Raw genomic sequence first — 288358 nt, forward strand, 5'->3', positions numbered from 1 at the left:
AATTGGCAGGGGATGTGAGCTACAGTGATGGTGTTATGGTTACAGAGGCAGTATGCTTGCTTTTAATACACACATCCAAACCATTGCCCAATTCACAAAAATATGTGTTAATCATCCAAATTCCGTTGACCCAGCCTGAGCTTGCTTTGTAACATCAAGATAAGTGGGCTTCTAGGGAACTCGTCCTTCCTGTCAGGTCACGCTGGTCTTGCAGCCGCTCCACCTCTTTATGGATTAGCCGGAAGGTAGGCAGGCGCAGTCAACCACTGTCATGGTGATGTCATGCGGAACCACCCATTTGTGCTTCATACCTGTTCTTCAGAAAATGTTTGGGTGACATGACAGAGAGTTATTCCAGTATATGTATATACAGTCTATAAAATAAAAGTAATTTTGCTGAATGTGACCCCTTAAACAGGATTGTCCTCAAACATGGATTAAATCCATGAGAAGTTCTGTACTTTCTGATTCTTGATCATTGGAAGCAGACTTTAAAGTCCCCCACCCGCATCAAACAACTTTGTTTTCAGAGCATTTATGTTGATCTCAGATGGAACGCTGGTGCAGTGATTCAGCAAATCTTTCTGGCTCGCTGGCAGGCTCGACTGCAGTGTGCTCGGTCTTTACTGTAAGCTCAGCTTTGTTGGCATTTTTACTGTATAAACATATATATCAATACTGAGTAACACGGCTGATGATGGAGAGGAGAGCTGGTGACGCATGTGTCGTTGCTCTCGCGGTTAGTACCGTGATGGTGCACAGTGATAAATGTGAGAAATGTCTGTGTTTGAGAAGAAAAGAGACTGACAAATGGGGATGTGGCAGTGGGCCATTTATTCTTTCTATCACATTTCATAATCCCAAGAAGTTGGGTTGCGTTGCTGCTAATCCCTGAACAGGTGAGACAAATCTGCTACATTTTTAGATATTTTGTACATAACATGAAATTTGTAGACATCCAAAGTACTCCCTGTTGAAATTGCCTCTTACTCATGACATGAAGTTGAAATCCTCATTAATCGTCTCTGCTTCAGTCATATCCTGTCAGTTCTTGTCACTTTGCGCTCATCTCAAATGTCTCCATGAAGTCGGCACAGTCGCTCACTGTTGTCTTTCAAAGGGTGTTTTCATCTTGTCTCTGTTAATAGCCTGTCTGCTGGTTATGGTGATTAATTGCAAGAGATTAGGCCTGGAGTTTGATTTGGGAAGCTTAAATTATAAAGATGTGATGATGTGATTGTGTGACTGGCTGACAAAAGTGTAGCCCTGTTAGCTGCAGCATTATTATAATTTTCCTTTGACTATTTTTAATAATTGAATGTGCCTTTCTGATTTTTGCCAGCTGTGCATCTTATTGAATTAAATACCATGTTGACAGACAGATGACCGGAAATAGCTTGTTCCAAATTTCACCAGTGGTCATGAACTTTGGATCATAACTGAATAAATCGGACTGTGGATACAAGTAGCAGAACTTATTTTTCTGTCAGGTGGTTGGACTTTCCATGAGGGACCATTCCAGGGGCTCTGACATGCACAAGGAGCAGAGATTGGAACCACTGCTCTCTGCTTTAGGAAGGATCCTGCTCGTCCTTTCATATTATGCTCTAATGTTTATTTTGTCGTGTGCATTTTGTTTTGCAAATTAATAAAATCCCAAAATAGAAAAAAAATTCAGGATATATACCCTCAAAGACTAAGCAGTTGAAAATTTCAACCAAACTCATCTGCCTGACCTCAACCGGTAAACTATTCTGCAGCTTTTAATGGTAGATGGTAGTCTTCATTTAACATTGACCCATTCACCCGCCTACTCACACACGGATGTCACTGTGCTGCCATGCGCATAGCTTATTATCACATGTACAGTGAGGCAAATAAGTGTTTGATCCACTGCCGATAGTGCAAGTTTTCCTGCCTACAAAGAATGGAGAGGTCTGTTATTTTTATTGTAGGTACTCTTCAACTGTGAGAGACAGAATAAAAAAAAAACAAAAAAAAAACAAAAACAGAAAATCACATTGTATGAGTTTTAAATAATTAGTTTGCATTTTTTTTTTTTGCTTGAAATAAGTATTTGATACAATAGAAAAACAGACTTTAATATTTGGTACCGAAAGCTTTATTAGCAATTATAGAGGTCAGACATTTCCTGTAGTTCTTGATCAAGTTTGCACACTGCAGCAGAGATTTTGGTCCACTCATCCATACAGATCTTCTTCAGATCTTTTAGGTTTCGAGTTTCAGCTCCCTCCAAAGATTTTCTATTGAGTTCAGGTCTGGAGACTGGCTAGGTCACTCCAGCACCTTGAAATGCTTCTTACGGAGCCCCTCCTTAGTTTTCATCAAATTTTCACCATACATTGGTGTTAGGCCTTGGAAGATTCCATTAACTTTTGGAGGTGATCTGGATCCAGATTCTGCATTAGGATTTCACTTTGTAGACGTCAAAACTACTTGTGGATACGACATCATGATGTTAAACCAAGATCAGGAAGACACTATTTTGTTTCAGCTTGTGAATTAAATAACAGATTGCAACGGCTTGATCAGTTGGACCATTCTGGATCAGTATACAGTGTTGTGGAATCCGGATCCAGGTAAAGTCTGGATCACGATGTGAATCGCATATCTGTTGTTTTGAGTCCTCATCAACTCTTGATGGATGCCAGAAATCTCAGATTGCTCTTGTTATTTCTGTGATTACTAATTACAAATTCTTTATTAAGCATAGTTTTTGTTTTGTTTTGTTTTTTTCTTTCCTCTCCCTGTCTTCATTGGTGTCCTTGTTATGGATACACACAGCCACAGCGCTCCGATACAAAAATGTTTTATTTAACAAAGGATAAATGTAACATTTCGGGCAACAGCCCTTTGTCAGACGAAACGTTGCCCGAAATGTTACATTTATCCTTTGTTAAATTATTTTTTATTTTTTTATTTTTTTTATTGGAGTGCTGTGGCTGTGCGGATCATTCAGTTTCTCTCTTTGGTATATTTTTTGATCCTGCATGCTTTTTTATGTTTTGCATGTGCGCGTCTTTATTACATCACTTGTTATGGATACAGACACTGTTTTTGTTATTTGTCTCTGTCACGGTTTGTCCAATGTCTCTTCTGTGTGTTACCCCTTTAATGGGTTAAAAAGGGAGAAGGAAGGACAGCAAATCATTGTGGCAATCTTATAATTGTGTATATCCTTACTGGTATGAGTCACAGGTGACTCATATTAGAGTGGTGTGTGTATATATATGTGTGTGTGTGTGTGTGTGTGTGCATATATAATGGAAAATAATAATGTTCTGTTGTGTAACTGAAACAGTGGAATCTGAACTCCTTTGAGCACTGTGTCTCCTTTCCTAAAACCGAACCAGTATGGATAAAACTGCCGAGTTATTATCATTACAACTGTGCCGTTTAAGTGTGCAGGTCGTCGGGTTCCTCTGCTTGTCGTACTGACGACATTCTTGCAGGAATATCAATATTTCATGCTGCGCTTTTTTTTTTTCTTTCATGCCTTTCTTGCCCATTGAAGACCAACGGCGGATAAGAATATCTTGTCAAATGATTCAGCGTGTGATAGAAAGAGAGCAGCAATCAGTCTGTGTGAATGGAGAATCATTTCTCACCTCTCGGGAGCGGAGTCTGTCTTTTCATATGAGCACGGGGCAGTCTGAGTAAATACAGAGCAGATGGTGTGATTATTAAGCAAAACAGACTCGTCTTTGGTGCTTTCTCTGCAGTCAGCGAAAACAAAACTATCTCTGATGTCTGAGTCACTCTTTGATTAGATTCATGTTTCTGCTTTGTTCTAATTCCTGTGTTGTTTTGCTTCTCTTTCCTTCCCCACTTTTTTTCCTCTTCTCTTGTACCCAAAACCTTCTCCCCACCATCACGTCACTTATTATCGCCAGCTTTCCCAAAAATTGTGTCAACATCGGCTAAAGGTACCGTCGAGAGCACAGTGGCTACATCCAAACATTTGTCACTGGATCTCCAAGGCCCTCAGACCCAAGCTAACCTAACCTGGTACATAGGGGGAGCAATCACCATAGCAACAATTACCTGTTTGCATATTAATCAGGTCATGCGGTCAGTTTGGGAAAAATAATATTTTGGCTTGTGGAGATTGCTCTTTTAGCCACTAGTCCACTTGCACATGCTGAACCACTCCAACATCAGACTCATGGTTTGTCTTTGAGTCCATCAGGCGTGACGCTCCGATTTAAGATCTCATCCATACACACTTTTTGATCTCTTATAGCTGTAAACACGATAAAGTAACTACCAATATCATGTATTATCTTTTTTTACTTCAAATAAATTGTGTGTAGTCTATGGAATACTTCGTAAGTCAGTATTGAATACAAAAAATGAATATGATATGATATATATTAGGCATGTGGAGTTTAATCGATACGAATCGGTATCTAGATACAAACATGCGCGAGTGCATAGATTCATTCAGTGTGCATCGATTCAGTTGAGAGTTGAAATCACGATGGACCAGTTGCTGCCTGCTTGCATCGATTTTTTTCCGATGCACATTGAATGCACACAGACGGAAGCCAGAAAGCTCATTTTTACCACAACAAAAAATGATAACATCAATAGCCTTTTGGCTTAACGATTCCCTTATCGGTCCTTCAGTTCGGGACACTGGAGCGGCCATTGTTTTTGAGGGTGTTTATCAGGAAATGATGATTTCTCTACGTTGATTGCAGACTGCAGCGGGTATGCTTGAAGCAACAAAGCACCGCTTCGACCCGCTGTTTGCTGGTTCTGTGCTTCGCTTCCAGCAGCAGGTCCGCGATTTCTTCATTAACTCCTCTCAAAGCCATTTAAAGACGTCGATCATGACTCACGTTTGTGCTGATTAAAGTCACAAACTGGGACTCTTGTCTTGTTGTGGGCAAGAAACGAGAATTATCCTCCGTTCCACACCAAAGTTTTACGTGATGGTTCTCTGGCGTGAGCACCAGCCGGTGTGTAAACTGAAGTTGTCCATCAGATAATGGAAATATAATAATAATAATAATAATCTGCTTTGTGGGACTAAGTGCACAGCTCCAAAGAACCACACAGATTTCAGTCAGAATTAATAACTTCAGAGCAAATCGCAATTTTAAATCAAATGACACCTCTTTCCAAATGTTATAATACAAACAATAAACTACAACCAACCTAAACCATTTTCCCCCCCAAAATGAGACGTCCTCTGTTTCTTATGAATTACATTCATCCTGACGTCCAGTGCAGACGACTTCAAGAACTCAGCTCAGATTCTATGGCGTAAGATTTGTGTCATTAATATCTGAAAGGAAATGCTTGTATTTTTTTTAAGGTTTTGCACAATACGACATGTTGCTGTTATGTTGCCTGAAATACATTCTGGATTTTATTTATTTATTTATGTTAAAGCTTTCTTGTTATCCTGGAACATGTTCCAGTGCTGTCATTTGCCTTCTCCCTGTCTGTCCATCCATCTGTCCAGCCATCTATTGGTCTGTCCACAATGTGTGACAGCAGGAGTCAGACCACATCAGCAATGGTGTCACAGCCTGCTGACATGAGCCCGTCAAACATGGCAGCTCTTGTGCTGCAGTGCCAGTGCTAGATCACTGAGGTTAGGCTATTTCTGGAAGCCTTGCTGCTCCTGTGGGCTCCACAGATGTGTGGCATTTTGTGCGTATGACAGCGGTACTGCTGCTGCACCCTCCTACTTAACCATGACTGTGGAGGGTATCATTTGCCTGAAAACAAAACCACCCTAAAACATAAATAAATTACATGGACAAATACTGTTAATAACTGAACCTGCTAAACCTGCTAAAATTTTTAGACATTTCAAATTAGTTCGACTTATTTTCTTCAAAATTCTAGGCTGCCTACCACTATTGTAGAATAGCTCTGTTATAGCTTTGAAATGCTTTGTTGAAAAAAAAAAGAAGCTGCTCATGCTGTTAATTATCCACAAATAACTTTTGCCAGTTTTTGAGTTACACTGGTGTGACAGATGATATCTGATTTCATAGTTCCTCTTCATAATCTCATACCCTCCACCTATTTTTTTCTAAACTTGCCTTCCTTCCGTTTTTTCCTTTTTTGCTTCTTAGAAGCATAACAGTGCTTCTGTACAGCCTTTTTTTATACCCTCTGCAAACAAATGTTTTGGGGTATATACAGTGCATCCAGAGTGTCGTCACAGTGCTTCACTTTTTCCACATTTTTTTATGTTACAGCCTTATTACAAAATGAATGAAATTAATTTTCTTTCTTCAAAATTCTACACACAATACCCCATAATGACAATGTGAAAAATGTTTGTGAGATTTTTGAAAATTTATTAAAAATTAAAAACAACTAAGAAATTGCATGTGCATAAGTATTCACAGCCTTTGCCATGAAGCTCAAAATTCCACTGATCATCCTTGAGATGTTTCAACAGCTTAATTGGAGTCCACCTGGGGTAAATTCAGTTGATAGGAGATGATTTGGAAAGATGCACACCTGTCTACATATATAAGGTCCCACAGTTGACAGAACATGTCAGAGCACAAACCAATGATGAGGAATTGTCTGTAGACCTCTGAGACAGGATTGTCTCAAGGCACAAATCTGGGGAAGGGTACAGAAACATTTCTGCTGCTGTGAAGGTCCCAATGAGCACAGTGGTCTCCATCATCTGTAAATGGAAGAAGTTTTGATCCATCAGGACTCTTCCTAGATCTGGTCCCCCGTCTAAACTGAGTGATCGGGGAAAAGGGCCTTAGTCAGGGAAGTGACCAATAACCCGATGGTTATTGTCAGAACTCCAGCATTCCTCTCTAGAGAGAGGAGAACCTTCCAGAAGGACAGTCATCTCTGCAGCAATCCACCAATCAGGCCTGTATGGTAGAGTGGCCAGACAGAACTCACTCTTTAGTAAAAGACACATGACAGCCCACCTGGGGTTTGCCTTAAAGGCACCTGACTGAGTCTCTTCACTCAAGGCAATCAAATGGATTAATGGGATTATTAACCATCAGATGACAAATTAAAATCTCTTAAATAATTTTAAAGTCAGTTTTAAGCAGAAACAAGGCCATTTTAAGCAGAAATGCTGCGAAATTCCGTGATGCATTTAAACGTCCGACGCGCAGTGAATGCATCAGCTAGCAGCTCAGTTAGCCGCGGTGCTCTGACCGCTTCTGACACTTTTTACGATGAAATAATGCTGAATTCATGAGGAAATGATTGTTATACAACAGCTTCAGATATCTGTCGCTGAGATAGATGATGACTGGAGTGCAGTTTGAAGTAGAAACGAGGTGTTAATCCGTGAAGCGCGTCATCATGGGGGACTGATTTTTAGGGGGACCGTTCGGTCGGCGACACTGGTCCTACTCTGCGTCACACCTGAGACAGAACAAGGCCGCACAGCTACATTTGATTTGTGCGAGATGAAATGATAAATTTTGACCTGTAATCACACTTTTTTTTTTTCGTGGACATTGAGGAAATGGTCTCATCTAACTGACTGTTGAGACGTATAATGAGTGTGTTGGTGGCAGAAATTTGAGCATTCTCAACATGAGTAAAGAGGCAGAAATAATTGCACAGGTTGGGGGTTTTGTTGCTCTTCTATTTATAAATGTGACTGCTGTGTATAACCTCATGCAAGAGCTTGTCTGCAACTCTAAAATAGCTCCACGTATTGATGCAGAGACAGATGTGCATGCAGAGGAAGAGTATTTGTGAAGTCCTACAATATTAATTAATAAATGTTCCAGGCTGATAAACAACCCAGATTCATTAGCCTTGAGAAAAACTTATTACCCTCAAGCGTGAGCCGAGTGTGCCGTCTTTTTTTTTGTGTTACTTTTAGATTCTGTGAGGTCACTGTGTGAAAGACGTGTGCGTGTGTTTGTAGGCACACAAGGGAAGGTTTTACACTTTCATCTTAGCACGTTTTTCTTTGAGCAGATGTTTGTGTGTAGTCAAGACAGACGATGCAGCTTGAATGAATACCCTCACAAGACAAATGGTGCAGAAATGTGATGGTAGATGTCTTAATTTGGGGGTGTCGTAAATGGGCGGCCCGAGGGCCAGATAAGTCCTGTAAGCTAGTACGTTATGGCCCACAGCATGACTTATCATGTCATCTTAAATGGGACCTGCATGATCATTTTAAGTCTGCATGTGTAACCGGAAAAGGTGTGCACTCGTATACAGGATATTATCACGCAAACCATTTCTTATAACATTATGTGAAAGATCATGTCGGCATTACCTATGTCTGTGGCCAAAGCATAGCGCTAGTTTATGGGTTTGATTTGGGGAAATTGGGGGTTGGAGAGATGTTTCTGTGTAGGCTCTGTTGTCCAGGTGGTTTCCATAGTAGAGAAGCTTGAATCTTCAACTGGACTGGGTTGCTTGACGCGAGGATGTTTCGCTTGAAATTGCAGAAGCTTCCTCAGCTAAAATTCTTGCTCTGGTATTCTGACTTCTGTCTTGACCCTTGTAGAGAAGAACAAACAGAAGCCACAAAAGCTGAAGTTTTAAACCTAACCAGACCCCTCCTACCGAGAGGCAGACTGCTATTGGCAAGTGACTAAACAATTGCTTTAAATAGCACCTATTGTGCTCTTGTTAGCACCCTCCTAATGACAGGGTAGCTGTCCCTCCTAACAATGGGACTGACGCCTCTCCTGATGATGTGAATGACTCATTAACATGAACAAAAGACTGAAATTGCTTTGATCTGAGTACCCCATTGTAAACAGGGGACAAAGTGTGTCTCAGACCCCCTCCCCAGTTAAGGCTGGGTTTCAACTGTTTCACATAGAATAGAGAAGGGTGGGTGAAGGAGGCATTCTATGGCAGTATGTATATATATATATATATGTATATATATATATATATATATATGTATATATGTATGCATATGTGTTTGTATACTCAACAAAAATATAAACGCAACACTTTTGGTTTTGCTCCCATTTTGTATGAGATGAACTCAAAGATCTAAAACTTTTTCCACATACACAATATCACCATTTCCCTCAAATATTGTTCACAAACCAGTCTAAATCTGTGATAGTGAGCACTTCTCCTTTGCTAAGGTAATCCATCCCACCTCACAGGTGTGCCATATCAAGATGCTGATTAGACACCATGATTAGTGCACAGGTGTGCCTTAGACTGTCCACAATAAAAGGCCACTCTGAAAGGTGCAGTTTTGTTTTATTGGGGGGGGGATACCAGTCAGTATCTGGTGTGACCACCATTTGCCTCATGCAGTGCAACACATCTCCTTCGCATAGAGTTGATCAGGTTGTCAATTGTGGCCTGTGGAATGTTGGTCCACTCCTCTTCAATGGCTGTGCGAAGTTGCTGGATATTGGCAGGAACTGGTACACGCTGTTGTATACGCCGGTCCAGAGCATCCCAAACATGCTCAATGGGTGACATGTCCGGTGAGTATGCCGGCCATGCAAGAACTGGGACATTTTCAGCTTCCAAGAATTGTGTACAGATCCTTGCAACATGGGGCCGTGCATTATCCTGCTGCAACATGAGGTGATGTTCTTGGATGTATGGCACAACAATGGGCCTCAGTATCTCGTCACGGTATCTCTGTGCATTGAAAATGCCATCAATAAAATGCACCTGTGTTCTTCGTCCATAACAGACGCCTGCCCATACCATAACCCCACCGCCACCATGGGCCACTCGATCCACAACATTAACATCAGAAAACCGCTCACCCACACGACGCCACACACGCTGTCTGCCATCTGCCCTGAACAGTGTGAACCGGGATTCATCTGTGAAGAGAACACCTCTCCAGCGTGCCAAACGCCAGTGAATGTGAGCATTTGCCCACTCAAGTCGGTTACAACGACGAACTGGAGTCAGGTCGAGACCCCGATGAGGACGACGAGCATGCAGATGAGCTTCCCTGAGACGGTTTATGACAGTTTGTGCAGAAATTCTTTGGTTATGCAAACCGGTTGTTTCAGCAGCTGTCCGAGTGGCTGGTCTCAGACGATCTTGTAGGTGAACATGCTGGATGTGGAGGTCCTGGGCTGGTGTGGTTACACGTGGTCTGCGGTTGTAAGGCTGGTTGGATGTACTGCAAATTCTCTGAAACGCCTTTGGAGACAGCTTATGGTAGAGAAATGAACATTCAATACACGAGCAACAGCTCTGGTTGACATTCCTGCTGTCAGCATGCCAATTGCACGCTCCCTCAAATCTTGCGACATCTGTGGCATTGTGCTGTGTGATAAAACTGCACCTTTCAGAGTTTCTTTTTATTGTGGACAGTCTAAGGCACACCTGTGCACTAATCATGGTGTCTAATCAGCATCTTGATATGGCACACCTGTGAGGTGGGATGGATTATCTCAGCAAAGGAGAAGTGCTCACTATCACAGATTTAGACTGGTTTGTGAACAATATTTGAAGGAAATGGTGATATTGTGTATGTGGAAAAAGTTTTAGATCTTTGAGTTCATCTCATACAAAATGGGAGCAAAACTAAAAGTGTTGTGTTTATATTTTTGTTGAGTGTGTGTGTATATATATATATATATATATATACATACACATATATGCGAGGTCTGTTAGAAAAGTATCCAACCTTTTTATTTTTTTCAAAAACCATATGGATTTGAATCACGTGTGATTGCATCAGCCAAGCTTGAACCTTCGTGCACATGCGTGAGTTTTTTCACGCCTGTTGGTTGCGTCATTCGCCTGTGAGCAGGCTTTGTGTGAGCAGTGGTCCACCCCTCTCGTCGGATTTTTATTGCAAATAAATGTCTGAACGATTTGGAGCTTTGCTGCATCAATCTTTTCCAGAAACTGTGAGAGACCTCCAGGTGGTAACCATTCGTAAAATTCAAATGGCTTTCAGGGACGATTTTATGGGGATTACACAGATTAAGTAGTGCTCCAGCCGGTTTAAAGACTGCCCACAGCTGCTGAGAGATCGCCGTGCTCCGAGCGCCGCTCGACAGGCTCAAATCCCGCTGAAACAACCAGATCATTTCCAACGTGAAGGCTTTGTTGATCCGGGACGTCGTCTGACTTACACAAAAATGGCAGGAGACATGGACATCAGTACTTTTTCGGCACATTCCACTGTTACAGGAGTTTTTTTCATGGAAAGAAAAGCAGACGGATGCACCACAGAGCCGCTCATGGCGCGGCACAAAACCACCTCCGTGTTGGTCTCACAGGACGGCTTTGAGATGGCTTTCAGACGGCTGTCGGTGGGTTTTTTTTTTTCACGCCTGTCGGTTGCATCATTCGCCTGTGAGCAGGCTTTGAGTGAGGAGTGGTCCACCCCTCTTGGCGCATTTTCATTGTCAGGGAAATGGCTGAGAGACTGCCGCTTTGCTTGATCAAATTTTTTTTAGAAACTGTGAGGCACATCCATGTGGACACCATTCGAGAAATTCAGGTGGTTTTTGGTGATAATTTTATGGGCTTCAAAGACATTAAGGGATGTTACTGTCCCTTTAAGGACGGCCCGCAGCAGCTGTGGGGCGTGCCGTGCTCCAGCTGCCATCGACAGGCTGAGCGACCATTTCATTTCTAAAAATAAAATTCACCGTGAGGCTTCATCACGGTGTTGCTGTGCGCCATGCGGCACCGTCGCGACGCGCGAAGCCTCCGCTCCTCTTTTCATGACAAAAACTCCTGTAACAGTGGAATGTGCCGTGCATTTCCAAGCTGGACGCTGTGTTTTATCCGGGACGTCATCTGACTAGCACAGGAATTGTGAAAAGACGTGGACATCAGCACTTTTTCAGCACATTGAGACAGACGTGCGGAGGAATTCCGCGCCTCGCAGCGGTGCCACATGGCACAAAGCAACGCTGTGATGAAGCCTCACGGGACATGTTCTGGCACGTCCAGGCACATCCACAATTTCTCGGATAATCACTCGATGGAAAAACCACCAACAGCTGTCTGAACGCCATCTCAAAGCCGACCTGTGAAACCAAAACGGAGGTGTTCCTTTGTCTCGCTCCATCAGAAAATCGGTCATGACGCGCGAAGCCTCCGCTCGGCTTTCCATGACAAAAAACAAAATCTCTTGTTAAAAGTGAAATCTGCCGGAAAATGGCTGATGTCCAGCTCTTGTGATAACCAGAGAAAGTGCACATGACGGTCTCGGATCCACAAAGCCATCCGTTTAGAAATGATCCGGTGGTTTGTGGCTCTCGATGGCGTTTCTCCAAACCAGGAAGTTTTAAAATTTTGATCCTGATTTTGAGGATTTATAGCCTCAAATATTATTTCTACATCAAGAACATTGTTGATGAATAACAGTTATCAACTTGTGTTAGTAAGATTTCCTTTATTTACTTTATGTCGGACGCTCAGTAATTGCACTCTGTGGTGATTTGTGTATTTTCATGCTTTTACTCTCTTCTCCAAGGTGATGTCACAAGCAGAGGGCCAACAGAAGAGCCTGGTCCAGTCCATTGACTCACTGCCCACTAAAGGCCCGCTCTCCTGCCTGGATCAGGACCTGCTGCTGCTCAAAGCCACGTCAGCCGCAACTCTCAGCTGTCTGGGGGAGTGTCTGAACATCCTCCAACAGACCCAATGCCACAGCCAGACCTCCACCCATTTGCAGACCCCTCACTGCAACCACGGCGCCCACTCCGGTGAGTCTGACATGGACAGTGTTCCAGTTCTGCTCCCGGTGTTCGTGACCGCTCCATCTCCCTCTTCCCCATTGTACTTCCAGTCTCCACAGCCAGAATCCTGCAGTAATGGCTAAAGTCCAGCCAGGGCAGCTGGACCGTAACACTTGTGCCACGCCTTAAGCTGGAATGCTGATGAATGTTGCATTTCATGCATTGCTGTTAAACTATTTTTATTCCATTTGTGCTTTTTCTTATCACAGTTTGTTGTGATTAGTGTTGTTCTGTTATGTCATTGTGGATGCAAGTGTTTAATGTTCATTGTGTTTGCATGACTGTTCAGTGTATGAAAGTATTGTTACGGTCAGTATTGTTAAAAAAAATTTGGTAAAAAAGTCTGGCTTGATGTTTAAATGTGGGACATACTCCCTCATGGTACTTTGATGTACATCTATACCTTCTTCAAGGATAAACCTTTGCCAAAAGACCAAATCCACACTGGTGCCAACAACTGTCAGCCCTCTGCCATGTTTAACCCGTTCTCTGTGACACTATGTTATAGATCCAATAAAGTTGTTTCCATGTGAACCTTTGGCAGCCTGATGATAGTTCTCTGTTTCATGTGCAGCCTCTCCATGATTTAATATTTAACATCAGGTTCAGGAAGGACAGGGATTTGTAATTTATTTGCATTAGAAACTAGTTCTCAAATGCTGAACAGGCATTTGCTTCTTCTACTTCTGTTAACAGATAATCTGAAAACGATCAATACTCTGACTGCAGTCATTGATTTAACACGGGACACTGAGATCTTTCTCCACCTGTGGTGACAGGAAGGTCTTTTGGGTCTGGAATTGGGTGGGTGCTGGATCCCAGCCAATCTGTCACTCCTCACAGTTTGTTGGTCTTCTCTTTGCGCCAACAGTCACCGTACCCTGTACCTGTTCCACAGACAGGGGGTGGTGTGGAGTGGGACCACCAGGCCGCAAGTACAAACCTATTTCCTTCCATTGCCTGACTGATAAATCCTGCAGGGGTCCAGCTGCATCCCGCCTTCGGCATGTACCCACCACACCCCCGTGAGGAGGGTTTTTTTTTTTTTCTTTGCTAGGATGCTTGGTTTTAAAGATTGATGTGGCTCAGCAGCATGGGTAGTATCCAGATTTAATATAGATGATAAGGGCAGTAGCTGGCTGTCTATTTAATTTAATTTAATTTAGTTTTTTACTTGTTGGAAGTGGTTTGCTGCATGGACAAAATGGATCTTTGGTAGTTGGACCCAGCATGATAGCATGAGGTCTTATCAAGATTAGCTGGCATGTTGGGCCCCCTGGGCTCCAAATACTTTAAGCAGGAAGATCAAATCAGTTTATTTATACAGTGCCAACTTATCACTCAAAGTGGTAAGGTATGGGTAAGGTATAAAGATGTTACCTGCCCCATGAGCAAGTATATTAGTGACAGTAGTAAGGAAAAACTCCCTCTGTGGGTTTGTTTAATAGGAAGAAACCTGAAGCAGACTAGACTCATTGGGGTACCATCCGCTATCACCATGCTATCAAGACAAAACAAAAAGTGCAATAACAAGATAGACAAAACAGAAGTGTTGCAGTTAAGAAACATATGTAGACCAGTTGAAAAGACAATGAGGTATAGTTTAGAGTCTCATTGAAATGAACTGTCAGTAAGTCAGAGCTTGTATTGATGCCAGATCAACCAATGAGGCAGGAAGTTTTCCACCCCGAACAAGATGTACCTCCAGTCTATCCCTAAGAGAGATTAGAAGCAGTCATAGTTGCTTCAAAAAAAATGAGATTTTTTTTTTTTCAGGGCGGGGGGCTAAAGAACTTGTAGACTCTGTAAAAACCTGCACTTCACAAATCAGCATCATCTTCTCTGTAAACTCATGATCTTCTTGGATGACCTCACCATCACATTCTTGGACGTTCCTACCATAAAACACCCAAAGACCCATTCTCTTTCTTTCTCACATTTACACATGAAGAATTTTCCACTGAGACAAAATTGAGCGGAAGAATCTTGTGGTTTAAACCACAAGATTTTCTGCTTTTGTTCCATAGCACCTTAATTAATGATCAGACATGACTGGCATGTTGCACTTCAGAGAAAATAAAGAGACTGGGTGGTTTTCTTGTGTAAGTGAGGGACAAATGGGTCACCAAATCTGTATGACAGATGTCACAATGGAATGTCAAACCATTGGAAACATCTTTACTGCATGTTTGTCACTCCACTGTTTGAGCTTTTTAATTCCCCTGCATGCCTCACACCAATGACCCACGCTTAGTGTGGCTCTCAGCTTCTGGTGCTACACTGTGAACAAAGTCTCACCAAAGTCACTGAAGCCTGACAGTCTTAAGTGTTAAGAGTTTGAATTGATTGCTTCCTAACCATGAAAAACCAACATAAAAAACAGCAAACTATTTAAAGCGATACCCTTCCTCAAATTCTGTCCTTCAACAAACTCCACTGGCCTTCGCATCTTTTAAGAATGAGTTTTTCAAAGACTCAAAAAATCCATTTCTCACTGTATGTATCTTTGCCTTCCAGCACAAAACCCCCCTCAGGGTGCGAACAGTGTCACTGACAGTGGTTGGTTATCAATTCTCAGGTTTCTTGTCAGTACAAGTGTCAAAGCGGGAGTATATCCAAGTATTCTGTCGCCCCGACGAGCTTCACCAACATGGTGAATAATGGCAGCGCTGCTTGTTTCTCCCTAACGGATATCAAAGGACAGTGGCCTGCTGATACATTAGACTATTAACCCAATTTCAGTGCTGAGATTGGAGATGAGAAGGGCCTTTGATACCGCTTAATTAGCAGTACTTTAAAGAGTGATTGACTACTGTCATCATGTCCATTAAGAGCTTTTAAATTAAGAAACTTGGAACTTGATCTTTTTCATGAGTGTATTTACACTGCAAAAACTCGACTTTAAAAAACAAGAAAAAAGTTATAATCGAAGCGATATATCTCTTAAGATGAGCAAAATTATCTGTCAACAGAACAAGAAAATATGACTTGTCAAGCTTTTTAAAAACAAGTAAATATATCTAGTTTTAAAAAAAAAAAAAACTTGAATATGTTATAACGTGTGTTTTGACGTAAAACTAGGAGAATATCTAGGAATTACTTTCTCAATATAAGAAAATGTTCTTAAATTCACTATTATATTAGTTCTATCGTCTTTAAATAAGGATATCCATCTATCCATCCATCCTTTCTATACCTGTTACTCCAATTAAGGGTCACAGAGCAGGAGCCTATTAAATAAGGATACATGGTTAGTAATTTATCTTGAATCAATTTTGTTTTCACTCTGAGTTGCCACAGCAGAACTGAGATGGATCTGCATATTGGTTTTGCACAAGTTTTACACCGGATACCATTCCTGATGCAACTCTACATTTCATGCTGAATGTGCAGGAGTGGCCATGAGCCCCGAACCTCCCACAATGGAAACATTAACCATACTACCCGCTTGGCCACCACCCCTATGCTAATTATTATGATTACTGTTACAGGCTAATGAAGTTGTTTTTTGGGGGGTGAGGGTCATGTGTTTTAACAGTGCTATAAATAACTTGGTGTACTGTCTGGTTCTTCTATGTGAACTGAAAACCTCGGGTTACAACACACAAAGGGAGTGTTGTTTCATTCCCTGTGCAAGCCGCCATTATGCCATTAAAGCTTTACATGGAAAATACTTGTTAGCTGCTGTATTTATGTTTAAAATGTAATTTACAGTACCTTAAAATCTTTTGCACAACTTTGCAAACTGAGATTGACAGCTTGAGGTTTGTTTAGCTAAATTCTATTTGTTCATCCATCCACTATGAAATGCATAGAGTAGTGTGGGCCGAGGATAGAAATAACATATTGATCTTTGCTGTGCAACTTGTCGTTTATATAACTTTTTTATGAACAGTCTCTAAAGACGAGGACAATTTTGTCAAATGATCTAAAATTCAAGTTTTTCATAATGACCAATCTCCTGATTTGTGACAGATTCATGGTTGTGTATTACACAGATCACCATCTGTGAGGAGGTGCCATTGGCATTGCCAAACTCTAGCGTAAAATTTGTCATTGTTCGACTGTTCTCAAATCTTGCATGTTGCATATTTTACCTGCCTGTTTTGCAATCACAGGAATCAGTCCAGGTCCTGAAGGCATCCAGTCAAGAAAACTATATTAGCAAATAAGATCAGCCATCTCAGCTCGACCTTCACATGGCTGAAACATAACCACATATTCACCTGACAATGCTGGAAAATGTGATTTTAAGGAGGTCTTTCGTTGGAGTCTCTACAAAAAAACAAATACTAGGAGTTTTATCATCAAAGGGCTTTGTGTCCTCAAGAACTTTGAGGTGATGCCCTGCAGTTGTATCAGCTGACATGGTTGAAGACTCCAATGTGAGACACATTGTTCAGAAATTAGATCTGTTCCTCTGTCAGCTCTGACCTGGCCTTCTCGTTTTTCAGATGGTGTTCCTGTGTGGACTGTACCAAAATCACCTTCTGCAGAACAGTTGAAGAACGGAGGTCTGACTCCTCTACGGTCAGCCAATCCCTCCCCGGCTCACAGGATAAGAAGCCTGTCCTGTGGTGCTGAGGTGAGAAAAACTACTTCCTCGTCTTTATCCCAGTTTAATGGCATTGTGTCTCCCGGATATAGGATTGAACAATTAATGTGGAAGACAGAAATATTTTCTGTTTCTGTGATGACATTGACAGTTTTTGCTTGTTTTCCCCCTCACATTTGTCTGCATTGTGCAGTGAGGAAAGCGTTCAACACTTGTCCAAGTTTCATACCCTGTAAGTGGGTCACAAAGTATAGAGCTGTAACTTGGCTGTTCCCAGGAGAACGATTCACGACGAATTCCTGCACGCTGCCGTCAGACACGATAGAGTAGAGTAGAGCCAGACTACAGTGACGTCAATATGTCTGCCGGACAGAGTGGTGTGCAGAGCAGCTGTTGAGAATTCCTCCTTAAAATGTTGATTATTAACCTGATATTATCCGAGGTAAAATACACGGAAGAAGACCAAATTGTTTTATTTAAATTTAATGTCAAGCACTTTTATGCAGGTGATTTATGCAGGTGATTTCACAGATGATTAGGACTTGAATTTGAGGTTGCAAAGAAAACCTTTTGACCCTTCATGGCACACTGTTGGCCACCCCTGGTCTAGAGGGTAGAGAGCAGTGGCGACTGCTGGTTTGTCAAAGAGGGGAAGCTCATTGTTGGCTTACATCATAAAATTTGTCAATTTATTTATATGTAAATTCAAAAATATGTAAAATGGTCATACCAGTCCCAAGTTGCACAAGCATTTCACAATTTATATCTCTATTACATACAGTATTTTATGATGGCACAACTATCAAGTGGTTAGTGCGCTTGGTATCAGTGTAGAAGGTTCCCGGTTCAAACCCCACCCCTGCCACATTTCTCCATGTAATGTGGAGTTTCATCAGGAAGGGCATCCGGCATAAAACTTGTGCCAAAATCAACATGCAGATCCACCTTGGATCTGCTGTGGTGACCCCGAGTGAAAACAAGGGAGCAGCCGAAGGGACTTACTTTTACAAGAATATTATTAATGTTTTTAAGCAAAAATATCATCAAAAATTTCATGAAGCACATAGAACCTTTATTATTAAACATACATAACAGAGTCTGACTGTTTGATGACATTGTTCCATGCAAATGTTATTTTAAAGATTGGCCAGCAGATGTCGCCGTATGTAATTGTATCAAAGCTTCAAAACACTGAACCAATGCTTCATATTGATTCAGTGTTTCAAAATGCTTCACTTTCTATGTCACTAATTTTCATGACTAAAATACATCAGCAACCGCTAATTATTACCACATATGCCCGGATAGAGTTATAATTATGAATACTTTCAATTTATTTTTTTCAATTTATTTTCATTTATATAGCACCAAATCACAACAGATTTGCCTCAAGGCGCTTCACACAAGTAAGGTCTAACTTACTAACCCCCAGTGCAGCAGTGGTAAGGAAAACTCCCTCTGAGGAAGAAATCTCAAGCAGACCAGACTCAAAGGGGTGACCCTCTGCTTGGGCCAAGCTAAAGACAAAAATTACAGAACAATTCACAAAATGAATATACAGGAAATGCTGTTGGTGCACAGGACAGGAGAGTCTCCAGCACAAATACCACACCCATCTCTGGATGGAGCTGCACCTTAAACAGAGAGAAAAAAACAGAATCAGGCATCAGAAAGACAAGAAATACAGTATAATTTGTCAGCATTAAACAAGAAAAACAGGAAATACTAAGGTGATCACTGGCCACTAGCCCTAAGCTTCACTAAAAGACCAAAAATTTAGGTAAAAATGTAGAATTACGTATACTATGACAGTTTGCTAGCTATACGAAAGGGAAAATAAGTGCGTCTTAAATCTGGACTTGAAAGTCTCCACAGAATCTGACTGTTTTATTGACACAGGGAGATCATTCCACAGAACAGGGGCATAAGAGAAAGCTGTATGACCTGCAGACTTCTTATTCACCCTAGGGACACAAAGTAGTCCAATACCCTGAGAACGCAAAGCCCGGGCCGGTACGTAAGGTTTAATTAGGTCAGCTAGATAGGGAGGTGCCAGTCCATGAACAAATTGTATAGACTAGTAGCAGAACCTTAAAATCGGATCTCACTGGGACAGGAAGCCAGTGAAGAGTTGCCAAAATGGGTGTAATGTGGTTGAACTTTCTGCTTTGTGTCAAAAGTCTGGCTGCAGCATTTTGAACCAATTGGAGAGCCCTAAAGCTGGATTGCGGTAAACCAGAAAATAGAACATTGCAGTAGTCCAGTCTAGAAGAGATAAACACATGGATCAGGGCCTCAGCATCAGGATTAATAGCACTTTGAGCAGATGGAATCAGTTAATCAGTGAAATCACCTGGTGGAATCAGTGGCTGCAAAGAAAACCTGCACCCTCTTGGCCCTTTCTGGAATAAATTGCCCACCCCTGAAGTAGAATATGATGAGCCACGGTATCAAATGCAGCACTGAGATCTAACAGCACAAGAACCATAGTGGTGTCCGAATCCATTGCAAGCAGAAGATTATTCACCACTTTTAGTGAGACTTTGATGTTGTGTTGCGAACCGGGACATTAATTAACGTGCAACAACTTTTAAACACTTACTGAAGAACGAAGCAGAGAGTAACTCACCGAGATCTTCTCACATAACGTCGTCTAATCCAGTGTGCTTCTCTGTGCGCCTTTGAAGCAGACTGTTTTTTAGCACACGCAAAACACTTTGGCATAAATTTAAAAATGCATAAATACGCAAAAAATGTGAAAACTAATTCTCATTCCTATAGCTGTCAATCAAAACGGGATTCAGCCTTTTGACTGATCATCTAATCACTGTGCAGAACTCCAGAGTCCAGGCCCGCCCACAGCTCCATTTACCCCCAGAGACACCCAGTATCTGGGGGCGTCCAGGGGTGGGACAAAATCGTGGCTTTATCCAATGACCGTCGCGTTTCGTGGCAGTGAAAGAAACCTTTCCAGGTAGCTCCACTGAAGTGAACGGACACTTGGCTTCTACAGGAAAATGCATTGACCACAGACCATATGAGAAAAAAGATTTATGCGAGTCAACAAAATAGAGTCAATTGATTTGTGATAAGTAGTTGATTCTGAACGAACTCGTCTTCAAGATGAACGTGTTCTAAGGCATTTGTAGTCAATGAAATGATAACAGACTGTACATATTTGACCATTTAATTTGTTTGACATTTTAGGGGAAACTCAGCTTCTCATGCAGTCTTAGAGAAACCGCCTCTGGTAGAGAGATAGATTTGTCACCAGGGGATACTTGGAAAGTCAGGTGTGTGTGTGTGAATGGATGAAAGTGAGGCATCACTGTAAAGTCCTCTGCGTGTCTGCACTGGATGAAAAACGTGGTATGCAATTCCACTTTGCATTTTAACACAATATGGAAAAATCAATAAATTCCATCATCTTGTATCTCTCCACATTAAAAGGACACATGTAGAAGACAAACTGATTTGATGTTGCTTAACATTCATGTACCAGATCAATACAAACAGCATCTTTTTAAATTATTATTATTATTATGCAATGGATGTATTTGTTTGTCTATATGTGGCCCTGCGACAGACTGGCGTCCTGTCCAGGGTGTGCTCCGCCTCACGCCCTATGACTGCTGGGATAGGCTTTAAGCCCGTGACCCGATCTTGGATAAATGTTTGAAGATGAGTGTGTGTGTATTATGTATTATACCATAGACGTGTCTGCCACCTGCTGGATGGTTGGTGGATGCTGGACTGATGATGGAAATGAGGAGCAGGTGTGGCTGAAGGTCATTGTAGCTTGAAATAAGCTTGTTTGTCAGCTTCTAAAGCTAAAGCTAGGTCTGCTGATACTGCGTTATTGTTAATAATCTAAGTACATTTTTGTAGCCATAGAATCCAATGGACGTTGACCTTGTTTGACCTTTACTTTGGAGACCAAACATTCAGTACAGTCAAAACTATTTAATTTATTAATCCTTTTATTTCAACCAATAGTTTTCATAATTTTTCACCTGAAATTGGAGCAACTTTAACTTTTGACCCCTGTACAAACTGAAACTGACCTTTGTCACCACCTTTTCATGTTTTTACTCCATAACTCCAGAACATTCCATCATAGATAGTCCAAGCTTTACCTTTTTGTAATCGTTATGGTCAGATAAATAATGTAGTGTACTTTTCATCATGATTGAAGCATTTTTACATTTTGACCTCTGTGTAATTCTTCATTGACTCCTAGCTGGCTACAGCTACCACCCTGGGATGGTTATCACACATTTTTGTGTTGGTCATGGTACACTGAAGCTGGATTCTAAGTGTCGTTTCGTCACCTTAAGTGGTAGCGATTAGGGTCAAAATTGACGACTGGCTCTCTTTTCAGATCCATTTTGTTACAATGGATATTATCAGTTATCAAGTTGTTCACCAAGAATATGGCTTTTTACACCCTTCAGATAACCATACACTCTGTATGGTGTATGGTTATCATATACAGTGGTCCCGTTCTAAAAATATCCCGCGATAGGCGAAATCCACGAAGTAGTCAGCGTTATTTTTTACAATTATTATAGATGTTTTAAGGCTGTAAAACCCCTCACTACACACTTTATACACTTTTCTCAAACAGGCATGAACATTTTCTCACTTTTCTCTCCTGTGTAAACGCTCAAAGTTCAAACCTTAGTAGAAAAAAAGAGAATGTTTTCCTATAAATAATTATGATGGCTTTTAGAACTAACGAATTTTAACGATCAACCTACGAGGTTGGACGCGTAAGAAATTATTAATAGTGACTCACCAGTATTTCGCAGTTCCTCTGACCGCTCCTCTTCGTCGTGGCGCCGCTCCGCTGTCCGGATTGGCTGATTACTCGGGTGGTATGAAAAATATTACCCGTCCGCAAAAAGGGTGTATTGCTATTTATTCTTTAGTGTTTTATCCAATTATATTGGCATATCATTTATAGGTATATGATAAAATATGATATTGAGGACTTAATTACTTGAAGCTGGGAATTACTGTTTAGATCATGTTTGCCAGTCATTGAAAATTCAAGGTGGGAGCCATTATAATTGCAGTAAGGTTAGATGTTGGTGTGATGATTAGAATAAGTGGGTTTAGAAGATGGATGGATAGAAGGAAAGATTGATTGATTGGTCTGATATGGATGATCTGAGTGTCAGATCATTTGCTATTTGTTTTCGTATTGATGATAAAGAGCCTTATATTTTTGCAAAAATTTGAATAACAAAGCATGAGTGTTAAAACTTCGATATCGGTATATATTACTATTTTAAATAGCCAAATTGCTAAGGTGAATTCATTTAGAAACTACCTTGATGCCGTACGCGCAGGAAGTTAAATGTTAGCTCACTATGCCAAAGAGAATAGAGTACCAGGAGATGACACACTGATGCATTTTAGATAGTAGCCACTGGCGACACTGTGGAAGTGTTGGCACCATCTTGGACTGCTGATGATAACAGCATTCACAACGGTGTAAGTTAACATACTTTTTTATCTTGATGGATCATTATTGGGGCTTATTTTTGTGGCAAGCACAATACTGAAGACACAATGGATAGACGTGGTGAACGCTGGGACCGTTGTGACTAATAAAATACTTATAGAAAAGACGTTCCGCTCTTAAAATAAATTATTTATTTTCTGTTTGTGGGCGGCTGACAAATGCACCTGGAGCAAACACTGAGGAACTTTTAAAAAAATGCAGCGGTTATTCCCACTCAATTCCATGATAAGGAATTAAAGTACTTCTGGACATCTTATGTGGATATGTATTCATCAAGCTGTGATTTTTAACTTGGAGCGAAACGACAACAGCACAGATTAAAAAAACTTAATTTCCTCTGTGTGCTGCCGACAGCTCAGATAAAAAAACTTCATTTACTCTGTGTGCCGCCGACAGGTGAGATTAAAAACTTAATTTACTCTGTGTGATGCTGACATTTCAGATTAAAAAACTTAATTTCCTCTGTGTGCTGCCGACAGGTCAGATAAAAAAAACTTCATTTACTCTGTGTGCTGCCGACAAGTGAGATTAAAAAACTTCATTTACTCTGTGTGATGCTGACAGGTCAGATTAAAAAAACTTAATTTACTCTGTGTGCTACCGACAGGTCAGATAAAAAAAACTTAATTTACTCTGTGTGCTGCCGACAAGTGAGATTAAAAAACTTAATTTACTCTGTGTGATGCTGACAGGTCAGATTAAAAAAAAAAACTTAATTTACTCTGTGTGCTACCGACAGGTGAGATTAAAAATTTAATTTACTCTGTGTGCTACCGACAAGTGAGATTTAAAAAAAAAAAACTTAATTTACTCTGTGTGCTGCTGACAGGTTAGATTAAAAACTTAATTTACTCTGTGTGCTACCAACAGGTCAGATTAAAAACTTAATTTACTCTGTGTGTTGCTGACAAGTGAGATTAAAAAACTTAATTTACTCTGTGTGCTACCTACAGGTGAGATTAAAAAACTTAATTTACTCTGTGTGATGCTGACAGGTCAGATAAAAAAAAACTTAATTTACTCTGTGTGCTACCGACAGGTGAGATTAAAAACTTAATTTACTCTGTGTGCTACCGACAGGTGAGATTAAAAACTTAATTTACTCTGTGTGCTACCGACAGGTGAGATTAAAAACTTAATTTACTCTGTGTGCTACCGACAGGTGAGATTAAAAACTTAATTTACTCTGTGTGCTACCGACAAGTGAGATTTAAAAAAAAAACTTAATTTACTCTGTGTGCTACCGACAGGTGATATTAAAAATTTAATTTACTCTGTGTGCTACCGACAAGTGAGATTTAAAAAAAAAACTTAATTTACTCTGTGTGCTGCTGACAGGTTAGATTAAAAAACTTAATTTACTCTGTGTGCTACCGACAGGTCAGATTAAAAACTTAATTTACTCTGTGTGTTGCCGACAAGTGAGATTAAAAAACTTAATTTACTCTGTGTGCTACTGACAGGTGAGATTAAAAACTTAATTTACTCTGTGTGATGCTGACAGGTCAAATTACAAAACTTCATTTACCCTGTGTGATGCTGACAAGTGAGATAAAAAAAACTTCATTTACTCTGTGTGCTGCCGACAGGTGAGATTAAAATCTTAATTTACTCTGTGTGCTACCAACAGGTCAGATAAAAAAAACTTCATTTACTCTGTGCTGCCGACAGGTCAGATAAAAAAAAAACTTAATTTACTCTGTGTGCTGCCGACAGGTCAGATAAAAAAAACTTCATTTACTCTGTGTGCTGCCGACAGGTCAGATAAAAAAAACTTCATTTACTCTGTGTGCTGCCGACAGGTCAGATAAAAAAAACTTCATTTACTCTGTGTGCTACCGACAGGTCAGATTAAAAAAACTTAATTTACCGTGTGATGCTGACAAGTGAGATTTAAAAACTTAATTTACTCTGTGTGCTACCGATGAGATTAAAAAACTTAATTTACTCTGTGTGATGCTGACAAGTGAGATAAAAAAAAAACTTAATTTACTCTGTGTGCTACCAACAGGTCAGATTAAAAAAAAAACTTCATTTACTCTGTGTGCTGCCGACAGGTCAGATAAAAAAAAAAACTTAATTTACTCTGTGTGCTGCCGACAGGTCAGATAAAAAAAAACTTAATTTACTCTGTGTGCTACCCACAGATGAGATTAAAAAAACTTCATTTACTCTGTGTGCTACCCACAGATGAGATTAAAAAAAACTTCATTTACTCTGTGTGCTGCCGACAGGTTAGATTAAAAAAATTAATTTACTCTGTGTGCTACCGACAAGTGAGATTACAAAAAAAAAAAAAAACTTTACTCTGTGTGCTGCCGACATGTCAGATTAAAAAAAAAAACTTCATTTACTCTGTGTGCTACTGACAGGTCAGATAAAAAAACTTCATTTACTCTGTGTGCTACTGACAGGTCAGATAAAAAAACTTCATTTACTCTGTGTGATATTAACAGGTCAGATTAAAAAACTTCATTTACTCTGTGTGCTACTGACAGGTCAGATTAAAAATCTTCATTTACTCTGTGTGATGCTGACAGGTCAGATTAAAAAACTTAATTTACTCTGTGTGATGCTGACAGGTGAGATTAAAAATTTAATTTACTCTGTGTGCTACCCACAGGTGAGATTAAAAAAACTTCATTTACTCTGTGTGCTGCCGACAGGTCAGATAAAAAAAAAAACTTCATTTACTCTGTGTGATGCCAACAGGTTAGATTAAAAAACTTAATTTACTCTGTGTGCTGCCGACAAGTGAGATTAAAAAACTTAATTTACTCTGTGTGATGCCGACAGGTCAGATTAAAATCTTAATTTACTCTGTGTGCTACCGACAGGTGATATTAAAAAAACTTAATTTACTCTGTGTGCTACTGACAGGTGAGATAAAAAAAAAACTTCATTTACTCTGTGTGCTACCTACAGGTGAGATTAAAAAACTTCATTTACTCTGTGTTCTGCCGACAGGTCAGATAAAAAAAAACTTTATTTACTCTGTGTGCTACCGACAGGTGAGATTAAAAAACTTAATTTACTCTGTGTGTTGCCGACAGGTCAGATTAAAAAAAATTAATTTACTCTTTGTGCTGTCGACAGGTCAGATAAAAAAAAAAAACAATTCATTTACTCTGTGTGCTGTCGAGAGGTCAGATTAAAAAAAAAAAAAAAACTTCATTTACTCTGTGTGTTACAGACAGGTCAGATTAAAAAACTTAATTTACTCTGTGTGTTGCTGACAGGTCAGATTAAAAAATTTAATTTACTCTTGTGTGCTGTCGACAGGTCAGATTAAAAAAATTTAATTTACTCTTGTGTGCTGTCGACAGGTCAGATAAAAAAAAATTCATTTACTCTGTGTGCTGTGGACAGGTCAGATTAAAAAAATTTTTTTCATTTACTCTGTGTGCTACAGACAGGTCAGATTAAAAAAAAAAACTTAATTTACTCTGTGTGCTACAGACAGGTCAGATTAAAAAAAAAAAACTTCATTTACTCTGTGTGCTACAGACAGGTCAGATTAAAAAAAAAAAAAAACTTCATTTACTTTGTGTGCTACAGACAGGTCAGATTAAAAAAAAAACTTCATTTACTCTGTGTGCTACAGACAGGTCAGATTAAAAAAAAAAACTTAATTTACTCTGTGTGCTACAGACAGGTCAGATTAAAAAAAAACAAAACTTCATTTACTCTGTGTGCTACAGACAGGTCAGATTAAAAAAAAAACTTCATTTACTCTGTGTGCTACAGACAGGTCAGATTAAAAAAAAAAAAACTTCATTTACTCTGTGTGCTACAGACAGGTCAGATTAAAAAAAAAAAACTTCATTTACTCTGTGTGCTACAGACAGGTCAGATTAAAAAAAAAAAACTTCATTTACTCTATGTGCGGCCGACAGGTCAGATAAAAAAAAAAAACTTCATTTACTCTGTGTGCTACAGACAGGTTAGATAAAAAAAAAACTTAATTTACTCTGTGTGCTGCCGACAGGTCAGATAAAAAAAAACTTAATTTACTCTGTGTGCTACCCACAGATGAGATTAAAAAAACTTCATTTACTCTGTGTGCTACCCACAGATGAGATTAAAAAAAACTTCATTTACTCTGTGTGCTGCCGACAGGTTAGATTAAAAAAATTAATTTACTCTGTGTGCTACCGACAAGTGAGATTACAAAAAAAAACAAAACTTTACTCTGTGTGCTGCCGACATGTCAGATTAAAAAAAAAAACTTCATTTACTCTGTGTGCTACTGACAGGTCAGATAAAAAAACTTCATTTACTCTGTGCGCTGTTAACAGGTCAGATAAAAAAACTTCATTTACTCTGTGCGCTGTTAACAGGTCAGATTAAAAAACTTCATTTACTCTGTGTGCTACTGACAGGTCAGATTAAAAATCTTCATTTACTCTGTGTGATGCTGACAGGTCAGATTAAAAAACTTAATTTACTCTGTGTGATGCTGACAGGTGAGATTAAAAATTTAATTTACTCTGTGTGCTACCCACAGGTGAGATTAAAAAAACTTCATTTACTCTGTGTGCTGCCGACAGGTCAGATAAAAAAAAAAACTTCATTTACTCTGTGTGATGCCAACAGGTTAGATTAAAAAACTTAATTTACTCTGTGTGATGCCGACAGGTCAGATTAAAATCTTAATTTACTCTGTGTGCTACCGACAGGTGATATTAAAAAAACTTAATTTACTCTGTGTGCTACTGACAGGTGAGATAAAAAAAAACTTCATTTACTCTGTGTGCTACCTACAGGTGAGATTAAAAAACTTCATTTACTCTGTGTTCTGCCGACAGGTCAGATAAAAAAAAAACTTTATTTACTCTGTGTGCTACCGACAGGTGAGATTAAAAAACTTAATTTACTCTGTGTGTTGCCGACAGGTCAGATTAAAAAAAATTAATTTACTCTTTGTGCTGTCGACAGGTCAGATAAAAAAAAAAAACAATTCATTTACTCTGTGTGCTGTCGAGAGGTCAGATTAAAAAAAAAAAAAACTTCATTTACTCTGTGTGTTACAGACAGGTCAGATTAAAAAACTTAATTTACTCTGTGTGTTGCTGACAGGTCAGATTAAAAAAATTTAATTTACTCTTGTGTGCTGTCGACAGGTCAGATTAAAAAAATTTAATTTACTCTTGTGTGCTGTCGACAGGTCAGATAAAAAAAAATTCATTTACTCTGTGTGCTGTCGACAGGTCAGATTAAAAAAAATTTTTTCATTTACTCTGTGTGCTACAGACAGGTCAGATTAAAAAAAAAAAACTTCATTTACTCTGTGTGCTACAGACAGGTCAGATTAAAAAAAAAAAAAAAAACTTCATTTACTTTGTGTGCTACAGACAGGTCAGATTAAAAAAAAAAACTTCATTTACTCTGTGTGCTACAGACAGGTCAGATTAAAAAAAAAAACTTCATTTACTCTGTGTGCTACAGACAGGTCAGATTAAAAAAAAACAAAACTTAATTTACTCTGTGTGCTACAGACAGGTCAGATTAAAAAAAAAACTTCATTTACTCTGTGTGCTACAGACAGGTCAGATTAAAAAAAAAAAAACTTCATTTACTCTGTGTGCTACAGACAGGTCAGATTAAAAAAAAAAAAACTTCATTTACTCTGTGTGCTACAGACAGGTCAGATAAAAAAAAAACTTCATTTACTCTATGTGCGGCCGACAGGTCAGATAAAAAAAAAAAACTTCATTTACTCTGTGTGCTACAGACAGGTTAGATAAAAAAAAAAACTTCATTTACTCTATGTGCGGCCGACAGGTCAGATTAAAAAAAAAAAACTTCATTTACTCTGTGTGCTACAGACAGGTTAGATAAAAAAAAAAAACTTAATTTACTCTGTGTGCTACAGACAGGTCAGATTAAAAAAAAAACTTAATTTACTCTGTGTGCTACAGACAGGTCAGATTAAAAAAAAAAAAACTTCATTTACTCTGTGTGCTACAGACAGGTCAGATTAAAAAAAAAAAACTTCATTTACTCTGTGTGCTACAGACAGGTCAGATTAAAAAAAAAAAAAACTTCATTTACTCTGTGTGCTACAGACAGGTCAGATAAAAAAAAACTTCATTTACTCTATGTGCGGCCGACAGGTCAGATAAAAAAAAAAAACTTCATTTACTCTGTGTGCTACAGACAGGTTAGATAAAAAAAAAAAACTTCATTTACTCTATGTGCGGCCGACAGGTCAGATTAAAAAAAAAAAACTTCATTTACTCTGTGTGCTACAGACAGGTTAGATAAAAAAAAAACTTCATTTACTCTATGTGCGGCCGACAGGTCAGATAAAAAAAAAAAACTTCATTTACTCTGTGTGCTACAGACAGGTTAGATAAAAAAAAAAACTTCATTTACTCTATGTGCGGCCGACAGGTCAGATTAAAAAAAAAAAAAACTTCATTTACTCTGTGTGCTACAGACAGGTCAGATTAAAAAAAAAAAACTTCATTTACTCTGTGTGCTACAGACAGGTCAGATTAAAAAAAAAAAAAACTTCATTTACTTTGTGTGCTACAGACAGGTCAGATTAAAAAAAAAACTTAATTTACTCTGTGTGCTACAGACAGGTCAGATTAAAAAAAAAACTTCATTTACTCTGTGTGCTACAGACAGGTCAGATTAAAAAAAAAAAAAAACTTCATTTACTCTGTGTGCTACAGACAGGTCAGATTAAAAAAAAAAAAAAACTTCATTTACTCTGTGTGCTACAGACAGGTCAGATTAAAAAAAAAAAAAACTTCATTTACTCTGTGTGCTACAGACAGGTCAGATTAAAAAAAAAAAAACTTCATTTACTCTATGTGCGGCCGACAGGTCAGATTAAAAAAAAAAAAACTTCATTTACTCTGTGTGCTACAGACAGGTTAGATAAAAAAAAAAAACTTCATTTACTCTGTGTGCTACAGACAGGTCAGATTAAAAAAAAAAACTTCATTTACTCTGTGTGCTACAGACAGGTTAGATAAAAAAAAACTTCATTTACTCTATGTGCAGCCGACAGGTCAGATTAAAAAAAAAAAACTTAATTTACTCTGTGTGCTACAGACAGGTCAGATAAAAAAAAAACTTTATTTACTCTGTGTGCTACCGACAGGTCAGATTAAAAAACTTAATTTACTCTGTGTGTTGCCAACAGGTCAGATTAAAAAACTTAATTTACTCTGTGTGTTGCCGACAGGTCAGATTAAAAAAAATTAATTTACTCTTTGTGCTGTCGACAGGTCAGATAAAAAAAAAAATTCATTTACTCTGTGTGCTGTCGAGAGGTCAGATTTAAAAAAAAAAAAAAACTTCATTTACTCTGTGTGTTACAGACAGGTCAGATTAAAAAACTTAATTTACTCTGTGTGTTGCCGACAAGTGAGATTAAAAAACTTAATTTACTCTGTGTGATGCCGACAGGTCAGATTAAAATCTTAATTTACTCTGTGTGCTACCGACAGGTGATATTAAAAAAACTTAATTTACTCTGTGTGCTACTGACAGGTGAGATAAAAAAAAAACTTCATTTACTCTGTGTGCTACCTACAGGTGAGATTAAAAAACTTCATTTACTCTGTGTTCTGCCGACAGGTCAGATAAAAAAAAAACTTTATTTACTCTGTGTGCTACCGACAGGTGAGATTAAAAAACTTAATTTACTCTGTGTGTTGCCGACAGGTCAGATTAAAAAAAATTAATTTACTCTTTGTGCTGTCGACAGGTCAGATAAAAAAAAAAAACAATTCATTTACTCTGTGTGCTGTCGAGAGGTCAGATTAAAAAAAAAAAAAAAACTTCATTTACTCTGTGTGTTACAGACAGGTCAGATTAAAAAACTTAATTTACTCTGTGTGTTGCTGACAGGTCAGATTAAAAAAATTTAATTTACTCTTGTGTGCTGTCGACAGGTCAGATTAAAAAAATTTAATTTACTCTTGTGTGCTGTCGACAGGTCAGATAAAAAAAAAATTCATTTACTCTGTGTGCTGTCGACAGGTCAGATTAAAAAAAAAAATTTTCATTTACTCTGTGTGCTGTCGACAGGTCAGATTAAAAAAAAAATTTTCATTTACTCTGTGTGCTGTCGACAGGTCAGATTAAAAAAAAAAAATTTCATTTACTCTGTGTGCTACAGACAGGTCAGATTAAAAAAAAAAAAACTTCATTTACTCTGTGTGCTACAGACAGGTCAGATTAAAAAAAAAAAACTTCATTTACTCTGTGTGCTACAGACAGGTCAGATTAAAAAAAAAAAAAACTTCATTTACTCTGTGTGCTACAGACAGGTCAGATTAAAAAAAAAAAAAACTTCATTTACTCTGTGTGCTACAGACAGGTCAGATTAAAAAAAAAACTTCATTTACTCTGTGTGCTACAGACAGGTTAGATTAAACAAACTTCATTTACTCTGTGTGCTGCCGACAGGTCAGATTAAAAAACTTCATTTACTCTGTGTGCTGCCGACAGGTCAGATTAAACAAACTTCATTTACTCTGTGTGCTGCCGACAGGTCAGATTAAACAAACTTCATTTACTCTGTGTGCTGCCGACATCTTTGCTTCTCATGATGCAGACCTTGTTTTTGTTAATTTAAAAATTAAAATACAGGTTTTAACAGTTTTCTTCCTGTTCGCTGGCCGTGGATTTGTTAATACTGAAAATACAGACATTAACAGTCTCTGGTTCGGACAGAAATATAAATCACAGTTCAGAAAAGCTGGTGTCTAATGACCAACGTGAAGCAACTCAGATGAAAGTAAAGCGTAAAATTCCAACGTCAGCTTTGACTTCTGAGGAAGAGTCACAGTGCTGTCAATACATCAGGTCATCATTTCATGGATGTGTACAGTTTGTGTGACCAGTTTCGTTTGTCTGTGGCGTTGGGGGCTCATTCCATTTTATGAACGTGTTAAGACTGCTCATGTATTAATGTACTTATTTTACTTATTCAAAGTATGAGGAAAAGACAATAAAATTTAATCTCTACAACAGTTGTGATGATCTTGGCTTCTTTCGTCAACCACACCGTGTGGTCTAGGCTGTGTGGGTCTGACTGGTTTGAAAAGGTCCAATGTGGCGGCGGAAAAACGAAGCCATGGAGGACTCTGTTGCTATGGGTGTTCTATTGAGTTGCTTCTTGGTGCTACATTCTCTTTGACTATGCTACACAACCCGGTTTTATGAAACCTGACACACGCATCATAAAATGTGGCCAGTCATCAAATGTGAGTGGTTAGTACAAATATATTTATATTCCGTCATTTCAAGAGATGATTTATCTGGTTCTCAGTTAAAATAGTTAGCTGTCATTTGTCACCAGTCTGGTATGACAGTAGCAGTTTTTGGTACGGGCGAACCGGGCAACTGCCCTGAGCGGCATTTATGGGGGCACGACACCGTGGGCGTGAGCACTGGGAAAAAAAAATCATTTCCGTAGCAAAGCTGTTTTCTTGTCACTGTGTGTGGAATTGGCAAATTTGCACCCCCTGCGGCTGCAGGCGCCCCTTGCTTGCTCAGATAGGTGGTACACAGAAGTTGTATAAGAAGGGGGGGGGGGGGGGGGGGGGTGTGCAGGGGCAGTTCGCCTCTGCGTTTCTCTAATGGAAGGGACATTGTGGGCTAAAGTCAGTTATACCTCGACTTTCTTCCAAATAACGCACATCTCATTCATAATATTGTAAATACAGGCCTATAATTGCGTGTAGTGAGCGCCTTGTATGGCAGCACCCTGACATCTGGGTGAATCTGTTGATTGTCAGGTGCCAAATAGACAGAGATGGACAGAAAATGGTCAAAGCCACCAGGTGCCCAATTTAGGAAAAAAAGAAGATGACGAGCACAGGATAAAGGTATGCAACGGTGTTCTCTCTGTACGATTACAGTGTCCATGTCAGGAATGAAGGGCTAATGTTAACTGGTGGTGTAACACGTTTGTTAGCCATCTTGCTATGACATTTCCATAAAATTGTACTCAAAATGGTCAGAGAAATTGTCAGGGTTTTCAAAATTATTATTTTACACACTACTAAATGGCATAAACTGGACTGTGTCAGAGGGATGTGCTAATAATAATAATAATAATAATAATAATAATAATTGTAAATTATTTATGAGACATTGTGAGGTATATAGGGTGAAGCTGAGTTCCAGGTAAATAAAATAGTTCTTTAACTAGTGTGAACATAAATTTCTGTTCATCTCAAATGTTGAAGTAGTAATGTGTGTACAATTAACACATTCTTCAACAGAAGAATGACTCATACTTGCAACAGACCTGTTACAAATTCAGTTATTATTTATATCCATCATTTGGTTTAACATTGGGCTCTGTAATTAGCCAATGGAATATCTGTAGGTAGTTTCAAAGATGAAAAATTACCATTTGCTACAACTCTATTTTGTGACAAGGCATAGTCATAACTAAAAATGCACCAAGTATAAAATTCGAGGCAGTGGCCAAGGAGCTGATTGTTACTCACTGAAAGACAGATTAATATAGCATCTAATGACAGACAGTTAGCATGTAAGGGCATTTTTATTAAAATTTGCAATGCATGGATGTTTTGTATAACAGTTATATAGTAGCCTGCAGTTTTGTTTTTTTTTGTCAATTTCAGTTGCAGTTTCGGGGGCACTTCTACAATATTTCTAATAATAATAATAAAATAATAAAAAATGGCTGTTTTTGCAAAGGTCTGTGTTTTGGGGGAGGGGGAGCGCAGAGGAAGGGTCCCTTTATTTAGAGAGTAGCATCAACTGAGAACATGGTGCCATTTTGGGGCCAACTGTGCTGAACTACTGAATGAAACTTTTATGTTTTCAACATTTTTTCTAATCATTTAACCACATACAGCAACACATCCAGGTACAGGTACTATCAAGATAAATATAAAAATAGCTAAGCTATCAAATTTACATAAATTTACAATTTGTGATGGTTTATTTAATTAATTTAAAGCCTGATTTATGCTTCTGCAGCTCTGTAACGCCGTGTCATGCAATGACGTGCGTGACAGTTTTAAAGTTTTCCATCGCTGGATTATGCTTTATTATGGATTAACTTGACCCTCAACAAGCTTTTCTTTCTACAATCATCACCTCCAAATCAAGTTAAGGGGTTCAAAGTTCATCTTTTTACGACGCTGTGCTGTAAATTTGTGGACTTTTCTGCCAAACGTATGTGATCTAGAAATGTAATCAGCGTGCGCACTGCAGAAATGATTAAAATATGATGGGAGACCAAGGAGTGAAAGCAGAAAAGTGTCAAATCACGGCCTTTTGCTGTGTATGATTTAACAGGTGCACGTTAGGCAGCGGGTCCGAGTCTGAGCACAGTGTGGAAAAAAATAAACAGTCACTTTTTTAATCACAGAAATGTCTCTGGTCCCACATGCGAGAGGTTTTTAATGGAAATACATTGCGATCAGATGGGACATTTTTTTCCCCGACTCATCATTTCACTACTTTCTGAATTAAGGGCCTCTACTCGGAGGGGGTCTCACCCAGGTAGTGATTCAGTGTAGAACCACTTCCGTAAATAGGACTTAAAATGTTTTATAAACCAACTAATTGTTGTATTACAACTAAGAAATAACATATTTAAGGAAAATATGTAAAGTTTTGATTTCTCATGTGGTGTTGTTAATGACCTGTACTCTAACTGACCACTAGGGGTCACGCATTTTAACTCCATTTTTTATGGCATTTGGTGACAATGGAAGGCATTGCGGGGACAGCTGGCTATAATGCCGCGTTCACACTGCACGACATGCGACACCACAAATTTGCATCCTTCGCCTGCTGATGGACGCGCCACCATCGCCTGGTGTGTCGCTCTGCTTTCGCTGCAAAAATTTGCCCCAATGCATCATCAAATAGGAGGAGTTTCCATTCTACTCACCTTCAAGTTGACATGCTGGACCTTGATCACACGGAGCAAGTTGCTGTGCTCTATTTGTTGTGGAAAGCTGACAAACGTCGCCAGCGGCGCCGTCCCTGGGTTCACAACATCCTCATGAGACGTTCCCAATTCGAGAAGTTTCATTATTTGCTACAGGACCTGCGTCTGGATGACGGCCACTTTCAGCGGTACTTCCACCCTGCCAGGACCCAGTTTGAGGACCTCTTGTCCCGTTTGCGCGCACACATGTGAACAATAAAAAAAAAAAAAACTGGCTGCTGCTGCTACTGCGGTGCTGCTTCTCGCTCTCCTCTCCAACTCTGTCATAATTGTGTTATAAACCAGTCACCGTTTGTTTTATTATACATCTGTGTAGTTAATAAATAAAATAATCGTCAAAGGACAATTTGTTCGCGCGCACATGAAAAAAAACAAACTGGCTGCCGCTGCTGCTGTGGTGCTTCTGCTCGCTCTCCTCTCCAATTCTGTCATAATTGTGTTATAAACCAGTCACCATTTGTTTTATTATACATCTGTGTAGTTAATAAATAAAATAATCGTCACGGACGATTCTTTGGTGCGCGCACGTGAAAAAAAAAAGAAACTGGCAGCTGCTGCTGCTCACTCTCCCCTCAAACTCTGTCATAGTTGTGAAATAAGGACAAAAGGAACATAAGTCCTGCTCACAGGCTGCCTGCCAGAGACAGGACATGTCCACATCAAGTATAAACTCCAAACATCTCCATGTTACAACATATCCAGTCCCTGATTGATCATTGGGACATGACAAGACAAAAAGTTCTGATTTTTCAACTTGGGGAGGAGGGAGCGATGGACGTGAATGAAGCGACGTGAATAAAGCGATTTTGAGCCTTTTTTGCATTTGTGGCACGATATCGCGTCGCGTTGTGTGGCTTGGACTTTTGTGGTGCCATAACGCGTCCTTCCATAGGGATTACATGGTAACCTGTCGCCGCCATCAGTCGCGTGTCGTCTGGTGTGAACGTGGCATAAGTTTTTTTAAGTGTTTATTCCATATTTAGTTAGTATAATCATCCATCAAACACAATCATTTGCTTCACTGATGGTTTAAAAAAAAATCTAAAAGTTGAATATGACACACAAAATGTCTCATGCACTTCTTGATCTGATAATCAGCTCAGAAGCTCAGCTGTCAGTTCCTGTTCAACATCTTGAGTAATATCTTGTGTACGTGCTCCAGTTAGCAGCTCAATGTTTCAGATCCGACTGAAGATGCACCCTGACGGGAAAACCTGCTGCTTTTTCCACAAACTGGAGGTTTTATGTGTTTTGTAAATTCACGCTTCACATGTTCTAACTGTTCACTGTCATTTGATGAATGTGAGCTGATTGACACATCTGTGCAACAATGTTGTTTGAACAGTTTTTTCTTTTTACTGCATTTAAATTTATATTTTAAAAAAAACATTCATTAGCTAAAAATATCTTCTTCAAGTTCCCCAATGTTGAATGTTGGAGAACAAATGTTGAGCTACATTACTGAATTCCTGTGAGTGTTTTTCCCCCAGCAGAGGGCAGCAGAGTTCTCTCCTTTACTGCCTTAGATTTGAAATAGATTATTATTATTATTGTTGTTGTTGTTGTTATTATTTTGCATTATTGCAAAGGCTGTTACGCCTGTGCATGAGATTGATCACAGTATGATCTAATTCAAGTTTGTATTTTCAGTTTGTGTTCAACCTGCTCTACATGCAAATGAACAATTAACACGGTCTGCTGAGTGTTCATAACCAGAAACATTTCACTAAATCTTCCAAACAGATGTGAGAGTTCTGTCGGTCAGAGTGCCAAAACACCTAATAATGAGCTGTGTGTTCTTCGGTCTGTTCAGTCTGGAAAATATTGACCTATGGGTCACGTTCTGCTCCGTTTGCTGTTTTTTGGCAGACTGAAAATGACACCAATTAGAAAGTCTGCCTCACTGCTTTCTTAGAAGTAATGCAATTAAAAGTCCTGAAGCCCTGTCCATGAAACTTGCTGAAATGAAACTTTATTTAATGATTATGTGCTTGATTACTTAAGTCTGTTGAGCTTATGGTGCTGCAAATCCAGAGTGAGCTGCAAGAAGCTATTTCTATATATATTTTAAATTTGTTTAAAAAAATGTAAGTGTATTTTGTATTTAAGTCTTTGACACTTGATACTTACATCATAGATACTTATTGAATAAACTGATGTATTATATGTATATTTGCATGTACATATTAATGAGGATGAATGCATTATGATAATTTCTATTCAGCATTACAAATTCAAATGTGTTAATTAGAGTGCTGCATTGTGTACATAATATGATGACATACATAGAAAAACTTTCTAATTAAGGTGCTATTTGCAAATGCTACATTGTATTGAAAACTCTGACACGTTAGGCTGCTTTTGTAGCTCTGGTTCCGTTCATCATCAGAAGCTGTGCTGGTGATTATATAAAAATATATATTATATAAAAGTAACGCTCCAGCCACACATGGTCCATGTATGAAGACATGGGCGACATGTTTTTTTTTTGTTTTTTTTTTTTACTGTGTCTGATCCACATTTTCATTCACAATCTTTCCACTGGATCTTCTCTAAAAATTTCAGTGTGAGGTTTTATCTTGTGTACTCGTATAGTAGCGAGAAAACACTTCTGTCAGCTTTCGTGTCACATTATGCAGTTACACCCCCCCACTGAGAGATGTCACCTGTCTGTGCAGGTGCAAAACCCTGCAGTTGTGTGAGAAAACCTGCAACACCTGACTGGGTTTAAAAACACTAGTGTTAATCAATGCCATGTCTATTCTTCAGATTAGCTCAAAGTGATAAATAAATCACAGTATTTGCAGATTTTTTAAAAACTGAAGTCGCTATTCAGTATAAAACTGTTACATTATGATTTAGAAGTAACATTGTCCTTTATTATTTTCTATATTAGCTCCAACAGTGAAGTTGGAAGAGGTTATGCTTTGCCCCGTTTCTGTTTGTGAACAGCCTGGACCCCACAATTTTTCATATATATATCAATGCATAAATTAAGTTTGATCCGCATCTGATCCATATTGCGGATTTGCGGATATTTGATTTTAACATTGAAAAGCCTTTTTGATCTATATTTTGTATTATATTTTTGATAATGAAAAGCCACTTCTAACAGAACTTTGACCTTGAAAATTTTTTACCAAGGTAAAAATTTGTGGAATTGGAAAATAGTGTTGGCGGAGATTTGTGCTCCTGAGCGCGGTGCTCTGGTTATTATTTGTATACAGTGTATAGCACCTATAATACATAAAATGCAGTTCAAAGTGCTTTAAATAAAGTAAAATATGTGGCATAATCAGAGCAATAATTAAAATTAAATTCATTTAAACTGTCGAAAGAAAAAAACTTATTATTAAGATTATCAGCTTATGATTACACAAAATTGCCTTTAAAATGTCTTCTTTATAATTTTTGGGACCCAGATCAAAAGTTATGTAAAGTTTTAACTTGAGAGCTTCTCAATATCTCACCAATGTTCCAAAGCCAAAACACTTTTAAAGTGTTTTGGCTTTGGAAAAACCTAGGCAAGTATTGTGTAAAATGTAGTTAGTCGATAGATGGATTTTTTTCCCCTTCCAGTTTGATATAATAACTCAAAAATATTAATTGCTGTCATCTTATAGCTCACCAAATCAAAAATGCATACAGTAGAATGAGGAAACACCCTTTTACCTCTGCTGAACTTGGTTGCACCAGATCAACTAACTTTGTTTTGCGTATGTAATATCCCATAGATGTGACTGCCACCTGCTGGATAGTTAGTGGATGTTGGGTTGATGATGCATTAGGAGCAGGTGTGGTTGCTCGTGAAAGTCGGTTCTTCTTAGGAGTTGAAAGGATACATGATGTCTTCCAGAGGGTGGGCATTCTCCCTAGCTGCAGGCTAAGGTTGAAGATATGTTGTAGCGGTTCTCCCAGTTCAGTTGCGCAGGTCTTCAGTAGTCGGGACACACCATGTCTGGGCCTGCTGCTTTCCTGTGATGAAGCTTTCTCGGCTGTCCTCTGACCTGGTCCACAGTGATGTACGGAGGAGGTTGTGTTGATGTGGGGGAGGAGGAGGGGGCTGCTGCTGTGATGTCTGGGGGGTGGTGTGCTGAGGGAAAATGGAGAGATGTCTGCAGTTTGGAAGAGGGTGGGGAAGCCTGGACTGGTTGAAGAAGTCATTAAATTCATTCGGCCTCTCCATTGCAACCCCCCCCCCCCCCAATGACTCTGGTCTTTGTGTTATGGCCTGTGATGGTTTCACCTTCCCAGGCCTCCCTCATGTTATTTTGTTTCAGCTTATGCTCCGTCTTTCTCCTGTAGCTATCCTTTGCTTCCCTCGTGCAGAGTTTCACTTCCCACTGTACTGCCTTCATTGCCTCCATGTCTCTGCTTCTGAAGGCGGCCTTTTTCTTGTTGAGGACAGCTTTGACTTCCCGTCTTCCCCATGGTTTGTTATTACGGTAACAGCGGCCTGTCTTGGTTGGGCAGACCACGTCTACGCAGAAGTTAAGATGATCCCTCAGACAGTATGTCAACCCCTGTATGTCCTCACCGTGCTTGTTAATCAGCTCATCCCAGACCGTGGTGGTGCAGCAGTCTCTCAGGGCACTTTCCATTTCAGGGGACCACCTCCTGACAGAGCCAGTGGTTACCAGCTGCCTTTGGACCAGAGGGGTGTACTGTGGCTGTAGGTGGACCAGGTTGTGGTCAGATTTCCCTAGAGGGGGAAGGGATGTGACTCTGTATGCATCCCTCACATTAACATACAGTAAGTCAGTCGTCCTGTTACTTCTTGTTGGACTCTCCACAAGCTGGTGAAAAGCAGCCAAAGTAGAGTCCAAAGTTGCATAGTTAAAATCTCCAGAAATAATCATCAGTGCCTCAAGATGCTGTGTCTGCAGCCTTGCTGTAATGGAGTGAATCATCTCGCATGCAGTCGCTGGTGGTGTAGGTAAATTCATAACAAGAAAATTAGAGTTGATTGGGGCATGTTTAGTTAAGATATAATGTAAATATATACAATAAATTGGGTTTTCAATGTTAAATTTAAATGGCCACAAAATCTGTAATCCAGATGAAATCCGTATCAAACTTTGTCAGTCAGTAAAGGATACGATTCTACATAACGTTACGCTCACAAATATACAAATATGAAAGAAATTTGATCTTTTTTGACACAGTTATGAATTTTAGAAAATTTGTTCAATGTTAAAAGACAGGGATTTTTCCAATATTTTTCCTATGACCTTGTAAATGGAATCAGTTCTTGCCTATCAGGATATGAATCCTCTGTAAAAAATAAATAAATAAATAAATAAAAATTGATAATGATGTGTGAAAATTGTGGGTTCCAGGCTGTTCACAAACAGACAAACAGGCGCGAAAACAGAACCTCCACCCAAGAGGTTCTCACACTTCCTTCCACTGCTGATTAGATGAGGGTTGCACAGAACAGGGGAGAATTTTACATTCAAATTCTAAACAGACCGGCAAAAACATCAACTTGATTGAAATCTGGTTTCATCTGTGTGGAGACAAAATGCTTAATTTACACACAGCTGACATCTTATTCCAGCAGCTGATAAATAATTCAGATAGCCTGGTGACTGACACACACACACACACACACACACACACACACACACACACACACACACACACACACACACACACACACACACACACACACACACACACACACACACACACACACACACACACACACACACAGTGAGATTTCACAGATAAAGGAGTTTCATCTGCCCCCACAGCCTGTAGTTCTCAGACAGAAGCGATGAAGAAGGAGGACAAACCCTCAAAGTTGACTGTGAGCACAAAGAAAATGAGCCTTTGAAGTTGAGTTCCCCCGAGCAGCGCCTCCTGCAGCCTCCTACACGTTCCTCTGATGGATGGAAAGAAAAGAATGGGAGGAGGAAGCCACACAAAGGGATGAGGAGATGATGATGAAACAAAGTAGCAGCTGGTGTGACTGAGGAAAAAGGAGGTGAATGAAAGAAACGATCAGAGGGATGACAGCAGGAGGTGTGGCAGAAGGAAGACACAGTCAGGTTTGAACATGAAAAAGGAGGTGGGGGAGGGAGAGGGGGAGAGGAATGTGAGGAAAGAGGTGTAGAAGGATGGAGAGCAGGGAGTGATGTCATAGATAAGAGGAGGCGTGTGGAGGATGAGGGAAACACTGTATGGGGATGATTAGAGGCTGCAGAGGGAGACATTGACGTCACCGGGACTTTCCCTGAGCCTGGTTTTTCCGAGCGGGTGGAGGGACTCCGCATTCTGTCTCTCGCTCTCTGTGCAAGTCACGCACGGCAGCTCCAACTCGGCCACTCTGCATGTTCTCCTCTGGCCAGGAGCCGCGTCTCATTCAGCAAACTGGCTCAGAGGAGGGAGCAGCGTGCTGGTTTTTCTCTCTCATCTTTGAAGTCTTGAAAGGACTCTGCTTTTGTCAGGTTCTCTGTTGAGAGCTCGCCTCTGTAATTGGATTTTCCACCGAATGAAGCCCCCCTCTTGTTTTTTTGTGGAGGAGGCTCTGAGGAAGAGCGCAGCTCCAACTTCTCTCTCTGTTTTTTTTTATGTTGGATTTTCACCTTGATGCTGTTTACCACCGGCCTCTTTTCCTTTGGCACCTCTGATAGCGTTTTTGGAGATGAGATCGAGTTTTGTACAGGACAAGCCTGTAGCTCCACAGCAGTACAATGTGAGTGGTTATTACATGTGTAGTGCACACGTGCACACCCTTCCTTACTGTGCATGCTTTGTCTTTGCATGTGCTTCAATACCTTTATTTTGGACACTGGATGAAAAATGTTTCCAACAGCCTGAGGATTACCCAGCATGCACCGATTTGAGCTGTAAGCATCAGTGATCTGAAATACTAAGCCTCGTTTTCCTCCCAGATCAATCTTTGTTGTTTGTTGATTTCATGAATAATAGAAGAAACAAGCTTTACTGTAGTCGAGACTTCCTTCCAACATCCATCCGTGTCAAAACTCTGAGGGACCCGGCCCTCCAGGATTTGTTGTTGATGGTGTTAAACACGTGTTAAGACAAACATTTAACAAACAATCTCACACTGTTAAATGCCAAACAAGAGGCACGCTCACTGTGCAAACCTTCACCAAAAACATCACAACATCTCAACCTCTGTCCACACCAGGACCACATTTCTCAGTATTGCATAATTCCTTCAGTTCGTCTCAGAATAATTAAAAAATGTAATAACCACAGTGTAGAATGAAGTATAAATGAAGAGTTCAGATGCAAAATATTTCATTTTATTTGTGGAACTGTGCATTTTCTAATGCGCTGTCTTTAAAATTCCCATCTTAATTTGGATTTTTCTTCATTTAAAAAAAAAAGACTTACAGGGTTTTGCATCTGAACTCTTCTAATTAACTGTTGAATCTGCATCTTGGTCCAAATCGTACATTCTTTCTTTTATAATCACCGGTATTCCCATTTGCGTGCAGTGGAATTCCAACAGAACCCGGTAGTATGAACAATGTAATGCTACTACTACTAGTAGTAGTAATAATAAGTGCTTCTTACAATCAATCAATCCGTGAACAAAAAACGAAATGGGGAATCGTGAAACATTCCACCTGCTGTCGGGAGGGACACATGGTCAAACAGGCGTGCACGATACAGTGGCGATGGTTTCATGCAAATTGTAATATTTAATCCATCTCATCAAGTGGATAATACAAGTCTGATCCTTCTGTTCCTCTGTATATGACTCATGGTCATAGACGTACAGTCATGAAATGACATGAATAAAGCAGTGCGCCCTTATCATTTCCACATCTCCTGGCACCGCGCGAGCGTTCACCGAGCGGCGCGCTGAAGGACAGCGCATCATGTGGACCAGAGCTGATGTGGGTGACATGACATTCAGATCTCCAGCTGAGTGTACACATGATCAGACAGTCCTTTTATCATAGTAAGTAAGTAAGTAAACTTTATTTATATAGCGCTTTTCACAGACAGGGGTCACAAAGTGCTTTACAATGTAAAACAATAAAAATATACAGTAAAAATACACACTCAGTACTAAAAGATTATTGGCCATGAAAAGCCTGTTTAAAAAGTAGAGTCTTTAGTTGCTTTTTGAACATCTCAACAGAGTCCAGGGATCGCAGGGACAGAGGGAGTTCGTTCCAGAGACGAGGCGCTACGGCTTTAAAAGATCGGTCTCCTCGAGTTTTAAAGGAGGTTCGAGGAACCATCAACAGGTTCTGACCTAAAGATCTGAGGCTGCGGGCTGAGGTGTAAGGCTGAATCAAGTCAGCAATGTAATCAGGAGCCTGACCATGTAGTGCTCTGAAAGTCAAAACCAAGATTTTAAAATTAATTCTGGAGGCAACAGGGAGCCAGTGGAGGGATTCCAAGATAGGCGTGATGTGGGCTCTCCTGTTGGTGCGGGTCAGAAGCCTCGCAGCAGAGTTCTGGACATACTGCAACCGATTTATCTCCTTCTTACCCAGGCAAGTGAACAGGCTGTTGCAATAGTCCAACCGCGTGGAGACAAAGGCATGGATGATTTCCTCTAATTCTTTCTGTGGCACCAGTTGTTTAAGTTTGGCGATATTTCGCAGTTGAAAGAAGCAATTCTTCGCAAGCTTGCTTGTGTGCTGAGCAAGAGACATTCCTTCATCAAAAATAACGCCAAGGCTTCTAAGGCTTGTTTTTGCCATTAAGCCCAAGTCACCAAGGAGGCTCCTGATAACAGGAACAGTACTGTCAGGGGCAACAATAAGTGTCTCAGTTTTTTCAGAGTTCAGTTGCAGACGGTTTCCATTAAGCCACTTCTTCACCTGTGACAGGCAGTCAAATAAAGAGTTCAATTTGTGGACTTCTGAAATCTTAAAGGAACAGTACAGTTGTAAGTCGTCCGCAAACAGGTGGTAGGAAATATCCCTGAAGTCCTGAATCAACTGGCCGAGGGGAAGGACATACAACTGAAACAGCAGTGGCCCCAAAACAGAACCTTGCGGGACACCATACTGTAAAGCAGCTGTTTTCAATAGTTTATGGCCAGCCAACACACTAAAGGTCCTCTCCTCCAAGTATGAGGCAAACCACTTCAGCACGGACCCCGACAACCCTACCAGATCGTGCAGCTGGTTGACCATAATGCTGTGGTCGATGGTGTCGAAGGCTGCGGACAGGTCTAGCAGGACTAGGACCGTGCATCTTCCTGCATCAGCGGCCATTATGATATCACTAGACACTCTCAGTAGTGCGGTCTCGGTGGAGTGGTGTTTCCAAAAGCCTGACTGAAAAGTGTCATAGATGTTGTGCATCTCAAGGAAAGACGTTAGTTGTTTTGCGACCACTTTTTCCAGTATTTTTGCTAGAAAGGGGAGCTTCGATATTGGCCGGAAATTCTTAAGCTCAGACTGGTCCAAGTTAGGCTTTTTGAGTCTTGGTTCCACCACAGCATGTTTAAATGAGCTCGGAAAGAGACCAGATGACAGGGACATGTTGAACATTTTCATGACCCATGGCCCGATTGAGTCAAAAGTATCTAAGAAAAGCTTGGAGGGAAGGACATCAAATGGGCATGAGGTCAGGTTCATTTTAGTTGCAACTGCTACAATGTCTTCTAGTGACACTCGGTTGAAAGACGACCAGACCTGTAGTGGCAGTTCAGGCCGGACTGGGCCAGATCACAAGGGGCCAGTAAAGGCATTTTTTATGTGTCTGACCTTATCAACAAAGAACTCCAAGAGGTCAGTGCCATCTGCTTTACAAAACTCAGAGGTTGCAGAGGCAGCATGGGACACGAGAGAGTTAATTGTGTTAAAAAGCACCTTCGGATTTCCCTTATTGGACATTATCAGGCGATGGAAATATTTAGATCTTAATGCATCATTTAACATGGAAATAAGGTCCCTGAGATGTAGCCTATGGACCTCAAGGTGCGTGGATTTTCACAAGCGCTCCGTTTTCCGACACAGTCTTCTTAACTCCAAGATACTGTAATTTATCCATGGACATGACTTCTCACGGACATTATTTGTTTTGAAAGCGGCCACCAAGTCCAATAATGTGGCACAGTGAGAGTTAAAATGATGCATAAGATCACTGACATCCGTACAGTCATTAAAAGCACTGGGATCAAATAAGGCACAAAATCTGTCAGCTGTAGTTTGTGTAATGATCCTCCTTTCTGCCCTTTTAGAGACAGGCCTAGGCTCAGGGAGAACATCAACCTGAAAAAAAATACAGCTGTGGTCACTCAGGTGGATGTCTTCCACATGCATATTTGTGACGTGTAGGCCAAGAGAAAACACCAAGTCCAGAGTATGACCCTTCGAGTGGGTGGGGCCTGATACATGTTATTTAAAATCAAAAGTTTCAATCATATATAAAAGTTCCAGTGCTGGGTTGGACATAGTATCATCAATGTGTAGGTTAAAATCTCCAAGAACTAAAACTCTTTCTAATTTTATAAGAGAAGATAAACTGTTGAACTCATGTAGAAAACCCCCTGCAGGGCCAGGAGGGCGATAGATTAAGATACAGTAAAAAGAGTTTAAAGAGCCATCCTTTATTACTTGTGACTCAAAAGAAGAGAAGTGTTCAGTGTCAATCACTCTGCATGTGTATCTGTCCTGATACACAGCAGCAAGACCTCCACCTCTACGAGAGAGGCGGGGCTTCCCGAGAGCGCAGCAGCCGACAGGGCACAGTTCGTTTAAGTAAAAAAAACTCTCCGTCCGTCTGCCACGTCTCTGTGAGGAACATGAAGTCCAAGCTCTCCCTGGTAAAGAGCTCGTTGAGAGAAAAAGCTTTGTTTGCTATCGAGCGCGCATTCAATAGACCAATCCGACTTGATGATGTCATCCCCTTCGCGTCAGCTGGGCAGAGCGTGATTGGTTGCAGCCAGCTCTCGCGGTCACGTGGTCCCCGGCTGTACCGGCAGATCAGCTGTTTCTCCGTTGTTTTTGTTGTTGGTGGTGGTGGGGCCTGAGGCCAAGATGAAAGCTGGGGAGACATCTGAGAGCACGAATGCCACGGAGCCGTTCCATCTCGTCGCCAGCATCGCAGAGACTCCATACCGGTGTTCTGAGGGAGCGGTGGCTGTGACGCAGCGATTTCATTCGCGTCCCGCTGAAGAGGAACCATTTGCAACCACCGGTAGCCTCGGCCCAAGTGGGAGAAACCGGCTGACCACATGACCCGTTTGATTACGCACTACATGCCGGCCCTGCACCCTCTCCTCCTCCTCAAGTTCTTCCTGGGATTGCCTGGGACTCGTAACAGCAGCAGGTATTCCGGGGAAGTGGGCACGCACACAAACGGTGGGGGGAAAGTTTGTTTGTAGCTGGCTCTGTCATTAAAGCAGCGTTCCATAGACTCTTTGATGTTAAAAAGAGAGCATAGGCACAGTTACTGGATACGAGGACTAATAAAAAGGCATACGATGTAAAAATCAATGCCAAAAACTGACATAAAAGCAGCCGAGCAGTGGCGAGCCCACACACAGGTGCCATCTTAGTAGCTGAGGCTCATGGCACAGCCTGCCGATAATCGTGCTGTGTGGCCGCTCCAGCCCCTTGCTAAGGCGATATATGTTTTTATGTATTTCCATGTGAGGACAGCAGGCACACACACGTGCTTCACAGTGGACACTTGTGAGGTTATATTCTTCAAAACACAGTACGTATTCTCCAGCTGTGACTTGCAGGTCCAGAGATCTCAACAGCAGGGTCTTGCATGGACACGCCCACCTATTTGTTCAGCCCACAGAACAAAGTGTCACCCTCCTTTTCTTTGCTCTGTGATTATTTATTTTAATTATTTGTTATGTAATTGTGTATGTAGTTCTTGTAGTATTTTGGCTCTGTTCTCTGTGTTTTTAATGTAACACGTCGTGTGCACTGAGCCATCATTTCCAGTTGTTAGTGAGTGGCTGGCCGGCGATCTGCTGAGAGGCACCTTGCTGTGCTGTGTGCGCTCGGACTGAGCGTGATTTGGCCAGCCTGCCGAGAGAGGGGTTGAATGGGCACTCGCTGTCTTTCGGCCGCTGATGCGCGTGAATGGTTGTGGCGACAGCTGCACGAGGAGTTTTAAGTGGCTGTGATTTTCCATGAGTTGCATGCAATTCCTCCTTCATGTGCTAGTCGGCCTATCAGTTTCCTACGATTCATGTGTTACCCGTGTTCTTAACAGCTGTGCAAGATGTGAAGATTGTTCTGCTTTGGCAGAGGTACACACTCTCTGAGTGCTTTTCTAGCTTATTTTTAAAACAAACCTGACCTCCACTCCAATGCATCCATGCCACGGTTTTACAGAGATTCTTTGACCTGTAAAGTGTCTTTAATTAGTTAGAACCAGATGTCCCTCAAGCTTTCCATGTTCCTTGTCATTGCTCTTCCTCTCTGCAGAGACCACTGTGAGGAAAAAAAATAAAAATTGCTCCAGGGACTCACATATGTTCTGTTGTGTTGCACACTCATTCCTTTTGTGCACAATGCATATAATTGTGTGTATTGCAAGCAATGTGGGAGTCAGCTGGGACTGCACGTGTTTGCACCTTGTGCACAGCCATATGTGGCTTCTGGCACACATGGAATAAAATATTCATCTGATTCTGCTCCTGCAAAACTCACTGTTTACTTATGCTCAGCTGTTTCAGCTCGTGTGTTTTAACTCTTATTTTCATGTTTTTTTGACACCAGTGGATTAAATACAAATGGGCAAAACTGGAAAAACATCACAAATTAAACAGCAGTTAAAAATAAATAAATAAATAAAAATTAGTCCGTATTATTATGTAAGGGGAGGATAAAGAGCAGTGTGGCGGAGGTGTTGGAACCTACAGGCTTGAGGACACTTTTTGCATTATTCAACAGCATCCTTTAAAAACAAAACAGTACCTCCAGTTTTTGCTGGTGATATCACAGACATGAGCTCGTCTTTACTCTGGGTACATCCATTTCTAGTTGAATGCACAAGCACAATGATGCACAAAACTTGTACGCACTTTGTCCGTTGTTGCCCGAGGTGGTCACTGGTCTCGCCATTTACAAGCAAAGCTGCACAGACTTCAGATGGTTTAATATGAAATGTTTGAAGTGGTAGTACAGGTAGAAACAGCCTTGAATACAGCTCGAGTGGGCTGCAGTGAAAAGTAAATGGGGTCACCACCCTTGATATTTACAGTTGTGCTCATAAGTTTACATACCCTGGCAGAAATTTGGATATTTTGGGCATTTTTTCAGAGAATATGAATGATAACACAAACTTTTTTATTTCTCATGGTTAGTGGTTTGGTTTTATTATTGTCAAACCAACGTGTTTACTCTTTTTAAATCATAATGTCAACAGAAACTACCCAAATGACCCTGATCAAAAGTTTATATACCCTGGTGATTTTGGCCTGATAACATGCACACAAGTTGACACAAACAGGTTTGAATGGCTACAAAAGGTACCCATCCTCACCTGTGATCTGTTTGCTAGTAGTGTGTGTGTGTGTGTGTGTGTGTGTGTGTGTGTGTGTGTGTATATATAAAAGGTCAGTCAGTTTTCTGGGCTCCTGACAGTCCCTTGCATCTTTCATCTAGTGCTGTGTTGACGTTTCTGGTTTCTGAGTCACAGGGAAAGCAAAAGTCAAAGGATCTGTGGGAAAAAGTAATTGAAAACAGGAAAGGGATATAAAAAGATATCCAAGGGACTGAGATGCCAAACCACGGTCGGGTAGACCAACAAAAATTTCAGCAACAGAGATACAGGACTCTCTGGAAAAAAGTGGTGTGGCTCTTTCAAGATGCACAACAAGGAGGCACTTGAAGAAAAATGGGCCGCATGGTTGAGTCGCCAGAAGTAAACCATTACTATGTAAATGCCACAAAGTATCCCACTTACAATATGCAAACAGCACAGAGAACAAAGTCATTTGGAGTGATGAGACCAAAATTAAAGTTTTTGGCCACAGCCATAAACATTACATTTGGAGAGGAGTCAACATGGCCTATGATGAAAGGTACACCCTTCCTACTGTGAAGCATGGCAGTGGATCGCTGATGTTTTGGGGATGTGTGAGCTACTAAGGCACATGAAACTTGGTCACAATTTATGGCAGGATGAATGCAGCATGTTATCAGAAGATACTGGAGGAAAATTTGCACTCATCAGCCTAGAAGCTGCGCATGGGATGTACTTGGACGGTCCAGCATGACAACAATGCAAAACACAAGGCTGAGTTGACGTGTCATTGGCTACAGCAGAATAAAGTGGAAGTTCTGGAGTGGCCATCTGAGTCTCCTAACCTCAATATCATTGAGCCACTCTGGGGAGATGTCAAACATGCAGATCATGTAAGACAGCCCAGGAATTTACAATTGAATTCAATTTCAATTTAATCAGCTTATAAAGCACCAAATCACAACATAAGCTGTCTCAAAGCACCTCACACAATACAGTTCAACATAAAAATTAAAATAAACAAATAAAAAATTCAAGTAAATAATTAAAAACAGAAGTAAAGAATAAACAGATAAAAAAATTAAAATATTCATAAGAAAGAGAATAAAAATAGGTTTTAAGTCTTGACTTGTCCACGGACTCCGACTGCCTTACGGTCACAGGAAGACCGTTCCACTGAGCGGGTGCACGATAAAAAATGGTCTTTGACCCGCTGACTTCTTATTCACCCTGGGAACACAGAGAAGTCCCGCAACCTGTGACCGCAAAGCCCGAGCCAGCACGTAGGTTTCCACCAGATCGGCCAGATAAGACAGTGCCAGTCTATGAACAACCTTATAAGTCAATAATAAAACCTCAAAATCTGCTGAGACTCTGGGAGACAGTGTAAAGACGCCAAAATGGGTGTGATATGTTCAGTGGTGGGCACAGCTAACCAAAACGTTAGCTTTGATAACAGCTAATCAGCTAACTGAAAAGTTATCTTTTATAAAGCTAAATCGACAAACCACCCAAAAATTTATCAGAAGCTACAGCTAACTGATAATTTTAAGTAAACTACTAACAAGCTGATTTTGAGTTTTAACACCACGATCGCTTGTGGTAGCATTAAAGGCGACCATAGACCCAAACAATGAGTCAGGACTTCTGTCTTTGTGCACCCTGCCCACTGCTGGAAGCTCCTGTTTATTACATATTTTGCAGCAGTGAAGCAGTTGAGAGGAGCTAAGTTCAACTCTGTACATACACACACACACACACACACACACACACACACACACACACACACACACACACACACACACACACACACACACACACACACACACACACACACACACACACACACACACACACACACACACACACACACACACACACAAAACAAGCCATTATTCCTTCACAGAATACAGCAGAGGCAGAGGTCTTTGAATATAAAGCAGTTTGACTTATGGTTTTGATTTAAAATAATTAAATTAATCCAGATAGAATAACTCCATTAATGTCAATTCTGTCATTTGTACACAGTTAAAATATAACACATATCTTTTCATTTTAAATAATGCACTAATTCTGAAGTCTTGTAACAAACACAGACAGATGCCAAAGGCAGTATTGGTAAATGCACCTCCACTAACACTGATTATTTGAATCATTCATTCTATGTAAAAACCCCTCCACTAACACTGACTGGTTGACTCATTCATTCTATGTAAAAACCAATACGTTAATGTGATGTGACGTATTGGTATTTACATATAAATGTACTTTTGTAAAATATGCCATTTTATTAATATGTAAAAAAAAAAAAAAGGCCATTTGCAAAAGCCAAAAGTCAAGTTATTAGACAACCGTCTGATATAACTGGGATCAAAATGCATAGAACACTGCCATCTACTGGTGCCCAGATGCTCAGACCCTAACCCATAATCCTTTGCATACCAGTTTTTTTTTTTTTTTTTTTTTGTGTGTGTGTGTGTGTGCCAGAGAGTTGCTGCGGTTTAAACAACAGAATCTGTGACGACAATTGTAAATGAACATTAGGATTATGGGATATCTCAATACTTGGGGCGAATACTGCCATGAACACTACTGGCCATTAGAGACCGTAGAGCAAACAGGAATCGATTGCAGTGATTCCAACTGAAATAATGGAGAACCAACCTGAGCTTCCTCTGGCATTTTTACATAAAACAAACACAATAACAGACTTAACAAAGTTTTTTAACTGTTAAAGCTTTATTTACTTCACCTGCAAAAACTTGTTAGTGATCTAAAAATGATCAGACCAAAATTTATCGGAAGATAATTGGTCCAGTGATGGTTTTCAAAGTTATCTGAAAAGCTAATCCGATAATGAAAACATTATCTTATATAATTAGTGGTTAGCGGATTATTGGAACTTTGCCCACCACTGGACATGTTCAAACCTTCTGCTTCGTGTCAAAAGTCTGACAGCAGCGTTCTGAACCAGCTGAAGACCCCTAATACTGGACTGCGGTAACCCTGAAAATAGGACATAATAATCTAGTGTAGAAGAAACAAAAGCATGAATCAGGGGTCTCAGCATCAGCCATAGACAGGATGGGGCAGATCCTCGCTATATTTCGCAGATGGAAAAAAGCAGTCCTAATAACATCCCTGATGTGGAGGTCAAAGGACAACGTGGGATCAAAAATCACCCCAAGGTTCCTAACTTTGTCCTTATGATGTATGACACACGAACCCAGGCTAACCAGCTGGTCAAATTGATGCAGGTGTCCTGCTGGACCAAGAACCATCATTTCAGTCTTATCAGAGTTTTAAAAGTAGGAAGTTACTAGACATCCAGCTTGTCACTGATAGAAGACAGTCCTCCAGGGATTTTTATGGCAATGAGACTTCCTGCAGTATCGGCATGTACAACTGAGTATCATTAGCATAACAATGAAAGGCAATCCGAAAACGCCGCAGTATACGCCAAAAGGGTGCTACATACAGGGAGAAAAGCAAGGGGCCTAAAACAGATCCCTGTGGAACCCCGAATCTCATGTCACTAAGGTTAGAGGTAGTGTTATTATACAAAACACATTGAGAACGACTGGACAGGTGTGACGTCAACCATGCAAGGGTACTTCCAGTAATCTCAAAAAGATTCTCCAACCTATCGAGCAAAATATGATGATCCACGGTATCAAATGCAGCACTAAGATCTAACGACACCAAAACCGTAGTGGTGTCTGAGTCCATTGCTCGCAGAAGATCATTCACTACTTTAGTGAGCGCTGTCTCTGTGGAATGATATTTCCTAAAAGCAGACTGCAGCGGCTCAAAAAGGTCATTCTCAGTGAGGTGGTCTACGAGCTGGCGTGAAATTTACAGGAAATAATGGCTTTTTGCCAAGAAGAATGGGCAGCTTTACCATTAGAGACAATAAAGAGCCTCATCCACAACTACCACAAAAGACTCCAAGCTGTCATTGATGTTAAAGGGGACAATAGATGGTATTAAGAACTGGGGTATGTAAACGTTTGATCAGGATCATTTGGGTAGTTTCTGTTGTCATTATGATTTATAAAGAGCAAACACAGTTGACTGACAATAAATGGCTTCAACCAACCACTAACCATAAGTGAAAAAAGTTTTTGTGTTATCATTCATATTCTCTGAAAAATGCCCCCCCTCAAAAAAAAAAATTCTATAATAAACCTTTGAGCACAGCTGTGTAGGCTGCTTCTGTGCCGGTGCACACACTGGCCTCCAAATGAGCTGGCCTCCTTATGCCCTTTTCCTGCCTCGCCTGACAGGCGTCACTTTGAGCGCCGCTTTTATTGAGTGTGAGCAAAAATGAAAAGGAAATATCACGAGGTACGGTGCAGAATCAATATCATTATGAAAGTGCATTTTCATTTTACTGTATACTTTATGTGGGCTCATTTTTCACTCTACCTGCAGGTCCTGTACCGCTTTGGAAAGAACAGAATGAGAGCAAGAAATAGGATAACTCAGAAATATCTTTTGTGCAATAAAAGCCAGTTACAATATCATAAACCTTAAAAGAAGGAAAAAGTTAAATATTTTTGATGAATTAGTTTTCAAAAATTGAAAAATGTGGAATTGATATATACATTTCTGAGTACCCATAAATGCCATCAAATTTTTTTTGGGGGGGGGATAAGAACTCCACGTGCTGTACATTTATTATAAATACATTTATTTCAATTTTTTTTTATTATTTTATTTTCAAAACAATTATACAGCACTGTGTAGAAGTTTAGAGATATGAAAAACTGTGAATCCCAAGCTTTCTCTGTGGATTTTGTAATAAATAAATAAATAAAAAGTTGTAATTTTCGCTCCTCTCACATTTTACATGCTGTGGCTCATTTTTCACTCCACCTGCAAGTCCTGCGCCTCTATGGAGGGGAAAAAACACTGTAAGAAGTAGGAAGACCTCAGTCTTTTGTGGGACAGTTTCTTTGATAATTTAGTGACCAAAAATTGAAAAAAGAGAGATGGAATCTATATATACAATAGTGCTCTCTTTCTCTGGACCTTAACGTTTGTTCCTCAGCTGTGTCACAGCAGACCCATTCAAAGCTTCACAGTTGTGCTGAGTAGAGGAGAATATTTAGTTTTTTCAACACAATTAATTGAATTGAGCGTTCTTTTTACTGTTGGCTAATTTATAAAAGAGTACATGTAAAGTAATTTTGATTAAATATAATATTTTAAGCTTAGCTCTGGTTATTTTTTTCCTGACAAGCTTTCTGTGTACAAGATTCATTCAAGGACCAAAAAGAACTGTAATTTTGGTGTTATGTTTAAAATAAAGGGGAAAAAAATGGTGCTTTTTCAAACCTGCCAGATGGTTCATGAACCAACAACTTTTTGGAAATACAAACACACAAACAGAAAAAAAAAAAAAAAAAAAATCTAACACTCTCTCATCATCACTCATCTTCAACCACTTATCCAGGATTGGGTCGCCGGGGGCAACAGCTCCCTCCAGTTTTATCAAAATTCTCAGGCACCTGAAACTTTTGCACAGCGCTGTTTGTTCATATTTCAAAATACCCCAAATGTTCTAATTGTGCTGTTTGTTTCTGATTGAAGCTTTTTATTAAAACTGAAAATGCCACGTTTGTCCACAGCACCACCCCGGGCTAGAGGACATCAGCCCCACTGAAGAGGTAACGGATACCGAGGACAACGAGGAGGACGACCTCGGTGTCCTTGACGACCAGCGCAGTATCATCCTCCACCTGCTGTCTCAGCTCAAACTGGGCATGGACCTCACACGGGTGAGACAGTTACTGTGTCCTGACGACATGCACATACTGTGAAGACCAAACACTGTGTGTGTCATGTCTTTGATGTGTCATTTTTATGTTCCGCTACTATGTGTGTTTGTGTATGAGAGAGAGACATTATGTTGTTAACAATGCTTATATGGACATAATGACTTAATACATAATATGTACTTGATCCTTACACTATGGGTATTCCCTGCAGATTAGATGAACTGATTAGATGTTAGTGTTTTTTTTATTTGTTTGATTATGGTCCATATATTTACGTATTATTGAGGATGAAAATTTGATTTATGTGTAAGATAACTCATTAGCAATACATATAAAAAAAATTACACCAAAGGTATGTCTTTGGGAGTAGAAGACCTTGTTATGTTTTAGGTTTGTTTTTTTTGGTGCGTCTGTATATTATTGACAATACGTTGTAAGTACTTGGTACTTGCACTCTGTGTACCACTCTGAGATGACCATATTTTCTGGACTATATGTTACACCAGATTACTAGTTGCATTTGTCAAAAAAAATGCTACTAAGATGACCAAAAAAAAAAAAAAATATATATATATATATACGAGGTCTATTAGAAAGTATCCGACCTTATTATTTTTTCAAAAACCATATGGATTTGAATCACGTGTGATTACATCAGACATGCTTGAACCCTCGTGGGCATGCGAGAGTTTTTTCACGCCTGTCGGTTACGTCATTCGCCTGTGGGCAGTCTTTGAGTGAGGAGTCGTCCACCCGCTCGTCGATTTTTTTCATTGTTTAGGAATGGCTCAGAGACTGTTGCTTTGTTTGATAAAAATTTTTTCAAAACTGTAAGGCACAACTGAGTGGACACCATTCAATAAATTCAGCTGGTTTTCGGTAAAAATTTTAACGGCTGATGAGAGATTTTGGTCTGGTAGTGTCGCTTTAAGGACGGTCCACGGTGCCTGACGGCGATCTGCGCTTCGAGGCGGCAGCGTCTCGCTGTTTCAAGTTGAAAACTTCCACATTTCAGGCTCTGTTGACGCAGTAAGTCGTCAGAGAACAGAGAACTTTCAGAAGAAGTTGGCATGAGGAGTTTATTCGGACATTCCATTGTTAACGGTCATTTTGTAATGAAAGAACGTGCGGGCAGAGTCGCATGTCGGGCTGGACCCGACCGCGGGGGGTCGCGGCAGGAAAAACACCTCCGTTGGAAATCTTAACGGGCAAGTTGGAACATGCCCAAGCTGTTTAAACAATTTCTCAGTTACTCGTTGAAGCCATTAAAAGCCGCCTGAATTCTACAAATGGTTTCAACACGGAGGTGTTTTTCCTGTCGCGGCGCACACAGATTTGCCGAGTCGTCACGGAAACGACTCGGCGAATTTGCGCGCACGTCTTTCATTAAAAAAAATGTCCTTAAACAGTGGAATGTCCGCATAAAGTCCTCATGCCGGCCTCTTCTGAATCTTCTCTGTTCTCTCACGATGTCCTGGGTGAATTAAGCCTTAAATTAGGATGTTTTCAGCTTGAAACAGGCCGACGACAGCGCCTGGAAGCGCTGCAGGACGTCCCGCTCCATGGGAAGTCCTTACACCGACAGAAACACCCCATAATCTCTCATCAGCCGTTAAACTTTTCACAGAAAACCAGCTTAATTTCTCGAATAGTGTCCACTCGGATATTCCTCACAGGTCCAGAAAAAATTTTGATAAAGCAACGCGCGCCGTCTCGAGCAGCGTGTGAAACAAAGGAATTCAGCCGAGAGGGCGGGACCACATCTCACTCGAGGCCTGCCCACAGGGAAATGACGTCACCGACGCGTGAAAAAACTCACGCATGCGCACGAGGGTTCAAGCATGATTGGTGTAATCGCATGTCATTCAAATCCATATAGTTAAAAAAAAAAATAAAAGGGTCGGTTTATTATCTAAGAGACCTCGTATATATATATATATAATATATATATATATATATATATATATATATATATATATATATATATATGAGGTCTGTGATAAAAGTAACAGACCTTATTATTTTTTTCAAAAACCATATGGATTTGAATCACGTGTGATTACATCAGACATGCTTGAACCCTCGTGGGCATGCAAGAGTTTTTTCACGACTGTCGGTTACGTCATTCGCCTGTGGGCAGTCTTTGGGTGAGGAGTCGCCCACCCTCTCGTCGATTTTTTCATTGTTTATGAATGGCTCAGAGACTGCTGCTTTGTTTGATCAAAATTTTTTCAAAAAGTGTAAGGCACAACTGAGTGGACACCATTCGATAAATTCAGCTGGTTTTCGGTAAAAATTTTAACGTCTGATGAGAGATTTTGGTCTGGTAGTGTCGCCGTAAGGATGGCCCACGGTGCCTGACGGCGATCTGCGCTTCGAAGCGGCAGCGTCTCACCGTTTCAAGTTGAAAACTTCCACATTTCAGGCTCTGTTGACCCAGTAAGTCGTCAGAGAACAGAGAACTTTCAGAAGAAGTCGGCATGAGGAGTTTATTCGGACATTCAATTTTTAACGGACATTTTGTAATGAAAGAAGGTGCGGGCAGAGTCGCATGTCGGGCCGTACCCGACCGCGGGGGGTCGCGACAGGAAAAACACCTCCGTGTTGGAAACCTTAACGGGCAAGTTGGAACATGCCCAAGCTGTTAAACAATTTCTCAGTTACTCACTTGTTGAAAGCCATCAAAAGCCGCCTGAATTTTACAAATGGTTTTCAACATGGAGGTGTTTTTCCTGTCGCGGCGCACACAGATTCGCCGAGTCGTCACGGAAACGACTCGGCGAATTTGCGCGCACGTCTTTCATTACAAAATGTCCTTAAACAGTGGAATGTCCGCATAAAGTCCTCATGCCGGCCTCTTCTGAATCTTCTCTGTTCTCTCACGATGTCCTGGGTGAATTAAGCCTTAAATTAGGATGTCTTCAGGTCGAAACAGGCCGACGACGGCGCCTGGAAGTGCTGCAGGACGTCCTGCTCCGTGGGAAGTCCTTACACCGACAGAAATACCCCATAATCTCTCATCAGCCGTTAAACGTGTCACCGAAAACCAGCTTAATTTGTCGAATAGTGTCCACTCGGATATCCCTCACAGGTCCAGAAAAAATGTTGATAAAGCAACGCATGCCGTCCGCAGCGGCTATTCAAAGAGATTCCGACGGGCAGGGTGGAGCACTCCTCACTCAAGGCCTGCCCACAGGCGAATGACGTCACCGACACGCGTGAAAAAACTCACGCATGCGCACGAGGGTTCAAGCATGTCTGACGTAAAAACATATGAATCAAATCAATTTATTTTTTGAAAAAAATTAAAAGGACCGCTTTTTTCATCACAGACCTCGTGTATGTATGTGTGTGTATATATATATATATATATATATATAAATTAGTCACATCGTTTATAAGTCACATTTATTTTTGAAACGGTGTTACTGCTTCACGCAGCATGTTTACAACATGCAGCACAAAGCAAAGTTAATTTAACTGTGCATTATTTATTTATAATGCAAACACCACATTAGTAAGCAGAAGTGAACAGGCTGATATTACAAGGTACAAAGAACTTGAGCCACTTGCTTCTTGTCATCACTGACAAATATGTCACGACAGAGCTAAATGGGTCTAAATACATCTTTAAAACATTGCAGTTAGCCTTACCTTAACCTAGCCATGCTTTTGGCTGTCCCATAAAGTGCAAACAAGTCAAGATCTGTGGATTATGAAAGTTATCTCCCTTCTTTAATCAAGTGCGCTCTTTCAGTTTGAGACCACGATTTATTAATTATGCTTATTCACTAAAGCCATGAATGTAATCATCTTCTGCTTGTTTTATTGTGGTTGGTATTCAGTTTAATGGTGTTTTACCACCATATTCTGCTCCAAAGTGTGGATGACGGAACGTCTTACAGATCAGCATACAGAAGCCATTTACCACGTGTAGACAGTGCCATCTTATGTTCATATATATTATAATGCAGTGTATTTTTTACATACAAGTCGCTTTGAAATGGATGTCACATTACCGGCCAATCCAGTAACAAAAAAAAGTATGACTTGTAGTCTAGAACATATGGTATATAGACTGATTGCATTTTAGGATTTTTTATGCATATCCTTGGGGATGAAATGATTATTCTTGTGCATGATAGCTTGTTAGCAATATAATGATACTTACGTTATAGGTGGCCACACACATGGTCACACACATTTATAAATATGCTAACTAGGGTGCTAACTGGTTGAACATTAGATGAATTTATTTTTTCCAGGTGGTGCTGCCAACATTCATTTTGGAGAAGCGATCTCTGCTGGAGATGTATGCCAACTTCATGGCCCACCCTGATATGTTCCTGTCGATAACGGCAGGGGCCACGGCTGAGGACCGCATAGTTCGCTTTGTGGAGTACTACCTGACGGCTTTTCATGAAGGCCGTAAAGGCGCTGTGGCGAAGAAGCCGTATAACCCTGTGCTGGGAGAAACGTTCCAATGCTCCTGGGAAGTGCCGCGGAATAAAGTCAAACCGTTGGCTAGACTCAACCCCAGCTCAGCCAGGGAAATGGGACGTGGCCCAAACAACACGCAGCAGGCCAATGACTCATCAGGAGGCTATAGAGTCCGATTTGTAGCTGAGCAGGTTTCCCATCATCCGCCGGTTTCTGCATTTTACTGCGAATGCAGAGAGAGGAGGATGTGCGTCAACGCACATGTGTGGACCAAAAGCAAGTTCATGGGCATGTCAATAGGCGTGACCATGGTTGGAGAAGGTGAGCCCACCCACAGCCACACACTCATTTTTATTGCTTTATTCCGTAATTGTTTATCCGTCATTGTCACTTTGTCATTCAGTGAAAAAGTGAGGAACCTCGGGGTAATTTTTGATCCTACATTGTCCTTTGACCTCCACATTAGTACGTATATTATGAGGACTGCTTTCTTCCACCTGGGAAATGCGAAATATAGCGAAGATTCGTCCCATCCTGTCTATAGCTGATGCTGAGACCCTGCTCCATGTGTTTATCTCTTCTAGATTGGGCTACTGTAATGTTGTATTTTCTGATTTGAAATGCTGCAGGTAGACTTTTGACACGAAGCAGAAAGTTTGACCACATAACACCCATTTTGGCATCTCTTCACTGGGTTCTTGTCCCTGTGAGATAAGATTTTATGGTTCTGCTACTAGTCTAAAATTTTTCACATACTGGCACCTCCCTACCTAACTGACCTAATTAAACCCTACGTACCGGCCCGGGCTTTGCATTCTCAGGGTGCAGGACTACTTTGTGTCCCTAGGGTGAATAAGAAGTCTGCGGGTCACAGAGCTTTCTCTTATGGGCTTTCTCTTATGGTGCCCCTGTTCTTTGGAATGATCTCTCTGCGTCAATAAAACAGTCAGATTCTGTGGAGACTTTCAAGTCCAGACTTAAGACGCACTTATTTTCCCTTTCGTATGGTTAGCATACTGGTATAGTTTTGTTTTACGCTTTTTACTCTTTTAATTCATTTTATTAGTAATTGGAGCGGGCCGCGTCTTCAACTTCACCTAAATTCTGGGTCTTTTAATGAGGTTTAGGGCAACTGGCTGGCCATCACCTTAGTATCCCGTTTTTCTTGTTGTTTAATGCTGGCAATTTATACAGTATTTCCTGTCTTTCTGATGCCTGATTCTGTTTTTCTCTGTTTAAGGTGCAGCTCCATCCAGAGATGGGTGTGGTATTTGTGCTGGAGACCCTCCTGTGGACCAACACCATTTCCTGTATATTCGTTTTGTGAATTGTTCTGTAATTTGTGTCTGTAGCATGGCCCAAGCAGAGGGTCACCCCTTTGAGTCTGGTCTGCTTGAGGTTTCTTCCTCAGAGGGAGTTTTCTTACCACTGTTGCTCTGGGGGTTAGTAAGGTTAGATCTTACTTGTGTGAAACGCCTTTAGGCAACTCTGTTGTGATTTGGTGTTATATAAATGAAAATAAATTGAAAATTGAAACTGAAAAATCATTGTCTTTTACAGGAAGTGGACAAAATATTAGAAACACTGGATGGTCAGACAGACTGAATAATTATTTTCACAATGACAGGTTATTTTGTTAAATATTTAATCCCCTAGATGTATATATTTTAGAAATGACATGCAATGTAATACTCTGTTGTTACAGACCATATGGTAAACTGTGACCGTCTGCCTGGTCTTTCTCTTCTGTTCACATTAAAAGTGCACAGACTTCACATTAAGGCTAAATGTGAACACATTTGCATGGTGTAAAATCGTCCTCAGACGTAAAAACACTGCTGAGCATTATGTTCATGTAACCTTTACATAAAATTGAACGTGCAACTATTTATTTAGTCCCTGTGGTGCATGATGCAAAATGCTGCAAACCAAATAAATCTGAGTCACCTACGGCAAAGATCTGCGCTGTTCAGCACTCAGTTTTTGGTGGTTACCATGGTAGCAGTAATCAATTTCTGACAAAGTCATCAATTACAGCAACAGAAACATATTTCTTGTAGATAATTTGACACTAAAGTTCCAACCGTCTGACCAGCGAGTTCTCAGATCTGACATATTGTGTGGTTTGAATCCGGACACACCCGACTACGGGCTGTGACGCTGCTGTCATGCTCAACCTATGACGCACCGATTGCTGCACATTTTTCCTAAACGCTCATTAATTAGTGGGCTAAATGGCAGCTTGTTTTTCTGCTGGAAGCTGAATGTGCTGCTGTTCCCTGATGTTCACGTGCGCATGGTGTGATGTGCACACTATGGGCTAATTATCACATGATGTAGAATCACTTTCCGGCTGTTGTGCACAGAACAGTGCCATCATTTACTTTCAGTCAGATGCTGCTGTGTATGTGCTTGCTTGTGATTCAGACACAAGACCATATATATATATATATATAAAATACACACACACACACACACACATCAAGTGGTTAACTGATTCACAATGCAATCCCAATTCAACCCCACCTCTGCCGGTTTCTCCATATATCTCCATACCATATGGAGAAACCATTACTGTATGTCTGTAGCATACAAAAAATGGTATGCTACAGTGCCATTTTTCTGCACTGTCCAGATGAGAAGACACACTTTTACACTAAAGGAGGACTTGAGCGATGCAAAGCCTGTTACCATAGTGATACTGTTTTAGTGGGAAAAAAACTATATTCTACTTAATTACAGTGACCTGGAAGTAACCTTAAATATCTTCAAGATCAATATATTGTGTCAGGAAGGAAATCTGGCATAAAACTTGTGCCAATTCAACATGGAGATCCACACCGGATCTGTTGTGGCGAGTGAAAACAAGGGAGCAACCGAAGGGTCTTACTTTTATTCCACACTAACCCTCCCCCTTCCTGTCATTGATTTTCTTTAAAACAAACAAGTGTAAAATTCATGGAATTTCATAAAATCCTAATGGCCCTTTTCAGATATTTTTTTCAGATATTTATTTTGGAGATATGCCTGTCGTAACTATATATATATATATATATATATATATATATATATATATATATATATATATATATATATATATATATATACACTCAACAAAAATATAAATGCAACACTTTTGGTTTTGCTCCCATTTTGTATGAGATGAACTCAAAGATCTAAAACTTTTTCCACATACACAATATCACCATTTCCCTCAAATATTGTTCACAAACCAGTCTAAATCTGTGATAGTGAGCACTTCTCCTTTGCTGAGATAATCCATCCCACCTCACAGGTGTGCCATACCAAGATGCTGATTAGACACCATGATTAGTGCACAGGTGTGCCTTAGACTGCCCACAATAAAAGGCCACTCTGAAAGGTACAGTTTTGTTTTATTGGGGGGATACCAGTCAGTATCTGGTGTGACCACCATTTGCCTCATGCAGTGCAACACATCTCCTTCGCATAGAGTTGATCAGGTTGTCAATTGTGGCCTGTGGAATGTTGCTCCACTCCTCTTCAATGGCTGTGCGAAGTTGCTGGATATTGGCAGGAACTGGTACACGCTGTCGTATACGCCAGTCCAGAGCATCCCAAACATGCTCAATGGGTGACATGTCCGGTGAGTATGCCGGCCATGCAAGAACTGGGACATTTTCAGCTTCCAAGAATTGTGTACAGATCCTTGTAACATGGGGCTGTGCATTATCCTCCTGCAACATGAGGTGATGTTCTTGGATGTATGGCACAACAATGGGCCTCAGGATCTCGTCACGGTATCTCTGTGCATTCAAAATGCCATCAATAAAATGCACCTGTTCTTCGTCCATAACAGACGCCTGCCCATACCATAACCCCACCGCCACCATGGGCCACTCGATCCACAACATTGACATCAGAAAACCGCTCACCCACACGACGCCACACACGCTGTCTGCCATCTGCCCTGAACAGTATGAACCAGGATTCATCCGTGAAGAGAACACCTCTCCAACGTGCCAAACGCCAGCGAATGTGAGCATTTGCCCACTCAAGTCGGTTACGACGACGAACTGGAGTCAGGTCGAGACCCCGATGAGGACGACGAGCATGCAGATGAGCTTCCCTGAGACGATTAAAGACAGTTTGTGCAGAAATTCTTTGGTTATGCAAACCGATTGTTTCAGCAGCTGTCCGAGTGGCAGGTCTCAGACGATCTTGGAGGTGAACATGCTGGATGTGGAGGTCCTGGGCTGGTGTGGTTACACGTGGTCTGCGATTGTGAGGCTGGTTGGATGTACTGCCAAATTCTCTGAAACGCCTTTGGAGACGGCTTATGGTAGAGAAATGAACATTCAATACACGAGCAACAGCTCTGGTTGATTCCTGCTGTCAGCATGCCAATTGCACGCTCCCTCAAATCTTGTGACATCTGTGGCATTGTGCTGTGATAAAACTGCACCTTTCAGAGTGGCCTTTTATTGTGGACAGTCTAAGGCACACCTGTGCACTAATCATGGTGTCTAATCAGCATCTTGATATGGCACACCTGTGAGGTGGGATGGATTATCTCAGCAAAGGAGAAGTGCTCACTATCACAGATTTAGACTGGTTTGTGAACAGTATTTGAGGGAAATGGTGATATTGTGTATGTGGAAAAAGTTTTAGATCTTTGAGTTCATCTCATACAAAATGGGAGCAAAACCAAAAGTGTTGCGTTTATATTTTTGTTGAGTGTGTGTATATATATATATATATATATATATATATATATATATATATATATATATAAAATTTGATTTTAGCATTTTATCCTACAGGTTGCACATCAGAAATTATTCAGCTTTGTCATTGTAACTTACACATATTTTTGTATCTTGCACATATTTTCTGCTGACTAAAGTAAAGTAGCAAACACAAAGCAGTCACATTGTTTGATGTTTCCTAATTTTTCTTACGTGGGACATTTGTAGCTTTATTGATAAATCTTTCTGCTTTAAAAAAAAAAAAAGGCAATATAACATCATTAAAATAATTTAACCGTGTTCATTTGGTGCATTTTTGAGAAGAAAATGGAGAAGGAAAAAAAAAGATTACATTTCTGATTATTGCTCCTCCTTCTGAACGGCTCTTTGGTGCTATTTCACAGTGGATTTCAAAAAGGGTTTATTTGTGGTCTGTGTGTGGCACCAGGTGTTCTGTGTCTGCTGGAGCATGATGAGGAGTATGTGTTCACGCTGCCCTGTGCCTACGCGCGCTCCATCCTCACCGTCCCCTGGGTGGAACTGGGAGGAAAGGTCTCCATCAGCTGTTCGAAGAGCGGCTACTCGGCTGCTGTCACGTTTCACACCAAACCCTTCTACGGCGGGAAGGTGCACCGGTGAGCCAGCCGCCACTCTTCTGAACACATGGCAGTTTGTCGGGTTCTTCTTCCCGACATCCAGCCATTTTTCTTCACTGTCCACACGAGAACACACTTTTACACTAAAGGAGGACTTGAGCAAGTGCAAAGCCTGTTACCATAGCAATACTGTTTTAGTGGAAAAAACTATATTCTGCTTAATTATAGTGACCTGGAAGTGACCTTCAATATATTCAAGGTCAAATTATAAGGTGCATTTTATAAAAGCACATACAGTGAGTTCCTTTTTATGTCTAATAGTAACTTTGGGCCAGTTTATCCACAATAAGCCATCAAGTTTGAATGACCTTGAACATCATATTCAGAGTCACTTGAGCTGAAGTGAGCTGATGTGTTTGGAACGGCCTCATATAACTTCCTGTTCATGTCAAATAACAACTGTGATTCATGAGTTACAAATCTAAGAAGTTTCTCTATCTGTTTGCATTGGGCAAAAAAAAAAAAAAAAGACTTTGCTTTGTGACCTTGACCTTTGACTCCTAAACTTGAAAACTTAATTGGTTCATCCATGGGTGGGACTTAACTAATGTTCAAAGTTCGGTTAAATTTGTTCAGTTAGTTTTTGAGTTATTCTGTTAAAGGGCACACAGATGCATGCTGGGAAAACAATAAGCCGCGTGATATCCATTGGCATACGAAGAGAAAAAAATCCATCCACTGCTCACGAACATGTTTGATGGAATGCCTACAGTCTGCAGGTTTTCATTTCAAATGTGACCTGCTGTGAGTCGCTTATAACAGCTGCAAAAAAAATAGTCTCCAAATCCTGAAGTGCAATTTAGAGCTGAGTTAATTAATTTGATTTTAAATAAGAAAAAATAAAAATCATTAATTAATGTTACCCTGAAGTGATGCTACAAGTTGAGCTTTTTCCCCACACATAATTCCCACTAAAACAAGATTTTCTGGAAACCTAGCAGTGAATTGATTAACCAGTTTCACAGTGGGTGTGGCTTAGAGAGCCACACCTCCTCCATATCTGCGTTCAGACCATAGACTGTATATATATATATATATATATATATATATATATATATATATATATACATACACAGTTGAGACATTGCAAACTACTTTGCAGCATTCCATCACTCTACAACCTGTAGCATTCTGGGAAATTATTTTTCTCGCCTGTGATAGGTTGAGTGGGTTTGACAGAGGCGTCACCTGATCGCCAAGCCCCATTTGATTGGATGAAATAATGTTTTGAACAGGGCACACAAAAGTTTTTCACAAAGATCAAAATGAAAAATGAAGCATGTTTCAATATTTAACATTGCAGTTTTTAATCCAGAAAAAGGTTTTTACACTTTGAGTCAGACTTTGATTTATTAATTTTCTTTTATAGCAGCAAATATCTGATTGGTCAAAATAATTTGAAGATTTATTAAAAAATTCTTGACATTTCAGGAACCTACATCAGATGACTTTTAGTAGAAATATAGTTGTGAAAGCTGGAGTCCAGTTTGATCACGTTAACTGTTATTTGAGGAACAAATCTGACGGAATAATGAGTTTGTCAGGATCTAATAGGTGAAACTGTTTCTCGCGGTTTGTTGACGTCAGAGTGACGGCAGAGGTCAAACACAACCTGACCAACACCATCGTGTGCAAAGCTCAGGGCGAGTGGAACGGAACGCTGGAGTTCACCTACAGCAACGGTGAAACCAAAGTGATCGACACGGCAAAGCTTCCTGTCACCAGGAAGAAGCTCCGGCTCGTGGAGAAACAGGGGAGGATGGAGTCCAGGTGAGAACCGACTTTGTGTCTTTTTCCTCTGTGCACACAAACGGACTAAAGGCGTGGGGTGTGATGGCCATTTTTGTTCATGTGTGCAGGTGGCTGTGGCAGCATGTGACCAAGTCGCTGAAGGAAGGGAACATCGATGAGGCCACAGAGCATAAACACAGGCTGGAGGAGCGCCAGAGAGAGGAGGAGAGGCGGCGAGCAGCAGCTAACACACCGTGGACACCAAAATACTTCACGAAAGAGGTAGAGCGCCACAAGATCCAACAGCGTGACTGTTAGACGAGGACACACACACACACATTTTAAAAAGTAATTTTAAATGACTCAAATCTGATTATTTATATTCTGTCCCAAACACTGACACATGTCAGTTTGCTGCAAATCGTGAATGATCTGCAAACCTTTAACCAGTGAACCATTAATAATTTTCCTGCAAAGTATGAATAAAATATCCCACAAAATGTGAATGCAGGTCTTGTAAAATGTAAGTCACAAAACATGAATATCATTCATATATATTTTCTTTCAGTTTAAGTAGTTTACACGTCAATTACTTCAATACATCTTAGTTGCAAACCCTATCTGTAAAAAAAAAAAAAAAAAAAAAAAAAAGGGGGGGGGGTGGTGTCACTACTAAAAGACCTGTCATTAATTTTCATGAGTTATACTTGCACATTTACAGTTTGGCCTATGTTCTATTAACTGCACATATCACTGATCATTAGCTGTACATTTATATGACCTCTACACTGCTGCTTAGTTATTATTGTATGTATATGTAAACATGATGCCAGCATTTACCCCGAGTTCAATCTTTGTTTCATCAGACCAGAGAATTTTGTTTCTCATGGTCTGAGAGTCCTTCAGGTGCCTTTTGGGAAACTCCAGGCAGGCTTCAATCTGCCTTTTACTAAGGAGTGGCTTCCATCTGGCCGCTCCACCATACAGGCCTGATTGGTGGATTGCTGCAGAGATGGCTGTCCTGGAAGGTTCTCATCTCTCCACAGAGGAATGCTGGAGCTCTAACAGAGCGAGCATCAAGTTCTTGTCACCTCCCTGACTAAGGCCCTTCTCAGTTTAGACAGGCGGCCATCTCTTGGAAGAGTCCTGGTGGATCCAAACTTCTTCCATTTACAGATGATGGAGCCCACTGTGCTCATTGGGACCTTCAATGCAGCAGAAATGTTTCTGTATCCTTCCCCAGATTTGTGCCTCAAGACAATCCTGTCTCAGAGGTTGACTTCATGCTTGGTTTGTGCTCTGACATGTTCTGTCAACTGTGGGACCTTATATATAGACACGTGTGTGTCTTTCCAAATCATGTCTAATCATCTGAATTTACTGCAGGTGGACTCCAATTACGCAGTAGAAACATCTCAAGGATGATCAGTGGAAACAGGATACACCTGAGCTCAACTTTGAGCTTCATTGCGCAAGGCTGTGAACAAGGTTGGGTAGGTTTACTTTGAAAGAATACAGGTGGATTACATGTATGTATGTATGTGCATACATTTGGATTACTTGTAATCTGATTACTTTTGGATTACCTTTCAAAGTAATCCTACCGAACCCTGGCTGTGAATACTTGCGTACATGTGATTACTTAGTTTTTTTTTTTAATAAACTGGCAAAAAAAAAAAAAAAAAAAAAAAAAATCACATTATAGAGTATTGTAAGTGCAATTTTTAGGAAGAAAAAAAGAATTTCATCCATTTTGGAACAAGGCTGTAACATAACAAAATGTAGAAAAATTGAAGTGCTGTGAATACTTTCTGCGTGCACCGTACACATGTATGTTTCTCTCACTCAGGTGTGGCTTTAGCACTGCAGAATAAATAGTAAGATCAACAAAGAAGTGTACGAGTTGTTAATTAGTTGAATATATTTTGGAAAATCTTTTACTCCGTTAATGATCAAAAATTTATTTATAGTGTCACAAAATATCTGTAGTTGAAAAGATAAAGACTTGCTTGGATTTCCTACTGAAACATGGTGGACACCAAAACCCAGAAATTGGCGTAAGCACAAAAATATCCAGATGTATCAGTGTGCGTACGCATTGATTCCAAGCACGTTCCACGATCCAATCAACTTGGAATTGAGCGCACCTGCAGGTGTACCAAACTCCTCCCTGTCCACGCCTCCATCTGAATATGAAATTAATTTAAATAGTTTGGTTGGGTCATGTTGACGGTACCATAAGTGTTTGATGACGTCCACCATTGTCTCTGTGTTGTCCTGTGTAACAATTAAAGCACTCGTTGAGGCAGAATGCAGAAAAGACGAAAGCTGTGGCTCAGTCTTTCTTGTCCCACACAGCTTGAGGTGTTAAAGTTCGGGGTAGAGAGACGCGCGATGGAGTTCATCTCGACTTGTAGTTCATCTCCACGGTACACCGGCAGTCTCCTGAGTGCTTTGGAACGGGGGAGGGACCCAGTTCCAGTGCCACACATAGGCCTGGCATACATACAACATTTTCAAGCGGTTTTACTGAATCTGTGAGAACCGAGATATTTCATTACATTTGAAAATGACTAAAAAGTTTCTATAGGGAAACAGTATCATCTCATGAGATGACATTACATGAAAATAATAAATGAGCCATCATTTTATTGGGGGTTCTACGGCTAATGTAGGGGAAGCTATAGACCCCCCCCCCATCACATATGGTATGTGGTAATTAGAATGTGTTTCATTGTCACCTGTGCAGGGAGACGGTTGGACCTACAAGAACCCACTGTGGAAATCCACCTGACAGCTGAACAAATGGAGCTTTCGCAGACACTTCCAGAGACTCCCCACACAGAGGTCAGAGGTCAGGGCAAAGACCTCCAGATTTTTAATCTCGCAGAGCGACATGATGGAGATGAAAAACGCAGACAAGGTGCCAAAGGGATCTCACTGTTCAAACTGAGGAGGGTTTGGACTAGAAACATTTTTATACCCAGTTAATATTACTATTACAGGTAGACTATTTCTATTTTTCACATAGCCAAGGCCTTTTTTGCACATGCACAGAAATGACACTTGCCACTTTTTTCAAATAAAGCGTATATTAGATTTATTGCTGAGTTCAATCCATTTCATCATCTGATTTCATGTCCAAGACTTTAACAAACGAGATTTAATGAAGCAGGAAAGCTAATTTTACTATGAGAACAAGAAGTCCTGATTGTTTCGTTTGCACTCTGAATGTATCTGCATAAACTGTGCACTACAAAAAATCATGTGTCACATTTTTACTTCTCTGTCGGTAATTCATCGACCAAGTGAAACATCTGCAGAGTATTTTTCATTCTAGTTATTGCTTTTTTCCCCCCTATAAACTGTTTTTACGTGTCCACCAGATGGCGCTCTTGTCATTAGGATTGCACTTTCCACAGTTGACACTTCTTGAATGACCTGTTGCGATGACCATGGATCAGAAACAGAATGGGTGACCAAAAATAAATAAATTAATAAAAATCTCTTCAAACCAACAGTTCATGTACATAATCATACAAGTGCTACAAAGGATTTTAAGTCCTTATGGAAAATACTACAAAGTTTTAAGAACAGTTTTGTCAAGTTTCAGTTTAGACAGTGTTTTTGCAGAACCAACAGTTTGCAGGAAGGTTTGTCCATTATTCCATCCATCCGTCCATTTTCTATACCTGCTTACTCCAGTTGAGGGTCATGGGTCCTATCCCAGCAGTCATGGGGCGTGAGGTGAGGTACACCCTGGACAGGACGTCAGTCTGTCACAGGGCCTATGGTCAATTAAAATTTTTTTTCAATCAACCTAACCTGCATGTTTTTGGATGTGGGAGGAAGCCGGAGCACTCAGAGAACCCCATGCAAACACGGGGAGAACATGCAAACTCCACACAGAAAGGCCCCAGGTGGGAATCGAACCCATGACCTTCTTCCTGTGAGGCAACAGGGCTAACCACTAATCCACCATGCTGCCCGTTAAGAATTCTAATCCAGTTACATTTTTTCCACAAATCTGATTGGTTAATCGTGTGAGATTTCAGGCCATAAAAAGTATTGCATGGACGGTGGCAAAATATTAAAACCATTTCATATTTAATGTGTTACTCCACACCCTGACCGTGCGCGCTGCTATGCAGATGTAAATAATGGCACTGTCAGCTGAGAGCGAGAGAAAGTCGCGTAGCGACGACGGTGAAATGGGTGAATTTAAGCTGCCATAGGAAAGTACTGATGTGGTTTCTGATACAGAATGACTCAATGCAGCTGACGAGATGGAGAACTCTGTGGGTCTGCTCACAGAATTTGCAGTTTAGCATGAAGACGCTGCTGCTGACCACACCCTTTCACGATTCGCCTACTGACTTACAGAAAAATAAACGGTGCAAACAGTGGAATTGGATTAGAATGGGAATAACCCCCTTGTGGCTGATGATTTGTGGATGTTAATGCTGGATTGTGGTTGCAAATAGCCGTTTTACCGACTCCACTAACGCGTGGTCGATAAAACTTTTAAAACTCAATTTGCGACCGTAAATTCTAGCATTAACGTCCGCAAATACAACAGGGTTATTTAATTCAGCCTGACATGTTATTAAATGTCCTGATTTGTCTGCCTTATTTCACTCATCTGTGCAGCTCATGTCATCAAATAGTTACACATAGGTACTGTTTGTTCTAATAAATATGCCATGGCAATCACAGGTTTGTGTTTTTTTCTTTTATTTAGTCTGACCCACAATGATACATAAATAGTGCAGATAATGACTACAACCACCTGACTTTTCAATGAGCACCAAAAGAGAAATACTCCACTTGTGCAGTACTTCCAGTTTGAGAGTATACATGTAAAGGTGTCATACACTTTGTGCTGCAGTACTTCTCTTAGGCATTTATTAGTTTCACTTGACTTGGTCCAGGATCCAGGGAGCACATCAGTCCTCATTTTGAGCCGCTCTTCATCTTGCTTTGCCACGTGTAACTGCAGTTGTGTTCAAAATAATAGCAGTGTGTTTAAAATATGAGTAAAAGTAAGCAAGTACCTTCAGATCCGAGGTGGATCTGCATATCGATTTGGCACAGGTTTTAGCCTGAACGCTCTTACTGACATGGAGAAAGCAGGGGTGGGGTTTGAACTGGGAACCCTCTGCACCGAAACCAAGTGCATTAACCGCTTATCCACCACCCCTGCTTGTGTTTAAAAAGTGAGTAAAGCACAAAATCCTTATAGCTTTTATTTCCATACACACAAATACATTGGGAACACTGCACATCGTATTACAAATCAGAACATCGTCAAACATTACAGAAAGTGAAGAAAGAATTTTAGGCTGTTCAAAACAAAAATATAACAGTCTGCATTTTTCTTTACAAACATTTACCGTATAAACTGAAACATGTTTGAAGATGTCTTTCCTGTGAATCACTGAACTATCGTTTGGTTGTGTAGCCACTGTTTAACTGCTTCACATCCGTGTTGTATGGAGTCGACCAACTTCTGACACTTGAAGTTATTCCAGCCCAGGACAATTGGACAGGATTTCACAACTCCTCTGCATTCTTGGTTTTGCCTCAGAAACAGCATTTTTAAGTAGTTTATTGCATATGGAGAGAATCCGATACCGCGTGATGGACAATCTTAATTTTACATCAATCAACTTTTTTCTTATATAGCGCCAAATCACAACAAACAGTTGCCCCAAGGCGCTCCATATTGTAAGGCAAGGCCATACAATAATTATAAAAAACCCCAACGGTCAAAACGACCCCCTATGAGCAAGCACTTGGCAACAGTGGGAAGGAAAAACTCCCTTTTAACAGGAAGAAACCTCCAGCAGAACCAGGCTCAGGGAGGGGCAGTCTTCTGCTGAGACTGGTTGGGGCTGAGGGAAAAAACCAGGAAAAAGACATGCCGTGAAGGGGGGCAGAGATCGATCACTAATGATTAAATGCAGAGTGATGCATACGGAGCAAAAAGAGAAAGAAACAGTGCATCATGGGAACCCCCCCACAATCTACGTCTAAAGCAGCATAACCAAGGGATGGTCCAGGGTCACCCGATCCAGCCCTAACTATAAGCCTTAGCGAAAAGGAAAGTTTTAAGCCTAATCTTAAAAGTAGAGAGGGTATCTGTCTCCCTGATCTGAATTGGGAGCTGGTTCCACAAGAGAGGAGCCTGAAAGCTGAAGGCTCTGCCTCCCATTCTACTCTTACAAACCCTAGGAACTACAAGTAAGCCCGCAGTCTAAGAGCGAAGCGCTCTAATGGGGTAATATGGTACTACGAGGTCCCTAAGATAAGATGGGACCTGATTATTCAAAACCTTATAAGTAAGAAGAAGAATTTTAAATTCTATTCTAGAATTAACAGGAAGCCAATGAAGAGAGGCCAACACGGGTGAGATATGCTCTCTCCTGCTAGTCCCCGTCAGTACTCTAGCTGCAGCATTCTGAACCAACTGAAGGCTTTTTAGGGAACTTTTAGGACAACCTGATAATAATGAATTACAATAGTCCAGCCTAGAGGAAATAAATGCATGAATTAGTTTTTCAGCATCACTCTGAGACAAAACCTTTCTGATTTTAGAGATATTGCGTAAATGCAAAAAGGCAGTCCTACATATTTGTTTAATATGCGCTTTGAATGACATATCCTGATCAAAAATGACTCCAAGATTTCTCACAGTATTACTAGAGATCAGGGAAATGCCATCCAGAGTAACGATCTGGTTAGACACCATGCTTCTAAGATTTGTGGGGCCAAGTACAATAACTTCAGTTTTATCTGAGTTTAAAAGCAGGAAATTAGAGGTCATCCATGTCTTTATGTCTGTAAGACAATCCTGCAGTTTAGCTAATTGGTGTGTATCCTCTGGCTTCATGGATAGATAAAGCTGGGTATCATCTGCGTAACAATGAAAATTTAAGCAATACCGTCTAATAATACTGCCTAAGGGAAGCATGTATAAAGTGAATAAAATTGGTCCTAGCACAGAACCTTGTGGAACTCCATAATTAACTTTAGTCTGTGAAGAAGATTCCCCATTTACATGAACAAACTGTAATCTATTAGACAAACATGATTCAAACCACCGCAGCGCAGTGCCTTTAATACCTATGACATGCTCTAATCTCTGTAATAAAATTTTATGGTCAACAGTATCAAAAGCAGCACTGAGGTCCAACAGAACAAGCACAGAGATAAGTCCACTGTCCGAAGCCATAAGAAGATCATTTGTAACCTTCACTAATGCTGTTTCTGTACTATGATGAATTCTAAAACCTGACTGAAACTCTTCAAATAGACCATTCCTCTGCAGGTGATCAGTTAGCTGTTTTACAACTACCCTCTCAAGAATCTTTGAGAGAAAAGGAAGGTTGGAAATTGGCCTATAATTAGCTAAGATAGCTGGGTCAAGTGATGGCTTTTTAAGTAATGGTTTAATTACTGCCACCTTAAAGGCCTGTGGTACATAACCAACTAACAAAGATAGATTGATCATATTTAAGATTGAAGCATTAAATAATGGTAGGACTTCCTTGAGCAGCCTGGCAGGAATGGGGTCCAATAAACATGCCGATGGTTTGGACAAAGCAACCAATGAAAATAACTCAGACAGAACAACCGGAGAGAAAGAGTCTAACCAAATACCGGCATCACTGAAAGCAGCCAAAGATAACGATACATCTTTAGGATGGTTATGAGTAATTTTTTCTCTAATAGTCAAAATTTTGTTAGCAAAGAAAGTCATGACGTCATTACTAGTTAAAGTTAATGGAATACTCAGCTCAATAGAGCTCTGACTCTTTGTCAGCTTAGCTACAGTGCTGAAAAGAAACCTGAGGTTATTCTTATTTTCTTCAATTAGTGATGAGTAGAAAGATGTCCTAGCTTTACGGAGGGCTTTTTTATAGAGCAACAAACTCTTTTTCCAGGCTAAGTGAAGATCTTCTAAATTAGTGAGACGCCATTTCCTCTCCAACTTACGGGTTATCTGCTTTAAGCTACGAGTTTGTGAGTTATACCACGGAGTCAGACAGTTCTGATTTAAAGCTCTCTTTTTCAGAGGAGCTACAGCATCCAAAGTTGTCTTCAAAGAGGATGTAAAACTATTGACGAGATACTCTAACTCCCTTACAGAGTTTAGGTAGCTACTCTGCTCTGTGTTGGTATATGACATTAGAGAACATAACGAAGGAATCATATCCTTAAACCTAGTTACAGCGCTTTCTGAAAGACTTCTAGTGTAATGAAACTTATTCCCCACTGCAGGGTAGTCCATCAGGGTAAATGTAAATGTTATTAAAAAATGATCAGACAGAAGGGAGTTTTCAGGGAATACTGTTAAGTCTTCTATTTCCATACCATAAGTCAGAACAAGATCTAAGATATGATTAAAGTGGTGGGTGGACTCATTTACTTTTTGAGCAAAGCCGATAGAGTCTAATAATAGATTAAATGCAGTGTTGAGGCTGTCATTCTCAGCATCTGTGTGGATATTAAAATCGCCCACTATAATTATCTTATCTGAGCTAAGCACTAAGTCAGACAAAAGGTCTGAAAATTCACAGAGAAACTCACAGTAACGACCAGGTGGACGATAGATAATAACAAATAAAACTGGTTTTTGGGACTTCCAATTTGGATGGACAAGACTAAGAGACAAGCTTTCAAATGAACTAAAGCTCTGTCTAGGTTTTTGATTAATTAATAAGCTGGAATGGAAGATTGCTGCTAATCCTCCGCCACGGCCCGTGCTACGAGCATTCTGACAGTTAGTGTGACTCGGGGGTGTTGACTCATTTAAACTAACATATTCATCCTGCTGTAACCAGGTTTCTGTTAGGCAGAATAAATCAATACGTTGATCAATTATTATATCATTTACCAACAGGGACTTAGAAGAGAGAGACCTAATGTTTAATAGACCACATTTAACTGTTTTAGTCTGTGGTGCAATTGAAGGTGCTATATTATTTTTTCTTTTTGAATTTTTATGCTTAAATAGATTTTTGCTGGTTATTGGTGGTGTGGGAGCAGGCACCGTCTCTACGGGGATGGGGCAACGAGGGGATGGCAGGGGGAGAGAAGCTGCAGAGAGGTGTATAAGACCACAGCTCTGCCTCCTGGTCCCAACGCTGGACAGTCACAGTTTGGAGGATCCAAGAAAATTGGCCAGATTTCTAGAAATGAGAGCTGCTCCATCTAAAGTGGGATGGATGCCGTCTCTCCTAACAAGACCAGGTTTTCCCCAGAAGCCCACCTCATTTTTTGGACACCACTCAGACAGCCAGCAATTCAAGGAGAACATGCGGCTAAACATGTCACTCCCGGTCTGATTGGGGAGGGGCCCAGAGAAAACAACAGAGTCCGACATTGTTTTTGCAAAGTTACACACCGATTTAATGTTAATTTTAGTGACCTCCGATTGGCGTAACCGAGTGTCATTACTGCCGACGTGAATTACAATCTTACCAAATTTACGCTTAGCCTTAGCCAGCAATTTCAAATGTCCTTCGATGTCGCCTGCTCTGGCCCCCGGAAGACAATTGACAATGGTTGCTGGTGTCGCTAACTTCACATTTCTCAAAACAGAGTCGCCAATAACCAGAGTTTGATCCTCGGCGAGTGTATCGTCGAGTGGGGAAAAACGGTTAGAGATGTGAACGGGTTGACGGTGTACACGGGGCTTCTGTTTAGGGCTACGCTTCCTCCTCACAGTCACCCAGCCGGCCTGCTTTCCCGACTGCCCGGGATCTGCCAGGGGGGAACTAGCGGCGGCTAAGCTACCTTGGTCCGCACCGACTACAGGGGCCTGGCTAGCTGTAGAATTTTCCACGGTGCGGAGCCGAGTCTCCAATTCGCCCAGCCTGGCCTCCAAAGCTACGAATAAGCTGCACTTATTACAAGTACCGTTACTGCTAAAGGAAGCCGAGGAATAACTAAACATTTCACACCCAGAGCAGAAAAGTGCGGGTGAGACAGGAGAAGCCGCCATGCTAAATCGGCTAAGAGCTAGTAGCTACGCAACCTAGCGGATTCCTAAAAACACACAAAGTGAATAATGTGTAAATAATTTAAAGGTGATTCAGCAGAAGGAGTGCCCCAATCAAGGCACCAAACAGGCCATGAAGCAGCACAGGCAACGCACGACAACAGCGAACGCACGACAACGGTGCTAAAATAAAATAAAAATCAACTAAACACGCTGTGGAGCAGCACAGATAACGCACGACAACAGTGCTAAAAGAGAAAAAAAAAATAAAAAAAATAAAAAAAAATAAAAACGAAAGCGTTAGCAAGCTAGTTAGCTTGCCAACGCTGATGAAAGTTAGCTGATAAAAGTGCTCCGTCGCGATGTTTCGACCGTTAGAGGTCTTCCTTAGGCGTTGGAGCACAGTAAAAAAGTAAAAAAAAAGTAAAAAGGTAAAAAAGTCTTGAAAAAGACTGTTAATTCAAGTCCAAAGCAGCAGGTAGCAGTCTCTGTGTAAATAGTCCCAACAGAGAGCCAAAATTCTGATGCCAACACGTCAGCCTAACAGGACGACTTCAACTGATGATCTGGATTTTATCCAGATCATCCCCTCTAATGGCAACCATTCTTAGATCACCTTGCCCAGCCTGGCACTCACTCCAACATGCCCACAACTGTTCACTCACCTCAACCTTGAAAGCTTGTTGGGTTGTAATGTTTTGGTGATGCAACAGTGTATATTGCTGCCCTTTGTACACCTAGTTCTGCTTGCTTTTTTCCCCCCCCATTTCGTTTTTTCTTTTATTTTCATACTTATATGGAAAAAAACTAACAAAAACAGTTTAAAAAGAAACAGCATTTTTCATGCCACCCCACAAGTCTTTTATTGAATTAAGGTCCCCGTATTGGGCTGACCACTCCATAATGTAAATCTTGTTGATCTGGAACCGAGATGCTGCTCACTTGCCGGTGTGTTTGGGGTCGTTGTCTTGTTGAAACACCCATTTCAAGGATATTTCCTCTTCAGCATGAGGCAACATGATCTCATCAAGTATTTCGATGTATTCAAAATGTGATATTGGTGTATGGTATGTGATAAATAGGTCGACACCACATCATGATGTTTGCTCCACCATGTTTCGCTGTCTTCACAGTGAACTGTGGCTTGAATAGGTTTTCTCTTGGGGGGGGGGGGGGGGGTGTCGGTCACCTGACAAACTGTTTGTAGCCCTTTAGATCAAAAAATATCAATCTTGCTTTTATAAGTCTACAAACTGTTGCTCCAGTTCCCTTTACTCAGTGTCGTTTGGCAAATTATGACCTCTTTCAGCACGTGTCATTTTTTTTTTTTTTTTAAATAGTGCGACCTTGTGGGGGGCTTCTTGCCATAGTTTGGCTTCACATAGGCATGTTCACATACATTACAGTTACAGTAATTTTGGACCTTCTTTGATCACCCTGGAGCTGATCATTGGTAGAGTCTTCGCCATTCTGGCTATATTTCGATCCATTTGAATGGCAGTTTTCTGTTTTCTTCCACGTCTTCCTGGTTTTGGTTGGCATTTTAAAGCATTTGATATCATTTTAGCTCAGCAGTCTCATTTCCTGCATTTCTTTGTGTTTTCCCCACTCCATTCAACTTTTTAATCAATGTACGCTGTACTTTACTCAGATTTTCAGAGAGAAATGAACAACAACCAGCATGTACAAACATTTGATGCCTTTTCCCTTAAATAAGAGCCACCTGTCAGCGTGTAATAAGGTTCACAGAAAGAAAAAGGCAGACACTTTTTTTTTTTTCCTGAACAGCCTAAAATTCCTTTTCCTTCACTATCTGTAAAGTAATAAATCCAATACATTTTTCTTCATGTTTTGATTTGGAATATAATGTGCAGTGTTCCCAATTTATTTGTATGTATGGAAATAAAAGCTATGATAAGGATTCTAACCTTTACTCACTTTTTTAAATAAGCTATTATTTTGAACACAACTGCATTTCAGATGACAAATGTTTATCTTGACCTGATAAAATTGTGCAGGTTAAATTTTAACATTAGGAGGGGGAGGTGATGGTCTAGTGGTTAAGTGTTGGGCTTCAGACCAGAGAATCCTCGGTTCAAAACCCAGCCAGACCGGAAAATCACTGAGGGCCCTTGGACAAGGTCCTTAATTCCCAAGTTGCTCCCGGTGTGTAGTGAGCGCCTTGCATGAAAGCACCCTGACATTGGTGTGTGTCTATGTGAATGTGAGGCATCACTGTAAAGCGCTTTGTGCTTCTGCACCCTGGTTTCATGGTAAGTCGTGATTCAGCAGCATGAAATGTACATTAATCTATTGGTTTATGATACTGTGACGAAAAATGCCTCATTTTCATCATGCAGCACGAATTCATTCTAATACATTCTGTTGGCTGCACGAAATTAAAAGTGAAGTGGGGGGGTGGTGGTGGTTATGCTTAGGGTGGGGGCAGGAGTAGGGATAGGAATAGTGAGTTTAAAAAAAAAACCTGTCACGAAAATTTGACTCATTTCGTCACGGGAGCACGAAAAAAAAAAAAAAAGCCACTCGTTTGATCTGTTCCTAAAGCAGAGTCCAAGGATGCAATGATATGCATCTCAGTGACTACAGCATATTTTAGCTTTGTATGGCTCAATAAAGATATACAGTAGGACTTAAATTTATTTAATTTATATAGCACCAAATCAAAACAAAGCTGCCTCAAGGTGCTTGACAAGTAAGGTCAAACCTTACCAACCCCTACAGCAAGCACACAGGCAACAGTGGTAAGAAAAAACTCCCTCTGATGATATTAAGGAAGAAACCTCAAGCAGACCAGATTCAGAGGTGTGACTGAACATTCTGACCACTACAAAGTTTTACAAAGCTGAAGAAAGAGAAAACAGGAAATCAAAGCAACATCTGCTGCATCAGCTTCAGGCATGGCATCTCTAGGTCAGTCCGTAGATGTCGATCCTGTGCAATGCCCTGTGCACCTCAGACAGAGAGAAAAAGAGCAGAATCTGTCGGCTGGAAAAACCACACCTAAGGTATAATTCATCAGCAGTAAATGGACAGGAAAGCAGAGAAAATACTAAAGTGACTGTCGGCCAATAGCCCTAGCTTTCACTAACAGACCCAGAATTTAAATGAAGTTGAGGCTGAGACCCATTCCGATACTAATAAAATGGACTAACATTGAAAATTTCATGAAGCAAAGCTTCACAAAACCACATCAGCAGACCTGACAGACTCGGGACCAACAAGTCTTGAAACCGCAACTGGATTTCCTGTACTCACTGTTCTTTGCACAGTCTGTTCTCAGCAGCAAATGTCATCATCCAAAAAGTCAATTGCTGCCATCATGTGGTTCACTACGGCTGAAAAACAAGTCTGCAAAGGAAACGTGTTTGCACAGCACCAAATGCTTTAGTTTCATAAAAACCAAACAGCTTGGACAAACTCTCTCATTGCAGTGTATATTTAAAGATGAAGTAACCAAAGAAAAATGTAAACTTTGAAGATGGACAGAAACAAATTCCAGAACACAAAATAATCAGTGACAATGAGCACAGATGGCGCTGAGCTACTCAGAAATGAATCAACTTTGCAGAATCCACTCTGTTTTAAAATGCACACAAAACAAATTTTAACAAGAGGGCAAAAAGAACACACAAAAACCCCCTACAAATCACATTAAGGCTTCCACTGAATGCAAAGGTTTGAACAACATAACACCGTGTGGAAATGGGGACTTGTTTTGATTTACAGTTGTAAAAAAAAAAGAAAAAGAAGCTTCCAACTTTCTCTAAAATGGATTGAGAACAGAAGTCCAGCCGTATGACCCCTGCCAAAAACAAACACCATCAGCAACAAAAACTTCATTCATTTAGTGTTTGAACACATCTGAAAGACCAGTGCACATACAAAAGAGGTCAAAGGAAAAGTGCTGTGTCCCAATTAAACACTACGAGATTAACAGGAAGAATACATGCATATTTTCCGGACTATATGTCGCATTTTACAACATTTTTCACAGTGTTTGCAATAAAAATGTGATTTTCAAAAGGTTTAATTACAGGGCATCTTTATCTCAACTATGATAGTCTGTTTGGTGGTGACAAGAAACAGTTTATTCACAGTTTTATGCCTTGTACAATAATACTAATTAGCTTGTTAGCTTTTTATTGTTAACAGTGTTTGCATTATAAATAAATGCGGCAATTAAATTAATTTTGCTTCTTGCTGCATGAAGTGGTAGCAGTATGTTTAAAAAATAATGCAACTTAGATGCTACACACACCCCCATTCATGTCAAATTTTTGGACAAATGCAACTAATACTCCAGTGCAACTTATAGTCTGGAAATTACGGTATTATTACTGTAATTAGTACTGTAATAGAGCGCACCTGAATATTAGGCGCACCCACCAAAAAACTGTACATAAATAGGCCGCACTTGTCTATAAGCCGCGGGTCTCCATGTTGTAACATGAGATATTTACACAGAAAGATGCTAGACAGATGTTTTTAACTTTTAATTAAATATGTACTGTAAATGCTTCCCCCCCAATTGGGTGTTACATTTAAATACTGATGCGCACATCATCCAGCGCGCGCCCACGGTGTCTTTGCTTCACACAGAGAACTGAGTAATTTTAACTTTTTCTTTTTCTAACTTTCATCACGTGCAGCCAGGATCAGATGGAGTCTGTGGTAAATGAGACGTTAATGAGGCGCTGTGACTTTTTAGACTTGTTACGCCAAGACAGAGAACCGGTTTGGAAGGGTGGGGGGAAGAAGGCTCGGCTGCGCAAACTGAGCTGACTTAGCAACTCTGGTGCAAAGTGCCGGAGAGGGACTTTTCTTCACTAAAACAGATGGTTAAGAACTTATATTTACACTGTGCGTGAATTTACACCACGAGGAGCACAGCTTTCAGGAAATCAATTGACAGCATCAATTGACGTATTTCGACTTATGAAAAAGCCTGTAAAAAAAAATCCATAAACTAGCTGCATCATTGTAAAAGCCGCAGTGTTCAAAGCGTGTGAAAAAAAATAACGGCTTATAGTCCGGAAATTACGGTATATGCTAAATCTTTGTACTTTTAAGATGCTTTGGAGAAGCTTTCCCCCAAAATTTGGGCTAACTGGAGAATGAGTTCACTTTAAATGACCTAGTATATTAAAATGTTAGTGTTCAAGCCTCTGAGCTTTACTTTGATAACAGCTTTGCTTTTGAGAAATCCTTTTGTGAAAAACTGAGGAAGAGAATCAATGAATGAACAGATCAGCTGAAAGGGGAGATGAGAGTAAATGTGCGCTCAGAATCACAATGAAATAAAGACCTACTTTAAAAATTGTGAACAAGTTAACGATAGGTTTCAAGAAATACGGAAACCTCAACGTATAATTTGTCAGCTTTTTCCTTTTTGCTCTGGGTTGCCACAGCAAAGAATAAAGTGATTCATTTCTACTGTTTGTTTGTTTCTGCCAAAAATTAACTTTTATATATGTATAATATGATATAGTCACATAAGAGCGCTCAGAGTTAATTGCTAACAATGCTCCAACATAACTAAGGTCGCACAAAAAGGACAGTGGTTTATCATACTTTTTGGATTATATCTCCTAACTGAGCAATATTAAAGTGCAACAAAGTGAAAAAACATAATTGAGACACGGCACTAAATTAAGTTTGTGTCCTTATGGATGTAACTAATTACAGGCAGATTTAAAGTCTTCACATTTCCTCAGTCAACTGTCACGCACGCTGGACTTTTCCAGACTTTTTTTTAAAATAAATTAGCGCCTCATTGTGGTCAGATAAAGGATGAAGAGCTAAAGAAGCGCTAACAGTAACAAAGTAAGGAGGCAATGATGACCATCAGTGAGGCACTAGGCGCGCTATCTGAAAAAGAGCTCCCTCTGCAGGAAGGGAGGCCTAATTTATCATCACTACTTTTTACACATTTGCTCACTTCCTTCCACCATTAACACCATAGCAGCAAAAAGTACAATCTATGATTTATATATATTTTTTTAAAACGGGATCGCAATCTTTCTTTCAACAAAATCTCAAGGCCCTGTATTTGACAATTATTGCATTCACTGTCCTAGTTGCAGTCATAAAAATTAAATTTAAAAGTCACATCATGAACTAAAAAAGAAAAATTGAATGTCTAAAAAAAAAAAATAGCCACAATAATCCAATATATTATAATCATTTTAAGCTTTTTCTTTACACAACATATTTACACGAGGCCAATTTTCTTTCTAAAGGATTTGTTGTAAATGATGACAGGAAGCTAGGCAGACAAAAAGGTTAATATTACAGATGGGCTGCGCCAAGACGTTCCGCCATTCCGCATACTGTGCTCTGTACACGCATCAGGAACCTCAGCCTTCACTCCCGCGCGTCCTCACTCTCTCCAACGAGTTCACATGTGCCGCAGAGCAAGGTCGGTGGGTCTTTGGTGCAAACGTTCTCAGTCTTTTCCTTCCTGTACCCCCTCCCCGCATATCCTTGGACAGATAAGCCGTTAAGTCACGTACCACATAAATTAGCTGACACTGAACCAAGAAGAGCAGCCCTGTAATTTTCCGCACATTCAAGTAACATGAAAAAAGACTAAAGAGATAAAAAAAAAAACAACAACAACAAAAAAAACAAAACCCAAGATAAAGTTCCCCAGAATTAAAAACAAATCAAAAAAAGAATATCAGTTCTAACCTTCCAGATATGACACTCCAACCTCCCCGCCGCATGGGGGCGCTGTAATGAGAAGCACTTGAGATCAAGAGGCAGATTACCGGCGCCTGTGTTTGTCTTCATTGGTAGTAAGAGATCCCTTTTCCTAGTTGGGTTCATGTTTATTTTTTGTGTAGTTTTTTGCCTTTTCTCAAGATGAGCTTGTTCTTAATGTGTCCTCGCTTCCTCTTGGCAGTCTGCGTAGAGAAGACAACAAAAATATTAGTTTTCATGTTAGAAGTTGTTACCATTTCATTTAGCATTTCTTTAAAATTGTGTTCATTTACACAAACTGAGACCAGAAAACAGACCAGCTCTGACTTCGAGAAAGGAACTTAAATAAATCTAGTTTATTGAAATGTTCCCCATATAAAAAATGTGATATGGAGCAATTACACCTGCTGATGATTAATATAGAAACCCGCTTTAAAGAACAAAAACCTGTTTCACTTTTTAGTCCATGATGCACAAAATTAAAAAAAATATTAAAGTCAGAGCTTTTCAATTACGGAACAAATTTATTTTAGTTCATCTGTAACTAAAATGACAGAGAACCCAAACCAATATGCACCTTTTTGGAGGTGTACTTCTGCTTGGGAACGATGCTGCGCAGTTTGTGGTCAAGCGGTTCTCGGTTTTCCAAGCTCTTGACCTTGTAGATCCGGACCAGCCAGTGTTCGGATGTGAAAGCCTCCTCCAGGTGGTGAAACTTGATGTCCTTGTTGCCGATCTCGGCGTTGCGCGTCCGGTCAAAGCCAGGCGGTGTCCGGAAATCCAGCTGAGAGATTTTTAAAGAGACATAACAGACAGCAGCTTAGACAACGGAACCCGATTAACTATTCACATGAAAATAGGAAGAAAATACACTTTGGTACAAAGCAAGAACCACCTTAAAACACAAATAAAACAAAACAGGGAGAGGGCTTAAAACAGCCTAGCCTAAATTAATATCCTTGCATATAAACTGGACTTTCCCAGAATACACATGGGGTATAAAACATTTCAGCCTACTTGAACCATGGGTATAGTCTGAGCAGAGGGTAAATCTTGGGCTGTTACAGCAGGTCAGGATTTGAACCTGCACCTTGCTGTAGGTTGTGCGCGTCTTAACGGCTTCAGCCACAAGAGTTGTGCGATTTTGATGGACATGTTAGTCATGCTGGTCGGGACCGCACATTAAAACAGGTTCTACTCCGTAAAACACCAACCCGTACACAAAGACACTAAACGCTGCAGCCGGCACGTTTTTTTTTTTTTTTTTTTGCACAGCGGCACCTGTTCGTCCAGTATGAATTTACAGGTTCAACCTGTCCTGCTTATGGCTGCTCTCTCTTCTCAGAACAATCCTTTCCTCGACTGCATTTCCCCCCTCAGATTACACTCCTTTTTCCTGACTTCTTCTAAAGCCACGTCTCCTCTTCTCTTTTCATGAACTTGTCACCTCCCTCCTCACTCTTTCATTTCCTACTACGCCTTGGTTTCTGGATCTCGTCATCTTCAAACACCTCTGACAGTGTCGGCTTCTTGCTCACGGATGTCGGCAGCATAGATCCGCATCTTCACCAAGTCACTGGCCAGGCGGCGTCAAAGCAGGAACACTGTGATCATTCCTTTGCTTCTGTCAATCCTTCATATACCTCCTTTGTCCTTTGTCTCTCTCTACTCTCTTTACCTCAGGAGCTCCACTAGGTGCTTCTTTAAATCCTTTTGTCTCCTTATAGGATGCTGCAGAAGAAGGTTTTGCAGCTTTATTTGTGGCAGCTGCTTGTTATGCTTCTGTAAGATGAGCAAATATAGCAGCGGTGATTTTTCTTTCTTTCTTTAGTGGTGGCAGCTCCTCGTTATCTTCTGATCAAGCCAGAGACCTGAAACTCATTATTTGTACCTACAGAGAAGATCACACCCTAACCAGATTTTATTTCTCGTTAAGTTCAGTTCAGTTCAAGTTTTTCTGTCGCTCTGGGCAGAACCTGCGATGCTAAAAATAATAATAAAAAAAGAAAATGTTTGTGAAACTGTCCCCCCCCCACCTCACCTGCATTTCGCCAAATCGATAGTAGGACATCTTGTACATGAGGCAGTTGAGCAGAGTCGGGGAACCAGCTTTGTCCACCCTGAACTCTCCCTGCGGGGTGAAGTAGTCACTTTCCTGAAGGCAAATATGAAGATAATGAAACAGTTTACAAGAAATGTGACTGAGAACTCGGTACTGAAAATGGTGGTGGTGCAAAAACCCCCCCCCAAAAAAACAATCTTTTAACAGAAGCTCTACAGCAGAAAATCTTTAGCATCCAGAAAACTAAACCGATTCCTCACATTTCATGGTTCTGGACTGGACACACATTCACTGATACCAAATGATTCAGCGAGGCAAAGAATTAAACGGTTTGGTTTTTCATTATTTTACAGAAAACGTCTGCACAAACCAAGGTGCCGCACTCACCCTGATGTCTTTCGGGTGCTCGCCTTCCGCTATTCTCACCATCCAAAGAAACTTGTTGATATCATCTCCGGAGTAGCCAATAACTCCGCCAAAGATAATCAGCACGTAGTCCACATCCAGTGACTTCATGATTTCGTAGGCGGCACTCTCATTTGAGGACATGGCTTTGCCCACCTTGTGGGGGAGGTAAAAGAAAGACGATATCTCTGATCAAGGCTTCCTGTGTGTTACGGTAAATTAATATTTCAGTGCAGAGATACAGACAGAAACGCAGAGGCTCTAATGATGGAACAGGAATCAGCGTGCGTTTGCTGTAATTACACTGTAGAAGATGTGACGTGCAGAAAGTAGACAGATGGAGAGTGAACAAAATGAGACAGCCAGAAGAGATTAAACTAAAAGACAAAGACATCTCTCCATTTGACAGCACAGAGAGAAAAAAAGAAAGAAAAAAATTTGACAGCGCAGCGTGAAGTCAATAAGAAAACTTAAAAGTAATCAAGATTATCCAGCTAGTTGGAAACTGTTTCACACAACATGGCAATAACATGAAAGACTTGGTGCAACAAAGTGGTTTCTAATTGAATAAAGTTCCTCTGAATGTGCACCCGAGAGAACAAGACAACATCAGAGCAAAGACGCAGAAGAAACACAGCAGAAAAAAAGAAGACGAGGCTCACCAGCGCAATGTGACTGTTGTTCCACGTGTTGTTGTCCACCAGTGTGGTCCTGTTAGCCATGCCGGCTATCTGGTAGCCATAGTCCCACCACGACATGACGCGCGCGTGCTCGTCCGTGTTCTGCCTCAGCCAGTAGTAGGCTTCTCTGAAGTCATCCAGGATGTTACGAGTCCTAACGAGGAGACGTGTGACAGGTCACGGTGCTGACACCCATAGTATTATTATTATTATTATTTCAGTTGAGACTGACGCAGACGGGAAACAACGGCTGGAAAAATGGAGCCTCAGATTTTGAACATCCTAAATTTACCTCGAGAAGAAGAAGCAGGTTGAAAGCCAGGCAACCAATGATATTTCAGTGTGGTAATCATATTACATATGCGGAACAGTGTGACTGCAGCCATGCTCCTGTTAGCACAGCTAAACCCTCATCTGCAGCTGCTGTGACATTATTAATATATTTAGACTCTGCTTTCAGTATCTCCTGTCTAATTGTTAAAGAGAATAATTATGTCTGCAAGGGGAAAAAAGGAAAAACTACAGCAAATATTTTATCAGCTCTTCTTTATCTTGTAAAAATGTGAGATCTTTCATCTGACCCAGAAATAAAGAATTAAGCAATCAAACCACAAAAAGTTATTTTTTTAACCCTGCTTCTCATGAAATACACATTTAAATCCATCATGCTGTATTTTGGCGCTTTGGGCATTTGTGCACATGAGGTGCTGAGATCCAGACTTCCTGTAGCCAATGTCCATTAACACAATATAATACAACTCAATGCTAAAATACTCTTGGTCGTATGAGCATGTAATCAATGAAAGAGTGTGTAGAAAGAATGTGACCTTTTGACCCCTTAGAATAGGTCAAGGTTAGCCATCTTTGAACTTGTCCAAGGTCTGTGTTCCAAGAATGGTCCCTGTGAATTTAAAGACTTTGGCAGCAATAGGACTTGAGTTATGTGGTGCACAGATGGACGCAAAGTCTTCGCAATACCCGATGGCCATACTTTGGCCTTGTGTAAAAAACGCATGCAGAGTTCTTACCCGTCGTGGTTGTAGGACGCCAAAACCACGCTGGGGCTGGAGTAGGCGTTGCTGGTCACCCAGGTGCAGTGGACGGCGAACATCATCAGCAGCATCAACATTAGCATGGTGACGATGGACTTGATGTTCGGACCCAAACCCTCCTCTGTCTTCTCCTGCTCTGAAACATGTTTACGCACCTTACCAGCCTGTAGGGGGAGACAAGCAGCCGCGATGATGGACAGCGCAGTTGTGTGGCGATCTGCTCTGCATTATTGAGCGCTATGACTCTTTAATTTTAGTAAATGAGCAAAGCCTCCTCGAGCCAGCGGTGTGACCTAAACTGCTCTCATAAAGACGACAAAAAACCCTGCACAGCGTAGATTATGTGCTAAATTACTGGTGTTCTCACTTCAAAGTGAACTCGAAACAGAATCGACTTCTAAAAACTGCTGTTTGTGCTAAAATCCAACATTTTCTAACTGCAATAAGTGAATGCAGCTAATAAAAAAAGGCCCATCAGTAAAGAAAAGAAGGTTAAAAAAAGGTTGTGTGGGACTGAGGTTTTTACTTTGCTTTTTCTTTTTGTATGAAAATAAAACAAGCAGCATGTATTAAAGCTTTCAATTACATATGAAATGCATCAGTGCATTTTTCCCATTAGTCTGGAGCAGTAACACCACCATATCAGCAGTGTTTCTGCTGACGGAATTATAAAATCACTTTGCTATTCCTGGGATTAAAAAAAAACTATAATTTCATGAGCACTTGTCAGTTTTTACCAAATGTGTTGCACAAGCAGGAAAATCATTTTAGTGACGCCTCTGCAGAATCGATAAATGTGGGCGACATCATTACCATGGAACAGGAATATATGAAGTCAACATCGTGTTTCAACAATAAATGCAGCAGTCGCTGAAAAGCAGGCAACAGCAGTCCCAGCGGAGACGTGAAGATCTGAGTTTGTGCGAGACCATGACCACAGAGATTGACAGGAGCATCCCACACAACATATTCCTGTGCTGTGTATTTATTGTTCGATGTACTTAGATTCTGTGTCGTCATCCCAAATGGTCTCGATTGGGAGAAACGTCAACCAATAAAACGTGACTTATCCCACACTGGTATTTGCCATAAATGTCCCTCACAGACACACCTCCATTCTGCAACATGTCTTCCTAAATATTCGGACACAACAGACTTTTCGATTGTGACCATTAGAGGGTGCAGGGGAAACCGTGTCACAGATGCTGAACAGCAAAAGCGTCAACAAAAGCTGCAAGCAGTCGAGTTCTTTTAGTTTGATGGCGAAGCCTTGCTTTATCGACAACCATGCCATGATCGTGCAACAACTAGGTTGAAAAGATGATGTAGGAGTTCTCAGCCAATCAGTACCCAGTGTTCCAGTTCAGAAAACACCCAAAACCTTTCAGCAGATAAATGTGCTTGTATCTAGACCCTCTTTCTGAGGATGAAGTTAAAAAGAAGGGCTGGATGACTGAACCTAAGTAACCGGTTCTGTGTCTGTTCCGCACTGGACTGGAACTCTCAACCTCAGGCACTGAAGGTGGACAATCCAATAAGGAAGATAAAACCCACTGGGACTAACTAGTTACTCCTTATACAAATCGGACATTCAAGGATCCGCTGGGAATTCAGATGTGTGGAAAAAGTTAGAGAGGAAAAAAAAAAATCCAGACAACTGTGTCAAAATGCTTGAGCCGAATTTGCAAGCTTTGCTTGTCCATCGTGGAATTACAGTAGTCAGGATATTGTGACAACACAACTGAAGATCAACACAGTGTCACATCAGCACCACGGCTGATCAGCATAGTGGAACTGTGTGTCTCCCGACCTTGTCATAGAGATTCCCAGAATTCCTTTTATCATCTTCATCGCTGCTGTCCTCAGCGGGGGGTTTCTCCCTCTTGGTGTCGTCTCCCATGTAGTGCTCAAAGACGCTGGAGAAGGCCACCGCTGACAGCATGCAGACCACCGGAGTCAGCGTCAGCATCAGACGCACCATCACACCGGCAAAATAGACGGCACTGATGGCGTACAGCGCCACTGTAAGGCAGAGGGTGAGAGAGGAAAACAAAGAAGACAAAAAGGTCAGATAGGGAGAAAGAAGGTGAGAATAAATTTCAGGAATGAGAAGGGGGGGGGGTGCACAGGAAGTGAAATTGGATAAAGGAGGAGATGAAGATGCATAGACAGTCTGTTAGCTGACAACCTGAACACTAAATATAAAGAATGCCGACTGCTTTTTGTCCTTGAAATGCATCAACCTGACTCAACAGGTTCCCATGTAATCAATAATAGTAATGGGCTGATTAAGTTGGCGCGAGGAACAGAACGCTCAACGGTTCGCTGTCCTTGATCTCGCTCTCCTCGGTTTCTTGATAACTTTTGATTTGTTTTTGTTGCTTCTTTCAGGCAAATTAGAAAGCAGAGAGTCTAGGGAATGTATCCATTTTAATGCAGACAAGAGTCCTAATCATCACATTATAATCTGCGTTTGTGCTCCCATTCACAAGAGCTGCAAGCTAACAATAGCCAAGTGTTAACACTGCAACAGCAGATAAAGAACGTTAACCAGAACCATTTAATGAAGCATTAGACATGCTGACAAGTCCTGAATCATCAGACAAGGTTCTGAACCTTAACAACAATAACAGTAATTGTAACAATAATGACTGTGGGCTCGTACCAAACACTCGTTCATCATTGATGTTCTTGATGCAGAACCAAAGGCCTGCTGGGAACGTGCAGACCAGGATGTGGAGGTCAAAGAAGAAGGAGACCCACGTTGTCGGCTGGTGCTCCGATACGGACGCGATTATGGGGATGTGGATCTTAGCATAACTGAAGGGAGAGACGTGATTTAAATCAGATTATACAACACATTTGCATTACCTTTATTTCACCCTGTCAATGAAATATCAACCAACAGAAATGTTTTGTTAATTTCTCTTTATTGTACTGATGGTGGATGACTCGATCGCACGTGTACGATTTTAAATATTTCCAGCTGGGCAAAAAAAAAAATGCAGCATAAAGGGGAAAAAAGTGAAACTGCTTCAGTCAGCAGACAGGCGTGAGGACTGACTGAGTTTGCTGAAGTATCAAAGAAGCTGCAGAGCTTCTGGAGCACATCTAATGCCTGGTGCGCTCCAGAGGTAAGACGACTGTTTGATAAAGAGTTTCTGTATTTTCCCACTCGAGGACAGTGCAGAGGGTGATACAGCCGTCTTAAAAAAAACAAAAAAAAACAATACAACAGCAGCAGCAGCACGACAGATAGACTCGACTGAACACGTTCAATCGACAGTGGAGAGTGTGAAGGTCAGCTGAGCTTACCCGGTGTCCCAGAGAGAGTAGAAACGACCGCTCCATGGTGCAATGTATCCTGCAGAAACAACAGTCAATAAGACAATACAACACGTTCTGGGTTCTTTTTATTTTTGGATCAGTATATGGATCTCATTTCAGCTTTGGAATATGAAAGATGGTATGAAAAAGTGCAGTAAGTGCATGGAGTTATTTCATACAAACGCAAAATACAGCTGAGGAAATTAAATCAGCAGACGCACACAAAGGTCATGGTAGTGAACAACTAACCAGGACACACAGTTGTCACTTAATTTTTTTTTCTGCTTGAGGAATTTGATTCTCTTAGTTTCTCTTAATATAAATCAATAACTCAGCGTCCTTCAGTTTGACTTTTCTGTGTGACTTTAAGCTGTATTCTGCTACTTTATCAGTAAGAGAACTGGTACACATTTAATTTATTAGCCTCTTTTTGACACACCTTTCCAGTTTGTGCAGCTTCTGTTGTACGAGCTTTGGAACAGCAGCTATTCCTCTGTTAAGAAAACCCACAGGTGCACAAAATCATTTTGGATGATTGGCTCCATTGGGTCTAATCAAATCCCAGATTTGAAGAACCAAACAAACCTGATGAGTGTGACCAAGATCTGCTGATCCTGCATCAGCAGGCTGGTTGTGGAATGTTTAAGTGATGTATGCAGACTATGCCCCAAGAACTCATAACCAGCACAGCTTCATATGAAACAAAAGAAAAAAAAAACTGAAACAAACAAAACAAAGCAAGGCCCACCAGTGGGGAACATGTCAAAGCTGAAAATATGTTTTATTGACAGTATTAGTTAGTGCAATTGACTTGTTTATAAATGTAACTGAAACCATTTAAGATGCAAATTAGACCACACGGGCATTACGCGCGTGCATACAAATGTCTTATTTTGGGGAAGCTTTGATCTCAAATACATTTCAGGTCTAAAGCATTTCCTGAGGGCAGACACACAAACAAGAAGTACAGCCCCATTTTTAAATCTTGCAATGAGTTTTAACCAATATAGAACTGCAGCACTTTTTTGCTCTTTAAAACATCACATCACAAATTAAAGGTAGCAATGGGTATTATCCTGCTATGACAGCTTGGTTTCACTTTTTTTTTTACACCAGTGGTTTTCAAACTGTGGGGCACCAGAGGTCTTCGGGGGGGGGGGGGGGGGGGGGGGGTGTATTGTGATCCATTTCTTTTCGAGAATCATTAAGAAATGATTCCATCCACTGACAATAGCATTTTTTTGCTTAATGAGTCCCTTATCTTTCCTTCAGAGCGCCGTTGTTGAAATTGCTATTCATTTGTTCTGAGGGGGGGCTCACTCTCCCACACTTTGAAAACCTCTGTTTTAGACCAAACCTCTTACGAGTGTTTATTTTTAATTTGAGCTCAAATGCATAATCACAAGTGTTTGAAATTAGCCAATGTTTGATGTGTAATTTATGGAGTGCCGCTCACCTGTATAACATCACATTCTAAATGAATAAATAAATAAGCTAACTTTGCTCTTGCAAGATGCAACAGACAGTTTTACCATATCCATATTCCAACCAAGTGATCACGTGTGTCATTTTTGATAAAACTACAGAACTTCACTTTTTCACTTTTGTAATGTTACAGGCTTATTCCAAAATGGAGTCAATCTTCTTCCCCTGAAAACTATACTGACCCCATAACGACAACATGAAAAAAAGTTTTGTTGGTTTTTTTTTTTTGCAAATTTATTTAAAAATAAACTAACAAATCACATGTATATATCTATTCACACCCTTTTCTCAATACTTTGTTGATGCCTCTTTGGCAGTTGACTATGATGCCACAAGCTTGGTGCACCTATCTTTGGGCAGTTTTGTTCATTCCTCTTTGCAGCACCTCTCAAGCTCCATCAGTCTGGATGGGGAGCGTCGGTGCACAGCCATTTTCAGATCTCTCCAGAGATGTTCAATCGAATTCAGGTCTGGGCTCTGGCTGGGCCACTCAAGGACATTCACAGAGTTGTCCTGAAGTCACTCCTTTGATATCTTGGCCGTGTGTTTAGGGTCACTGTCCTACTGAAAGATGAACCGTCACCCCAGTCTGAGCTCAAGAGCGCTCTGGAGCAGGCTTTCATCCAGGATGTCTCTGTACATTGCTGCATTCATCTTTCCCTCAATCCTGACTAGTCTCCCAGTTCCTGATGCTGAAAAACATTCCCACAGCATGATGCTGCCACCACCATGCTTCACTGTAGGGATGGTGCCTGGATTCCTCCAACCATGACACCTGATATTCATGCCAAAGAGTTCAATATTTGTCTCATCAGGCCAAAGAAGGTCTGAGAGTCTTTCAGGTGCCTTTTGGGAAACTCCAGGCGGGCTGCCATGTGCCTTTTACTAAGGAGTGGCTTCCGTCTGGCCACTCTACCATACAGGCCTGATTGGTGGATTGCTGCAGAGATGGTTGTCCTTCTGAAAGATTCTCCACTCTCCATAGAGGAATGCTGGAGCTGGATGCTGCTGACAGAGTGACCATAGAGTTCTTGGTCACCTCCCTGACTAAGGCCCTTCTCCCCCGATCACTCAGTTTAGAAGGGTGGTCAGCTCTAGGAAGAGTCCAGGTGGATCCAAACTTCTTCCATTTATGGATCATAAAGCCCACTGTGCTCATTGGGACCTTCAAATCAGCAGAAATGCTTCTGTACCCTTTCCCAGATTTGCGCCTCGAGACAATCCTGTCTTGGAGGCCGACAGACAATTCCTCTGACTTCATGCTTGGTTTGTGCTCTGGCATGCACTGTCGACTGTGGGACGTTATATGTAGACACGTGTGCCTTTCCAAATCAAGTCTAATCAACTGAATTTACCACAGGTGGACTCCAATTAAGCTGTAGAAACAGCTCAAGGATGACCAGTGGAAACTCAATTTTGTGCTTCATGGCAAAGGCTATGAATACTTAGGTACATGTGATTTTTTAGTTTTTTATTTAATAAATGATGAAAATCTAAAAAAGAAAAAAAAACTTTTTTCACGCTGTCATTATGGGGTATTGTGTGTAGAATTTTGAGGGGAAAAATTAATTTCAGCAGTTTTGGAATAAGGCTGTAACAAAAAAAAAAAAAAAAAAAAAAAAAAAAAGTGAAACGTGAAAAAAAATGTGAAACGTGAAAAAAAGTGAAGTGCTTACTTTCCAGAAGCACCGTACATGAGTCCTGCCTTTCATTAACCACCAAAATTGGTCCCTGAGTTTTTGGCGAATCCTGGTGAAAAGAGCCTCCATGATGGACAAAATAAACGTCCAACCAACACACACACACAAAAAAAAAAAGGATTCAAAAAAGCAAAACTGTGATGAAGGAAAAGGAGGCTTCAATAGGCGATTTGACAATGACACAGATTTAACTATCAATACTTGGCTCTGTTTTTGAAGATACCAAAAAAAACACAGTGCTTTTGTGTTTCAGAGATTAAGAGCTGAAATCTGTAACTTTCAAATGGGTGGTGATATATCATGTTGCAGTAGGACACTGAAGTATTTTATTTATTTATTTATTTATTTTTAAAGGAAATGCCGTTTTTTATCCAAAAAACCCTTTGGGAGGAAAATTACGGCCCTTTTTAGGACAGGGGTTAAAGGGGCCAAAACAGACAGTCAAAATGTGGATTTTGACCTTTGAATATCTTTGTGCGCCCTCAGTAAGCCTCACTGATCTTACGGTATATGAATGTATGGATGGAGTTCTCCCATTTAGTGCTATATTTTTCAAGGCTAACTGATGGGGCCACCTATAGGTGGCGCTTCAAGTCACAACTTTTGTCATTTTGTGCCACATTTGGGACCCTCCCAGGGCCTGCGCCCTGAATAAGCCTTGCTCATTTATGTATATTTGGATACACTTCTTTCCAAATTTTCATAAATGGCGGTGGTTTAGTTAGGGCACTTTTGCATAGGTGGCGCTCTTTATGTTAATGCGATATTTGGCTTTTTTCATTTGACCATATCTCGGTGCGCCCCCGATGGATTTCAGTGAAACTTGTTTTATTATGTTCTTCTATATCTCTGCTATTCAGGATGAAGATATCAGGAAAGGATCTTTGGATAAAAAAAAAAAAATTTAAAAAAAAAAGTAATTTTTGTCCGTTTGGACAATATATCTTCCCCTAAAAACAAAACTTCAGTGGCCTACTGAAACATGATATATCACCCCCTTCTATGAACCATTCCACAGTTACAGACTATGGCTCTTAATCAAAGAAAACAGTCTGGCAGAACAAAACAGAGCAGTAACCAGGTAGTTTTAACAATAAAATACAGATCAAAACAATATGTTGGTGTTCTTGTAACACAGGAGATCTGCGTCTGTACGACTGGCCAAACAACTTTAACATTAGCCGTCATCTGTTATGTAGGAGAACAGATTGCTGGTCTGACGAGTCTCAGATTCAGCTCCAATATTCAGAATTTAGCATGAACAACACGGAAACATGGATCCTGCTGCTTTGCATCAACACAAAGCTGCTGATTGTGTAATGTTTGGTAACGATGTGACGCTGTCACGTCAAAACAAACCAAAACCTGTAAAGAATGCTTCCAGCACTGTTTTCAATTAATACCACAAATAATTAAGGCAATTCAAAAGGGGTCCAACCTAAATACTAGCAATGGGTACCTAAGGAAGTGGCCAGTGAGTGTATACGCCCCAAAATGTCACCTAAACGTGAGGGGTACTGGGAGGTTTAGATGGTATGTTAATTGCTACCAGTTTGCTTGTTCGGTACTGTTAGTGAGCATTCTTGTGAATCACTGCGACACGTTCACATTTCCTTAAGACGTAAGAAATCCTGTATGCAGACGCACTGACCTGTGTATGTGAGATAGATCACAGTGAGGAAGACCAGGCCTGCAGCAAGCGACACACCCAGGAAGAAGAGGGTCTGAAATTCCTGCTTGGTTAGCCTGTCCTTCAGGTACTGCAGGAAGGCATAGGCTTGAACAAGTGCAAACACACCTAGGCACAAACACAAACAACAATGAGCAAATTCACAAAGTCAACCCGAGCAGAATGTTTGAAGAGCAGCGATTCACGCCGCCTCCTGCAGGCTACAAAGCAGCTTTACAGGGGAAAAGAAGAGGAGCTGTCAGTTTGGCAGGAATTCTTGACAAAGCGCCTCACTGTGCCTCCTTCGGCTGTTCACTCAGATGCTAAAGACAAATATTGTGGGACAATGCATTTCAACTGCAAGACAGATTTGTGTAAATAACCACACTGTCTTTCTTTTCTCTTCATTATTCATCCATTGGTTTTCCTTTGTTGCACCATGTTCTCAACGACCTCTTCAGTGGATCAATCTGTTGAACTGTGATAAAAAAATAAAAAAAAACTGCACGACTTCCCATCGACTGTCAAACAATACGTCACATTACCCTTCAACTCAAACGGGCTGACAGAAGGCCTCAGTGATTTCCAAGGTTAAGCCCCTGCCTGTCTCCTGGAGAGCCGCCAGCAGCACTAACACACTTGTCACTCTTTGCTGCCCAGATTGTCTGCCTCAGGGGCTTACATCTCTGCACTGCCGTCAAGTCCACAGCTCTAAAAAATTTCTTCCTGTCGCCCATTTTGCTCCCTCAATGCTACTACCAGATGTTCTGAGCTGCTGCTGCCGTGGTGACAGGGAGGAAAACATGCTCGTGCTTTGAAAGAAAACAAAAGAAGAGAGGAGGAGCAGGAGACAAAAAAGGCAAAGATGGTTTTTGGTACCTCATTCCCCAAAGCCCCTTGCGATGCTGTTTGTGCTCCAGATTTTCAAGAAATAAGGTACACTTCGGCGTACGGCAGCTGCGGCGCACAGAGAATTCTCAGAAAGGTGTTCCGGAGCCTCCGAAAGCTGCCAATGAAAGTCCTCTCACAATATGGATGTGAGTGAACGTGAGAATGGCGCACATACATGCGTACCCATCCGTGCTATCAGGCAGCAGATGGGCCCACTCTTGAGAGGCGAAACTGAACAAGCATTAATAAACAACCCACAAGCCAAAGTGAAAAGTATTTCAAGTGCTGAATCCATATGGGTGGCTTATGAAGCGACATGCTAATTTCTGTGTTGACTTCTGAGAAGATGCGTCTCCAGCAGGCAAAACAAGAAAGGCGTCAGACCAGACGGATTCACTTCACGCTGCAGCCAACAGCACAAAAACCAGGGGGCATGCACGGTAAGACAGGATGCTTTTCATCATCAGCATATGGTTATGGAAAGTTATATTATTAATAAATACATAGTTGTTTGCAGCACAGATTTATTCATTTATTTGGTTGTACAGGGGTGGGGGTGGTGGGCATTGGTTAAAACCACTGCTAATGTTCATTAAACTTTTTCCCCCATAAGAGAAAAAGCTACTTTACCCCCGAGTCCCACAACCTCCTAGTGGCTTTGAAAGGCATGTTTTCTATTTAAAAAATAATAATCATTTACCAAAATTTCAGTGTATTACAGCCAGAAACTTGGGAGAAAGAAAGAAAGAATAATCAACTGGTGTCGGGGATCACTGTTATGCTAAATATGAATGACATTGGTCAACCAGTCCTTCAGCTATAACACTAACAAGGGTTGCAATGACAAAACCTTTAATATTTCGCTGTGACACTGAAATTGAACCCAAGGTCACTGTAATCGACTGGTGTCCAGAGATCACCCAAGCACACCCTTATGTGAAATATGAATGAAATTGGCAACTGGTTCTTGGGATATTGCGCTAACAACAGAAAACAGAGGGGATGACAGACGGATGCAGCCCGGTCGCACGTTTTTTTTTTCCCCCGTGCCCCCGTCAAGAAAAGAACCTGTTTTTTTTTATTTTGCTATTCATAATCTTCCCCTTCTCCCAACTCTAACCATAACCATAGCATAAGTGTGCACCCTCCCCAAACATTAACCTTGATGCTCCCAGACCCCCCCTTTCACCCCACATTTTGTGCCACCGTCAAGAAATGAATTCATTCCCCCGTTACAAAAAAAAAACGCCCCATTTTCATACCTCGTCACAAACTCATAGGTTGTACTTTTTGTAACCCAGAACCCAGTCCCATGAACTGCCATGAGACTGGGTTGGATGGACACTTTGATCGCAATATCACCCCCGTATTTCATACTGGAGTGGAGAGGGGGATCCATCCCTGTCCAAACAAACTCTAGCAACTTTCAAGCAGAGCCTGATGCTAGTTCATAGTCTAGGTACAGTAATGCTGAAACGGTGGTGTGTTTAACACTTTTCCAAGCATTGCAGCTATGGCAGCTGAAGAGGACCATGCACAGTGTTCTTGCTGTGAAAATTTGACTGTTTACATACATGTTTAATAGTTCAAAATACTCTCTATGTTACAGTCACTGACTTTAACATGCAACATAGCAGAGAACATCAAAATCACACAAAGGAATCTGTGGAAACTCTGGTCCACAATTACAGTGCTCCAACACTTGCCTCACATTTCAGGATAACAAAGCAAACATTTCAGGTGAAGGATAATCCAGTTCTTACCTCTGAAACAGGTACAATCTATACACAGAAACTAGATTAATCTGAGTATTATTCCTATAAATTACTGGGAATCACTGGTTTTGTGATGCTCTACTGGAATATTTCTAATCACATATTTGGAGTATAAAAGTTCATTAAAGTCTTATTCCACAATGAGAAGCTATACAGTAACAAAAGAAACAGATCAGATTGTGGACCGCTCTTATGAGTGGGTAGGCCCACGTCATTTAAACAGAGCTTACAGTATATTTGTTACATTAATCAAAATGCCAAGGCCTGCACAGCTTCCTAAGAAAAGGACACACACCAGAAGCAATTGCAATTACTAAATGACATTTAGACAGACTTTACTTAGCTACAAATCAATATTGTGGTGCTCAGAAAATTGGAGGTGTTCTGCTATTGATGGAAAATAAACGCAGAAACAATATTATTATTCTTGTGAACTCATTTTGATCTTCGATATTTACACACAACACAATGCCATAGATGTCACAAGTTTCGAGGGTGCGTGCAATGGGCATGACGACTGCAGGAATGTCCACCTGAGCTGTTGACCATGAAGCAAATGTTCATTTCAGTACCAGCAGCCACCTCAAATGGTGTTTGAGAATTTTTCAGTGTTTTTGGTGAGGACTGTGACAGCAGCACCCTGTTTAATTTACCAATACTTGCCATTGGCAATTAAAAGATTTCAACTTTTTCAGCTCCTTACAGCTGCAAGGACAAAGTCAATTTATCCTCAATGATTTGAAAGTGCAATTATTATTAGACTAATTAGCACCGCAAAGTTACCACATCTGCCGCCATCATCTACCGTCTGCTGCTGCAGTTAACAGTAATTCTGCCAAAACAACCAGCAGAAGTGATTTTTTTTGTAATAAAACATGAACACAGCATTAACATCATTCTGCTCATGATTATATACAAGAAAATCTGAACATCTGATAAAATAAAATAAAACAAACATATATGAACAAATATATATGAACAAAGCATTTGTAAAATGCATAAATGCAACATGTTTTGCTTCACATCTGGCTTTTGTAGTCAGACTCTGAATTAAAAACTCGCTTAAATTTGACAGGAACAAACATGCACTCTGATGGCAGAGGCGGCTGGACTTACCGGCAGCGGCCATGTGCTCGCTGGTTCTGATTGGCTGAAAGCCGACGAACGGAATCTGCATTGAAAGAACGAGACCCACAATGTAGAAAGTGCTGTAAGCTGTGAAGAGAAGATGGGATAAAACAGATTAAAAAAAAAAAAAAAAAAACAACAAAACGAATTTTAAAGGTACTGAAAGCCTTATCGTCTGCACCACTTCTTCAGTTTGGTCCTATTGAGGGAGCGACACCTCAACAGAGTTATTTAAACTCTATCGATTGTCTCAGTCGTACCTTAGCAGGAGTAAATACAAAAAGGCTCATCTAATGTCATTTACAGAGAAAATGGGAGCTGGAGAGGAGCGGCGTGGTGGAGAAGCCTGAAGTGCATCTAAGATGCTGAGAATGGTACAACTCCTACCTTTTTAGCTCCGGGGAACCAATTCACAGACGCACTGGCTTAATTAAGATTTCATACTCTTCCTCAAGAGTGTGGCTCGTTTTTTTTTTTTTGAAGTAGCTGTGACTGCCTTCAGCAATCTTTTTACACATCTGCTATTGACTCAACACACAGAGGCATGAATTGTGAAGGAACACAGACTGTGAGACATTGTATAAAACTGATTTTCTTCCCTTTGGTATGGTCCATCCCTTTGGTATGGTGTTTGAGTCTGAAAAGAAGATGTGCGAGATATGGTGGGGAGACGTATGGAATAAATATACAAATGCAGTTCTCCTTGGCTCTCCCTAAGGGTCCCATCACACCTAGCAAGAATAAGCATGAATGAAGCTCAAATCAGGCTAAATGGGAAAAAAAAAAAGCCAAACTTCGAGGCACAGTTGGGAGGGACAGGCATTCGGACAGCCGTGTATGAATGTCGTTGGACTATTTAGAATGTCGGCGGATCCTGCCTCAACTGATTTGTGCACATTCCGTGTGTACGCTTACGAATGCAGTTCAAATGTCGTTGGAAGATCATACAAATACCCAGAATGCTGTCACAATGCAGTAAGAATATGAAGAATGCATTCGAATGTCGTGCGAGTGTGGTCTGATCACCACCCGAAGACTGGGTGGAAGGCAAGCTAGGGGAAGGGCATGGCAGAGCGAGCACTGTGGTCAACTATTTTCTGAAGACCTCTTTTTGCTGGATGTCGAATGATATCCAACCTCTTAACTGTGAACATGTAAACTTCTGACGATCGCATAACTGCTCACGTTCTTTCGGTTAAACCACAACGTGTCAGAGCCGCAACGTGTTCTGTGAAACTGAGATATGTCATACAACAAGCATATCCTCCTCACCGTTGCTATGCCTCTGGTGTTCATAAATAAACAGAATAAACAAACAAAGAAAAATAAGGAGCAGGTAGCAGGTGGCAGCATTTACTGCTAAGTGCTGTGTGGGTGTGCTCCCTCAATGCAGAAATCCGCATCACTGAGGACTAAATGCTTACGGTTGTGAGGGATGAGTACAGGCATGACTGAGTATATGAGCAAGTCTTCAGGATCAAATGCCTGGACAACGATGGAAGGCGAAGTAGAAGTAATAGCCGTTTACCCCTTATATGTGATTTAGAGCATATATTTATTTTAAAATATCAGAGGGTTTGACATAAAAAATATCAATTGAAAATGTGCACAGTCTTCTGAAAATCAAACCACACACATGCACATAAAGACAGAGAAAAAAACAGACAGAAATAAAGACACATATATATAGTGGTGGGCACAGCTAACCAAAAAGTTAGTTAGCTTTGATAACCACTAATCAGCTAACTGAAAAGTTCATTTTTATAAAGCTAAACCGATAAACCACAAAAAAAAAATTTAACGGAAGCTACAGCTAACCTCTAACTTTTAGTATTGTCTCTCTGCTGTAAGGAGTAATTCACATTTGCAGCAATCCACACATGAGGCCGAAGTCCTCAAAAGGAAAGCAGGTCTGACTTGTGGTTTTGATTTACAAACCAAATTAATCCAGATAGTTTAACTACATTAATGTCAAATCTGTCATTTGTACAAAGTGAAAATATAACATATCTTTTAATTTTAAAATAATGCACTCATTCTAAAGTTTTCAACATTAACACACAGAGATGCCAAAAGGCATTATGGGCAATCTGAGCCTCCGCTCATCACTGATTGGATGATTCATTATAGGTAAAAACTAACACAAGTTAATGTAATGTGTGTGTTGGTTTTTACAAATAAATGTGTATTTCTAAAATGTCATTTTTTCATTTGTTAAAAAAAAAGGCATTTGCAAAACTAAAAATTCTGTTTGTTAAATTGTGATTCTGCAACAACCGTGTGATTATAACCAGGCGCCAATCACACTGCCATCCAGTAGATGGCAATGCATGCTTCTCTTTGTTTAATCCTTACATATTTGACTATCTATATGACTCACTTTCTACATGAAAACTTTTTATTTTGTTGTTCAAAAATATTTGTCATTTCACTAAATATTTTTGTTTCAACAAAACTGTTTCTGGCCATTTTATTTATTTAAATTCTGTGCTTAAAACATAGCCGTTTCAATAATTCTGACAAGTACTGTATGGTTTTAGTGTGTCTTACCAATGTAGACTCTCCTGCTGTAGCGCTGCATCAGCAGCAATACAAACACATGCAGTGGAATCAGGTTGATGATAAACACATAACCGCCCCATGCTGACACCTGGAACACACACACACACACACACACACACACACACACACACACACACACACATTATTGAATACATCTTCATTTATGAAAAATTGTTGATTAATTATTGTTGCAACAATAATTATTCATCGTTCTGTGTTTCTGTCGGGACGCAGAACTGTCGATTTATGCAACAAGATGCACAATTTTACAGAACACCAGCTGTGCACGCTGCTATCTGTTAGCTGAGAGCAAGAGAAAGTCGCGTACTGCCGCCGAAATGAGTGAATTGAAGCTACCATATGAATATTGAGTATTGATGTGGATTTTGATACAAAATTACCCTTTTGCATTTGATGGATTTTCACATTTGATGTATTACTCCACACCCTGGCCGCTGTTGGGGTGACGCTCACTCGCGGTAAGCCTCGCCAACCAAATTACCTCCAGAAAAATAAACCGCGCAAATGATGGAATTGGATTCGAATGGGAATAACCCCCTTGTGTCTGACGATTTGCGGACGTTCATCCTGTTATATAGTCGCAAATATCCTTTTTAAAGCTCAATTTGCGACTGTATAACCAGCATAAATGTCTGCAAATCATCAGCCACAACAGGGTTATTCCATAATTGTTAAGCTCAATAGTGACAACACAGGAGTCGTAAGAGATGCAAAGCCATCATGTTATTGAACTTTCAGCCCCGCCACTTCTGCTAATTTATGAAGATAAAATACCTGTAACCAATCAGTGGTGACCTCATTTTACATAAGCTAGACTCTACAGAGTATAGTGCATACAAATCTATTAAATCATACTTTATACTTTCAATGTGAAATGCACAAATAACAGTATTTTAACCGTTTTAGCCTCTTCCATGCACTGCTGTGCTTGATGTAAGGGTTATAGAACCACACCACAAAAACATTACTGGCAGGTTTTTGATTCTCTGTATTTGATGAGAGCAAAGAGGCCAATCTAAAGACAGAATGCTTTAGACAGACCAAAAAAAAAAAAAAAAAAAAAAGCACAAAGAATGCCAGAAAACTGAAGAACAAGTATTCAGAGCTGAGGAGCAAGAAGCAACATAACAAAAGAGAGCCATAAGGTTGTAGAAAATGATGAAGTGTAAATTCTACCTAAAGGGACTGCTTGACAGTAAAATGTTTGATCCTTCATTTATAACACCTCATCAGAACTCTTCACACCTGCAAAATGCAATGAACTGAACTTTCAGCACACTTGTGCCATCACTGCTAAAGCAAGAGCCTCATGTCTAATTGGTAGAAACACATACGCTACATTAAACGAGAGAGTAAAACAGAAACTCCAGAGTACACTGCTGAATGGTTGAGTGCAATTATTTCTCTTTAGCTATTTGCACCTGTTCTCTTGGATGTTGACAACCAATTAGTAGCATGTGAACTGTAACCTGAATCTGTACCAGAGATGACTTCAATTTAAGCCTCATTTTCACTGTTGACACAGAGGAGCTGATTCAGCTGCTCATACTTGTTGGCAAGGCACTAATTGAAAACAAAGCACAGGAAACGGTGACTGATGCTCCAGGTTCCGTGGCTGGGCGTCTGCAATGCCAATCTTTCAGTGTGTAGTGTGTGATGGTGTCAGGATAATGAAGGGCATATAAGAAGTAACATTAAGTGAAAATTAATACATTTTTACAAATATAATCCAGGTTCACAGTAGATTTTGGTCAAAACTACAGGGAAGGCACAAAAACTACATGTGCAGTTTACAAAAAGTACTGTATTGTCCAGACTATACTTTTTTCTTGGAAATACATCCGAGGAAAAAATGGGGTTCTTAAATCCAGTTTCTAGAGTTTTACATTGTCATATGCAGTCATAGTTGGTGCCAAATACTCATGTGCCTCCTAGGATCGAAGAGAGCACCCCCACCCTCCCCCTGCAACTTCTAACTACCTTAAGGTACCTTTACACTTGCATGATTTTGATCCCCGCACTGGTACTCAATCTACTGTGTCAGAGAGTACACTCGTACACTGTGCACGGCTGCGTGCAAGTGCGCAAAGAAAAAAGGTTCAAAATCTCTGACACGCATTACTTTTGTGAACTATACGTGAACATTGCGCAAATCATTCAAAAACACTGTCACTGCGAGTCAATGCGTCAGCGCATCACAGCGCATCTCATCTGAACGATGATATGTTAAATCTATAATAAACAATTTTACAGATACTCATAAGAAGGAATGAAAATGCAACTGGTTTACTAAGCCATTACAATATAAATATTATAAATAATTACCTTTGAGACGATTCCAAATGCGTTCTCCACATCATGAAGTGCACGAGAACAGCTGCAGGTATAGAAAATTCCTCTGATTCCAGAACGATTTGAGATGGTTTCATCAGCCAGGTTCTCAGAGCAAATGATTAACCCGCTACAAAATAACTTTTATATAACACAACATCCAGCAGAGGGTCACACTGGCACAAAAAATTGTGCAGCAGTGCAAGGGTTAAATGCATACAAGTGTCAAGGTGCCTTTACAGTGCTGGATGACAGAGACATGAAACTTAAGCTCATGGTGACAAATGCAAGAGAGTCAACAAATATCTCAAGCAGCCAAAAAATGTGGTGAAGATTAAAAATGCTAGCAGTCAAAAAGGCATCTTTCTGTATACAAAAGAAGATTTGGGGTGGGGGGGAGCATAATATTTAGAAAGACTGCAGATATAGGGCACCACAGTCTTGTTTGAACCCTGCGTGATATCGCGGGGTTTGACCACTTATGTGGACAGCCGGTCCAGTTGTGCAATAAATACACAGCATAACCTTACATGGAAAAATGGTGTAGTTTTGTTTTCACCTGCAATCACCGAAGTAGTCGCGAAAAGTGTTTTTTTTTTTTTTTTTTCAGTTCCCAGCGGAGAAGGGAAGAAGAGGCAAATAGGAGACGTGTCGGTGAGTGTCAGCCTACACAGGTAACCAGAGTAGCTGTGTTCTCTTGCCTGCACAACCACCTCGACATGTCTGTGCTCCAGGTGATACACAAATTGCAACACGTCCACTTTCCCACCGCATCGTCACTTTTCTTCCACACTTTTCTTGTGTAATTTGCCCAAAACCTCACAGAAAATGCAGTGTTTTTCCCCCCAGAAGTAGAGAAATTACATCATGTGTGTCATATTTTACCCCTTTAACGACCCCCCCAAACAAGACTGCGGTTCCCAATTTACTACCAAAACACAATCAAGTGTTGTAAAGCCCACTGAATGTGTGAGTTTTATTTTTTTTTACTGTATGAAAAAAAAATGCAATTTCTTTGTTAATACAGCACAGCAGGACATTTTTTCACATTTCAATCAAAACTAGTAGACTAGCGGTGGTGAAACCTGTGCGAATAATTACTGCAATTTACCCACTAAATGAGTCGTTACAGATTTACTTCTCGATTACTTGGAATAAGAGAATCAATGCAGCACACAATCAATTGGAACAAAAACAGTGGAAAAACGCTGGTTCCATTGGAGGAACATGCAAAGATGAATGCTGGTATAAAACCAGAGCAGTCTGTGTGAGTGCACAACCCATTACAAAATACAGCTCCAACAGTCAACCTTGTAGCTGAGCCACAGGGTAACGGCTGAATGCAGGGATCAGAAACTGTTTGGGGCAATGTCTTTCAGCTGTTATCACAGTCTGCATTTCACACTGAGCTTATCTGATGACCAGAGGTCCACAATGAAGAGGATCGAGAGAACATAACGCAGGCAAGAGAAAGAGAAGAGCTTTGCTTTGTGTGTGCATGTGTGTATGTGTACACAAGCGTTTCCAGTCTTTAAATATGCTCCGGCTGAATGTTTGTTTATGCAACTGCATACTGGCTCATTAATGGGAATTAAGATGATGGATGTCTTAAATACATGATGATGAAGAATTTCAGCAGAAGGCTTTTGACGGCAGGAACTATACTGTACCGTGAAAAGAGGTTTTATTAGTACTCCTTGGGTTGGGAGTGGGGGAATCATCACACTTAAACGCATGTTCACTCAGCTTTCTTACTTTGAAGGAATGATATAACCCAAAAAACTTTTGTTCATTCTGCCTGACTTCAAACAAATTAAATATTTTTGAATTCTTGCATGCGACAGGGAAACCAACCATCACTTGAACGCTGCTTCTGTCACAAACCGTGACAGTGTTTGAAAACAGAGACTGACCTGTACTATGCCGTGTGTCTCTCTCTGTCCCTGTGTGGTGTCGAGTTGTCGTCTCTCTACCAATGATGTGCCAAGCAGTCGAAGTTTTATATTACATGTCTCCAGCGCATCATCGGACTGCCCTGGGAGGACAGAGAGCCACATGTGGAGAGCTTGGCACGTGCCAGCATGACCACCATCAAGGTGTACATTATCACCCAACAACTGAGGTGGCTTGGGCACCTCATTTGAATGCCAGGAAACCGCCTTCCAAAGATGGTGCTGTTTGATGAGTTTAAGCAGGGCCAGCAGCCACATGGAGGGCCAAAACAAAAGCACTATCATGACCACATCAAGAAGGTTTTGCTTGCTTGTGCCATAAACACCAAGCAGTTTGAGAAGCTGGCCTTGGACTGACCAACCTAGGCTAAGACCATCACAGTGGATGTCAAGTATTTTGAGTTGGAAAGGTAGAATTAAAGAGCTGAGGAGGCGGAGATGAACCAAACACCACCCAACAGACCCAGCACTCAGGTCTGCCCTGGATCTGAGGAAGTCGTTGACATCAACGGACCACCACAAACAAAAAGAAAAATGCCCAAAGAAAACAAACATTTATGTACAATGAAATTTACCAACAATCGAATGAAAGAAATGTGACGAGTTGTGTCAAATTTTGATATTCATCCGCTCTGGTAACCATTATCACAAATTTGAATCATTCGTTGTTTTGCTGCAGAGTCACATGCCAGTGTTTTGCACATCATATGTTGTAGATAGCCCCCAACTAACCAAAGCTAACTTTGAAATGTTCAAAAATTTGCCTCACTTGTTGTCATGACAATGCATATTATCCTGTAGTGAGCCCGTAGCTGGCTGTGGCACACACTGCCAGGTTTTGCACTGTAGTGGGCCGAGGTATAACTTGGCAAACCAAGGCTGCTTTCGCAAAGCAGCTCTCATCTGGCCGTGATCGATGTAGGCGCACCACTCTGTATAAGTCGTGAAAACTCGAGCCGTTCGTATTGTCACTCCCAATATCTAAATGTGATGGAATTGCTATAATACACCACAATTTTCAGCAATTATCACAGCCCAGATTAGGTTAGTCTGTGTTTTAGAGGGCATTCTGCCCTCAGAAAAGATAAAGAGCTGATGGAGCTACTAGGATCATCAGTACACTGTATTCTACTTCACTGTAGCTAATCTCGTTCTTCTTTTCTGTACTCAGACATAAACTTGCTATACAACAATCATATTCAAATGAACTCAATAAGAAAACCCTTGCCTGTGTCTTGTTTAAATGCACACTAATGTGATGAAGTGGTGAAATGCAAGAATAAATCGCTCAGTGCACCAGGTGGGGTGCAAGGAAGACAGAGGAGGATTGCTGACGAAGATGTAGAAGTCTGGATTGTAGCTGGCTGCTGGAGAGCTCTTCTGCCAACAGTGGGTGGGCTGCAGATACAGCACAGAGGAACATCACATCACTAAAGAAAGAGAGTGAGGGTTTGAGGGAGAGACGAGGGAAGCACAGAGCCGCAATGTTCACATTGCCCATGACCAGGCCAGAGCTGCAGTAAAAACCATTCCTGCCTGATGGATCTGTGTACGGTTCCCCCCATCCATCTGCTGTGTCCTGCTCATCCCCTTTTTTGCTCTCCGTTCATTTGTTCCTGCTGGTATCACTTCCCTTTTCTCCATTATGGCTTCTGTTGCAGTCATATTTCCATCTCTCTCTCTCTTTAAATTCCCACTGCACGCCTCGGATGCTGTGGCCTTGAGTGATCGATGGAGCTGGATTTCAGTAATCGGTTACGCTGGACATCTGTGTCACTGCTGGCTGCAGAGATTTAGCTTGAAATGAGCAAGAAGCAAGAGATTTTCATAGGTGCTCATGCCATCTCTCACACACACGCAAACAATCTGTTGCTGAAGCAGTGTTCCTGAATCATCTTTTTATCTCATCTCTGTCATCAACCCCCTGATGGGCTGTGGCAGAATTCATAAATAATGCATAACGCACCGGCTACACTTCTCTTTTGCCGTTTCCCATGTTGCACTGTACCTCATGACAATCCCTCCAACAGCAATACCTCAGGAGGTTTGATTACTGGAAACTGCTTCTGAATTAAATGCAATGCACAAGAAAAAAGACAAATTAATAACAACAGCAATCAGAGATTGCAGACCCTAATCTGTGTTGATCAGTTCCCTCCATCTTCAGTCACATGTGTTTGGACAGAAAATTTTTGTAATTTTTTCATCTGTAAATCACCACAATAGGGTTGAAATGAAACAATGATTTGCTTGTTGTGTTGACCTCTGAATTAATTCAAGGGGATTAACAAAAATATCACATTCATCATTTAGGAATTACAAAGTGCCCATAAGTAATTGAAAAATAGTAATATATAGTAAAACTATCTGTAGTAGGCAGTTTTCAAAAACTGAGTGGACCATGTAAGACGGAGACTCGTGAGGGAAGCCACCAAAACACTCATGACACCTCTGACGGAGTTAAGCTTCCATGGCTGTGATGGAGAAACTGTGCATAGTGCATTTTTTGTTGCATCACCAGTCACAAATGTATGGTAGGGTGGAACACAGAATGATTTTCTCACAAAAAACAAATCTAGGCTCGAGTCTCATGTGTCTTCGTGTAAACCCAAGTGCAATTTTTACTTCTTCAGGAAAACCCTTCTCTGAGCCACTCCACCATGAAGCTGTCTTGGTTGTCTTCTTTCACGTTTCAAGAACTGCCTACTCCAGACACATTTGCCATAGAGCACCATACTGTATGTATCTATTCATTACTGATGCAAATTGTTAAAGAATTTCTGTGATGATGTTCAGAATATTTGAAAGCACAATGACAGAGCAATCAGGAGTCAGACCTGTTGATGCAGAGATTTATTTTTAGTTGAAGCAGAACAAATGCATCTAAACAAGTCCTCGATATAGCATGCGTATACCACCAAGAACCTTCCCAGAGACTTCGGCCATAACAAAATAACAATCATAATACAAATATGGCCTTTAGCTAGTCAGGGCCATGACTAGATGTTCAGTAGTAAATTGGAGAAACACAAAGTTTTATATCAACAAAAGACAGGAGGATGACCCTGAGCCCGGCATAGACAAGAGATACAGACAAGAGGAAAACATCAATTTTTCCCCTACACAAATGATGTTCAAGACATATTTTGTGACTTGAAAATGTTTATCGAGAAGTACAAAGACGAAATAACAAAAATTCTGCCACTGCCCAACTAGTTGAGTTAACCGACTGCTCGGATATGTAGGCGTGTTACATTCAGTTCCTTTGGTCATCACTGCTTATGGCAGAGTGGAGCCAGTTTTTCAACACTTTGCAAGACTGCAAACATGCAGCAAAACATGCAAAGTCAATAGAACTAATGTAATATAAAGCAGAAAGACTGTCTTGAGATTTCAAGGTGTTTTCTGCAGCATGGTGTAAAGCTGCCTCCTCATTTACACAGATGAATGGGTTATGCAAAGCTCCATGTGGACTCAAGTCAAACAGGCAGATTATACACTTGGCAGGGCATCCTCGGTGCTTGGCTCCAGGAAGGTCGCCACCCTGCTTGTCCTGGTCAATGCAGCTAGATCTGCAGTAAGCGCTTTCTGCATCAGAAATACTTCAAATCTCCAACATGGGAGCTGTTTCTCAGAACACACTTCAGCATTATTTGAAAAATCCCTGTGTGAGCTCTGGCAGAATGTGAGATTTATCAATATGTTTAATTGAGTAAAAACCCATCATGAAATGAGAAGCAAATGAAGTGTTCTGTTTGGCTTTTTTGCACAGCCACTGTGCACTGACTTTTTTGCCCTGTTTTTCTGAAGTGCTAATGTTCTTTTATGTGTTAGTTGGTGGATAAATGAGAGTGAACAAACAAAGAGACTACAACTGAATCAAAATATATATAATTTTCAGAGCAGTTATGTGAACCAGCAAACAGACTCCTTGTGTGGACTGTTGTGGGATCCGGCATGAAGAGGACAGTTACCGTTTGGCTAAAGAAAGGTTTCTGATAAAATCACTGATTCATTTGTAAAATGCTTAAGAATGGACAATGTCTTTGAGCCAAAGGAGATCTTCAGCAACCTTGTTTGTGCATACTGTAATTAATCAGAATATTTATATCTTGCTGTACTTCACTTTTTAACTACAAGAATTACAGAATACCTCATTTAGGGTTACTGACTTGAAGCTGTACTAATCCCCAGATTCCATAGCATGAACTTAATGAGAGTCCACTGCAGCTTTCCAGTTGCCTTCAAAGTCAGAAGACACAACCAGGAATAACGTCACACCAGAGTTTAATGTGGTCCCGTTTCCACACAACACTGAGTCAGAAAGAAAGGGCCGATACCTCCAAGAAATCCTTTGTTGAGACTGAACTTTCAAAGTGTAGAGAGAGCTACAAAACAAATATGCAGTCCACCAAAGAGACCTCATGGAAGAGGACAGATGGCACAGAAGGTATATCAAGTGTTATAGTTTGACTGCTCTGCTTGCAGCACAGTGTAACCAGTTATTGTTAGCAAAATCTGATAGGTTAGCTAATATTATGGGCATCAGCTGATAAACAACACGTTATGCGATATTTCATTCATAAAAACACCATAGCAACATGTCCATAGACAGCAGTAGGATAGCACTGTGTGCACAACTTATTAAACCGGACACAAGACAGAAGTCTGTCTGTGTGTGTGTGTGTGTGTGGGGTGTTATTAAAAAACAAAAAAAAAACAAAAAAAAAACTATAGTTTGACTTATTGTTGATGCTTGGATCAGCCATCTTGGATTGGGAACTCAGGGTATGTGGTCTTCAAATGAGATGACGAGGTAGTGGTGGTGGGGAGTTCCAATTTAAACTTCTGACATGTGACTGGGGAATTACAATCTTTGTGTGCAATTGGAATGCACCACACGACTTCCCCTGGATGGGACACCAGTCCATCACTGGTTACTTCCTCAGCTGAGACTGGTACCTATTTACAGCTGGGTGGACTGGGACAATACAGACGAAATGTCTTGTCCAAGGACACAATTAGGTAATGTGACCCAAATCTGCATACTGACAGTCCAGCTCCTACAACCCCTGGCAAAAATTATGGAATCACCGGCCTCGGAGGATGTTCATTCAGTTGTTTAATTTTGTAGAAAAAAAGCAGATCACAGGCATGACACAAAACTAAAGTCATTTCAAATGGCAACTTTCTGGCTTTAAGAAACACTATAAGAAATCAGGAAAAAAAAAAAATTGTGGCATTCAGTAACGGTTACTTTTTTAGACCAAGCAGAGGGGAAAAAAATATGTAATCACTCAATTCTGAGGAAAAAATGATGGAATCATGAAAAACAAAAGAACGCTCCAACACATCACTAGTATTTTGTTGCACCACCTCTGGCTTTTATAACAGCTTGCAGTCTCTGAGGCATGGACTTAATGAGTGACAAACAGTACTCTTCATCAATCTGGCTCCAACTTTCTCTGATTGCTGTTGCCAGATCAGCTTTGCAGGTTGGAGCCTTGTCATGGACCATTTTCTTCAACTTCCACCAAAGATTTTCAATTGGATTAAGATCCGGACTATTTGCAGGTCATGACATTGACCCTACGTGTCTTTTTGCAAGGAATGTTTTCACAGTTTTTGCTCTATGGCAAGATGCATTATCATCTTGAAAAATGATTTCATCATCCCCAAACATCCTTTCAATTGATGGGATAAGAAAAGTGTCCAAAATATCAACGTAAACTTGTGCATTTATTGATGATGTAATGACAGCCATCTCCCCAGTGCCTTTACCTGACATGCAGTCCCATATCATCAATGACTGTGGAAATGTACATGTTCTCTTCAGGCAGTCATCTTTATAAATCTCACTGGAACGGCACCAAACAAAAGTTCCAGCATCATCACCTTGCCCAATGCAGATTCGAGATTCATCACTGAATATGACTTTCATCCAGTCATCCACAGTCCACGATTGCTTTTCCTTAGCCCATTGCAACCTTGTTTTTTTCTGTTTAGGTGTTAATGATGGCTTTCGTTTAGCTTTTCTGTATGTAAATCCCATTTCCTTTAGGCGGTTTCTTACAGTTCGGTCACAGACGTTGACTCCAGTTTCCTCCCATTCGTTCCTCATTTGATTTTTGAGACATATTGCTTTAAGTTTTCTGTCTTGACGCTTTGATGTCTTCCTTGGTCTACCAGTATGTTTGCCTTTAACAACCTTCCCATGTTGTATTTGGTCCAGAGTTTAGACACAGCTGACTGTGAACAACCAACATCTTTTGCAACATTGCATGATGATTTACTCTCTTTTAAGAGTTTGATAATCCTCTCCTTTGTTTCAATTGACATCTCTCGTGTTGGAGCCATGATTCATGTCAGTCCACTTGGTGCAACAGCTCTCCAAGGTGTGATCACTCCATTTTAGATGCAGACTAACAAGCAGATCTGATTTGATGCAGGTGTTAGTTTTGGGGATGAAAATTTACAGGGTGATTCCATAATTTATTCCTCAGAACTGAGTGAGTCCATATTTTTTACCTCTACTTGGTCTAAAAAAGTAACTGTTACTGACTGCCACATTTTTTTTCTTGATTTCTTATAGTGTTTCTTAAAGCCAGAAAGTTGCCATTTGAAATGACTTTAGTTTTGTGTCATGTCTGTGATCTGCTTTTTTTCTACAAAATTAAAGAACTGAATGAACATCCTCCGAGGCCGGTGATTCCATAATTTTTGCCAGGGGTTGTATATCTTCTCTGCAACTACAGCTTTGAGTTACCACAAAATAAAATTGTTCTTACTGCATATACTGATTTGTGTTCTTATTCAAACAATTAAGACAATGCTAAAAAAGAATCTCAAAGAAACAACTTAATGAGAAGCAGCAGAATGGGAAATGAATGAAAGCAAAAACTTACCCAGCAATATGCAAGAACGATAAGATATTCATGATTTGCAGTTCTCACTGAGCTCAAGATGTAATGGTGCATGATTAAAATCAAATCTCGCCAATCCAGCCTGTGGTTAAAATGCATCTAATGTGTTTGTGCATGTGTGTGTGTTGGGAGGCACACTTACCATGTAGAAATAACACAGACAACAGCCAATTGTCCAGAATACTGAGCCGGTCTTCACAGATTTCACCTGTGGGAAGAGAAAGAAAACATCTTCAAGACCGAACACTGTGGAAAAAACAACACAATCTGTACATTCTTTAACAAATTCAGAATAATGTAGTAAATACTGGGAAAAAATACATACAAAATTAAACTGCATTTAGTGAGAAGCCTACAGCTAATGATGCCCTTTACCATAATTAAGCTCACTGGAGTACCAGCAACAGGAGGATGTCAAGAGATTTGACCACATTCAAGTTTGCTAGAGAAGGTCAACAGAGGTCACTTAGACTGCTGATTAATCAATGACTCTCTGGTCGCGCCGCACTCAAAACTCAAGCAAAGTAACACACATAGACCTCGCAACCAGCCATTCATCAACCGTGCAATGCACGTCATCAGGTTTACATGGATAGGAATAGCAAAACTCAAAAACAATACATCTCTAAGCAATGTTGTGTAGAAGACAGCTTAAGTAGTTCTGCACTGTGATGGAAGAAGTTAAGAGGCCATTAAATTTGTCATATTGCAGTGCATATTGTTACAGACACTGCCAAAGACAGAACCCCCAAAACAAAAACACTAATGGCTCCATGTTGAGCTTTTCCTCCTCTTATTTACGTGCTGGAGACTACGTACATGCATTTTGACAGGACAGGAAAACAAGAACAATGTTCTGCTGACATCACTCCCACTGAGATTTGCTAAAGTGAGTCGGCAGCATTGTGCTGTCCGTTTACAGATTGTGCAAACAATGTTCAAATGGTGCTCTGCTCCATGTCTTCTCAATGCCCTCCCTGCTGCACAGAAGCCAAACAGGGATACATAGTTCAGCTAATTAAATGCGAACAGAGAGAAGAATCTTTGTTACAATGACATAGGCCTTGTGCACGTGATTAGAACGAGGATAAAAGACGATGTAAATGTGTATATGCATATTGTGTTACGAAGAGCTGTGGTATCGAACAGAGCAGCTCCCCCGTGTGTGAGAGGATTCAATTATAGATTATGGGTGTGCCTGTGTGTGAGAAGGAGTAAACCGAGATTAAGAGAATACAGCTGAATGGGTTATTAGCGGATAAAATGAAGGAGCAGGATAATGAAGATTGGGCCGTGGCTTGTGAGAACGCTTTGCACTTCGTTGGGGTGTTGCGGGGCGTGTAAAGAAACAAGGGAAGGAACAAGAGGAATAGGAGTGGAAGAAAGAATGAGCAATAATGAGGTATGGGATGAACACGAAGAAGAAGCAGAAAGCAGAACAAACCGAGGGAACAACAAAGGCAGAGACAAAAGACAATTAAAGCAGAAGATGGGAAGGAGGGAAGGAAATGCAGAGACAAATGTGGGTAAATGAGATTGATAATGGGAAGCAGTGATGCGTGGCCAGGATGATTGTCTTTCAGGGCCCTTACCAATAGAACGAGGACTTGACTGGCGATAGGTGTGTAAGGGGGAGAAGGCTTTCAATGGCACCACTCTCCTGATGGTACATCACCTTAAGAGGCTGAGATTACTGCCTGAAGGGGCACCTGCCTTGCCAAGTACATAGAATGATAATAGGCCACCTCCCCACTTCCCCCACCATGAACAAAAAGTTCCTCCTGCATCCAAAAGCAGCAGCATAGTCTCAAACACATGATTATGACTTTTTCTGCCTCCATCTTCAAAAGATAAACAGTGAATAAGATTACAGACTACAGGAGGTGAAAGGTGAAAAGCAAAGCAGCTGCAAAATAAATTAATTCCTCTATGATCAAATGTAACAAATGCTTGAGCACTTTGCATGGCCAGCACCCTGACATTGGAGAAGGTGAATGATTTGTATGACTGAAGTTATTTCCCCTAGAATAATATGAACCACTTAGAAATATAAAAGTGAAAGTTAAGTCTTTGATCACTGGTTTAAAAAAAATGGATTTCACAGAAAAAACAATGAGTGGGTATGTCGTGGTGGAGAAGAAAAAATAGATATATAAATAAATAAATCACATGAGCATATTAAAAATATCCACATTGGATCACTTCCATTTCACACATCAGCAACCTCACTGCAACCACCTGTATGGTTGCAAACATCGTATTTGGCCAAAGCAAATTTCAATGTGCATATTTATTGTCAAAATCCCATCAGGGATCACTGGCAAATCTCAGGGTGCATGTGCACACAACGTCTTGAAAGTTTGAGTTTAGACCTCCTCCCTGTGAAACATTTCAAAACAAATACAGACCAGGCCAAATGTGGTCCGCGGCCACAAATTAGGTAGCCCTGATTTCAGGATGTGCACAGTGGCCGATTTAAAAGGCCTCTGTCGGACAAAACCAGGCAAGATGAGATCACACAGGTCATCAGTTTTGTATATTTTATTTAAGTAACACATTGCCTTCAACAGAGCAAATGTCTGGAGTAAAACAGGCTTTTCTGAAGAGTTTTAATGCATCAACTCATCGTGTGAAAGGTAAGAGAACATTTCACAAATAAATAAAAATCTGGAAAAATAACATCTGCAAAAATATATTTGAGGAGGGAAGCGGTGGAGGGTAATTTCTGCATCAACAGGATTAAAAACCTGTCAGATTATGATGTCCGCCACCTTCTATGAAAGCTCTGGACTGGTAACATGAATCGATGGCAGAGTTTTAACAATCTGCTGTTGTCAGCTGACCTCATTTTGTAATTTTATATATATATATATATATATATATATATATATATATATATATATATATATATATATATATATATATAAAAACAGGCTGATTAATGCAGTGTCAAATCAGCAAAAATAAATAAAATAAAATAAATAAATACATAAATAAATAAATAATAATAATACAGTTGCTCCACAGAAAATTATGTGCGAGGGAAAGCCATAATCAAACGGCTGTGTATGCATCGAACCGATTCATATCCAAATTCACTAATGCTGGGCACTGATTAAAATAAATAAATCAGATGCAAAAGTGCTACAGAAATGCATAGTAGAGAAGCCTGAATCTTCGACTGGACTGGGTTGCTTGACGCAAGGACGTTTCGCTTCTAATCGCTTCCTCAGCTAAAATTCTTGCTCTGGTAGCCTGACTTCTGGCTTGACCTCTTGTAGAGTCTTCTCTAGAAGAGTCTTGTACAGTCTTCTCTACAAAAGTCAGACAGAAGTCAGGCTACCAGAGCAAGAATTTTAGCTGAGGAAGCTTCTGCGATTAGAAGCGAAACGTCCTTGCGTCAAGCAACCCAGTCCAGTCGAAGATTCAAGCCTCTCTACTATGGAAACCACCCGGGCAACTGAGAACCTTCACAGAAATACAGAAATGCAGTTAATTTCTCTGTTGGACGAATAACAAACCAAATTAATGTTAAACAGAGATGCTATACATGGACTACTGAAATCACAATTGTAAATATAAAACAGTTCAAGATTTTAAACTGGACTACCACAGTGACAACTGACACGTGCAACTCTACTAACATGTATTCATTAAGTTCAGCACATGCATGCCTATGCAGTAAGTAGAACTGTCTGTGTTTCATGCTGCTGATCCAGTACAGCCAAGGACCGATCAGTTTTTAAGACTTGAACTGTGGCATCTTTCCAACAATGTGGACATTAATCAGGAGGCTACTGCCAATTCAGTGACAGTGAGCAGCACGAAAGTGCTACAATGCTGTCTCTAGGCTCAGGTCAGCCTCATGAATCATCCTACAGACACAAAGAACAAGTGGAGATGAACCTGTGCCAGATTTGACAAATTGACATGAACTGGTTTAGTTAAAGCCTTCACTGGAAATAAATAAATAAATAAAGGTCTCCAGCCTAGTAGCAACAGTGCCAACAAGCTTGTTAGTGTTGTGAGAACCTGCAGGGGAGTATTGTGAGGTGAAATACCTCATGCATCACTACTCCTATCTGAAAAGCCAAGCATCTTTGGGCTTCAACATCTGAGAACTCAATGCCTAGAAGGTAAACTGGTGAGATGCAGAGGTATCTTTGCATTTGTGTGGACAGTAAAGTTTAAATCAGCCTGTATGCTACTTCTTACATAAAACTGAACATTAAATTGAACACTGATGTGTAATGCTGTAGCGGTTCATATAATAGATGGACTCCTGTGGTTCTTTCACTTCCCAGTAGTCTAGGCACTTTGAACAGTAGCACACAGTGATGCTGGCACACTCCAGGCAAAATTTAATTGTAAACTAGATAAAAACAGAGGAGTAAGCACGCTAATGGGGTCCCCTCTCACAGCAAAGTGGCCAGGGTTCTGTCGTAATATGATGCACCTTGCTGGAAATTAAGGTGACCGGTGGACTGCCCAGCACTAACCTGATACAAAATAAGGCAGACAAGAACAAAACATCGACCTCTGTATGACTGAATATAGCACCAAGAGACAATACACAGCTATAAGAGCAAAGATACAGAAGCATTGGGACGGAATAAGGCATGAATGCTTTCCTCAGTGTTTCTCAAAGATTCTGTGTAAATTAAATGATGTGCTCATGATAAGAAATCCTTGATGAGTGGTTTAAAAAAAAAAAACCCTGGATTTTACACACAACCCCCACCCCCAAGCATTTCGAACATTTGCATCACATTGCAACAATAACCTGGATAACTTAATATTTAACTTGATTGTGGGAAAACATTCTTTAATCTATCTATGTTGTAAACCCTTCTGCAAGGCCCTCAACAGTTGAAAACACTTGATGCAAGAATCTATATATTAAAAGCCAAGTGGCTTTGATCACGGAGAAACTGGGAAAAGCTGAACATTTGGTGATTGGTATGTTAATGTATTTGGGTTGTGAAAACTGATACAACAAATATCTTTGGCGAAAGCAGGGAAATTAGATAACAGTCAACAATGGATGTTGATAATTACATTTTGGACTCACACGCCATTCCAGCAGGGGGGCAGTAATGGGTACATGAACATTTCCAAGTTACTGAATATGTCTTGGACTTTATTTACATCAGTTATGAAGAAATACAAACAATATGGCACCCTATAGAAATCTGTGTGGAGTAGACAGTTCTCAAAACTGACTGCCTGTGCAAGAAGGAGAAAGTGAGGAAAGCCACCAAGACACCCACACAACCCAGAAAAAGTTATAGGCTTCTCTGGCTGTGATAGGAGAAATTGTGCATAGTGCATGTCTTGCATTTTGTATCGCCAGTTATACAGCTTCATGATGTGGTATAGAAGAGGATTTTTCTTTCACCAAAACATCTAATCTAGGCTTGCATCTCAGATGTACCTTCTAGCAAATTGCAGCTGAACTTTCAAGTCTTCTTTTTAAGAAAACTGATGTAAATAAAGTTCAAGACATATTCGGTGACTTGGAAATGTTCATGTATCCATCCCCTGACTTGTCTGAAGAAAACTGGCAATAAAACTAATTATTTACAGGTATTATACCAAAGCATTCCTTTACTTATGCGATCCATCATCTTGTCTTTTATATTTTTAATTATTTTATATCAAGTTGTAGAGATTTGCTTTCAGTTTGAGTTTAAGGAAGATAATTTTTGAAATTTTTATTGTTTTTTTTTTTGGTATTTGAAATGACCAACAAATTTAAATTTAAATTATAAAATTCAAAGTATTCCAATGCTTTTGGAGGGCCACTGTAGTTTGGGTCATGGATGAATGCCGCCAAAACATAAAGTTGATAGGACTAAATATTTTTTGGAGAAATTCTGGATACTGTATTAGGTAACAACACTGAACAATAGATATCACCATTAATCAGTCCCTGGTAACCACACAAGCTCTGAACAAAAGAAATATCTCAACCTTGCCAGTTGTAAAACATGACATCACTACGTTTGCAAAATAATAAACACAACTATTCACAAAACTTTCTCATTTAATTTCCCGCACATTCAATTAAAATCATTACAGGAACTTTGCATAATATGTCAGCTACCTATTTTATAAACACTACCCAATCTAGAGCCTGTGGATTACCACAGACATTTTGCCTTCACGTGCACAAAATATATAAAACCTCTTCAAAATATTGATGAAAAATGATGAATAAATAGCTTGTTTGGAGCTTTTTAGTTCTGCTTTCAAAGACCGTGTCACTGAGAATGTTTTGCAGTGTCTTAACCTCCACTGGATCACAGTCTTTCAAGGTTTTATATTTGTGATTTTTCTAAGAATTTTAAAATAGGCTAAAAAATTTACATGCGGACAGACTTTCCACAAAAAAGCAATAAGCACAAAATGTATTAATACAAGAGGGAAATTTCTTTCACTTACAATAGAAGCTGATAGTGAAAAACCACATGGATGTTTTTTGGAGGGTATAAACAGTAATATCTATTATTACATGAATGCTGTGTTTGCATCCATTACTTTTAAAATACACCAAGCTCATACTTTTTGCACCTTTTCTACCCATTAAGCTGTATACATACCCAGAGGTAGTACGTAAACTGCAGTGCGAAGATGGCGATGCCCTCGTTGTCGAAAGAGCCGGCGACGGAGCGTGAGATGTAACCCGGAACAATTGCAATGAAGCAGGCTGCCAGCAGCCTGCGCCCTGGTTCCACAGCTCCCGTGTCAGCAGGAAAGTGGAGATGGCAGTAAGACCACTGAAGACTGGTGCCAGAAAGACGCACACATCTCTAATGTGGACTGTGATGTGGAGCAGGTTGAGCACGTAGTGGATGAGGCCTGCAGTCACCATTAACCCGGGATAAACCTGAGTGATGATAAGGCAGAGGAAGAAAAACACCATGAGAGAGGACCAAAAGAAAAATTCCTTGGGGGAGGGGGGGTGCTTGAATCACATTAGATGTAGATTCCTACAAACAAGTGGCACAGAGGAGCTTGTTATATTTCATGGATATTAATTATCAAAACACCAAATTAAAAATAAATAAATGAAATTCATTACATCCTGACAAATGCATGTGCACTTGCTTCACGCATGAATCCAAGTTCAAAAATCTGCCTTGGACTCTAACCAAGACCTGGGCCTGCCAGGCATGGTGTCCTTCAGTGAAAGTTATTTTGGGATACCACCGACTCAGCTCAAGCCGGAGCCTTAGGACGCAAGACCCCATGGCAGCCCTGTCTGAAACTACACTAGAGAAGATCCAATTAGGCTCCTTTGCAGCATATCAGCTATCTCAAGCAAAACAGGGCTGTGTCTAAAACATGAGTGATGCTCTTGGTGTGTGTACTATAGCCTCAGTTCATACCCTTAGCCTTCTAATAAACTCTGGACTTCCATGTCTCTAATTAGCCCGTGCCTCAGAGACCTAAGCTTCACCAGCCAATATACATTAATGAAAACTAAGTGCGTGTGTGGACTGGGTTCTTCATGTCCTAACCCAGTAGCACCCTGCCATTTACAAAACAATGGTTGAAATTATTGAAATCTTTGGCGAGCACGCCAATTGTTTATATACTAAGAACAACTTTCCCTCAGCCCCAACCAGTCTCAGCAGAAAGACTGCCCCTCCCTGAGCCTGGTTCTGCTGGAGGTTTCTTCCTGTTAAAAGGGAGTTTTTTTCCTTCCCACTGTTGCCAAGTGCTTGCTCATAGGGGGTCGTTTTGACCGTTGGGGTTTTTCATAATTATTGTATGGCCTTGCCTTACAATATGGAGCGCCTTGTGGCAAACTGTTTGTTGTGATCTGGCGCTATATAAGAAAAAAAGTTGAAGTTGAAGTTGAGTTGAACTTTGTATGATAGTTATTTTCTCCTACAAAGTACCACTTTCCCTAAAATTCATTACATACCTGTTTACAAACATTTCCAAAAACTGACGCTGAAATACACTTGAATGACGGTCCTTAACAGCAACAAAGAAGGGATTACTGGCTTGACAGAGCTCTGTCGTTACGGGCTGTCACATTAGAGAAACGCTGCTTGCTTATCTATCACTCAGGAGAAAGAGGAAATGGCAGACGTCCTCTGGGGATAGGACAGCAGTGGGAGTAAAAAAATATTTAAAAAAAAAGAGAAAGAAGGAGAGGGATGGGTAGCTGGACTGGTCAAGGAAGAAAAAACACTCTGCTGTCACATTAACTGATATGTGCTTGTCTATCTTGTGAACGCTGATACCAGTCTGTGGTCAGACCGAAGATGAGAACTGTCACCATCACGTCTGGTTATGAAACAAAAGGAGGGGGTGGAAAAAGGGTAGCAGTGGGAGGACAAAAGGGCAGAGAGGAAAGATAAATGGACTGCATTTATATAGCGTTTTTGTTCCATCTGCATCAGACGCTCAAACCCCTTTAAAATAATGCCTCACATTCACCCCGATGTGAGAGTGCTGCAAACAAGGTACTCACTACACACCGGGAGCAACTACGAGATTAGGGACCTTGCCCAAGGGCCCTTAGTCATTTCCAGGCAGGCTTGGGATTTGAACCGAGGATCCTTTGGTCTCAAGCCCAACGCTTAAACTACTAGACCATCACCTCCCCTAAAGATCAACAAGAAGGTTATAATGTAGAAGCAACAGAAATAGTGTGTTTGTGCTCAGAAGAGTCACATCAGGCCTGGGAACATGTGCTAGTGGTATTTACCACTGTAACTCTGGATGGCAACTACCCAAGCAATCATCTATCCCACCTCCAAAGAGTAGGCATCTGTCCTGTCATAGGCAGGTGATACGTGGGCGTCGCATTGGTCTTGTCCCGTTGCTGAGGTCCTCAACACTAAGGCACCTGACCAAAATGTTACAGCGGAGTTCTCTCAAGATGCAAGTGATACTTCCCAAAGCCTCCCCAAGTATCCAGTTGACTGGCGTATAATCACCCACCCTGTATCCAAGAATCCTCTGAAAAGATGAAGAACCACAGGTACCCTAGCCAGCTGTCTCCTTACCTCACTGGTTAGCATCTAAAGCCTGATTTATGCTACTCTGTCTCCGCAGCTCCATAGCCATGCGGAGCCCTCTACTAAGTTGGCATATGACAAGTTTTACAACATGGAATCGAAAACTACAAAGATGCTTGAATGACCAGAAATTCATGGAGGGAAACTGTACATAATGGTGGTTTGTAGGTCGATGATTGTTTAAAGATGTGGAGGTTATTGAGGGCCAAACTGGTCCAGAAAAAGGAAAAAAAATGACCAGCAGTAGCGGTGATGCAGGTGGAAAGAAAGCTCCTGCCTTCATCTTCACGTCGCGCCCCCTACTATTCCGGTGGTAAATTGTCACAACACCCAATAACACGATGGAGAACTTCGAAAGAGTCACGTCCACTTCCACATGATTGCGTGGCCAGAGTTACAGACTTGCAGAAGCATATAGCAGGCTCACATCTTACAACCATAAAGTAAGAGTAAGCACCAGGACCCATCAGACTTTGATGTTTGCTCTCCTACAAAGGTATCAGCATCACAAAACACCTCTACCCCAGTGATGTCATTTATGTTAGCTACATATATGTTCATTACCTACCTGGAATTTATCCTTCTCCGTCATGTTAGTTATAGGCTAACCTGGCCTACATGTTGCTGCAGCCACAAGCCTCGAGCTCTCTTTTGCCAGGAATATTCCACCATTATATCCTTTCACTAAGGTACTTATATCATGTCTCTATATAAATTTCAACACGCTTTACTTTTTCTGTCCGCCCCCCCCCCCCCCTTAATATTATTATATTTCTGGAAATACTGTAGGAGTGGGGTACAATTAGTTATACCTAACAGCTAACATTAGCTTATCTAGCTGGCTTTAGCACCATTTATCATAGCTTACAAATAATTGGTTCTTTTCTGTTTGATAACCCACATTAATTCATACTTTTGTCCACATTTTTTTATATGTATTTGTTAATTACCGTTATTGTAGGTTTAACTACACTACTATACTTTATACACTAATTACCGTTTTTGTTTATCTTGTTAAGCCCCGTTTACACATAGACGGTAAGAGCTCCCGGAAGCATCCCGGAAGAGTTTTTGGGCCGTCTTAAGGATCAAACGGCGTTGTTAACGCCGGCACTAGGGGGCGTGGCTTAGTTCCGGCTTTACCTGGAATCGGCGAAAAAAATTATTCAACATGTCAAATAATTCCGGGAGCGCTCCCGGAGCATTTGCGTGACGACGGAGACACGCGAACAACAGCGTTTGATACTTTTTAATCGCCGTTTCATCCTGCCCCTTCCTGTAGTGCCGCAGTTTACACCGCCGTAATTGGAGGCCGGTGTTGTATGCCGAATCAACGGCATGTGAAACGGTGATAGAGCCCACATCGGCGTCCTCAAGGGCGTTTTAATCGGTGAGAGAGGCAGACAAAACGGTGGCGCTAGCGGACAGTACGCCGTTCTAAACGCCACCTCCAGGTTATTAACAGCGTTCCAAACAGCCGATAGGCAACGGTCAGTATAAAAACGCTAGCGCGCTGCATGCAGGCCTCTCACTCACGGGCCAAGCTCCAGTTATGCCTCCTAAAAGAAAATTGGCAGCGGGCAAGGACTTACCAAGAGGTCTGGTTCAGAAGCAGAGAGGAGGTGGAGACGGAGCAACACGTTGAGGAGATGGAAAGGAAAGGAGAAGAAAGGCTGAGGATGATCTCCCTCCCCCTGCAGTGACAGAGGCATATTTCCTGCTGCTTCAGCCTATTATACTCTGGGGGCGGTGCCTATATGCAAACGTTCCTGGAGTAACGCAGGATTTGCCTGGATAAAACCAGCGGTACACAGGGCATTATCGGCAGCAGCAGAACATCGCCGTTCTCACGCGCGTCTTAACCTGCGATTGTAAAGGATAGAACTGGGTATTAACCCCGTTGCCTGACGTGTGCCGGATTTGCTACAGCGTCAAAACGGATTTAGCGGCGTTTTATCCGCGTATTTGCGGCTAGTACGGCGGTCAAAACGCCGGTGTGAAAGCAAAGCTCCTTCGTGTTGAAGCCTCACAGGGACATGTTGTGACATGCTCACCTCTTCCACAATTTCTCGGATAGTCACAACTGAAAAGCCACTGAAAGCCGTCTGAATCTTCCGAATGGTGGAAGAGGTGGGCATCATTTTTCGGAGTCCAGCATGTCCTGTGAGACTTCAACGCGGTGGCGCTTTGCTCCGTCAGCAGCTTCATGCCAAAGCCATCGGCATGAATTTCGCTGCAACTCTTTTCATGGCCAAATCTTCTGTCACAGTGGAATATGCCGAAAAAGTGCTGATGTCCACCTCTTCCGCAATTTTCTCGGATAGTCACACGACGGTCCCACATCACCACAGCGTTCACTTTGGAAATGATCTGGTCATTTCAGCGTGTTGATGGCTGACTGGAGTGTGGCTCGCTCTCCACTGTTGTGGCCGTCTTTAAACCGGTTGTACCGCTCCTTAATCTGTGTGATGCCCATAGGATCGTCACCGAAAGCCGTCTGAATCATCCGAATGTTTCCACCTGGCTGTCGCCCAGTTTCTGGCAAAATTTGATGCAGTCGCGCTGCTCCAGTTGTTCCGTCTTTTTCCTTGGAATGAAAAAAATGCCGAGCGCACGACACACACCTCACACAAAGGCTGCTTACCAGGAAATGACGCAATCGACAGGCGTGAAAAATTCACGCATGCGCACGAAGGTTCAAGGTTGGCTCATACAAGCACACGTGATTCAAATCCATCAGGTTTTTGAAAAAAATAAAAAAAATCAGATAGTTTTCTAACAGACCTCGTATGTGTTCTTTTTAAAGATATATAACTATAACATATATAACATATTATAACATAATAATATAACATTAACATATAGCACCTTAGTTCTTAGGTTTCCATTTGATAGCATATGATGCTTTTTATTTTCCTGTAGTATGCTAGCAGAGTTACTTTAGATAGATACCAATACACCATTACATCATAGCTTCTGTTTCTATAATAAAATACCAGATTTATAGCTTAGCCTACTAACTATAATTTAATTTTACTACTAGTCTGCATACTAAATTACCTATACTACAATCTTCTCCTGTATTAATATTTAGGTTTAATACCTACTCTGTATATTATAGTACCATATTTATTGTATATGTTGTTTATTATAATATAATATTTAAATATAGTTATATATATGATGTCTTATTTTTCTTATGTCTTATTATTTATTATTATACATACTTTTTTCTTGAGCCGCTTGGGTGGGTAGGGAGAGTTCCCATGGGATAAAAAAACTTTTCAACCTACCATCCCTGGTTCTCAAGACCAGGCAACCTAAGTGGCTCTACTCTACTCTTTTCTACTCTTGTATTTTACTCTTCCTTTTTAGATATACCTTAGTATACTAGCATAGTTCCACCTTAGAATTGGAATATATAAGATATACCTTACTGAATTTTCATGGCTCCACAACGTCTCCCAGGTGTCTCTTGATCGAAACGTCGAGGCATGGATGGGAATGCAGAGAGACAAGCGATGGCTATACAAATTTGATACTTTCACCATACACGGATACACCTCTGATGGTCAGATCCAGGCAGTCAGTGAAAGCAATGAATCTTATGGTGCATTTACACATAGGAAAGACATGTTACAAATGTCATATTTGCATCATTCTTGGCACATTCCTGACAGTCTTAACGTGACAACGCATCTGAATAGGTTTCTTATTAGTGCGTGTTATTTGTGAATTTCGTGTAGCATGTTTTTGGCTGTCAAAAAAAAAAATCTTCCACGAAGGTCACGCACCACCCTCATTTCACCTCATGTTGTGGAGGTCGCAACTGAGCGTGTTGATCCATCTTGATTAGTGGGTGATCCTTAATAGCGCATGACAGCGTTCTTCTCTGATGTGCACACAATTAAACCCTGCTGCACCACAAAAAGTTTCATTGCTGCAGTATGCTGAAGAAGGACAGTGACGCCAAGTCGGCTTAAAGTCTCATTCCAATACTCCTCAGCGCGCTGCTGGAGGTGTTCCACCTGCTGCATGTGCCTGATGTTTGGGGGAAAACGAGCGAGATGAGAGCCGCGTGAAGCCACACACATCTGGCTCGCTCCATCTCCTCCTCTTCTCTGCGCCACTCCATGGCACAGAGCCCAACTCAGCATGCAGTCACAAAGTTCTTCTGTTGTGGATTTTGAGGAGCAAACTGGAGCGATCTGAATTGCAGTCCTGGCATATATTCGGGGTTTTCAGGCGTTTTCAATATATTCTGAAAAAGTGAGTGAGGTTTTATGAAATGCCGCCATTTACGCAAAGGGAACATTTAGTTAATTTATGACTAAACTGAAGGCAGTCTGGCTCCACATGAGGCGACATAAAAAACAATAACAAAACATTTAGCACACTGTACAGTAAATTCATCTCAACATGAACGATAAGAGATTCAACCCAGTTTCTAAACATTTAATGAAAAAGAAAGTTTACATTATACTTGTCTCACAGCGTTGAAGTAGCTGACAGCAGCTCTCATACACCTTACATATCAGAGTGACTGTATGTAAAATCTAAACTCGTACCGAACCATGACGTCTAACCACAAATATGAACTGAACAGTGACTTCTGTGTACGGAGCCAGACTACCCAGGAGAGTGCAGTACCATAAATTTAAAGATAATCTCTCTTCGTAACTCAGAGAATATAAACCTTAGAAGTTGTAGATCACAGTTCTGGGTGGAAAAAGAGAGATCAACAATTTAGGCAAGTGCCTGAAAATAAAGAGGGACTTGAATTTAATTTACGAGTTCATTTTGCATGTTCTAAAAGCACATGCTTGATTTAGACACAAGCCCTCAAAAATTCATTTTATGATGTCAGAAATGATGTGGGAGTATTTCTAATGCCCTTCTCCCCTGAAGCCCAACTATGTTTAGATTTATTCAGCTCAGTCATGCAAACAAGTGAGATATTGACAACGTGCCCTAAACAGTAAATGAGGCTGGTCTGTTAACAGCCAGTGCTGAGTATTTTGGAGTCCCCTCTGTATTTAAAAATTGCAGCCAAACCTCAGCCTATCATGCAGCAGTTAAAGGCTCGACTTGAACACAGATCTATCACTGAGTCAGCTGGTTGAAAGTCTGCTCTGGCATTTCCTTGCGCATTATTTTGTAAACTTTGCTTGGTTTTGCATGTTCCAGAAGGGGAGGTGATGGTCTAGTGGTTAAAGCGTTGGGCTTCAGACCAGAGGATCCTCAGTTCAAATCCGAGCCTGACTGGAAAATCACTAACGGCCCGTGGGCAAGGTCCTTAATCCCCTAGTTGCTCCCGGGTGTGTAGTGAGTACCTTGCATGGCAGCACCCTCACATTGGGGTGAATGTGAGACCATTATTTGTAAAGCGTTTTGAGCGTCTGATGCAGATGGAAAAGCGCTACATAAATGCATTCCAATTACCATTTATAGAAGAAAGGCTTCAAACTGGGTGGCTAAAACAAAATACTCGCAACAGGTATAGTGTCATTTCGCTTTTGGGCTTTGTGGAAATATTAAAGTTCTTATGAGTCCTCTATGGATGCAAAGGGCAATTACTCAATCCTGGAGTTTAAAGTCCACTCAATCAGTCAATAAAACCCTGGTACACAAAGTCCAGAATAAACATAGATGGCTTCCGCAATTTTGACAAACTTTCTACAAGCTCCGCCTTTAAGTATCCTTTCGGGGCAGCACTATATTGGCTTCAGTTCACAATCCAGATCTCGGCCACGTACCTGAGATGGCAACGCTTGGTGGTTATGCTGGCAAACATTGAAGTGTTTTTTGGAGGAGGAGATGGAGACAGGCAGATGTGTGGCTTCATGCGGCTCTCGTCTCACTCGTTTTCCTAAACATCAGGTGCAGCAGCACACCTGCAGGAGCTCGCTGAGGAGCACTGGAACAAAACTTTTAGCCGACTTGATGTCATTGTCCTTCAGCATACTGCAGCAATGAAACTGAATGTGGTGCAGCAGGGTTCAATTGTGCGCACATCAGAGAAAAACGCGGTCACGCTCTATTAAGGATTACCACTAATCAAGATGGATCAACATGCTCAGTTGCGACCTCCACGACATTAGGCGAAACGAGGTGGTTCATGACATTCGTGGAAGATTTTTTTGACAGCCAAAAACATGCTCCACGAAAATCACGAATATCACACACCAACATGCGCTATTAAGAAACCTATTCAGATGCGTTAAGTCACGTTAAGAATGTCAGGAATGTGCCAAGAATGACGCAAATATGACATTCGTAACGCGTCTTGCCTAGGTGTAAACGCACCATAAGTCCCTTCGGCTGCTCCCTTTTTTGCACTCGGGGTCACCACAGCAGATCCAAGGTGGATCTGCATGTTGATTTGGCACAAGTTTTACACCGGATGCCCTTCCTGACACAACTCCGCCTTGCATGGAGAAATGCGACAGGGGTGGGATTTGAACTGGGAGCCTTATGCAGGGAAACCAAGCGCACTAATCACTTGGCCACCACCCCTGCATTTAATGAGAAAAAATTAGACTTCATATACAAATGCTCAGTGCTGAGAATCCTATGACTTGAGCAACACCCAAGGGGATGCCCACATACGAGGGTAGGCTGAAAAGTTCTAAGGCTCACCAAGAAGGAGAAATGCCATTTCAATAAAACTTGGCATGCATTAAGTTCAACTCTTCTGATGACTAACTGTTATTTTCTTCCAGGTTGTGAGGTAGTTTGTGGTTCATAAGCCAAGTTTGAAAGTTCGTGGTAGAGGGAAACGGCAAAAATGGACAAATCTGGCATCGCGATGTGATTAAGTACCTGCATAAGAAGGGGTTAAAGCCCAAGGACATTCATGCGGATCTGGTTGCTACATTATGGATGAAGCTCCCTCCATATCTACAGTGCAGAAGTGGGCAGCTAATTTTAAGAGGGCCAGAGACAGCCTTGAAGACGACCCAAGGTCTGGGCGGCCTGCAACAGCCACAACCCAGAAAAACATTGACCTTGTTCATGAAATGGTGATGGACGACAAACGAGCGAATGATTAATCAGCTAGAGATGCTGTGGGAATATCCGTGAGAGAATTGAACACATTCTGCATGAAGAACTTGGAATGTCAAAGGTGTCAGCCTCAGTGGGTGCCACGTCTTCTGACGCCTGATCAGAAACACACCAGGCTAGTCATGTCGAAGGCAACTTGGTGCAATTTTGAAGAGGATTCCAGCCAATTACATGGAACTTTTTCTTACCCAGGATGAGTGTTGGGTTCACCACTTTGAACCAGAGACAAAAGAACAATCAATGCAGTGGAAACACCCAAGGTCACCACCTCCAAAGAAGGCCAAGGTCGTTTCGTCTGCAGGGAAGGTCATGGGTTTCAGTTTTCTGGGATGCCAAGGGCATCGTGTTCGTGGACTATCTTGAAAAGGGACAAACATAAATGGACAGTACTATTCTAACCTACTGAGAGACAGTTACACGAGGCTATCAAAAGAACTGACCAGGAAAACTGACGAAAGGGGTGCTGTTCCATCAAGCAAATGCCCCAGCCACAAGTCAATTGTTTAATTAAAGATAAACCAGTAGTTTAATATCTTTTGCCTTGTTTCCACTGTACCAAAAACTAGGGTTTACTGATTATTGGCCAGGCCAATTATCCTGCACGATATTCAGCATTTTTGCGGGTAGCGGATTGCCGATACAGATATGACCGCTTATTTTTGCAGCGATGGGTGTGTAACAACGCACTGGTCGCCAAATTCCGCCTTCAAATGTCAATTTTTTAAAAAGAGATCCCCAGTCAGCAACTTCAACATTCTGTGAGGACAGAATGCTGTGTATGGTAGCTCAGAGAGGAGCTTCAGATCACAGCTGAAAACAGCATCTCTCTCTACCTGAGTGAAAGAAATAAGTCCACCAAAATCCTTCATTAATAATCCACAGCTCCTCATGCACCTGTAGCTGCTGTTACATTTGGAAATTAACAGTTTACTTTATAATTTAAAGGCTTCTTGTTCCAAAAAACTCCATGTTTGCTCCAAGAGGTAAACAGCAAAGACCAGTGTTTCTTTGAAGCTGAGCAAGCAGAGAGGAGAGTGAGTGAGTGAATGAGTGAGTAAGAGAGGAGGCAGAGTTCACTCATTTTCACATGAAAACAAAAGTTAGTAGTGTGCATGGAACTGTTGGGGGAGATGATGGTATAGTGGTTTAAAGAGGCCTTTCACAGTGGCGTATTCGTAGAGCTGCTCATTGCAACGTTGTGTTTCATTTTAATAAGCCCCGAAATACGCGCATACTCAGCCTTTAACAGTGTTCGTTCATACTTGCAGCTGCGTGTGTTCGCGTTTTAATATGTGCACACAGTCGCGTGTGCCATGCCGCACTAGTTTCAGTACTATTTTCTGCCTCTGTGGAAGTGCGCTCTGTTCTCTACTGCATGGTGTGGTGCGGCTCAAAAACAGTCATTTAACATTATTATTAATTTATTTATTTTTGCAGCAAGTGCAAGTTTATTTTAGAGTCACAGCACTTTTCAGCTTTGATCAGGACTGATCGATCAGAGCGTTTGATGAGCGCACCGACATGCGGCGACGTGCGCGTTTATTTTAAAGAGTCACAGCTCTGACTAGACACACAGAGAGAGAGGGAGAGCGTGCGAGAAAGCGGTTTTATTTTAAGGAGACTCAGACTCCTCAAATAAAATCGCTCTCTCTCTCTCTCTGTGATGAATACGCTGTAATGAGCAGCTCTACGAATACGCCACTGTGAAAGCCCCCTAAGGCGTTGGGCTTGAGACCAGAAGATCCTTTGAAGATCCAGCCTGACTGGAAAATCACTAAGGGCCCCTATTGCTCCCGGTGTGTAGTGAGCACCTTGTATGGCAGCACCCTGACATCGGGGTGAATGTGAGGCATTATGTGAGGCATTATTAAAGTGCTTTGAGCGTCTGATGCAGATGGAAAAACACTAAATAAATGCAGTCCATTTACCATTTATACAAATGATCACATGATCATTTGTGTGATCAGCGGACTTCAGCGCTAAACGCTCGTTAAAGCAGCAGAGCAACTTAACGATCAGTCTTTCACACAGCCTCACTTTGTGAAACCAAAAAGTGTGAAAAAGTATGATTCACAACGTTTTCATCCAAGTTTTATCCTTTGAAGAGCAGGTTTGAAAATGAAATCAGTCCAGGTTCAAGACAATCACTGACAATAAGACGATACAAATTGCTTCACATTGGTGTCTTTACAGTAGATTACAAAACATTCCAAATCTTGAAGTACTTAAATTTATTCTGCTCCCTGATGTGTGTGAAGGGTCTATCATATTGAGCCCAATGGCCCCTGACTTCAGGCACTGAGGGGCCATTAGCCTATACCCCTCTTAAAATATGAATCGCTGCTTTCTGGTTTGGAGCAAAGGCCTTCCTACAGCACTACTTGATTTGTTAGACATCACAAGTTCAGCTTGTCAGTGCTGAAGGCTGCTGTTCCACAGACTGGAATAGAAGAAGATAGCAGTGTGCAGATTGGAGCTGTGTAGGCTATATTTAATCATTTGTCCAACTTCATAATAACAAACGAATTATTAACCTCGCTTGCTCCGTCTGTACAGGAAAATATCAGACCAAGGTGTTGACAACCAACAGACTGAGGTTTTGAATCAGACCTCAGTATCTGACCTCAATATCAGACCTCTGTCTTTTCTGCACCGTCAACAACTCTGTCTTATATTTTCCATACATACCGAGCAAGCAAGGTTACACACACACACACACACACACACACACACACACACCACACACACACACACACACACACACACACACACACACACACACACGACCTTCCAGTATCGCCTGAGTATGAAAGCTGGTGACGGTGTTGGGCTCCTAGTCAGACCTGTTCGAGGAACTTACTAACAGATAGCTGGTAAGCTTTCAATTTGTGTTTTTCCAATGCGGTTTACATATTTATGGAGTATGTTCATGTCTGACTTGGGTTTTCTAATTGTACTTTTAGCTTTTGGTTTGTAATGAAGTTTTCAATCTTGACTGTTCAGAGCTGTGTTTTCATCTTGTTGGTCTTCCGTTTGCGGTTATTCCTTCATTTTCTTTGTTCGCTTTTTGTTTTGTTTTATTTCGTGCCGTGAAAATTGTAAACAAAGTCACAAATCTGATATGCAATCCGGACCGAGTGTCATGGCAATGGTCTGATATGGGAAAATATCAGAGTGGAAATCAGCCAAACAGCGCGCGGGTACCGTCGTAGCCATATAACAATGTTATTTATAGCTCCTTCCACTTTTGTGTAAAGGTCATGTTGAAAGATTCTGTGAATTAAACATATACTCAAAACATTTAGAATAAAGTTTGTATTATGAGTGTGTGGCAGCACGGTGGTACAGCGGTTAGCACTGTTCCCTCCAGCAAGGTCTTTCTGTGTGGAGTTTGCATGTTCTCCCCGTGTTTGTGTGGGTTCTCTCTGGGTGCTCTGGCTTCCTCCCATATCTAAAGACATGCCGGTTAGGTCGATTGGAAACTTTAAATTGTCCAGGTCTTCCTTCTAAAAGAGATTCTTATCTCAATGGAACCAACTTGGTAAAACAAAGGATAAATTAAATTTAAAAAAAAAAGACTGTACTAAATGTGACACCTCTGACACTTTTTACTCCAGACAAATATTGGCCTCAAATATCAGTATTGGCCCCAGACCTTGTTAGAATCTGTATCAGTATCAGCCATTAAAAATCCCATATCGGGCGACCTCTACCAAAAATGTGTGGACAAGTACTCAATTGTGACCTCAAAGCCACGTTACGCAGCAACTATGATTTCTATGTATTGTCTACACCATTCCTAGTAAATCTGATGTTTAACAAATCAGTCATAGCCTCCTTTTCAGCTCTGCGGCCTAAGCTGAAAGGCATAAATTATACCTCAAATCTTGCATCACATAACTCCAACTCATTTTCAAAATTGGAACCACCTCCCACTGCAAAGTTGTTGCTCTTGCAAGCGTTAGAATCCACTGGCATAAAACAACTTTATGAGCTTGACATTTAAGCATTCAATTATGCCTTGCTTGTTAAAAAAAAAAAAATGCTGCCTGAAGCTAAATCTGAAGACTACTGCTAAGTAAAAGAATCACCAGCATTTAAAGCCTTAACAGCATCCTTTTGTGTGCAATGAGCATTATTCCCCCAATGTGCAACAGTTAACCATGTGATCAAACTTACTGTGCCACCAACAATCCTGCCCAAGGGGTACCAGGCTCGCTCATCAAACCAGTTGAGAAACTCATAGAAGCCATTTGTGGTAAGATGGTGTGTTGATCTGTAGTTGAACCTGAAGCAAAGAAAAGGGGAAACAAGAGTGCTGGCTAAGTGCAAGGCAAAAAATAACCACACACAAAGCAGGAACATCCATTTCCATTTATAGGCTACATCTTGCCATACATTTATAGATATTGACAGATGAAAACCCACTTAACTTTGGCAAAGAATGGACTATTTTATTTTCAGATATTCTGAAGGTGGACAGAATAGCTAAGCTGCAGAGATTTTGCCGTGCTATAATCGGAAAGAGAAAGACTCCATTCAATGTGCGAGTCTTTGTGCTGATGCCAACATCTCTCAAGTCAGCTCTGGGTAAAAAAAAAAAGGAAGAAAAAAAATCCGAAGACATTTTACAATACTATGACATTTTTCCCAACAAAGCTTTCTTATTCTTCGCATAATTTTTGCCAGCAACAAGTTGCATACTGTGGTGACAGAAACAAATGGGTCTTGTATTAGGAGGAGGTGAGGGAGTTGGGGGGAGGCAGAAAAACAAATGTGATATCACTACAAACAAGCTTTGATTCAAAATGTACTTGTGGCAAGTCAAGCAGGCTGAGAACCAGTCAGCGAGTAAGATGAAGTGATGAAATGTTTGGTATATTTTCCAGTGTCACCTTCTTCACCTGCACAGCTCATTAAATTTGGTTGCTTTATGGCATGTTCAGAGAAAAGCTTACCTCATGTTAAGACTGTTTGTGCATTAAAAAAAAAAAAAGACCTTGTCAAAAAGTAGACCTCTAAAGGATGACTGTGGTTTGGATGACACAAATAAAGAGAGATAACACAGAGGACAGCAAAAAAACAAACAAACAAAACAAACAAAAAAGAAACATATGGGCTGATTGAGGTCTGCTTCTGTCTGACCCAATGACCAGAACCTGATGGGAGCTTCATAGATCCTTCTGTTCATACATCAGCCATTCACCTAAATCCTCTGAGATCCTTCCAAGCCTGTAACATGTGAGATCTATGGGGAACTGTAAAATGGGAGCATGCAAAAGCCCTCTGGGAGCATCCAATGGATGAATGCTGGCGAATATTTCTATTATGACTGAACTGGCTTTTGATCGCTGACACGCCAGCTCTACTCTTCATAATATGGAAGTTGTCCACCAGACTCTATACGAGTATGATTGCTTAGCCGGAGTCTTTTTGTCTTTACATGTGCGACAACTCTGTTGTGCTTTGCTTTATTTATTATTTTGGTGTACGGCCAAAGCAGATGGACACCCCACTGAGTCTGGAGTCTTTGAGGTTTCTTCCTTAATCAAAAAATGCCTGAGGGCCATTTGCGCCAATGTGTTTGCTCAGTGGGTGGGGTAAAGTTAGAAACCTTGGGGTAACGTATGTTGTGATTTGGCATTGTATAAATAAATTGAATTGAACAGCTGAGTGGATAATCAGCTTTTTAACACACCAGAGAGGCAAGCTCATTCATATTTTATCAAGAATAACAATATCAGCCAACCGTCACATGGTCAGGCTCAACATGCTCAAAGTAACCTAATATTCTAATCCAATTACATTTGTTCCGCAAATCTGATTGGTGAAAAGTGAGATTTCAGACCATAAAATATTGAGTAGACGCTTGCAAATATTCAACTGTTTCACATTTGATGTATAACTCCGTGCGCTGACCGCATTGCTGCGCAGGTGTCAATAATGGCGCTCTCAGCTGAGAGCGACAGAAACTAGTGCAGCGACGACGATGCCGAAATGCGTGGATTTAATGGATTTAACTGGATTAATTGCTGGATTTACTGTGGATTTAACTCAATGCAACTGATCAGATGGAGAAATCTGTGGGTCTGCTCACAGAATTTCCAGTTTGGCATGAAAACGCTGTTGCTATGGTAAGCTTTGACGAGCCGACCACACCCTTTCAAAACGATTGTTGACCAAATTACTTACAGAAAAATAAACCGTGCAAACGATGGAATTGGATTACAATGGGAATAAATTGTCTGATGATTTGTGGACGTTCATGCTGGATTATGGTTGCAAATATCCATTTTACCGGTTATTTACTATCGCAAACTCAATTTGCGACCTTAAAATCCAGCATGAACATCCGCAAATCAGACACAACAGAGTTATTCCCTAATTGGGATTTTTTTTTCAAGTTGAAAAGCCATTAAGGTGTACAGCTCTATAAATACTACACAATTCTCCATTCACATTCAGAAATGAGAGACTGTTTTAACCATCATTTAATTCTAAAACAAGCTGCACAGGAACACTTCACATTTTGCCCGAGTATTGTTTCAAAGGGGACAGACTTCAACTGATCAAACTATAACATAGAATGCCAATAATGTATCAGTACACTGTGCAACAACCTGCAACACAACAACGCAGCACTCTACCATGTACGCAGATTTCTATGCATTTTGGCCCTTTCGTCAACATGCAAACTACATTTTAGGTCACAGAAAAATGGCACTTCTGTAAAAACTTCTTCCAAGGTGAAATTTATTAGAAACTCTGTTTCAGTGTTCACATGTAGACAAGGAGTTTTTGTCTTTTTTCCTCCAGCATTCTGATTTCCTAACATAGCTATACATTTAGGGTTATATCAGTAACTGTTGCTTTGGCATGACCTGACTACGGATGGGTATTGATAACATTTTATCGAGACCGTATCGATTCTGCTTATTGATCAGATTCCTTATCGATTCCCTTATCGATACTGCTTGTGAATTTTCTGTGTACTAAAAGTAGGCTTTACAGGTTTTCTATGTCAACAACATTTTACTGAGTCTTAAAATAAATAAATATGAAACTGGTCACTGGATCCTTGATCTCTGAACATAAATAGAAATAAACAAAATCTGTAGTTTTTGTCAAAAGCATTTCCTTTCAGACATTATTGCATGAATGCTTTTCCATACATCTGAGCTGAGCTCTTGCAGCACGCCAGGATGTAATTCATAAAGAATGCAGGACATCTCATTTTGGGAGGAAAAAAAAACATTTTAGTCGATTGTAGTTTATTGTCTGTATTACAGCGTTTGGAAAGATGTGTCATTTTATTTAAAGAGGCGATTCGCTTTGAAGTTAATTCCGCAGCAGAGAGCCGGGCAGCATTTGGAGCTGTGCCAGTGGAACAGAGGATGATTCTCATTTCTTGACTGCAAGAAGTGACTTTAATCCACACAAAAGTGACTCACGGTTGACATATTTAATGGCTTTGAGAGGGGTTAAGAAGCGGACTTGCCGCTTCTGAAGAGTTATTACTATTATTGTTGTTGTTGCTATTATTATTAATATATAAATAAAAATAAATTAAAAAATTAAAAATTTAACACATTTGACTCTTTTACAACAAACACTGAGCCATAATTATTATACAGAAAACAAATGCACACAAACGTGCTGAGATGCAAACAGCTAATGCTAACTTTAACATTGACAACGCCATAGACATGCTAACACGTTAGCGTCAGTCCTGTTTTTAAGTTATAAAACATATCTATCAACTATTTCAAAAGGCCATAACACGTTGGTTTAACATAAAAGGTATATATTACCAGTGATGCCGGTAACGCGTTTACTTAATAACGCGTTACCGGCATCTTACTCTAATCTTACTCTAATCTGACCACTTTTTTTAGTAACGAGTAATCTAATGCGTTAATCTTTCCAAATCAGTAATCAGATTAAAGTTACTTCTCCATGTCACTGTGCGTTACTATTATTTTTCATTGTGGGTCGATAGCAGCATTAAACTTGGTCCATGGGCAGGAGGTCGGGGTTCGACTGAACGTCCCACTTTAAGTGAACTGTGAGCTTTTCGTCCGCGTTTTTTTGGCAGCTGCTCGACTCGTCCTCACCTCTTAAAGCGCCGTGATCAGCATACCTGCACTGAGCTTTACAAAGACATTTTTATACCTTTTTTCCTCCTTTATTTAGAATTCTGAGCTGAGCCGCTCTGTATCATTAAAAACAGCTGATCCTCTGCGACGCGTCAACAACTAACACTATTTTTCCACTCAAATGCACCTAAACTCTCTTTCTGAGGACCACATGATGTGAAAACGCAATAAAACTTTCTTACCTGTAATCTGGTCATGTTTTCTGCATAAATAAATGTAATCAATTCTTTGTGCTCAAACGCCAAAGCAGGGGCGAATCCAGATGGAATGGGGGCGTGGGGAGGGATGTGCCCCCCTCACAACACCCCTAGATTAAAGGTCCAGTTTTGAAGCCGTTTTTTTTTACTACAACTACTAATATTGCTTAAATAATAATAATTTCGACAAGTAAAATGTTTAGAGAGAATTTAAATGTTAGAAAATGTTAGAATTTAATAGTTACATTTATAAAAATGTAGGTTCGAAATTGCAAGTTTTACTGTTACAGTGCTGTCAACAGTTAAATATGAGGTCAAGAAAGAGGTCTTTATTTTACTTTTATAAAACAAGTATTTATTTTCATTGAAGTCAAGAAAGGGTGACTATAAAGTGAATTTTGACAAACAGGTATCATTGTCATGTTGAGGTGGCAGAGGGTTGTTGTCGACAGCTGGGAAAAGTAACTAAAAAAGTAACTAGTAATCTAACTTAGTTACTTTTACAATTGAGTAATCAGTAAAGTAACTAAGTTACTTTTTCAAGGAGTAATCAGTAATTGGATTACCTTTTTCAAAGTAACTGTGGCAACACTGTATATTACTCACTGACATGCTCTTTAGGGTTTTTTAGCAGGGAAAAATTAAGATAAGCAAAATAAAACAAAGAACCAACGAGCCAGCAGATCGAAGCATTGCTTCATGCCTCAAAGCGGAGTCGCACTGCAGAAGCGGTTGATTACAGAAGCGGTCTGCAATCAACGTAGAGAAATGATCAATTTCCCGACAAACACCCTCAAAAATAACAGCCGCTCTGAAGGACCGATAAGGGAATCGTTAAGCAAAAAGACTACTTGATATCGGTGGATCGAATAATTCTTAACAATACCCAAAAAGAAACTGGTTCTCGATACCTAAGCCTAGCCTTGACAGCGTATAATAATATGTTCTGTGTTTTTATGTAGACGAGTGTCTTTTACTTACTTCAGCCCCTTGCATCTAGTTTGCACTAATGTTTTCTGCTCTGTAAAGAGCAACATGTCTGTGGACATGCCCTAAATCCACCCGCGCCACATGTATAGACCCGCAGTCAAGACAGAGCTCATAGTCTTTTCTTCCAAAACCCATCCAGTCCTCCATTCAGTACATAAACTTCTATCTTTGGTCATCTAGACAATATCATTGCTCCTTCTGCAAATCTATATTCTTACATTCCGAGGTCTGTACAGAACTGTAACGTTACCAAATTCAGAGACATGAAGGCAACCAGTTGCGAGAGATCTATCACAGGACAGCAACACCCAATGGGCTGGCCCAGCCTTTTCAGCTTCATTGTTGTAGAGGTTGTCAAAGCAGTGGGGCAGTAAGAAAGCAAATTCAGAGAAAGAAAAAGAAACTTTTTCAAGCTGCCAAGCCATAGCCACAAAACCCATTTTCCAATGATCTCATGGACAGCACAGCTAAGTGCTTTATCCATTGCCCTTGTCACTTTGATGAGACAGATAATGTAGCTCTGCCAGGCACATTAGCAATTTAATGCATGCTGCCAATTTGGTCCCAGGCCACAGAACATGGCTGCAGGTGCTACTGCAGCACTGATGACAACTAACGAGCAAGCTTCAACCTCAGCAGCACGTGTTTTTTTATGCATTAAAAAAAAAAAAAAAAAAAAAAATCAAATGCATGTCCAAGTTCGGAGGCTAGAAAGATGAGAAACGTGGACTATGATATAGCTTCTTTGATAATAACTGAAACTAAAAAATGTAAATTAGGAGTGGTGAATTATGCACTTTTGGATCACATGGACCCCTGCAGGCATCATAATTTATTTTGATCAAGGTCTGTTCCAGTGATTACCAGTTTCCCGCTGAGAGAGGGCCCTCATCATCAGCACGAGTCAGTAGACTCCATTCCTGTTTATGAGCCAGTGATGCCTTATTCTCGACTGTCTACATAATTAGATGTCATCATTGCTTTTCTCCCTACTGGATTCACTATCTGGCTGCACAAGTGTAGCTGCCACCTTGTTTTATGAGCCAGCATCATTCAAACTTGGTGAATAGATAACCTGCAAATGAAAGAATGCATTAATGGACATACCGGGGTGTCTGCCACAGCTATCAAGGACCTTTTAGACCGTGCTCGCAACAACACGTCTGGACGAAAGCAGAAGACGAATGTCAGAAGATCGAGTGACGGACATCACCCTGCTGGGAGGAGCTTTTTTCAGTGACTGTTCAGAGGCTGGGCCGAGCTGTATCCATGGCAGGTATCCGCAAAGTTTTGTATCGTATAGACATTCCGTTCACACAGAACTTGCATTTCGGTGACCAAAATGCTACTTTGGAAAACAGGTCTCAGAGTGGATAAATCTGAAAATGCCAGATTTGTATCTTCATGTGAACAAGCAATATGGATCTTTTATGAAATGTCACAGCCCACCTCTCTAACCTCAGCCACTCATAATGAATGAAATGTTGCTAACAGGGTAATTTTAACAGACATTTGCGTTTTATTTGTCTTAGTGGATCGTGAATGGGATTTATTTTCTTCTCTAGCAGAATGCTGAAGAGATGAAGGATGGTTGTGGTCAACGTTGGGGCCGGTATGACTAATAAAATAACTGCAGGAAAACTTTCAGCTTTTTCTTCTTGTTGGTATGTCAAAGCGCCAGTTTCCTTCAGATCAGGCTGAGAAATGTATCCAGTGCCAAAAAACACAGAGGAACATCTTTAGGAACAAGAAGTTTTTGCCAGGCTGTGGTGATGAATGTGGCTGACAGAACGCAACAGGACGGATTAAAAGACTATATTTACTCTGTGTGCCACGTTGTAAAGTTCTCGCTTCTGATGCTACACTGATTAGCTCTTTATACCAGTTACACGTATGCTCCATGTAGTCTTCTCTGTTTTTTGTTGTTAGATTATTAGAGCACCACATACGGGCCAGAATTTTTTATAATGTTTTCAGGTGGCTTCACTGGATCCATGTGGATGCAGATATTTCTTCAAACACTGCCATGTTTACAGAACACGTTTTGAATATGACAACGGAAAAGACAGTATAGGGAAAGTTACGTTTCTGTGTGGACAAGGCCTAAAATAACGTATTATGCACTGGAATCATGAGAAATTCCTCTAGCCTACCAATGGAAAATGATTTCCATCTGAAGTACACCTTTATTTTTCCCCGCAAAATCTCCATACAGTTAAATGTGCTGCTCAATGAGGCTTTACTTTAAATGAACTCCAAAAACCTTCAGTGGTAAGCTGTACAACTCTATGCATTCATTAACATACGAAATAAAACAACTGCTTTGGAGAGAGTCAAACTTTGGACATGTAAAGAGAGAAAATAAAGACAATGTGAACACAAGTATACACTACCAGTGGCATTTTTACCTAAGACTATACTAGCTTGTGTTTAGTGCAAAAGCTTAACTGCTGCCTATATGCAAGGCTAAATGAAAAATGAAAAGGCACCTTCAGGTAAAGAGACATAATTGCCTTACTATTGATTTGTCGAGGGCTTAAGTATACATCAGTATGCGCTTGTTCTAATTGGGATTATCCATTACACACAAATGCCCATAAACCAGCACCAACAAATTTGCTTGGAGTGAAGAACTGCACAAATAGGTCAGAGTAGAAAAGCAAAGCGATTCAATTCTGAATGAAATCAGGAAAAAAAAAAAAAAAAACTCCATTTAAGTATTTATCAATAATTGAAGAATGTAAGCCCTAAATCACTCAATCAACAGATTAAGGACATGATGGAGAATGTCAGGTTTGGGGAGTACGTCTTTAAGAGATTTTACAAAATGTGGGACCCATTCATAACCCATTTGGCTTTTTCCAAGCATCTTTATCTTAAGATGTGTTAACAGAATCTTTAGAAGAAAAGAAACTTTCTGAAGTGTATAAATAAGAATTTGCCAATTAGCACTACAACTACTGATTGTTTTTCCAATTAATTATTCTACCAATTTTTATTTATTTATTTATTTTTTTACATCTAGTAAATAGGCAACACTACTCTACTGAAACAGATGCATACATTTATTTAAGCTTATAGTCTGACTACACAAAGGAGCTGAAAGCCAGGCCATTTCTAAATTAATTGCACAGCCAAAAGAAATAATATTAAAACTTAAAGAGACCTCGGACCACACCTGTAGCATAATCTACAGTTCCACTGGCCACCCTGTAGTTCAGTATGTTGCAATGCCATACTTATTCAAAATGTCAAACATACTGCAGCTGCCATTTTTTAAACCAACCACAAATTAACGTTAGCCCCATTGAGGCAATGTATCAAGACAGAATTTTAGTAAAATATGAACACTAAGTCAATAAACATCCAAATGGACTAAGAATCATGCTGGACGAGGTATATGAAAAGTTTGTACATTGCTTCATTAATCTTTCTATCATAACCCATAAAAACATTGTGTGTCGGCAAATACGGTCCACTGTTCAGATCTAGAAAAATTGGACTGAAAGTGATTCGACAAGGCACACGTTGGTCTTGATTTTATTACTCAAACTACTTATGATAAATGAAGAACTATTTCAGCTTTAGTGACAATTCTGTCTCTTACTTTCGCAGCATAGGCAAAGGGGGACCATAATGTGCTCAATCTTGTAATGTGCTGGTTATTTGTAAAATACTCTCAAGTGCTTTCAGAGCAATTAGCCAATGAGTTCTTCACTTTTCTGACATCAAATTTATAGGGAGCAGATCTACTGCAATGACAGTCTAATTATCTTTTCACAAATACCCTGACCCTTATTCACACCTGCATAAAAGCGACCTGGTAATACCCATCACAGTGATGAAGAGTTACAATGCCTTGTGGATGTAATAGAACACTCAGTCTGGAATTAGGCTATTTTCTACAGCATGAGGGCAAGATGCCGAACAAGCAATAGGCAGATAAGAGACACTGAATAATACTTTTAGCAGGATCAACAATACATAATGATTCAAGGATGATTTACTCGTGTTATCTCAATCAAAGCACATCTGATGGAGAAATGAGCCACTTTATTAATGTGCCTGACTCTTGAGACAATTAATCAACCATGACAGCCATACATGCCGAATGGGATTGAGAAACCTTAATGCAAATCGCAGTTGTACTATGATCACTAGTTGTTAAATACTGTATGCTTTTGGTTGTACTTAACTTTATGATTTATCCTTGCAGCTAAGCAGAATGAAATTTAACAAATTTCACAAGAATAATATTAACTGCAGGCCAGCTGGGTTAATCTACATTACAATGTAGATTTTTTTCTTCTATAATTATTCATTGCCTATAAGCAAATAGAGAAGAAAGAGAATGGTAAAATATACTGTGAAAATACAAGCTTGTGAGAAGGAGGAAAAACGTAATTAAACATCCCAAAAATAGACTGTAATGACAAAGTGAATGAGCAGAATCTAAGCTATATAACAGACTAGGCCGAGTTTATCAGCACCTGCAATACCATAGGCTGAGGCAAGGAGAATCCATCAATGACAAAACCATTAAACTGTGCTTTCTGAGCTCAATAAGACTATACAGTGGTGGTTATCTGGCATACAATTAACCAGCTGGAGATGGGTTGTATCGATTGGTAATTACAGAAGCAAGATAAGAAATCTGAAGCCAAACAAGCATTGGTTTAATACCAAAGCATTAACCATTTAACGGAAAACATTTTCAGTTCAATGGGTATGTGGGTACAGCAAAATGAAGCAGACTACAATTACAGCAAAACAGCCTAATCATGCAGACAGTGTGCAAATGAACAAACTAATACAAAGATAAAAGTCCCTCTGATATCAACTTGCTAATAAGTACACAGATTAAAATTTGTAACAATGCTTTCCTGTCCAATAAATGGTATAACAGTGACTCAAACTGGACCCACAGCCTTAGCAGAAGTTAATGCTAAATTACCATATGTTCTAGGGTCACTTTGTGGTCAGGATTTTTCTGTGAATATTATTACTAATAATTTAAGTTCAGTGCAACATGCATAGTTTGAGACTCAGATCCACCTATAAAGATTAGATGCCATAGTCTGTGAAAGCAGATGTCCTGGCTTTTTCCTGATGATTTAGGAGTTACTTTAGGAGTGACGGACTTGTTGGTGGCTATAGATGCAGACCAAGTGTTGCCGTTAAAGAATTAAATCTAGTCCTTGACAGAGCTAATCAGATATTTTGATGGCCAAGATCTTACTTATCAGGTCGACTGCACTGTGTACTTTATAACAACACATCTGAACTGTCAGTAATAATGTATGGAGTACCTCGAGGTTGGCAAAAAGCCCCACTTGTGTTGTTAAGCAAATGTTCAGGAAAGGACATTTCTTTAAACACATTTGATCCTAGTACTATGAACCTTCTTATAGTTTGCAATGATACTCTGATAATATAGTGCATGTCTGACTTGCAGAAATGCCATTTATTGGTTTCTATGGTCACTGTTCAAGAATAGACAATTTTGCCTCTCATTAAATGCTCAATGATTATCACCTTCAACTGTAAGATAAAAAATGCTATCAATTAATTAAGAGTTCAAAGTAAACTCATCACATTTTAAAATTACATAGATCTTGTATATCTGAGTTCTCTCCAACATGTCTATAACTGAATGCAGATCTGAAAGAATCAATGAAGGATAAACAAGTAACACATTTTCTAAAATGCCCAACAATGGATGATGAAATGTATAAAGGAGAGAATTCCTGTGTAAAAACTGAAAGAAAGAAAGAAAAAGAAAAAAAACATAAAAAACAATTTCACAACTATCACAACAGCCAACATCCAAAATACAAGCCTACTGGCTGGGAGGGAGAAGAAGAGATTCCGTTAAGTGGTCCATGCCCCAGTATGAAGGACAATGCAACATGATGGATTTGCCTTCTTTAATATAAGAACTTCGCAAACGTAGTGAAAGATTTGTCCTTTGAGTCTATTTAAAAGGTAAGAAGGGCAGCAGGCAGTCACTGAATTTTAAACTGCACTGTGTGAATCAAAGGAAATAGATGAAAGCATTCCATTCCACATTTAGCCACAGATTCCTCTGGGGTACACGCTTTACTTTTAACAAAACCCACTGTTACCATCAACTGGAAAAGACAGGAAAAGCTCTGGGAGAGCAAGCAGGCAGGAGTAAATCCTGGAGATAAGGTGTAATTACTGCCACACAAAAAGCTCTGCTGTCATAACGAGCAGCTAATCAATTAGATATCACAAACAAAAACACAGAGGACAACAGCAGCAATAATTACAGGCCTAAACATCACAGGCTGAAGTCTATTGAAGGCATGCTCAAAAGGCCATCTCTGAAGGCTTCACCGTTTAAAAAAGAACAGCATCCATCCATCCATTTTCTTCCGCTTTATCCGGAGTCGGGTCACGGGGGCAGCAGCTCAAGCAAAGCTGCCCAGACCTCCCGATCCACACACACCTCCCCCAGCTCCTCTGGGGGAACCCCAAGGAGTTCCCAAGCCAGCCGAGAAATGTAGTCCCTCCAGCATGTCCTGGGTCTTCCCCGGGGCTTCCTCCCAATGGGACGTGCCCAGAACACCTCTCCAGCGAGAACACCTCTCCAGCGAGGCGTCCAGGGGGCATCCGGAAAAGATGCCCAAGCCACCTCAACTGACTCCTTTCGACGTGGAGGAGTAGCGGCTCGACTCCGAGCTCCTCATCCTATCTCTAAGGGAGCGCCCAGCCACCCTGCAGAGGAAACTCATCTCGGCCGCTTGTACTCGTGATCTCGTTCTTTCGGTCATGAGCCAAATCTCATGACCATAGGTGAGGATCGGAACGTAGATCGATCAGTAAATCGAGAGCTTTGCCCCCCTACTCAGCTCTCTCTTCACCACGACGGTCTGATACAGCGACCGCATCACTGCAGATGCTGCACCGATTCGTCTATCGATCTCACGCTCCATCCGTCCCTCACTCGTGAACAAGACCCCGAGATACTTAAACTCCTCCACTTGAGGCAAGGACACTCCACCGACCTGAAGAGGGCAAAGCATCTTTTTCCGGTCGAGAACCATGGCCTCGGATTTGGAGGTGCTGATTTTCATCCCAGACGCTTCACACTCGGCTGCAAACCGCCCCAAAAGAACAGCACAGAGATTCATATGGGTTTCCATCCTAATGTAACAAACTACTGATAGTGAAAGAAATTCTACAACATAAGGAATTCAGTAGAACATCATTAAAGCTCGAGATAATATGCTTCTGCTGTTCCTTACACAGTCCTGTACCTGTTAATTCTTCAAAACCAGAGCACGGTGGGCCGGCCCAGCACCCTGGATTTAGTGTTCCTTAAATTTTATAATCACCAATTCTGATTAAAACAGTAGTATATAAATATCTGCAGAAAGCTTACCTTCTTTACAACAAAATCGATCCAAACAATGTGTGTTGACAATGCAATCGTGAAAATTCCAACAAAATGTAATTTTATTGTTGATGAAATACAGTGCTCTCAGTGAATGTTTAACAAAAGAAAAGTTAGTTTTGGCTTCCTCAGGGAAGCCAAAACCAGTATATTCAGTATATCCTCAACCAGTATATTCACTGAGAATTATTACTGTGCAAAATTATTAGGGCTGAAATGATTCCTGAAATAATTTCCGGACTATAAGTCGCACCGGAGTATAAGTCGCACCAGCCACTTTATCCATTATAAAGAAAAATAAACCATAAATAAGTCGCACCGGAGTATAAGTCGCACCAGCCACTTTATCATTATAAAGAAAAATAAACCATAAATAAGTTGCACTGGACTATAAGTCCCATGGACATACAGGTATGTTAACTTAACATGAAAAGTTCAGATGATAATATTGTGACGGCTACCGTTTTCAGATGCATATTTCACCAGTCGTAACTTACAATCTGCAGAGTATGATTTTCTTTTTGGTGACATTTTTTCGGGCCTTCTCCGTTGTCTTGTTATCAGTAACGTTGAAATTTTTATTTTTCTATGGTAGTCAGAAGTCGCAGGAACAGTCACACAAGCCTTGAGTGCCCTCTCGTGAGCTGCATTTTACCTACAGATATGTTTGTATTTTGCGGACCACATTGCGAGCCGAACCATGCAGCACCTACCTGCGCAGCTCATGACCACCCAGCGTTGTCGATCCAGCTCCTTCCAAGTGCAGACGCTAATCCTCCGCCGTCGCTCAGTGCTCCCATGCAGCTCTCAGCGTCAACTCTGCTCACACTGATATCCAAGGGTTGAAGCTGTTTTGTTAGCCGTCCCGGAATAAACACCATGTTCGTCTGCTTCAAACGCTATTCACAATCTTCGACGCCAGCTCCTTGCAAGTGCACACACTAATCCTCCGCCGTCGCTCACCCGGTGCTCCCACGCAGCTCTCAGCGTCAACTTAAACACTCTGCTCACACTGATATCCAAGGGTTGAAACTGTTTTGTTCGCCATGCCGGAATAACAGCAAGCACCGTATTCGTCAGCTTCACACGCTGTGAGTGAGGTGAGGAATACGCGTCCAACGTTCTGTTCTCTGATTGGTTACCGCGACCAGCGTGACTTATAGGACGGCCGCCATACTACAGTGTCCATGATACATTGCATTTCCTTTTCTGGTGGCCATTTTAAAACATAGATCGACTCTGTCACGTAAAATTGTTTTGTTACAGTAAATTAATTGAGATCCTACTGGTATATTTTTCATTTATAAGTCGCACCGGAGTATAGGTCGCACCCCCGGCCAAACATGTAAAAAAAAGTGCGACTTATAGTCCGGAAAATACGGTAATTTGATTACTAAAATGCTTTGACACAAAATTCTCTGCCTCGAGACTGTTTAATTCTCTACTTTGTGTGTGATACATGCACAGAGTGCAGTATGCCAAGCACGGAATGCATAATGGAGACGGACAAAATAACCCACGGAGAAAACATCAGAAACTGTCGAAAGTGTGGGACCATTATCAATTAAACCGAAAGCAAAACACAGTACAATGCTTGTACTGCAAAACGGAATTAGCTTTCCATAACAGCACTTCTTCCATGCTACAGCACCTGAGCTGAAAACATCCACTGTATGCATCAAGCCTGCCAAGTGGACCCAACAGGTAATGTTAATGTCACGTTCACAAAAGTATTTAATTTAGATCAGTGACTGCAAGTGGTATGGGTATCGTTAAGAATCTATAAATTATTCGTTATTCAGTTCATATTGTGCCAGAGCTATATGGTGGTCGGAGATAACTCTGCCAGTTTGCCATGATAAAAACACGTTTGTTTTTGTCTCGCGAACACTCCGCTGAGGAAACAAGATTAGTCCGATGATTTACCCAGACTGACAACAAATGAGGAATGTACCGTATTTTCCGGACTATAAGTCGCACAGGAGTATAAGTCGCACCAGCCACTTTATCCATTATAAAGAAAAATAAACCATAAATAAGTCGCACTGGACTATAAGTCGCATGGACATACAGGTATGTTAACATGAAATGTTATCAGTTAAGTTATCAGTAATGTTGAAATTTTTATTTTTCTATGGTAGTTTTTTTGCCCCCTTGCTCTCGGCCGAGACGGTCGCATTTTTCTCTTCTCCCTCCCTCCTTATCTTTCCTGCTTCTGTGGCGTGTTGTCTGTGAGGCTGCCAGCTTTGCTCTTCTGGAAACAGCAAAAATGGATCTGTTAAAGTGGTCTCTGAACGCAATTGACACTATTTTTTCTACAAGACACTCGGGAACGGAGGACCCGACCTGTCCTGCCGGGACACGTGATGGGTTACGTGATGGACAATTGGAGGAAATGGCAGGTCATGTGCCTTTACACGCTGTCTGTGGAGGACGTCGAAGATGTGTATATATTTGGCATGGTGGTGACCGGGTTCCTGCTGTGTGGAGCGGGCATAGCGCTGGTTTACCGGAAAATTAAGAAAGTGGAAGCAGCAATAATTGGCCCGTCCAGGCTGCCCCACGTGACTGATTCGATTGGAAGGGCAGTGTCAGCTCAGTCGGCGGGTGTTAACCGTGCGTTGGATACCATCTCCAGTAGGATGGCTGCACTGGAAAACCGCACTGATCGTCAGTAATGACCACATCTCCTTTCCTAATTCAGATGTATTGGAAGCCACTCTGTCTCAGACTGTGGAATCTTTCAGGCATCTGCTAATCTGGATTTTCATTCGGCTTCCCAAAACACAGCTGCACTTCAAGGCTGCTGTGATAAAAACCCTCCTGGAGAAGAACAACGCTCATGCCTCACTCCCCTAGTCTTCCCCCGCCCTCGGCTTCTCCAGCTTTGTCGTTGACTGTGGACAGTGAACTGTTCAGGGCTGGGCCCCTCCTCCCTCCAGAATGGACGAGCAAGGCCGTTGATGGCGCCTAAAGGCGGACTCCGGGTGTTCTGTCTGATAACTGGACTCTTACAAATCTCGGTCGTCGTCTCTCGTCCTGTTGTTGTGTGTGATCATTGTTCATTGTGCTGATGGGTTTTTTCCTGCACTGCTGCTGCATGATTCAATGCAGCAGCGATGAAGGTTTATCTTTCCCAAGTTTTAGCTTGTGTGTGCTTTTTATATGTGTTCATGTACTGGGCCAGCTTATGTGTGTGTTATGTGTGTGTCGTCTGTCGTCATGAGGCCGGTCAACATTTGCTCAGCCCTGCTGTTGACCTAAGGCAGGATATACATCTGGAGCTGGTCCCCGGGCGCCTAAAGGCAACTTCTGCTCCTAACTGGCAATTAGGATGGGTTAAATGCAGTAATCACATTTCACTGTATCAGGGAACATGTTCCTTTGTGCATATGACAATAAAATTCTTTTGAATCCTTGAATTTAAGTTGCAGGAACAGTCACACAAGCCTTGAGCGCCCTCTTGTGAGCTGCATTTTACCTACGGATATGTTTGTATTTTGCGGACCACATTGCGAGCGGAAACCATAACCCGCACCATCACTGAACGGTTCTTTTCTAACATATTACCCACTGTGGACCATAGTACACACCAGGTGTCAGCTGCCGATGTTCGTGCAGCACCTACCTGCGCAGCTCATGACCTCCCCGTGGTGTCGACACCAGCTCCTTCCAAGTGCAGACGCTAATCCTCCGCCGTCGCTCACCCAGTGCTCCCACGCAGCTCTCAGAGTCAACTTAAACACTCTGCTCACACTGATATCCAAGGGTTGAAGCTGTTTTGTTAGCCCTCCCGGAATAACAGCAAGCACCGTGTTCGTCTGCTTCACACGCTGTTTCACAATCATTGTCTGGGTGAGGTGAGGAATACGTGTCCAGTGTTCTGTTCTCTGATTGGTTATGGCGACCAGGGTGACCTATAGGGCGGCCGCCATACTACTGTACCCATGATACATTGCATTTCCGTCTCCGGTGGCCATTTTAAAACATAGAGCGACTCTGTCACGTAAAATTGTTTTATTATGGTAAATTAATTGAGAATCTACCGGTATATTTTTCATTTATAAGTCGCTCTGGAGTATAGATCGCACCCCCGGCCAAAACATGTAAAAAAGTGCGACTTATATTCCGAAAAACACGGTAAGTACTTGTGGGTTTTTTTTGAGGCATTCTGTGAATGCAGAAACGCGCTCCCATGATATTAAACAAACACACCCTCGCGCACGCTCCACTGAGGAAACGAGATTAGCTGCCCAATCAGTGGGTCAGAGTCTGATGATTTAGCTAGACTGACAACAAATGAGTAAAGTAAGTACTTTTATGCAATTTTTTGTGTTTTTTGAGGCATTTTGTGAATGCAGAAATGTGCTCTGACCTCACGCTCTTGTGACATAAAACAAACATACCCTCTCTTCTTCTGTGGCGTTCAATGGCACCCGGCATCCTTATCCTTGCTGCATTGCTGCCACCTTCTGCATCACTCAATTACAGCAGCACTAAATCCTCTCAAGTATTTTAAGTATTTAAAAAAAGCCAACACTTCCAGCTGAATTTCTCGAATGGTGTCCACTCGGATGTGCCTCACAGTTTTTGAAAAAATTTTGATCAAACAAAGCGCCAGTCTCTCAGCAACTTCTCAGACAAGGGAATTCCGATGAGGGGCTGGACGACTCCTCCCACAAGGAGTGCTCACAGGCGAATGACGTCACCGACGGGCGTGGAAAAACTCACGCATGCGCACGAGGGTTCAAGCATGTCTGACGTAAAAACATATGAATGAAATCCATATAGTTTTTGAAAAAAATAAAAAGGACCTATACTTTACTGACAGACCTCGTACTTCCAACAGAAACTTCTTTCAGGCCCAATATGGCCACATGTTTTAAGTTTTTTGGTGATCTTTTTTGCCATCTTTAAAATTAAACCAGAATATGCCAGTGTCACTTAAATGGACTCCTTTTCTTTCTTTAAAGAAACAGGTACCACTTAAGTTATGCCACCAAACTCTGCCAATAGAAATGTTTATTTTAAGAGGAGTTGAACTGGTTGTTCATTAAACTGACATCATTTTCTCTGTCAGGTATAACTGTTAAATTAAGCTTAAGTAAATTAATGAAATTAAATTAATTTCTTTATCCAAATACTCGATAAATCGCCAGAAAAATCAATAGAATACTTGATTATGAAAATAATCTATATTTGCAGTCCTAAAATTATGCAACTAAATGGAAAAACTAAACTTTTCCTATCTCACTTGTGTATTTTCATTTATTAGACTAGGAATAACAAATAAATAAAAAAATAACACTTATTTCAAAAATAATCAGTGACAATATAGCAACCCTTCTTTTTAATAACTGCCATGAGCTTTCCATCCATGGAGTCTGTCAATTTCTTGACTTTCAACCTTTAGTGCAGTAGCAACCACAGCCTCTTAAATGGTGTTCAAACAGGTGCATTTTGCCCCTCACAGTAACTCTCACACCCTCTAAAACGGACCCACAAGTCTTCAGTACGGTTCAAATAAGATGAGGAAGGGGGTCAAGCCATTATTTCGTCATACTTTGTGGTCTTTGTTGGCTAGTGAACCCGTGGAGTGCTTGGATGCAAGCAAGTGATGGAGCACTGTTCTGTATTAAAATAAAATAAAATCACACCCTTCTTGAATGACAGACTTTTTCCTGTACCACTGCTTGTAGAAAGCAGGCAGTAAGTTTTAAGTCCATCTTCAACCTGAAATGAATCCAGGTTTGTTTTTTTTTGGGGGGGGGGGGGGGGGGGGGTGTATGCAACCAGGCACACCTCAGTTTTCTTTGTTACGATTCAAGCCAATCATGTATCAGAGATGGCACAGATGTGCAGCAGTGCAGGAAGAAAAATAGGCCCTGAAGCATTTAAATTGAGCTCGTGTTCAGCACCAGTGTGACTGTATTAAAGGACATGTCGCATGCTTTTGCAGGGCTGAGAAATGAAAATTGTGAAATCCGAGGAAATTTGCAGGGGATCGAGCCGGGGTCTAGGGCCTGCAGAGCCCCAGAAACCAAATTAATTTTGTATCCAACATACATTTTCAGCATCTCCTGGAAGAAATAAATAAATCTCAAAGAAGTGCATATTTAAATGATCCCAGACTCAACCTTTTATTTGAACTGTCAATAATAATGTTGAAATAACAGAATATGACATGGAAGTAGGACCTGAAATGATTTTCCTTTGTTAACCAAATTATGCATCAACTCAGAACAACTAAACTACATGAAATTTCATGAAGACCTGAAAAGATGTTAAAGCATTTCAAAAACCACAACTAAAGCTTGTAGATATTTTGAAAAATCAGGGTAAAATATCAATAACACACCGTATAGTAAAAAAGTCACATAATGTGCAAATCCTGTTAATCCACAGTGTCTTTCCCATGAAAAAAGTCTACATTAATAAAAACTCATTTACATTCTTGTGTAAATTCCTGTAAATCCATTCAAAGCCACAATGTCTTTTTTTAAATGAAAGAAAGTCTAGATTAATAAAAAAAAGAGTCACATAATCTTGTCTAAAATCCTGTTTGAACAGCACAAAGATTTATTCTTTAAAAATTCTTACCGTGATTCCTGAGGGCACAGTTCGCTTTTCCCATTTATCTTTCAGGTGTGTTCATGAAGCCAGCGACAATTCCACAGATTCTTGTCCTTATCAAACTTTTTCAAACTGTCTTTCTTGCCACCTTTGCTCTGTCTGATGTCGCTCCGTGACACAGACATGCTGCAAAATTCTTCTTTTAAAACTTGAGAGCTCTAAAATTTTGCAATGTCCATATGGTACGTTTAGCTTAAGCATCTTGCAGGAGCAACACACCATCGCCGCAGCAACCAACAAGTCCTATTTTACGACAACTGTTGCAACAGCTACACTTTGAGTGCCATTTTCCTCCGCGAAGTTCCGCGGAACAGAGGACACTGATTTGTATATATATAGTATCAGTTATATACAACACCTATTGCCGTGGCTGCGTTTCTGACTAATTGCCGCAGGTACAAAAAACCTTCTCACAGCTGCTCCTTTACCGTGACCGCATCAAAATCAACAGTTATCACTTAAAAATGAGTCGTCATAACACAACATCACACTTGTGTAAACTTGGAATTATCTGTGCCTCCATTCTTAACGTTAGCAGCTACATTCCACTGAAGCGCACAGTGGGACGCTCCTAACACCTACGTAAGTCACCTGTCGGAAACACCCGAGTATTCACAAGTAGTTTGTTTTCGGAAGTCTCCGTAGCTGTTTGCTGCAAATGACATACTTTGAAACCGGTCACGGTGCACAAAGTAATCCCGGTGGATCACCGGATGGTCACTAACAGCCTAAATCTAAATTTTTATGATTTCAGTGTGACATGTCCTTTAACCCTTAAATGTTTTCTGGAAGATACAGACATCTGGAAGACTGTGTGGGGGGGGAATTAAGTATCTGCACTTCATACTGTGGGAAAACCTTAAGGGGGATGGGTGAAGTACCAGGTCATGTGACTTCATGCCAGCATTCAAAACTATATTGATATATGTCCATCAAATTCCAAAATGGCAGCCTACGTAGACAAACACAATGGTCATGAGGTAAGTTCTGATTAGGGCTGCAGCTATCGAATATTTTTGGAATCGAATATTCTATCAATTATTTGATCAATTAATCGAGTAATCGGATAAAAAGTACCTTTGTGTTTTTAAACAATATCAGTAGTGGCAGGGCTCTCCCTAAAGCAGTGGCACAATGTTGCTGTGCCATCACACAGATTTTTAAGTTTAGGGTGTTCCCTCTCTATGTTTTGCCGGGTTATTAATTTTTTCATATTAAGAGTTTTAGAGCTTTGCCAAACCATAAGCCCAGGCAGTCTGTGAAATGTTCAGTGTGCATTCTTTTTTCCTTCTTATTGCATATTTCATTTGCACTTTTTATTACTGTAATTTATTCAGTGTTTAGTGTATATTTATACATGCCGTACAGAGTGTAGCGCAAACCAAAGTCAAATTCTTTGTTTTCTGTGGATACTTGGCGAATAACACAGCCTTTGAAAAATGGCTGTGGATTGCAGCGTTTCCACAAAAGCTGCCTGTTGATAAAAACTCTTACCAAATCTGAAATTAAACCTTTTTTTTTTTAATCATTAAACATGACTCATTTAAAGTGTGCGTCCTTTCGCTTCATCTGTGGAGGTGGAGAACGGCCAATGGAGCAAAATGTTTTTTTTTTTAAATATATACACACTGCTTCACTTTAAATGCACAATAAGTCCGTTTTAGACGATCCGCGCAGACCCTCTCTCTCACAAGGCTTTATTTTACTCAGCGTTTGGCTTTGCAAACTTGTAGCATCGCTTGCTACATTGATTAGCGCTATTGTCTTTGTGGAAGCGTTACGACAACACATACAGGCCTGGCATATGTACTACAGCTTTAAACGAAGCCTAGAGACAAAGAATTTGCCTCGAACATTTTTTGTAATCGAATTACTCGAATCGTGTCAGTCCTAGTTCTGATATTTCTCATGTTTATTATATTTTGGTAGGACTTGCTTTACTAAAATATTTGTTCTTTTAGGATGATTTTATGTATTGTTTAAAAATAATGAATTGCATTTACACAGCTTTAATAATCAGGCATTGCATGTCTGCACACTGTCCAGATAGGGGTATAAAATAGGAACACTCACTCTCAGATATACTTGTGTTTTGAGGACTATACTCTACAGACAGTCAATCTGTCAATAATGCCTGGCTTCTCCACTGTCGTGATGGAGCCCCAGTTGGTCAGAAACACCAGTGTCTGAAGGACTTTAGGTTGGATGTTGCCAAAGGTCTCATCTACCCTGAAAAGCAGAAACGGGGATGTCCCTCCAAAGAAAATGAAAATACACCACCAAAAGTGATCACACAGCCAAAAGTCCCCATGCCTGTGGATGATAGGAGATATGACAGGATTGGCCACTTCCCTATTCTGTCAGTGAAAGGTCGATGCGGGATGTGCCAGGATGGACAGTCCTCTATCATGTGTCAGAAGTGCAATGTGAGGTTTTACATTGTCACTGGTCAAAATGCCCGCAACTGTTTCCTCAGCTTCTACTGCCAATAGGATGTTGTTAGTGTAAAAGCTCCGGAGGGAAGATGTTACAGTTAGAACAGGAGTTCTTTAGCTTGTTGTTTATAGACTTGTTTCTGGTGCTCAATACATGTGAATCCGCATCAATTATTCAAGATTTTCCAACTTTTAAAAAAGTTGTGTACAAGATTTGAAAGAGAGTAGCAAATTAATTGTCTGTAATATGTTTTCAAAGTTAAAAATGAAATATTTTAAAAGTTGGAAAATTTTAAATTCATACCCTAAATGGACAATGTATCTCTGGGGATACAGAGTGTAACATTGAAAATAAAAAAACATTTGATAAAAATCATGGAAGTGTGTTATTATAGCCTTGATACATTAGAAAATAGCAATTCATTAATTTTCAAAAAAATGTGCTAACCTGTGTATCACTTAACCACTATGCTCAAGAGTAATAAGACTTACGAGGTCTATTAAAAAAGAAACTGACAGTTTTATTTAAAAAAAAACTATATGGATTTGAATTATGTGTGATTACATCAGCCAAGCTTGAACCCTCGTGCGCATGCGTGAGTTTTTTCACGCCTGTCGGTGATGTCATTCGCCTGTGAGCACGCCTTGTGGAAGGAGTGGTCCAGCCCCCTCGTCGGAATTCCTTTGTCTGAGAAGTTGCTGAGAGACTGGCGCTGTGCTTGATCAAAATTTTTTCAAAAACTGTGAGGCACATCCGAGTGGACACCATTCGAGAAATTCAGCTGGTTTTCGGTGAAAATTTTAACGGCTGATGAGAGATTTTGGATTGTTTCTATCGCTGTAAGGACTTCCCACGGAGCGGGACATCGCATAGCGCTCCGAGGCGACGTCGTCATCCTGTTTCAAGCTGAAAACCTCCTAATTTAAGCCTCTGTTGACCCAGGACATCGTGAGAGAACAGAGAACTTTCAGAAGAGGTCAGAATCAGCAGTTTATCCGGACATTCCACTGTTAAAGGAGATTTTTTTAATGAAAGACGTGCGGACGGATTGGCGCGTCGTCTCGGCGCATCGTCTCGCAGCTGGCGCAGCGCGCCCGCCACAGGAAAAACACCTCCGTGTTGATAACCATTTGTAAAATTCAGACGGCTTTCGGTGGCTTTCAGTTGAGTGAGTATCTGAGAAATTGTTTAACAGCAGGGCATGTTCCAACTTGTCCTTAAGGCTTCCAACGGAGGTGTTTTTCCTGTGGCGGGCGCACTGCGCCGGCTGCGAGCCGACGCGCCAATCCGTCTGCATGTCTTTCATTAAAAAATCTCCTTTAACAGTGGAATGTCCGGATAAATTGCTGATTCCGACCTCTTCTGAAAGTTCTCTGTTCTCTCACGACGTCCTGGGTCAACAGGTTTTCAGCTTGAAACAGGATGACGACGTCGCCTCGGAGCACTGCACGACGTCCCGCTCCCTGAGAAGTCCTTATAGCGATAGAAACAATCCAAAATCTCTCATCAGCCGTTAAATTTTCACTGAAAACCAGCTTAATTTCTCGAATGGTGTCCACTCGGATGTGCCTCAGAGTTTTTGAAAAAATTTTGATCAAGCACAGCGCCAGTCTCTCAGCAACTTCTCAGACAAAGGAATTCCGACGAAGGGGCTAGACCACTCCTTCCACAAGGCGTGCTCACAGGCGAATGACATCACCAACAGGCGTGAAAAAACTCTCGCATGCCCACGAGGGTTCAAGCTTGGCTGATGTAATCACACGTGATTCAAATCCATATGGTTTTTAAAAAAAATAATAAGGTCGGATACTTTTCTCACAGACCTCGTAGTTCCGGGGATGCCATTTAAGTGTAAATTGTTCATAAATATCCATAGGTTATAAAAGGTTAATGAGACGGGACTTTTTTTGCATGTTAATTGAAAGGCCATAAATATTTTGAAGGAACCTACACAAAACATGCACAACATCTTACTGTGAGGCTAAATATCCCTCAGCGGGTGCAAACAGAGCAGTTTCCCACAGTTCTCTACAGCTTTTCTTCATCTAACCATCCACCTGCTACAGGAAAGTAAGGAATTGAGAAAGAATGCAACATGAAGATGGCACAGCAGTTTATAACGATACCATTAGAAGCTAAATAACAGATGATTGCTGTTATTGCTCCACTTCTGAGTTTAAAGGCCTTGCGGTGAGATGTCGAGTCCCTAAAACAAAGTAAAGGAAGCCTCAAAAGCATCCACGCCTCACTGGCTCAATCATCAGTGTAACACACTATCATTTCAGTCGAGGAAACACTTTGTACAAGCTCTCTATCTGAGCTCTGTGATCATTAAGACAGTGTAGCTACATCATAACACGAGTTATTGCTGGCCCGAAGGTGCCATATCTGCATGAATGGGCTTGCCATAGTGGTTCTGAAATCCAGAGGGGTCAGAATTTACTGCCAGGGCTTAGTAATTATACACAGTCTTCTGTACTGCTGTAGTCCCTTCTTCATTAGTTCCCAACACATGGTTGCTTCTGCTGTTCCATATTCTACGGCTGTGAGATAACTGAACGGAATCAAGTGCAGAGCTTCTCTTCTGCTCCCCATCATGCTTTCCCACCTTTTCCCTGCAGTAATGGAAAAGTGACAGTTCATTCTTCCACAGTCAAGCCGTTGAGCAAGAAAAATTCCCCAAACTTAACTTAACTGTGTGTCTCTTTTGGTTGCACATGTTCGCTCAGGGTCACCAAAGCACATCCCATCTGGATCCACACTTACATTCAGCACAGGTTTCACACCAGATGGCCTTACTGACACCACTCTGGATCTACTGGGAGAACGGACATGGGCGAACTTGAACCCACCACCGTCTCGCTGTGAGGCAAGAGTGATCAATTTGGCACTGCAGCGTTAAGCCAGCCCGCTGTGTGCGGAAATATTATGTCCTCACAGGCAATACGGCAGGTCTGCAACTTTACAACACCGGTGAGGGAATTGCATCGCTGCAGGTTGCACGAGCATGCAGTCACAGCATGGTTTCATTTTAATTTGCAGTCTTGTTTGCCATTGTCCAACAGCTCAATGATCAAGGGCGTTTCACAGGTAAACATTTGTGTTGTCTAACAAAATCAGAGAATGTTAGACAAACATTTTCTTCATTTTTATTCACATCTCAGTGACACTACCTGCCAACAAGGTAGCACAGTGAATGCATAAACCACTGCTCTGGTAACAACAGTGTCTGCCTATGAGACAAGGAGAAGAGACCCTCTTTATTAATCATCATCATTTTCCTTAATCCAGCCATTATTGCCTCCTGTGTTTACAAACATAAGGGACCCCTCTTTATGAATATGATCGCCATCATTTACCCTAATCCAGTTGTTACTAGAGATCAGGAGATGCCTGGAAAGGGCTTATTGAAGTCCCGAGGTCACTGGAGAGATGCTTTTGGCTATGCAGATATCTTTGCAGGCAAACAAAGGTCCAAGTCTTTAGGGTCTTGGCACTTCCTGTCTTACCGTATGATTGCAAGACAGACACTAACCAGTGACCGACAGCAACACCTTTGCTGCCAAGTTGCTTCACATGATCACTGGAAACTACTGCCATAATGTCAAACAAGAGGATACTAATACCCCATCACACATATGCTGATTGAGGCCGAATTGCATCAGAATGACACATCCGGCCACAATCGGGAAATATTGAGGTGCTATCTGAAGACCTACAGACAGCAGTCTTTGAGCAGTCTACATATTTCATCCCATTCTCTGGGCTGTCCCGAGTGTGTTGCACATGTTCAAAACACTCTGGGCATCATTGAGATGAACGCACATCTGACGGCGGTCTATGTGCAGTTTTTGTGTCATCTGATCGCAGTCTACATATTCTGACGGCAGGGACTGCGCAAAGGGAGGAAAACAGCACTCCCTCCCACTCCGGTCCCGTGATTGCCATCAACACATTTGGATATTGGGCAGTCTTCAGCGCCTATTATGGCCGTCTGACGGCAGTCTGTGTCATCTATTTATTGTCTACATACGCTTTGGATGCGATTGTGCAGGTGTGGACAAGGCAATCTGGCTGCGTTCTGACACGGCTGACCACGCCTCTTTCCCTCCTGACTGTGTCCAATTATGGCAGTTTTTGCCGTGTCGGCCTAGTTCCTGCACATTCTTGATATGTGTGGCGGGGGCTTTTGGGAGACTCAGATGAGAAGTACCACTTGCACTGTAAGGGAACGTCAATCTCAACTTTTTGGCCATGTGGCGCATTTCTCTATGTGTGATCCAGCACATAGGTGTCTGAGTGTTGAGGACCCCAGTGGATGCCCACGTCCACAAATAGATGGTTATTTTCAAGAGGTGGTGGGTGAACCAGTTGTTTGCCATCTCGGACCCCAAACAAAAAACAACGAAGTGACAATGACCAACATCTCTCAAACAACAAAAAAAGGGAGGAAAAAATTCAACTGCATCTGCTACTTGCAGCAAGTCTTTTTTTTTTTGTCTAAATAGATGGAAGTTAATCCTGAATTGCTTGTTTGATTCATAATCAACTTAACAATCCAACATCTCCAAAAAAAAAAAAAAAAAAAAAAAAAAAAAAAAAAAAAACTTAGTAATGCATGGTTCTCCCCTGAAATCTTGAGTATAGTGGTGCTGCTGGCAACTATCACAACCCACGCACAATGCTTCCACTCAGGGTCCCATCCGACCTTGTGTCCCAAAGTCCTAAAACGAAAATCTTTTAGTACTGTTTCTGGTCCGACTGTGCTGAATTGTTGATTAGTGAAATTAATTTAAAATGTTTGTATTTCATTGACACACTACATGTTACGAATGTGCAATAAACTTATTTGAAAGAAAAAAGAAAAAACAGACAAGAAAAGAAAGACTACTGAAAATACAGGAGATTTCAGACTTTTTTTTTTTTTTTTTTTAAACACATTTCCCCTGCATTATTTTCATTTTGAAAAGTCTGAATTCCCAAGTCACAATATCACCAGGCTGGGGCATTCACTTCAAAGTGTGAAATTCTCACCTTGTCCTTGTGATTCAGATTTTAACACCCCTCTATATTGTCCAATAAAAAAAAAAAAAACAACAGAAAAACAAAAGGTCCAGCTTTCCTCCCCTGAAAAAAATGTAAGCGCTAATGACAAACTCGCAAGGTAAGAAATAACTAAATTTGATTCTGAAACCAATTTACACAGACTAAGAAGTACTTATGTCTTTCTTGCAAGAAGAATGGAAAAACTGCCCCAAAAATGATCCTTTAGAGCTACAAAAAAAAAAAAAAAAAAAAACAGAAACAAGTACAAAAACAAGGACATGTACGTTATTTAACGTCCCATTTAGCAACACAACATCAAAGTATTCATAATTGTAAGTTTATCTGCGCACATGTGGTAATAATTAGTAGTCACTGATGTATTTTACTGCTAATTATCCCTCTCACTCCATGAGTCAGCAGGTGCATTTCTGGGAAATGTCTTACTCTGCATTTATCAGTGTGTGATATACATTTGAGGAAAAGCAGAAACATCCTGATGGCCAACAGATAGGGTGAAATGAATGCTGCTATGGCTGATAACGACGCTTCTGAGCATTCATTCGAAAGTGAAGGTTCAGATTTACAGAGGATGTACAGACAGGAAGCAACACACTTCACCCCAAAACTTATTTTTTTCAGTCTGTTGGATTTTGGATCTTAATGTGCGCTGCCGATGCTGTCTGTCGCAAGACGCTATTTTAGTCCCGCCGTGACTGTGCACACAGAATGTCTCCACAATGCTGTTTTTACAGGCTGCCTGAACATGCAGATGTATTTCTTAAATTGGAAAAAAAAACAAAAAAAAAAACATTTTTTTTCAGGAGATAATGGGCTTTCAATCTAACGTGCCAGAATCCGAGAACTTTTTGTGAGGAGCTCTGCGACACCAGCTGGTGATCACGTGTAATCCATGCATGGGGACTTGTTTGGTGAAGTGAACTTTACATATTTAATCTTGTAAATCATTCTACAAGTGGGTGAATGCCCTGCTCAGTTTATTTCCCTTTTGTATTGTCTTCTCCTCAGTGGAGCTGGTAGGCTTTATTTTTATTTTACTTTCAAAAAGTCTGTCTTGATGTGTACGAGTCTGTTCTGTAATGGAGCAGCAGGCGCCGCACTCGCGTAATGTGCACGCAGACTTCTCTGCTGTTTATCAGGCTGTCTGTTCACACAGATGTATTTCTTAGATTTTTCACCATTATAATCGATGACAACACTTATAAGAATGCACAAAGCTGAGCCTCTGGTAGACAGTTTCTAACAGGCTGTGTTCATGATTAAGTTTTCCCACAGTTGAAAGTGGATGCTGTTTTTGCCATGACTGCATCAAAACAGTTATGACTTAAGGGAGGTGATGGTCTAATGGTTAAGCTTTGGGCTTCAGAGAAGAGGATCCTCAGTTCAAAACACAGCCAGACCGGAAAAATCACTAAGGGCCCTTGGGCAAGGTCCTTAATCCCCAGTTGCTCCTGGTGTGTAGTGAGTGCCTTGCATGGCAGCACCCTGACATCGGTGTGTGAGTGTGTCTGTGTGAATGTAAGACATAATTGTAAATCGCTTTAAGCTTCTGATGCAGATAGAAATGTGCTATATAAATGCAGTCCATTTACCATTTAACGAGTCATCATAACACAACATCACACTTATGTAAACTTTGCAATTAATCTGTGGCTCTGTTCTTAACGTTTGCAGCTACATTCCACTAAAGCGCTTCTTGGGACGTTTTCCTCAAACCTACTCAAACACTGTCGGAAACACTCGGAAATGTTATGATTTCGGTGCGACATGTCCTTTAAAACATAGAAGAATGGAAATAATGCATGCCGCTATGCTGCACCAAAATCTCAAAGAATGAAAGTATGTCTTGGTATCTCAAGAATTTCAATTTCCATTCTGCCATTTTCTTCATAAAAGCCTCCCCTGTTCCCTGTCACAGGGGCTGCAGCATTGCTGTTACCCTCCGAATGTGGTCAATCCTGCAGCAGACCGTGTCAATCGAGTCAGTTGTGCACCTGCTTCGGCCTCCATGACGCTTGGCACCAGCATGGCCCCCCCCACCCCAAAAAGGAGCATCAATTGCAGCACCCCGCACATTGGGATGTTTTCTGGCTGCCCTCCTCAGCTACACAGGCTGTGGTCACCGCCAAAGATATATATAATATATATATATATATATTATATATATATATATCTCTGATCATCAGCCTTCGTGTAACGTTTGCATTTTGTCATAGTTGTGTCATCTGTATGTAAACAGGATAAAATAAAAGCCTGAGTTGTTGATGTCAAATTTCTCCGCAAAAATGGGTTGCACGCGTCAGATTCCCACCAAGTCTCGTGCTAAACATGCGAGATGATGCCACTTCCATACAGCAGCGCTGCGGTGGTAAAATAACCGGCATGGCACCATTATTCCATTGTCTGGGGAGAACGCTGTAATGTCAGTGGGTGTGTATTTGAGCTACAGCGCTGTGAATAGCTTCAACTCGCTAATCTGCCATCTAAAATCTGCCATTTTAAGATGGATAGTCATTTTTCTTCATTGCATTTGCAGAGCAATTGTGTTTGGCAAAACAGATGCATGGACCTCAGACTTTTCTGACAGACTGCAGAAATGAACCTTGCATAGCTAGTCCTCAGTTCTTCGGAGGCCGCATCAACCGTTACAATTCTATTCACTACTCGTGGTAAATTAGACATTTAAGCCAAAAAGCTGCAGTACTTTGCTGATAGGTCAACGCAAGCAACAATTTCACCAATTAAGAGCCATTTAAAATCATTACACAACAGAACAGTAAACAGTTGCAAGCACTACCCATCTAAAAAGTTCAAAACAAGTTAGATCAGAAGGAATTATTTGGTCATTTCTGTTTCAGTTATGAATAATAAAATTAAAACCTAAGAGCGTCATCATACCCCCTACCAGGTCAGGTTTCCATTGTGGAAGCTGAGTTGGGGGTTACAAGTCTGCTTGAGACAACACAAGCAACACTAGCCCAGTGCACAAAAACCAAAGACGCGCTTGTTTGATGTAGAAGCATTTAATGATCCCCTCAATCTAATAAGCAACCATGCCGAATAAAGATATCACCACAGGGAGCTTCCTCACTTTGTAAAACACAGAAAAAGTGGCTCTGTTGTAACAGTGACTGTGCATGCATAATTAAACTGGAGAAAGAGGACAATGACTTATGTAGGGAGCAAAAATCACTGTGGTAATTTCCAACACTAAGAAGACAATGAGTCTTTTGTTATTCTTCCAATTAAATGTCACCTGACACTGTAGGTATACATGCTTTAGCGCATCACTGTCAAGGATAAAGGACTGCTTGTGACTAAAGACCCTTTCACACCGGGCCTGCATACAGTTACATATGCCGCGTATCTAATAACGCAGGAATGTCTGCGTCAGTTGCGCGCGCAGGGGGGGCTTGAGGACGTGAGAGTGCCGAGAAGCTACAGCCAGGCTGTAATAGCAGGTGTATGCTCTGATTTCTCTTCGAGTTTCCTTCCTGTGACTGTAGAGCTGCAGCCGGCGATCGCGTACGCGATCTTTCCGTGAGTGAACAGTGTCCTTCGTGAGGACACTGGATGTGGACTGTCCTCTAAACCTGGCAATCGGTCTGTGAGCAGGATTTTCATGGACGGCGTTGTATACGACGGCCGAGTACAAATACTAATTATACTTTACTAAATTATAAATAACTTTTTTATGATATGAGATAGAAACTTTTGTTTTTTCTGAAAAGTTAACTCTCATAGAAGCTGTGTGATGAGGTGCGCAATGTGAGTGTCCAATCGGAATTGGTTCCCCTCACATGGTTTTCCAATATCCATAGTAGGGCAGAGCAGTCTCACATGGTAGACCAAAGAACCGTTTGTAGAAGAAATGTGTTACTCTTTGGCATGTAAATGCTGTCTGAATAGCCCTCTGGCTGCTGGCTCCATGCGTAAAGCGCAGTGTTTGCGCATATGAATGAAGGGGATCAGCGTAAGAGGGCCTCATACAACTCCACGTGGTCGACCAAAGAGTGTCTCTGAGAGAAAGTGTTCACTACTTGGCCAAGGGAATATTGTTGAATAGGCCTCTCTCGCTCTCACTCGTAAAGTGCTGTTTATTGCATTTGAATGAAAGGAGGGGGGAGGGGGTGGGCCTCAAACTGAAGATAGGTTGTATACAGTGCAGGAACACATTCCAAGAGGGAGTCAAACTCCATGGAAATAAAAGTTAGTGTTGTAAGACTTTGTGTAATAGCAGACAGAAATTACTTTGAGCTGTGGCATAAAGTCAAACAAAACGCATAGACCATTTTGTATATATTGTTCAAAATGTGCTTTGTGTTTATTGTTAGAACTGTGGTCTGAGCAGACCTATAAGAAAAATTATATGGAGCCACAGTATTTAATCAACTTAATCAAAGCATGTGAAATGCTTGCTGGCAATTTTTTTTATTTATTTATTTTCATTTATATAGTGCCAAATCACCAACAGAGTTGCCTCAAAGCGCTTCACACAGGTAAGGTCTAACCCCAACCCCAAAGCAACAGTGGTAAGGAAAAAACTCCCTCTGAGGAAGAAACCTCAGCAGACCAGACTCAAAAGGGGTGACCCCTCTGCTTGGGCCATGCTACAACATAAATTAGCAGAACATTCACAGAACAATTCACGGGCGGAATATACAAGAAATGCTATTGGCGCACAGGACAGGAGGATTGCCAACACGAATACAACTCCATCTCTGGATGGAGCTGCACCTTAAACAGAAAGAAAAAACAGAATCAGGCATCAGAAAGACAAAAAATACTGTAGAATTTGCCAACATTAAACAACAAGAAAACAGAGAAATACTAAGGTGATCGCCGGCCAATCGCCCTAAAACTTCACTAAAAGACCCCAGAATTTAGGTAAAGCTGAGGCGCGGCAAGCTCCAATTACTAATAAATGAATTAAAAGAGTAAAAAAGCGTAAAACAAAACTGTACCAGTATGCTAGCCATATGAAAGGGAAATAAGTGCGTCTTAAGTCTGGACTTGAAAGTCTCCACAGAATCTGACTGTTTTATTGACGCAGGGAGATCATGTCATGGTTATGCTATGAAGATGCAAATGTACACAAGTATGTGTCACTGGCACCAAAAAAAAAAAAAAAAAAATCAAAGTGGTTACTCTGGTTAAGTTATTGATCCATATCTAACTGCTGACTAGGGATGGGTATTGATAAGATTTATCAATATCGATGACATTATCGATTCTGCTTACCGACCAGATTCCTTATCGATTCCCTTATCGATACCTCTTGTGAATGTTGTACTAAAAGTAGGCTTTACAGGGTTTCTATGTATTTCATTGAGTCTTAAAGTAATAAATATGAAACTGGTCACTGTATCCTTGATCTCTGGACATAAATAAAATAATCAAAATGGTGTTTCGCTTTGAAGTTATTAATTCCGACTGGATTCTATAGTTCTAACTTGACTCAGCAGAGAGCCACGCAGCGTTTGGAGCTGTATGAACAGAACGGAGGATGATTCTCATTTCTTTCTCGCAACAAGACAGGAGTCCCAGTTAGTGACTTTAATCAGCACAAAGGTGACTCAGGATTGATATATTCTGGGATGAAAGTGGTGAAAAACAAAAAAAGCTGAAACCCAAAATTACCCAACACCACCCGCACAAAAATGTTTGAATTCTAGAAGCTCTGAAATGCAATCTGGGACTAATCCAGACAATAAACTGCAGTGAGTGCAGCATCCATTTAGTGAGAAAAAACCCAACTTTCCATATTCAAATTCAATCCAGAGGTATTCTGCTCTTACTAGGATGCAGTTTTCTAGCTTGGCAGATATTTCTGGAAGAAATCACTGAAGAAATTAACACACTGAAAATATGGTTTGACTGAAACAAACTGTCATTAAAATTAAATAAAACAGGGATGAAATAGAGGTATAAGAGTCACTAGGTGTTCACAGGAAACATTTATTTCTGTATGTATGTATTTATTTATGTATGTTCATTGTTAGTTGGTGTTTCTATTCAGGTTCTTTTTGTCTCTTTCTCTAAAATTGTATATAATAAGTATATATTGTATATAATACTCATTAGATTATTAATATATAAACAAAAATAAATTTAAAAAATATTACATTTGAAAACAAATGCACCCAATGTGATGACAGCTGCAACTGCTTAATGCTAACTTTTAACATTGAAAATGCCATAGACATGCTAACACGTTAGCATCGCTCCCATTTTAGTTATAAAATACATCTGTCAACTGTTTCAGAAGACCATAACAGGTCGGTTTAACATAAAGAAAGGTAAATAATACTCACAGGTGTATGCTCTTTAGGGTTTTAGAGGGGGAAAATTAAGCGAAAGAAAAGAATAAATGAAGCAATAGATCAAAGCACTGCTTCAATCTGCGAACCACTGCTTCGATTGGTTCAAGGTTCAAAGCAAAGGCGCGCTGCAGAAAAGTTGATTACAGACCCGCTGCAGGGTCTGTAATCAATGTAGAGAAATCATCATTTTGCTGACAAACACCCCCCAAAACAACGGGCACTCTGAAGGACCGATAACAGAATCGTTAAGTAAAAAGCTTATTGATGTCGGTGGATCGAATCATTTCTTAACGATACCTGAAAGGAACCGGTTCTCGATACCCATCCCTACTGCTGACTGGGGTATTTAAATGCCCAAAGTTTCAGACCTGTCAGATGTTTGAATATATATTTATTTCCAGATTGAAAATAAGAAGTACAACCTTTCCAGAGAGGACTGTTTGACTAAAACAATTGTTTTGTAAATGATACAGACTAAGATTAGTGAAATCTACCCATATATACTATCTACTAAAAACAGTTGATGGTAAGTATGTACTCAGAGTATACAACTGCTATTGTGTTTCTGCATTCTCACATAGTGATGGACTATAAGCATTCCGGAGAGGACAGTTTTTGACAGACGGAGAGTTACACCACAATATTAAAGACATGTGAGCGAATTAGGTACAAATCCTTTTATGGCATCACAGATAGTGATGAACTCTTTCAAACAAAAAAATTAGTATTCACACAACACCGATGAGTTGAAATGCACTCTATTTCCGGAGAGGACATTTTTGACAGACAAGACATTTTTATTTTTGAATGCCTGTGTCAGATCATTTCCCCACTGGGCAATGATCTGGGAATTAGACTGTATACCTATTCAATAAATAATAGTTCTGGCAGCCCATCAAAATTAGACATCATGGAAATGACAGAGATATTTTGGTAAAAACTGGTATAATTAGAGTTCTGCTGGCAAACAAATGGGGATATCAAACCAAATGTCTATTGCTGCTGACAGACTAGTTTTATCCATGTATGGCAAACTAAACTTTGTTGGTCATTTCCACCTTGCCATTAAACCAAACTATCTTCAAAATCTACTTATGTACCCTGATTGTAAAACAGCCCAAAACAAACACGAAAAGAATGACAACTGAAAACGTTAGGGGTGTCAAAGTCCATGCTTGTTGTCAAAGTTGAATTAGATTAAAGTTAGATTTTTAGTAGACCTTATTTGGTTCTCATACTCATCTTTGCAAGAGTTTGACAGGCTGTAGTTTTGTAGTGGCATATAGTCTCAAAGCAGCCTGATCAGCTGCAACAGTCATTGACAACAGATTCCTGTAAAGGGATGCCCTGGTCTCTCAAAAAAGTAAATAAGTAAATAAATAAATAAGTAAAACAAGAAAAAACAATTCCAGGGGATGGGCTGAGGTATCCAGACTCAATTCTCCACTGTAAAATCTCGATTGTTGCTCCTAAAGCTTCCTGAGGGGACTGGACTGGACTGACTTCCAAGTGACAGTGATGAAGGAGACAGTAATTAAGGGAATCAGGCCACGCCTCACCATCTGCCTTCATAAACACAGAGAAGAGGACCAATCATTCCACACGGAGAGGGGTAAAAAAAAATATACTGCCCTAATCTAGCTTTGAAAGTTCACCAAAGATAAAAATCAGGCAGCACAAGTGCTCGCAGGCAATGCATCTGTGTGAAACACACAGTGATAGCATCTTAGTCGAAAAAGGGACTCCAGGCAAAAAGAATATATAAAAGGCAACAATGAGCTCAGATGAGAAGTCCACACTCACTCTCCCCACACCCGACAGATTCGGAGCGGTGAATAAGAGCAAAGGCTTCCGTTCTCTCTTGTCTGAGTAGCAAATCTCCAAATCCCAGCCAGAGGGAGAAATAGAGGCAGCACCCAATTACAGGGAGCCTGAGAGATGAGACTGGCGTTCATTCGCAGCCAGATTCAGCTTTTGTCTAGCAGGGCCCATCAAACGGGCCGGTCATCACAGCAAGCGTCATCACGGACATGCCAGATCTGTCAGCAGTGAACGTTGGGAAGGTGTGCGTGCAACTGCATGTGTTAAATGAAGAGAGAAAGAAAGACAGATGACTCTCTCAGCCCCTCTCCTGATTGAATTGCAGCCCAGAAATGCAGGGAAGGGAATTGTCCCTTTGATTTCCTTCTGCAAGTGAATGATGCTTATGCCAATAGCAGACAAATGTCACAAGCTGCAAAGCCAAGCACCCTATAAAAAGATTTGCTTTGTGAGGGCAATGTCTCATTTGAAAAATGACAACACCAGGTGCGTCAGCATTCATATGCTGAAATTGCATGGCGAATAATAAACTGGTGTCAACCTGTTAATTATATCAACTCGATCAACACGCCAGTATGAAACTGATGAAGCCAAACCAAAACCTCTTTCACACATGCACTGCATCCCTAAACTTATGTAGGTATTACGCAGAGGCGCTATGTGCGACAAAACAAGTGTCCAAAACATTAAACCGACTTACAACTACCAAGTACAAATCCTGTGTAAAGTCTGATTCACCCCGTGTGTGAATGGGGACGGTTAGCCTGATGATCTTACAATCAAATTAGAGCACTGCACTCATACAGCGCAAACCTCTGCTAGTTTCCAACTCCACAGAATTTTAAGAGGAAAAAATTTTTACCTTGGAAAATATGAGGAAGACTCGGATGAAATGTGAACACTGATCTCACAGATATCATTCCAATCAGTGAGTGTGCACCTTGTCGTTCTCAGCAGAGTGCTGAAGAGTACACTGAGCTCTGGGAAAACTAACTTTGCCAGACTTTGGCAGAGTGGTATCTATTCTGAAAGTCTTATAGAAATAAAGTTGTCATTATTGTTACCCCTTCACCAGGCAATGCAGCCATCCTCTTTTTTTGTGAAAAGGACAAATGTTAGAAACTCAGGATTGTTTTCTTTTAGTTTTTTCTTTAATTACTTTTTATGACATTGACAAAGGCCACTCGTACCGTTCATATTATAACTCAGTGTATGAGGGGCAATTAAGAAGTTTTGAGCCTGACCCAGAAAAAGAAGGGCGTGGTTCCTCATCTTTTACGAGGTCTGTCCATAAAGTATAGGTCCTTTTTATTTTTTTCAAAAACTATATGGATTTCATTCATATGTTTTTACGTCAGACATGCTTGAACCCTCGTGCGCATGCGTGAGTTTTTCCACGCCTGTCGGGGACGTCATTCGCCTGTGAGCACTCCTTGTGGGAGGAGTCGTCCAGCCCCTTGTCGGAATTCCTTTGTCTGAGAAGTTGCTGAGAGACTGGCGCTTTGTTTGATCAAAATTTTTTCTAAACCTGTGAGACACATCGAAGTGGACATGGTTCGAAAAATTAAGCTGGTTTTCAGTGAAAATTTTAACGGCTGATGAGAGATTTTGAGGTGACACTGTCGCTTTAAGGACTTCCCACAGTGCGAAACGTCGCGCAGCGCTCTCAGGTGGCGTCATCAGCCTGTTTCAAGCTTAAAACCTCCACATTTCAGGCTCTATTGATCCAGGACGTCGTGAGAGAACAGAGAAGTTTCAGAAGAAGTCGGTTTCAGCATTTTATCCGGATATTCCACTGTTAAAGGAGATTTTTTTAATGAAAGACATGCGGACGGGTCCGCGCATCGGCTCGCAGCCGCCGCGACGCTCCGCCACAGGAAAAACACCTCTGTTGGAAGCCTTAAGGACAAGTTGGAACATGTCCAGCTGTTAAACAATTTCTCATATACTCACTCCACTGAAAGCCATCAAAAGCCGCCTGGATTTTACAAATGGTTATCAACACGGAGGTGTTTTTCCTGTGCCGCCGCACCGCGTCGGCTGTGTCCCGACGCGAGGACCCGTCCACACGTCTTTCATTAAAAAAATCTCCTTTAACAGTGGAATATCCGGATAAAATGCTGAAACCGACTTCTTCTGAAACTTCTCTGTTCTCTCACGACGTCCTGGATCAATAGAGCCTGAAATGTGGAGGTTTTAAGCTTGAAACAGGCTGATGACGCCGCCTGAGAGCGCAGCGCGACGTCTCGCACTGTGGGAAGTCCTTAAAGCGACAGTGTCACCTCAAAATCTCTCATCAGCCGTTAAAATTTTCACTGAAAACCAGCTTAATTTTTCGAACCGTGTCCACTTCGATGTGTCTCACAGGTTTAGAAAAAATTTTGATCAAACAAAGCGCCAGTCTCTCAGCAACTTCTCAGACAAAGGAATTCCGACGAGGGGCTGGACGACTCCTCCCACAAGGAGTGCTCACAGGCGAATGACGTCACCGACAGGCGTGGAAAAACTCACGCATGCGCACGAGGGTTCAAGCATGTCTGACGTAAAAACATATGAATGAAATCCATATAGTTTTTGAAAAAAATTAAAAGGACCTATACTTTATGGACAGCCCTCGTACATTCTGAAAAGAATATGTGAAATTATGACTCTTTGGGTGCAATGTTGAGAAATATTGGTTTCTCAGAATGCAAAACATTTCTGGGTCAGGCTCAAAACTTCATAATCATCCCTTGTAATAATTATCTTGTATTTTAAAATGTTATTTATACATTTAACACCTTGTTTCATTGTTCTTTTCTTTTCTTGTCCAGTTGCTCCCACTGGGGATTTTCAAGAATGGAAACACTCATCTCAACTTTACAAACTTTATGGCTGTGGGTGAGTGAGATTAATGGTTTGCATATAGACATTTATATCATTAATCCCCCATGATATTTTAAGTCTATATCTGCTTGATCTCACCCACTACAGCACACCTGCTTACAATGAAATACAGGTTTGTCAGTTTAAACTGTGATCAGAGCTCTAAAGTTAGAACATCATGACAATGGTAGTTTTTGAAGTTCAATATTGGAACATAAAAGGATGAAGCCAGGGGTTATCACAAAATGAGTACTGACTGAATTTAAAACATAAATATAACACAATGCTAAAATGCCCTCAGCAGTATGAGCATAACAATAGGAAACAGAATGTGACCATTTGACCTCTTAAAATAGGTCAAAGTTAGCAATCTTTGAGCTTGTCCAATGTCTGTGTCCCAAGAATGCGCTCTGTGAATTTGAAGACCCTGGGGGTAACAGGAATGGATTTATGCTGTCAGCCGTGTGACCGTAACAACAGGAAACAGAATATGACCATTTGACCTCTTAAAACAATTCAAGCTTAGCCATCTTTGAACTTCTCCAAGGTCTGTTTCCCAAGAATGGTCCCTGTGAATTAGCTGAGCGCAGACGGATGGACAGATGCAAGGCCTTCACAATACCTGATGGCCATATTTTAGCCTAGAATACAAATGAATGAAATCAAATCAACCTAGAATTGGGGGCAAAGGGGTATATGGGAGAATCCAAAGACTAAATCTGATGGTGGGTGCTACTGTAATAAACAATGAATAATTTACAAATACAACAAGATATGAAATTTAAAAGGCAAACTCCACAGTAGAGATAGCCTTTCTGCCTTGATCCTATCACAGTATTTTAATATCAAGTACTGGTATATATATCCATTTCTCAAGTGATGCACAGCTTGATCCGGCCATTAAAACTGATTTCACATGCTCAGAAAATGAAGTCTACATTTCTCTCAAACGCTGGCTCAGTTACTTGATGACCTTGGCATTTTCACACCTAATGGAAATATCTATTGATAGGGTTCCCTCACACAAGAATGGCATATAGACAGATGACAAGCTATCACTGAATTACATACTACTGATGTAGTTTGGAAGCTCATAGTGTAGATTGTCTTATTTCAGAAATAAGTCATCTTCTAACTTTTAGTGCTAAGAACAATAACTTGTCGAAGCTACTTCTCTGTCTGTGATTGACTGTGGTGACATATTGTATATTCATGCAGCCTCCTTCACCTAACCTTGATCTGGTGTACCATGCATTGTTAAGTTACATTACAAAAGCAAAGTCATTTACTCACCACTGCATTTTTTACAATTTGGTGAGTTGGACATCATTGACCACTAGCAGCAACAACACTGCTATAGTTTTACTTACTGAAGCAATACTGGCTAAAACTTCCATCTCATCTTTGTGCACTTTTCTGTGTGGGCTTGGCTAGTTCCCAGCTACATTCCTTTCAGTGTTCTGAGTTTTTACGGATCTTGGAATAAGTGCATTTTCCTACTAGGGTACATCGGCATGGAACAAGTTACAAAAAGTTCTAAAACTAGACATACACGTATCACTCAAGAAATTTAAAGGGATTATGTAGAGCGGTGTGACAGTCTTGTGCTTGTTTTGTCTTGACAAGCAACGTTTGAATTGTTGTTTTATTGTGGAATTTTAACATGCATTTGTTTTTATTATTTTGTTTTAATACGTTGCAAGCGGATGCTACCTTGGCAAGGTGTCCCTTGTTAAAGATACTAATCTCAGTGGGACTTCCAGGTTACATGAAGGTAAAACAATATAAGTATTTGATTATGTAACAGCAATGTGAACAATAAAAATAAGAGCAACCTCCAGAGTAACATTTGAAATGCAAAAAATCTCTCTCCCAGTCAAGTGTGCATGTCCATCCTGTGGTTAAGTATGGACAGATCACAGGAGACGGGGGACAATGGCACTTGGGACTCAGATTAGCATTTGGTAAGAAAAGCTTTTCCTCCCAACTGATGCTACATAATTCAAGGACACATTAAAAGTGAAGACTGACTTGGAGAAAAAAAAAATATTTAGTCATTTCTGCAAATCCTTTTGTGAGAATTAGCAGGACTGGGAAGAGGCATCATAAAAGGCGAAGTGAGTAGGCATAGTTTGTGTCTCTGCAAACTGAAATGCTGCAATGAGACTGCAAGTGAAATGTGAAAACACATTGAAGTCAACTTACATTTTTAAAAGAACCTAACAGCATGAGGCTTCACAGCATAATTTTTAATGTCTTTTTCAGCCAAACTGTAATGTACATGTAAAGGCAGCGTTTCCAATGGGATTATCTCATTGGTCGAGTGGTCAAGCCAACACATTATGAGCAGGAGCTGTGCATATCTCACTTCTAGTACCTGCAACAAAAAATTATTGCATGGATGTTGAGAACTGATTTAGGGTAATTTTGGGGTGCTGAATCCAAATCTGAGCTCAGATTTCCTGTAGCACATCATGTTTTTTTGCAATCTGCATGTTCCGTATTGATGGATTACGCAAAAGTTGCTCATTCACTCACAAGTTTGATGCCACTAATCATGTACAAAACTAAGAAAAAGTTAACTTTCAGTGGTGCCTTACCTGTGATGCACCTTTGACAACAATTCATAGCACTTCACTTTTTTCCACCTTTTGTTATGTTACAGCCTTATTCCAAAATCAAGTAAATTCATTTTTTTCCATTCACAATTCTACTCACAACATCCCATAATGACATGTACATAAGTATTCACAGCCTTTGCTTGATACATTGTTGATGCACCTTTGGCAGCAATTACAGCCTCAAGTCCTCTTGAATATGATGCCACATGCTTGGTGCACCTATCTTTAGGCAGTTTTGTCCATTTCTCTTTGCAGCACGTCTCAAGCTCCATCAGGTTTGATGGGGAGCATCGGTGCACAGCCATTTTCAGATCTCTCCAGAGATGTTCAATCAGATTCAGGTCTGGGCTCTAGCTGGACCACTCAAGGACATTCACAGAGTTGTCCTGAAGCCACTCCTTTGATATGTTGGCTGTGTGCTTAGGGTCACTATCCTGCTGAAAGACGAACTGTCGCCCCAGTCTGAGGTCAAGAGCGCTCTGGAGCAGGTTTTCATCCAGGATGTCTCTGTACATTGCTGAATTCATCTTTTCCTCAATCCTGACTAGCCTCCCAGTTCCTGCCACTGAAAAACATCCCCACAGGATGCTGCTGCCACCACCATGCTTCACTGTAGGGATGGTGCCTGGTTTCCGCCAAACATGATGCCTGGCATTTACCCCAAAGAGTTCAATCTTTGTCTCATCAGACCAGAGAATTTTGTTTCTCATGGTCTGAGAGTCCTTCAGGTGCCTTTTTGCAAATTCCAGGTGGGCTGTCATGTGCCTTTTACTAAGGAGTGACTTCTGTCTGGCCACTCTACCATACAGACCTGATTGGTGGATTGCTGCAAAGATGGTTGTCCTACTGGAAGGTTCTCCTCTCTTCACAAAGGAATGCTGGAGCTTTGACAGAGTGACCACTGGGTTCTTGGTCACCTCCCCGACTAAGGCTCTTCTCCTCAGATTGCTCAGTTTAGACGGGCAGCCAGCTCTAGGAAGAGTCCTGGTGGATCTGAATGTCTTCCATTTATGGATCATGGAGACCACTGTGCTCAGTGGGACCTTCAAAGCAGCAGAAATCTTTCTGAATAAGGCTGCGACACAAAAAAAAAAAAAAAAAGTGTAGCGCTGCAAACACTTTCTGGATGCAGCATATATACATATATACATACACACACACACACATACATACATACATATATACATACATACATACACACACAGACACCTGGACCAATCGAAACACAGTGTGCCAGTAATGCCACGCTGTAAACTACCCTGCTGTCATCCCTCACTCCCACACAGCTGTCAGTGTGCCTGAAAGCAAAATCAATCAATAAATGTATCATTCAAGTCTGAGAGCACATCTCTTCTCCACTCCCTGCTCCTCTTCAGGCTACACAGTCACAGTATTTTGTGCATTTTTACATGGCAATAATCTGTATTCACAAATACTGCAATGTGTTTTTGTGTAAATGAAATTACTGCAGGATATCTGCCTCCACAGAGTCACAATTTCTTGTCATTTATATGCATCGAGCTTGGATAAAGGAGCCAGAAGAAAACAGACACGACTGTCAATGTTTATGATGATAAATGTTTGAAGCAGTCACACTGTAAGCTCCACTGCTGGAGAGCAAGATATTGGTTTGGTCCTAAAGGTTTCATGGGTCAATAGCTGTACCTTGCTTCTATAGGGTAGAGTAGAAATGCATGTTTGCAGCACAACATGCCTCACATCAATGCAACCGTGTAATAATCTAGTGGTGCAAATATAAAAAATAAATAAATAATAGGATAGCAACAGAATGTTCCCAAGATGTTGATTCAGAATAAAAGAATGCAAAACTAATGTGTCCCCAGACAGGAAGGGAAATTTAGGTCAAGAAGGCACCAGAGTGAGAGAAATTATGGATGTGGTGCAACAAATCTGTAGGTGGTCAGATATTTTGCACACCACCAAATCGAGCAAATGCCTCTAAATGACTCTGAGCCCCTAATTAAGAGACAATTGTGTTCCAGTCAGTCTTATAACTCCAGGCAAAAGCTGTATTTTCCTCACAAAGGTTGTTAAAACTACTGCTGAAATCCCAACGTCTTCTTGTTAAAATTTGAAAGGATTGCTTTAAAAGGTGAAAAGGTGTTTATCTAACGGCCTGCTGTGGGTTGCCTGCAGTCAAATCAAATCATGTCATTCTCAGAACGCACTGTACAGTTTTTATTGCAGGTTAGCAGCATGTCAGCAGAGCCCACATCTCCAACCAGAAGAACCTGCTCATAGCGAGATTTGACATGACATTCTGCCTTCTGTCAATACCGGGCAGCAACATGATCCTGGAAGGCAGGTGCTTTAACAAGGCCCTAAAAAGATTTACACTGTATTGGTATCAATACAGTTTGTGTGAGGTCTTGTCTTTAAAACAAATACACAAAATCTAAGTGAGGAGGAAGAAAAACAATTACTATCACTATTGCATTTATATCATAACTTAAATTTTAGTATTATTTAATTTGTATGTTCGCACCGTTACCACATGTCTAGTAAGGGTGTAACAATTAATGGATGTGAATGAAAAATCTATTTTAAAGTAACATTGAGATGCGCACCCTTGACTTGAGCTAAATGGACCATGAACACGTCTCTGGATCGATTTTATTGTCATTAACTGGCTGAACTAATCTAATTTCACTGCTGCTTCTGTCATCAAGCTCGAAAGTTGGAGTAACGCTCTCGTGAAACTGTTTACAGGAACGTTTAACTCTACTAGGAAAAACACAAAATCAACATGCTTGATGGTGGCAGACTGAGTCATGTATAAATGTACACATTTGAACTTTACATTCAGTCCACAACTTAATACCAGTTCAGAATGGAAAAGTTATGTTATGCTATTTGTACTATGGTAACAACAGATGGTTTCTTGCTCTGCATTTCTTTTAGGCAGATCTTTCTGCAAGCGTATGCAGTGCTCCCTGAAGTGGTGAACAAAAGGTGAGCAGATGTGTTGCACATGAAGGTCATCAGTTTTTTTAATGAAATATGTATTTTTAGGTAAGCATAATTTATCATGGAAAGTGAATGTCAACAAACAGAATTGTATCAGACTCCACTGTATCACACCAAATAGCACTGAACTGTTCCATATATATATTTTAAGTTCTTCCTGAATTGTATTGCAGCTCACCAAGGTCACTCCCAGTCTTGCCCAATGCTCCACACCTATGTGCATGTATGGGTTGGCCAGGATTTATTTGGAGTCAGGCACTGCCAAGATGGCGACGTCAGAGACACACACACACACACACACACACACACACACACGAGATTCAAAACCACTCCTCAGAAGACCTATGGGTGATATCATGGCAGGGTTTATCCATTACTGTACATCTGCAGTCTATGGGTACATTGATAGAATATCCAATTACATACAGCTCGGAGGAAGAGAGGAAAAAAAATCTGAGTCTATTCTTCAATCTCATTTTCAATTCAATTTCCTCTTAAATCGCTAAAATTTGTGTCTCAGAAATGAAATCATGAACTGATCATGCTGTTTTCACATACACATTGTTAAGTGCTACTCATACATATAAGCTAAAAGGCCCAATCTAGAATCTTTGTATAGTATTTCAGTAGTGTGACATTTACAATTCACAGACCACTGACTCAACCCAATTATCTTATTACTTTTTGTAATAATTCAGATCCTAAAATAATCAAATATGTAGACCTCAACATTTCCCACAAAATAAAGTTTAAATAAAGTGTAAAATGTTTATAAGTTGCCTTCCCAAACACGTATCTTTGAGTTAAGACTTAGATCTTTCGAATGCTTTGCAAGTCCATGATGCATATCCTTATATTTTTGTAATCGCAAAGCTTTGTGACACCTCTACTCATAATTAACTCAGATATATCTTTCCTGGAATCCTGTATTCATTAAAGTGTTAATAAGCCGTTTTAATTGGTTCTGAGCACAAGCACCAAGTGACTTGTGACCAAGACTAGCCTCGCAGCAAGAGAAGACTTTTGCCTGTTGTCCCAATTTACACTCAATGTTCAATCACCATCACCATGGAGATGACGACATTTCTGTGTCAACACAGAACTCAATTCAGCCCGAGGTACAGCCACAAATATTTGCTGCCGCCTTGCTCTCAGTGTAGTGTACAAGGGCTGGTAACTACTCCATTTGATACGACAGCCTCCTGATTGGTACGTCTTTCTCAGGCACTCACAGACTGACAACCTCTTCCTGCTGTCATTCTGTCCAGCTCGACAGCACACCACTGGGCCATCTGTCATTCCTCACCCTCTGGTCCAAGTCCTCAAGCACCAACTCCTCTCCTGTGTTCTTGCCATTTCTAAAAACCTGTAATAGAGACAACGACCCTGAACAGACCTCATCTGTGTATCAGCTGTTACAGCGACCTGAATCAAAGCTGTGGCCTCTGACAATAGGGATCCATAATGCTGTACCAGGCAAATTTGCCAGTGGTTGTACTGTAACAATAAATTCATCTCTTTTTGTACGCTGATGTGAAACAACACAAAGACAACAGCTGATCAAAAGCCACATCTGCAGCAAGCAGACAAGGCACTGCCAAGGCAGAGAGTGTTCACTGGCAGATAAAGAGTGAGCAATCTGACAGGGTTTTCCCTGACATTACACATGCCACATGGCTCACCAGACCAAACCTGAGGGCTCTAGGCCCTGAAATTTTCAGGGAGTAGGCTACTAGGGCTGAAGCTATCGAATATTTTTGAAATCGAGTAGTCTAGCAATTATTTTATCGATTAATCGAGTAACTGGATAAAAAGTACTTTTGTATTTTTAAACAATATCAGTAGTGGCAGGGCTCTCCCTAAGCAATGGCACAATGTCGCTGTTCCATCATGCAGATTTTTAAGTTTAGGGTGTCCCTCTCTCTTTTTTCCCGGGTAATTATTTATTTTTTCACATTAAGAGTTTTGGAGCTTTGCCAAACCATAAGGCCAGGCGGTCTGTGAAATCCTCAGTCTGCGGACAGGACATTTTTTTTTTTTAATTATTATTGCACATTTCATTTGCACTTTTTATTAGTGTGATTCATTCCGTGTTTAGTGTATATGTATACATGCCGTACAGAGTGCAGCTCAAATCGAAGTCAAATTCCTTGTTTTCTGTGGATACCTGACGAATAACACAGCCTTTGAAAAAACTGCTATGGAGTGCAACGTTTCCACAACAGCTGCACTGATAAATTAACTGTACAGCCTGTTGATAAAAACTCTTAGCAAATCTGAAGAGGCCTTTTTTTTTTTTTTTTGAATAGTTAAACATGATTCATTTAAAGTGCGCATCCTTTCGCTTCATCTGGGGAGGTGGAGAGCAGCAAGTGGAGCAAACCGTGTTGTAAATATATATATATATATATATATATATATATATATATATATATATATATATATATATATATATATATATATATATATATATATATATATATATATATACACACACACACACAAACTTAACTTCTGCAACTAATCCTCATTGACGTAGCTTTCAGGATAAGAGTTTAACCAACTCTAACCTTCAACCTAACCTTGCTACCTGTTCTTTAAAGCTAAGGGTGATTCTGTGGGAATTTAAAAGGAAAGGAGAAACATGAGGCACATGGGCTATTTGCAATGGTAAATGGACTGCATTTATATAGCACTTTTCCATCTGCATCAGACGTTCAAAGCATTTTTATAATAATGCCTCACATTCACCCCGATGTCAGGGTGCTGCCATACAAGGTGCTCACTACACACCGGGAGCAACTAGGAGATTAAGGGCCTTGTCCAAGAGCCCTTAGCAATTTTGCGGTCAGGCTAGGATTTGAACCAAGGATCCTCTGGTCTCAAGCCCAACGCTTAACCACTAGACCAGGGGTGCCCAAGTTCGGTCCTCGAGACCTACCTTTCTGACACCCTTAGTTGTCTCCCTGTTCCAACACACCTGAATCCAATGAAAGATTTGTTAGCAGGCTTTTAATTAGCTTTTCATTGGCTTCAGGTGTGTTGGAGCAGGGAGACAACTAAGAGTGTCAGGATGGTAGATCTCGAAGACCAAACTTGGGCACCCCTGGGTTAGACCATCACCTCCCCTATGTACCTCTCCCAATGTTCAATATTTGCTTTAAGTAGCGGATCAGACTCTGCTGTGGATAGTTCATCTGCTACAGCAGAATTGTGCAAAAACACAACACGCATACATACAGTATATACTTGTACACGTGCTCAAACGTTTATGTACCCTGGCATAATTTAAATTTATATATACACACACACACATATACACACACACACATATACATATATATATATACACACACACACATATACACACACACACATACACACACACACATATACACACACACACATATACATATATATATATACACACACACACATATACACACACACACATATACATATATATATATACACACACACACATATACACACACACACATATACACACACACACATATACACACACACACACACATATACACACACACACATATACACACACACACACACATATATATATATATATATATATATATATATATATATATATATATATATATATATATATATATATATATACACTCAACAAAAATATAAACGCAACACTTTTGGTTTTGCTCCCATTTTGTATGAGATGAACTCAAAGATCTAAAACTTTTTCCACATACACAATATCACCATTTCCCTCAAATATTGTTCACAAACCAGTCTAAATCTGTGATAGTGAGCACTTCTCCTTTGCTGAGATAATCCATCCCACCTCACAGGTGTGCCATATCAAGATGCTGATTAGACACCATGATTAGTGCACAGGTGTGCCTTAGACTGCCCACAATAAAAGGCCACTCTGAAAGGTGCAGTTTTATCACACAGCACAATGCCACAGATGTCGCAAGATTTGAGGGAGCGTGCAATTGGCATGCTGACAGCAGGAATGTCAACCAGAGCTGTTGCTCGTGTATTGAATGTTCATTTCTCTACCATAAGCCGTCTCCAAAGGCGTTTCAGAGAATTTGGCAGTACATCCAACCAGCCTCACAACCGCAGACCACGTGTAACTACACCAGCCCAGGACCTCCACATCCAGCATGTTCACCTCCAAGATCGTCTGAGACCAGCCACTCGGACAGCTGCTGAAACAATCGGTTTGCATAACCAAAGAATTTCTGCACAAACTGTCAGAAACTGTCTCAGGGAAGCTCATCTGCATGCTCGTGTCCTCATCGGGGTCTCGACCTGACTCCAGTTCGTCGTCGTAACCGACTTGAGTGGGCAAATGCTCACATTCGCTGGCGTTTGGCACGTTGGAGAGGTGTTCTCTTCATGGATGAATCCCGGTTCACACTGTTCAGGGCAGATGGCAGACAGCGTGTGTGGCGTCATGTGGGTGAGCGGTTTTCTGATGTCAATGTTGTGGATCGAGTGGCCCATGGTGGTGGTGGGGTTATGGTATGGGCAGGCGTCTTTGTCTTATTTGTCTTGGACTTTACTTATATCAATTACAAAGAAACACAAACAGTATGGCACTCTATAGTAAATGTGCATTCAAGTAAACAGTTCTCAAAAACTGACTGTGCAAGAAGAAGAGTGAGAAAAGCCACCAAGACACCCAGACAACCCAGAAGAAGTTATAGGCTTATGTGGTTGGGGCTTATGTGTGTGTACATGCACAAACAAACTGACAATGCAGTTTTTGGAACAATGAAGCATCTTTGACTCCACAGCGAAAACGTCCCTCATACCAGATGCCTGGGAGACAATTTCTTCGCTCTCTCTCAGCTTCCTAATATGCTGCTGTTGTTCTTCCATGCCTCCTTTCCTCTCATCTCTGTATGCAGGTGTGCTAGCCCACAGAGCTGTTTGCCAACTACTGACAGTAAGAGAGCACAGATTGAGATAAGCACAGAACCCCTCTGTTGCAGTTACCTCTGGTCCACCACAATGTACTGTTGGGTAAAATGCTACCCAAAGGCAATCTAGCACCACTTCAAAGGCAATACGAAGAGGATCAGAATGACAACAACCCTGAGCCAAAAGCACAGCAGTGTAGTGCTTCAATGCTAAAACAATTCTTCACAACACACGCCATCAACTGCAGGAAATCATTGTTTAATACAATGTCCACTGTGTGGTCTTCTTTGACTCAATGGCAGAGCGCAAGCAACTTAGAACTGCACACTGACACCTACTGTCAGGTCAGGGAGCGTGCACTAGTGTCACACATAGCTGCATCCACCACATTATAGAACATTCTTGGGTCCTGGATGACATCCACCCAGGCAGACACTACCCTACTGTACCAGCACCGACTTATGCATCCAGGCGTCATAACCTACTTAGGTTGTGCCTCTCCGTACACTGATGGGCCTGTGACCATCCATGCGTCTGATGTCATCATATTGTCAACACACCACATCACAGTTAGCAGGGTTCTAGGTAGCGCAAACTTGCGTTACGGCCCGTTGTGCTATAATTTTGGACCGTTATGCTTATTTTGGACCGTTCCGATTTTCAATACAGCGTCTGTAATCAACCGTTTCTGCAGCGCGACTCCAGTTTGAAGCGTGAATCGAAGCAATGCTTCAATTCAATGGCTCGTGGCTCTTTGATTTGCTGCTCTTCAGAAGCGGTAAGTCTGCTTCTTAACCCCTCTGAAAGCCATTAAAATATCATGAGTCACTTTTGTGTGGATTAAATTCACTAACTGGGACTCTTGTCTTGCTGCAGTCGAGAAACGAGAATCGTCCTCCGTTCCGTTGTCACGGCTTTAAACGCTGCGCAGCTCTCTGCCGAGAGAGTCCGCTCGGAATTAATAACGTCAAAACGAATCGCTGCTTTAAATAAAATGACACCCCTTACAAACGTTGCAATACAGACAATAAACTACAATCGACTGAAACGTTTTTCCTCTGAAAATAAGACATCCTGCATTCTTTATAAACCTGACCTGTAGCACATCTGCAAGAGCTCAGCTCATATGTATGGAAAGATATTCATGCCAATAATAATGTCTGAAAGGAAATGCTTTTGACAAAAACTAACACATTTTATTTCTGTTTATGTCCAGAGATCAAGGATCCACCATGTAGAGTTTATTATGTCCAGAGTTTAAGGATCCAGTAACCAATTTCATATTTATTTACTTGAAGACTCATTAAAATGTTGTTCAATTTCAATTTAATTAGCTTATAAAGCGCCAAATTACAACAAAAGCCATCTCAAGGTGCCTCACACAGAACAGTTCAACATAAAAAATAAATAAAAATAAAAAAATTCAAATACCTAATTAAAAACAGAAGTAAAAGAATAAAACATAACATAAAAACTACTCATAAGAAAGAGAATAAAAACAGGTTTTAAGTCTTGACTTAAAAATGTCCACGGACTCCGACTGCCTCACTGAGGGCCATGTACTAGCTAACCCAGAATGAGATTGCCCACTCAACAAACTTCCCCAGTCTTCTGGACATGATGAAGGGACTTGGGCTGTCGTACCTGGCTTTTCCCCTTTGGGTACCACTAGAATGGCCAATTTTTAGCTTGAATTTTCAAAAGCTTCCCCCCTTCCACACACCCCCGCCCTCAGTCGCTTCGCTCCCTCGACATTACCACTACGCTAAAATTTTATCCAAGCTAGAACCTTGGTTAGTGTTGTAACTCATTGTGCGCATGCATCAACATTGAGGTCCCTGTACAACACCACCAAGGCAATTTCATGGTTACACTGACGCTCCTTACAATTTCGTTTTTTAATTTCACACCATTGACCCTGTGCACTGAATGCTCAATATCACATTCAGAAATGATAATCCACAGCTCGTAGGGTCACTCCCTGACATATTCTGCTTTGATGTGTTGACATTGGAAGGCCTGGTCTTTTCATTGTGGTAGTCAGAAACTCAACTTATTATGACTTTCTACTCAGTTGTCATAATATTTCTTTTTGTTAAAATACCCACAAATGTTTTTCAAATGTTTTGTGTACAGATATTGTGCTTTTGGCTAATGTTGAAACTGCCTACTGGCCATGTTGTGCATCTGGTATCTCAGGGTTGACTAGGGACGGGTATCGATAAGATTTTAATCAAAATCAGCACCATTATCGATTCGCTTATCGATCCGATTCCTTATCGATTCCTTATGAATTCCTTCTGTGGACTTAAAGTAGGCTTTATAGGTTTTCTATGTCAACAACATTTTACTGAGTCTTAAAGTAAATAAATATGCAATTGTTCACTCGATCCTTGATCTCTAGACATAAATAAAATGTACATGGTGAATCTTTGATCTCTGGACATAAATAGAAATAAACAAAATCTGTGGGTTTTGTCAAAAGCATTTCCTTTCAGATCTTAATGGCATGAAGGTCACTCCATACCTCTGAGCTGAGCTCAGCTGCGTTGCACAACAGGATGTAATTCATGAAGAACGCAAGACGTCTCATTTGGGGAGGAAAAAAAAAAAACGTTTTGGTCGATTGTAGTTTATTGTTTGTTTTTACAATGTTTGGAAAGAGGTGTCATTTGATTTAAAGCGGCGATTCGCTTTGAAGTTTTTAATTCTGACCGAACTCTAACTTGACTTGGCACAGAGCGGCAGAGTGTTTGGAGTTCTGCGAAAGGAATGGAGGATGATTCTCGTTTTTTGCCCACAAGACAGAATCCCAGTGAGTGACTTTAATCCGCACAAAAGTGACTCATGATTGACATCTTTAAATGGCTTTGAGAGGGGTTAAGAAGTGGACTTACCACTTCTGAAAAGCAGCGAAGCAAAGAAACAACGGAGCAGCAGGTCGAAGCACTGCTTCATTGGTTCAAGCTTCAAAGCAGAGCCATTATAGAAGCGGTTGATTACAGACCCGCTGCAGGGTCTGTAATAAATGTAGAGAAATGATCATTTTCCCGACAAACACCCTCAAAAACAACGGCGCTCTGAAGGATCGATAAGGGTTCTTGATACTCATCCCTAGGGTTGACGCATGTCCACAACACGCGATAACACTAACCATGATATTGAATAGTATAGTTACACACACAGTACTGAGCAGAGAAAACTATTGAAGAAATTCTGTAAATCATTTCGATAAATTGACACGTCTGATATGAGCCTCAATACATTTAGGCTGAGTCCAAGTCAATGATCTCAACGGCTAACATTGCACTTTTACTCTGAAGTCCTGGGGATGTATGATCATAAAGTTCTTACTGAATTAGCACGGTTGAAACCTGCACTGGCGGCATGGTATGTTCACCAGCAGCACGCAACGGCACTGCTGTCAAAAGGTGAATTATTTTCAACTTTCATTGCTTGTCACAGGAAAATACAAAATGGATGTTTCATCTTTAAAAAGGAGAAGGGACAGCAGTATGTTTGCCCAGCAGTGCACGATGACACTAAACTGAAAAGTCCGAGAGCCTGGAGGTGTGTGCACTAAGATGTTGACCAACAAAAATTAGAAATGGTGTAAAACTAAGAATAAATATGCATTTTTTTTTGTAGCTTAAAATTGCATTTCGTTATATCAAAAACACAGGGATGTGATTACCGGTAGGCACACAGGTGTTTCGATAATACCGTGAACTGGTATGGACAATAGTGAGTCCAGCACAAACATTAGCTTAGCGGGGAATTTAGTGCAAAAAATCCACTATGGTGATAGTGCAGTTTATTTGCCAGTGAGGGAATTTCAGCAAGTTGAGACTGTGACCTGCTTCCGTAGTCGTGTCCATAAAAATCATAGAGGGATATGCTTTCCAAACTTAATACCCATTACTATATTGGATGATGTTGAAATTGAGGATGGCCCAGTGGTTGTTCCAGCAATAGCAAAGATTTCGTGTCTGCTACCTACAACGTGCGTGGAATGTCTTAAACCTAAACCTACTTCTAGACATCTTATATATGCTACTCTGGAACCACCCATAAACCCAAACAGTTCAACCGTCAACCCCACTGAGGTCCTTAGACTAGGTCTCATTAACATAATATCACTGTCTTCAAAATCATTGTTGATCAATGATCTAATTATTGATCATCAATTAGATATGATTGGGCTATGTGAAACCTGGCTTAAACCTACAGCTGTCCTCCCCTTAAATGAGGCCTACTGACCAGCATATACATTTAGTCACGTCCCTCGTGATGCGAAGCAAGGCGGGGGTGTTGCTCTTATTTATAAATCTAGGTTTAGCTTATTAGCTGTTGGGGGTTACAAATATCACTCGTTTGAGCATCTGATTATCCGCTCTGCTCAGGATATTACACATTGCCAAGGCCCAAAGAATAAAAATCAGTCATATTACTTTGTCACTGTATATAGGCCTCCTGGCCCATATTCTGAATTCTTAGATGAATTTGGTGCGTTCATCTCTAACTTGTCAACTAGTGTAGATAACATTCTGATCATTGGTGACTTTAACATTCATATAAATAAGCCTTCTGATCCCCTCTGCAAATTATTTATGGAAATTGTGGATGCATTAGGATTTTGGCAATGCATTCGGGATTCGACGCACATTAGTGGAAATACCCTGGATCTGGTTCTCGCACGTGGTATTGCTGTCACGAATATTGACATCATGCCTCTTACATCAGTGGTGTCTGACTCACTTATTAAGTTTACAGTTTCGCTGCCGTGTTTAGTGGAGCAACAACCTTATATATCATTACGGCGATGCATCAACTCCTCAACTAAGACTGAACTCGAAGCTAGACTGACTGATGTCTTAGCGTCACATCTGACAAATACCCAGTCAGTAGACAGACTTGTGGATAGTTTAAACTCAGTGCTCAAAACTACACTTGACATGATTGCACCACCTGTGTTAAAACCGCACTCCCCCAAATCACAGTCACCTTGGTTCAATGATTATCTGCGTGACCTCAAGCATAAAGCAAGAGGTCTAGAATGGAAATGGCATCGTTCAAAATTAGAAGTATTTCACCTTGCGTGGCGTGATGCTATCTTAGACTATAAGCATGAATTATTGGCTACAAAGTGGACTTACTACTCTGATTTGATCAACAAAAACAAGCATAACTCAAAGTTCTTGTTCGACATGGTGGCAACACTTTTGCATGGACAACCACCTGTAGTTCGCTCTCCTTTTACAGCACAAGATTTCCTGGATTACTTTGGAAAGAAAATAGAAGACATCAGGTTAAACATATCCCGGCATGCCTTAATCCAGCCACTACACCCTGCTATTGATGTGGATGCCACTACTGAGGTATTACCTAGATTTACAGAATTTGACAGTATCTCACTATGCATGCTGACAAACCTCGTAATGTCAACAAAAAGCACAACCTGTTTATTTGATCCTATACCAACAAAACTGTTAAGGACCTGTGGCCCACTCTTGGGCCGACTGTGCTGGAAATGATTAATCTTTCTTTAACTTCTGGATCTGTTCCTAAATGTTTCAAATCTGCAGTGATTAAACCATTACTTAAGAAACCTAATCTTGACCCTAGTGTATTGACAAACTATCGGCGATATCAAATCTATCATTTTTCTCTAAAATTCTGGAAAAAGTGGTGTCACGGCAGCTCGTAGACTATCTTACTGAGAATAATCTCTGAGCCACTGCAGTCTGCTTTTAGAAAATATCATTCCACAGAGACAGCTCTCACTAAAGTGGTGAATGATCTTCTGCTTACAATGGATTCGGACACCACTACGGTTCTGTTGCTGTTAGATCTCACTGCTGCATTTGATACAGTGGATCATCATATTCTACTTGATAGGCTGGAAAATCACTTTGGGATTATTGGGAGTGCCCTTGCATGGCTGACGTCATACTTGACCAGTCGTTCTCACTGTGTTTTGTACAGTAACACTACCTCTAACCTTAGTGACATGAAATTTGGGGTTCCACAGGGGTCTGTCTTAGGCCCCCTGCTTTTATCCCTTTATACAGCACCCCTTGGGCACATATTGCGGCGTTTTGGGATTACCTTTCACTGCTATGCAGATGATACTCAGTTATACATGCCGATAACTGCTGGTAATCTCGTTCACATAAAATCCCTAGAAGACTGCCTTGCAGCAGTGAGAAGTTGGATGTCTAGAAACTTCCTACTTTTAAACTCTGATAAGACTGAAATGATGGTTCTTGGTCCAGTGAGACATCGGCATCAATTTGACCAGTTAACGCTCAGCCTTGGCTCGTGTGTCATACATCACGCTGACAAAGTGAGGAACCCTGGGGTAATTTTTGATCCTTCATTGTCCTTTGGCCTCCACATTAGAAATATTACTAGGACTGCTTTCTTCCACCTGCAAAATATAGCAAAGATTTGTCCCATCCTGTCTATGGCTGATGCTAAGACCCTGATCCATGCATTTATCTCTTCTAGATTGGACTACTGCAATGTTCAAGTTTCTGGTTTACCGCAGTCTAGCATTAGGGGTCTCCAATTGGTTCAAAATGCTGCAGCCAGACTTTTGACATGAAGCAGAAAGTTCGACCACATTACACCCATTTTAGCATCCCTTCACTGGCTTCCTGTCCCAGTGAGATCAGATTTTAAGGTTCTGCTACTAACCTATAAAATTATTCATGGACTGGCACCTCCCTACCTAGCTGACCTAATTAAACCTTACGCACCGGCCCGGGCTTTACGTTCTCAGGGTGCAGGACTACTTTGTGTTCTTAAGGTGAATAAGAAGTCTGCGGGTCACAGAGCTTTCTCTTATCGCGCCCCTGTTCTGTGGAATGGTCTCCCTGCATCAATAAAACAGTCAGATTCTGTGGAGACTTTCAAGTCCAGACTTAAGATGCACTTATTTTCCCTTTCATATGCCTAGCATACTGGTACAGTTTTGTTTTACGCTTTTTACTCTTTTAATTCATTTATTAGTAATTGGAGCGGGCCGCGGCCTCAACGTTTCCTAAATTCTGGGTCTTTTAGTGAAGTTTAGGGCTAGTGGCCGCGATCACCTTAGTATTTCTGTTTTTCTTGTTGTTTAATGCTGGCAAATTATACAGTATTTTTTTGTCTTTCAGATGCCTGATTCTGTTTTTTCTCCATTTAAGGTGCAGCTCCATCCAGAGATGGGAGTTGTATTCGTGTTGGCGATCCTCCTGTCCTGTGCGCCAATAGCATTTCTTGTATATTTGTCCGTCAATTGTTCTATGAATTGTTCTGTAATTTATGTTTGTAGCATGGCCCAAGCAGAGGGTCACCCCTTTGAGTCTGGTCTGCTTGAGGTTTCTTCCTCAGATTGAGTTTTTCCTTACCACTGTTGCTCTGGGGGTTGGTAAGGTTAGACCTTACCTGTGTGAAGCGCTTTGAGGCAACTCTGTTGTGATTTGGCGCTAAAATGAATTGAAAATTGAAACTGAAAAAACAGATCCGAGGCATCAGATTGAGCCAAATCAATAAACACCTCAGGTGTTTTTACAGCAGTGGACATGCTGCCATGTTGTTGTTGAGAACACAGGTTTTAAACAGACTCTGCAACTAACTGAGCCCCGTTACCAAGCTCCACCTCTATTGCTTAATTAAAAAAATAAATAAATAAATTTAACCTTGTGGTTCTCATTACCACCATACTGAAAATGTACCAACACGTTACGTACCAAACAGCTATTTTTGTGCCCCGTTACACCCCCAGTAGATGCGAATGAAATTAGCCAGACTTTAGGGCTGCAGCTATCGATTATTGTAGTAATCGAGTATTCTATAGATTATTCTGGCGATTAATCGAGTAATCGGATAAAAAGTACTTTTGCGTTTTAAAACATTAACAGTCCAGGGCTCTCCCTAAGTCATGGCACAGTGTCACTGTGTCACCACGGAGACTGTCAAATTTAGTGTATCCCTTTGTGTTTTTCTGGGTAATTTTTTTTTTTTTTTCACATCTTTACAAGTTTTAGATCTTTCCTGGTGTCAGGAGCTCAGTCAAAGTCTTGACATTTTGCTGAAATGGTGATGGGATGTGGCTTTCTGTTTTTTGTTTTCCCCAACTTGTAAAATTTAACAATTTTTATTCATTTATTTATTTATTTATTAAGGTGGTGGACTAGGTCCCCGCATGAATTTCTTTTTAACACTCTCTCTGCGATTCAGCCAATGCATTTCATTTTCTGCTGGAGGTTGAACATGCAGCCTCGCAGTCACTGGTTTATGTATTATTATTATTATTATTTTATTTGAGTTCCCGTGTTTGTGAAGCATTGTGTGTTGCCCCAAAAAAGCGAAAATTAAAAAGCAAAACACTCATTGCAAGTCACACATAAGAAAGTGTGGACTTCTTCCAGAGACTGTGGCCGGGACGGAGCTGTGTGACGGCAGTGCTGAGCTGCTCACACCGGGCAGAGAGAGACAGCAGCCGTCCGCCGCGCGTAGACCGGCCAGCGGACGAAACTGTTTAAAAAAAACAAAACAAAAAAAAACACACTGCTTTGCTTTAAATGCACAGTAAGCTATTTCAGATGATCAGCGTGGCCCATCTTTTTCCTTAAAGGCTTTATTTCACTCTGTTTGTCACATTGGAAAGCTGTAGCTTTTGTGCTAATTTGATTAGCGCTTGCTCTACTTCTTCTTCTGTTTGTTTTTCTGGGGGCATTACAGCGCCACACACAGGCCTGACATATGTACTACAACGTTAAACGAAGCATCGAGACTAAAACAGTTAAATGTGGTCTATTAAACATTAGGTCTCTTTCTTCTAAGTCCCTGTTGGTAAATGATATAATAATTGATCAACGTATTGATTTATTCTGCCTAACAGAAACTTGGTTACAGCAGGATGAATATGTTAGTTTAAATGAGTCAACACCCCCGAGTCACACTAACTGTCAGAATGCTCGTAGCACGGGCCGGGGCGGAGGATTAGCAGCAATCTTCCATTCCAGCTTATTAATTAATCAAAAACCTAGACAGAGCTTTAATTCATTTGAAAGCTTGTCTCTTAGTCTTGTCCATCCAAATTGGAAGTCCCAAAAACCAGTTTTATTTGTTATTATCTATCGTCCACCTGGTCGTTACTGTGAGTTTCTCTGTGAATTTTCAGACCTTTTGTCTGACTTAGTGCTTAGCTCAGATAAGATAATTATAGTGGGCGATTTTAACATCCACACAGATGCTGAGAATGACAGCCTCAACACTGCATTTAATCTATTATTAGACTCTATCGGCTTTGCTCAAAAAGTAAATGAGTCCACCCACCACTTTAATCATATTTTAGATCTTGTTCTGACTTATGGTATGGAAATAGAAGACTTAACAGTATTCCCTGAAAACTCCCTTTTGTCTGATCATTTTTTAATAACATTTACATTTACCCTGATGGACTACCCTGCAGTGGGGAATAAGTTTCATTACACTAGAAGTCTTTCAGAAAGCGCTGTAACTAGGTTTAAGGATATGATTCCTTCTTTATGTTCTCTAATGTCATATACCAACACAGAGCAGAGTAGCTACCTAAACTCTGTAAGGGAGTTAGAGTATCTTGTCAATAGTTTTACATCCTCATTGAAGACAACTTTGGATGCTGTAGCTCCTCTGAAAAAGAGAGCTTTAAATCAGAAGTGTCTGACTCCGTGGTATAACTCACAAACTCGTAGCTTAAAGCAGATAACCCGTAAGTTGGAGAGGAAATGGCGTCTCACTAATTTAGAAGATCTTCACTTAGCCTGGAAAAAGAGTTTGTTGCTCTATAAGAAAGCCCTTCGTGAAGCTAGGACATCTTTCTACTCATCACTAATTGAAGAAAATAAGAACAACCCCAGGTTTCTTTTCAGCACTGTAGCCAGGCTGACAAAGAGTCAGAGCTCCATTGAGCTGAGTATTCCATTAACTTTAACTAGTAATGACTTCATGACTTTCTTTGCTAACAAAATTTTGACTATTAGAGAAAAAATTACTCATAACCATCCCAAAGATGTATCGTTATCTTTGGCTGCTTTCAGTGATGCCGGTATTTGGTTAGACTCTTTCTCTCCGATTGTTCTGTCTGAGTTATTTTCATTAGTTACTTCATCCAAACCATCAACATGCTTATTAGACCCCATTCCTGCCAGGCTGCTCAAGGAAGTCCTACCATTATTTAATGCTTCAATCTTAAATATGATCAATCTATCTTTGTTAGTTGGTTATGTACCACAGGCCTTTAAGGTGGCAGTAATTAAACCATTACTTAAAAAGCCATCACTTGACCCAGCTATCTTAGCTAATTATAGGCCAATCTCCAACCTTCCTTTTCTCTCAAAGATTCTTGAGAGGGTAGTTGTAAAACAGCTAACTGATCACCTGCAGAGGAATGGTCTATTTGAAGAGTTTCAGTCAGGTTTTAGAATTCATCATAGTACAGAAACAGCATTAGTGAAGGTTACAAATGATCTTCTTATGGCTTCGGACAGTGGACTTATCTCTGTGCTTGTTCTGTTGGACCTCAGTGCTGCTTTTGATACTGTTGACCATAAAATTTTATTACAGAGATTAGAGCATGTCATAGGTATTAAAGGCATTGCGCTGCGGTGGTTTGAATCATATTTGTCTAATAGATTACAGTTTGTTCATGTAAATGGGGAATCTTCTTCACAGACTAAAGTTAATTATGGAGTTCCACAAGGTTCTGTGCTAGGACCAATTTTATTCACTTTATACATGCTTCCCTTGGGCAGTATTATTAGACGGTATTGCTTAAATTTTCATTGTTACGCAGATGATACCCAGCTTTATCTATCCATGAAGCCAGAGGATACGCACCAATTAGCTAAACTGCAGGATTGTCTTACAGACATAAAGACATGGATGACCTCTAATTTCCTGCTTTTAAACTCAGATAAAACTGAAGTTATTGTACTTGGCCCCACAAATCTTAGAAGCATGGTGTCTAACCAGATCGTTACTCTGGATGGCATTTCCCTGATCTCTAGTAATACTGTGAGAAATCTTGGAGTTATTTTTGATCAGGATATGTCATTCAAAGTGCATATTAAACAAATATGTAGGACTGCCTTTTTGCATTTACGCAATATCTCTAAAATCAGAAAGGTCTTGTCTCAGAGTGATGCTGAAAAACTAATTCATGCATTTGTTTCCTCTAGGCTGGACTATTGTAATTCATTATTATCAGGTTGTCCTAAAAGTTCCCTAAAAAGCCTTCAGTTGGTTCAGAATGCTGCAGCTAGAGTACTGACGGGGACTAGCAGGAGAGAGCATATCTCACCCGTGTTGGCCTCCCTTCATTGGCTTCCTGTTAATGCTAGAATAGAATTTAAAATTCTTCTTCTTACTTATAAGGTTTTGAATAATCAGGTCCCATCTTATCTTAGGGACCTCATAGTACCATATTACCCCATTAGAGCGCTTCGCTCTCAGACTGCGGGCTTACTTGTAGTTCCTAGGGTTTGTAAGAGTAGAACGGGAGGCAGAGCCTTCAGCTTTCAGGCTCCTCTCCTGTGGAACCAGCTCCCAATTCAGATCAGGGAGACAGATACCCTCTCTACTTTTAAGATTAGGCTTAAAACTTTCCTTTTCGCTAAGGCTTATAGTTAGGGCTGGATCGGGTGACCCTGGACCATCCCTTGGTTATGTTGCTTTAGACGTAGACTGTGTTTCATAATTATTGTATGGCCTTGCCTTGCAATGTGGAGCGCCTTGGGGCAACTGTTTGTTGTGATTTGGCGCTATACAAGAAAAAAGTTGATTGATTGATTGATCGAGGCACAGAATTTGCCTCGAACATTTTTTGTAATCGAATTATTCGAATTACTCGACTAATTGTTTCAGCCCTACCAGACTTCAACACTGATTCTGTATGTGTTGTCTTAAACCGGTACTCCACTTGGGATGAACAAATCTTCAGCTTCATTGCTAATCACTTAAACTTCATTAATCTCTTAAAGCAGTTCCAAAACACGAGCCACATACAAAGTCTGACTTCACAATACGTTCTCCAAATTCTAAAATGAACTCAACTGTGCTTTATCAAAACGTGGAGGTGAGAGACCACTTATGAAGACTGACAGCTGACCAGGCACACAATTGCACTGCTGATTCACCGTGATCAACAGGAGACGGCATTCACACAGGCAGGGGGGGAAAAAAAGAAGCGTTGTCAATTACAGCCTTGCATTTCTTCAGGGGACATGTTGCTTGCTGTGATTTGCCTGCACGGATGGGTTTTGCAGGCTGGGCGGTCATGGAACAACAATCACATCAAAGCGCCCGTGACAACAGAACGAATAGTTTGACAAAAGCAACATCAGCTACGCATTTTCATCCTGCGTAACACACACACACTGATGTGCAAGTGCCTTCCTGCATGAAGAGAATTCAGTGTTTCAAGCAGGATTCGCTGCACATATATCATGTTTATGTGCGAGGAAGCACACAAACATTGCTGTGAATATGCAGCGGAGGCAATTCATCACGCTAACAAATCGGGCTGCCTCTCAGTGCTGTTGTCCTCCATCAAGGCGTCTATGACTCATGCACAGTCTGGGATGCTGACATGCACCTCTTGTTAGGTGACAATTTTGCTACCACTTAAAACTGGAGCTGAAAAAACTAGGGCATCAGGTCCCTGAATGAATCGACTGGCCTCTTTTCAGTTTCATTGTATGTTTCATGATTCACCACTGAGTAATGGCAACCTTTTATGTTCCATCCGGAGTCAAATGTGCAACCTACAAAAATAATGCAAAGCTTCAAAACCAATCAAGTCCACCCTTTGTGATTTAAAGTAACACTGATTGTTAAACCTTTACAGGTACAGTAGTGTTCAGAATAATAGTAGTGCTATGTGACTAAAAAGATTAATCCAGGTTTTGAGTATATTTCTTATTGTTACATGGGAAACAAGGTACCAGTAGATTCAGTAGATTCTCACAAATCCAACACGACCAAGCATTCATGATATGCACACTCTTAAGGCTATGAAATTGGGCTATTAGTAAAAAAAAAGTAGAAAAGGGGGTGTTCACAATAATAGGAGCATCTGCTGTTGATTCTACAAACTCAAAACTATTATGTTCAAACTGCTTTTTTAGCAATCCTGTGAATCACTAAACTAGTATTTAGTTGTATAACCTCAGTTTTTCATGATTTCTTCACATCTGCGAGGCATTAATTTTGTTGGTTTGGAACTAAGATTTTGCTTGTTTACTAATGTGCTTGGGGTCATTGTCTTGTTGAAACACCCATTTCAAGGGCATGTCCTCTTCAGCATAAGGCAACATGACCTCTTCAAGGATTTTGACATATCCAAACTGATCCATGACACCTGGTATGCGATATATAGGCCCAACAGTAGTAGTAGGAGAAACATGCCCATAGCACCACCATGCTTCACTGTCTTCACTGTGAACTGTGGCTTGAATTCAGAGTTTGGGGGTCGTCTCACAAACTGTCTGCGGCCCTTGGACCCAAAAAGAACAATTTTACTCTGATCAGTCCACAAAATATTCCTCCATTTCTCTTTAGGCCAGTTGATGTGTTCTTTGGCAAATTGTAACCGCTTCTGCACGTCTTATTTAACAGAGGGACTTTGTGGCGGATTCTTGCAAATAAATTAGCTTCACACAGGCGTCTTCTAACTGTCACAGCACTTACAGGTAACTCCAGACTGTCTTTGATCATCCTGGAGCTGATCAATGGGTGAGCCTTTGCTATTCTGGTTATTCTTCTATCCAATCAACTTTTTAATCAAACTACGCTGTTCTTCTGAACAATGTCTTGAACGTCCCATTTTCCTCAGGCTTTCAAAGAGAAAAGCATGTTGAACAGGTGCTGGCTTCATCCTTAAATAGGTGACACCTGATTCACACCTGTTTGTTCCACAAAACTGAAGAACTCACTGACTGAATGCCACACTACTATTATTGTGAACACCCCCTTTTCTACTTTTTTTTACTAATAGCCAATTTCATAGCCTTAAGAGTGTGCATATCATGAATGCTTGGTCTTGTTGGATTTGTGAGAATCTACTGGTACCTTGTTTCCCATGTAACAACAAGAAATATACTCAAAACCTGGATTAATCTTTTTAGTCAAATAGCACTACTGAACACTACTGTACAATAACGCGGCTCTGGTAAAACGGGTATTTGCAACCGTAAAATCCAGCATGAACATCTGCAAATCATCAGACACAACAGGGTTATTCCCATTCTATTCCAATTCCATCAACATGGTTTACTTTTCTGAGTAATTCGGTCGCCGATTCGTTGTGAAAGGGTGTGGTCGGCTCGTCAACACTTACCGTAGCAACAGTGTAGCGTCTTCATGCCAAACTGGAAATTCTGTAAGCAGACCCACAGATTTCTCCATCTGATCAGCTGCAATGAGTTAATTTCACGATAAATCAATCCAGTTAAATCCATTAAATCCACGCATTTTGGCATTGTCGTCGCTGCACTAGTTTCTGTTGCTCTCAGCTGATAGCGCCATTATTGACACCTGTGCAGCAATGCGGTCAGGGCACAGTGTTATACATCAAATGTGAAACGGGTGAATATTTTTCCACCATCTATTCGATATTTTATGGTCTGAAATCTCACACGATTAACCAATCAGATTCGCAGAACAAATGTAATTGGATTAGAATTAATATTCTATTAGTCAGTTTGGCTAGGCACTAGGTTCCTGCAGAACAAAAAAGAGCAGATCATCTCCGACACATGCCACCAGTGCCCCGCAACAGGTGTAGGGATGGGTATCGAGAACCGGTTCTTTTCAAGAATCGTTAAGAAATCATTCGATCCACCGACATCAATAGCCTTTTTGCTTAACGATTCCCTTATCGATCCTTCAGAGCAGTGTTTGTTTTTGAGCATGTCTGTCGGGAAAGTAATTTCTCTGAAGTGATTACAGACCCTGCAGCAAGTCTCTAATCAGCTGCTTCTGTAGCACGACTCTGCTTGAACCAATGAAGCAGTGCTCTGACTCAGTGCTTCGCTGGTTCTCTGCTTCGCTGCTTTTCAGAAGCAGCAAGTCTGCTTCTTAAGCCCTCTCAAAGCCATTTAAAGATGTCAATCACGAGTCACTTTTGTGCTGATTAAAGTCACTAACTGGGACTCTTGTCTTCTTGTGGGCAAGAAACGAGAAGCATCCTCCTTCTGTTCACAGAGCACCAAACGCTCCAAGTCAAGTTAGAGTCTGGCCGGAATTAATAACTTCAAAGCGAATAGCCATTTGAAATGAAATAACACCTCTTTCCAAATAGTGTAATACAAACAATGAACTACAATCAACCAAAACGTATTTTCCTCCCAAAATGAGAGATCCTGCATTCTTTATGAATTACATCCTGAAGTGTGGCACAGCCAGCTAAGTTCACCTCAGAATCTATGCATGGAGTTACCTTTGTGCCATTAATGTCTGAAAGGAAATGCTTTTGACAAAAACTACAGATTTTGTTTATTTCTATTTATGTCCAGAGATCAAGGCTTCACCATGTAGAGTTTATTTATGTCAGTTTCATATTTATTTCTTTCAAGGGGGCAATTTAGAACTAGAAATTGGGGGGGACAAAGTGCGAGGCCCACAAGACCGAAGCCCATAGGCCAGGGGTCTGGGGGCCACTTTAGGCACCCAGAAGCCAACGGTTTCTAGATAAGCTCAGATGCATTCTGAGCATCCAGAACAGTAATTTTAATGTTTTGAGAAGACCACTGAAGTGGACACCATTTGACTTATGCAATTTGAAACTGTGGATATAAGTACTTTATTCTGAGAATAGCCAGCACTGATTTTATTAACATCCTGGTGTAAATAAGGTATCACCACATGTGTAGAACTCAAAAGAATGACAGGTTGAGTTTTCATTAAAAAAACAACTGCAATGTGGTAAAATGTATTCATAAATATGAAAGAACAGGCTCTTAATAATTATTAACTATCGCATACTGTATTTTTTTCTCAAGATTTGTTTTTTGCATAAGTTTGAAAAAACAACAGATCATAAGTTTAGGATTTCGCTTGCATAGACTGATTTTGGAGATCAAGCAATAATTGCAGATGGGTTTTCTGAGGTCCCAGATAGCTTTTTTGATTTCCTTTTCTAACTTTCAGAATTTAGTAAATTAGCATATGGTCCACTGATACTTATGTGTAGACACTAGTCCCTAGAGGCAACTATTTCTGGTTTCAAATCTGGGCAAATGCAGTCCCAGAAAATTCAGAACGTGACAAACAAGAAACAGGTGTTGTAAACAAGTCAATGCTGCTAAAAATACAAACTTGCAGAAACAAAGATACTATTCTGAAATGGTTTTACACATAAGACTGACATGGTTTGCACATAAGACTGGCATAGCATGTTTCAAGTACACACATATATATACGTATATATATGTCAGAAGGTGGGGGGGCATACCATATTCTGTCCGCCCTGGTTGAAAAGGTGGGCGGACATGCCCCCCATCCCCCACCAAATTGCGCCCATGATTTCGTTTAAGACAATATAATGTTGACATAGAAAACCTGTAAAGCCTACTTTTAGTACACAGGAAATCTACAAGCAGTATTGAAAAGGGAATAGATAAGGAGGAGTCGAATCGATAAGCAGAATCAATAATGGCATCGATAGATAAAATCTTATCAATACCCATCACTAAACAGGTGTCTCATTTCATCTCATATGTAAGCTACACAATGTAAATGAAACTCCCTCTAGCCTGACATGCCCACTTTGAAGCCAGTGTGGGAAATGGCACTTAATGATCAGGGGATCGACAGGACATTCTCTGACTGAGGAAACAGCAGTAGAAAGTTCTGCGAGGGATAATAAAACCCTCCAGAGTGTGTTAGTTTTTCCAGCGCCCTGAAGATTTGTGAAGTGTGCCCGGCACATCAAGGCTGTACTGAAGACAAAGCAATGGCAACACAGACGTTACTTTAACCCTGAAGTACAAGACAAAATGCCTGAGTTGCTGGTGTTAAGCCCATAGAAATATACAAAATTTCACAGCTTCACAAGTGGATTGTTCTACATCCTTATTTGCATATCTGAAAGATTAAACGGGATATGGGGGGGGAGGGGGGTGTCTAGGGCTGCAGCTAATATCAAATATTTTTGGAAAAGAGTATTCTATCAATAATTTTATTGATTAATCAAGTAATCGGATAAAAAGTATTTTTGCATTTTTAAATAATATCAATAGTGGCAGGGCTCTCCCTAAGGGCCTCTTTACACATAGCACGAATAAGTATGAATCAGTGCGAATCACGGCAAACCAGGCCTGAATGAGCGTACCACGAAAAGATGCGTAAAATCAACAAGGAGATAAACATATTTTAAAAAGAAAGAGAAATCAGACTATGCAGACGAAGAGGAAGTCTGTAATTCCAGCAAAAAAAGCGCTTTAATTGCCCCTGTTGTGGAGGAAAAAAACAAAAAAAAACAAAAAACAGCTGTAACATGTTGCACCACATCGCGCCTCTGCTGCGGAGGAAAAAAATAAAACCACACTTATCATTTCCACATCTGCTGGTCCGGCGTGTCAAGCCAGGCCCTACGTGCATGAGGACAGCAAGCAGACGCACGCGCGTCACAGTAGACAGTTGTTAGGTCATGTCTGTCAAAACGCGGTATGTGTTCCCCAGTTGAGACATCCAGAACCAGAGATCTTAACAGCTGCTGCTGTTGGCAGCCATGCCCCCTGTTGGTCCAGCGCACACATCAACATGTCACTCTGAGTTATGTGATCATTTTTTTGTAGTTACTTGTTATGTAATTGTGTATGTAGGTAGTGTAGTACTTATTAATATACCTGTCCTGGCTGTGGTCTCTGTGTTTTTAATGTGACATCGTGTGCACTGACCCGTCATTTGTAGCGGTCAGTGAGTCTCTGGATAGCAGCTGGGAGGTGGCTTGCTGTGCTGTCTGCGCGCAGACGTGGCTGGCCACTCCCCATCTGTACATCCAAATCAGCAGTTCATGCAAGTGTGCTCCCAAGGCACGCCACATGTTTTGCAGAGTTTTGGAGCTTTGCCTAACCATAAGCACAGGCAGTCTGTGAAATCTTCAGTCTGTGAACTGCATATGAAGGTGAACACAGCCTGTGAAAAATGGTTGTAGAGTGCAGCGTTTCCACGAAAGCGGCACTGATAAATCAACTGTGCAGCCTGTTGATAAAAACTCTTATCAAATCCAAATAAAGGCATTTTTTTGAATAGTTAAATATGATTAACTTAAAGTGAGCATCCTGTCGCTTCATCTGTGGTGAGAGCAGCCAGTGGACCAAACTCTTTCTCTTTAAAGGCTTTATTTTAGTCAGCGTGCTGCTTTGTAAACTTGTAGCATCGGCTGCTATATTGATTAGCTCTTACATTGGTTATGCGCATACTCTATTGACTTCTTCCCTGTTTTTGTCGGAGCATTACAGCGCCACATAGAGGCCTGGCATATGTACTATGTGCTACAGTGTTAAACCAAGCCTCAGCATTTTTTGTAATGGAATTATTCGATTAATCGTTTTAGCCCTAGATTTGTCATTTATCATTGGCTGTCTGTCTCCAGAATATCCTCCATGATTTAAGAAGTCACACCAGTTATTGTGGCATATTTGCCAGTACAGCATGATATGACTATGGACATGACAGAGAAAGACAGAAGAACTAGAGTGCTGACTCATCCCTTCACAATGTGCCAGCAACGAGGTATCATCAGTCACAAATTGGAAAACTTGCAGTGAGTCAGATGCAGAGTTAGAACAAGGAATACTATGTTTCATAATGTTGAAACAGAGTCAACCAGTTTGTTTATCTGTTTATCGTTGTACTATTTTATCTGGTTCTAAAATGTACACAAGCCTCTGTGACGCTGTGGAAATGCCTTATACCTGTGTGTATTATGTTGTCTTTACTAAAGAAGAGATGATGGCAAAATATCGTTCTGCTACTATAGGGGAGGTGATGGTCTAGTGATTGAGGTGTTAGGCTTTGAAACCAGAGGATCCTTGGTTCAAATCCCCACCTGACTGGAAAATCACTATTGCCCCTTGGGCAAGGTCTTTAATCTCCTACTGCTCCCAGTATGTAGTGGGCGCCTTGTATGGCAGCACCCTGACATCGGGATGAATGTGAGGCATTATTGTAAAGCGCTTTGAGCGTCTGATACAGATGGAAAAGCGCTATATAAATGCAGTCCATTTACCATTCAGTGATAGGAAACAGCTCCACATGGTGCCATACTTGCAACACATATACTGTATAAGAGTCAGTGCTGTAGTTCTTCAGTCTTCCTCTGTGCAGTATGCTTTTTTCATACTGCCTCGACTGAAGCAGGTGGGCGTTGAACCTCACTGACATTTTGGAGGATGCATACAAGGACTGCTGGGAGTCAAATCGGGATTGAGTTAATGTTATTGTGAATTTCACATCAAGAAGCCACCATGGCTAGATCAGTCGAATATTTTCTTCTGTTTCTAACTGGACACTGTCTCTAGACTGAATATTTCATAAGCTGTTGGACAGCCAGTCAGGCGTTTAAGCAGGGATCACAGCTCTAGCCAAGTTCCTGGTAGAAAGATCAATCGCAACTTATGCTCCATTTTCCCCAGACTACTGCAACATCTAAAGTGTTGCTGTGCCAGCTGCTGTTCCTGGATGGCCTAATCTACTTTTGAGGGGCATGCCACATTTTTGTTGTTGTTTGTTTAGGTTAAAAAAAAAGGCGTGAGACAGCCGCATAAAAAAATGTGCAGAAGATCTGCTAACTAGGGCTGAAACAATTCGAATAATTCGATTACAAAAAAATGTTCGAGGCAAATTCTTTGCCTCGGGGCTTCGTTTAAAGCTGTAGTACATACACCAGGCCTGTATGTGGCGCTGTAACGCTCCCACAAAAAATACAGGAGAAGACCATAGTGCTAATCAATGTAGCAGGCGATGCTACAAGTTTGCAAAGCCACACGCTGAGTAAAATAAAGCCTTTTAAGAGAAAGGGTCTTATTGCGCATTTAAAGTGAAGCAGTGTGTTTGTATATATTAGAAAAAAAAACAAAAACGTTTTGCTCCACTGGCCATTCTCCACCTCCGCAGATGAAGCAAAAGGACGTGCACTTTAAATGAGTCATGTTTAATGATTAAAAAAAAAGCTTTTATTCAGATTTGGTAAGAGTTTTCATCAACAGGCAACTTTTGTGGAAATGCTGCAATCCACAGCCGTTTTTCAAAGACTGTGTTATTCGCCAAGTATCCACAGTAAACAAAAAATTTGACTTTGGTTTGAGCTACACTCTGTACGGCATGTATAAATATACACTAAACACTGATTGAAGCACAGTAATAAAAAGTGCAAATAAAATATGCAATAAGAAGGAAAAGAGAATGCACTGTCCTGACTGACTGAAGATTTCACAGACTGCCTGGGCTTATGGTTTGGCAAAGCTGTAAAACTCTTAATATGAAAAAATAAATAAAAACCCAGCAAAACAGACAGAGAGAGAGAGAGAACAGCCTCAACTTAAAAATCTGCATGATGGCACAGCAACATTGTGCCACTGCTTAGGGAGAGCCCTGCCACTACTGATATTGTTTAAAAACACAAAAGGTACTTTTTATCCGATTACTCGATAAAATAATTAATAGAATATTCAATTCCAAAAATATTCGATAGATGCAGCCCTACTGCTAACCACACTAATTTTGGTGGTTTTAATGGGGAGGTGTTACTGATATCCAAGTGGTGTTTGTGATGGGGATAATGGTATCAGGCACTGGGGTTGCAGGTGTTATATTAGACAGGCACTCACAGAGCATACACCACTGCCAACCAACCCAAATAGTTTGCAATTAATTATTTTCATTGTGTGCAATAATTTTTTTCAATTATTTAGTTCATGTCAAGCAATGGCCTTGGTGACCATCAGAGTTAGACTTTGGAAATGAAAGAAACTGATGGTTTCAAACAAAAAGCAATTTCAAAACCACTGTGGGGTGGGGGGCGAGGGGCACGCTTTGGCTACATTCATATAAAATCCTTTCAACACTGTTGTGTGGACCATGTTATTTGATTTTTAGAATGTAACTGCTGTCAAGCAATTTTTTTAAATGGTTCAAGTCTGAGTACATTACTTTGCAAAAAAAAAAAGTTTTTTCTCTTTTTCACAGATCTCATTCATTATGTACCTTGCTTGATCATCTTCCTCTGTTTTTCTTTTCACAGCTAAATTCATGCCTTTCCTCAGTGCTGGAGGAGGTATGACAGTGTTATTTGTTTTAGAACACAACCAGTGTGAAACAATCACAAACTAAGAGCCTGTCGCTCTCAATGACAACCACCCCTGCTCCTAATCCATCATCAATGCTGCATCCAGTAGCCATCCAGCAGGTGGCAGGCACATATAAAAGGATAGTACATAGGCAAAACAAAGTTGCACTTTTGATGTTTCTGGTGAAATAAAGTTCACCAGAACTGGTTTGTCCATATATGTACTTTGAATTGAATATGTTATAAGATGGTAGTCTTTACTGTTTTTAGTCCTCCTGTTTTTAATTATACGGTAGCAGCTGGATTCACCTGACTGACTATGTCGACGCCACATTTCACAGAGTGCATCCCCAACCCCCCTCCATGGACAGTGTCCAAAAACCAATGAGGGTTTTGTTTTTTGTTTTTCACTGAGCAAAAGGCAATATCTGCAAATGGGTCATTGACAAATTAGGCTTCAAAAAAGGTATTTTTATAAAGTATTTTCAATATAGATGTAAAACATTTTTGAGTCCAGAAAAATGTGTTTTAACAAATCTCATTTATTGAATAACATTTTTAACTGTTTTAACTCATTTTGAAACAGTATTTTGAACTGGATGACAAAAAAATGGTCAGGTGGCACATCCAAATATTTATAAAAATCTGTATACATTCCTAATCTTTATTTTAAGATTAAATCTTTTGCAACTATTCCTTAGCATGTCCACACAAGGTAACAGGTTATTATTTTATCATTGTGTTCTTTTTTCCAATAATTTACGATTTTAGCATTCTGTATGTCAGGTTTTGAGCCAAGTTAACATTCAATTTTGCCTTTAAAGACAGAAAAATAAAAACACAAATACGCAAATCCAGATAATTAGTATAATAACTACATTCATCACATTAAAAAAACCATTTAGTCACTTTAACAATTTTTTTTGTTTAAATTGGCTGCACCACCTGACAAATATTGGTTGTACCACCTGACATTTGTTATAATATGAAATATGCTGAACAAAAAATCATTTATAATAGTAACATATGTTCTAGTCATATGTCTCTATTTAAGTGTTCTTAAATAGAGATATTTGATGCACAGTTAATTGCATTCTCACATTGTTGGGAGAGTTAGGTTCAACATTGTTCTTGTTGGGAGAGTTAGGTTCAAGTTCTTCTGAGGGTTCATTTGACTTGGGTGTAAAATTCAATATTTCCTCAATGGCTCTTTTTCTGTCCCGGTGCTTTTTTTGATCTTCCCTCCACTGTTGCCTATTTTTTTCTGTTCTTGCTTAGAGAACTGGCCGATAGGGGGCTTCACAATTTTCCCTTCTGTCTTCCTCCTCTGATAGCTATAAAACACAAGACCTAATAAGCTGACAAATTTCCATTTAAGAATGTGGAAGTTGTAATATAATAATAAGTGTAAAATGGACTATGTATAGATGCACTACCTCTCTTTTCTTTTTACAAGATATGCTTCCCTTGCAGTCGGATCATTATTAATACGCGCCCTGTGTCGTGCCGACTTTTCTTTACTTGATAGTGGCATCTAAAATGTACAAATTATAATTTGAAATGTTTTAAAGTGTATAATATCTTTAAATTTAAAACTACAAAATATTTTATGGTTCCATGGATAATCTTAGAGCTTTGAATAGCAGTATATAGTAACATTCCTTACAGTTGTGCCACCTGACTAGCTGGTTGCACCACCTGACTATTGCAGCTAATCTCAAATAAGCAGGCTTCTGTTTGGATGCTAGCATTAGCTTCTACCAATAGCATGAAGTTCAAACGGACCACTTTTTTAAAAAATTGAGAGCTTTATGATAAAATATAATTTCATGAGTTTTACATTGGTTGTACCACCTGACATGAAAAGTGTACCAGCATACGTATGAGTTGAAAGTAGTTATTTTTATTACTATTTGACAGAGATCTACAAAAATTTTAGCTTAGTCCAAACAATCACTTAAGGTCCTCTGGCTGATGGAATATCCTCTTTACAGCTGTTGTCTCTTCATTTCAAAATAAAAGTCATACGTTTATGGTTGCGCCACCCTGATATTTAGGAAATGTAAATTGCTGGACAAAAGTTTTAACGATTTTTTACAGCTTTAAAAACAAATGATATTAGAAATAAAAACATAATCAAAAAGATTTTAAAAACAAAACAATGCCATAGTGTTTCATTTTGACTTTGTCATTGTCAAAATAACATTTTTATTAGTTTTCTTAGTGACATCTTGGAGGTTTGAGAGGCCAAAACACAGAAGAATATTTATTTGAACTTAATGAAAAACTAATTAAAATAAATTGGTTTTATAGATTAAAGTGATAGATGTCAAATAGATTTATTTATTAATTTTTTAAATAATGGACTTGGACACAAAAATATGCATGTCATGTCAATGGCCCAAATGTCTTCTTTTGGCTAACCACCAATCTGAGACGCAAAGTCATTTGCAGTTTATAAGACAACCACAAGTTCCAATGCTATAATTATCACATGTATGGCTTTTTGATGTGGAATTAGCAACAACAAAGTAACTTTGAAAAATGTTCCAGTCCAGTCATGTGAAACAGGCCCAATTCCATGTCAAACTGACTGCAGATTTTCCACCCTTGAATGAAGTCTTGGAGTACCACTTTATGCGAGAGGCAGGGAATCAGCTTGTGTACAGTGGCTTGCAAAAGTATTCAGCCTCTTGGTATTTCATGCATTTTGATTTTGTTTATGGCATTTCAGATACAAAAAGTAAGTCAGGCTACTCAATATAAAAATTTCTCAAATTATCTTCCTTAGACTCAAACTGAAAGCAAATCTCTACAACTTGATATAAATGAATTAAAAATATAAAAGCCAAGATGATGGGTTGCCTAAGTAATTAGCACCTTTGGTATAATGTTTGTAAATAATCAATTGTATTGCCAGTTTTCTTCAGACAAGTCAGGGGATGGATACATGAACATTTCCAAGTCACTGAATATGTCATGAACTTTATTTACATCACTTATGAAGAAAGAAACAGTATGGCACGCTATGGCAAATCTGTGTGGCGTAGACAGTTTTCAAAAACTGAGTGACTCTGCAAGGAGGAGAAGAGTGAGGAAAGCCACCAAGACACCCAGACAACCCAGAAGACGTTTTAGGCTTCTCTGGCTGTGACTGGAAAAATTGTGCATAGTGCATGTTTTGCATTATGTATCCCCAATTATACAGCTTCATGATGACGTGAATTATAAAGACTTTTGCACCAGTCCCCGCAACGATTAAAGAAATATTAATACTCAGAGTTTAAACCAGACTACTATCAGGCCGAATCCCAAGGACATCTGGGAAAACCGGATTAAGCTGAGTCCAGGAAAGTGATCTGTCCAAAACATTAAGGAAGGGAGGGGGCAGCATGACTATTAAAAAAAAGTATGCTTCTAATTATAAAAACGAGCCCCTGCAGCCACACGGACCTCACTCTCACAAGCCTTACCATGGGTCAAACTCGTGGATGATGCTCTCGAACCGGATGACCGCGAAAAGTCTGGAGCTGAATCCGGCCAAGCAGGCCAGGAAGAGAATGCTAAAGGACAGCAGAGACTGCCACCCCGCCGGCTGTGTCAGTCCGCCAGACAGGCCTCCTTTACCGCCTCCTCCTGCTACTGCTCCCCCTCCTCCCGCGGCGCCGGCTCGGCTGCTCCCGGTGGCGCTGATGGACGCTTTGTGCTTGCCGTCGCTGGCTGCGTGGTGCTCCGCCATTTCTGCGCGCGGTGTGCGTCGCCTCCCGCCGCGCTCCCTCCGCCTCGCGACTGTCGTAAAATAGATATAGATATATCTATATATATATGCACAAACAAATCCAAAACTTCTTCTTAGTTTGCGGCGCCAGCCTCAGTCCTCAGGGGTGAGTGTGTGTTTTATTTTGAATTCGGTGACGTTACTCCGAGAGAGGAGCTGCTCTGTGAGATCCCCGAAAATCCGCGCTCACGCGCTCCATCCGCTTGAACACCGGTGGGTTGTGGGGGATAAGATGGGCGGGGCCACGGTGAGCTTCGTCGACCTGTAGCGTGTAGACACGTACGAGAGGGCGGAACCGAATGCCGCTCAGCCAATAAGAAAGCAGAGATTCACTGACAGGCAGGTGTGTCGCCCTATCGAATTCTGATGAATTATATCTCAGCGATTGAAATAAGGTTTATCCCCAGTTCTCCATGAAATTGACTCATTGTAGCGCTCGCTATAAATAAACCCTTATTACCCAGGCTTAAAGTTGGCGGTGTGGAATTAACAGTTTCTCATCTCCACGAAGAGGAAATGAAAGGCGCTTCAATCCTACTCTTTAGGAGGGGGAGTGCTTCCTTGCAGCCAAAAGGTGCAGGCAGGTGTGTGAAGATAAATGTTCTGTGAGTGCAATATTTCTGTTGCCCTTGGATGTTCTGGACTGAGTTAAGCTGGTAATAAAGATTGATGTGTCTCATCATTATAATGTCCCCCAGCGATGGCGAGAACACAGCATTCATCATTCCTTTAAAGTCAGGATGGACTTTCACAACTTCCCCAAAGCACTGAAAGCACATATTAGAATAAGATGCTCTCTCTTTTTGGACAGTTGAAGTAAATGCTGATGTTTTGATTGATTGTATGCATTCATTTTTATGCTTGCACTGTTTCATATATAACCATAAGATAGGCAAGAAGGATTATTGATGTGTCTGCGAAATGAATCAGTCTCATAAGAGAAAAACAACAGTCCCCACACGCAGGTAAACAACTTTGCTGTCAAGATCTCAAATATTTACTGCAAAATCTTAGTGCAAGCAGGGCGTGCACAGGATTAATAGACTCAGTGAGTCAGGGCGAGTGGGTCTGCAAAAGTTCAGTCAGTATCTGCAAAAATTACATCATATTCAGCTCTGAAATTTTGGATTCTGATACATACAGGTGAGATCCAGTGAACCTCATATTTTGGGTCATTTTGGCATCTTTTAACAATTTACACTTAAGCTTTTATGTACAAAGTTACAAGTCCTCTGGACAGTAGAGGTGGGCGATACCAAGTAAATACAGGCCCAGTATCGCCAATATCGATACCGATACTTTTTATATTTAAGTTTCATAGATCCAAAGGATCCAAAAGACCTAGGATAGAATTTCGCCAAACATTGTACGTGACAACAAAATACTTTATTATCACAATCAACATTTTTGTTTAAAAAAATATCACTCAACACAACTTAAAACAAAATCTCCTGAGGTAGAGGGCTGACAAACCACAATACAAGGGTGCGCTGCTCCATGTTGTGTGACACAGCGCAGCGCTGCTCTTACAGACAGAGTAGACTTTGATGAATCTGCGTGTGCAGCAGTCAGTGTGTGCGGGAGAGAAAAAAAGCTTGAGTATCAATCTTTTTACACGAGGATCATTCAATATCAATACCAGAGTTGTTATCGATATTATCGATATATCGCCCACCTCTAGTTACAAGTCCTCTGGACAGAGTTGTTTGGCGATGTTGGTATCTTTGCAGGAGAACGAAGTCTTTAAGGTACTGCTGTTTTCTGTCTTATTGTATGGTTGTGAGTACTGCCTGACTGATACATCGGTTGGCTGATAATCTCTGCTGATATGAGCATTCTGCAACATATCTGTATCAGCGTTATTTTTGATTAGAAGAAAACCTTTATCAAATGGAATGCAGAAAACACTTTAGCTGTTGGAAATGGTGTCATAACTGACCAGCAGAAGGTGATTAGATGGCATTGGAGCATGGCTGGGACCCCAATAGCAACAAGACTCAGAGACAAAGCAACCAGCTGCCATTCATTTTCAACAAGTGGGTGTTTTACAGCAAAAAAAACAAAAAAACAAAGTGTCCCTTTGCCACCAGCTAGGTGGGGCCAAAATAGATGAGATGTCTATTTTATACAAATGCTGAGCAACGCAACATGGCACCTGCCAATCCCAGTGAAGGCAGCATGATGGCAATGTGATGTGCATTGGTTGGTTGCTGGTTGTATTTACAGTTATTTACAATAAAGTTCATGTTTAAATTCTAAAAGATTCTCTAAGTTACATTTCTTTGACAAAACCATTTGACAATAAAATCTTAGGAATGGGGCAGCACAGTCTCATTTGAACCCCTAACTGATACCGTGGGACCTGACCACTTCTGGGGACAGCCTTCCAGCCCGCAACACAAACACAGCATCACTTCACACGGAAAGATGGTGTACTGTATTGTTTTTGACTGCAATCACCGAAGCAGTCACGAAAAGTGTGGGGTTTTTTCCCCCCCAGTGGAGAAGGGAAGACGAGGGAAATGGAGAGGTGATAATGGGGCTGTTCCCGGAAGTACAATTTTTGCCTCATAAATGGATTGCATTTAAAGACCTTGCCCAAGGGCCCTTAGTGATTTTCCAGTCAGGCTGGGATTTGAACCAAGGATCTTCTTAACCACTAGACCATCTCCCCACAATCTCTATGCTCTTGTTCCATTTGGTGTATATTCATAAGCTTTCAGAAAAAGTGCACAAATACAGAGGAAATGGATGCAGAGAGTGGACTTTGTCCATATTTGTAAAAAAGTAAATCCCTTTGGCTGCTCCCTTGTTTTCACCACAGCAGATTCGAGGTGGATCTGCATGTTGAATCGGCACAGGTTTTTACACCAGATGCACTTTCTGAAGCAACTCCACATTAGACGGAGAAATGTGGCAGGGGTGAGGTTTGAACCGAGAACCTTCTGCACTGAAACCACATGCACTTGGCCACCACCCGATATTTGTACAATATGATCCTACATGAAATAAGTAATAAGGCATTGATGTAGATCAGGTGTGATCCATTGTAATATCCGACTGGGAAAAATGTGCAAGGCTCAAAGCTTTTTGACATCCCCTCGTACCTGTAATTAATGCTAAGTATAAATGAAGCTTTAGGCTGCTGTTGCTTGTTCATATTACAGTTTACAATTCTGCACCTTGTTGAAATGCAAAGCAATTTGGTTAAGGGCTCATATTATAAAAATATAGGTCCCTGGGCATCTCAGAGCCTGATATTACAGCTGTAATCTAAGTACAAGTGCATCCTTAAAATTACAACAAATGCACACGCATTGTAGAAACAATAGCCTTTGGACTCCACGGCCCCAGTGTTCAAAAAATAAATAAATAAATAAATAAAGCAAGAAAAATCTCACCGTTAAGTCATTATCTCCCTGAAATTTGTTAAAAGTTGCTAGATAACATGATGATGTTATCACATCTAATTTGCATATGGCCAGAAGCTCAACAGCATCTCATTCTCTTGAATGGTGGATTACGTAGTTTTGTTTGCTTGTATTGGTTTTTGTTGTTTTTCATTTTTAATTTTAATTTTCATTTCATTTTTAATTTTAATTTTCTGTTTTTGTTTTTCACTTTTAATTTCTTTAATTTTCTTTCTTTCTTTCTTTCTTTCTTTCTTTCTTTCTTTCTTTCTTTCTTTCTTTCACTGTTTTTATAATGTTATTATATTCAGCTATTTGCAAACAGACCAGTTTTCTGTGGAATAGAAGTTGTCAGATTTGTTGCATTACAGGATAGGATTTTTCATCACTAGAAAAGATCACAAAGTCACTGAATTAGTAACAGTGCAGGACCCTAAGATTAGCAACAAAGCTTCACAAATTGCCTGCAAATATATCTTGCATGTGCCTGCATAAAGAAGCCCAGACATATCCCACTGTGCCTACATTCTCTTTTAGACTAATATAGAAAAGGATAACTGCAAATTATACATGTTGATTTGGCATAAGATTTATGCTGGATGCCCTTCTTGATGCAGCTCCAGGTGCACAAAGAGGCTACGGCATTGATGGGCTCTGAAAAGTTCAACCACTGCACCCTCATAAGGCATATAACTGTATCTATGTAATTCACATAACATTAACATTTATTTTCAGCATGTGGTCTTAGATCCATATCAATTTTTGGCCCTTCAAAGGAAAGAATTTGGGCAGTGGGCACGTCTACTTACTGTTGGAGAACTGATTGGGCTCATTAAGATCAGGACTATCTTGTGGAGTAATGAAGTTGTCAGAAGTCAGTTGTACAACACATGCAAATACATGCATTTCTGCATAATGCAAGCAAACACAAACAAATATATACAGTATATAGACAGCAGCCACACATGTCTGTGCTTTACTGTGCACATTCTGCACATACTGTGCACCCAGTGCCTCAGTCATACATCAAAGCCTCTTTATGTCATCATGAACATTCAGCATCACCACCTTTTCTCCTCTACCTCCAAAATCTGAGTGGGTGACCTTTGAGACAAATAGAAATGTAGGGTGTGAAGATTGCTTCAGTTGCTTCTATTGTCAAACGGCCAGGCTCTGATGAAACCCAGCCAAAAATCCAACACTGTTGCCAGGCAGGCCAGCTTTTCTTTTCCTCTGTCTCCAGAGCCAACTTTAATGTTTGTGTTTGCTTTTCTTTCCAGTTGTTTTGTTCTCCCCAAGAATATTACACGCATGCAGGAAGTATGCTTGGCATTCTTGGTGTCTATGGTTTTTTGCTTTGCCTACAACCAGTCACGCACAAAAGCTTAAAATGACAGAGAATGGACTCTTTCATCCATATCTGTTTGCCATTCTACACTCTGAGTGCATAAAAGAGAGGCAGAGGTGTCATGCCGGGTCAGGATTATAATAGTCATGTCCTTGTTTGCCGCTTTTGTCCAAACTGATGTCATTGAAAATGGTACAGACTGTGAATCATGAAAGCTGCAGACATCTACACAGCACTGAATGGCTGCAGCAGTTTGTCTCAAGATGCACAATAATCTTAGATCTGTGCATGCTGGTAGGTAAACACAAGGAACAAAGGGGGGGAAAATTCTCTGGAAATCTGCAGTGTTTTCAAACAAACTTACCTTGTGCTTTTAAAGGTGGGCCCCATGTTTATTGCACATACTTTGTGAAAGCAGGGGTCTGTCTTATAGGCCCCCTGCTTTTCAACTTTATTTATCCCGAAGGAAATTATTTTGCCAGAGTACCAAAACAGTAAACAGTGAACAATGTTTTTTTTTTGTTTTGTTTTTTTGTTTGTTTTTTTACAATCAGTACAACAAATTTATGCAAAATGACTGGAAGACATTTGGACAAGATGTTCTCAAGAATATTCTGAGTAACAATAACTCTGAGTAACTGAATAACTCTGAATAACTCAGAATATTTTTAGAACCTTAGACCTCAGCAGTTCTCAGAAGGACTCAACCATTTTATTTCCTGTTAATTGCATAATTTTTTAATGTTAGTTTACTGTTTTAATGTATTTATAAATTGTTTAAGTTCCTGTTATCATACGCATACTGTTATTATCATCTACGTTTATCATCTATGTAAATCATCTATGTTTATTGATTTGTCTTTCTGTCTGTCTGTTAGCAAGATTACGTCAAAACTACTGCACGAATTTTGATGAAATTTTCACCACAGATCCACAGATAAATATTAGGCCAAGGAAGACATGATTAAATTTGGGAGGTGATCTGGATCCGGACCTGGATTCTTGATCAAGTTTCACTTTATATAGGCTTTGAAGGATTACTTTTAGTGAAGTTACAGCAAAACTACTACACCAATTATCACAAACCTTGCACCACAGGTACATACTAGGCCGTGGAAAACTTCATTAAGTTTTGGAAGTGATCTGGATCTGGATTCTGGATCAAGTTTCACTTTATATAGGCTTTAATTACGTTAAAACTATTTCATAGATTCTCAGCAAATTTGCACCACAGATACGTATTCAGCCATGGAAGACCCCATTATATCTTGGAGGTAATCCAGATCTGGATTCTGGATCAAGTTTATCTTTGCATGCTTTTAAGGATTGCATCAAAACTACTTTACAGACTCTGACCAAATCTGCACCAGAGATAGATATTAGGGCATGGAAGACTCCACTCAATTTTGAAAGTGATCCAGATCTGGACGTCAGAAATCTCTGATTGCTCTTGTTATGATTGTTATTATTATTATTATTATTATTATTATTATTATTATTATTATTAGTATTATTATCAGTATTATTATTATTTTATTTTATTATTACTTCTATTTTGTCATTTGATTTTTAAATGGACCACAATGGAAATTAGTGTTTTCAATTTCTTGTGTCATCCATGTATTTTTAAAGCATATCCAATTTAGAGCCCGACCAATATGGATTTTTTGAGGCCGATGCCAATAACGATATTTGGATGAAAAAAATGCAGATAATTGATAAATTGGCTGATTTGCCGATAGCCGATAAATCAGCCGATCAGCTGAATGTTTCAACCTCTTAACAGTAAACAAAAGTTTTTCATGCTAGAAATAAGGTCTACACAACGTGGGCTTAATAAAAAGTGTGACCGACGCAATGAAGCACATACACATTACTACATAAACTGAGTTAATCAAACTGAGTTGAACTGAAACGGGAGAAATGTGGGGTGAATGTAATCACAAAGTTATTACAAACAACATCCTTATAAACTTACTTGTATGTTTTTGTCAGCCGATCAGTGCAGTGTGACGGTGAACTACGGGGGCCGGTGATGAACACATTTAAGCAGGGGTGTAAGCAGCTCTCAGTTGAATGGAGTCAGAGCTCCATCTACTGGACAAACGGTGTAAGGACATTTTACATTACTGAGACAAACATTTCAGTAACTGTTCTGTTTATGAGAAATTACTGCCGTTCTATCGGCAAAATTTCGGCCGATAGTGAGTACTTTGAAAAGGGCTTATATCGGCCGATAATATCAGCTGGCCGATATATCGGTCGGACTCTAATCCAATTATATTTTGTACTTGCATTGAACTTACTAAATATAACCACCCACCCATGCACGCACACACGCTTTTAATGCATAGGTGATTTACTGCCCCTGCTGGATTGGCGTGTAAGTCCAGAATGTAATTATCAATGTCCATTGTTCAGTGTTATTAGCTAATATCTGCAGTTTCTCCAAAAAATATTAGTCCTATCAGCGTTCTGTTATCCTAATGATGTACATGTGCTGTGTATATGCAGGTGTTAACAGATAATTGTGGCCATTGAAAACATGAGATTCTATAGAATGCCAGACAGAGGCAATTTCAGTGAAGAGTACAAATCACTGCTGAAATTGAAATGCATGTGTAGGGGAAACTGGGGCACAGTGGATCAGAAATGTTGTTTTGTGGCAGCATAAACACATTATGCATAGGTTTAGGTCATTCTATTGTGGATTTTTTTTCCTGGGTGTACCCCATCTCGCGCTGTATGACTGCTGGGATAGGCTCCAGCCCCCCGCGACCCTTATTGGACTAAGCGGTAGAAGATGGATGGATGGATGGATGATGCATATACAAACTATAATGCAGCAAACTAGCTATGTAATGTGTGAGTGTCTTATATAGTGATACAAGTCCTTTAGAAACTATTAGAAATACAACTGTCATAATTTCTGTTCAAACTTGAAAACAGTTGTTTCTATACACAAATTTTAGAAATAATTCATGGAAAAATAAATGTATAAGCTTCAACAAGTAATATTTGTCATCCACTTAATACTGGGGCTTAGTAAATCACTTTCTAGACTGATTCACTGTGCCCTGGGTGCATGTGACACACATGAGTCATGTTATCATATAGCTGATAGTCTGGACGGGGTAGTCTTCTAGCTAAGATCAATTTTTTGGGCCACCTTTCCTCTGTTGTGACAAATAAATACAAAGACACTGACATCCACAAAATTTACTTTTGATAGGAAAAAGACTTCACTTGCCACTTAGTTTTACCCTTAATGTATCCAAAAACAACACACTAATTTATAAGGAGGATGGATTTATGCATAAAAATATGGCATAACTGCTGCAAATATATGTAGTTTTGCAGATATAGCTACTGATTCACTGTGCCCCGTGATTCACCGTGCCCCGGTTTCCCCTACTGTTAAGTGTAATTATTACTTCAGACCGAAATGTGTGCATTAGTAGGGGTGGTGGCCAAGTGGTTAGTGCACTTGGTTTCAGTGCAGAAGGTTCCCGGTTCAAATCCTACCCCTGCCACATTTCTCCATGTGAAGTGGAGTTGCGTCAGGAAGGGCATCCGGTGTAAAAACCTGTGCCAATTCAACATGCAGATCCACCTTGGATTTGCTGTGGCGACCCCGAGTGCAAACAAGGGAGCAGCTGAACGGAGTTACTTTTACCAAAATGTGTGCATTAAAGTGAAAGTAACCATTTCTGGGGTAAGACTGTGCCTTTTTTCACTAATTGTCATGTTTGACCTGGACCTTGAAGTCCAAGGTCAAATGCAGTCAGGTTAAGGGAGTTGGGATACATGATTTGGGTGTGTTCAACACAGATAAGCTGTAGAAGTGATATTTGGAGCGATGAAGTGACAGTCCCTGGGTCAGGCGGTGGATGTTTGGATGACCTTGAAAATCTGGGCCAAGGTCATATGCCTGGACATTACATTTGTGTCTGTTTACAATATAGTATGGGTTTGTACTATTGGATGCAAGGGGTAAGAGAGAAATCTAGAACCCTCAAACAGTGACGGATGGATGCATGGAGGCATGGACAGAGTCCATTTGGTCCCCCTTATTTCGTTTTGGGGGACAATAAAAATATGGAATACTTGAAAATCTGAGCTGTGTTTAAACACCTCCCTAAATATTACATGTGCAGTAATGGCGGATGTTTTTTAAAGCTTTGAACCACTTAGACCAATTGCTTCATAAAATGACTGGCATTTTCAAAATGTTCAAAAACAGTAAATAAAATGATTGTTTCAGACTGTTTCAAGAAGCTCAAATCATGAAATACTCTAAACAGTTAATGAACACAGTGCTTCACAAAATTATTCACTTTTTCCGTAAATCAGTCACTTTGGAAAGAGTGTTTAAAGACACTTAACACTAAACAAAACAACTACATCAGAAAATGATTAAGTGAATTCAAGCATTTCAACAACTAAAACAAATCAACTGCTTCAGAAAATGCTTCACTGTCAAAATACTTGAAACACAAAGTATGTTTGAAAATATTCCAACTACTAAATTAAGCAAATGATTCAGACAAATGACTCAGTTACACAATGATTGAAACATTAAATAAAACAACTGGTCCAGGCAATTGTGACGTACTTGATTGAAAAAACAAGTACTTCACAAAATTATTTTCCTTTCATAAGGTTCAAAACAGTTAGTGAAACAGTTAGAAAGTGTTAGATAGTTAGACAGTGTTGTGAGATGGTCAGCACTTTAGAAAATGAATGTTTTGAGATGCTTGACACTAAATGAAACTGTGCCACAAAATGGTTTCACCAAGTAACTGCTTCAGAAAATGATTCACTCTTTCAAAATGTTTAAAAGATAAAATGAAACAACTGTTTCAGGTAAATGATTATGGGATTCAAAGAGTCAAAGATCCAAACTAAATTATTATCTTCAACATGGTGCTGTGATTTCATACAACCAATATTTTGTGCAGTTTTCTTCTGCTTTCCTTATTTCTGAGGCTTTATTTATTAATTTTTTAAAAGTTGACAGCATAAATTGGCCTCTGAACCTCTGTGGTTGCCAGAAGGTACCCTGAGAGTCAGACTCACTTCAGTATGATGCATCATATCTCCTAACTGCACGCAGGAAGGACCAGAGCATTGATATCAACCTTATTGATTTTTTTCCCACTATGATATAATTTGCTTTGGGTGTTGTTTTCACACAAGGATGCCGTTTCATTCACTTTACGCTTGGATATTGTTTTGTGAATCATCTACAGCCTAACGGGGGGTGAAGATGCATTATGTATGTTCCCTCAAAAAGCACTGGCCCAACACGATGTTTGCTCAGTGCGAACACAGAGGTTTGAAAGAACAGAATGATGAGCCAGGGCCGGAGGATTACCGCCGTGCGCGCCCATCCACACCACAGTTATCATGGAAATGAGAGGACTGAAGTGTTAAGCGTCCCAGGGAGGAGCTCCTTCCAACTGTGAGAGAACTCTGCATCCAGTGGACAGCTGAACATTCTGTTTCAGTACCACGATGCATTCAAGTTTCATGTGTCACATTATGACCTTGTGTTTAGCTCAGGGTTACCTGTGAGCCCTCATCAGCGACACACCAGTTGACAGTGAGGCATGCTTCATTTCTCCAGCAGTCAGGGCAGCAATGAAATAAATAAATAAATAAATATGGGTAAATGCTGGCTTTGATGAAAGGTGTGCTGGGATCAGGCTTCTTAGGAGTTGATTCAACAGCATAATCGTGCACGCTCAGTTTTTATTTTTTTATTTTGTATTTTTTTAAGGAGAAATCATATATTGTGATGAAATATGCCACAATGTGATAAAGTACTATATTTCGTAAAAGAATGCAATCAATCATCCTCCAGATTTGAGAGCTTTTTCATTTTCATTTGGAGAGCTGCATCTGCCTCGGGATGCTTATAGAATTCATCTCTCATTCAACAAAAAGTTATTTTTCCAAAGATGCTGTGAACTGTACAGACAATGACACTCTTGACTGATAATATTCTTTTCGACAAACAAAAAAATGTATTAGATAAGTTCGAAGGTGTATATATACACACACAAACAAAAAAGAAGAAAAAGAAGAAGTATCTCTGTGAGAGATGTCAGGTCCCTGCAACTCTGTTTTAAACAAAATAATAAGCACACAACAGGCATTGCACATACATGAGGAAAAAGTCAAAGGGCCCTATCGTTCACACAGGGCAAATGACAGTGCAAGATTCCAACTGCTGCCGTTGCTATTTTCATTTCCAAGTGCCAACATTGTTTAAAGTGCATATCACGAGTAAATAAAATGTCAAATGAGCTGACTATTCTAAATGAATATAGAATTATGAAATTATTGATGTATTTCATTTTATTTTTGGTGCCATATGCCCAGAGAAATTAAGTCATAAACATGGGGAAATTAGCATGATTACACCTGTCTCTGATAAATGCTCAGAAACCTCAAGCTGTGAGGAATATGAATTTCAGTGACATCTGAGGTCCCGTCCCTAAAATAAATGGGGGAAAACGTAATTTCTTACAGTGTGAAATCAGTGTTTTTTGTGGACAATGATGTTTTGAATATGTCAAAATGGTTAAAATGTTTATTTTGCAAGGATGTAGTTACGTGTTGCTTATTAAATGGACAGACTTTCCAAAATAATATTTTGAGGAGGAAAGTGAGGATTTGTTTTATAATGCGTCTCAGACAAACAAGTGAAGCCCAGCACATGAGAATGGTCTTCAAAACATGGATTTAACCACAGATTTGATCCTTTCCTTTCGTGTGGCCAGAAGAAAATTCTTAACAAAGCATATTTGGGTGATTCTTAGACTACAGGCACTTATTATGTCCTTTGATCATATTGTATGAAAAACAGAAAAAAGGGGAAATTTCACACTTTTATAGTTATCTTTACAATGAAAGTGTGTTAAGAAATTTGTTCTAGTAGTCTATGACGACTTTTTCACCTTTTTTCAGCATCGTTATATGCAAATATTGCCGTTTTGTGCTTGTCCCACACCCAGACTTTTGATCTTCAATGATAAAAATGAATGGTAAAGAAACGTTTTTTTTTTTCTAATGTTTTAAAATATCTCTGAATAAAATATCAGTAAAATAATCAAAACATAATTGGGGTATTCAATGTCATACAACTGTTGTGATTTTTTTAAACAAAATGTAGTTGTCCCACAGTATTGTCGTAGTTTCCACCACAACACTGTAATGTCCCTAAACAGTTTGTATGAAAGATTGTTTGGGTAGTTTCTATGGAGATAAACAGTGACATCAGAGCACATGTATATAGCGCCAAATCACAACAAACAGTTGCCCCAAGGCGCTTTATATTGTAAGGCAATGGTGTGGTGGAAATTACATTTACAAGGCCCATAGTGCCCGTAGTTAAAGAATCACCCATTTCCTCTCCTGAAAGTGTGGAACTGGCTGTGTTTGTGGTTTGTGCTGCAGCGTCGCATCACACCATGCTAAGCTAAGCTGTGACATGCAGGACACTGGCCAGTCTTACTGAGGAAACCGCTTTTGTGATCACAGATTTGGAAAGAACATGACAGCCATTTTCTGCAACATTTAGCAACACCTTACATTGGTGTGTTTTCACAGATTTTCACAGATCTGGCAACTTGCTTCTGACGGATTGTTTGTTGATGTGACGCCACTCTGAACTTAACACGGTTGTATACGCTTCTTTTATTTCTGTTTAGCACTCTTCTGGTTATTAATTGTATCTACTCTGAACGTTATTTAACAACAGTCTTGTTGTGAATCGCTAGCAGTTAGCATTCGCTAGCAGTTAGCATTCGCTAGTGGTTAGCATTCGCTAGCTAGGTCGACCCCTCCCCTCTCCGTTGTTACTTTTTATAGCTGTTCTTTTTATCCGTTTAATACTTCTGTTCATTTTTCAGTTGAACTGCTGTGAATTTTAAGTAATCATTTTACTCCTGTGTAAAATCTTAGGAGTGGCTAGCATTTTTGCTAGCGGTTAGCTTGTGTTAGCTGTTTCGGACCCCCGTCATAATTTTTTCATTTCATTTTTTTACGCTCCTGTTAGTTAATTAACTGTTTAGTGTATTTTATAGCTGCTGCGTTTTTACCTGTTTAATACCTGTTAGTTTTTCAGTGTAACTGCTGTGAATTTTAATAAATTTATTTGCGTCTGTGTGAGCCTTAGGAGTGGTTAGCTTATCCATTATTGGTTAGCTCGTGTTTGCTTGGCTACATTCTTGAATTTCTTACTGCACAAAGTACACTACTAATTCTACTTTACACCCTCTGTAAATCCTGCGTGATGTTGGAAGATAAGGTGGCTCTCTTAGAGAGCCGTGTCCATAAGTTAGAGCAGCTTCTTAGCGCAGTGGAGTTAGAGGTTACAGGCACTCCAGATGAGGTTAGTGTTGGGCCGGCTGGCAAGCCCATTAGCATCAGCTTAGAAACGCCGGCTGTGGAGGACGGCTTTCGGACTGTGGCTAGGCGGAGGAAGCCCCATAGGGCTTGGTGCCCAGTTGTGGCACCCCGATCACACTCGCCAGTGCGAACTGTGAATCGGTTCTCCCCCTTGGATTTGCCAGATGTGAATTCTCTGAGCCCACAAGTGACTTCCACTCCTGTCTCCAGGCCGAAACACCGGACTTTAGTGATAGAGGATTCTATCACCCGCAAAGTCAGGTTACAGATGTCGGCTGACGGTAAATGTATTCCTGGGGCCAGAGCTCCCGACATTGCATCTCATCTTAGGGTGCTGACGCTGCAGAAGGGAAGACAGACAAAGGAACATGACATGAGATATAGTCACATAGTTATTCACGTTGGCACCAATGATATCAGGATGAAGCACTCAGAGGTCACAAAAATGGACATAGAGAGGACTTGTGACCTTGCCAGAAAGATGTGTCGGCATCGATTAATAGTCTCTGGTCCCCTCCCCTCCCGGGTTACTGATGAGGCGTTTAGCAGGCTGACATTGTTAAATAGGTGGCTGGCGCAGTTTTGTAGACAGCAAGGCTTTAGCTTTATTGATAACTGGCCTTCGTTCTGGGGCCGCCGTGGCTTGCTGATGCCGGATGGCCTCCACCCTACTGGGGAAGGCGCCGCCATCTTGTCTGCGAACATAGATAGAGCTCTACAGGGAGGGTAACATTAGGAATCTACAGCAGGCCACGGAGCAGGTGATTAGAGACCCTGCAAGGCTTATGACAAATGTGGTTGTGGAATCCATTAGCTTAGCGGGGAATTTAGTGCAAAAAATTTAGTGCAGTTTATTTGCCAGGGAGGGAATTTCAACAAGTTGAGACTGTGGCCTGTTTCCATAGTCGTGTCCATAAAATCATAGAGGGATATGCTTTCCAAACTTAATACCCATTACTATATTGGATGATGTTGAAATTGAGGATGGCCCAGTGGTTGTTCCAGCAATAGCAAAGATTTTGTGTCTGCTACCTACAACGCGCGTGGAATGGCTTAAACCTAAACCTACTTCTAGGCATCTTATATATGCTACTCTGGAAGACACCCCTAAACCCAAACAGTTCAACTGTCAACCCCACTGAGGTCCTTAGACTGGGTCTCATTAACATAAGATCACTGTCCTCAAAATCATTGTTGATCAATGATCTAATTATTGATCATCACTTAGATATGATTGGGCTATGTGAAACCTGGCTTAAACCTACAGCTGTCCTCCCCTTAAATGAGGCCTGCCCACCAGCATATACATTTAGTCATGTCCCTCATGATACGAAACAAGGCGGGGGTGTTTATAAATCTAGGTTTAGCTTATTAGCTGTTGGGGGTTACAAATATCACTCGTTTGAGCATCTGATTCTCCGCTCTGCTCAGGATATTACACATTGCCAAGGTCAGAAGAATAAAAATCAGTCGTATTACTTTGTCACTGTATATAGGCCTTCTGGCCTATATTCTGAATTCTTAGATGAATTTGTCAACTAGTGTAGATAACATTCTGATCATTGGTGACTTTAACATTCATATAAATAAGCCTTCTGATCCCCTCTGCAAATCATTTATGGAAATTGTGGATGCATTAGGATTTCGGCAATGCATTCGGGATTCAATGCACATTAGTGGAAATACCCTGGATCTGGTTCTTGTACATGGTATTGCTGTCACGAATATTGACATCATGCCTCTTACATCAGTGGTGTCTGATCACTCACTTATTAAGTTTACAGTTTCGCTGCCGTATTGAGTGGAACAACAACCTTATATATCATTACAGCGATGCATCAACTCCTCAACTAAGACTGAACTCAAAGCTAGACTGCCTGATGTCTTAGCTTCACATTTGACAAATACCCAGTCAGTAGACAGACTTGTGGATAGTTTAAACTCAGTGCTCAAAACTACATTCGACATGATTGCACCACCTGTGTTAAAACCGCGCTCCCCCAAATCACAGTCACCGTGGTTCAATGATTATCTGCGTGTCCTCAAGCATAAAGCAAGAGGTCTAGAACGGAAATGGCGTCGTTCAAAATTAGAAGTATTTCACCTTGCGTGGCGTGATGCTATCTTAGACTATAAGCATGCATTATTGGCTACAAAGTGGACTTACTACTCTGATTTGATCAACAAAAACAAGCATAACTCAAAGTTCTTGTTCGACATGGTGGCAACACTTTTGCATGGACAACCACCTGTAGTTCGCTCTCCTTTTACAGCCCCAGATTTCCTGGATTACTTTGGGAGGAAAATAGAAGACATCAGGTTAAACATATCCCAGCATGCCTTAATCCAGCCACTACACCCTGCTATTGATGTGGGCGCCACTACTGAGGTATTACCTAGATTTACAGAATTTGACAGTATCTCACTAGGCATGCTGACAAAACTCGTAATGTCAACAAAAAGCACAACCTGTTTATTTGATCCTATACCAACAAAAGTGTTTAAGGACCTGTGGCCCACTCTTGGGCCGACTGTGCTGGAAATGATTAATCTTTCTTTAACTTCTGGATCTGTTCCTAAATGTTTCAAATCTGCAGTGATTAAACCATTACTTAAGAAACCTAATCTTGACCCTAGTGTATTGACAAACTATCGGCGATATCAAATCTATCATTTTTCTCTAAAATTCTGGAAAAAGTGGTGTCATGGCAGCTCGTAAACTATCTTACTGAGAATAATCTCTTTGAGCCACTGCAGTCTGCTTTTAGAAAATATCATTCCACAGAGACGGCTCTCACTAAAGTGGTGAATGATCTTCTGCTTACAATGGATTCGGACACCACTACGGTTCTGTTGCTGTTAGATCTCAGTGCTGCATTTGATACAGTGGATCATCATATTCTACTTGATAGGCTGGAAAATCACTTTGGGATTACTGGGAGTGCCCTTGCATGGCTGACGTCATACTTGACCAGTCATTCTCACTGTGTTTTGTACAGTAACACTACCTCGAACCTTAGTGACATGAAATTTGGGGTTCCATAGGGGTCTGTCTTAGGCTCCCTGCTTTTCTCCCTTTATATAGCACCCCTTGGGCACATATTGCGGCGTTTTGGGATTACCTTTCACTGCTATGCAGATGATACTCAGTTATACATGCCGATAACTGCTGGTAATCTCATTCACATAAAATCCTTAGAAGATTGCCTTGCAGCAGTGAGAAGCTGGATGTCTAGAAACTTCCTACTTTTAAACTCTGATCTGTATCTGTATGATCTGTGTCATACATCACGCTGACAAAGTGAGGAACCCTGGGGTAATTTTTGATCCTTCGTTGTCCTTTGTCCTCCACATTAGAAATATTACTAAGACTGCTTTCTTCCACCTGCAAAATATAGCAAAGATTTGTCCCATCCTGTCTATGGCTGATGCTGAGACCCTGATCCATGCATTTGTCTCTTCTAGACTGGACTACTGCAATGTTCTATTTTCTGGTTTACCGCAGTCTAGCATTAGGGGTCTCCAATTGGTTAAAAATGCTGCAGACTTCTGACACGAAGCAGAAAGTTCGACCACATTACACCCATTTTAGCATCCCTTCACTGGCTTCATGTCCCAGTGAGATCAGATTTTAAGGTTCTGCTGCTAACCTGTAAAATTATTCATGGACTGGCACCTCCCTACCTAGCTGACCTAATTAAACCTTACGCACCGGCCCGGGCTTTACGTTCTCAGGGTGCAGGACTACTTTGTGTCCCTAAGGTGAATAAGAAGTCTGTTCTGCCCCTGTTCTGTAGAATGATCTCCCTGCGTCAATAAAACAGTCAGATTCCTTGGAGATTTTCAAGTCCAGACTTAAGACGCACTTATTTTCTCTTTCATATGGCTAGCATACTGGTACAGTTTTGTTTTACGCTTTTTACTCTTTTAATTCATTTATTAGTAATTGGAGCAGGCTGCGGCCTCAACTTTACCTAAATTCTGGGTCTTTTAGTGAAGTTTAGGGCTAGTGGCTGGCGATCACCTTAGTATTTCTCTGTTTTTCTTGTTGTTTAATGCTGGCAAATTATACAGTATTTTTTTGTCTTTCTGATGCCTGATACTGTTTTTTCTCTCTGTTTAAGGTGCAGCTCCATCCAGAGATGGGAGTTGTGTTCGTGTTGGTGATCCTCCTGTCCTGTGCACCAATAGCATTTTCTTGTATATTCGTCCGTGAATTGTTCTGTGAATTGTTCTGTAATTTATGTTTGTAGCATGGCCCAAGCAGAGGGTCACCCCTTTGAGTCTGGTCTGCTTGAGGTTTCTTCCCCAGAGGGAGTTTTTCCTTACCACTGTTCAGGGCTTAATTTGAGGGGGAGCAAGCTGGAGCGCGCTCTGGAACCTCGGACGTGTGCTCCGGAACCTCTGACGTTGGCTCCGCCAGCTATTTATACTGGATCCGTGATCCGCCACCTCTCTTGACTAACAAAATATTTTTTAAAAAATCAACGCGATTGCTCTCACTGCCAATCACACCGCCGCCCTCCTGTCTGCTGTGCAGAATTGCGCCAAATCTGGCAACAGGTCCAGAGGCTACGCTCGCTGTTTTGATCCGGATGTTGACCGTAGCCGCAGAGCTCCGTGACCACCGAGAAAGGACTTCGATTCTTTGCGGGTCCCGCATCCGTACCCCCGGAGGCAGTGAGTGAAGGGAGAGCCGCGCATTGTGTTCTGCATGTGTTTGTTTATAATCTTCTCGCACAGAAGAAAAAAGAGTGTTTACACAAGAGAGAAAAGTGAGAAAATGTTAATGCCTGTTTGAGAAAAGTGTGTAGTGAGGGGTTTTACAGCCTTAAAACATCTATAATAAGTGTAAAAAATAGCGCTACTTCACGGATTTCGTTTATCTCAGTTATGCCGCGTTCACACCGGGCGCGATCAGACGCTACAAATTCACGGGGGTCGCGTGGCGACGGACGCGCACCTCCTTCACCCAGTGTGTCGCTCTGCTTGGGTGGACTTTCGCTGCGAAAATTCGCCCCGGTGCGTCATCAAATAGGAGGAGCTTCCATTCTGCTCGGCGTCAAGTCATCATGACGGACCTTGATCACACGGAGCGAGTTGTTGTGAAAAGCTCCCAATACAGAGAGTATCATTATTTGCTGCAGGAGCTGCGTCTGGATGACGGCCGCTTTCAGCAGTCCTTCCGCCTCTGCGGGACCCAGTTTGAGGACCAACTGTCCCGTTCACGCGCGCACATGTAAACAATAAAAAAAAAAAGAAACTTGCTTGTTGCAGCTTACTCTTCCCCCAAAAAACTCTGTCATAATTGTGTTTAAAAACCAGTCACCATTTGTTTTATTATAGATCTGTGTAGTTAATTAATAAAATATTCTCCACACAGACGATTCGCTCGCGCGCGCACGTAGCAAAAAAAGAAAGAAAGAACAAAACTTGCTGTGAGGCTGCTCCTCGCTCTTTCCCCAAAAAAACTCTGTCATAATTGTCTTTAGAAACCAGTCACCATTTGCTTTATTATACATCTGTGTAGTTAATAAGTAAAATAATCTCCATGGACCCTCGCACGCGCACGTAAAAAAAAGAAAAAGAAACTCCGCTCCCGCTGCTGTGGGGCTGCTACTCGCTCCAAAAACTCTGTCATGATTGTCTTTAGAAACCAGTCACCATTTGCTTTATTATACATCTGTGTAGTTAATAAGTAACATAATCTCCATGGATGATTCCCTCGCTCGCGCACGTAAAAACAAAAAAGAAACTCCACTCCCGCTGCTGTGGGGCTGCTGCTCGCTCCAAAAACTCTGTCATGATTGTCTTTAGAAACCAGTCACCATTTGCTTTATTATACATCTGTGTAGTTAATAAGTAAAATAATCTCCATGGATGATTCCCTCGCGCGCGCATGTAAAGAAACTCTGCTCCCGCTGCTGTGGGGCTGCTGCTCACTCCAAAAACTCTGTCATGATTGTGAAATAAAGGACAAAAGAGACATAAGTCCTGCTCACAGGCTGCTACCAGATACAGGACATGTTCACATCTTCAGTCAAACTCCAGACATCTCCACGTCACTACATATTCAGTCCCTGATTGGTCATCGCGACGAGACGAAAAAGTTCAGATTTTTCAACTTGGGGAGGAGGGCAACACGATGTGATGCGAGGCAATATCGCGCCACAAACGGCAAAATGCTCAAAATCACTCGCGTCACTTCACTCGCGTCGCTTCACTCGCGTCGCTTCACTCGCGTCGCTTCACTCGCGTCGCGCTGCGTGGTTTGGCACCAAAACGCGTCCTTACATAGGGATTACATGGCAACCTGTGACTGCAGTCACTCGCGTCGCGCCCGGTGTGAACGCGGAGAACGTAACTCCCGTGATAAACGAGGGACCACTGAGGAATTTGTACTCTACCCGGATTTGGTGTGACTAGTGTTAGGCCTACAATACATGCCCATTTTATTTTCGGTGTGGTGCACAGCGTTGTTCGCAAGCCCCCCCCGCCCTTCCTTTTTTTTTTTTCTGTACTGGAGCCACCCATCCTCTGCGCTCCGGGACCTCCCACTTTACAAATTAAGCACTGCCACTGTTGCTCTGGGGGTTGGTAAGGTTAGACCTTATCTGTGTGAAGCGATTTGAGGCAACTCTGTTGTGATTTGGCGCTATATAAATGAAAATAAATTGAAATTGAATTGAAATTAAGAACAAAATGAATAAAAGTAAATCTAAAAGGGAAACACAGAATCTTAACATCTCTGTTTTTTGTTACCATATTTTTTAAACTGGTATTCTTGGAGGGGAGCACAAAGACAGGGGCTGGTCACAGCGCATCGCTGTAGTTGATGGGAAATGGTGATAATCAGGTGGACGGAGATGCAAGAGGAGGTGGATTTGTTGCAAGAACAAGGAGCTGCTGCTCGCATAAAATGATCTGCTTGTATGCTTTGTTGCTTTATGCACAGATGTTTCCTCACCAGAAAAAGTCTCACTTCTGAGTTTGCAGTCTACATAGTAATGCTACAAATTCAAGTGCACACAGCTTTTAAAGGCAATGACAGATGACAATCCAATTGGTTACGTCCAAAACACACCCATAAGTACTTTAGAGATCAAATTCAACCCCTTTGCGCACTGTGCCTTGCTTTGCGCTCAGACGATCAAAGTGGAATTGGAGACACCCCTATGCACTGTTGCAGACAGTGTACTATAGATAATCAAGATAGGGCCCTTAGACATTTTTCTTCTTCTTCTGTTCCTGAGAAAAATGGGTCAATAAAAAAAAAAATTGACCTGTAAACTCTCACAGATCACCACATTTGTCAAAATAGATTTGGGCCTGTTGACAGCTGAAAGTGCCTGCAGTGATTTTTCAAATCTTATTGGCATGTTACAGCTTTATGAGAACGTTCCAATCGGCAGAGAGACACAGAGATGGAAAAATGAAGATTGATGTGGGACCTAAGCTCAGCAGAGATATCAACCATCTGTAGGCAGAGTATCGACAGAAAGTCAAAAAGTTTGACTTTCACTTCTCCATCCTCAGAACAACGGGTACCTTATCAACATTTCCCGACTTAGGTGGGGTTCGATCTTTCAAACAGGAGAAATGTGGTGCACAAGACAGGGGGAAAAACAGGACAATTTGCTGTGACATTATCCCCAGAGGAGAGAAAACACATCATGTTTTGAAAATTGACATCTTATGCTTCCCAATTTCCCAGCTGCCTCCACTTGACAAATGGCCCTTCGTTCTCTTTCCTGAGTGGCCCACACTGGTGGTCTCAATCCAGAAGACAACAGATTTATGTGATTTATTTATTTTGTTCCAATGACAGCCCAAAAAGGTTCAGTGAAATTACAGCAGCCGCATCCAAAACAAGAGGAGCAGACATACAGCGATGTTCTGCTGCGGCCCTCGAGGGCTTCCAAAGCTGACGCAGAAATCATGACTCCATAAACACCCAAAAACAACTGTCATGGGCTTCTCGACTCCAAACATTTACAAATCACAGAACAAAACCAAGTGGCCTGCTGCATGCACTCCACTCAGCCTCACTTCGATTTTACATTTATGATGATGACTTTAATATTGTTGTAAGAAATGCATTCAATCTTCATTAATTAAAAAAATACACTAATAAATAGCCAATTTTATTGCAGGTGGGGAGTGATTACTGTCCACTAGATGTCACCATTGTAGCGTTTCCAGGATTTCAAAAAGGCAAACATTTTCTTCAGGAGTGGTGTTTAGTGTTTTAAGTGTTTCGAAACACTGAATCATTTTCTTAAGCAATTGTGTCATTTAGTCTTCTGGACATTTCAAAACGGAATAATTTTCTGAAGTTGTTGCTTTATATAATCACGTTTCAAACCACTGAATCATGTTCTAACACAATTGCTTCTTTTACCTTGTTGAGCATTTAAACACAGTGAATCATTTACACCAGTAATTGTATCATTTAGTATTTTGCACATTTCAAAACAGTGAATCATGTTCTGAAGCAGTTGCTTCTTTTACATGTTGAGCATTTAAACACAGTGAGTCATTTACACCAGTAATTGTATTATTTAGTATTTTGCACATTTCAAAACAGTGAATCATGTTCTGAAGCAATTGCTTCATGTGTTTAAAAAAAAAAAAGCAAATCCCATTCCAAAACAATTGCTTCTTTTACATAGTTGAACATTTAAACACAGTGAATAATTTACATCAGCAATTGTGTCATTTATTATTTTGCCCATTTGCCCAAAACGGTGAATCATTTTTAAGCAGCTGCTTCATATGTTTAATGTGTATCAAAACAGTGAATAATGTTCTGAAGCAATTGTTTCATTTAGTGTTTTAAGTATTTAATCACAGCAAATCTTTTTTTTCCCCCAGCATTTCATCTGGCAAGCCTTTCATTAAATGTTTGGAATGCTTCAAAAACAGGGACTAATTTTCTGAAGCAATTGCTTTATTTAGTGTTTTGAGCAACTAAACCCTATCATGTCGTACGTATCATTTCTGACACATACATTTCTTGGGTTAGACATTATAGGGTTAAACAATAATTTTCTTCAGTCATCATTTCATTTAGTGTTTTGAGAACTTTGACACATTGAATCGCTGTCTGATGTTTCATTTACTGTTTCAATAATATAGAAATTTAGCCTCAGTTTACTTATGTTTAAAGCCTTCATTTCCGCCATCACTGTGAGATTTAATCCAAAACCTGTTATGGCAGACAGTGGCTGACTGTTTCAAAATGCTTGAAATGCTAAATGACACACTTACATCAGAAAACGATTCCAAATCCATAAGCACATGGTGCCCTTCCGGAAATGATGGAAGTGCTTAAATGTTGCAACTGTGTATTTTGGTCTTTTGTGTGCTTTGAAACAGTGAATCATTGCCTGAAACATTTACTGTTTCATTCTTTTCAAGCAGGAAATTAGAGGTCATGGATGACCTCTAATTTCCTGCTTTTAAATTCAGATAAAACTGAAGTTATTGTACTTGGCCCCACAAATCTTAGAAACATGGTGTCTAACCAGATCCTTACTCTGGATGGCATTACCCTGACCTACAGTAATACTGTGAGAAATCTTGAAGTCATTTTTGATCAGGATATGTCCTTCAATGTGCATATTAAGCAAATATGTAGGACTGCTTTTTTGCATTTGCGCAATATCTCTAAAATTAGAAAGGTCTTGTCTCAGAGTGATGCTGAAAAGCTAATTCATGCATTTATTTCCTCTAGGCTGGACTATTGTAATTCATTATTATCAGGTTGTCCTAAAAGTTCCCTGAAAAGCCTTCAGTTAATTCAAAATGCTGCAGCTAGAGTACTGACAGGGACTAGAAGGAGAGAGCATATTTCACCCATATTGGCTTCTCTTCATTGGCTCCCTGTTAATTCCAGAATAGAATTTAAAATTATTCTTCTTACTTATAAGGTTTTGAATAATCAGGTCCCATCTTATCTTAGGGACCTCATAGTACCATATCACCCCAATAGAGTGCTTCGCTCTCAGACTGCAGGCTTACTTGTAGTTCCTAGGATTTGTAAGAGTAGAATGGGAGGCAGAGCCTTCAGCTTTCAGGCTCCTCTCCTGTGGAACCAGCTCCCAATTCGGATTAGGGAGACAGACACCCTCTCTACTTTTAAGATTAGGCTTAAAACTTTCCTTTTTGAAAAAGCTTATAGTTAGGGTTGGATCAGGTGACCCTGAACCATCCCTTAGTTATGCTGCTATAGACTTAGACTGCTGGGGAGTTTCCCATGATGCACCCAGTGTTTCTTTTTATTCACCTCTTTTTGCTCTGTATTGGTGATTGATCTCTGCTCCCTTCCACAGCATGTCTTTTTCCTGATTCTCTCCCCTCAGCCCCAACCAGTCCCAGCAGAAGACTGCCCCTCCCTGAGCCTGGTTCTGCTGGAGGTTTCTTCCTGTTAAAAGGGAGTTTTCCTTCCCACTGTCGCCACGTGCTTGCTCATAGGGGGTCGTTTTGACCGTTGGGGTTTTTCTGTAATTATTGTATGGCTTTTGCCTTACAATATAAAGCGCCTTGGGGCGACTGTTTGTTGTGATTTGGCGCTATATAAATAAAATTGATTTGATTTGATTTTTGAAGCAGTTAATCATTTTGTGAAGCAACAGTTGCATAAAGCTTTTTATTTTATGTGGACTATTTGGTTTGCTCAATTAAGAAATATGAAACAGTGACTCACTCAATCATCTTTAACCACTTACACCAATTAAGGGTCAGGTGCGGGGCTGGAGCCTATCCCAGCAGTCATAGTGCGTGAGGCGTGTACACCCTGGTCAGTCTGTTGCAGACAAACAAACACATTCACACCCCCACACACAATTTAAAGTTTCCAATCCACCCAACCTGCATGTCGTTGGATGTGGGAGGAAGCCGGAGTACCAGGAGGAAACCCATGCAAACATGGAAAGAACATGCAAACTCCATGCAGAAAGGCCACAGTTGGGAATCGATCCCATGACCTTCTTGCTGTGAGGCAACAGTGCTAACACTAAGTACCTGAAACAGTGAATTGAATTGTGAAATATTGGTCAGTTTGGTTCAAAGTTTCAAAAAAGATAAAACCAAAAACTTTCTGCCATCAATGTTTATCTGAAAAAATAAATGGAGGGTTTTAAATCTGAATCCTACCTCATAATTACACCTGTGCACTCCACGGTGGATGGTTTTTGTGATTGTTGTGTTCTGTATAAACTACAGTAATTGTAAGCAAATCTAAAGTCGGGTGTATTTTCTGACCGATCCATCCAGTAAATGAGAATCCTGTATAAACAGACCTCTTGGGTCGGGACGTTCCTGAGTTCAGCTCCTGTCCAATCGATTCTCCTCCTGCATTGCATTCAATCGATTATCTGACACAACACTGCCTGGTATTGCTTAAATTTTCATTGTTACGCAGATGATACCCAGCTTTATCTATCCATGAAGCCAGAGGATACACACCAATTAGCTAAACTGCAGGATTGTCTTACAGACAAAGACATGGATGACCTCTAATTTCCTGCTTTTAAACTCAGATAAAACTGAAGTTATTGTACTTGGCCCCACAAATCTTAGAAGCATGGTGTCTAACCAGATCGTTACTCTGGATGGCATTTCCCTGATCTCTAATAATACTGTGAGAAATCTTGGAGTTATTTTTGATCAGGATATGTCATTCAAAGCGCATATTAAACAAATATGTAGGACTGCCTTTTTGCATTTACGCAATATCTCTAAAATCAGAAAGGTCTTGTCTCAGAGTGATGCTGAAAAACTAATTCATGCATTTATTTCCTCTAGGCTGGACTATTGTAATTCATTATTATCAGGTTGTCCTAAAAGTTCCCTAAAAAGCCTTCAGTTGGTTCAGAATGCTGCAGCTAGAGTACTGACGGGGACTAGCAGGAGAGAGCATATCTCACCCGTGTTGGCCTCTCTTCATTGGCTTCCTGTTAATTCTAGAATAGAATTTAAAATTCTTCTTCTTATAAGGTTTTGAATAATCAGGTCCCATCTTATCTTAGGGACCTCATAGTACCATATTACCCCATTAGAGCGCTTCGCTCTCAGACTGCGGGCTTACTTGTAGTTCCTAGGGTTTGTAAGAGTAGAATGGGAGGCAGAGCCTTCAGCTTTCAGGCTCCTCTCCTGTGGAACCAGCTCCCAATTCAGATCAGGGAGACAGACACCCTCTCTACTTTTAAGATTAGGCTTAAAACTTTCCTTTTCGCTAAGGCTTATAGTTAGGGCTGGATCGGGTGACCCTGGACCATCCCTTGGTTATGTTGCTTTAGACGTAGACTGCTGGGGGGTTCCCATGATGCACTGTTTCTTTCTCTTTTTGCTCCGTATGCATCACTCTGCATTTAATCATTAGTGATCGATCTCTTTTTCCTGGTTCTTTCCCTCAGCCCCAACCAGTCTCAGCAGAAGACTGCCCCTCCCTGAGCCTGGTTCTGCTGGAGGTTTCTTCCTGTTAAAAGGGAGTTTTTCCTTCCCACTGTGGCCAAGTGCTTGCTCATAGGGGGTCATTTTGACCGTTGGGGTTTTTCATAATTATTGTATGGCCTTGCCTTGCAATATGGAGCGCCTTGGGGCAACTGTTCGTTGTGATTTGGCGCTATATAAGAAAAAAGTTGATTGATTGATTGATTGAACACCATTCATGCCTCCGAAATATGCTTAACCTCAGGCACTCGGCCGGGGAATCCAACAGAAATATGGAATGAACAGTGTGTGCACGAAAGAGAGGGCACTGAGTTTTATTCCTGGAGGCCTGATGTTTGTTCTGCATTTCCACAGCAACAAAAAGCAGCTTAATAAAATAACCTTCCATTTCTGTGCTGTTTCCCTCCAGCTTTTCAAGCAAAGCTGTGTTGTAGTTAAAGCAATGAGTTGACTGTGACGTGCCAACAGGTTTGCTGCACTGCAGATTGCTGGAGAGCAGATTGTCACGGTGCATTAACCAGAACGGACAGCAATTAGTAATTCACTTTCAAACTCACTAATTAATATAGAACACAGATTAAAAGACAGACTGAGCCAAATTTATCCCAGATCATTGTCGCACCATAGGAGGATGATTGATGTGGGGAAATAGGTGGACTGGCACTCTCGTCGTGGGCACGAATGAGCAATTCATTCCAGTTTTTATTGGAGGTGTGTAACTAGCCTAACTGCCAAAAAAAAAAAAAAAAAAAAGTTGTTTCATTAAATGTATGTTTAACAGCCCTCCTAATGTGCATCCTCCTAAGACAAACACTTCCGATTAAACATTCCACCTTTTGTGAAACACTGACAGTATGTTTGCAGCCAGAGAGGCTTATCTATTAAAGCCTCTCTGGCTGACTTAGATGATAACAATAGTTTTACATTCAGGTATACGAATGAAAGTAATGCCGGCTCTGCAAAGTCTTCAGAGCTCTTGTCAGGACAGAATGTCAAAGAGGACAGCAGAACGAATGACTTCTGCATCTGTGGAGTGATGTCTTCATCTCTGGGCCTTGGCAGCCTGCTGCCTTTATTATAACTGCACATCCTCCTCTGGACATTTGCTGCACAGAGACATTTGTGTCTCTAAGTCCCGCTGCTGCCTCTGTTGCTTCTACTGGCAAAGCTGCACGTCAGGCCTTTCGAAAGCCCCTTTCACACCGAGCCAACGTAGAGTTGCATAATGCAGCGTACCAACTACGCTGAGCTCATGCAGCCCTACGCCGAGTTTATGCAGCCCTATGTGGCAATACACTGAGGGACGCAAAGGAACGCAAAGGGATCTGCAAAATGTTTTTTTGCAGACTTTCACCATACAGCAGTGCTTTACACAAGTCTACATAACTGTACACTGTGCCTCCGCAATTGTACACAACCCTGCGCCAGTCTGGCGAACAATCCTTTTAGGTTTTTTTAATCAGTACATACCTGCATTGCTTGTTATGTGTCGGACGCAGCTCGGAGAACCGACCAGCGTTTGAAGGACCCAGTATGAAATAAGCAGAGCACGGTACAAAGGCTAACTGAATTTAATACATAACAGTGATACAAAAAATAACAAAGTGCGGTCTGGCGTGGTGCGCTCCCAGCAGCGCTAACGGTCCGGAGCCAGAAGCTGTTCGGACCCAAGGACCCCGCCGACACCCCCCAGGTGGCCGCAACAAACCGAGTCTGTGAAAGAAGGAACTATTATGTGAGTCCACACTCTACACACAGAGAGAACACTTAAAGGTGTACAAACAGCAAACACTTCCTGGCTTGATTACTAATCAGCTTCCCAACCTGCAGGCATGGAACATCCAGTTCACAAAACTCCACTGCAGTGGAAGCCGATACATGACTAACATACAGCTCAATATAATAAGGTGTGAGGGACACCACATTTACTGACTGTATAAATGTTAGTCACAAAATCTAACGTACCTCAGGAAGTGTGCTGACGAGCGTGAGACCTCACCCCCTCCTCTTTCACAGACCGTGCATCAAACCCTGGACGTTCTCTGCATCCACTGATGATGAGATGGCTCCCGAGACGACGATCTCACCCGTCTGGTCACAAGGTCGTGTCTCTGGCAAATACACACTGTATACTCCAGTCTTAAATGCCACCATGTTCCAATCCATATAGATGCACCTCAGCTGTGAGTCCTGACGAGCCGCAGGTGATCAGGGTGAGGTCCTGATAACCTCAGCAACACAGCCACTCAGTCCCAAATGCAAGCCACCTGGAAGGAAAAACAAAAGACAGAAACAAAAAGGCAGCCAGGCCCCCCAGCCATACAACATTGCTAGATTTTATTCATCCCGTTGAACTTTGCTGGCAGTGAAGCTTCAAAATCATGGAAGAAGCAGGGCAAGCTTCCACTTCCACTATAACTCCTCATGGACAGATTGCATGCGCGATCGCTGGCTGCATTTCTGCCTTCACCTCCGCCTTCACCTCCTGAAGTTCTCTCACAATTGTGGCACGTTAGATAAAGTCCATTAACTCTTGGAAAAAAATATATTCTGACTTTTTCCAATGTATCAAATCCATCTGCGTGTCCACGCGGTCTGTAAAACAGCACCATGGAGCCAAGCCCCCACCCCCCGTGCGGATCTGACACAGCCATTCCTGCCAAGCTCCCCCCTGCGCGCAACTTATGCAGCCATTTCTGTGTACGAGATACACAGCACAATGCAACTCTACGCAGGCCCGGTGTGAAAGGGGATTCATAGCGAGTCTTCTTTTTTCTTCTTAAGCCTGTCCGGTGCGGAGCACAGGTCACCCTGAGCTCTCTCCACTTCCTTCTATCTCTTGACATCTGAACCATGGAGTGCCAGTCCAAGCCAGCTTCTTTCGTTTCTTCCTCCCAAGAGTGACGGCAGGTGTTTCTTGGTTGTCCACGTCTTCTTTTGCCAGGTGGGTTCCAACGCAGGGCATGCCGGGTGATGTTCAGCTCCTCCTTCCTCAGGGTGTGGCCAATCCAACCCCACTTCATCTTTCTGACTTCTATGGCTGGAGGTAGCTGTCTCGTGCGCTGCCACAGCTCTTTGTTTGATATTTTCTCGGGCCATCTTCTGCCAAGGATTTTGTGGAGACAGTCATTAACAAAAGACTGAATTCTTTTGCTGAGGACTACTGTAGCCTTCCAAGTCTCTGCACCGTAGAAGAGGACAGACTTCACATTTGAGTTGAAGATGCGCACTTTGGTTTTTTTTTCCCGTCTCTCTTGGCTTCCACACTCAGTGGAGCATCTTGAACGCGATTTATGCCTTTCTAATTCTCACTCAGTCTTTCACTGAACCTCCTATGTCCACTACGCTTCCGAGGTACGTAAATGAGTTGACTTCCTCCATAGCTCCAGCATCCAGTTCCATCGGTTCCATGTCCCGTGTGTTGATCTTCATAAGTTTGGTCTTCTCCCGGTTGATCCTCAGTCCTAGTTGTGTGGCTGCCTCTTCTAATCTTGCTGTCTTCCTCTGCATTTGTTGGCCGGAATGTGGCCTTGTGTTGTCTGTTTCATCACCCAGTCAATGCCGAGGAGAAACAGGAACGGACACGAGACATCCCTGTTTCACACCTGATGGAATCACAGATGGTTCTACTCTGTGCAGTACTCTGCTTGTTGCTTCCTCATATGATTGTTTCATGATGTTGATGTACTTGGGTGGAATTCCATAATGCTCCATCAATCTCCTCATAGGCACTCCCTGTCAAGGCTGTCAAATGCCTTTTCGAAGTCTACAAAATTTACCAGCAGTGAACTATTCCACTCTAGGGACTGCTCAGTAATGATCCGCAGCGTGGCTATTTGGTCCGTACATGACCGCTCCTTTCTGATTCCCGCTTGGTGGTCCCTCAACTTGGAATATGCGATGATGGTTTTCAGTGTGATCATTTTGTGGCCAGTCCTGAAGCATGCCATGATGATTCTAGGGGACACTTGTTCCCATCCAATAAGGGCCTTCACTGCTTGTTTGGAATTAAACTTTTTTTTTTTAATTTTGAACCAAACAAACCAACTGCTTTGAAAAAAGTATCAATATTCCAACATGTTACAAACAGTAAATTATCTAATTGCTTCAGAAAATAATTCAGTTTCAAAATACACAAAACAATAACTGAACCATCTGCTTCAGTCAATGTTTCACTGTTTTGAAACACTTGAAAATAAACTAATTGCTTGAACAAAATTAACATTCTGACACTCTCAACACTCTAAATGAAGCAATTATCAGAAAATGATTGACACACAAATCTAATGTTTCATTAACTGTTTTGAAATGCCCAAAACATGCACCAACTCAGTTGTTTCTGAAAATGTTTTAACTGCTCTGAAACAATTGAAATGATCACTGAAACAACTGCATCATAAAATGGTTCATTCTGATGAAGCACTTGTAAGTAAATCACCGAAGTTATTAAATTTTTAAAATGTACAAAAGGTACTTCAAGAAACAATTTACTGTTTCAAAACTCTTGAAAGTTGACATGAAATGCTTGCTTATGCAAGATGATAGTTTTGAAACCCTTGAAACAATTGATAAAAACAATTGCATCAGAAAGGGCAGCACGGTGGCTTAGTGGTTAGCACTGTTGCCTCACAGTGAGAAGGTCGTGGGTTCAAGTCCCGTGGCCTTTCTGTGTGGAGTTTGCATGTTTTCCCCGTGTGTGCGTGAGTTTCCTCCGGGTGCTCCGGTTTCCTCCCACATCCAAAGACATGCGGGTTAGGTGGACTGGAGTCTTTAAAATGTGTGTGGGTGTGTCTGTGCTTGTTTGTGGCCCTGCGACAAACTAGCGTTCTGTCCTCGCGCTCTATGACTGCTGGGATAGGCTCCAGCCCTCCGCAACCCTTAATTGGACTAAAAAAAGAAGAATGAATGAATGAATGAATTGCATCAGAAAATGATTCAGTAAACCACCTCCCAAAACTCAAATAAAATGGTTGTTTTCAAGTGATTGCTATGAAATTCTTCAATTCACAATCGATAACAATGGACTGTTTTAAAGAGCTTAAAGCACTAAGAATAGCATTTGCTTCAGGACAGTATCCTATGTTCTGAAATATTCAAAACATGAAATGAAACAATGACTGCACAAATACTCAATGGTCTCCAATAGTAACATCTAGTGATGGTCGTTGTATCTTCCTTCAGAAATGAATTTGTGGCTGTGCTCATGGCTGTCTTACTTTTTGAGGTTGGGGTAGTGGTGGGGTGGGTAAGTAGGGGTTTATCTAGGATGTATAAATGAAATGGTTTTGTCTTAAAAATAGACATAGGAGGCTAAAACAAAAATCTTTTTTAGTGGGATGACAATAGGAATATTTTTTATCTCCTTACTAGAATTTAAAATATTCTCAATCAACACACTCATTAGAAGCTTTGACTAATGTATGAGGCCTCACCATCATCACCATGGCACCAGCGTTCTGCAGCACAGGATCTTCTCCTGGATTATTAAGAATACCCCAGGCTTGTTGTTCTCCTATAAAGTCTGCTCACTGCCTGCCACCCGCTTAAATGATTAATTGGGTCGAAAAGTATTATGACTGAGTGGCTGACAAAAATAATCCGGTGCCACAGATGTGCCGTTTTGCCATGACTTATGCTGGTTTACGCTTATACTTTGCAATAGATTGTGACAGACGATGTGCTGCGAAACAGAATGAAAGGAAGAGAGGCTCGACAGAGGCAGACAGGCATTTGTACTTGCCTGCAGCAGCTGTTTAAACGTCTGTAGGCCTCACCAGAATTTGGTGAGTGGTTGCTGCCATAGAGTATGACTCTTAGCAATGGAAAGACTTGTCACATCCTGAGCACAGGCCTTTAATTTTCACACTCCATTGCTTTAATTCAACCTCCCCCTTGCAGAAGAGAAATGGTTAGCTCACTGGAAAATGCATTTCAGCATTTTAAAGCTTTTGGTTTGAGAAGGCATAAATGATCTCTTTGTGTGCACATATTATCCTGTGGAACCACTGCACCCTCTGCTGGTGAAAAAGTCGAGATGCAGGCATTTACTGTGCTATAATGTTTCTGGCTTATTTTATATTATGCCACAAAATGTATAGTGCAGTAGTTTGTTTAATTACTGACCTTTCCAAAGCAGGAGAACTCCAATGCCAGTGTAGCATGTCGTCATATCAGACTGACTAGTATGTTTTCCAGTGGTCTGCATAGACAACCCTTTTAGCACGACAGTCAGTCTCTAAAATTCATGTGCTTCCAAATTGGGTTTATATTTCTTATGGTAACTAGAGTTTAAATCCTGACATGCTACCCAAACATCACATGCTTCTGAATCAGATTTTGGACCTATTTGCAGTGAGCTAACAGTGCTAACCACTATCCCGCCATACCTATGCTGTTTTCAATACATATGAAGCTAACTGTACTATACATAATACTAACAAAGTATAAAGTTAAAAATGTGTAACAGAATGTAAAACTGAATATAAGATGCAAATTTCATGGACTATTAAGCTAACTGAACATAAAATTACCTGAATATGAAGCTAACACAACACAAAGCTAACAGGAGAGGAAAGTGAATCTAAAATTAATGAAAAAGAAAGATAGATAACAGAATCTAACGCAAACTGAATATGAAGCTAACTGAATTGACAACTGAATATAGTTAATTGAATAAACAGAAAGCTGAATTAAATAAAACTCACTGAAATAAAACTCACTGAACATACAATTAATGAAATGAAAGCTAGCGCAACATTAGCCAGTAGAATATAAAGCTACTGCTAAGATATAAATCTTAACTGCAATGATAAATGAATCTAAACCCCCCCGAATCAATTAACTGAATTAAGAGGTGACAGAATCTGAAACTACTTGAATATAAAGCTAACTGGAAAGCTAACACATTTATTTTTGATACATATCTACACACACACACACACACACACACACACACACACACACACACACACACACACACACACACACACACACACACACACACACACACACACACACACACACACACACACACACACACACACACACACACACACACACACACACACACAGTGTCAACTAAAGGCATTGGAACACTTGGTATTTCACATATTTTAATTTGTTTATGCCATTTCAAATACAAAAAAAGAATACCAAAAATAAAAATTTCTAAAATTATCTTCCTTAAACTCAAACTGAAAGCAAATCTCTACAACGTGATATAAATTCATTAAAAATGTAAAAGCCAAGATAATGGGTTACATAAGCAATGGAACGCTTTGGTATAACACGTGTACATCATTAGTTTTATTGCCAGTTGTCTTCAGACAAGTCAGGGGATGGATAAATGAACATTTCCAAGTCACTGAATATGTCTTGGACTTTATTTACATCAATTATAAAGAGATACAAACAGTATGGTAATCTATGGTAAATCTGTATGGAGTAGATAGTTCTCAAAAACTGTCTGTGAGTGAGGAAAGCCACCAAGACACCCAGACAACCCAGAAGAAGTTATAGCACTGTGGCTGATTGGACAAATTGTGCATAGTGCATGTTTTACATTTTGTATCCCCAGTTATACAGCTTCATGAAGAAGTGGTATAGAGGACGATTTTCTAAAAAAGAAGACCTGAAAGTTCAGCTACAATTTGGCAGAAGGTGAGATGCAAGCCTAGATTTGACGTTTTGGTGAAAGAAAATGTCAGTAGCCTCCACCTGTAAAACATTCCTGTTTTGGATGTCAAAACCACTAAAGCACTTAACAACCTCCTCTGTCACTCAGCTGACCAGATCAATATCCCATAAGTTGAGGTGACTTGATGTTATACTCTGATTAAAAGATGTTTCTAATTTTTTTCTGAGCAATACATACATAACGTATAAACTAGCATGTTGCCCATGGGATCTAAAAATGGGATCTAAAATTATGCAAAGTTTCTATAATGAGTTGGAATGGCGTCTGAGTCCAGAATGTTTTTAGAACCTTAGACCTCAACAGGTTTTAGAAGAACTCAACCCTTTTATTTCCTGTTAATTATGTAATTTTTTAATGTTAATTTACTGTCTTAATGTATTTATAAATTGTTTAGGTTGATTTTATCATATGCACACTACAATAATTATTATTATCATGATCAGTATTATTATTATTTATATTTTATTTATATTATGTACTGAAATTGAACCTATTGAATAAAATCATGCATGCATGCACACTTTTAATATATAGATGATTACCGTCCCCTGATGGAATGACATGTGAGTCCGGAATGTAATTAGTAGTGTCCATTGTTCAGTGTTATTAGCTAATATCTGTAGTTTGTCCAAAAATATTAGTCTTATTAATGTTCTGTTTTGGTGGCGTTCATCCTTGACCCAAAATACATAGCATACCAAACAGCAAACATCAGCCCTCTGTGATCGAAGCCATACACACACATACATGCACAGAGGCCACTTGGCTATTTATATATATATATATATATATATATATATATATATTTGATCAGGATATGTCATTCAAAGCGCATATTAAACAAATATGTAGGACTGCTTTTTTGCATTTACGCAATATCTCTAAAATCAGAAAGGTCTTGTCTCAGAGTGATGCTGAAAAACTAATTCATGCATTTATTTCCTCTAGGCTGGACTATTGTAATTCATTATTATCAGGTTGTCCTAAAAGTTCCCTAAAAAGCCTTCAGTTAATTCAAAATGCTGCAGCTAGAGTACTGACGGGGACTAGAAGGAGAGAGCATATCTCACCCATATTGGCCTCTCTTCATTGGCTTCCTGTTAATTCTAGAATAGAATTTAAAATTCTTCTTCTTACTTATAAGGTTTTGAATAATCAGGTCCCATCTTATCTTAGGGACCTCGTAGTACCATATCACCCCAATAGAGCGCTTCGCTCTCAGACTGCAGGCTTACTTGTAGTTCCTAGGGTTTGTAAGAGTAGAATGGGAGGCAGAGCCTTCAGCTTTCAGGCTCCTCTCCTGTGGAACCAGCTCCCAATTCAGATCAGGGAGACAGACACCCTCTCTACTTTTAAGATTAGGCTTAAAACTTTACTTTTTGCTAAAGCTTATAGTTAGGGCTGGATCAGGTGACCCTGAACCATCCCTTAGTTATGCTGCTATAGACGTAGACTGCTGGGGGGTTCCCATGATGCACTGTTTCTTTCTCTTTTTGCTCTGTATGCACCACTCTGCATTTAATCATTAGTGATCGATCTCTGCTCCCCTCCACAGCATGTCTTTTTCCTGGTTCTCTCCCTCAGCCCCAACCAGTCCCAGCAGAAGACTGCCCCTCCCTGAGCCTGGTTCCGCTGGAGGTTTCTTCCTGTTAAAAGGGAGTTTTTCCTTCCCACTGTAGCCAAGTGCTTGCTCACAGGGGGTCGTTTTGACCGTTGGGGTTTTACATAATTATTGTATGGCCTTGCCTTACAATATAAAGCGCCTTGGGGCAACTGTTTGTTGTGATTTGGCGCTATATAAAAAAATTGATTGATTGATATATATATATATATATATATATATATATATACACACACACACACACACACACACACACACACACACACACACACACACACACACACACACACACACACATACAGTGCATCCAGAAAGTATTCACAGTGCTTCACTTTTTCCTCATTTTGTTATTCTAAAATGGATGAAATTATTATTTTTTTCCTCAAAATTCTATATGCAATACTCCATGGCTGTGTGAAAAAAAGTTTTAAGATTTCTGCTAATTTATTTCAAAACAAACAAACAAACAACTAAGAAATCACAAAGGTAGCAGACACAAAGGCATGGCAAAGTATTCGCTACCTTTGCCATGAAGCTCAAAATTGAGCTCAGGTACATCGTGTTTCCATTGATTATCCTTGAGATGTTTCTACAGCTTAATTGGAGTCCACCTGGGGTAAATTGATTGGACATTATTTGGAAAGATACACACCTGTCTACATATAAGGTCCCACAGTTGACGATGCATGTCAGAGCACAAACCAAGCATGAAGTCAAAGGAATAGTCTGTAGATCTCTGAGACAGGATTGTCTCAATGCACAAATCTGGGGAAGGGTACAGAAACATTTCTGCTCCTTTGAAGGTCTCAGTGAGCACAGTGGCCTCCATCATCTGTAAATGGAAGAAGATAGAATCCACCAGTACACTTCCCAGAGCTGGTTGCCTGTCTGAGCGAACCTGATGGTTACTTTGTCCAGAAGTACAACCATCTCTGCAGCAATCCACCAATCAGGCCTGCATGGTAGAGTGGCCAGACGAAAACCACTCCTTAGTAAAAGGCACACGGCAGCCCACCTAGAGTTTGCCAAAAGGCACCTGATGGACTTTCAGACCATGGGAAAGAAAATCCCTGGTCTGACTGAAATCTTTGGCGTGAATCCCGGCATAACGTTTAATTGACCAAAAAAACAAACAAAACCAAAAAAACAAACAAAAAAACAACAAAAAATCAAATCAAATCAATTTTATTTATATAGCGCCAAATCACAACAAACAGTTGCCCCAAGGCGCTTTATATTGTAAGGCAAGGCCATACAATAATTACGTAAAAACCCCAACGGTCAAAACGACCCCCTGTGAGCAAGCACGTGGCGACAGTGGGAAGGAAAAACTCCCTTTTAACAGGAAGAAACCTCCAGCAGAACCAGGCTCAGGGAGGGGCAGTCCTCTGCTGGGACTGGTTGGGGCTGAGGGAGAGAACCAGGAAAAAGACATGCTGTGGAGGGGAGCAGAGATCAATCACTAATGATTAAATGCAGAGTGGTGCATACAGAGCAAAAAGAGAAAGAAACACTCAGTGCATCATGGGAACCCCCCAGCAGTCTAAGTCTATAGCAGCATAACTAAGGGATGGTTCAGGGTCACCTGATCCAGCCCTTACTATAAGCTTTAGCAAAAAGGAAAGTTTTAAGCCTAATCTTAAAAGTAGAGAGGGTGTCTGTCTCCCTGATCCAAATTGGGAGCTGGTTCTACAGGAGAGGAGCCTGAAAGCTGAAGGCTCTGCCTCCCATTCTACTCTTAAAAACCCTAGGAACTACAAGTAAGCCTGCAGTCTGAGAGCGAAGCGCTCTATTGGGGTGATATGGTACTATGAGGTCCCTAAGATAAGATGGGACCTGATTATTCAAAACCTTATAAGTAAGAAGAAGAATTTTAAATTCTATTCTGGAATTAACAGGAAGCCAATGAAGAGAGGCCAATATGGGTGAAATATGCTCTCTCCTTCTAGTCTCTGTCAGTACTCTAGCTGCAGCATTTTGAATTAACTGAAGGCTTTTCAGGGAACTTTTAGGACAACCTGATAATAATGAATTACAATAGTCCAGCCTAGAGGAAATAAATGCATGAATTAGTTTTTCAGCATCGCTCTGAGACAAGACCTTTCTCATTTTAGAGATATTGCGCAAATGCAAAAAAGCAGTCCTACATATTTGCTTAATATGCACATTGAAGGACATATCCTGATCAAAAATGACTCCAAGATTTCTCACAGTATTACTGTAGGTCAGGGTAATGCCATCCAGAGTAAGGATCTGGTTAGACACCATGTTTCTAAGATTTGTGGGGCCAAGTACAATAACTTCAGTTTTATCTGAGTTTAAAAGCAGGAAATTAGAGGTCATCCATGTCTTTATGTCTGTAAGACAATCCTGCAGTTTAGCTAATTGGTGTGTGTCCTCTGGCTTCATGGATAGATAAAGCTGGGTATCACCTGCGTAACAATGAAAATTTAAGCAATGCTGTCTAATAATACTGCCTAAGGGAAGCATGTATAAAGTGAATAAAATTGGTCCTAGCACAGAACCTTATGGAACTCCATAATTAACCTTAGTCTGTGAAGAAGATTCCCCATTTACATGAACAAATTGTAATCTATTAGATAAATATGATTCAAACCACCGCAGCGCAGTGCCTTTAATACCTATGGCATGCTCTAATCTCTGTAATAAAATTTTATGGTCAACAGTATCAAAAGCAGCACTGAGGTCTAACAGGACAAGCACAGAGATGAGTCCACTGTCTGAGGCCAAAAGAAGATCATTTGTAACCTTCACTAATGCTGTTTCTGTACTATGGTGAATTCTAAAACCTGACTGAAACTCTTCAAATAGACCATTCCTCTGCAGATGATCAGTTAGCTGTTTTACAACTACCCTTTCAAGAATTTTTGAGAGAAAAAGGAAGGTTGGAGATTGGCCTATAATTAGCTAAGATAGCTGGGTCAAGTGATGTCTTTTTAAGTAATAGTAATAATTACTGCCACCTTAAAAGCCTGTGGTACATAGCCAACTAATAAAGATAGATTGATCATATTTAAGATCGAAGCATTAATTAATGGTAGGGCTTCCTTGAGCAGCCTGGTAGGAATGGGGTCTAATAGACATGTTGATGGTTTGGAGGAAGTAACTAATGAAAATAACTCAGACAGAACAATCGGAGAGAAAGAGTCTAACCAAATACCGGCATCACTGAAAGCAGCCAAAGATAACGATATGTCTTTGGGATGGTTATGAGTAATTTTTTCTCTAATAGTTAAAATTTTATTAGCAAAGAAAGTCATGAAGTCATTACTAGTTAAAGTTAAAGGAATACTCGGCTCAATAGAGCTCTGACTCTTTGTCAGCCTGGCTACAGTGCTGAAAAGAAACCTGGGGTTGTTGTTATTTTCTTCAATAAGTGATGAGTAGTAAGATGTCCTAGCTTTACGGAGGGCTTTTTTTATAGAGCAACAGACTCTTTTTCCAGGCTAAGTGAAGATCTTCTAAATTAGTGAGACGCCATTTCCTCTCCAACTTACGGGTTATCTGCTTTAAGCTGCGAGTTTGTGAGTTATACCACGGAGTCAGGCACTTCTGATTTAAGGCTCTCTTTTTCAGAGGAGCTACAGCATCCAAAGTTGTCCTCAATGAGGATGTAAAACTATTGACGAGATAATCTATCTCACTCACAGAGTTTAGGTAGCTACTCTGCCCTGTGTTGGTATATGGCATTGGAGAACATAAAGAAGGAATCATATCCTTAAACCTAGTTACAGCGCTTTCTGAAACACTTCTACTGTAATGAAACTTATTCCCCACTGCTGGGTAGTCTATCAGAGTAAATGTAAATGTTATTAAGAAATGATCAGACAGAAGGGGGTTTTCAGGGAATACTGTTAAGTCTTCAATTTCCATACCATAAGTCAGAACAAGATCTAAGGTATGATTAAAGTGGTGGGTGGACTCATTTACATTTTGAGCAAAAACAAACAAACAAACAAACAAAAACTTTTCATGTTGTGATTATGGGATATTGTGAGTAGAATTTTGGGGTAAATAAAAATGAATTTACTCCATTTTGGAATAAGGCTGCTGTGAATACTTTCTGGGTGCACTCTACTTACCTATCTATATTTACACAACTGAAGCTAACAGAAAATAAAATGAACTGAATTTAAAGATAAACCAACTTTTTTTTACTCAATATCATGCTGAATGCAAGACTAGCTGAACATACAGTAGTGTTCAGAATAATAGTAGTGCTATGTGACTAAAAAGATTAATCCAGGTTTTGAGTATATTTCTTATTGTTAAATGGAAAACAAGGTACCAGTAGATTCAGTAGATTCTCACAAATCCAACAAGACCAAGCATTCATGATATGCACACTCTTAAGGCTATGAAATTGGGCTATTAGTAAAAAAAACAGCAGAAAAGGGGGTGTTCACATTAATAGTAGTGTAGCATTCAGTCAGTGAGTTCGTCAATTTTGTGGAACAAACAGGTGTGAATCAGGTGTCCCCTATTTAAGAATGAAGCCAGCACCTGTTGAACATGCTTTTCTCTTTGAAAGCCTGAGGAAAATGGGACGTTCAAGACATTGTTCAGAAGAACAGCGTAGTTTGATTAAAAAGTTGATTGGAGAGGGGAAAACTTATACGCAGGTGCAAAAAATTATAGGCTGTTCATCAACAATGATCTCCAATGCTTTAAAATAGAAGAAAGAAAAAAAAAAGAAAAACAGAGATGTGTGGAAGAAAATGGAAAACAACCATCAAAATGGATAGAAGAATAACCAGAATGGCAAAGGCTCACCCATTGATCAGCTCCAGGATGATCAAAGACAGTCTGGAGTTACCTGTAAGTGCTGTGACAGTTAGAAGACGCCTGTGTGAAGCTAATTTATTTGCAAGAATCCCCCGCAAAGTCCCTCTGTTTAATAAAAGACATGTGCAGAAGAGGTTACAATTTGCTAAAGAACACATCAACTGGCCTAAAGAGAAATGGAGGAATATTTTGTGGACTGATGAGAGTAAAACTGTTCTTTTTGGGTCCAAGGGCCGGAGACAGTTTGTGAGACGACCCCCAAACTCTGAATTCAAGCCACAGTTCACGGTGAAGACAGTCAAGCATGGTGGTGCAAGCATCATGATATGGGCATGTTTCTCCTACTATGGTGTTGGACCTATATATCGCATACCAGGCATCATGGACCAGTTTGGATATGTCAAAATACTTGAAGAGGTCATGTTGCCTTATGCTGAAGAGGACATGCCCTTGAAATGGGTGTTTCAACAAGACAGTGACCCCAAGCACACTAGTAAACGAGCAAAATTTTGGTTCCAAACCAACCAACAAAATTAATGCCTCACAGATGTGAAGAAATCATGAAAAACTGTGGTTATACAACTAAATACTAGTTTAGTGATTCACAGGATTGCTAAAAAAGCAGTTTTAACATAATAGTTTTGAGTTTGTAGCATCAACAGCAGATGCTCCTATTATTGTGAACACCCCCTTTTCTACTTTTTTTTTTTTTACTAATAGCCCAATTTCATAGCCTTAAGAGTGTGCATATCATGAACGCTTGGTCTTGTTGGATTTGTGAGAATCTACTGAATCTACTGGTACCTTGTTTCCCATCTAACAATAAGAAATATACTCAAAACCTGGATTAATCTTTTTAGTCACACAGCACTACTATTATTCTGAACACTAAATCAAATCAAATCAATTTTATTTATATAGCGCCAAATCACAACAAACAGTTGCCCCAAGGCGCTTTATATTGTAAGGCAAGGCCATACAATAATTACGTAAAAACCCCAACGGTCAAAATGACCCCCTGTGAGCAAGCACTTGGCGACAGTGGGAAGGAAAAACTCCCTTTTAACAGGAAGAAACCTCCAGCAGAACCAGGCTCAGGGAGGGGCAGTCCTCTGCTGGGACTGGTTGGGGCTGAGGGAGAGAACCAGGAAAAAGACATGCTGTGGAGGGGAGCAGAGATCAATCACTAATGATTAAATGCAGAGTGGTGCATACAGAGCAAAAAGAGAAAGAAACACTCAGTGCATCATGGGAACCCCCCAGCAATCTAAGTCTATAGCAGCATAACTAAGGGATGGTTCAGGGTCACCTGATCCAGCCCTAACTATAAGCTTTAGCAAAAAGGAAAGTTTTAAGCCTCATCTTAAAAGTAGAGAGGGTGTCTGTCTCCCTGATCCAAATTGGGAGCTGGTTCTACAGGAGAGGAGCCTGAAAGCTGAAGGCTCTGCCTCCCATTCTACTCTTAAAAACCCTAGGAACTACAAGTAAGCCTGCAGTCTGAGAGCGAAGCGCTCTATTGGGGTGATATGGTACTATGAGGTCCCTAAGATAAGATGGGACCTGATTATTCAAAACCTTATAAGTAAGAAGAAGAATTTTAAATTCTATTCTAGAATTAACAGGAAGCCAATGAAGAGAAGCCAATATGGGTGAGATATGCTCTCTCCTTCTAGTCCCTGTTAGTACTCTAGCTGCAGCATTTTGAATTAACTGAAGGCTTTTCAGGGAACTTTTAGGACAACCTGATAATAATGAATTACAGTAGTCCAGCCTAGAGGAAATAAATGCATGAATTAGTTTTTCAGCATCACTCTGAGACAAGACCTTTCTAATTTTAGAGATATTGCGTAAATGCAAAAAAGCAGTCCTACATATTTGTTTAATATGCGCATTGAATGACATATCCTGATAAAAAATGACTCCAAGATTTCTTATACTAGACATCAGTGTAATGCCATCCAGAGTAAGGATCTGGTTAGACACCATGTTTCTAAGATTTGTGGGGCCAAGTACAATAACTTCAGTTTTATCTGAGTTTAAAAGCAGGAAATTAGAGGTCATCCATGTCTTTATGTCTGTAAGACAATCCTGCAGTTTAGCTAATTGGTGTGTGTCCTCTGGCTTCATGGATAGATAAAGCTGGGTATCATCTGCGCAACAATGAAAATTTAAGCAATGCCGTCTAATAATACTGCCTAAGGGAAGCATGTATAAAGTGAATAAAATTGTACTACTGTAAATTGTAACTACTGTAAAGTCAATTGAAAAGCCAACAGAATTCAAAACTAAGTGAATAGCTTTAAATGGATCTAAAACTAAGCATAAAGGTAATTTAACACCATGAAGAAAAAACAAAAGTGTGAACCTAAAACTAACTGACCACTAAATTAACTGTATATATATGTAACGGGATGAAAGTCCCAGGTCCCAATTGAAAAGACGTTCCCGCTAGCTTGGCTAACGGGGAGTTCCCCTTTGGCTGACCTGGTAGAGGAACGGTCTTTTGGTGCGAGCCGCGTGGGTTTGATCCCCCACCGTCGTCCCGGCCACGAAGGTCCTGCTGCTTCATATATGAGGTCTGTCAAAGTATAGGTCCTTTTTATTTTTTTCAAAAACTATATGGATTTCATTCATATGTTTTTACGTCAGACATGCTTGAACCCTCTTGCACATGCGTGAGTTTTTCCACGCCTGTCGGTGATGTCATTCGCCTGTGAGCACTCCTTGTGGGAGGAGTCGTCCAGCCCCTCGTCGGAATTCCTTTGTCTGAGAAGTTGCTGAGAGACTGGCGCTTCGTTTGATCAAAAGTTTTTCTAAACCTGTGAGACACATCGAAGTGGACACGGTTCGAAGAATTAAGCTGGTTTTCAGTGAAAATTTTAACGGCTGATGAGAGATTTTGAGGTGATACTGTCGCTTTAAGGACTTCCCACGGTGCGAGACGTCGTGCAGCGCTCTCAGGCGCCGTCATCAGCCTGTTTCAAGCTGAAAACCTCCACATTTCATATATATATACACATATATACATATATATATATACGTATATATACATATATACACGTATATATACGTATACATATATACATATATACATATATACGTATATATACGTATGTATATACGTATATATATACGTATATATACATATACGTATATATACATATATATATATACACATATATACATATATATATACGTATATATACATATATATATACGTATATATACATATATATATACACATATATACATATATATATACGTATATATACATATATATATATACACATATATACATATATATATATACGTATATATACATATATATATATATATATACATATATATTGGCTATTGACTCAATGTAAAAAATTTGTCCCAGACTATTAATGAACAAATGTTAAGATCTTATTTGAATTCAAAATAAAGATTTTATTTGTTTTAACATGTCAGTTAAAAAAATGGTTTAGTAGGTATTTATTTTTTGGCTTTTCAATCCTTTGCTGCACGAAAAGCAGCACTACATTGTTCCCTTGTGAAGAATGATGGAAAATCCCTGTGGTACTGCAGTTATAATGTAAAATTATAAATCATTTATCAGCAGTGTGTAGAGCCAAGGGTGTTGTCCAATTTATCTGCAGCGCAGTGCGCACTATGTGTGCCCATGGCACACTTTATGTAAATCGATGTAACATAAGAAGGGAAATGAATATCTCTTTGCCTCACTGTCATTGATAAATCACTTTCTTATTCTTCCAAAGTGTGGTTATTTACAGTTTGTGTATTTTCAATGGAGCTATACATAACTTAAATATGACATCGGCTGCGCACATCACCAGAATGTGGCTGAATAACATAATTTTCAAATTAAGTCAAATGGCTGACAGCAATGGCCAAACAAAATTAAAGTAAAATATCTTAACTGTTCATTCATTTTCTATACCCGCTTATTCCACTTAAGGGTCAAAGGACAGCCTGAGCCTATCCCAGTAGTTACCTAAACCAAATCAAGTGAAAAATAAATAACTACTTTTCTAGGGGGGAAGCTTTCATTAAATATTTCACAGAGAAACACTTAATTTTACAAATTATTATGATCAAATAACTTCAACACAGCTATGACACTAAAGGTTCACCAACCTTAAAATTACAATAAAAATCATGTTAAATTTTCAACATGGACACAAACATTTACAACTTATAATGACATAATTCTAGGGTAATTACTGACATTTTACCTGAATTTGTATGTAATTTAAGAGAAGACGAAAAACTGTGTATAAATAATATTGTAGTTTTAATGCAATTTGTCATTACAGGCCTAACACCTAAAGGTGATTTATTAATTTACAGATAATGACTGTATTTTCTATGAGTTCATGCAATTAAAATAAAAAAGAAACTACTGTAAAAATAGTTATTTTCAATTAAATTAGGATTTGTTTTCCCCTTACACTGTATAGAACTGAAGTGTTTTGAAAGAAAATTACCTTTCTGAACTGCTTTTGACAGATTTGACATTACAGACTGAGTGAAAACGGTCTTAAATTCTCACAAAGGACTTTGTGTGACAGCAGACTGTAAGGGCCCCGTCACAGTTAGCACAAATGAGCAGGAATCGAGCCAAATCAACCGGAATAGGAGAAAAAGCCAAACTTCAAGATGCAGTCAGGAGGAACAGATATTCCATCTGTGCAGGAATGCCGTTTGAATATCCAATGTGGGCTGAAGCCACCTCAAATGATTTGTGCACAATTGGTGTGCAGCAGCTCCCGAATGCAAGTAGAATGTACTTGGAACACAGTATGAATACCCAGAATGCGGGTTGAATGTGACTGGAACACAGCACGAATCCCCATAATGCCGGTAGAATGCAGCAGGAATATACATAATGCACCTCGAATGCTGTACATGTGTGGTCCGATTGCCAACCGAAGTCTAGGTGGAAGGCAAGCAAGGGGAGGAGTGTGGCAGAGCGAGCACTATGGCCCGGTTTCTTTTGAAGACCAGCCGTGTCTCACTGCTGGATTTCGAATGACATCCAACCTATGAACTAATAACATGTAAACCAGGGTCCCGAGTATTGCATCACTGTAGTGCATGCGATTGCATGTGATCAGATTATTACGGTCATCAGATCACCAACGTGCATACCCACAGCTGTTATTACCAGTAATAGCCACCAGTCTGCGGTGCATCGCAGTAAACACATGATCAGGAGACCGTGGCTTACATACATCAGTCCATATATTGGATAAAATATGTAATCCAGAGTAGAGGTAAATCAGGTCCTGACATTACACAGCAGCCACAGTACCCCCCCATCACACACGTGCTCTCTCTCTCTCTCTCTCTGACCTACTGTCGCTCACCCCACCTCCTCTCCCTCTCACGCCCTCCCTTTCTCCAGGATATTAGCCCTAAGAAGTGATCACATAAACGTGGATTGTTGGATTATGCGTGCAGGTCATAGCAATCAGTTAATGCTGCACATCACAGACCCTCTGAACCGTGCGATCAGGTGTTACGTGCCCTGACACGCAGCAGGCCGTTGTGCTGTCCAGCTGCTGCAGGCAGTGATGAGGGTGGACAATTCTGTGTAAAAGATCCTTGATGAACCAAGATTTTTGGATGTGACTCTTTAGATCCTTACTGCCGTCTCAGATGTATACACGTGCCCACCACACATGCACCCACCACGTGTATAAATTCCAGCAGTAAACATTTAATGGCCCAGTCAAACGGCATAAGATGATTCCTGAACGAAGGGAAGAAAGTAAAAAAGTCACAAATTGTCGAGAAAAGGTGGACAAATGAGCTTTTGACTTTTCCCATCATCGAATAGCCTGTGAATCAAGAGCACAAAAGGAACAAAAGAGGAACAAAAGAGGAATAAAATGAAACCGAAGCTAACATTGAGCTCCACGCGCCTAGAGCCTCTGCATTCCAGGACTCAGCGCTAGGACGGAGCTCTGTAGTGCCTGAGTACTGGAGTAGCTGCAAACAAAAGCGCGTGATCCAACCCACTGTGGAGATCTGTGCGCATGTCAGTGGATCCACCTGCTCTGGTCGCTGTCCAGAAGAACAGAGGGATCATCTCCTTCATCATTAGAATCTTCACTGTCTGGTTCAGACTCGACACGCAGCGTGGTCCATCTTGCTCCAATAAAAAAAAAAACAAAAACTGAAGCACTTGCTCAACATTCATAAGATGCCTCATTTTTACAAAACAACAAAAACAAGAAAAAAGGCTGCTGTATCACTGTATTACATTACTAAGCCATAAATATTGATTTATAACAGAAAATTGTCAAAAGGGGTAATAAATATAAGTGTAAAGATAACTGAATATACAGCAGTAAATTGATCATCTGTGTGAATGCGGCGCATTTACTTCCCATGTGCGGTTATTCCAGTTGCAGCTGATCCACAACGTGAATTCTGCCTTCCAGAACAGCTCTTATATAATCATCTGAATCGTCTACCTGTTGCCGCATGTACAGAAGGGCTGGACTGTCATTCCTACACTCATATTGTTATATTTAATAAAAAAAATAATATTTGCATGCAGGAGGCGATAGCTGCTGCTGCCGCTGCATTCAAGTACCGTCGGAAATGACAACTTTTTTGTTGTTTCAAATTCAGCAGTTGCTTGTGGCAGGAGCGTGGCTTTCACTTTATTTTTGGTAAAATAATTCATTGTATCCACACAAAAGATTAATTCCGGCCTATATAAGGTGCCTGAGCCCAGTGAAGCTGACCCCCCACCCAGATAAAAAAAAAAAAAAAAAAATCCAAGCAAACAGGCTGAATTTGCCCTGTAATTTCCGATGTTACATGAATGCAGCGGCAGCAGCAGTGCTCACAAACTGGCTTCTGCACTGCATGAAAACATTCAACTGGTCGAACAAAGTCAAACTAAACGCTAAAGTTACAAAAACTAAGGAAACGATAAACAGTCAAGCATAACAGCAAAATGAAATACGGACGAATTGAGGTTTTCGGCAGCATTCGTTCAAATCTTTCGACAGTTTAAAAATCCTGACAAAGCAACAGGTGCATGAACGAAGTTGCGCGAAAGTTAAACGATGCTAACGAAAGTCAATGAAAGTCCAGATTTCTTGTTTTGTTTGGGCTTTGTTGCCTTTCGTTAAGTGCCGTGTGACCGGGCCTTAAAGAGTTGCTTCCAAAAACCTTGACTCGTTAAAGTTCTTCCCCACACAATCGTCCACCCGCATCACTGCCTAAAGCAGCCTGACAGCGGGACAGTCCGCTGTCCAGCTGGATGCGTTGCACTGCTGGACGCAGCCTCATATGGAATAATTATTTTGCAGTGGATAGTGCTTTCGCTCTCGGTACTTGGCTGTTGTCTCCATCTGACTTCGCTCCCAGGATCACATGGATTATATATCACAGGCTGCAGCCTGGCTGCATGTGCTGAGTGGTGGGAGCTGCATCTGGAGCTGTTCCAAAGGTGATTATTGTATTCATACTGTAATTGCTTGGTAATACAGTTGCAATGTCATTCCTTCATATAAATTAGATGTTGTAACTGTCATATGATGTGTATTACAGCTGTGACAGGGTGTCACTGTGCATGCTGCGCCACGGCTGTGCGACCCATTCACTCGCAGCACAATGCATCTGAACGGGGTGTTACAGCCATGATAACATAATATTACAGATACATCTCCTAACTCATGAGATGGACTGACATTTCATCTGTCATATGATGTGTATTAGAGCTGTGCCACCCCGTTCAAATGCGCTGTGCTGCACCACGCCATGCCACTGGAATGCATTGACACGCTGCAGCGTGACCATGTATCTGTGACAATATTTTTATTATGGATGTTAGAACCCGTCCAGGTGTGCGCGCTGCCTTTGAGACACATGGACTCACAGCAACGCACACTGTTTATGGTATAATTGTGCAATGTTCACGTCTGCTTCACAAAATGAATGGGTGCCACAGACTTTGCGCTTTACAATATGTCCTTTGCGCACCCCAAACGGGATGCATGAGGGGTGCAGTCCGGGATATGCCGGCAGGATTAGATGTGCCTGACCATGGCGAATGTCTCTCGAGCGTGATCAGACTCTTCTGAATGCTGTTTTGATGCAGTGAGAATATTTAGAACGCAGTCAAGAGTCCAGCTCGACTGCCGTTTGATATATTTCCACCTCGAATGCACCTTGACAGTCGAGAGCATGTGCTTCACATTTGGGCTGGGTGACTGTTTGGAGTGCGCTCAGAATGCTGTTGGAGGTTTTTGATTGCACCTCTACTTTGCCCGAAAAAAGGTTGAATTTTCATTCAGACAGCATTCGGGCTCATTTGGCCTCTAGTGTGACGGGGGTATAAGATGGAATGCAGTTGCTGCCACTCATCTCAGTGAGATGCACAATCACCTCATAATAGATACAGTCTGAGTTCACCGATGCAAAAACGCTGTCCGCCATAATCATATGGTATGGAGCCCATACTGTAACATCTTTAATTATGGCTTCCAATTCAAAAATGATGCTGACAGAGCAGGGATCAGAATCTCTTGGTTATGGATTTAAACATAAACAACTTTGGTTGACAGCTTTAATGAGCAGGAATCTGAAATCCCTTTTCTGTCACAAAGTATGAAAAAGTTCAGCAGATCAGCAGCAGGCTGGAGCTTCCTATTCGGAGTCCTTAATTTAGATTTCAGTTCCTTTCACTCTCTTGATCTGATGAAACATGCTCTCTTTTTGGGATCAGAGTCATCTGAGTGATATTACTCATATTTGTCAGTTCCATTCTCATCTTATTTTTATGTCTTTGTTTTTACCGTCCGCAGTCCTTTATATCAGTTTTTCCTGCAGCTTATTGCTTTGGAGTTTTCCGTGGCTTTGATGCTTCCATTTCAAGCCAAAAGATGTTATTTGTCCACTGAGTCTTCCAGGTCAAGTCCAAGGCCCCAAGAGAGAAATCTGAGTAGGCAGTAGTGGGGTACTTAGTGTCACTGTCATCGTATTTCTAGATTTTAAAATAAAAATAAAATATATTTCCTATACCTGACCTGTGCTGTTAAAGCAAACAAATAATACTACTAACAAACAAAGAATATAAACAACCTTTTGTGCATAGATACCGATAAAGTGCAAACAGTATTTGGTTACAAAAGCTTTATAATTGGTTTTCCCTGTTTCTTTATGACTTGGTGCATGTAAGATAAAGTGCATCAAGTCACTCTCTGGTCTTTATATATTTGGTATTTCTTCTCATGGCTCTGCACGTGCATGTTCAGTTCCCTTTCATATGATCCAGCTGCAGAAAACAACCTATCCATTCATTCTTGTAATGCCTCCGCCTTCCTGATGGGGGAGTGCTTCTGTTGCGCTCTACTTTCATCCTTCTGAAAAACAGGTGTGCACATCTGGAGTTCTCTTTTTTCAGGAGTTGGATGGATGCATTTACTGCAGCGCACGCTACAGTAAATGGTCACTGTGGGAGTCCACACAGTGTTGTGGAGGGTTTAAAAAATAAAAAATTATTTCTCATCCACCATGGAGATTTCATCAGGAATCTTCTCCTCAGAATCACAGCGGCCCGACAACTTGTGTTCCATGTCACTGAAGCGCTCTGCGACACACTGTGCTGTCAGACGGGCCTCCGGGTCGTGGTCCCAGCACTCCACTATGGTGCCGCACACCAACTGGATTCCCTGTAGGAGAGTAGCAGAGCACAGATCAAGTCAGAGAAAAGGATCTTTCAATGAAGAATAAGACCAATCATCGAGTGATCTCCTGGATCTTAGTGTTTTTACTCAACATTTGAGGATTTGATTTTTTTTTTTTACTGAAGAACTGCACCTCAGCAAATTCAAGAAAACTATTTCAAGAAACTGGTACAAAGAATGTGCAGGAAAATTAAGAAAACTTTCCTAAAAATGTTTTGAACATGTGTTAGAACCACAAATCAGACCAGTGATTATCACATACATGCATGCTTGAGGTTCAAGTGAACATTACAGCAGTGGCACGCCCATATCCATTTGGCTGGGGTGCCCCTAATTTATTTGCAGGGTTAGCATGAAGTATGAGCATGCACACATACACGTCACATTATCTTCATTAAAAACAAAAACACTGAGCATTAAGGCTGATGGTCTACAAGTTGGCATCAGAGTGATAATAAAATCAGACTTTCATTAAGTAGGCTCAGTGGTGCGATTCCCAACCCAGGTGACCAAAACAGTCATTCTACATGCATACAACAAAAGCTGTCCTTCCTAATTATAGTTAGACACAATCCAACCACCAGGAGCAGTGGACAACCACAGTCCAACACCAGGGGACCAAATCCAGATGTAGAGACGCTGCCATGATCGGGACAGAGAAAGGAGCACCTTATGGGAAAGTATACATTTGAGTCAAAGTTAGATTAATTTTTGGAAATGCGGTTGTGGTGATGATCTGGTTTGTATTTAACCACCATAAACCTTGTGATCACATGACACACGGTGATGCATTGTAGGAAAACAGATTGGAAGACACGGAAGAAAATAATTTCAATTTCAGTTTATTTCCATTTATATAGTGCCAAATCACAGCAAAGTTGCCTCAAGGCGCTTCACACAAGTAAGATCTAACCTTACCAACAACCCGGGGCAAGCACACAGGTGACAGTGGTAAGAAAAACTCCCTCTGATGATTTGAGGAAGAAACCTCAAGCAGACCAGACTCAAAGGGGTGACCCTCTGCTTGGGCCATGCTACAGACACAAATTACAGAACAATTCACAAAACGAATATGCAGGAAATGCTGTTGGTGCACAGGACAGGAGGGTCTCCAGCACAAATACCACACCCATCTCTGGATGGAGTTGCATCTTAAACAGAGAGAAAAAACTGAATCGGGCAACAGAAAGACAAGAAATACAGTGTAATTTGCCAGCATTAAACATCAAGAAAAACAGGAAATACTAAGGTGATCGCCGGCCACCGATCACAAGAAGTACCAATGTGGTACCAATTTACGTAGTCCACCTCAATTTAGACACAGTGGCTTATACACCTCTCCATTTTTGTGTATTTGGAGCATTTTGTAACTCTTCAAAACTTCAAATTTGTTAAAATTTATATGTGCAACCATTCAGTGTAGAGTGGTGATTATACTTGAAATGAGAGAGAGGCTAATGCTAATAGCATATGGCATTTGTCAGCATTTCCAGAATTGCAATATTATAAATTCATTCCCTTTCAACCCTGAAATAAAAAAACCGAAGTAAAAAAAAAAAAACATGCCTCAAGAAATGTGCACTTTACGTTATTAAAGAGTTTAAAATCTCAAACGAGTGCAGCTCATGTCATCAAGCTAATGACGTGGCTAATGCTGCCAATGTTTAGGAAGGGGCGTGGTCTCAATCTTGCAAACTCTCCCTCGAGCCCGTCCATCTCATACAATGGTCTGGAACCACAGATTGTATAGGCACTGAACAAACCCTCAAAGATGTCACCCATAGGTTTGCTGAAGAGCTCCAAACCTCACCATCTTGGCAGCGCCTGACTCCACTACTTTACCTTTAAAAGGGCAAAGTGGTGGAGTGTGGGCAAGACCTGGGTGACAGGAGTGGGACAAATAAAGCTCAACCATGCCTGCATCTCAGAATTACAAACAAAATAAAAACTAAACTTAAAAAAAGCAAACTAAATAGCTACATTATTTCAGATATTTGTAATAACGTGCAGAAAGGACAGTCAAACTAGCAATTATTTCTAGCAGCGGGCTCTGATAGCAGGGCCTTAGATTCAGCTTGCCAGGACATAAAGTGAGCACACCCCCTAATTATTCATAATTTTATGGCTTAAAATAGCTTAAAATGATGAATTACATGAAAATTCACTCCCTAACCCCCATTGCAAATACAGCTGTCATGAAAGGAAGGACTAGACCAAAACACCTTTTTGTTCCAGACTGTAAACATGTTTATTTCTGCTGTAAAGTTGGGGATTTTTAACATGGGCTGCTCTGTGTGACTCACTTAGGGAGCCAGTCTCAAGTGGCTATTCAAGGAACTGCAAGTTTTACCACTTCCATGTTGGCCTCATTTCTCAGCACTGGAGATTGAGCTTCTCTGAAACCAAACATATTTATTGATTGTGCAGTGGTAGATTTCTAACTCTGACAGACGGACAGAGCCCCCTAACAAGCCCCCACCCCAAAATTTTGTTTGCAGGTGGTATAATAGGACAGCACGTTGGCTTAGTGGTTAGCACTGTTGCCTCACAACATGAAGGTCATGGGATCGATTCCCACCTGTGACTTTTCTGTGTGGAGTTTGCATGTTCTCCCCGTGTTCGCGTGGGTTCCCTCTGGGTGCTCCAGCACCCCCATGACCCTTAATTGGAGTAAGCGGTTGAAGATGACTGAGTGAGTGAGTGACTGAGTGAGGAAGTATAATAAATAAATAAATAAATAAATATGTAGTTGTTGGATTTTCATAATGTCGTTTCTTACCATGTGGTTGATCCAACTGTTGGGGATTTCGGGTCTGCCTCTGTCTCTGAGAACGCTGTCCTTCATACTCTCCACACACGGGTGCTCCCTCAGGTTTCCGAATGGTGGCTCGTACTCTTTGACCTCTGTGAGCACACACATTACAGGTAAGTGCAGGAAAAGAAAAGGAAAGCATCATTTGAACCAGTCGGCAGAGGAAAGAACCACAGAAACAGCTCTGCAGGAAGCTACCCGTCTGTTGGAACAGACGGCCGAGACTCACAGCACAAAGATCAACACCTCTTAAAAAACACACTGTTCGCGCTAAAATAAAACTGCAGGATGCAACTTTAAAGAGCACTGAAGCCGCACATACAACTTAAATAAATGTATGCTAATCCAAGAGGGACAGAGAAGGAGATTTGCTGAAAAGAAACTCTTATTATGATCATATTTTTCAATGGGCTTAAAGTATCTCACCAACACAGCTTTGGCTTTGTGTCAGCTCCCTTACACAACAAAATCCACAGTGCTCATCAAAAGCAATTTACCAGCCATGTTCACTCAGGGGAACATTTCAAAGCATTGGCGTGGACGACAGAGTCTGGCAACCCAAGGTCAGGATTTTTCCAAAGACGGCATATCTTTGTATGAATTAATGTATCCTCCAAGTAACGTGGCAAATCAAACTCCAATTTGCTAAAAGCGTGGAGCGCTTGAATAAAGAAAACACAAGTTTGAGAGAATCCACAGAGAGAAGAGAAGCCTGATGAGAGGCGAGACAGTGAGAACAATGTTGAACTACATAATTAGTTCGAGCAGATCTTCAATAATCGGAAGACAGGGAGAGGGAATAGCAGCATGTGACTCCCACCATGTTCAACAAATAATCCCAGACAAAGACAAACAAAAGCCCGAAAGAGTGAACAGAATTTACAGGCTGCTTTCCAAAGCTCAAACATGGATCTACCTTTGCTTTTGCAATTTTTAATTTTGGGTCGTACATCAAATACAACTCTGTTCTTCCACCATTATCCCACATAGTGTTATAATAATACTAATCTGGAACAAGTGTTTTTTTTTTCTTTATGAATGTAAACTCTGCATGTTATATTCACAGTGTAAACTTTGCAAATGTATAGAAGGATAACCGTTACAATTTTAGTATTAACAACAACTGTACGTTAATGATTATTACTCAAGTCTGGCTCATCCTTCCATCATCTTCTGAACTTACTTATTCTAGTTAATATCCCAGCAGCCATTGGGTAAGAGGTGGAGGCCACCACTCTATTGCAGATGGCTCATACATAATTAACTGAATTCATTTACTTTTAAAACAAATATATCAGTGCAGTGAAAGGTTGTCAGATCTCGCCAATGCGTCAGAATGCACACGCAGACAGCGGCCACCAAAGCTCCCTGCAATGAAGCAGTAAGGTGTAGTCTTACACACCTCTCTGCAGCTTCTCTCCCCCTGCCATCCCCTCATTACCCCATCCCCGTAGAGACGGTGCCTGCTCCCAGACCACCAATAACCAGCAAAAATCTATTTAAGCATAAAAATTCAAAAAGAAAAAATAATATAGCACCTTCAACTGCACCACAGACTAAAACAGTTAAATGTGGTCTATTAAACATTAGGTCTCTCTCTTCTAAGTCCCTGTTAAATTATATAATAATTGATCAACATATTGATTTATTCTGCCTTACAGAAACCTGGTTACAGCAGGATGGATATGTTAGTTTAAATGAGTCAACACCCCCGAGTCACACTAACTGCCAGAATGCTCGTAGCACGGGCCGAGGCGGAGGATTAGCAGCAATCTTCCATTCCAGCTTATTAATTAATCAAAAACCCAGACAGAGCTTTAATTCATTTGAAAGCTTGACTCTTAGTCTTGTCCATCCAAATTGGAAGTCCCAAAAACCAGTTTTATTTGTTATCTATCGTCCTCCTGGTCATTACTGTGAGTTTCTCTGTGAATTTTCAGACCTTTTGTCTGACTTAGTGCTTAGCTCAGATAAGATAATTATAGTGGGCGATTTTAACATCCACACAGATGCTGAGAATGATAGCCTCAACACTGCATTTAATCTATTATTAGACTCAATTGGCTTTGCTCAAAATGTAAATGAGTCCACCCACCACTTTAATCATATCTTAGATCTTGTTCTGACTTATGGTATGGAAATTGAAGACTTAACAGTATTCCCTGAAAACTCCCTTCTGTCTGATCATTTCTTAATAACATTTACATTTACTCTGATGGACTACCCAGCAGTGGGGAATAAGTTTCATTACACTAGAAGTCTTTCAGAAAGCGCTGTAACTAGGTTTAAGGATATGATTCCTTCTTTATGTTCTCTAATGCCATATACCAACACAGTGCAGAGTAGCTGCCTAAACTCTGTAAGTGAGATAGAGTATCTCGTCAATAATTTTACATCCTCATTGAAGACAACTTTGGATGCTGTAGCTCCTCTGAAAAAGAGAGCTTTAAATCATGTCCGTAAAGCTAGGACATCTTACTACTCATCACTAATTGAACAAAATAAGAACAACCCCAGGTTTCTTTTCAGCACTGTAGCCAGGCTGACAAAGAGTCAGAGCTAATAAAGTTTTAACTATTAGAGAAAAAATGACTCATAACCATCCCAAAGACGTATCGTTATCTTTGGCTGCTTTCAGTGATGCCGGTATTTGGTTAGACCCTTTCTCTCAGATTGTTCTGTCTGAGTTATTTTCATTAGTTACTTCATCCAAACCATCAACATGTCTATTAGACCCCATTCCTACCAGGCTGCTCAAGGAAGCCCTACCATTATTTAATGCTTCGATCTTAAATATGATCAATCTATCTTTATTAGCTGGCTATGTACCACAGGCTTTTAAGGTGGCAGTAATTAAACCATTACTTAAAAAGCCATCACTTGACCCAGCTATCTTAGCTAATTATAGGCCAATCTCCAACCTTCCTTTTCTCTCAAAAATTCTTGAAAGGGTAGTTGTAAAACAACTAACTGATCATCTGCAGAGGAATGGTCTATTTGAAGAGTTTCAGTCAGGTTTTAGAATTCATCACAGTACAGAAACAGCATTAGTGAAGGTTACAAATGATCTTCTTATGGCCTCGGACAGTGGACTCATCTCTGTGCTTGTTCTGTTAGACCTCAGTGCTGCTTTTGATACTGTTGACCATAAAATTTTATTACAGAGATTAGAGCATGCCATAGGTATTAAAGGTACTGCGCTGCAGTGTGGTTTGAATCATATTTATCTAATAGATTACAATTTGTTCATGTAAATGGGGAATCTTCTTCACAGACTAAGGTTAATTATGGAGTTCCACAAGGTTCTGTGCTAGGACCAATTTTATTCACTTTATACATGCTTCCCTTAGGCAGTATTATTAGACGGCATTGCTTAAATTTTCATTGTTACGCAGATGATACCCAGCTTTATCTATCCATGAAGCCAGAGGACACACACCAATTAGCTAAACTGCAGGATTGTCTTACAGACATAAAGACATGGATGACCTCTAATTTCCTGCTTTTAAACTCAGATAAAACTGAAGTTATTGTACTTGGCCCCACAAATCTTAGAAACATGGTGTCTAACCAGATCCTTACTCTGGATGGCATTACCCTGACCTCTAGTAATACTGTGAGAAATCTTGGAGTCATTTTTGATCAGGATATGTCATTCAAAGCGCATATTAAACAAATATGTAGGACTGCTTTTTTGCATTTACGCAATATCTCTAAAATTAGAAAGGCCTTGTCTCAGAGTGATGCTGAAAAACTAATTCATGCATTTATTTCCTCTAGGCTGGACTATTGTAATTCATTATTATCAGGTTGTCCTAAAAGTTCCCTGAAAAGCCTTCAGTTAATTCAAAATGCTGCAGCTAGAGTACTAACGGGGACTAGGAGAGAGCATATCTCACCCATATTGGCCTCTCTTCATTGGCTTCCTGTTAATTCTAGAAGAGAATTTAAAATTCTTCTTCTTACTTATAAGGTTTTGAATAATCAGGTCCCATCTTATCTTAGGGACCTCATAGTACCATATCACCCCAATAGAGCGCTTCGCTCTCAGACTGCAGGCTTACTTGTAGTTCCTATGGTTTGTAAGAGTAGAATGGGAGGCAGAGCCTTCAGCTTTCAGGCACCTCTCCTGTGGAACCAGCTCCCAATTCGGATCAGGGAGACAGACACCCTCTCTACTTTTAAGATTAGGCTTAAAACTTTCCTTTTTGCTAAAGCTTATAGTTAGGGCTGGATCAGGTGACCCTGAACCATCCCTTAGTTATGCTGCTACAGACTTAGACTGCTGGGGGGTTCCCATGATGCACTGAGTGTTTCTTTCTCTTTTTGCTCTGTATGCACCACTCTGCATTTAATCATTAGTGATTGATCTCTGCTCCCCTCCACAGCATGTCTTTTTCCTGGTTCTCTCCCTCAGCCCCAACCAGTCCCAGCAGAAGACTGCCCCTCCCTGAGCCTGGTTCTGCTGGAGGTTTCTTCCTGTTAAAAGGGAGTTTTTCCTTCCCACTGTCGCCGGGTGCTTGCTCACAGGGGGTCGTTTTGACCGTTGGGGTTTTTCTGTGGTTATTGTGTGGCTTTTGCCTTGCAGTGTGGAGCGCCTTGGGGCAACTGTTTGTTGTGATTTGGCGCTATATAAATAAAATTGATTTGATTTGAAGTTTTGTACATTTCTCTACAAGTGTTTACTTTTATTTAACTTAATGATTGTTACATCCACCAACAAAGTTGGGTGGAGGTTATGGCTGTTTCTTTGTTAATCTGTTTGTGAACAGCCTGTAACCCACACTTTTTCCTCATATTTTCGCCTTAATTGCACTCTCTGTACATCAGCATTTTTTCTCTAAAAATGCACTTTATGTGAGTCTGCATCAGCACACATCTAGCATCTGTTGTTTGTATATATATATATATGTATGTTGTTTTTAGTTCTGCTTGGTTGGAGGTGATATGTTGCTGTATTTTATGATGTTGTTTTTATAATATGCTGGCTTTCTTAATGATTTGGTGCTGAAGAGATGCTGCTAAAATGAAATTTCATTGTGTCCACAATGACAATAAAGTTCTATTCTATTCTATTCTATTCTATATATCGTTATGAAATTTTGACAGAGGATCCATATCCTGGTAGGCAAGAATTGATTAAATTTTGAAGGTCATAGGTCAAAGTCAGGAAAAATTTTGGAAAATTGGAAAAAATCCCTATCCTTTAACACTGAACAAAATTTTAAAACAATCATAACTCTGTTAAAAAAAACTGAACTTCTTTCATATTTGAAAGTGTTATGTAGGATGGTATTCTTTATCGACTGACAAAGTTTGATCCAGATCTGATCCGGATTACAGATTTTGTGGCCATTTCAATTTAACATTGAAAACCCCATTAAATGTATATTTTACATTATATATTAATCAAATATGCCCCGATCACTCTCATATTTAAAGGTGCAGACTGGCACTCACTATTGCCTGATAAAGTTTGATCTGGATCTGATCTGGATTGTGGATTTTGTGGATGGTTGAATTTAATATTGAAAACCCCATTTAGTGTACATTTTGCATTATAGCCCAATCAAAAGTGCTTCAGTCACTCTCATTTTTCTATCATGGATTTACCTACAACACCAAAATTGGATGAGGGTTCCAATTTTATGCCTGTTTGTCTATCTTCCAGTTATCAGTTGGAACTCAAGCCCCAAGAGTAATTGTACATAGCAAAGATAACCAATGTTCTGTGAAAATGATCTGAAAAAGAATTCAGAAACTGAAAAAGTGAAAATCGGTTTGCGTTTATTAAATTCCACATAGATTAAACGTAGCAGACACGGATTATTTGTTATAATTGTTTTAGCAAGTTTTCAGGGTATCATGCATGCTGTCTCTTATTAACGTGACAAAAAGTATAAAAAGATTACATTTTTGTAGTATAATATTCATTTACAATTGTCATCATGTGGATTCTCTATATTATTTGACTGTAGCGACTCTCTGGCACGCAAGGGATTATGGGATACGTCAATAGGGCGAATTCAGCAGAGTTAACAAAAGGCACAGCGCATGATTTTCTTTATCATGTGTAACTCTTACCGCACAGTTTATACACAGCAACTGGATCAGCCTTTGAAGTTAACCAACGTACTCTGCAACTAAACAAGCGCATCTGGTATATATAAATACTAATTAGAATTTCAGAATAAAAACTCAATGGCGAAATCTCTCAAACGACATCAAAGTGTTAACTGGAGTGGACCATACATTTATCAGGATAAATAGTTCATGTGCATGGAGGATGGTCCAGTTACCTTTCAGTATTTGAAAAATTTACCAAGAGGACCACTGTTGCACAAACAGGAAGTGGAAGGTGTGGGACGTAGAACAGTCTGTACAGATATAAACTTCCCACTTTTTGTGTCAGCTCTGCTGGTTTTGTGTTCAGCCATGCATGCAACCTCAATGCCAATAAATATATAAGGAAAAAGGAGACAGATGTTCTTTTTGTTTTGACAGAGTCGATTTAGTGTAAGACTGCAAATCTGTTCTGTAAACTCTTTCACAAACGTGTTTATGCAGCCAGCTCCGCGCAAACAATGGGTCCAAAAATACATGACTCACGCTGCTCGCTGGTACGTTACAATATAAACAAGTGTGTTTTCCTGAATGAAAAAAAAAATTGGCCGATACCACTCTAACGGAAAGCAGGATTTCAGGCAAACAATCCAAGTTCTGAACTAACAAAACTATTGAAAACACAACACAGAGGAAGTTAGGAATGGTGCGGTTTGCAGAAGTCAGACGCTGCGACCTGACAAGGTTTTTGCAAAGTACTAACAAGTTTCACACACTAACAATGAGGAACTTAAACTGTCTCATACAAGAGCTGACACACAGCCACGGTGAATTTTGCAATGGCATCACAAATTCTCTACAAAATGTCTTTTTTTGTTTGCCGTGCCAGTTGTTAGACAAGCTTGTAGAAAATGTCTGGGAACATACAGGCAACAGAAACTCAGCTAAAGTTAGTTGCACCAGCTGACAAGTACTGTATGACTTCTGAATGTTGTCTATGAACATCATCTCTGCAGGTGTGCTGAGATCTGCGACAGAACAGATGTTTCCCAGCTATTGACCTTTGTTATATTTGCCACAGAAATGACAGTAAATGTGCAGCATTTGTCATTTAGTTTTATAATTCCACCTTTCACCTGTTTACAACTCTTATGTTAGACTAAAGAACTAGAAGTAAGTCCTAAACATTCCCTGAGGCCAACGGCACCGATGCAGATTCTATAGTGTGAGATGGAAGACAGTTTATAACTGGACAATGTCCTGGCGTTCCATGCAGGGGGAGCAGACTCTCATCCACTCTGTTGTTTACAGACTAAAGACTAAAAACAACAACAAAAACAAGCAAAATAAAACCTAGGTTTTGAACTCAAGCAGCGTAACACTTGAGTTCAACAGTTGTGACCCTGAGCGGGAACTTTCAAAGCTCATGTGACCAATATAAATTTGATATGACTTCATATTAGTGTTTCATAGTAGCCACGGGTGTATCCATAATCAATTTCTCAAAAGTCATCATTCTAAATGAGTATGAGCTTTCAAGGTCACCCAACGTTAAAGATCATGTGAGCAATAGAAGGGTAACATGTTTTCATTTAGTTTTTCACACTAATCATAAGTGTATCTGTAAGCAGCTCCTCAAAATAGCAATTAAATAGCTTTCAAGGTCAAAAGTCAAACAGACCGGCGATACATGAATTCATATAAATGGGTATCTGCAACCATAGGTGAGCTTCAATTATTCTAAATATCCCCTATATATTACCAATTAGCCAAATTTTTTACCCAAAGCCAAAATATGGCCAGCGGGTATTGCAAAGACTTTGTGTCCATCCATGCTGAGCATTAGTCCATCCTATTACGGCCAGGGTCTTCAAATTCACAGGGAACATTCTTGGGACACAGACCTTGGACAAGTTCAAAGATGGCTAACCTTGACCTATTTTAAGAGGTCAAAAGGTCACATTCTGTTTCCTATTTTTATAGTCATACGGCCGAGGGTATTTTAGCATTTTGTTAGTTTCCAAATTCAAATCACTTTATCCTTGGTTGACCCTCAATCACGCCACCAAGTTAGATCCCACTGAGATTAAAACTCTCCCCATTAATTTGTTCACATAAGGAAAGGGACAGATACACAGAAAACAATATTAAAAAAAAGACCAAAGAAAAAAGAAAGGAAAACACATCATCTGCAGCAAAGTTCAAACATCCACGCACCATTCCAGTATTTGATATTTGGATATTTAGATATTCTCATTCCTCTGCTCTTCCAAGGGAACATTTTTGTCTAATTATCCTCCATAAAGCATAAATAATGAAAATTAAACACAGGTTCAGGCACCTTAACACATAACATAGGGAACCAGATCCTCGTGGTGTTCCGATGTGTACGACTCAGTAAAACATCTGTAATCTGATCATAATAACACTTTGTCTTTTCTAAAAATCTGTCTGCCTGCGCAACAACAGCTTGACAAAGCACTCCCAGTGTCCTCGGCTGGTTTTCATTAGGCTGTGGTGGTTCTGACACTTGTTTTGTGTTCCTCACAGATTGCTCATATCAATTCATACAGATTGCATGCACATGGTGCGCATGTGTGCACACTGTGTAGACACATACACACTAGGCATGTGGAGATTAATCAATACAAATCGGTATCTAGCTACAAACGTGCTTGATGCGACTGCATCGATTCATTCAATGTGCATCAGTTCAATTGATGGGTGAAATCGTGATGCATCGATCGCTGCCTGCTTGCATTGATTTTTTTCCGAGGCACATTGAATGCACCATGGACAGAAGCCAAAAAGCACATTTCTACCGCAACAAACATGCAGGTCCGTGAAACAGCAGCAAGCAGTCACTTTAAGTCACTCATTGAGAGTGATGTTGTCTTACTGTTTAAGTTCTGACAGTGTGATGAAATCGGTTCCAAATATGAGGGAACCGATTCCTGTTCTTTATGTTGCATTTACACATAACGACGGCAAGTCACAAATGCCACAAAGTATACATTCTTGGCTGCTGATCACGAATGTGATGATTCGGGGCACAGGCGTCAGGTATTGTCAGGAACTGCTGCAACCTGTTACCACACGTTATGATTAATGGCACATGTTGCTGGAGAATTATCAGGAACCATTACGCACGGTCAAGAATAATGTTCCGCACTGTTGCATGCTATTGCGCGTAACAGCGCATCGTTAAGTTCTGTCATGTTTTGAATGAGGCTCCACACACCCCCATATTCAACCTGTCGTCAGTTGCTGAACAATTCAGATCGCTCCAGTTTGCTCCTCAAAATCCACAGCAGAAGAACTTTGTGACTGCATGCTTAGTTGAGCTCTGTGCCATGGAGTGGCGCAGAGAGGAGGAGGAGATGGAGAGAGCCAGATGTGTGGCTTCACACGGCTCTCATCTCGCTTGTTTTCCCGAACATCAGGCACATGCATCAGGTGGAACAGCTGCTGGAGCGCAATGAGGAGCATTGGAAGAGGCTTTTAGCCAACTCGGCATCACTGTCCTTCTTCAGTATACTGCAGCAATGAAACTGAATGCGGTGCAGCAGGGTTTAATTGTGTGCACATCAGAGAAGAACGCTGTTAAGGATCACCACTAATCAAGATGGATCAACACGCTCAGTTGTGACCTCCAGAACGGCAAAATGAGGGTGATGCATGACATTCGTGGAAAATTTTTTGACAGCCAAAAACATGCTTCACGAAAATCACGAATATCACGCACCAACACGCATTATTAAGAAACCTATTCGGATGTGTTAAGTCACGTTAAGAATGTCAGGAATGTGCCAAGAATGACACAAATATGACATTCGTAATGCACCCTGCCCATGTGTAAACACACCATTAAGTTGAATCTGCTAAATTTGCTGCTTATAAGGAGTAAAACAAATTCTCTGCCTCTAGTAGAATCAGAAGAAGAAGTATGCCAGTATAGTACCATACTGAATTGCAGCTTCTTATTTTCTGTTTAAATTTTTGGTATAATTTCTTTGCATCATGTTGAATCGCACCAAATCGCATCATATGGCATTGTGAGGAAATGAACCGCCATCATACGAGGTCTGTCAATAAAGTAACGGACCATTGGCTGGGAAAAAAAAACTGGCTTACCTGGAGGGTTGGAAACCTAATCACCCTCGAAGTACTCTCCTTGGGACTCCACACACTTCTCCCAGCGGTGTCGCCACTGTTGGAAGCATTCCAAAAACGCCTTTTTCGGGATGGCGCGCAGCTCCGCCGTCGTCGCAGCCATGATGTCCTCTCTTGTCTCAAATCGGGTTCCTTTTAATGGTATTTTAAGTTTTGGGAAGAGCCAGAAGTCGCAAGGGGCCATGTCAGGTGAGTAAGGTGCCTGTTGAACCACCGGAGTCTGGTTTTTGGTCAAATAAGTCTGAATTAAATGAGAGGAATGAGCTGGCGCGTTGTCGTGGTGGAGGCGCCAATTTCCTCTGGCCCACAACTCCGGTCTCTTGCGCCGCACACCATCACGTAGACGACGGAGGACATCCCTATAATACTCTTTTGTTATTGTTTGACCCTGTGGAGCGTACTCGTGGTGTACCACACCACGGGAGTCAAAAAAAACAGTCAGCATTACCTTTGTCTTGCTGCGCACTTGGCGCGCCTTCTTCGGTCTTGGCGACGTGGAATGCTTCCACTGTGACGACTGGAATTTCGTTTCCGGATCGTACCCATACACCCAGGACTCATCTCCGGTGATTATAGTGTCCATAAAGCTGGGATCAGTGTGAATGGAGTCCAGCATGTCCTGTGAGACTTCAACACGATGTTGCTTTTGCTCCGCCGTCAGCAACTTTGGCACGAACTTCGCCGCCACTCGTTTCATGCCCAGATCTTCCGTCACGATGGAATGTGCCGAAGTCCTGTTAATGTCCACTTCCTGTGCAATTTCTCGGACGGTCACACGACGATCCCGCATAACCACAGCGTGCACTTTAGAAACGATCTCGTCATTTCGGCTCGTTGATGGCCGACCGGAGCGCGGCTCGTCCTCCACCGTTACGCGCCCGTCTTTAAACCGGTTGTACCACTCCTTAATCCGTGTGATGCTCATGGCTTCATCTCCAAAAGCCGTGTGGATTTTCCGAATAGTTTCTGCCTGGCTGTCGCCAAGTTTCTGGCAGAACTTAATGCAGTAGCGCTGCTCCAAGCGTTCGGCCATTTTCTCTCAGGAAAAAAATCCGACGAGGGGGGTGGAGCGCTCCTCCCACAAGCCGTGCTCACAGGCGAATGACGTCACCGACAGGCATGGAAAAACTCACGCATGCGCACGAGGGTTCAACCTTGTGTGATGCAATCGCACGTGATTCAAATCCATATAATTTTTAAAAAAAATAAAATGGACCGTTACTTTATTGACAGACCTCGTATACATATCAAATCGCATCGAATCGGGAACAGGGATGAATCGTATCGCATCGTATCGTCAGTATCATCATGTATCGCTATATGTACCGTATCGCTGGTAGTGTATCGAATCGTTGTCAGTGATGAGATTCATATGCCAACACCAACTTTTCCCTAACATTTGCCTTAACCTCACAGAAACCTATGTTAAATTCTGTGACAAATTTTGCAACCAGCCCTTCACTACTCAAGTATTTGAAAACCTATATGCTGTTCCCACACATGATCTGTGACAGAAAGCACACACACCAGGTCACCAGGTCCTGCAGGCTTGGATGAGCTGATGATCTGACATCTGGTCAGCAGCTGCTTTAACTTCTCCTTTTCTCCACTCTTGCCCAACCGCTCCCTCTGGGGAGCGCCGCATTCTACACCACTCTGCTATTATCCGTCTACTCGGCCCCACCCGCCCGAGGAACGCCCTCACGGTCATTCCAAGTCCTAAATCTGGAACAGCTAAATTATACAGGAGAGACATTTTCGGGATGAGATTAAAAATGCCTGAATCCATCGTTTCTTTCTCTCATAGGTCTGCTGATCTTTCCACTTTCCTGAAGGATAAAGGAAGCACAATGATGCCTCATGACTGCCTGGCTGGTGCTGCAGTAGACTTTTTTGGCAGCATGCTGCTGAGATGTAAACCGCTGATCAGCCCTGATGCATGCAGATGGCATTAGAAGAAATGAGAGAGAGAAGAAGAAACAGTGAGCTTTCACCTCAGTCATGATAATGATGGCCTGAGGCGCTTCCCTCTGACTGTGTGCTTGCATGTGTTCATATTGTGTCTTAAGTGTCGTGAGTTGTGGTTTCACATGAGTGACTCACCACCCTGGATAGTATTGCATCCTCATGACAGTTGAGAATAAGCAAGAGATTAACACCATGAAACCACTGAACTCTGTAAACAGGAGTTTTACTCTTATTATGACACTCAAATTCTACAAACACCACAACATCAACTTCTATCCAACACAAAGGAACGAACAGCAAATACCTGAGTGGGATAAGATGGTGTTCCACCAATATGAAGACTTGGGTTCGATTGTGGATCATGATACCCATTTATGTCGTTGGACAAGACACTTCATCTGCAATGTCTCAACCCACCCACCAGGCTGTAAATGTGTACCAGAATTGGTTGGGGAAGTAACTTGCTTCGGACAGGCATCTATAGCTTCATGCCATGCTATGGAATCTGGAGGTCAGCACTTGCACCACAGGGGTCTCAAGGCCTTAATAGGTCTTATTTCTTCTTCCACATCATGCCCACAAATATTTATGTGACTGAATTCAGCCCCTTTGGGCACAACAACTGGCACTTTGCGTTTCTGTTCATGCACCACAGATTGCCAAGAAAAGGTGCCAAATCTCTGCCAGTAATGATATGCCTTGGCTTTCAACAGAATTGCTGCATCCCATATGTACAGCTTTTTCTTTCCATCTTTATCAGAGCCCATCATGATTATGTGATCATCATTATGTGATTTTTTTTTCCCAGAACAAGTTTCACTCCTCCACTTGTCTCAGAGAGGTGTCAAGCCTTGACGTTGAGGGAGGCAATACAGTTCCACAGACCAGCATGAGGAACGACACTCTGAAGACACACCATCTGTCCCAGTTGCTTTAGTCTATATCTCACCCCGGGCTACACTGGACGTCTGCTTCTCCTGTCCAATAAATCTACACTCGCCCTAACGCTTAACTGTCCTTTTACGCTGGTGTGAGTAATGCTGCGCCGTGGTGCAGCCAGAGAGTAATTAAGTGCTAGCTCACCTGCCGCAGGGCAAGAAGAAAAAGATGTGACAGGGAGGGGGTAGGGGGTGACGTGCAAGTTGGGGATGGAAAGTTCCCGTGCAATGAGCCTGAAAGTTTTCTCCTTCTGCTCGTGTTTCAGGCAGTTGAGGCCTAAATGTAATGAAATGCATGGAAGCAAATTGAATGGGATGGAAAAAAAAGGTTACTCCACAATTAGTCCTCAAACCTCATCAAGAGCAAAGCATTAAAAGCCACACTAATCTTCCTGCAGTGAATTCTGGATTTGTTTAATCCAGAAACAGCAATATGAATCTTGCCTGGGCCGCAATATGCCCAAAGCATCATCATACGAGTGAGGCATCCATCCAAACAGACTTCCACTCACATACAAAAACAACACGTCTTGGGACTGTGCTCTTTGAAAAACAGGAAACAGTCTTTTCTAAAGTATACCCACAGACAGAACATATTTTTGCTGCTGGGAAGGAAAAGCAAGGAGGATTATGGGTCATTGGACTTTTTTTTTTCTCCTCACATGACTTTTGTGCAGCATAACCGTGTGATACACTTCAAGAGGCCCCCTGGGGGTGCTGCGAGGGCAAAACAGGAAAAAGCCAAAGTACAACCATTTGTGCTGAAACTCGGCTCTCAATCACTGCTGTGACACAACAGAGACAAGACAAGACACAGCGACAAACTGGACCACAGAGACACTACAGGATGCAACCATAAAGTGCAGACATGAAACACTAAACTGTTCACATATTCTGACCTTTTCTTAAACTACAGAATGAATAAGTGTTGGCATATTAGTTATATGAAGGCTGATCCTTTTTTTTTTTTACTCAACGTGATTGATGGGACACACAAACGTTGTGTCACAAAGTCCTACCTGTCAAGTACACGACCCCGCGGCAAAGTTGGCCACTGCACTTCTAATTGTCGAAGTCGGCCCTGTGCTAGTCGTCCTTCGAGGTCAAACAAGCTATGGAAGCAATTTTTCATTCCGCACCATTTCCAAGGATAGTTACAGAGGCTCAAGAGGGAACTTCATCAATCAGTCCTCCTATTGATTTCCTTTACCCCCAATGAACCAGGCTAATGTCTAATTTAGCAAGAAAAATGTACTTATCTCTATTATTAACTAAAGGTCACGAGTGACTTTTTTGTACACAGTAACAGGAGCATGTCACCGGCCAGTTAAACAGCCATCTTATGTCAGAAACAGGAAAAAATAGTTAAGAAAGCCACATGTCATCATCCAGGATAACTACACTGTAGTGCCTTTGAGCAAGACCTTGACTTGTTGGTACTGCTGCTGCTGTCGTAATCAAAAAATATTTAATAAAAAAAAAATCTGGTGTGTTAACAGATTAGCACCAATCTATCTGTGCGCACCAGTGGTCAGCAGACAACAAAGCTCCTAGAGATGAATCGTGCAGGAGCAAGGTGAGCATTTGTATTCTTCCATGACTGGTGAAGGCAAGCAGGGTGTACTTGCATTGTGAACCCACTTATGTCAGGTGCGTCTTTATGTAAAGAAAGACACAGCACTGGATTTTAGTTATGGTTATGCAGCACGTTTCTACTACTACACAAGCATGATCTTGAGTCTTAAATGGTTTTGTTAGAGGAGGCTACACATCAAACCTTCAACCTACTGTGTGTGATCTTACCTCCGAGTGCACTACACCTGGAGGTGATCTCCCACAATACAAGAGCCATGGAATAAACATCAGCCTGCTTGAAAGATTCAATGTTTTCCAAGTTTATTCTGGACTCCAAGACTTCTGGGGCCATGTACCGGGCTGTACCCACCTGTGAAAATTAGACAAAAGGTTTCCATGAGCACTGAAAATCCTATAAATACCATACTGCATTGAGCGGTACAGGTAAGAGTAGCTGGTTTACTACAATGCTTTTAAGGCACTTGAAACAAACAGGAGGTGTTGACTTGAGAGTATCTGGCCGAGTGACTATCTCTGCAGTATCTGGTATTTACCTCCATTATTCAAATGATGGGAGGTATTTTTGTGCTGTAACAAAATGTCATATCGCATTTACTGGAATCAAAACATCTCTGATATGTAACATAATTGGAAAAACAAACGTAACTCAAAACCCAACAATAAATTCCTTGTCTTTTGATAATTACCACTTTGGGAAATGTGTTCGCTGGCATTTCCTTCAGATGCATCAAGGGCTTTGTAATGTGTTAGGTGCACGAACCAGCAAAGGTTGAGGCCTTTTTATAAAGACTCATTTTCATAACACAGTCTGAAATGACTCAGGCCTATTACATCAGCATAATAACTTCATTAAGAATCAATCAAGCCTGTTTGTCTTGTGACTACAAGAAAACAACACTCATGGCTCCATTTCTGACAGCATTATCCATCTGAGGCTAAGAGATAATCAGTTCCAAACGTTTAGCGATGGTGTCCCTGACTGATGAGGATAAGAAATGAAAAGCTTGATTTATAACTCTCATGTTTTCAGGCTTTGGAGAATTATACGCTAGTGTTAAAAGCACAGGAGCAAGAGGATTAGAGCCAAAGTGAAAGCACATAAAAACACATTTAGGATTTCACTGCTTCACCTGCCCACTGTTGGCGAGCTCATCCACGGACAGAGAGTTGTCCAGACGTAATGCGAGGCCAAAGTCGCAAAGGCAGCAGGTTAGGTCACCTTTCACTAGGATGTTGGAGCTCTTGATATCTCTGTGCGCTATCGGCACCTTGTAGCGACTGCAGGGGGTGTGGTCACTGTGAAGGTGTGCCACACCCCGGGCCAGTGAACCCCCTAGCAGCCACAGGTCATGCCAGCTGACAACCTGGTGCGTCAGGTATTCTTGGAGGTTCCCTCTTGGTTGGTAGGCAGTGATCAGCCAGTACTGCTTCTGCAGCTTCCGTTCCTCTGCGGTCAGGAAGTGAAGCACATTTTCATGTCTCAAATCTGCATCTGAGAAGACATCTTTCTCATTCTTCCAGGAGGCGTACTCCTCATACAGGAAAATCTTGACGGCAACTGTTTCAAAGCCCTCCTCTCCGCTGACCAATGAGCCTTGCTTCAGCTTTGCCTTATAAACCTCAGCAAAGCGCCCTTTTCCAACTTGTACATCCAGTTCAATTGGCAGCAGCTCCGTGTTGTGGTTCACGTTGTTAGCATGTGTGGAGCTGCTCTCTGAACACTTGTCATCTATCATGATGGCGTGAGAGTCACTAAAATCCAGCGGGGGTCCCTTCTTGCACTTGGAACTGGCTTGGCGCTGCCGGTAGACCCGATAGCAGTAGAAGGAAGTGATGACCACAACAGCCAGAACCAGGAGAGGAACCAGGCTCACAAGGATAACCGCCACCACCTGGGAGTCCATTGAGTCTGAGGGCCCAAAAAAAAAGGCTGAATGAGCATATGAAGCAATAAATACATAGATGTTAGACTTCACTGAACACATTTGGCTGCACAAGCGCATACTGCAAGTGCATTTGAGGCATGCCCAACTCTACGTAGCTATTTTTCATAATCAGAGCACAAAGTAAGGTACAGGACGCAAAGAGATTGTAATCAGTTATGAATTAGTCATGATGTGTTTTCGGCATAACTTGTTGTAGGTGTTTGCACAAGCAGTCCAGCATTATGGGTCTTCAGCTGATTCAGAATGCTGCTGCCAGACTTTTGACACAAAGCAAAAGTTTGAACATATCACACCCATTTTGACATCTTTACAGTGGCTCCCTGTCTCTGTGAGAGCAGATTTTAAGATTTTGTTATTGACTTATAAAGTTGTTCATGGACTTGCGCCGTCTTATCTGGCCGATCTGGTGAAACCCTACGTGCCGGCTGGGCTTTGCAGTCGCAGGATGTGGGACTACTCTGTGCTCCCACGGTGAAGAAGTCAGTGGGTCAAAGAGCTTTTTGTTATCGTGCACCCGTTCTGTGGAACACTCTTCCTGCAACCATGAGGCAGTCAGAGTCCGTGGACATTTTTAAGTCAAGACTTAAAACCTATTTTTATTGTCTTTCTTATGAATAGTTTTTAGTTTTTTCTGTTTTATTCTTTTACTTCTGTTTTTAATTATGTTTTTGAACTTTTTTATTTATTTATTTTAATTTTTATGTTGAACTGTTCTGTGTGAGGCGCCTTGAGATGGCTTTTGTTGTGATTTGGCGCTTTATAAGCTGATTAAATTGAAAATTGAAATTGAACCTGTATACTACACTGTATGAATATCTGGCAACTGTAGACCATGTTTTTGGAGGTCTATGTCTCAATCCCTTTCTGTTGCATCACGATAAAGTAAAACCACTGCGCCTGACCACACCTCATTTTAAGATCAGCACAACAATGTAGCGCAGGTATCTCCGTGGGACACGTGTCAGACGACCAACCTGGGTTCGATTGGCAGTCATGCTACCTGTGTCCTTGGACAAAACATTTCCTCTCCATTGTCCCAGTCAACCATAAATGGATACCAATTTTGGTTGGAGATGTATGTAACTTGTGGTAAACTGGTGTTACATCCAGGGGGCGTTGCAGACTCTCATCCATATCACTCTATGGAATCCGGTTATACGCACTGGCAACATGGGCCTCAGGGTCTATGAAGAACTTACAACCATCTGCACACACGAGTGCAAGTCCCTAGTGAAAGAACTTGAGCGGTGGGCTTGAAAACAACAACTGCTTTGGTTGTACACTAGGAAGTTGCACTGTAGACTGCTTTGGGGTGGGTGGAAGACAGAGCACTAACTGTTTCTGACTGAACTAAGAGAGGGAGAGTAAGATGGAGATAGCCGTGAGAGAGAGCTTCACAGAGATTCACAAAAACCTCTCAAGTGGTTTTGCTGAAGCTGAGAGCTCAACTCTCTATGTATCATTACACAGGGTGTCTTCGATATGCATGCACAGTAGTGACTCAGAGGAACTCTGAGGAAACATCACTATTTGATGCACTGAGAATCGGACCAGACTGGGCCAAATGGAGGAGGAGTGGGGTCTTAAGTCTCAGATTTCGCTTGTTCCACTTGTGCTTTTTTTTTTAATGAAGCCTATATAAACATCACTTGTTTTCCATAACTAAAAGCAACATGATTCAAATTATGTCTGAGCAGACTGTATCACATATTGCTAAGGGTAAGGCAGTATTCTCAAAACAGAGGAACCTGACCATTCCCACTGGACTGTCTATAAGAATCACAATGCTAAAGTTAGCATCTGGTCAGTATAAGCAACCCTGTTCCAAACCACAACCCAGTCAACCACATGTGGTGTCTCATTATAGTTTATGTCTGATTCTCATATTTTAAGAGGCGGTGTGTCTGGGTGATCAGCTAAGGCTTTGGCAACCAGAAGTTTATTCTCGTGTTGTGTTTATAGCACTAATTTTGGAGCTACAGCGATAAAACAAGACGTATAAATATACCCCTGGACACAACATACTAAAAGAGTGAAACCAATACAACAGCTGAAAATAGAACGACTACACAGCTTTGCGACAGACATTACCAACTTTTAGAAAATCCTATTTTTTTAAGAATGGGTAAAGCTTGTGGTTGACGTTCCAGGGAAGGGTTCACAAGTCCGAAGGTTCACTAGTCTGAAGGCTCACTCGTTTGTCTGTGCATATGTACTCCAAATTAAGCCAAACATTGCAATTCACAGAGTCACCCACAAATGTTGGATAATTGCCATTTGAATTAAATGCCAATGTCTTAATTATGGAATATTCAGTACGACATTTACACTGTACGGCGCATCTTTATAACCAGCGAAATTAAAAACAAAGCGATGTGTTTTTATTTGTTCACGTAACATTCACTCTCACATCAGAGATGAAAGAAACGTCTTTTTTAATTGAAACGAAAAGCACATGTATGTATACAGCTAGTAGTGCAGCCTACTGAAACTTAGCATCATAAAGGATTATTAACCGAGCGAGAGGTCTGTATGGGGAAATATCAGACCGAGGTGTTGACAGTACAGACCGAGCAAGCAAGGTTAACAATTTGTTTATTATATGGCTATCTATCTATCTATCTATCTATATATAAAAACACACAAGCTTACAGTATGGCCTGACTATGCTGCTGACGGTGTTGGGCTCGTTTGCTTTCTTCACCTCCACTAGCTTAACAGATGGTCTGGTCATTAGCTGGTAAGCTTTCAATCTGTGTTTTTTCTGATGCTGTTTAGATATTTATGGAGTACGTTCATGTCCAACTTGGTTTATCTAATCGCGGTTTTAGCTTCCTGGTTTGTAACAAAAATACACATTGCGGACCGATTGTCATGGTAACCGGACTGATATGGGAAAATATCCAACCGGTAATCAGCCAATCAGAGTGCGTGTAATGTCGCAGGCATGTAATAAATTCATTTATTGACCTGAACCTTCAGACTAGTTAACATTCAGACTAGTGGGACTTCCTGGTGTTCCATGTGATGTATTTCATAGTACTGCTTTAGTTGTATAGTTATGGAACAAGTGAAAATTATTTTTTACAGGCAATACTACAAATACCATGAGTATTGATGCACCTCTAAAGCTGATCTGACAACAAACACAAAGAAGAAAAAGATGTTTTATTTGTATTTATTTTCAGACCGTGGCAGACGACGTGGTCAAGGTGAGTACCTTAAAGCAATAATTCTTGATGGATTTAATTGTTCATGTGTCTTTAAAACGATGCCATCTTTTATAAGTCTGTAGAATTACAAAGCATGATGCTAATGGCTAACATTAGCATGACCGATTGATTCATTTGTTATCTTTTTATTACAAATATCTGTAATAATATGGCTTGTTGTGTGATTTATTGGCATAACAGCTCATCTAAGTTTTTGTCATCCCCGTCATTTCACTTTTTGGTGGTGGCTTATACACACAGAAAGCTACTATGTATGCAGAGACCGCCGCCTTCTCTGTGGACATGCCACATACAGACCCACACACGTAAGCAGTTTATCATAAGGATTATTATTAATATTCATAAAAGTATTGCAGCATTAGCGTTTGGGAGGCCATCTGGAGGTCCTCGTGACTTGCGTCCTTTTTGACAGAAGGTGGATTTCTAACCTCTCTCATACTTACAGTCCATATAGAGTCACCAATTCATTTCACCTGCATGTCTTTGGAAGTGAAGGCACCTTACTCGCTGCTGATTCTGACTATTTTTCCTCAAAACAGGAAACCACATGTCTGAAATCCTCAACATGGCCCCATCAAGTCTGTTTTGATTTTCGTGAAGTGAGAAGATATTCCTCACAACAAATCTGTCACTGTGCCTCATTGCCTCCTTCAGAAAGCATTACCCAAGGCCTGATATGAAGTATGAAATAATAAATGCTCTAAAACTGTTCTGTGAGAGGTATAAATTGTGAAGGTGATACTATACATCATTGGGGGCCATCTGAATTATTTTCCCGTGACAGCAACTGCACTCATGGGGTGAAAATAAGAGAAAATGTGACACCATCTGCTGTTCTTTAAATACAGCATTTATAGCTGATACGAAGCTACAGGTAAGGTAAATTAAATTTCACAACATGATGGAAAAAAGAACTAGTAACCTCACCTGAATTAGTTGATCTTTATCAGCAAACATTATGCAATCTTTGCATTTATTTCAAGTTTTAGTACTCAAGCACAATGCCATCCCTGCATATCCTTTGGAAACTGCCAACAACCACCACACTATAGAACTGCTTTGGGTCCTGGATGGCAACCACCCAGGCAAACAACCAATTCATCCCCACATCTCAAAAGTAAACATCTATCTGCTGCTCGCAGGTGCAAGGTGGGTGGCCTTTTCCCTTTTCCCATCTGGGGCTCTTAATACAGGTACTTGCTTCCTGGATCATGCACAGAGAAACACATGTCCAGAAGGTTGTAGCTGACATTCCCTTACAATGACCATTCACGTGATTGAAAAGCACTAGGACCAAAGACATCCAAATGTCGTCTTAGGTAGGCAGTTAGTATCCAAGCCTCACAACCACACAGTAAGAGAGAAAGCACCAGGGGCCTCATTTACTAAGGTTGTATATGTACAAAAACATTGCATAGGACATGTTTCACGCTTATATTCAAAATTACTAAAAGTGAACTGAATGTAAAAATGTACGTTCCCCCACGACAGTTTCATTTCAAATGTATGTACATTTCTGGTGTGTTTTTGTCAGCTGTTGACATTTAAGATGAAATACATTGAACTTGCAAATATTAAAGGGCATATCGCACTCCAATCAATACTATCTTTTAAATATAACAATGCTAAAATAAACTGAGCATAAAACTAGGAAACAGAATGTGACCTTTTGATCCCTTAAAATAGGTCAAGGTTACCCATGTTTGAACTTGTCCAAGGTCTGTGTCCCAAGAATGCTCCCTGTGAATTTGAAGACTCTGGCAGTAATAGGACTGGACTTATGCTGAGCACAGACAGAAGGACAGAGGGACGAACGCAAAGTCTTCGCAATACCCAATAGCCATATTTTGGCTTTGGATAAAAAATTATTTACTAGCTTAAGAATCATTACATTCAAACTCATTAACTTGTGTTTAACAATTATTGTTCCACTGTATGGCACTGCTGTCTTTTTTGCCCACAGGAAAACAGTCTTGCTGGCTGCCTTTAGCTTAGCTTAGCTGTAGGTTTAGCTCAGTTTGGTCAATAACACAAACACCAAAGCTGGTCACAGCTGTCCTGTTAACAGCGGCCACACATTGTCACGTTCTGTCCATGATCACAGAAGCGGCTTGTGCAACGTGACTGGCCGGTGTCCTGCACGTAGCATCTTAGCTTAGCATGGCACGATGCCATGCAACACCGCAGTGCAAACCACAAACACAGCCGGTGTTCTGAAGAATCATCCTAATTTGTCAAAACATCCTGAATTTACAGACGCATCTGTCAAGGGGCTTACAGTAATTATGAATTCGGTTATTTACCTATTATCTGCTGTTTCGAATGACATAAAACCAGAAAAACTGTAATGCGGGATTAATCTAGACAGAACTTTACTGGTGACACCAAACATACGGGTTCCACAAAGGTAACACAAGTATGCTAATATGCAGCATATCAATAAAGAAAAACAAGCCACGAACAACAAAACTTTGCTGTTGCACAACACTGCAAATTCATGATTCAAAATCATATATTAACTTTAATAAACTGGAAAACAATGGCTGAAAAATTAAGTTTTTGCATTGTCTGCATGTGCACTAAGCCTCGGTGGGACGTGTCGATAGGTAGGATGAAATGTTAGGATGCCGGATCTTTTGGGAGAGGAAACAATGCTTTGTTAATGGCCCCTTCACATATAGTGTGAATATATAGTATAATATATATAGTGTGAAAACCCATTCTTTTAAAGATTGTCTTTTGTTAGTGGGTGCGTCACTGATATTTTTAAAGTGTTTGTTGATCTCTCCAGTGCCTCAAACAATTTCCTTTTGTGAATCCAACACAGAGTGCATGAGAACCCAAGGAGCCAGGCTGGGCAGAAGGGGCCTACTCAATGTGCCGTTTATATTCGAGGTGCCACTGGATGTTGTGCTACCTGTGTTATATACAAAATATACAGGCATTAAAATCATGGAAAGCCTGGTTCTTTGGGTTGATCCAGGACAATCTCAGACCCAAACACTTTGAGGATGTGGTCGATGGTTGACTTCTTGCGCAAGTAACTGGGAGTGAATGCTGTTAAGAATGATGCTTGCAAGCACTATACCTGATACAGAGAGCAGTGTAACACCTCTGTAGTTGCTGGAATCTAGACAGACAACCACCCCTTTCATTCTAGAGAGGTACAAGTCCTTTCTTCCAGTCAGTCGTTATGATGTCCATTTGCCAGAGTGAATGTTTTTGACACCAGGAGAACAGCATCTCCACCCGCCTGGAGGAGTTCAGCTCCATTACAACAAATCCCTGGAGTTTCTCCCACCCTCAGCTGTTTGGCTGCTGGAAGTAGAACATTTAACTACTTTAAAAGACATTCCATGTCCTATCATCCACAACCCTACTGAATGTGGTGATGCATGGTACCAGTACCTGCACCCAGACCTGACCTGTATCTCATATTAGCTTTCTAAAAACTACTTGGGAGAAAAAAAAATAAAAAATGCTTAATGAGAAGAAAGCTTTGCATAGCACAACATTGGTCACTGGCCAGGAGAGTAACAATGGTATGGCTAATGAGTTCCTTTTATTTGCTGATATTGTTTCCTATGGGCTTTTATTTCAGCTGGAGCTGCTTTATTACACTGTGTCATGTTAGACAGTGAGAAGTTAAAGAGGGCGTACTGAGCGCTGAGTGAATGTATTTCCATGACGTGGTCTGTACTGTGCAGATGCTTTCAATTTGGCTCTCTGTAGAAGAGCCAGGTTGCGGAAATGTACCTCAGTGTTATTACTGCCTGGATGCTGTAGTCAAAATACAACTGGTTCCAGAGCCAATACTGTAACTGAGGGTCTCTAAACCTGTTTGTAATCATGTATCTGGAGATCATAATTGTGAACATGTGTTAGTATTCATGCATGACACTTTACATGACAAGCTGATAAGAACTGGGATAATAATGTTTGGTTGACTGAGATGTTACCATGCTATGCTGCATGGATGCAACAACCATGAAGTTGCACATTTTACATGCTTGATCAGATTTTGCTGCACTGCTGCTCCCCTGCCAAAAGCAGTTATGAAAAATAAATAAATGCAGTACAGCAATAAGAAACTTATGCAACTTTGTACAACTTCATGCCTGGTGATGAATGTTTTGAAACAGCAACAAACACAAATCTTGTGCAGGACTCGCGCACCAAACTAACTCAGCGGTGCAAAGGGTTAATCCTAAGTAAGTAAGTGTTTAACTTACAAGAGGGGAAGAAGACCTGCTCATTGCACTCTTCCTCTGAGCAGGAACAAATGAAGAACTGGGCGCCCATGCCCCTTCTTTCTTTCATCTCACACTTGCTGTTGTTGTAATCTTCGAGGAGAAGGCCGTGAAATTTGTGAGCAGGGTTGTGGCAGACTGTGTCGATTGTAACATTGTGATCAGTCTTCTTCCTTGAAGAAAAAGAAAGTAAGAAAGGCATCAGACATCAAACTCCTGGAAATCCATGTCCGATTGCCAATCAATCACAAATAGTTTGCTGAGCAATATAAATGTTAGATCGTCTCTTCATTAGCGCTACTGGTTGCTGAGATATAGCAGAGAATATGTTTTATTGCACCATGTTTTTGTTGACCTTGACCTTTGTCTGAACCTTTCCAAAAGTTAATAATCTTGAGGTATTTTCCCAAGTAGCATCGCAACCAAGTCTGGGGACAACACATCCAGCTGATTACCCGAGGCCATGAAATATGGGAGATGTGAAGGCTTTGCACCCGCCTGTCTGTCCATCTGTCTGAGCTCAGCATAAGTCCAGTCCTATTACTCTCCGAGTCTTCAAATTTACAGAAAACATTCTTGGGACACAGACCTTGGACACGTCTAAAGATGGCTAACCTTAGCCTATTTTAAGAGGTTAAAATGTCACATTGTGTTTCAATTAGGGATGTCCCGATCCGATCACGTGATCGGAAATCGGGCCTGATCACGTGGTTTCAGACTTGATCGAAATGGGATGTTGCATCCCGATCAGGAATCCGATATAGATTTTATCCTCATTATTTTGATCAGCGCAATTTCAGGCTCATTACTGCAGATTAATGGGCTTTTCACGCGTCGGAAGCGTCAGAGGCGTGAGACGCGTTGCTTTAGAGGCGTCAGAAGCGTTGCTTAGCTCGGCTTTTGACGTGACGCTTCTGACAGGAGCGCGCATTGCCGCTTGTCGGCAGGTTGACGCGGTCAAAGTTCAACCCATTCTTTTTTTTTTTTTTTTTTAATTGAACAAAAGAAAAAAAACAAGTTCAACCGGACAGAAGTGGGGGGAGTGACGCGCGCAAAGTTTTTTTCACAGAACTGCTGTTTGTGTTTTTACGCGCTCAGCCTGACGCCGCGATGGAATGACAAGAGGATGATGAACACTTTCCCACCGAAACTCTTACTCAGTCATCCTTCCGTGTGCAGCAGGACCCGGTGCTGAGCAAGTCCTCAGGACGACGATCTGTCATCTGATTAACAAAAAGAAAAAAACAAATTGTCCTGTGATCATTTGTCTGCAAAATGGAGCGAGAGATGGTGTGCACGGGCGACATGCACACTCATCACATTTAGGAGCGCGTCTTAAAGAACTTCAGTCTTCATTCACGTTCACTACGCTGCTCTGAACTTGTTGAACACTGATAAAGCATCAGAGGGGTACACTGAGGACTGTCAGGATGCAAATGTAAATTGTTTATTTTTTTTTTTCCTGAGCTGTGACATAGCTTCGCGCTGTCCAATAGGAACGACACGTCGGGCCAAAACCACTTATCTGTACAAATGGTAAATGGACTGCATTTATAAAGCGCTTTTCCATCTGCATCAGATGCTCAAAGCACTTTACAATTATGCCTCACATTTACCCCGATGTCAGGGTGCTGCCATACAAGGCCCTCACTACACACCGGGAGCAATAGGGGATTAAAGACCTTGCCCAAGGGCCCTTAGTGATTTTCCAGTCAGGCGGGGATTTGAACCACAGATCAGTGCAGAAACCACATGTCTGAAGAAAAATCCTTGGAAATCTATAAATTAAAACCACCTCTTATTTCAGATTAGATAATTTCTTGTTTAACATACGGAACCTTGGACATTTATTTTTTAGACAAAATAACATGGAAATTTGTACATTTTTTAAGTCTGGTAGATTATTACTTGATTGTTCAAGCTACCTCAAGGAGAAGTGCACTGTTTAAGTGATAAATAATAAAATAAGGTGATTAAAATGAAATTATTATATATTTAGCATTTGTTCATTGTTCATTCAGTTTTTTAAAGTATCGGATCGGGACTCGGTATCGGACAATGACTCGGAATCGGATCGGGGCCAAAAAAACCTGATCAGGACATCCCTAGTTTCAGTCTGTTCAGTTCTGAGTTTGAGTGATTAAGGTGGCAGCCAATCAGATTAGAGCTGCATTGTGACGTCACGTCAGTGGCTGGTCTCTCCGAAATCACTTCACTTTGTGTGTTTATATACATGTTTGTCATATATTATTTAAAAGCTAGTGAGAAATAAACACTTCTAAAACTGAAAACGCTGTTTTTGGAACCTAATACCACCTCTGAACTTATTTACAACCCATTTTGTGGACGTTAGCATGGTGAGCATCACAGGCTGATAGCTAGCTGATAAACTCTGTTTTGTTTGTGTGCAAATATAACCTGTGTCATATATTATGTAAAAGCTAGTGAGGAATGAACACTTCTAAAACTGAAAATGCTGTTTATGAAACCTGATAACACCTCTGGAGTCATTTACAAGATATTTTGCAGATGTTAGCGTGCATGCAAACTTCCACTAACTCAAAGCTAACCCTTTATGGAGTTACATCTGTCTCATTAATATCTGCACATGCACAGATCTACAAATATTCCTTAATATTTACAACTTCCGCTCTTAAAACATAAATATTGTTTTTGATTGTCTGATTGATAGAAGGGCTTTAATGAGCACGTACAAATTGTACGTAAGGCAATGGGAGCTTAATAATTAATTAAACAATTGCAAATTGTAAAGAACACAATGCTCATACAAACGAGGGTATTTTAGCATTGTGTTAGATTTGAAGTCAATAGGCTACCCCCCTTTAAAACCCTGCTTATTTATTTATGTAGGTTTCATATTTGAAGATAAAGTTAAAAATTTGTATTATCACGTATCAATATGATGATTGCAGCATGACAGTTGTGCACATAACGCAATTTTTCAGCCGTGCAGTGATAAAGCTGCGGGCATAAATTGGCATATTTGTCTCCTTCAACACTCCACAATATCAGCATTATGTAAATGACAACAACACAGAGGTCACATTTACAAACAGGAAGATGTGAAATACCTTTACAAATGAGCGCCAAAGAAAACCCTGAACCTGCACAAATATACATATTTAAATTTGCCTTTCCCGCGGAGTGGCGATGGCCTTGCTGTTATGAGAAACATTTTAAAGGGGGTGCCGCGGTCCGTGTGCCATTAGCTTTCTGCTAACCTCAGCTCATAACATGCCCACAATATTGCTAATATAATGAGAAACAGCAGCAGAGGCTTAAGCTTTTAACACCAACAAAAATCTGCTTCCTGCTGCTTCTCACATTAAAAGTCAGATTTGATGCCGATGGGCGGCAAGACGCTCGTGCGTTGTCATAATCCAAACCGGCTGTTTTCACCAGAATGCTGACTGACAGGGTATTCAAAATGAAAGGTAATTTTGAAGGGGAAGCAAAACATTTCAGGGTTTCAGAAAGGAAAAATGTCAGAATATATGCGGTGCACTCAGTTCCTAATCTCAATCTTTGCTAGCACTCGCACACGTAAGATCGTATTGATGAATGCACAGTTTAAGGTAGTCTGCTTGCGTCTGTTCACTATCACCTCTGGAATTTGTTTTGTTTTTGCTGTATCGGTAAACTGTATCTTACTTGGGGAAAGCCCTTAAAGATATCTGCTGATAATATTTGGTGGTATTTTGAGGTTTTGCTCGCATTATATGACTGTGCAAAGCAGTGGAGTAACAAGCCAACACCAGCCCCAAATGCAGGATTGTCAAGGCAGGCCTGTCTAACCAGGCATAGTGATGTAATGTCAATAGAGAGTATAGACAAACAAATCCCAAACACAATTACACTTTAAAATGTAAATAATATTCTAGTGTAGCCTGGAGAGATGATCGCAAGCCACTTGGTAAAAATCAGATATTTCATCAACATGTAGAGTAAGTCAGACGTGTTACAATATATCATATCTATCCATCCATTTTCTATACCAACTTGCTCCAATTATGGGTCACGTGGGGGGGTTTCCTGTAGTTTTCACCAGGTTTTCACACACTGCAGCAGGGATTTTGGTCCACTCCTCCATACATATCTTCTCCAAATCTTTCAGGTTTGGAGTTTCAGCTCCCTCTAAAGATTTTCTATTGAGTTCAGGTCTGGAGACTGGCCAGGCCACTCCAGGACCTTGAAATGCTTCTTACAGAGCCCCTCCTTAGTTGCCCTGGCTGTGTGTTTGGGGTCATTGTCACGCTGGAAGACCCAGCCATGACCCATCTTCAATGCTCTTACTCAGGGAAGGAGACTGTTTGCCAAAATCTCGCAATTCTGAATTCTGTAATTCTGCAATTCTGTAGTTTTCACCAGGTTTTCACACACTGCAGCAAGGATTTTGGTCCACTCCTCCATACATATCTTCTCCAAATCTTTCAGGTTTGGAGTTTCAGCTCCCTCTAAAGATTTTCTATTGAGTTCAGGTCTGGAGACTGGCCAGGCCACTCCAGGACCTTGAAATGCTTCTTAAAGAGCCTGTCCTTAGTTGCCCTGGCTGTGTGTTTGGGGTCATTGTCTCGCTGGAAGACCCAGCCATGACCCATCTTCAATGCTCTTACTCAGGAAAGGAGATTGTTTGCCAAAATCTCGCAATACATGACCCCATCCATCCTCCCTTCAATACGGTGCAGTCGTCCTGTCCCCTTTGCAGAAGAGCACCCCCAGAGTATGATGTTTCCACGCCCATGCTTCACAGTTGGGATGGTTTTCTTGGGGTTGTTCTCATCCTCTAAACATGGTAAGTGGAGTTGATTCCAAAAAGCTCTATTCTGGTCTCATCTGACCACATGACTTTCTCCCATGCCTCCTCTGGATCATCCAGATGGTGAACTTCAAATGGGCCTGGACATGTGCTGGTTTGAGCAAGGGGACCTTGCTGCCCTGCAGGATTTTAAACCATGACAGCATCATGTGTTACTAATGTAATCTTTGTGACTGTGGTCCCAGCTCTCTTCAGGTCATTGACCAGGTCCTCCGGTGTAGTTCTGAGCTTTCTCAGAATCATCCTTACCCCACAAAATGAGATCTCGCATGGAATCCCAGACCAAGGGAGATTGACAGTCATCTTGTGTTTCTTCCACTTTCTAACAAATAATCATAACAGTTGTCTTCTACCAAGCTGCTTGCCTGTTGTCCTGTAGTCCATCCCAGCCTTGTGCAGGTCTACAGTTTTGTCCCTGGTGTCCTTAGACAGCTCTTTGGTCTTGGCTATGGTGGACAGGTTGGAGTGTGACTGATTGAGTGTGTGAACAGGTGTCTTTGAACAGGTAACAAGTTCAAACAGGTGCAATTAATACAGGTAAAGAGTGCAGAATAAGAGGGCTTCTTAAAGAAAAATTAACAGGTCTGTGTGAGCCAGAATTCTTGCTGGTTGGTAGGGGATCAAATACTTACTTGCAGCAGTAACATACAAATAAATTATTAAAAAAATCATACATTGTTATTTCCGGATTTTTTTGTTTTTTTACATTATGTCTCTCACAGTGGACATGCACCTAAGATGAAAATTTCAGACCTTCCATGATTTCTAAGTGGAAGAACTTGCAAAATCGCAGGGTGTTCAAATACTTATTTTCCTCACTGTAGTACGAATAAGTACAAATCAGGGCGAATCATGGCAGAACAGCTCGTATAAGCGAACCACAAAAATATCGAGCAACCGGGCAGGCATGAACGATGCTGCTGCGACGGTTTCATGCATGCGGGAACACAGGGTGAGCAGCTGCATGATGTGTAACCACATACACATCGTGCAGCTGCTGTGAAAAAAGAAAAAATAATAAAAAATAAATGCTGTGACGGTTTTGTGCATGCGGGAACATAGTGCAAACAGCTGCAGCATGTGTAACCACACCGCACAGCTGCTGTGAAAACTAAAAAATACACGCCACCCACGGTATTTGAACCTGCAGTCTCCAAAAGCTCTGATTGCCATCCAGAAACTTTACCACTGAGCTACCATCGCTGTCTCGTAAAAGGTGCGGGAAAATG

The 288358-nt window shown here is 40.7% G+C and overlaps 3 protein-coding genes and 1 long non-coding RNA gene across 5 annotated transcripts in view; 2 read left to right on the top strand and 2 right to left on the bottom strand.

The window, feature by feature from the left end:
• The window catches only part of LOC117501642 (oxysterol-binding protein-related protein 10), a 144845-nt gene extending 76122 nt beyond the window's left edge, over nucleotides 1–68723 (top strand). For both annotated transcript variants that reach the window (XM_034160564.1, XM_034160565.1), the window contains 8 exons: nucleotides 12437–12668; nucleotides 17156–17286; nucleotides 53822–53971; nucleotides 58237–58732; nucleotides 63587–63773; nucleotides 65382–65564; nucleotides 65654–65807; nucleotides 68275–68723. In XM_034160564.1, coding sequence (XP_034016455.1) covers nucleotides 12437–12668; nucleotides 17156–17286; nucleotides 53822–53971; nucleotides 58237–58732; nucleotides 63587–63773; nucleotides 65382–65564; nucleotides 65654–65807; nucleotides 68275–68319 — 1578 coding nt within the window. In that variant the 3' untranslated portion in view covers nucleotides 68320–68723. The remainder of the gene's footprint in view (nucleotides 1–12436; nucleotides 12669–17155; nucleotides 17287–53821; nucleotides 53972–58236; nucleotides 58733–63586; nucleotides 63774–65381; nucleotides 65565–65653; nucleotides 65808–68274) is intronic.
• A 4233-nt stretch (nucleotides 68724–72956) lies between these two features.
• On the top strand, nucleotides 72957–86406 carry LOC117501265. Its single transcript, XR_004557987.1, has 3 exons — nucleotides 72957–72968; nucleotides 80497–80499; nucleotides 86255–86406. It is a non-coding gene; the product is annotated as an uncharacterized LOC117501265 (long non-coding RNA).
• LOC117501263 (dolichyl-diphosphooligosaccharide--protein glycosyltransferase subunit STT3B-like) lies at nucleotides 81312–206034 on the bottom strand. Its single transcript, XM_034160103.1, is given in 17 exon segments — nucleotides 81312–82457; nucleotides 82832–83038; nucleotides 84296–84409; nucleotides 84704–84877; nucleotides 85384–85555; nucleotides 86430–86617; nucleotides 88264–88475; nucleotides 89119–89273; nucleotides 89769–89817; nucleotides 94617–94763; nucleotides 98417–98515; nucleotides 100979–101078; nucleotides 112360–112425; nucleotides 118820–118935; nucleotides 118938–119106; nucleotides 132500–132608; nucleotides 205541–206034. Coding segments are annotated over 17 exon segments (2418 nt in total). The 5' UTR covers nucleotides 205807–206034; the 3' UTR covers nucleotides 81312–82382.
• A 48736-nt stretch (nucleotides 206035–254770) lies between these two features.
• LOC117502009 (TGF-beta receptor type-2-like) overlaps nucleotides 254771–288358 on the bottom strand; it is a 48127-nt gene continuing 14539 nt past the window's right edge. Inside the window, exons 3-7 of the mRNA XM_034160989.1 lie at nucleotides 282275–282465; nucleotides 273994–274772; nucleotides 273071–273212; nucleotides 258093–258217; nucleotides 254771–255298 (exon numbers count right to left, since the gene is read on the bottom strand). Coding sequence (XP_034016880.1) covers nucleotides 255125–255298; nucleotides 258093–258217; nucleotides 273071–273212; nucleotides 273994–274772; nucleotides 282275–282465 — 1411 coding nt within the window. The 3' untranslated portion in view covers nucleotides 254771–255124. The remainder of the gene's footprint in view (nucleotides 255299–258092; nucleotides 258218–273070; nucleotides 273213–273993; nucleotides 274773–282274; nucleotides 282466–288358) is intronic.

Source organism: Thalassophryne amazonica, chromosome 20 (assembly GCF_902500255.1).
Source record: "Thalassophryne amazonica chromosome 20, fThaAma1.1, whole genome shotgun sequence".
Lineage (NCBI taxonomy): Eukaryota > Metazoa > Chordata > Actinopteri > Batrachoidiformes > Batrachoididae > Thalassophryne > Thalassophryne amazonica.